This window comes from Ipomoea nil, unplaced genomic scaffold (genome assembly GCF_001879475.1).
Source record: "Ipomoea nil cultivar Tokyo-kokei standard unplaced genomic scaffold, Asagao_1.1 scaffold0188, whole genome shotgun sequence".
NCBI lineage: Eukaryota > Viridiplantae > Streptophyta > Magnoliopsida > Solanales > Convolvulaceae > Ipomoea > Ipomoea nil.
Genome location: NW_017616616.1, coordinates 3,426,254 through 3,652,500, shown reverse-complemented (window position 1 = coordinate 3,652,500; position 226,247 = coordinate 3,426,254). Strand labels below are relative to the sequence as shown.

The 226,247-nt window shown below is 35.4% G+C and overlaps 33 protein-coding genes and 4 non-coding genes across 47 annotated transcripts; 16 read left to right on the top strand and 21 right to left on the bottom strand.

Moving 5' to 3' along the window:
* Positions 1-3,585: 3,585 nt before the first annotated feature.
* Positions 3,586-41,226, bottom strand: LOC109183705 (TMV resistance protein N-like). 3 transcript variants are annotated; one of them, XM_019333768.1, is made up of 6 exons: positions 40,639-41,226; positions 38,862-39,978; positions 37,739-38,026; positions 36,416-37,609; positions 35,389-36,274; positions 35,184-35,249 (listed from the first exon to the last, which is right to left on the bottom strand). In XM_019333768.1, the coding sequence occupies exons 1-5, from the start codon at positions 41,127-41,129 to the stop codon at positions 35,729-35,731; spliced, it is 3,636 nt and encodes a 1,211-aa protein (XP_019189313.1). In that variant the 5' UTR covers positions 41,130-41,226; the 3' UTR covers positions 35,184-35,249; positions 35,389-35,728. The 3 variants fall into 3 exon arrangements, with proteins under 3 accessions (XP_019189320.1, XP_019189327.1, XP_019189313.1); XM_019333775.1 differs by lacking the exons at positions 35,184-35,249; positions 35,389-36,274; positions 36,416-37,609; positions 37,739-38,026 and adding exons at positions 3,586-4,239; positions 4,406-4,984; positions 5,118-5,354 and having other exon boundaries at positions 40,639-41,225; XM_019333782.1 differs by lacking the exons at positions 35,184-35,249; positions 35,389-36,274; positions 36,416-37,609; ... (1 more) ...; positions 38,862-39,978; positions 40,639-41,226 and adding exons at positions 3,586-4,239; positions 4,406-4,984; positions 5,118-5,354; positions 7,976-9,050; positions 10,823-11,413.
* Positions 31,454-32,790, bottom strand: LOC109183803 (toll/interleukin-1 receptor-like protein). The gene is made up of 2 exons (XM_019333867.1): positions 32,141-32,790; positions 31,454-31,523 (listed from the first exon to the last, which is right to left on the bottom strand). The coding sequence occupies exons 1-2, from the start codon at positions 32,773-32,775 to the stop codon at positions 31,469-31,471; spliced, it is 690 nt and encodes a 229-aa protein (XP_019189412.1). The 5' UTR covers positions 32,776-32,790; the 3' UTR covers positions 31,454-31,468.
* A 1,902-nt stretch (positions 41,227-43,128) lies between the features above and the next one.
* On the bottom strand, positions 43,129-62,221 carry LOC109183726 (TMV resistance protein N-like). The gene is made up of 11 exons (XM_019333788.1): positions 61,547-62,221; positions 58,891-59,983; positions 58,004-58,291; positions 56,615-57,871; positions 56,488-56,515; positions 45,270-45,478; positions 44,923-45,050; positions 44,636-44,861; positions 44,280-44,414; positions 43,805-43,864; positions 43,129-43,600 (listed from the first exon to the last, which is right to left on the bottom strand). The coding sequence occupies exons 1-6, from the start codon at positions 62,035-62,037 to the stop codon at positions 45,435-45,437; spliced, it is 3,201 nt and encodes a 1,066-aa protein (XP_019189333.1). The 5' UTR covers positions 62,038-62,221; the 3' UTR covers positions 43,129-43,600; positions 43,805-43,864; positions 44,280-44,414; positions 44,636-44,861; positions 44,923-45,050; positions 45,270-45,434.
* Positions 43,372-45,020, bottom strand: LOC109186748 (serine/threonine-protein kinase STY17-like). The gene is made up of 4 exons (XM_019336870.1): positions 44,923-45,020; positions 44,687-44,816; positions 43,805-43,864; positions 43,372-43,566 (listed from the first exon to the last, which is right to left on the bottom strand). Exons 1-4 carry the CDS (start codon positions 45,018-45,020, stop codon positions 43,372-43,374), a joined length of 483 nt encoding a protein of 160 aa, XP_019192415.1.
* On the bottom strand, positions 50,089-51,517 carry LOC109183821 (toll/interleukin-1 receptor-like protein). The gene is made up of 2 exons (XM_019333884.1): positions 50,831-51,517; positions 50,089-50,356 (listed from the first exon to the last, which is right to left on the bottom strand). Exon 1 carries the CDS (start codon positions 51,361-51,363, stop codon positions 50,842-50,844), a length of 522 nt encoding a protein of 173 aa, XP_019189429.1. The 5' UTR covers positions 51,364-51,517; the 3' UTR covers positions 50,089-50,356; positions 50,831-50,841.
* LOC109183809 lies at positions 53,347-55,964 on the bottom strand. 2 transcript variants are annotated; one of them, XR_002054634.1, is made up of 7 exons: positions 55,674-55,964; positions 55,359-55,512; positions 54,779-54,892; positions 54,542-54,580; positions 54,336-54,467; positions 53,871-53,933; positions 53,347-53,697 (listed from the first exon to the last, which is right to left on the bottom strand). XR_002054634.1 is itself a non-coding variant. In XM_019333874.1 (7 exons), the coding sequence occupies exons 2-7, from the start codon at positions 55,499-55,501 to the stop codon at positions 53,570-53,572; spliced, it is 600 nt and encodes a 199-aa protein (XP_019189419.1). In that variant the 5' UTR covers positions 55,502-55,512; positions 55,674-55,964; the 3' UTR covers positions 53,347-53,569. The 2 variants fall into 2 exon arrangements, 1 of the variants encoding a protein (XP_019189419.1); XM_019333874.1 differs by having other exon boundaries at positions 53,871-53,914.
* A 4,702-nt stretch (positions 62,222-66,923) lies between the features above and the next one.
* On the bottom strand, positions 66,924-71,961 carry LOC109183731 (TMV resistance protein N-like). 2 transcript variants are annotated; one of them, XM_019333799.1, is made up of 5 exons: positions 71,392-71,960; positions 69,997-71,086; positions 68,870-69,157; positions 68,656-68,740; positions 67,394-67,492 (listed from the first exon to the last, which is right to left on the bottom strand). In XM_019333799.1, exons 1-5 carry the CDS (start codon positions 71,880-71,882, stop codon positions 67,449-67,451), a joined length of 1,998 nt encoding a protein of 665 aa, XP_019189344.1. In that variant the 5' UTR covers positions 71,883-71,960; the 3' UTR covers positions 67,394-67,448. The 2 variants fall into 2 exon arrangements, with proteins under 2 accessions (XP_019189336.1, XP_019189344.1); XM_019333791.1 differs by lacking the exon at positions 68,656-68,740 and having other exon boundaries at positions 66,924-67,492; positions 71,392-71,961.
* A 10,814-nt stretch (positions 71,962-82,775) lies between these two features.
* Positions 82,776-87,384, top strand: LOC109183741 (65-kDa microtubule-associated protein 3-like). The gene is made up of 13 exons (XM_019333809.1): positions 82,776-83,081; positions 83,274-83,362; positions 83,473-83,679; positions 83,784-84,026; positions 84,277-84,486; positions 84,574-84,729; positions 84,875-85,028; positions 85,256-85,407; positions 85,500-85,587; positions 85,880-85,953; positions 86,047-86,121; positions 86,219-86,474; positions 86,597-87,384. Exons 2-13 carry the CDS (start codon positions 83,291-83,293, stop codon positions 87,007-87,009), a joined length of 2,100 nt encoding a protein of 699 aa, XP_019189354.1. The 5' UTR covers positions 82,776-83,081; positions 83,274-83,290; the 3' UTR covers positions 87,010-87,384.
* Positions 87,385-89,903: 2,519 nt separating this feature from the next.
* LOC109183763 (AT-hook motif nuclear-localized protein 1-like) lies at positions 89,904-93,944 on the top strand. 5 transcript variants are annotated; one of them, XM_019333835.1, is made up of 6 exons: positions 89,904-90,008; positions 90,663-91,064; positions 91,445-91,512; positions 92,559-92,690; positions 93,065-93,229; positions 93,312-93,944. In XM_019333835.1, the coding sequence occupies exons 2-6, from the start codon at positions 90,704-90,706 to the stop codon at positions 93,597-93,599; spliced, it is 1,014 nt and encodes a 337-aa protein (XP_019189380.1). In that variant the 5' UTR covers positions 89,904-90,008; positions 90,663-90,703; the 3' UTR covers positions 93,600-93,944. The 5 variants fall into 5 exon arrangements, with proteins under 5 accessions (XP_019189380.1, XP_019189397.1, XP_019189386.1 ...); XM_019333852.1 differs by lacking the exon at positions 89,904-90,008 and adding an exon at positions 90,050-90,224; XM_019333841.1 differs by lacking the exon at positions 89,904-90,008 and adding an exon at positions 90,050-90,274.
* Positions 93,945-94,513: 569 nt separating this feature from the next.
* Positions 94,514-96,602, bottom strand: LOC109183830 (protein cornichon homolog 4-like). 2 transcript variants are annotated; one of them, XM_019333891.1, is made up of 5 exons: positions 96,350-96,602; positions 95,357-95,538; positions 95,073-95,195; positions 94,903-94,957; positions 94,514-94,793 (listed from the first exon to the last, which is right to left on the bottom strand). In XM_019333891.1, the coding sequence occupies exons 1-4, from the start codon at positions 96,419-96,421 to the stop codon at positions 94,930-94,932; spliced, it is 405 nt and encodes a 134-aa protein (XP_019189436.1). In that variant the 5' UTR covers positions 96,422-96,602; the 3' UTR covers positions 94,514-94,793; positions 94,903-94,929. The 2 variants fall into 2 exon arrangements, with proteins under 2 accessions (XP_019189436.1, XP_019189442.1); XM_019333897.1 differs by having other exon boundaries at positions 94,526-94,777; positions 94,905-94,957.
* A 1,172-nt stretch (positions 96,603-97,774) lies between these two features.
* LOC109183746 (ATP-dependent DNA helicase 2 subunit KU80) lies at positions 97,775-101,558 on the top strand. Its single transcript, XM_019333814.1, has 12 exons — positions 97,775-97,789; positions 97,949-98,041; positions 98,135-98,186; positions 98,283-98,414; positions 98,825-99,228; positions 99,390-99,676; positions 99,778-99,973; positions 100,099-100,305; positions 100,406-100,573; positions 100,645-100,932; positions 101,031-101,161; positions 101,274-101,558. The coding sequence occupies exons 1-12, from the start codon at positions 97,775-97,777 to the stop codon at positions 101,392-101,394; spliced, it is 2,094 nt and encodes a 697-aa protein (XP_019189359.1). The 3' UTR covers positions 101,395-101,558.
* Positions 101,559-101,705: 147 nt separating this feature from the next.
* On the bottom strand, positions 101,706-105,266 carry LOC109183754 (peptidyl-prolyl cis-trans isomerase FKBP53-like). Its single transcript, XM_019333824.1, has 10 exons — positions 105,099-105,266; positions 104,877-104,950; positions 104,358-104,754; positions 103,731-104,049; positions 103,223-103,594; positions 102,726-102,993; positions 102,512-102,599; positions 102,386-102,427; positions 102,243-102,291; positions 101,706-102,077 (listed from the first exon to the last, which is right to left on the bottom strand). Exons 1-10 carry the CDS (start codon positions 105,109-105,111, stop codon positions 101,993-101,995), a joined length of 1,707 nt encoding a protein of 568 aa, XP_019189369.1. The 5' UTR covers positions 105,112-105,266; the 3' UTR covers positions 101,706-101,992.
* Positions 105,267-106,086: 820 nt separating this feature from the next.
* On the top strand, positions 106,087-108,683 carry LOC109183795 (glutathione S-transferase zeta class-like). 2 transcript variants are annotated; one of them, XM_019333864.1, is made up of 10 exons: positions 106,087-106,482; positions 106,584-106,640; positions 107,053-107,141; positions 107,253-107,324; positions 107,456-107,509; positions 107,594-107,669; positions 107,763-107,824; positions 107,929-107,988; positions 108,455-108,569; positions 108,601-108,668. In XM_019333864.1, exons 1-9 carry the CDS (start codon positions 106,167-106,169, stop codon positions 108,551-108,553), a joined length of 885 nt encoding a protein of 294 aa, XP_019189409.1. In that variant the 5' UTR covers positions 106,087-106,166; the 3' UTR covers positions 108,554-108,569; positions 108,601-108,668. The 2 variants fall into 2 exon arrangements, with proteins under 2 accessions (XP_019189409.1, XP_019189405.1); XM_019333860.1 differs by having other exon boundaries at positions 108,455-108,683.
* A 303-nt stretch (positions 108,684-108,986) lies between these two features.
* Positions 108,987-109,059, top strand: TRNAK-CUU. The gene has a single exon. It is a non-coding gene; the product is annotated as a tRNA-Lys (tRNA).
* Positions 109,060-110,703: 1,644 nt separating this feature from the next.
* Positions 110,704-110,776, top strand: TRNAK-CUU. The gene has a single exon. It is a non-coding gene; the product is annotated as a tRNA-Lys (tRNA).
* Positions 110,777-112,001: 1,225 nt separating this feature from the next.
* TRNAK-CUU lies at positions 112,002-112,074 on the top strand. Its single transcript has one exon. It is a non-coding gene; the product is annotated as a tRNA-Lys (tRNA).
* Positions 112,075-113,720: 1,646 nt separating this feature from the next.
* LOC109186843 (protein transport Sec1a-like) lies at positions 113,721-118,724 on the bottom strand. The gene is made up of 20 exons (XM_019337013.1): positions 118,641-118,724; positions 118,478-118,536; positions 118,305-118,386; positions 118,137-118,215; positions 117,529-117,579; positions 117,323-117,419; positions 117,190-117,222; positions 116,923-117,051; positions 116,410-116,682; positions 116,178-116,276; positions 116,027-116,097; positions 115,855-115,951; positions 115,644-115,769; positions 115,457-115,549; positions 115,228-115,347; positions 115,061-115,144; positions 114,772-114,980; positions 114,605-114,695; positions 114,250-114,339; positions 113,721-114,163 (listed from the first exon to the last, which is right to left on the bottom strand). Exons 1-20 carry the CDS (start codon positions 118,690-118,692, stop codon positions 114,101-114,103), a joined length of 1,998 nt encoding a protein of 665 aa, XP_019192558.1. The 5' UTR covers positions 118,693-118,724; the 3' UTR covers positions 113,721-114,100.
* TRNAK-CUU lies at positions 113,926-113,998 on the top strand. The gene has a single exon. It is a non-coding gene; the product is annotated as a tRNA-Lys (tRNA).
* An 843-nt stretch (positions 118,725-119,567) lies between the features above and the next one.
* On the bottom strand, positions 119,568-121,249 carry LOC109183686 (vestitone reductase-like). The gene is made up of 3 exons (XM_019333747.1): positions 120,510-121,249; positions 119,982-120,180; positions 119,568-119,797 (listed from the first exon to the last, which is right to left on the bottom strand). Exons 1-3 carry the CDS (start codon positions 121,168-121,170, stop codon positions 119,656-119,658), a joined length of 1,002 nt encoding a protein of 333 aa, XP_019189292.1. The 5' UTR covers positions 121,171-121,249; the 3' UTR covers positions 119,568-119,655.
* Positions 121,250-124,288: 3,039 nt separating this feature from the next.
* Positions 124,289-128,803, top strand: LOC109183696 (probable protein S-acyltransferase 14). Its single transcript, XM_019333758.1, has 7 exons — positions 124,289-124,804; positions 125,323-125,542; positions 125,637-125,728; positions 126,914-127,037; positions 127,129-127,214; positions 127,475-127,540; positions 128,280-128,803. Exons 1-7 carry the CDS (start codon positions 124,580-124,582, stop codon positions 128,403-128,405), a joined length of 939 nt encoding a protein of 312 aa, XP_019189303.1. The 5' UTR covers positions 124,289-124,579; the 3' UTR covers positions 128,406-128,803.
* Positions 128,804-129,305: 502 nt separating this feature from the next.
* On the bottom strand, positions 129,306-130,487 carry LOC109186740 (F-box/kelch-repeat protein At3g23880-like). The gene has a single exon (XM_019336859.1). It carries the CDS (start codon positions 130,485-130,487, stop codon positions 129,306-129,308), a length of 1,182 nt encoding a protein of 393 aa, XP_019192404.1.
* A 4,419-nt stretch (positions 130,488-134,906) lies between these two features.
* LOC109186731 (F-box/kelch-repeat protein At3g23880-like) lies at positions 134,907-136,115 on the bottom strand. Its single transcript, XM_019336847.1, has one exon. The coding sequence runs from the start codon at positions 136,113-136,115 to the stop codon at positions 134,907-134,909; it is 1,209 nt and encodes a 402-aa protein (XP_019192392.1).
* A 14,625-nt stretch (positions 136,116-150,740) lies between these two features.
* LOC109186721 (F-box/kelch-repeat protein At3g23880-like) lies at positions 150,741-151,979 on the top strand. Its single transcript, XM_019336836.1, has one exon. The coding sequence runs from the start codon at positions 150,741-150,743 to the stop codon at positions 151,977-151,979; it is 1,239 nt and encodes a 412-aa protein (XP_019192381.1).
* A 3,415-nt stretch (positions 151,980-155,394) lies between these two features.
* LOC109186714 lies at positions 155,395-156,608 on the top strand. The gene is made up of 3 exons (XM_019336824.1): positions 155,395-155,495; positions 155,665-155,952; positions 156,098-156,608. The coding sequence occupies exons 1-3, from the start codon at positions 155,395-155,397 to the stop codon at positions 156,606-156,608; spliced, it is 900 nt and encodes a 299-aa protein (XP_019192369.1).
* Positions 156,609-159,732: 3,124 nt separating this feature from the next.
* On the top strand, positions 159,733-160,920 carry LOC109186705 (F-box/kelch-repeat protein At3g23880-like). Its single transcript, XM_019336815.1, has one exon. The coding sequence runs from the start codon at positions 159,733-159,735 to the stop codon at positions 160,918-160,920; it is 1,188 nt and encodes a 395-aa protein (XP_019192360.1).
* A 1,226-nt stretch (positions 160,921-162,146) lies between these two features.
* Positions 162,147-163,364, bottom strand: LOC109186696 (F-box/kelch-repeat protein At3g23880-like). Its single transcript, XM_019336806.1, has one exon. It carries the CDS (start codon positions 163,362-163,364, stop codon positions 162,147-162,149), a length of 1,218 nt encoding a protein of 405 aa, XP_019192351.1.
* A 1,984-nt stretch (positions 163,365-165,348) lies between these two features.
* Positions 165,349-173,961, bottom strand: LOC109186686 (F-box/kelch-repeat protein At3g23880-like). Its single transcript, XM_019336794.1, has 3 exons — positions 173,182-173,961; positions 168,616-168,953; positions 165,349-165,562 (listed from the first exon to the last, which is right to left on the bottom strand). Exons 1-3 carry the CDS (start codon positions 173,959-173,961, stop codon positions 165,475-165,477), a joined length of 1,206 nt encoding a protein of 401 aa, XP_019192339.1. The 3' UTR covers positions 165,349-165,474.
* A 3,801-nt stretch (positions 173,962-177,762) lies between these two features.
* On the top strand, positions 177,763-179,525 carry LOC109186680 (F-box/kelch-repeat protein At3g23880-like). Its single transcript, XM_019336781.1, has 2 exons — positions 177,763-178,614; positions 179,106-179,525. Exons 1-2 carry the CDS (start codon positions 177,763-177,765, stop codon positions 179,523-179,525), a joined length of 1,272 nt encoding a protein of 423 aa, XP_019192326.1.
* A 7,271-nt stretch (positions 179,526-186,796) lies between these two features.
* On the bottom strand, positions 186,797-187,612 carry LOC109186671 (F-box/kelch-repeat protein At3g23880-like). Its single transcript, XM_019336769.1, has one exon. It carries the CDS (start codon positions 187,610-187,612, stop codon positions 186,797-186,799), a length of 816 nt encoding a protein of 271 aa, XP_019192314.1.
* A 4,131-nt stretch (positions 187,613-191,743) lies between these two features.
* On the bottom strand, positions 191,744-192,379 carry LOC109186665 (F-box/kelch-repeat protein At3g23880-like). Its single transcript, XM_019336756.1, has one exon. It carries the CDS (start codon positions 192,377-192,379, stop codon positions 191,744-191,746), a length of 636 nt encoding a protein of 211 aa, XP_019192301.1.
* Positions 192,380-195,876: 3,497 nt separating this feature from the next.
* On the bottom strand, positions 195,877-197,148 carry LOC109186656 (F-box/kelch-repeat protein At3g23880-like). The gene has a single exon (XM_019336744.1). The coding sequence runs from the start codon at positions 197,146-197,148 to the stop codon at positions 195,877-195,879; it is 1,272 nt and encodes a 423-aa protein (XP_019192289.1).
* A 1,824-nt stretch (positions 197,149-198,972) lies between these two features.
* LOC109186650 (F-box protein CPR30-like) lies at positions 198,973-200,145 on the bottom strand. Its single transcript, XM_019336732.1, has one exon. The coding sequence runs from the start codon at positions 200,143-200,145 to the stop codon at positions 198,973-198,975; it is 1,173 nt and encodes a 390-aa protein (XP_019192277.1).
* A 2,002-nt stretch (positions 200,146-202,147) lies between these two features.
* LOC109186641 (F-box/kelch-repeat protein At3g23880-like) lies at positions 202,148-203,398 on the bottom strand. The gene has a single exon (XM_019336720.1). The coding sequence runs from the start codon at positions 203,396-203,398 to the stop codon at positions 202,148-202,150; it is 1,251 nt and encodes a 416-aa protein (XP_019192265.1).
* A 3,559-nt stretch (positions 203,399-206,957) lies between these two features.
* On the top strand, positions 206,958-207,894 carry LOC109186036 (chromatin assembly factor 1 subunit A-like). Its single transcript, XM_019335951.1, has 2 exons — positions 206,958-207,175; positions 207,563-207,894. Exons 1-2 carry the CDS (start codon positions 206,980-206,982, stop codon positions 207,805-207,807), a joined length of 441 nt encoding a protein of 146 aa, XP_019191496.1. The 5' UTR covers positions 206,958-206,979; the 3' UTR covers positions 207,808-207,894.
* Positions 207,895-210,017: 2,123 nt separating this feature from the next.
* LOC109186634 (F-box protein CPR30-like) lies at positions 210,018-211,205 on the top strand. The gene has a single exon (XM_019336709.1). It carries the CDS (start codon positions 210,018-210,020, stop codon positions 211,203-211,205), a length of 1,188 nt encoding a protein of 395 aa, XP_019192254.1.
* A 2,454-nt stretch (positions 211,206-213,659) lies between these two features.
* On the top strand, positions 213,660-215,947 carry LOC109183666 (pentatricopeptide repeat-containing protein At2g45350, chloroplastic). Its single transcript, XM_019333723.1, has one exon. It carries the CDS (start codon positions 213,729-213,731, stop codon positions 215,592-215,594), a length of 1,866 nt encoding a protein of 621 aa, XP_019189268.1. The 5' UTR covers positions 213,660-213,728; the 3' UTR covers positions 215,595-215,947.
* Positions 215,948-216,593: 646 nt separating this feature from the next.
* On the bottom strand, positions 216,594-219,872 carry LOC109183662 (probable leucine-rich repeat receptor-like protein kinase At5g63930). The gene is made up of 4 exons (XM_019333719.1): positions 219,241-219,872; positions 218,360-218,620; positions 217,391-218,245; positions 216,594-217,306 (listed from the first exon to the last, which is right to left on the bottom strand). The coding sequence occupies exons 1-4, from the start codon at positions 219,695-219,697 to the stop codon at positions 216,822-216,824; spliced, it is 2,058 nt and encodes a 685-aa protein (XP_019189264.1). The 5' UTR covers positions 219,698-219,872; the 3' UTR covers positions 216,594-216,821.
* Positions 219,873-226,247: the final 6,375 nt, after the last annotated feature.

Below are 226,247 nucleotides of genomic sequence, written 5' to 3'. Positions count from 1 at the left end.
GGACTTTCTCAAAATCAAACGATTGAGTTAATGCTCATACACCAAACCTCTTGTGAAGATATGCATGGTGAAGTGAAAATGAAAACCGATCAAAGCTTACAATTTTGTAAATAAATGTATGGATTTGGAAAAATAAGTATGAATGATGACTTCTTTGGTGCTCCTCGTCTAACACTATCTTGTTTAGTAAAGTTGTTATGGCAGCACTAACAACCACTGGATGGATAACTTCGTTCATATGGACGAGAAAAATACGATGAAGTTGACAAGCATTATATGTAATACGTTGTACTAGATTGCCAGTTTAGGCTTTGGAGTTTATTTTGATTTGTACATCCCAATAACTCATTTATTTCCAAGAATTATTATGTATACATACACGTGTATAGTATGTGTAAATTACTAATTTCTTAAGTTACGGGGTATGAATGCGATGGAATAGATCTTTTCTGTTTGAGTAATGATGATGTAACTATCTTAAAACTTATGAGGGAGTGTTTTGTTATTTAAAAAAAAATTAAAAATACTAATTTTTCAATTCAAAGCACTACAAGAGAACATGCCGTTCCATTAAAAATAAAGACCTTGTCTAATAATTTAATTTGGACCTCCATTGTTTTTGTTCTGAGATGTAATCTAAATATAATAGAGTAAACTACAAACACAAAGACAATAATAGAGAGAGAAGAACATAGGGATATTTCTATAATATAATGATAGATATATATTTCTATTTATAGAAGTCTAGAAGATTTGGGGTAAGAAAATCTCTATAACTGAGGTAATTGAGTTCAAATCTATTTGAATTCAAGTTATTGTATTCTATGATAAAATAAAAATGTAATTAAAATTTTTTGTCCAAATATTATGCATAAAAATTTAACAAAGAAAGAATATAATTCAAAAGTTAATTTAAAAGTGTCATTATTTGTTCATATTTAAATATAAAATTATGCACCTAAAGTTCATATTTTTTGTGTATAATTTGAATTATATATCCACAAATTCATAACTATATATCCACAGTAAATGAATAACACAAAATCCGGAATGAATGAATTAAATATCCATAATGAATGAACTAAATATCCACAATGAATGAACAACATAATGCTGTTGAGGGAAATCAAAACTGATTTTTTTTTTAATAAATGAGACGTGTGTTTTTAGTCAAAACGATGTCATTTTGTAACATGGTGCACACGGTTACACAGCATAATTTACCTCTGAAATGTCATTTCACTGCTTTAACGTATTTATTTATAGTTGAGTTGGGTTGGAGTTTACTCGAGTTGTGATCCATTTAGAATATGGGCCTAGTGCATATAGGTCATAAGGGGAAAATTATTGTCTGGAACATGATTCACACAAATTGTGTGGAGAATAAATATTAAGTATATTTTTAATATATTATAAGTACATTATTTTTATATTGAAGGTACATTATTTTTGTACTGAAAGTACATTATATAAAATAATATAACTTTATTATATTAAAAATATACTTTCAAAAAATGTACCTTACGTACATAAATAATGTACTTTTAATATATTAAAAATATACTTTTTATTTATGGTCTACAGTCCACTGGACCATAGTCCATGCAATAATAATTGGCCATAAGGCCATGCTACTTTAGTCTATGTAGGAATGTTCATATGGGTTATTGTCCAAATATCTTTTATTTTATATTTGAATAAATCGACCCATGAGTGTTATTGAGCTAGAGTAATCATTATTCCATGAATATGAATAAAATAACAATTTAAAAATATTAAAGGTATATTATTTGAAAATAGATTATTTGATTATTGAATGTATATTATTTTTTATAACGATCGGCTCATGTTGGAGCATGATGAATCACTTCGTGCCGACCTGTTGCCAATCCACTTTCCGGTTAGTATATATATATATATATATATATATATTGGCCTTGTTTGGCAGAGCTTATAGTTTATTTTAAGCTACTAATAAGCTATAAGCTCTGTTTGGTAATGTTCCCAAAATAAGCTCCTAGCTTAAAATAAGAGCTTATTTTGGAACTCAAAATAAGTTCCTAGCAGGTAGCGTTCCAAAATAAGCTCCTAGCTTCTAACTTTTTTTCCATCTTTATCCTTATTATTTTAAAGAAATGACGTAATTTACCCTTCCCAATTAAAACCCTTTTCTCTTCTTCTTTATCCACAACTTTTACCTTTCACCGCAAATATTATTATTATTATTATTATTATTATTATTATTATTATTATTATTATTATTATTATTATTATTATTATTATTATTATTATTATTATGAGATTTGCAACAATATTGCTACTTCATTATGAGATGCAAGATCATGATTATGCTAATAGTTTTATTTCAAAATGTTAAATATTTTTTTTAAAGACAAAATGTTAAATTTTAATAGGTAAACAAACTAATTTAAATTTTATGAAGATGTCTTTTTTAGTCTTTTTACATTTATCAACTTATCAAAAAGCTAATTTTACCAAACACTTTCAATCATAGCAGCTAGCTTAATAACTCTTCAGTTTTCAGCTCCGAGCTTATAGTTTTTCAGCTTTCAGCTCCGACCTTATAGCTTTTCAGCTAAGTTTGCCAAACAGAGCCATTAACAATTCACAAAAAACTTTAACGCTGGAGTAACATAATATCAACTAGTTGAGGGTGTATAATCGGTAAACCAAGAGACCTGTTAGGATTGCTATTTTCCAAGCTTTAGACTTTTGAGTACACTATTTCTTCTCAATAAATTTGTCCATTCCATAATTAACAATTAATTAATAACTGAAATCAAAATATGAAAAATGTATATATGCATACTATTATTACATATGGCTTTCTTTCTTCAAAAAAATATAATATATGGCCTTTTTCCTAAAAAAAATAAAAAAATATGGACCTTCAAACATAGGCAGACCCAAAATCTAGAAAGGATACTTTAGAATGGGCTTTAAATAATTTATTGGACTCACTTTTATCTACCCACTATTACAAAAATTAACAGAAAAGCATTTCTTTTTGCTACACTTTTGAATAAAAGTCTAGTGTAAAGTAAAAAAATGTGCCATAATAAACTATAAATAAATATATCAGAAATATGTAGCAGTTTCTAAAAAAAAATAATGGCTACTACTTTCCGCGACACCCTTTTAAGGTTAAAATGCGTACATAGTTTTATAGCTTAAGGTGCACCACTTTTCTAATTTAAGGTGCATCAATTCAAATTTAGTATGAAACTCAATTTTCATACTTAAAAGTCATGTTTCAATTCTTCTTAACAACTTCTTGGTTCACCGTGTTGAATGGATCTTCTTACCCATTGTTTTTAAATTATACACAAATTAATTTAATAAATAATATTGTTGAAAAATAGTCAACTCACTAATTCATCGTGACAAAAGCAAGTGCTTTGAATAGTGGCTCAGATAGAATGACCAAGTGAATATATATATACCACAATTTTTGTACATGAAAGTCGGATCACAAATTTTTTTTTTGTAAGATTATTTCACACGAAATATGTAACACTACTTTTTAATTAAAATATAGAAGTATTTTTTGGGTCCAAATAAATATAATTATAAATATTCAAAAGTACAAAATATAATGCTCTTAATTAATTAATAAGTACAGAGAAGTTACCGAATGTGGAATAATATTAACAAAAGAAGTTATGAAAAATGAATATTTTTCGGCCGGCTTCAAAAGTCCTATTCTTCTTCTTCTTCTTCTTCTTGTGTGTTAGAGTGAAGTTTAGTAAGTGGTAAAATTTGTAGGAAGCCATCTTCTCTATCTCTATACAATGCTTCAACTCTTATTTTTTTCACCATACATTTTTTATCATCTTCAAAAATAACTTCAAAGATTTCTCCAGCTTTTATAACTTTGAAGAAATAATCCTGTGGAATGAAATTTACAAATGAAACAACATTTTCCGCTTCTTCGAGTCCATTAACAAATGAATACCAAGCAAGAGTCCAGACTCTGAAGCCATCCTTTTCAATTCTAGCACGGGCTTCAATTCTAGCATAAGAGGATTCGTGCAGCGGTAGTACCACTGAAATGCAAATTTCAAGGAATTCCAAATTAGATATTAATGGAGGCAATTGGAAAGATATTGATGATGATGATGATCCATTTTCCTCAAACTTAATCCAACTCAAAGTTTCATTATTTGGAAGATATCCTTCAAATTCAATATAAGAATTCAACTTGGAAACTTTTAAAACCTGTATAAGAAAAACAGACAAGTGTGAAAAGAGTAAAATTGGGTAGAAATGATGCACCAACTTCTATCTATCTTATGTATTAATCCCTACTAAAACTTGAAGAGAGAGAATTGAAGATGTCGTACATAACACAAATGGAAGAGAGAGAGAAGAGAGGTATATCTACCTTATTTATGATTTCTGAAAACTTGATATTATTGGGAACACCTCTTAATTCGATTCTGGTTAAAAATTGAGCATTCTCCCAGCCTTGAATCTCCTTTAATTTTTTGCAATGGGTGAGTTTCACATATTCTAACATCTTTGGTAAGTGTACTGTTTCCAACGACTCACAATTGAAAACATAAAGAGATTGGAGATTTTGAGGAAGTTCAAGCAGCGTTTTTAGGTTTGTGCAGCCATATAAAACAATCCCCTCAAGGGAAGTAGGAAATGTTGCTGAGACAACTTCCAAGTTTTTGCATCCGTATAAGCGAATATCCTCCAGATTAGGAGGAAATTGTGGGAAATTGTGGGTTAACATCCCCGAATTTTCAACTGATGATGATGGAAGTTTCTTCAGCCTTTCACATCCCCACAAATCTATTTTAGATTGCATCCACAGGTCAATATTGGAATAGTGCACCTTCTCCAAACTTGATCCATAAAATGATAGCTTATGAAGATTTTTAGCACCGCTAAAGTCCGGAGTCCTCGTGAGATTTTCACACCATCCAAGATCCAAAGACTCATGACATAGAAAATACTATTTCAATGGATTCAACAAATAAAAGCCATAGAAACAAATTAAAAATTTTTGAATTAAAAGTTATTGTAGTCTTTAACTATTTTATTATAAGCAAAGAGCTATTAAATTTAAAAAAGTATTGCCAAATTACCTTTAGTGGGACTCCAAATTCTTTAATGTTGCTCTCCCACATTTTCAGCTTCACGAGCTTGTCAAAAAAATAACCGAATGGAATAGATTTCACAGGACATTGATTCCATTGCAAGCATCTAAGTGTCTTGCGTGGTAGATGTTTAAAGTTTCCTTCTAAGTGAATTTCATCAATTTGATTGTACTCCATATTTTTCATTGGAGAGTTTAATACAATCATTTCAATCTTTTCCATACCCTACACATAAAAAACACACATTATTTTGCTTAGTAAATAAATAGCTATTTTAATTGAATGTAAAAATAATGTTGAGAGAAGGATCGGATGTAAGTAAAATGTGGTATATAATAAATTTCATTATAAGAAAACAAAATTTAAATTAATGCTTCATAATAGTTATTAGTGAGTAGTGATTTTTTTTTTTTTTTAATGTTATTGACTCTATTACAATATAGTATATATTCATATACTTTTTCAAGTATACGTATTGAAACACAAAGAACCAATAACGCCTCCACTGAGGCTCAAACTCACAACCTTCCAAATGAAAATTCAATCAGGGTACCATTAGACCACATAGTCATTAACTATGAAATGCTATATATCTTCCCGTTCTAACACAGTATTACATATAATTGAATATGCATCAGCCTATCTTGCAATCTACATTATATATAATAGAATCTTTGTATAATATTTAATCAATTCCAGAAATAATAAAATTGTTTTTGATTATTTCTGTATAAGAGACTGGAAAGAACTAAACTAATAATTAACATGTATTTACGTACATGTGAAAATTATAATATATTGAGATTTGTAGATTTATACATTAGAATTTAGAAGAGCATGGAAACTAAAACAAATTCATGGTTTTGTCACTTTTGTGTCATGTAACCTCATTATAAATTAACATGAGGTAAAAATATAGTTATTTTCAATTTCACTAAATTGAACATAAAATTCGTGTATAATCTTCACAGATTGAGATTATATAGTTATTTTCAATAGCATATAGAATTAGTGGCGGATCCAGAAATTTTGTTCAGTGGGGGCAAAATTTTAAAGCAAAGAGATAATTTGAAAAAAATGAAACACTTAAAACGTATAACCATAAATATTGTTAGATATAGCGAAAATAAATAAATAATATGTGTGTGTGAAAATCTCACTATTAATATTTAAAAAGTCAAAATTTAACTATGTTGAAGTATTTTGCTATTAATATTTAAAAAGTCAAAATCTATATCTATACTATTCTATACTATACTATATATAATAACAAAATCCTGGAATTTTAACTTTCCGCCCAATTCCTAAAAAATTTCTCTTCCCAATAAAATATATTGATTCTACTTTGCCATTCGTACAATAATTCTGGGTAAAAGTTGTGATGTGTCAAAAGTTTGGCAAGCCATAACTTTTGACTCGGTTGTCCGTTTTGGACAAATGATTTTTTAAAATCGCGTATTTTTTCGAGATCTATCCACCGCAAACTGCCGTAGGTGGTTTGGCCCACCAATTTCTTAAAAAAAAAAAATGCTTTATTAAATAGTTTCTAAGAAAAAAATTATGGTAAATTAGAGAATAATTAATGATGGTAATAGAAATCCTAGAAGAATATTTTAATTGAACAATATTTAATTATTGTTATATTATTATTGTGACTCACGAAATACAATACAAGAATATTTAATTATGGTTATATTATTATTGTGTGCCTCACGGAGATTATATACTAACAAAACTTGAAAAGAAACTAATAATAATAATAATAATAATAATAATAATAATAATAATAATAACAACAACAACAACAACAACAACAACAACAACAACAACAACAATAATAATAATAATAATAATAATAATAATAATAATAATAATAATAATAATAATAATAATAATAATAGTAATATAATATAAGTGGTAAAAGTAATATTTAAAAGTAATTAAGTGTTAATAATAATAGTAAGAATATTAAGGTAAGAATTATAACATAGAATAAATTGTAATAATTAATAACTATAGTCTAGGATTAAATTTGGAATTGTCAGGAAAGATAAGCGACCTCTGGTGAAATTAACTCTTTATCAATTTAAATATTCTTAATATATTACAACAATTCCATTTCGTGTATCACACGGGTGAAAATACTAGTAGTATTAATGGAAAGATTTAAACCTTAGACCATCACTAAAGACAAACACACACCTTCCATTTAGGCTAAATCTCCTTTTGTTTATATTTATCTGTTTTTATTTACTTATACTAAAACATATATATATATATATATATATATATATATATATATATATATATATATATATATATATATATATATATACACACACACACACATACATGGGCTATATAAGGTGGGGGTGGGGCAGGGGACAACTGCCCCATGCTGGATCTGCTTCTGTATAGAATGAATCTAGTTTTCAATTAAATGACACTTTAAATTTTAAAATTAATTTGAAGTCTAGAATTGTATCCCTTTGTATATTATTACTTATTAACCCTAGCTAGGAACATAATTGAATTTCTTGAAAATATATATAATCCCACTTATTATCTTTAATTCATAATATTTTCTGAACTTGCATATTTCCAATAATTTATTTTCCCATCATTTTAACTTTGATTGAAGATTCAATCTATCAATTACGTTGAAAATGTTAGAAAAATGTGTGACTGAAGTGTTATTATATAGGCAAAGCTAAGTGATCCTTACAAAACTGAGGCAAAGAATTAAATCTTCATTGTGCATGATATGGAAGTGCCAAATTAAATACAATGGTTGACATAAGATTTATGAACAATATGAAATAGACAAATAAAAAACATATCGTTACCTTTTGTTCTATAAGAACATCATGGACATCATTAGGGCACCACAATCGGCTGCGTTCACCTGACTTGTTGGGAGATTCTGAATGAATAATTTCTCTTCCCATCTCTGGAATTAAGCTATACATCCAGTTGAAGCATGAGTAATTTATCAAGCATTTGTCAACTATGTTTCGAATCTCAATGGTTGAGAAATGTCCCATTGCATTATTAGTCTCCTCGGGAATTTTATGAGAGAAACAAACAAGATCAAGAAAAAGAGATTTGGTATGGTCCTCTGGAAGTCCTTCATAACTAATTTTAAGTTTAGCTAGAACATCATCATGAGGAATTTTTCTCAATTTTTCAAAGGCACTAATCCATTCCTCCTTAGATTTGTCAGACAAATAACTCCCTATCACTTCAAGAGCTAATGGAAGTCCTTCAAAATATGCCACTATGCCATCTAAAACCTCAGCATAATCTTCTTTTGGCAATGTTGGCTCCCTAAATGCGTGTAAGCTAAAGAGCTGCAAGGACTCCTCATGAACCAGTGCCTTAGCTTTATAAAGTTCATCCTCTTTCAATTCTTTCAGCAAATGTGCATCTCTAGTTGTTAAAATAAGTGTGCTCCCTTTACCAAACCAATCTCGTTCTCCACATAATGCCTCAAATTGATTTCTATGCTCTAAATTATCGAGAACAATGAGACATTTTTTTGCTTGAAGCCAACGCTTGATCAACATTTTTCCTTCACCTTCACTGCCAACTTTAATCTTCCTTTTAAGAAGCTCACTAAGAAGTTCTTTTTGTAACTTTTTTGTCTCTAAACTTTGTGAACTTATCTCAAGAAAATAACTCCTTTCGAAGTATCCAAACAATTTGTTATAAAGAGCTTTGGCAAGAGTACTCTTTCCAATACCCCTCATACCATATATCCCAATCATGCGAACATCATTTTCATGTGTTTCATAATTGAATTGGAGCACCTGATCAACTCGAGATTCAAGTCCAACTTCATGCTTCGCAACAAACATTGGCTTCGGACTTACTACCGGTACAATGTCTTGAACGATTTCATCAATGAACTTGGATTCATACCTTCAATAATTAGGTAGAAAATAAAAACAAGGCTAAAGTGTCATCCCGCACCATGAACCATTCTTGATTATTTATGCCGCACCATGAACTTTAATAAGTGATATTTAGAGTCATAAACCAAAAAAAAAAAAAAAAAAAAAATCGTCTAGAACTTTTTACAGATTTCCTACAAGTTACTAGTAATAATATTGTTGACATCAAATTTTTTTATTAGTTTATATATATATATATATATATATATATATATATATATATATATATATATATATATATATATAATTTTATTTTTGCTTTCATATTATTTTCTTTTTCGTATTTTTCTTTTTTTTTTTTTCCCCTAAATGTATAGGCCTGCTCTGCGTTTTTCGCTTCTCATTTCTGCGATACCAAACTCCGCAGAGCAAGCCTATACAGAGCAGGCCTGATCGAAGAAACAACTCTCTCTCTCTCTATACACAGGTCAAACAACTTTCCCTCTCTCTCTCTCTCTCTCTCTCTCTCTCTCTATATATATATATATATATATATATATATATATATATATATATATATATATATATATATATATATATAGTTGAGTTCAAATGAGGACCACTATAATACTATATTATAGAGGACTGTGATCGAGGTCTGAAGTAGTTGTGTGTCATTAGTCTGTATGTCGTGTGCATGGCCGAATGTAGTCGTGTGCATATGCTTGTCAATTAATAGAGTCTAGGTTCAAAACCTGATGTTTACATGTATTCTTATGTGCCATTATGCATTAAGTTGTGCGCCTGATACTAATTTATCGTGTGTCCTTTATTAGTCTGCATAGTCCTCTATATATTGTGGTCTGTGAACTCAACCCTATATATATATATATATATATAGTCTTAAGTTCCAGTGCGGGTGAATGATTCCCGTGCGATTGTGCCGGGTGATTAATATGCGTGAGTTTTGTACATAGTGTGCGTGAGTATTGTGCTTAACGTGTGTGAGGTTTGTGCTTAATGTGTGTGAGTGTGTAGTGCTTAATGTACGTGAGTTTTGTATGTAACGTGCGTGAGTCTTGTGCCTAAGGTGCGTGAGTTGTGTGCTTAATATGCGTGAGTGTGTACTGTGACTATTGTTTAATCTACCTTTCTCGCTTACGAACGAAGTTGTATGATCCGATTGTGTTACATCAAAGTTGCACACAACAGCTTCCTTATACTGAACTCTCCCTGAATCCGAAGTTATTGCACGATCTAATTTTTCTTCCACAAAAAAGCTGGTGTGCCTTTGCGCTTCTCCCATGTAAAAGGGTATCCTGGCAATCCCAAGTTGGATAAGCCATATTCATCAAGTACTTCTCGGAAGCTGTTCATTACTTGAGTCTGATGGGGGTGTTCTCCATCGGTAATTAATGTGTAAACTCACGCACATTAAACATAAACCTCATGCACCTTAAGTACGATACTCACACACACTAAGTACAAAACTCACGTACATTAGTCATCCGCGCAACTGCACGGGAAGCTATACTCGCCCCTAAACCCTTATATATATATATATATATATATATATATATATATATATATATATATATATCGTTATTAGAACTAAACTAAAACGATTATTCAGTATAAAATTTACAACAACAGATATGTAATAATCTCTCAAGTATCCGAACAATTAAAATTTCTAATGATATTCAATTATAAAGTTACGTTCATGCTTTAAAAAGAAATTACGTATGTTATATAATATATATTAAGAATTATTCAAACAGAACAAGGAGAAAGCAATACCCATTGGCGAAGCCTTGCAAATCCCATCCTGACATATTTGCAACTTTAGTGAGTGCATCTCTCCATTTTTGTACCTTGTCGCTTCCGCTAAAACGTTCTTCGTGCTTTGCCAGTGCCATACCGTAATTCCCACTTTGACTACGCACTTCAGAAGGCTCAACGTCATAAAAAATAGGATAGACTAACTGTTTTCCTTTCTCCCTACACTCGAGGATTTGAAGCAATTCGTCAAGGCACCACCTAGACGAGGCATAGTTTTTCGAGAAAACTATGATAGAGACCCTTGAATTTTGGATTGCTCTGGTGAGTTCAGGCGCAAGAGATTCGCCCTTTTTTAGCTCCTCTTCGTCTCTGAAGGTGTGAATACTTGCATTACATAGTGCAGAATAAAGATGACTGGTAAAAGTTTTGCGCGTATCTTCACCTCTGAAACTCAAGAACACATCGTATTCCCAAATGGAAGGTTGAAGGTTGATTGTAGAGATGGCCATAGGAATTGAAGTGAGCAAAAGGCAGGAAAGCTAGAGAAGATTGAAGAAGAGGCTACTTAGTGTGCTTGTGTTGGGAAGGAACTGATCGAATGAAAGAAAGCTCAAAGGGAAAGGGGAATGAAGATAAGTTAAAAGACGGGAATTGAATGAAATTATTGGACTGCCAAAAGGTGTAGTGGGGACTACTTTCTTTCATGCTATCTAAATAAAGAATTCAAGAAATTTCAATGTACTTCTCTAATGGCCCGTTTGGTTCACGGAATCAATTTGGAGGGAATAGGGATGCTATTCCATAGGGAATGGAATAGGTAAGTAATAGAATAGGAATTGTATTATGTTGTTTGGTTCGCTGAAGGAATAGACTTTAGGAATTGTATTCTAACGTTTGGTTGGTTAAGGAATAGAAATTGAATATATGTTTAAAAGACATAAATGCCCTTTTATAATTTTTTTTAAGGGTTGTACAAAATGTATTATTATTATTATTATTATTATTATTATTATTATTATTATTATTATTATTATTATTATTATTATTATTATTATTTAGTACGGAGTATTTAGTATTGTTATTATTTATCAAAACCAGGTTAATCGCGGTGGAGACTTCTCGCGATCACGATCGCACCCCCTCATCGTCAATGGAGGCTCCGGCAACTATTGCGACTGGCGATAGCTCGAATCAACCTTCAGGGATCGTCAGGGAGGTCCAACGAAGCGACCGGTGTGGTCAGATTGGTAATCGGCTTCCGGTCGCGATGTCCGAAGTTCCGCGAGCTTTTTCGTCCCTCGACTTTTTGCCGGTGACGGAAGTTGTGCGAGAGCAATCGGAGGGTGGCGGAGGGATTGCGGGTGAACGACGAACAGTTCCCCTCAATCAGATTGACGATCGCCTGCGTCCAGATTTTGCGGAGTCAGTTCTGCCGCGGGTAGGGTTCCACCCAGCCACGGCGGTTATCTCAACGGCAGGTGATGGAGGAGGTCTCGTGAATGACGACGGGGGGAGACTAGGAGAAGCCGACACCCTCTTGCACACCGGCCAACAGCCTCTTCGGTAGCCACCCAATCCAGTCGCAGGTGAAGTTTTGCTTGCCATGACCAGAGGTGACCTCGCCACTGCCATGCATCCAGCGAGAGGGGAGGATTTGTGGGACTTGTTGAGGGCAGACATAGCTTCGTCGATGGAGGTCTCTAATGGTGGTCTCGGAAGAAAGCTTGAATTTGATGCATGGCCGAAAGAAATCGCGAACATAGAGAGACGGGAGAAATAGCGAAGAATGTTTAGTTTAAACAGAAGGGTAAATTAGAAAATAAAATAAAAAATATATTCCTGGGGACTCAGGAATAGGTTAATACCAGGGGGGGCCTGGTATTAGCTATTACCTTATTTGAGGTAATAGGCTATTACTAGGAATATTATTCCTAGTAGTAAAATTGGTTACCAAACAAAAAAATAGGCCTATTACTGGGAATGCTATGCCATTTCAGGCCTATTCCGTGAACCAAACGGGCCATAAGGGAATGTCATATATATTGTGAAAAAAAAAAAAGATATTTTGATGTAATAAAGTATTTATTATTTATATGAGAAAATGTAGATTTTTTTTTAAAAAAAAATGATATTTTTACATTTTAATTTAAAAATATTATATTTTGTATTATATTTTTTTCTCGATAAATATTTGCTAATATTAATTATGGTTGTGTTCGCAAAAACACGTAGATGAGGAGTTGATTTTTCTGAACTTTTGTGTTAAACATGAAATAGTACATATGACTATTGGGGTGGCATCTAGTACTAGTCCTTCCACGCAATAGTAACCATTCTCATTCTCTTATTCATTTTCTTATCCCAAAAGGGCAAAATGTTGAATCCCCAACCCTAAGGGCTCCCCACACTCTGACCCTTATTCATTTTCAAGTACTACTATAAGTAATTAACCATTCTCATTCCACCCTACTACCAAACATGTTAAATATTTTTACCAAAATCCATTACCATTACCAAGTATTTGATATTCATTCCGATTCCGATTCCCATGTGCGAACCAAACACACCCTTAATATTTTAGTATTAACTAAAGTATTAAATAATATATAATTATCAAATCTTTAAAAAAAAATTAAAAATTAAACAAGTTGTAAAAGCTAAAAAAAAATATAAAAAAAAATATAGGCGCTAGCGATTTTTTAAATCATGCAATAGAGTTTTAGAAAAGGGCATTATTGAGGGCTGGGCATGCAGAAAGAGGGAATGGGTAATATTTGCCGAAGATTTATTATAATAAAAAAATTCTAAAGAGAAAAGATAACAATAAAAAATGAGGAGGGAAATCTCGTAACGATTGAGTGGAAGACTCAGCTAAGCGAAGTCTAGAGACGGATGACAAAGGGAAAGAGGAAAGCTAAGGAAGAAAAGTGTAAAGAGAAAAGTGAAGGAGGAAATTTCATAGAGATTGAGTGGAAGACAGCAGGGAAACCGCAGGCGAGAAAGCTAAAGAAGAAAAGTGTAAAGAGGAAACATAAAGGATAAAGAGGAGGGACCACACAAGGAAGGAATTTCATAAAATCATAATTTACTCGAACACACAATACGATCAATTCCTCGTGGTTTGATTAAAGATAATTAGAAATTTCCTCTCAATCATACTCTAATTAAAATTAATTATTACGTTTTTTTTTTTTTTTGAAACCACGTTTTTTTTTTTTTTTGAGAATAACAATTATCCGTATTACGTTTATTTAATTACCTACTTGTTCCAATTCCAATATCATATTCATTTTTTAATAAAATATGCGACTCAGTATTCTCGCCCTTTCCTACTTTTTATCTTGAATATTGAACAAAAAAAAGTAAAAGAAGTTATCTTAATGCACATACCACAATATATATATATATATATATATATATATATATATATATATATATATATATATATAAACATAATAAGTGTGAATGAATGTTATACCCTTGATTTATGTCTGTTTTTTTCGTTAAATTTTTTTATAGTTATTATGCTATAAAAGTTGTATTTTACAATATTTTGGACAAATATACCCCTACTGTTATAACTTCCGTTATCTTTTCCACTATTGTTACCATGCACATGCATTCAACATATATTTTCTTATCTTCTTCATTAATAATAATATATACATATTGGAGTTATATGTTAATTATTACATAAATAAAATATAAATATCAAATTTATAAAAATGTTTTACATTATTATTATTATTATTATTTAAAATAATTTTAAAATCTAAAATATAAATAAATTTAAATTTTTAATATAAAGTACTAATATTGGGCACCTATTTTTTGCGCATAAAAAATACTAGTATATATATAACGGCCTACATATTAAACAGACTTTTAAAAAGGTTTCAGGCCAGGCCAGGCTAATTGTAGGCTCAGGCTTGAGCCTAACAAAAAAGCCTACATACAGGCCCAGGCCCAGGCCCAGGCCTTAGATTTTCATAACAAGCCCATGTCTAATTTTCTAAAGCTCGGCTTGGCTCGGCCTATTTCCACCCCTACTTATGATTGTGTTCAAAAACACGGAGACGAGGAGATGATTTTTTTGAACTTTTGTGTGAAACGAACTAGGGAATAAGTGCCAACTATCATGTAGTGTGATGGCATTCCGGTTATCCATCCAAGTGGATGGTCGAAGATTCAAATCTCGGTGGTGATGGCTGAAAATGTTTGAGAAAGTATAGAACAGATACTACCTTATAAAGAATCATAAATATTTCAACAAAAAAAAAAATTAGGAAATGAGTTTTATTTAGTTTTGGCAAGCACATATATAAAAGATCTCTCTGTTCTTCTCTCTCTTTTTATTTTTTTATTTTTTTTATTTTTTTTATCACATCACAATATTTAATAAAATAATTGATACAAAAATGTAATCTAAATAATGTTTTTATAAATATTTTTTTTCTATTTCATTTTTTTGATCTACTTTTAATCTAATTCGAGATTGCTCACTTTTTCTACTTTTGCTCTATACCATTATTCACATTTATGAAATTTTCTCTTACTTCCAAAATGCTATATCATTAAATTTACAATTAATCATTATTTTTTTCTTCATTAATACAATTCTTTCTCATCTTTTAAAAGTGGTCACACTTTCATATCACTTTATTAAGTGAGGTTAATTTCCTAGCTATTGTGCAATCTGGGTCCCTGCGTCTCCGGACGCGTGGTTAACAAGCATGATTGTAGTACTGCATTTACTTCCAGCAATAACGTAGCTGGGGAGGAAATTAAATTATGAAGTGAAAGACCATAGAAAGCTAAAGTGTCCTACAAAAATGTGTAGTATATAAAATGATTATAATATAATTCTCCATTTTCATTTACCTCATTATCTTGTAAAAATCGTGCCTAGATGTCAAGCGCGGCCTGACCATCTATATTATTACCGTAGTGATTTAGACGGCGCCGCCTAATCGGCGGATTAATTATTATTTCTTTTTTTTTTTTAAATGGATTATTTCGTTTAAAATGACGTTGTCATTTTCAGCGAAATAACCCTAAATCATTCAAATCCTAGATATTTTTTAGGTTGATATTTAATATTTAGTATTAATTATTAAAGTATTAAATAATATATAATTAATAATTTTTTAAAAAATTAAAAATTAAACAAGTTGTAAAAGCTAAAATAAAATATAAAAAAAACGTAGGCACTAGCAATTTTTTTCAATCATGCAATAGGGCTTTAGAAAAAAGACATTATTGAGTGCCGGGCATGTGGTAAGAGGGAATCGATAATATTCACGGAAGATTTATTATAAAAAAAATTATAAAGAGAAAAGACAACAATAAAAAAATGAGAGGGAAATCTGGTAAAGATTGAGTGGAAGACTCAGCTAAGTGAAGTCTAGAGATGGATGACAAAGGGAAAGAGGAAAGCTAAGAGCATCTACATCAATAGATAATATGGGGAGATTGCAGCATTAATTCACCCACTTCAAGTTTATAGTTAATGTAGGGAAGAATTAATTTGGGGAGAATTCATCTGCAAAACAAAAATAATGTCAGAAAAAGGAAAAATGAAGAAACAAGCTGCTGTGCGCGTTTTGCGCACAGCAGCAGCCCACCTGGGCGCGTCAGGCGCGCCGATCGGCGCGCCTGAACCTTCTTTTTTATTTTTTATTTTATTTTCGTTTTTTAATTTTGTTTTTTTTTTTCCCCTCCCCTTCTCACATTCTCTTTCCTAATCACTCTTACATTATCCCCCATTCTCCCCAACCAATGTGGATGCTCTAAGAGCATCTACATCAATGAATAATAGAGAGTTAATGTCAGAATAAATCACTTGGGTAGAGTTATTCACAAGTGTGGGATGAGGTTATTAGATGAAATAATCCTCCTGCAAATTACAAAATAATGTCAAAAAATAAAGGAAAGAAAAAGTGAAAGAAACAAACGATGTGCGCGTTTCGCGCACAGCGTGGCCATAAGCCAAGCGCGTGCAGTGCACGCGCCCGTTGGCGCGTCAGGCGCGCCTGACTTTCAAATTTTAATTTTTTTTATATTTTTTTTTTAATTCAGTTTTGTTTTATTTTATTTTTTTTTCTCTCCCCTCTCACCTTCTCTTTCCTAATCACTCTTACATTATCCCTACATTCTTCCCAACTAATGTGGATGCTCTAAGGAAGAAAAGTGTAAAGAGAAAAGTGAAGGAAAAATGAAGAAGGAGATTTCATAGAGATTGAGTGGAAGACAGCAAGGAAACTGTAGACCAGAAAGCTAAAGAAGAAAAGTGTAAAGAGGAAACATAAAGAATAAAGATGAGGGACCACACAATGATGGAATTTCATTCTGATCTGCTTTGCATTAAAGATCATAAAATCATAATACCGATCAATTCCTTATGGTTTGATTAAAGATAATGAGAACCTTCCTCTCAATTATACTCTTAATTAAAATTAATTACTACGTTTATTTACCAGGACTATGTGGTCCAATGGTACCCGGGTTGGACTTCCACTTGGAAGGTTGTGAGTTCGAGCCTTCGTGGAGGCGTTATTAGCTCTTTGTATTTCAGTAGGTTGAGAAAGTATATGAACAGATACTACAATGTATACTAGAGCTAGTAGCATTCAAAAAAAAAAAAAAAAATTACTACGTTTATTTAATTATCTACCTGCGTTCCAATTCCAGTATCATATATTCATATTCATTTTTTAATAAAATATAAGACTCAGTATTCTTTCCCTTTCCTACTTTTCATCTTGAACATTATTGGAACAAAAAAATAAAAGAAGTTGTCTTAATGCACATACCACAATATATATTAGATAGCTCTAATGAAAATCTTGTAGTATATGATATTATTATAGTCCCACATTTTCATTCCCGATCAATAAAGTTGTTGGGAAGGAAATTGTTGAGGGAATGCTAAGTGTCCTACAAATTCTGCAATAGATGATTAACTAAAAAAAAAGAAAAAAAAAAAAGAAAGAGAAGTATAAAGAGAAATGATGTGAAAAATAAGAGAGACATGCAACACTATTTTGGACATTGATAATGTGATGTATATATAGAGGCTTAACCATGCATAACTTGTGTACAATGTTCACCTTCGAAAAGAAAATATTTAATGCACTTGTATTGTGTATTTTATTGATCAAAAATAAATTTAGTATTAACAAAGTCCATTTTGCAAATTCAATTCTCTCATTTTTACCCTAGCTATGTATTCTACAAATTAAATGAATTATATAAAAAAAACATTTATTTTCAAAAAAAAAATATATAAAAAAAACATTTAGTTGCCAGAAACATATTTATGCTCCTTATTCCTCACACCTAATTCAATTTGAAAATTTTCATGTACATTTCTGTTTTTTTTTTTTTTTTTTTTTTTTTTTTTTAAATACCACACAACAAATACTAAAACAACATAAGAAACCCCACAAAAGTTATTAGAAAATATTAATGTACGATGTTCTCCTTCGCTTCATTTTATTTAAATTATTTTTTTAGTTAGTTCTAAAATAATATTTATTTTTAATTTTTAATTTTTAATTTAATTAGCACTTGATGGAATTTGTTTACAAGTGCTACCCTCTAAAATTAACACAATTAACAATCTCTATGTTTGTGTAAGCAAAAACAATGTAGAAGATGGGATGGTTTTTCAACTTTCCGAGCTATAGCGCTACATGCGACCCTACGGCAAGCCGGGCACAAATATTCTATCTAAGGGTGTAAACGAGTCGAGCCGAGCCCGAGCCTGGGTAGGCTCATGCTCGTGCTCGTTCGAGCTCGTGAACTCGAGCTCGAGCTCGAGTTTAAGCTTGAATTTGAGCTCAATTTTGATCTCAAATTTGACCTGTTTGATTTAAAATTTAAATTACTTTGTTTTAGGACTTTTATCTATACATAATTATTAAAGTATTTTAATTTCCCTCCGCTAATTATTATTTTTATATACTAAATATAATATAATTGTATTATATATTATATATTATATAGTATATTATAAGGCTCGTCGAGCCGCGAGCCTATGCCTAAGCTCGGCTCGTGCTCGTTTAATCCACGAGCTGCTCGAGTTCGAGCCGAGCTCGATTTTGACCGAGTTCGAGCCGAGCGTTGACCGAACCGCTCGCGAGCGGCTCAACTCATTTACACCCCTAATTCTATCTAATTAATATTTCTAAAAAATAATATCCACCTACTCATTATAAAAAAAAAAAAAAAAGAATAATAATAGCTCTGGAAATGTAATCGATCAAGTTGGTGAAGGATGATATTTGTACTAGAAAATCATGAATTCAATTCTTCTTAACAATTTCTCTGATCTATCGAGCCTATCAAATTGGATCTTCCTACGTAGTATTTAAATGAAATAAATTATACAAAAATTTAATCTAAGTAACATTTTTGAAAAATAACCAACACCTACTCACTAATTCATCATGACTAAAGTACTCACCAATAACATTTTTGCTATGAACGTTACTTGTTCTAAGGAGCCAAAGTCTTATAATGAGGCCATACAATTTGAGTGTTGGAGGAAAGCTATGAAAGCAGAAATTAAGGCCTTGCAGGCCAATAATACATGGGTTCTTACTGACTTTCCACCCTTTGAACAATCAATTAGGTGTAAATGGATGTACAAGATTAAACATAAAGCGGATGGGACTGTTGAAAGATACAAGGCAAAGTTGGTAGCTAAGGGGTACACTCAAAGGCAAATTATGTCCTGGAAACGTGTTCACCATGAATGGTGAACACGAGTCCAAACGGCGCCGTTTTTACGTAAAAAAAAAATAAAATTCGCTAATGTGATGTTAACGGCGCGCGTTTGGTCAGATTATAAATTTTCTGTTATGAGATTATGAATGTACTGTAAATTCATAATCTCATAACAGAAAATTCGTAATCGCATAAAAAAAATTATTTATTAAATTATGAATTTTCTGTTATGAGATTATGAATTTACAGCTATGTAATAAAAAAATAATCGCCGCTGCCTCTTCTCCGGCTCTCCTCCTGTCCACCATCTCCAGAAAAGCTTCATTCTCAAAAATAAAAATAATATTTATATTCGTTGTGGAGTTGGATTTTGGAATATTTTGGTGGGGTTTGCAGCTTTGCCACCCACGTTTTGTTCTTGATTTGCAGATGGGTTGCCATCTTTGGCACCCACTTTTGTTTTGTTTATTTGTCTTGTTGTTCTAGACAAACAAATAGACTTTTAAAATTCCAATAGGTTTTTAAAATCTCATTAAAAAAAAACTATTTTGTATCTGGCAAGAAACAGTATTGTACAAATTTTTACACTTTAACCCATGAGTCAACTAACTCATGTGTCGTTAATAAATATAAATAATTTTATTATCACATCAATGAATTAAAAAAAAATGTTAATTACATATACAAGCAATTGAAATATCTGAGCAGCATCTTAACTGTTACAATACAGAAATTGTTAATTTTATAGTATGTACAAAATATGTTAATTGAAGATATAAAATTTTTATATTAGGATTTATTTTGCAATATGAATCATGGTCCATGATATAACAATTGTGATTAGAAGTATTGGGAGCGTTATGCCATGGAACCGTGTCATGGTGAACACGGTTCCAACGGTGTTAGTACACCGTTATCTCTTTTTTTTTTTTTTTTTTTTTTTCCTTAATTAATTGCGTGACTTTTCTTCTTCATTTTCACATTTTGCGGTTTCACTTTAATTTGAGGTGAACAATGATTTCGGACATTCATAAATTATGAATTCATGCCTACATATTCACTTTGGAACCATGCCTACACATTCTCGTCCGAAATCACGGACATTCATAAATTATGAATCCATGCCTGCACATTCACTTTGGAACCATGCCTACACATTCACTTTGGAACCATGAGATTATGAATTTTCTGTTATAAGATTATGAATTTTCAGTTATGAGATTATGAAATTTCTGTTATGAGATTATGAATTTTCTGTTATGAGATTATGAATTTTCTGTTATGCGATTATGAATTTTCTGTTATGCGATTATGAATTTTTTGTTATGCGATTATGAATTTTCTGTTATGCGATTATGAATTTTCTGTTATGCGATTATGAATTTTATGAAAATTCATAATCTCATAACAGAAAATTCATAATTTTGATCAACGCGCCGTTAACTCCACATCCGCGAATTTTATTTTATTTTTGCCTAAAAACGACGTCGTTTAGCCTTGTGTTCACCATTCACGGTGAACACGTTTCCAGGGCATAATTTGCCGAAGTATTGTCCCTAGCCCAATTCATTTGCATGAAGAGGCATGCCATAAGCCCAAATCAAGATAGTCCGCAAATTATGTTGTGCAACCGAATGCACCATGTGCACCATAAGATCACTCACATCGGTGCACCACATCAATCCACAAGTTCACATGCATTATAGTAGTGGTGTGCACCAGAAAAGCACCCTATATATATATATATATATATATATATATATATATATATATATATATATATATATCCTTTTTTGGAGGGTTGAAATGGCAATAGGTCCAAAGTCCAATAATCCTGCATTTTCATATATCCACTAATCTTTAAAGCTGTTGTGAAAGAAATATATAATTGAATGCCGTCGGCCATCAGGGAAGACATTTCAGGCATGCATCTAATTACTATTTCTAAAAAATAATAACCATCAACTCATTATTACAAAAATAAGAATAATATCTCCAAAAACGTGATCAAGCGGATGAAGCGTAATTTTCGTACTAGAAAGTCATGATTTAATTCTTCTTAACAAGTTAACAACTAGCTTCTCTGTCCACCCCGTCGAATGGGAAAAAGTTGATGTACGGGAAAGAGATGGTGAGTAACGGGTGTAAATTGTCGTTCCGCAAGGGATTGGGACTATGACACGTACTTGAATGACAACTAAAATTCTAGACACCAAAGTATTGGAGCCCACAAGAATCCAAGCAAATTCAAATTCATGGTTGGGTAAAGTCAACAATTAAAGGCTAAAAATCTAGTTAAGACAATGCAATTTAAACACAAGTAAAAACAATGATAAAAGATGGGCTCAAATTAGGGATGTTGCCTTCTAAATGCTTTAACAACTTAGGGATTAGGGGAGAACATCAACCAAGGGAACATAAGGGCAAAGCACATAAAAATCCTAGCTTAAAGCCATTTTCATAAGCTAAAGAACAAGGATTAGAGCATGGATTGCCCCATTTTCATGGTGTATCAATTCCTAGCTCTTAAAGCACATAAGCATTTAGGCCCCCAATTCTTTCCTATTTTCATAGAAGGAAAATGGGATTTGAGAAAGGTGAGGCTTAAGTTCTTCCCCCAACTTTCATTGTGGAGAAGAACTATCCAAAAGCAAGCTAATAAGAGTTACGTACCAAATATTAGCAAGATTCTGTTGAGTTTAGCTTAATTCATGCTGTATGAAGAAGTGAGAACAGCAGAGTGCATATATCTTTCAATGTTTACAGTGGAGACGATCTAAGAAGAAAGTGAGTGTCAAAACTTATGAACTGAACACAACTCATTATTTATACAAGAAAAAGAGAGGCAAAAGTAGTTATAACTAACTACTGAGAAAAGACTAAAAGGCCCTTAGGACAATAACACTAGAGTGATGATCAGCAGCCTTCTTCTTCTTCTGCACTTTAGACAAGCTTTATTTGCTTACTTTGTCACCCCCCCCCCCCCCCCTTAAGCTGGAGCATGAAGATTTTGAAGGCCCAGCTTAGAACAAAAAACATCAAAGGCTGGTTTGGGTAAGGCCTTGGTGAAACCATCAGCAGTTTGATTATGGGAAGAAACTGCTAGCAACTTGATCATCCCTGAACTGACCTTTTGTTTGACTACATGACAGTCAATTTCAATATGCTTGGTGCGTTCATGAAACACTTGATTTTCTCCAATGGCAATAGCAGAATTGTTATCACAAAACAAAACTACAGGGCTGTCAACCTGTACATTCAAATCTGCAAGCAAATATAGTAGCCATTGTATCTCACATGTGATAGAAGCTAATGCTCTATATTCAGCTTCTGAGGATGACCTTGACACAGTAGCCTGTTTCTTGGTTTTCCAAGAAATTAAAGAGGTACCAAAGTAAATGCAATAGCCAGTAATTGACTTCCTGCTCTCAATACAGGTAGCCCAGTCTGAATCTACAAAGCCTTGTAATTTAGAGCATGAGTGTGAGGAGTAAAAAAGGCCTTTTCCTGGTGACCCTTTTAGATACCTTAGGACCCTATGAGCAGCAGTTAAATGAGTATCTCTTGGATTACTAACAAACTGGCTTAATTGCTGAACAACATAGGATATATCAGGCCTTGTATTGGTCAGGTACAACAACTTTCCAACCAATCTTCTGTAAGTTTCTGGATGTTCAAGTAGACTGCCTTCAAGGTTACTGAGCCTCTGACCTGTATTGAAAGGAGTTTTGGCAGGTTTAGCTTCTAAGACGCCATTTTCTTCCAGAATTTCAAGAGTATACTTCCTCTGGCAGATACTGAGCCCATTAGAATCTCTGAAGGCCTCAATACCTAAAAAATAGTTCAAGTGGCCAAGATCTTTGATCTTGAAAGATCTATCCAATAGTTTTTTTAGATCATGAATCTGAGTAGAATCATTTCCTGCTACCAAGATGTCATCTACATATACAAGCAATGCAGTAAAGGAACTTTCTGAATGCTTTGTGAAAAGGGAGGGATCTGCTGGTGACTGTTTATAACCAAAACTCTGCAATGCTCTAGTTAACTTTACATTCCACTGTCTACGGGCCTGTTTTAAGCCATACAATGACCTTAGCAGCCTGCAAACTTGAGTAGGTTTATCACTCTGAAAACCTGGTGGTAAGGCCATGTAAACCTTTTCATCCAAATCCCCATGTAAAAAGGCATTGTTGATGTCAAGTTGTTGAACATCCCAACCCTTTGCTATGGCCACAGCTAAAAAAGTTTTGATTGTGGTCATTCTAGCAACTGGAGAGAAGGTTTCTAAGTAGTCCACACCTAGCTGTTGAGTGTAGCCCTTAGCCACCAACCTGGCTTTATATCTTTCTATAGTGCCATCTGCTTTATGCTTCACTTTGTACACCCATCTACACCCAATAGGAAGTTTTCCTGGTGGCAAGTCTGTCAGTACCCAAGTATTGTTTTGGACTAAAGCTTCTATCTCAACTTGCATAGCCTTTTTCCAATCCTCACTCTGCACAGCTTCTTCATAGGTCTGGGGTTCATGTACAGAAGTAATTGAGGCAATACAAGCTCTGTGGCTTGGAGATAGGTGATCAAGGGATAAGAATTTATCTATAAAGTGGGGTGATTTTCTGATCTCTGTGCTACTTGCCATAGAAGTGTGACAAAGATAGTCCTGCAACCTGGTGGGAATTTGTCTTACTCTTGAGGATCTTCTGAGTTGTGGCTGATTAGATTCCTCAGTAGACTGATTGTTGAGGGCTTGATCACTGAAAATAGATTGCTCAGTAGACTGATTCATAGACTGAGCACTGGATTCTGGTTGATCTATGTGATGATTCACCAGAGAATCATCCATGTGGATATTATTGTGAGGAGTCACATGACTATCCTCAGGAAAACTGTTCTGAGTATGAAACCTGACTGGAGTATTGCTATATCTTCTTACTGGATCCAATGATATGCCTTCTGCTTCAATGGAGACAGGAATAAGAGGTAGTGTGGGAGTAAATGTTTCTGAAGTGGAACTCTCACACCCTTTGTCTGAGTCTGTCCTTTTAAAAGGATAAATTTGTTCATGAAACTGCATATCCCTGGAAACAAAAACAACTTTCTCAGCAATGTCATATGCTATATATCCTTTAATATTAGCTGGGAATCCTAGAAAGATGCACTTCCTAGCCCTTGATCCCATTTTGTTTCTTCCTTGAGATGTGGTTGCTGCAAAACATAAGCAACCAAAAGCCTTTAGTTGATTATAATCCACCTCTTTCCCAAGCAATAACTGAAATGGAGACTTGCCATTGAGGACATCAGTGGGCAGCCTGTTTATGAGAAAAGAAGCATGAAGGACACAATGGCCCCAAAAAGCATCAGATAATCCAGATTGAAATTTAAGCCCCCTGGCAATGTTTAAAATATGTTGATGTTTTCTCTCTGCCACCCCATTCTGTTGAGGAGTGTATGCACATGACATTTGATGTATGATTCCTTTTTCATTAAAAAAGGTACTCATCAAGAACTCACCTCCATTGTCTGTTCTAACCATTTTAATTTTGGTTGAGAACTGAGTGTGAACATAGTTGTAAAACTGCTGAAATATAGGCTTAACCTGTGATTTGTTTGCCATCAAATGAAACCATGTGAACCTGCTGTGGTCATCAACAATGGTTAGGAAGTAGTGATCACCCTTAAGTGATGCCACAGCAAAAGGTCCCCAGACATCCATATGCAATAAATCAAAACATCTCTCAGATCTAGTGGTGCTAATTGGAAAGCTAGATCTCTTATGCTTGGCAAAACAACATGTATCACACACAAAATCAGTCACTTTATGAGAATGGACAAACTTTATTCCTTTCAACAAATGTATCTTGTTCACAGGATAATGGCCTAGTCTATTATGCCACAGATCTATAGACAGGCTATTACAACATTTATTCAAGCTCTTATTAGCCAACTGAGCTTTCTTCTTAACAGGTGGTTGAGTAACCAAATACAAGCCATCCCTGACTCTAGCAAAACCATCCATCATCCCAAGATGCCCCTGAATATTGCAAGAATTAGCTCTTAAAACAATTTCACAGTTTGACTCCTTTGCCAGTTTACTTGCAGAGATGATGTTAAAGGTAAAAGAGGGAATATACAATACATCTTGTAATAGTATGTTCATATGCAATCTGATATCCCCTATATGTGTAACTTTCACTGATTCACCATTAGGCAGTCTAACAGAAACTTCATGAGCACTATGATATGTCTCAAAATACTCTAAGGAACAAGTAATATGATCTGTTGCTCCTGAGTCCATTATCCAAACATCAGAGGAATTCAAGACAGTATTTAAATGAAGGTTGGAAATAAACCTGCCTTCACTGTATTTTTCAGTAGACTGCTTGAAGTCTGGTCTAAGTCCAGTCACTGCTGCACTTGTTGAGGAATGACCAGCTTGATTTTGAGATTGCAGGAGGGTCAACAACCTCTGAAATTGCTCAGCAGAGAGTCCCACATAATTAGCTTGACTCACAGAAGCACTAAGAGCCTGTTGAGTATCCTGACCTTGCTTAACTTTGGATTCGTATCCTGGAATCCAACCTGGTGGGTATCCATGTTTTTTATAACATTTTTCAATAGTATGGCCTACCATACCACAATAGGTACATTTAGGCACACTTTTTCCTGAATTATTGGTAAATTTCTTCTTATTACTGTTAGAAGAAGCAGTAGCTACAATAGCTTGTTCCTCACAATTATCCTGGACATTCTGGACAGCATTAGAATGCATTAGGTCATTGCTTTTCTGATCAATAGAGTTTTTGATCTTTCTCTCCATCTTCAGTGTCATGTTGAGAACCTTCTCCATCACAGGGATAGGGTCCATGACAAGGATTCCTGTTTTAATGGACTCATAGTCTTCATTCAGGCCTTCCAAAAACCTGATTATCTGGTCTTCCTGATTTTCTTTCTGGATTTTACTTAGAAGAGTGCATGAACACTTCGGCACACATTCGCACAAGGGAACAGGTCTCATTGCATTCAATTGCATCCACAAGGCATTAGACTTAGTAAAATACTCATTAACAGTAAGATTACCTTGCGAACACTTGAAGATCTGGTTCTGAAGTTCTGCAATTCTATGTGGATCCACTTGTGAATATCTTCGTTTGAGAGTGCTCCAAATTTCTGCTGCATTTTCTATATACAGAACACTCTCCGCAATCGTGGCATTGAGAGACTTGAAGATCCACGAACAAACGATGTTATTACACCTCCTCCAAACTGCATAATTCGGATCCGATTCTCCAGGATTCATAATCGTTCCATCAACAAAGCCATACTTATTTTTGACCTCCAAAGCTATCTTCATTGACCTGCTCCAAGATGCATAGTTCAATTCGGATAGTGGTGGTGACACAAGGATGAGATTTGGATTCTCCGTAAAGTGTAAGTACATTGGATCGTTGAATTCATCAGAACGCTGAATGTGGCTATTGTTCATCGAATTTTGATTTTGATTCGAAGAGCCTCCCACTTGTCCAGTCTGATTCTCGTCGCCGATTTGATCTGCCATCGTTACCACTGCGGCATAGGATCGGTGACGCTCTGATACCATGTTGAGTTTAGCTTAATTCATGCTGTATGAAGAAGTGAGAACAGCAAAGTGCATATATCTTTCAATGTTTACAGTGGAGACGATCTAAGAAGAAAGTGAGTGTCAAAACTTATGAACTGAACACAGCTCATTATTTATACAAGAAAAAGAGAGGCAAAAGTAGTTATAACTAACTACTGAGAAAAGACTAAAAGGCCCTTAGGACAATAACACTAGAGTGATGATCAGCAGCCTTCTTCTTCTTCTGCACTTTAGACAAGCTTTATTTGCTTACTTTGTTAGATTCAACATAAAACCAACTCAAACAAATGAACCCTAGGTTGGGGTTCTTCCCCCTTATGCAATAATCACCTATTTAGCATCTAGATTGACAATATCTCCCTAGTCCGAGCCCAAAAACAGACTACTCACACTTCATAAGCATAAATAACAACAAAGCACAAGAAAATATCATAAACATTGCACAAAAGCTTAAGAAGAAGAGTAAGAAACTTCTCTATTGAAGATGAAGATTTTGTGGTTGAATCCCACTCCAATCCATGATTACAAGCTTTGTAGAAGAGTTATAGATGAAATACTACACTAATCTAAGCTAAGGAAATGAAAGGAAATGAAAGGAAATGAAAGGAAGTGAAAGATGTGTTTTTAGGTGGAAAAATCCCCTTAAAAGAGTCAAAAACGAGCTGAAAAATGTTGCAGAGGCCTGGCCACGGGTGTGGCCACGCCCTTGGCCACACCTGTGGCCAGAAAGGGCGTGTTTACTGCCCAGTGGCCATGGGGGTGGCCACGGCCGTGGCCACTAGGCAGTGACTTTTATGTGCACTGCGACTGTCTTCTAGGTACTTTTTCACCCCCTAAACGTTTGAATTAGCCTTTAGTGTTTGAATCAAAGTTGTAGCCCTTCAAGTTAGCTTTCCAATGATATAAAATTCACTTGGTTTGGACATTTATACGCAGAGATATGATCAAAAAACCGAGCAGTGGACGATTTGTGCAGAAATTTTAACTTCTTGCTCTTTTGCTCCACTTTTGTTTTGGTTTTCCCAAATGACTAAGACCATTGAAAGCACCATCCTAGACTCCTTTGGAAGTGTTGCATCCATCTCCATAGCTTCATATTTGGCTCTCATTGACTCCAAATTCATCCAAAATGCCTCAAAAGCACACAATTGCCTGCAACTCTACAATTTATGCATCAAAAGATATAAACAAAGGAATTAAGGCACTTCTTTGCATAAAATCAAAGTGTTTGTCACTCAAAATATGTCTATACAAGGGGTAAAAATATGGACATAAATACACTTATCAACTCTCCCACACTTAAACCTTTGTTTGTCCTCAAGCAAAAACAAGAAATAAATCACCATCCTAGCAATGAAATTGATCACACTCCCACTTTGCACAATCTATCAAACCACAATCCAACTTGTTACAACACAACTTGTTTCAAGAATCATTTTTGCATTCCACACAAGTTCCATTCTCAAGCCAATAACCAAGCACCAACATTATTAAAGTGTGTGAGGATCAAGTGTGCACAATACTAAGTTGAGATTATGCAAAACTTGGCTTTGAATGAGATTCCATAGGCTTGCCCTTCATACTCCCACTAGTTCAATTCTAAGATTGCATGCTAAGATCAAGTAGGTCTTTATTAGGCTTGTAATGGGGCTAAGGGTGAATGGCTAACAATAAAGGGGTATGGAAATAAAGAGTGAATTCCATTTTTGGTCCTACTGTTATAGGGGCGTTTCCAATTTCAGTCCACTTTAATTTTTTTTGCCACTTTACAACCACTATTATTGAATGTGTTCCACTTTTAGTCCACCGTTAATATTTTCGTCAAGAGGCCATATAATCAAAGGGTATTTTGGTCTTTTTATGTTTGTCTCTTCTCTTTTAATCCAGGCGCTTCGTCCTCCTCCTCCAATATTCGAAGATGGCTCTTCGAACAACGAGAATGGGAAGCCAAAGCTACATCGTTTCGTTCGTTCCAACATGGGCCGGCGAGGTTTCTTAGGTTTTAGGTTTAATGTTCTCATTTCTTTAGTCAAACATAGTCTTGGATGAGAAGAAAGGTCAAAATACCCCTAGATTACACGGCCTCTTGATGAAAATACTAACGGTGGGACTAAAAGTGGAACACATTCAATAATAGTGGTTATAAAGTGGCAAAAAAAGTTAAGGTGGACTAAAATTGGAAATGCTCCTATAATAGTAGGACCAAAAATGGAATTCACTCGGAAATAAACAAAGGAGAGAATTTCACATTTATTCACAATTGAGGCTAGAAGAGATATGACAACTATAAATTAAGGATCAATTTACAATGAAACACAAAGCAACACTCTAAAGAGGTGGGGGTTGAGTACAACTTTCAACACAAACTAGAGTCAATCTTCAAACTTTTATTCTTCTTCCTTTTTTTTTTTTTTTTTTTCTTTTTTCATTTTTCTCAATTCATCAATTTTTTTTTATACTTTTTTATCAATTTTCTCAACATCATTTTTTTTCTTCTCTTTTCAAATCAACAAACAACTTATTCTATAAACCAAGACCCCCACACTTAGACAAGAGTATCTAGAGGATTGCTAGCAAAATAAACTCCAATAAAAGTCTCTTATAAGAAAAAAGAACAAATGCTCAATTCTCTCAAGGGTGGAGGGAAACATTTTGGCTCGGGGTTAAGGGTTAAATGATGAGGGTTAACACAAGGAAAAACAATCACAATGAAGGAACAAGTGCTTAGCACTTATTAAACAAACACAAAAGGCTCAACGGGGACAACTAGCGGTAAACACATGTGTAAACGGTACGCTTGAAAGGCCCGGGCTAAACAAAAATGACCTAAATCATTTCTAAACATGCAAATCTTAGACTTCACTTGGAGAGTAATGAGGCAAGTTCTAGCAAAACAACCATGACCGGAATCTCACATAAGCCTTCACTAGCAAAGCATAACACACAAGATCAAGAATTTATTCATTTATTAAATGGTTAACAAGACAATTGGCAAGAGAATAGATCAATCATGTGTTATACCTCAAATCATCAATCACAAATTACACCGCAACAAGCACCACCAAATCAAACCACAAACCAACAAAGAGGGAGTGATCACAACTTTAAGCAAAGATGAGCAATTTACCCAACATAATGCACAATGACTCATCCAAGCAAGGTTTCAAAAAGTTTCAAAATTTCAAAATCTTTTTTTTCAATATTTTGTCCACCCCCCACACTTAGAAAATACATCGTCCTCGATGTAAAAGAAAATAAAGCACAAGGGGGAAATGGTAGCATAATAAGGACAAGTGAGAGCATGATATATCAAAAGTAAAAGTGTAAAGAAAAATAAAGAAGAAAGTAAAGTGCAATAAAATGAAAGATAACATGGGGTGCCTCCCATGAAGTGCTACGTTTAACGTCGCTAGCTCGACTTGACCTTTTGTGTTCAAGTGTATGAGGGATAGAAGAGATCCCAAACCACATTAGCCTCCTTTTCTTTGAATTTCGGCTCATTGAAGAGCTTCAACCTTTGCCCATTCACCATAAAAGGATCTCCCGACTTAGCCACAATTGAAACGGCGCCCGATGGGTAATGTTCCACTACTCGGAAAGGGCCCGACCACCTCGACTTGAGTTTACCGGGAAACAACTTGAGTCTTGAATTATAAAGTAACACTTGGTCACCCGGTTCAAAGTTCCTCCTCAAAATTCTCTTATCATGAAAGTACTTGGTCCTTGCCTTGTAGATCCTTGCATTCTCATAAGCATCCATCCGGAACTCCTCAAGCTCATTCAAGTGTAACAACCTCTTCTCTCTTGCCAAGTCCTCATCCAAATTCAACCTTGAAACTGCCCAATATGCCTTGTGTTCATACTCAACCGGCAAATGACATGACTTCCCGAACACAAGTTTAAATGGAGAAACACCAATAGGAGTCTTGAATGCGGTCCTTAGGGCCCATAATGCATCATCTAGCTTCAAAGACCAATCCTTTCTTGTTGGACTCACAACCTTTTCAAGAATAGATTTGATTTCCCTATTGGCCAACTCTACTTGCCCACAAGTTTGTGAATGGTAGGGCGTAGAGAGCCGGTGATGAATACCATATTTGAGAAGAAGTTTCTCCAAAAGCTTGTTGCAAAAATGTATGCCATTGTCGGTTATGAAAGCTCTTGACATGCCAAACCGGGAGAATATGTTCTTCTTGACAAACTTTAGCACGGTCTTTGAATCATTCCTCGGAGTTGCAATTGCTTCTACCCACTTTGACACATAATCCACCGCTACAAGGATATACTGAAGAAATTTGGGATTGATAAAGTTGGATTCATATCTTCAACCGAACCTCCTTGATTATTGCATTGATAAAGTTGGATTCATATCTTCAATATTCAAATAGAAAACAAAAATATAATGAAGAAATTTGGGATTGAATACATAAGGAGACTCAAAATGTGAAGTATATTATGTATATTCAACATAGAATGTGTGCTCTTTAATTTTATGTGATATTCAATTATTTGCAACGTCATATAGATGCCCAATGCAATATAAGTATGAATCATGGACAAATGAGATAGCATTCGTGTTCATTGGAACTAAACTGAAATAATAACTCAGTATAAAATTGTTCAAGCCAGGTGTAGTTTTATTCAATTTTAATTATGAATAAATAAAAATAAAATTAGTTATGATCCATGTTATCCAATCGCACATAATTGATCGCAAAAGTTAAGAATTGTTTGAAGAAAATAATAATGAGAAAGCAATACCGGTTAGTGATACATTGTTAATCCCATCTCCACATTTTTTTTTTATTTTTGGAAAAATTTGTTAGAAATATAATGTCATTATAAGATATTGAAAAGATATAACATATGGGTTCAAGTCAAAGGACTAAAAGAGAACCCTCTCAAATAAATCAAATGCGCAATAGCACATGATTGCTCACAAAAATTAAGAATTATTCAAAGAAAATAATGAGAAAGTAATACCATACCCGTTGGTAATGCCTTGCAAATCCCATCCTGACATATCTGCAACTTTAGTCAGAGCATCTCTCCAATTTTGTACTTTATCACCTTTCCCAAAACGTTCTTCGTGCTTTGCAAAAGCCAAGCCATAGTTCCCACTTTGTTTACGCACTTGAGAAGGATCAACATCGTAAAAAATGGGAAAAACTATTTGTTTTCCCTTCTCCTTACACTCCACAATTTGCAAAACTTCATCAAGGCACCACCTAGAGGATGCATAGTCTTTTGAGAAGACTATCATAGAGATTTTTGAATTTTGAATTGCTCTAGTGAGCTCAGGAGCAAGATATTCACCCTTTCTGAGTTCTTCGTCGTCTCTAAATGTGCGGATTCCAGTTTGACACAGCGCAGAATAAAGATGATCAGTGAAAGTTTTGCGTGTATCCTCACCTCTGAAGCTCAAGAACACATCGTATTCCCAAGCAAAAGATTCATGAGCGATTGGGGGTGTTGCGATTGAAGACTTGAATTTATAGAGAGAAATTGTAAAGTAGATGAGAAATGACAAAAGGAAAGAGGAATGAAAATGCTTATCATTTACGTGGAAATTTCCTGGGTTGAAAAGTCCAATTGGCTTGAGACAAATTATTATATGGATCATAGCTCATATAAATTTAAAATAAAATATAAAAAAAAAAAATCACCTCTTCGGCTCTTCTTCTACTATGTCCGGCGGCCGCCGCCTCTGCTTGCTTAGCGGAGGCGGCGTCTACTCCTCTTCTCCATCGCCTTTCTTGCCTCCCCACCGCCTTCGTTTTTCCCACTGTCGCCGTCTTTTATTTCCCCTCCCCTGTTGTTGCCATCGCCCTCTTTCCCTTCCCTTCCCTTCCGCCACCGCCTCTTCTCCGGCTCTCCTCCACCATCTTCAGAAAAGCTTCATTCTCAAAAATAAAAGTAATATTTATATCCGTTGTTCTTGATTTGCAGATGGGTTGCCATCTTTGACACCCACTTTTGTTTTGTTTATTTGTCTTGTTGTTCTAGACAAACAAATAGACTTACCACCCTTTGAACAATCAATTAGGTGTACAAGATTAAACACAAAGGGAATGGGACTATTGAAAGATACAAGGCAAGATAGTAGCTAAGGGTACACTCAAATTCCCAAATTGAATTACTTGGATACCTTTAGCCCAGTGGCTAAGGTCACTAGGATCGGAGTTTTGTTAGCCCAAATAAAATTCAAATAAAGCATATCAAGCAGCATTTGCAAGTTCATTTCCAAATAAAGGACTTAAGTTCTTTTTAGGACTAGAAGTTGCCAGAAATCACAAAGGCATAAGCATTAATAAAAGAAAGTATGCATTAAAATTACTTGGCATCACATGTTTTTTACATTACAAACCTGCCAAAACCCCTAAGTTGCCCTGCCTCTATCAAGCTAAGCAAACACAATGGAAGTGCTTTGGACGATATCACTCAATATAGAAGATTTATTGAAAAATTTCTATATCTCACCATTACAAGACCAGACATCAGTTTTGCTACATAACAGTTATCTCAGTTTCTAGATTGTAAGAGCCTTACAGACATACATTTACAAGCTGCACATAGACTCCTAAGATATATCAAATAAGCTCCGGCTCAAGGCATATTCTTTCCAACTCGATCCACACTCCAACTAAAAGGGTTCACTAACTCTGACTGGGCAGCTTGTCCCGACACTAGGGGATTTAGCTATCACAGGGTTCTGCATCTTCTTAGATACTGCTTTGGTGTCATTGAGGTCTAAGAAGCAAGTAACAGTTTACTTGTGAAATACAATGGATAACCTATTTACTTGAATCCTCGGAAGTTGATGTTCACGGCTAAGCTCTCTTATTCTCGGACAGCAAGTCTGCTATTTCCAAAGCAGAAAATTCAGCGTTCCATGAAAGCAGATAATATCCCCAAAAGCTCAATTCTAGCTTCCGAATCATAAGCCTCCATCTGTAATGGCCATATTGCAAGCAGATAATATGCCCTACATTTCCCGTTTAAGTAGAAGAGAATGTGAATAACACAATGGATTTTGAAAGGATTACAAAATAGATGACAATCATTAAATGACTTTCCACAATACACGAAGGCATTTAAAAAAAAAAAAAACTACTTCAACTGTATGATTCATCTGATTAAAAGGCAGTGTAAGGATGCCTACCAAATTCGAACAAACTACTACAACTTGCTTCTCCAGGGGAGCCCCTGCATGAAAGTATGAAGAAAAGATAAGAATTTACACTAATTGCTCTTATACACCCACTGCAAAATACAAACACAATTGAAACACAACCACTTTGAGTTGTTTTATTACTTATCATAGACCAACTCAAATAAATTAATATTAATATTTCTACTAATTAGAGAATTATTAGCTACAGATAACAGCAGCATTGGAACACCTTACAAGAAATCAAAATATAAATCTTCCTGTATGTACAAAGTTCTAAATTCTGGGGTTCACATATTATAGTGAACAATTAGGAAAGACAAACACTAAAATTAGGCGGCGTAAATTGGGCACTAATTTTCTGTGGAGTACAACATCACTATGGGGTCTAATATTAGTCAATGCAGTGGCATTTTACAGAGACAAGGATCAGTACCTCAAATATGACCATTTCAAAAACCCAAAAAAAAAAAAAAAAGAGAGAGAGACGACAAGATACCTTAGGATGGAAATTTCATTGCAGAAATCCTCCATGTTTTCAGCAGTCGAATCTTGCTCCAAGAAAACTTTGATTGCAACTTTGATTGAGAGGAATTAAACAGTAACAGTAAAATGACAAAAATAAATAAATGGCCTGAATGTTTTTACCCAGACTTGCAGGTGAATCTATTTTGGCTTCCTAGGCATATCTATAGATAATGTTTCTTAGTGCTTTGAGAAAGAATTTGAAAGATTGGATAAAAAATCATAGTTCACAGTGGTTAAGTTTACACCACTGAAAGAACACTACACACACATATTCTTCAATCATCATACCTACTGTAAGATATCTGTGCTGCCAATAATACCAGTTTCTTCTCTTTTCTTCCATCTGCACTCCAGAACTTTCTTCTCTGACAGATCTTTCTTTTTGACATCCAATCCAACTGGGAATTTCATTATAGGTAAGAATACAATCAAAACAACGATTGGAATTTATGATTCATATAAAAATCTGTGAAAGGAAATCAATAATTAATATAGAGGATGACTCAAATTAAAGAGAGAAAAACAATACATATGTACCTCCTTAATACTTTACGAGAAATAATCGGTATGGGGAACACCTCCTAATCTCATTGTCCATATGGAATGAAGATTCTCCCAACCTTGAAAGTCTTTCAACTTTTTGCAACCAGAGAAATGCAAGTGACACAACCTAGTACAAGGCACGTGTACTAAATTAACCATGTACCACACCCTCAACGCACTTTGCATTAAGCACAAAAGAAGAGTGCTCCAGTCACTTCACTCTGCTCTGTTCTGTCCAACATCTACCATCATCGAGCACAACATGAACAAAAAAATCTTTTTGGGTCTGATATTTGGCGCTTCCAGAAATTCTTCTTCTTCTTCAGTGTTCTAGCTACCCAACTTTAGTGAGGGGTAGAAGTTGTAGGGAGCCATCTTTATCTCTGTATAATGCTTCAACTCCTATTTTCTTCACCACACTTGCTTCAACTCTTATTTTCTTCACCAAACATGGTTCACCGAATGATCTAATCCTATCTCTGTAGAATCCTTCATAAACTTCAGTTATAGGTGTAGCTTTGAAGACTTCTCCAGCTTTTATATCTCTATACCCATAAAAATCGTAAAGATCATTAGGTGTAATGACATGTAAAAATGAAATTCCTTCCACTTCTAATTGGATCCCATGATAATTATACCATGTATGTAGGAAGCCTTTGAAATCATGCTTTTCAATTCTGATGTCATAATGACAATAAAGTGGTGGGAGTAGTGGAGCCGGATTGAACACAACCAAAAAAACAAATCCATAAAATTCCAATGTATGATTGGATGATGGATATTGAAATGATATTGACGATTTTTCTTTCTGACATCTAATCCAACTAGGAATTTCATTACAAGCAAGAAGACCATTGGAATTCATGGAGCGCTTTAAAACCTGTGAAATTAAAAGAAATCAAACATACGTGACAATAGTAAGAATTAATGGATAGAAACTACATAGCACTAAAATTTTGTCGATAATATAATTAATATAATAGATGACATCAATTGAAGATCGGGAAAAACATATATGTACCTCCTTAATGCTTTCTGAGAAATCGGTATGGGGAACACCTCCAAACCCCATTGTCCTTATGGAATGAAGATTCTCCCAACCTTTAAACTCCTTCAACTTTTTGCAATTGATGAGATGCAAATGAAGCAAACCCGTACAATTTGATAAGTTTGATACTTTTTCAATCAACTCACAATTTTGAACCCTAAGATCTTGAAGTTTTGGAGGAAGTTCTGGGAGCAATTTCAGGTTTTGGCAATCATTTACGTAGACTCTAGTAACATTGGGAGGAAATTTTGGAAGCATTTTAAGGTTTTTGCAACTACATAGATCAATTTTATAAAGATCTAGAGGAAGTTCTGGGAGCATTTTAAGATCCTTGCACCTATATAATCTAATTTTTCTAAGAGTGGGAGGAAGTTCTGGGAACATTTTTAAGTTTATCCAATCATCTAACCTAATTTCAGAAAGATTGGGAGGAAGTTCTGGAAGCCTTTCAAATTTTTCACAACCACCTAAAAAAATCTCCCTAAGATTGGGAGGAAATTCTGTCAGCATTTTAATATTTTTACAACTAGATAATCTAATTGTCTTAAGTTTGAGAGGAAGTTTTGGGAGCATTACAAGATTTTCACAACCATCTAAAGTAATTTTCTCAAGATTTGGAGGAAGTTTTGGAAGCATTTTAAGACTTGTGCAACTATCTAAAGAAATAATCCTAAGGTTAAGTGGAAGCTCTTGGATCATTTTTAGATTGTCACAATGATACAATTGGAGCAGTTCAACAGTGTGAGGAAGTTGTTGGAGTACTTGTTGGTTCTTGCAGAAATTCGACCAAATTGATTTAAGGTTGAACAAATGAGACAGGTTGGAGACCACCCCATAAGTACTGGTACGGTCAAGACTTAGTCTTTGTAATGAGGTTAAATTTCCAAAAATTTCAGGGGATACTTTAAGTTCTAACGAACCGAACATATGAAGAGTTTGCAGTGACTGCAAATGGCTGACGTTCTTTGGAAGTTTCTTTAACTTTTGACAGTCACCAAAACATAAAGAAACTAATTTCCCCAATTCTCCGATGGAAGAATGCACCTTTAACAAATTTGAGCATCCCAAAAATGATAACTTACGAAGATTTTGACAGCCACTAAAGTTCGGAGTCCTTGTGAGATGTTCGCACCAAGACAAATCCAACGACTCGAGACAAGGAAAATACTGTTTTGATCAATTCAATAAACAAAAAGCAACAGAAATTAAAAACATATATTGAATTATAATTTATTATCTTTAACTATTTTGCTATAACAATGAGTTATAGATAAAAATAAAATATTATCGAATTACCTTTAGAGGGGCTTTAAATTCTTTGATGTTGCTATTCCCAATTTCCAAACTCACAAGCTTCTCAAAAAAACCATTTGATGGAAAATTGATAGATTTCAAAGGGCAATGATTCCATTGCAAACATCTAAGCACCTTGGAACTGGATAGATGTTTGAATTTTCCATCAAGATGGACTTCATCAATTTCAAGAATTCTTAAATTCTCCATGTTCTTAAATGCTTTTGTATTGTACTTCACATTTTTCATAGGAGAATAGTTGAATACAATCACCTCAATCTTTTTTGTACCCTACACATAAAAAGTAAAATTAGTTAAACAAACACATAGGCTATTTTTGTATGGTAAATAAATGACTATTTTAAGAGAACACCAATTTAGTGTATACAAATCTTTAGAGGGTTTTTGCTAGCAAAATATGGTTTATATTCTTTAGATTAAATTCCACTAAAATGTACTTTGAGTTTGAGGTATTACTAGTTTTGGTTCTTAACTTACAAGTCTACCATACTAAGTCCTACAATTCTTTAAAACTACCAATAATAGTCCTCTGAGTTTGAGATGCTACTAGCTTTAGTCCTCAACTTATAAGCCTAGCTACCATAATAAGTTCCTCAACTTCTCTAAAACTACTTAGTACGCTTGTAAGTTGAGGGCCAAAGTTGGTAGTGCATCAAACTCATATGACCATTAGTAGAATTTGGACAATTAGTGGTAGTTTTAGAGAATTTGGTCTGGATGACTTATTGTGGTAGGCTTGTAAGTTGAGGACCAAAGCTGGTAATGTTTCAAACTCAACTGACCTCTGGTGAAATTTACTCTATTCTTTACAAGTAAACAATGGATAAAATAAACCTAAAGTGAAGTACACAAAATTTAGAAAATCTAACACATTTATGCATTGAGGCTCGACAAATAATATAAAATCATTAGTCTGTGTCATGTTAATCACTTAATCCCATAAGATATTATCAAGAACATAATTTGTGGTAAATAAATAGCTATTATTATTTTCATAAGAGGTATAAAATCTCTTCATTTTGATATGAAATACTCCGTAGTAACCTTAGGTGATGTAAGATTTATGCATAATAATTGAGAATGAAACAAATTTAAAAATCATTACCTTTTCTCCTATAAGCACATCATGGATATCATAAGGACACCACAATCGACTACGCTCACCAGGATTGTAGCGTGACTCCGAACGAATAATTTCTCTCCCCATCTCTCGTATTAAGCTATGCATACTAATCCCAATCCACTCACAATTTATCAAGCATTTGTCAACCAAGTCTTGAATTTCAATGTCTGAGAAATATCCCATGTTATCAATTTTCTCCTTAGAAACTCCATTGGAGAAACAAACAAGATCAAGAAAAAGAGATTTTATATGATCATCTGGAAGACCATCATAACTAATCTTAAGTTTAGCTTGAATGTCATTATGAGGAATTCCTTTCAATTTTTCTAAAGTACTAATCCACTCCTTTTGCGATTTATGACACAGATAGGCCCCTAAAACTTCAAGAGCTAATGGAAGTCCATCACAATAATCAACTATGCCATTGAGAAGCTTATTATAATCTTGTTTTTGCAACGCATGCTCTCCAAATGCATGTAGGCTAAACAGCTGCAAAGACTCCTCATGGTTCAATACCTTAACTTCATAGTGTTCATCCACAATCAACTCTTTAAAAACATGTGCCTCTCTTGTGGTTAAAATTAGTGTACTTCCTCCTCCAAACGAGTCTCGTCCTCCACATAATTTATTAAATTGATTTCTATGCTCCAAATTATCAAGGACAATAAGACACTTTCTTGCTTGAAGTCGCCTTTTCATCAACATGATTCCTTCGTCTATACTGCCAATGTCGATCTCCTCATTAAAAAGCTTCTTAAAAAGCTGCTTTTGTATAATTTTTATTTGATTGTCTACTTTCTCAAGATTTATTCCATTATCTTGTTGCCCTAAAGTTGTTGAATCTATCTCTAGAAAGCAGCTCCTTTCAAAATATACAAAAAGCCTGTTATAGACCGCTTTTGCAAGAGTTGTCTTCCCAATACCTCCCATACCATGTATCCCAATCATACGGACACCATCATGAGATTCCCCAAGCAATAACTGGATCACATGCTCAACACGATAATCAAGTCCTACCGTGTTAGGCACAAACATTGGTACTTGTCTTACTATCATCCGAACCTCCTTGATTATTGTATCGATAAACTTGGATTCATATCTTCAATATTCAAAAAGAAAACAAAAGTATAATGGAGAAATTTGCGATTGAATACATAATGAGATTCTTAAATAAAAGACTGATCTCTTTACTCATATTTACGTATAAATGTGAAGTATATTATGTATATTCAACATAGAATGTGTGCTCTTTAATTTTATGTGATATTCAATTATTTGCAACGTCATATATATAGATGCCCAATGCAATATAAGTATAAATCATGGACAAATGAGATAGCATTCGTGTTCATTGGAACTAAACTTAAATATAACTCAGTATAAAATTGTCCAGGTGTAGTTTCATTCAATTTTAAATATGAATAAATAAAAATAAAATTAATTATGATCCATATTATCCAATCGCACATAATTGATAGCAAAATTTAAGAATTGTTTGAAGAAAATAATAATGAGAAAGCAATACCTGTTAGTGATATATACCTTGTTAATCCCATCCCAACATTTTTTTATTTTTGGAAAAATTTGCTAGAAATATAATGTCATTATAAGATATTGAAAAGATATAACATATGATTTCATGTCAAAGGATTAAAAGAGAACCCTCTCAAATAAATGAAGGACTAAAACCCAATAACACATGATTGCTCACAAAAATTAAGAATTATTCAAACAAAATGATGAGAAAGTAAAACCATACCCGTTGGTGATTCCTTGCAAATCCCATCCAGACATATCTGCAACTTTAGTGAGAGCATCTCTCCACTTTTGTACTTTATCACCTTTCCCGAAACGTTCTTCGTGCTTTGCAAAAGCCAAGCCATAGTTCCCACTTTGCTTACGCACTTGAGAAGGATCAACATCGTAAAAAATGGGAAAAACTATTTGTTTTCCCTTCTCCTTACACTCCACAATTTGCAAAACTTCATCAAGGCACCACCTAGAGGATGCATAGTCTTTTGAGAAGACTATCATAGAGATTCTCGAATTTTGAATTGCTCTCGTGAGCTCAGGAGCAAGATATTCACCCCTTCTGAGTTCTTCGTCGTCTCTAAATGTGCGGATTCCGGTTTGACACAGCGCAGAATAAAGATGATCAGTGAAAGTTTTGCGTGTATCCTCACCTCTGAAGCTCAAGAACACATCGTATTCCCAAGCAAAAGATTCATGAGCGATTGGGGGTGTTGCCATCGATGGACAGAAAACTGAGTAAAACAAGGAATTGAAAGCTATAAAAATTTGAGTGCAGATGAATAGCTGTGAAATTGAAGACTTGAATTTATAGAGACAAATTATAGTGAAGTAGGTGAGAAATGACAAAAGGAAAGAGGAATGAAAATGCTTATCATTTACGTGGAAATTTCCTGGGTTGAAAAGCCCAATTGGCTCATATAAATTTTAAAAAAAATAAAATAAAATAAAAAATCATCACCTCTTCGGCTCTTCTTCTACTTTGTCCGGCGGCGTCTGCTCCTCTTCTCCATCGCGGTCTTCTCTCCTCTCTCCTGTTGTTGCCATCGCCCTCTTTCCCTTCCCTTCCGCCACCGCCCCTTCTCCGGCTCTCCTCCACCATCTCCAGAAAAGCTTCATTCTCAAAAATAAAAATAATATTTATATCCGTTGTGGAGTTGGATTTTGGAATATTTTGGTGGGGTTTGCAGCTTTGCCCGGCGTAATGGGTTGAACAACACCTACTCACTAATTCATCATGACAAAAGTACTTGGGTTGAACATGATGAAGTGGCAGGAGTAATGGAGCTGGATTGAACACAAACCAAAATACGAATCCATAAAATTCATTGCAATGTATAATTCTTCAAAAATGTAATCACTCCAAATATATTCAGGTAAGTTAGCTTGGAACCAATTAGAAGATCAGCTAATTAAAATACAACTGCATATCTTGCTGATTATGAGTGTCTGAATGATCAGCTAATAATCTAGCGCCTACTTATCACATTTTTGCTATGAACATTACTTGTTCTAAGGAGCCAAACTCTTATAATGAGGCCATACAATATAATTTGAGTGTTGGAGGGAAGCTATGAAAGCAGAAATTGAGGCCTTAGCTTGCAGGCCAATAATACATGGGTTCTTACTGACTTCCCACCCTCTAAACAATCAATTGGGTGTAAATGAGTGTACAATATTAAACACAAAACAGATGGGACTATTGAAAGATACAAGGCAAGGTTGGTAGCTAAGGGTACGCTCAAACTCCTGGATTGGATTACTTGGATACCTTTAGCCCAATGGCTAAGGTCACTATGATCAGAGTTTTGTTAGCCCCGATAAAATTCAGATAAAGCATATCAAGCAGCATTTGCACAATTCATTCTAAATAAAGGACTTAGGTCATCTTTAGTTCTTTTTAGGACTAGAAGATGCCAGAAATCACAAAGGCATAAGCATTAATCAAAGGAAGTATGCATTGGAATTACTTGACATCACAGGTTTTTTACATTGCAAACCTGCCAAAAACCCCATGTTGCCCTCTATCAAGGATCGTTATGTTGTGCATCCGTATGCACCATGCATGGTGCATACGGATGCAAAAACGACAGCGTTTTGACGTCTAACTTTAAAAAAAAAAAAAAAAAAAAAATCAAAATTACATAACTACACATCATAATTTCATAACTATACATCCAGAATTACATAACTACATATCCATAATTTCATAACTATACATCCATAATTGCATAACTACACATCCATAACTTCATAACTATACATCCAGAATTGAATAACTACACATTCATAACTTCATAACTATACATTCAGAATTGCATAACTACACATCCATAACTTCATAACTATACATCCAGAATTGCATAACTACACATCCATAACTTCATAACTATACATCCAGAATTTCATAACTACACATCCATAACTTCATAACTATACATCCAGAATTGCATAACTACACATCCATAACTTCATAACTACATTTCCAGAATTGCATAACTATACATCCAAAATTGCATAACTAAAAACCCAGAATGAATAAACTAAAAAATGAATAACATAATGTTGTTGCTGTGAATCGAAACTGATTTTTTTAAGTAGGACGCGCTTTTTGATGCAAAACGACGTCGTTTTTGCATCCGTATACACCATGCATGATGCATACGGATGCACAGCATAATTTGCCCTCTATCAAGCTACACAAACACAATGGAAGTGCTTTGGAGGATATCACTCAATATAGAAGATTAATTGGAAAATTGCTATATCTCACCATTACAAGACCAGACATCAATTTTGCTACAGAGCAATTATCTTAGAATCTGACCGGGCAACCTGTCTCGACACCATGAGATTTGTCACAGGGTTCTACATCTTAGCTACTGCCCTTTGGTGTCATGGAGGTCTAAGAAGCTAGTAACAGTTTCGAAATCCTCTTCTGAGGCAGAATATAGAGCCCTTGTTACTGCAACTTGTGAAATATAATGGATAACCCATTTACTTGAAGCCTCGGAAGTTGATGATCATGGCTAAGCTCTCTTATTCTTGGACAGACTTCTGCTATTGCCATAGCAGAAAATCCGGTGTGCCATGAAAGCATATAATATCCCCAAAAGCTCAATTCCAGGCTTCCAGCTTCCGAATCACAAATATCCATCTGTAATGGCCATATTGCAAGCAGATAATATGCCCTACATTTCCCGTTTAAGTAGAAGAGAATGTGAATAACAAAATAGATTTTGAAAGGATTACATAATAGATAAAAATCATGAAATGACTTTCCACAATACTCCAAGGCATTTAAAAAAAAAAAAAAAAAAAAAAAAAAAAAAAAAAAAAAAAACTTCTTTAACTGTATGATTCATCTAATTAAAAGGGAGTGTAAGGATGCCTACCAAATTAGAACAAACTACTACTTGTTTCTCCAAGGGAACCCCTGTGAACAATGTTAAGACCTGTAGCATGAAAATATGAAGAAAAGATAAGAATTTACACTAATTGCTCATATACAACCACGGCAAAACACAACCACTTTGAGTTGTTTTATTACTTATCATAAATTAATATTAATATTTCTACTAATTAGAGCATTATTAGCTAAAGATATCGGCAACATTGGAACACCTTACAAGAAATCAAAATATAAAATCTTCGTGTATGTACAAAGTTCTAAATTCTGGGGTTGACATATTATAGTGAACAATTAGGAAAGATAAACACTAAAATTAGGCTCTAGCTCTTTTACTTGTTCTTGAAGTGGAGTTTGTTTAGCACTAATTTCCTATGGAGAGAACCCATACAACATCACTATGGGGGTCTAATATTAGTCAATGCAGTGGCATTTTAATTTACAGAGACAAAGATCAGTACCTCAAATATTTGCATCAAGAATGTCTTGATTGATTTGCTTTTGTGTATAACGATCTCACTTCCAACTTCCAGTCTACCAATTTACTTTGGATCAACCTCATACTTCTCAAGAAGTGAAGTAACCCAACGGTCAAACTGCAGATCAAAAAATGAATAAGTTGGACCAGATCACATAAAGATAATATTTTACAAAAGTGAAGTTATTCTACCACTTTAGACAACACAAAGTCATAAAGCTATTGAACTAATTAAACATAAAGGTATTGAACTAATTAAACATAGCCCAACCAAGCAAATTCCCTACCACGGCTTCAACATCTAACAGAATCCAATTTTTTAAAAAATAGAGCTAATACCTCGTTGAAATGACACCCTCCACCTCACTTCGGAGGCGTGATGTCTCTCACAGGTGCATCTGTCATTAGCCCTGAGAGACCGAAATCACATATCTTTACTGTCCAATGCTTATTCACAAGACAATTTGCAGTTTTTAGATCTCGAGGAACTATCTTGGTGCGATGAATGCACATCAACCCTCTTAGTACGCAGATAGAAAATAACAGTCAGTTAATAAACAATAGCCTGCAACACAAAACCTATCATCATAATTTCACAATTGTTTTTAAACATAAAAATAACCTACCTGCATATGTCACATAGCATCTTAAGTCTCCTCCGCCAGCTGAGCAGCTTCTTTTGACCACTTAAATGAATCAAATAGTAAAGTGATGCCATATCCATGTACTCGGTAACCAAGGACAGATGTGGAGGCTTTGTACAAGCACCGAGAAACAATATAAGTATAAGCAAAAGGCATCCGCTAAATCAGTAATGCTTCAATATCAAATAAATCAATCAACAGCAGCTGGAGAAAGGCATACAATTCGGATGGAAATTTGATTGCAGAAATCCTCCATACATATGGTAAATAAGCCACTCTGTTAACCTTTAAATATGTTCAAAAGTTAATGTATTCTTCAATCTTCATACCTACTGTTAGATATTGGTGGCGCTAATATTCTGTTGCCAAATGACTGATTTTTTGTAGTGTGATCTTCAATAATACCAGTTTCTTCTCTTTTCTTCCACCTGCACTCCAAAACTTTCTTCTTTCTGCTTGTTTTATTCCACAGATCTTTCTTTCTGAAATCCAATTCAACCAGGAATTTCATTATAGGTAAGAATACAATCAAAACAACAATTTGAATTTATGATTCATATAATTAATAATTAATATAGAGGATGACTCAAATTAAAGAGAGAGAAAAACAACTAGAAATAATCGGTATGGGGAACAGTACACCTCCTAACCTCATTGTCCATATGGAATGAAGATTCTCCCAACCTTGAAAGTCCTTCAACTTTTTGCAACCAGAGGAATGCAAGTGACATAACCTAGTACAAGGCACGTGTACTAAATTAACCATGTACCACACCTTCGATGCATTCTGCATTAAGCACAAAAGAAGAGCGCTCCAGTCACTTCACTCTGCTACATTCTGTCCAACATCTACCATCCTCGAGCATGTATGAGATGTGCACAACATGAACAAAAAGATCTTTTGGTGCTTCCAGAAATTCTTCAGTGTTCTACCCAACTTTGGTGACGGGTAGAAGTTGTAGGGAGCCATCTTTATCTCTGTACAATGCTTCAACTCCTATTTTCTTCACCAGACTTGCTTCAACTCTTAATGATGATCTAATCCTCCTCTCTATGTACATTCCTTCATAAATTTCAATTATAGGTGTAGCTTTGATGACTTCTCCGGCTTTTATATCCCCATACCCAAAATCGTAAAGAATATTAGCTGTAATGACATGTAAAAATGACAATCCTTCCACTTCTAATTTGATCCCACGATAATTCCACCATGTTAGTGGGAAGTTTTTGGAATCATGCTTTTCAATTGTGATGCCACAATGACAATAAAGTGGTGGGAGTACTGGAGCCGAATTGAACACAACGAAAAGAATAAATCCATAAAATTCCAATGTATGATTGGATGATGGAAATTGAAATGATATTGAAGATATTTCTTTCTGACATCTAATCCAACCAGAAATTTCATTACAAGCAAAAAGACCATTGGAATTGAAGAAGCGTTTTAAAACCTGTGAAAGGAAATCAAACATATGTGACAATAGTAAGAATTAATGGATAGAAATTACATATACAGCACTAAAATTTTGTCAATAATAATTAATATGTACCTCGTTAACACTTCCTGAGAAATCGGTATGGGGAACACCTCCAAACCCCATTGTCCTTATGGAATGAAGGTTCTCCCAACCTTCAAACTCCTTCAACTTTTTGCAACCGACGAGATGCAAATGATGCAACCCCGTACAATTTGATAAGTTTGATACTTTTTCAATCAACTCACAATTTTGAACCTTAAGATCTTGAAGTTTTGGAGGAAGTTCTGGGAGCAATTTCAGGTTTTGACAATCATCTAAGTAGATTTCAATAACATTGGGAGGAAATTGTGGAAGCATTTTAAGGTTTTGGCAATCATTTAAATAAATTTCAGAAAGATTTGGAGGAAGTTCTGGAAGCATTTCCAACTTTTCACAACCACCTAAACAAATATCCGTAAGATTGGGAGGAAATTCTGTGAGCATTTTAAGATTTTTGCAACTAGATAAAATAATTGTCTTAAGATTGAGAGGAAGTTTTGGGAGCATTTCAAGGTTTTCACAACCATCTAAAGTAATATCCACAAGATTTGGAGGAAGAATTGGAAGCATTTTAAGACTTTTGCAACTAACTAAAAAAATATTCCTAAGGTTAAGTGGAAGCTCTTGGATCATTTTTAGATTGTCACAATGGTACAATTCAAGCTCTTCAACAGTGTGAGGAAGTTGTTGGAGTACTTCTTGGTCCTTGCAGAAATTCAACCGAATTGATTTAAGGTTGAACAAATGAGATAGGTTGGAGACCACCCCATAAGTACTGGTAAATACAAGACTTAGACTTTGTAATGAGGTTAAATTTCCAAACATTTCAGGGGATACTACAAGTTCGAACGCACCGGTCATATTAAGAGCTTGCAGTGACCGCAAATGGCTGACATTCTTTGGAAGTTTCTTTAACTTTCGACAGTTATCAAAACTTAAAGAAAATAATTTCCCCAATTCTCCGATGGAAGAATGCACCTTTAATAAACCTGAGCAATCAGAAAATGATAACTTACGGAGATTTTGACAGCCACTAAAGTTTGGAGTCCTTGTGAGATGTTTGCAGTGAGAGAAATCCAAAGACTTGAGACAAGGAATATACTGTTTTCATCAATTCAATAAACAAAAAGCAACAGAAATTAAAAACTTATATTGAATTATAATTTCTTATTAACTATTTTGCTATAACAATGAGTTATAGATACAAATAAAATATTATCAAATTACCTTTAGAGGGGCTTTAAATTCTTTGATGTTGCTATTCTCCATTTTCAAACTCACAAGCTTCTCAAAAAAACCACTTGATGAAATATTGATATATTTCAAAGGACAATGGTTCCATTGCAAACATCTAAGCTTCTTGGAACTGGATAGATGTTTGAATTTTCCATCAAGATGGACTTTATTACCAATTTCAAGAATTCTTAAATTCTCCATATTTTTAAATGCTTTTGTATTGTACTTCACATTTTTCATAGGAGAATACGTGAATACAATCACCTCAATCTTTCTTGTACCCTACAGAAAAAGCAAAATTAGTTAAACAAACATATAGGCTATTTTGTGTGGTACACAAAAGGCAAAATTAGTTAAACAAACACATAGGCTATTTTGTGTGGTACATAAATGACTATTATTTTAAGAGAACAACAATTTAGTGTATAGAAATCTTTAGAGGGTTTTAGCTAGCGAATATGGTTTATATTCTTTAGATTAAATTCAACTAAATATACTTCAAGTTTGAAGTATTACTAGGTTTGTCTTTAACTTACAAGCTTACCATAATAGTCCTATGAGTTTGAGATGTTACCATCTTTGGTCCTCAACTTACAAGTCTACTATACCATAATAAGTTCCTCAACTTCTTTAAAGCTACTTAGTACGCTTGTAAGTTGAGGGTCAAAGTTGGTATTGCCTCAAACTCAGATGACCTTTAGTAGAATTTGGACTACTAGTGGTAGTTTTTGAAAAGTTGGATGACTTATTGTGGTAGGCTTGTAAGTTGATAACCAAAGTTGGTAATGCCGCAAACTCAGAGGACCCTTATTGAAATTTACTCTATTCTTTATAAGAGAACGAAGGATAATTCAAATTTTTCTTGAAATAAAATATTCAAATGTTAATGATCAAAACCTTTTGCTATTTCAACTATTGATAATGTGAAACTTTTTTCGATGATGAGAAAAAATCGTAGTCACTATCTAAAAGCGTGCACAAAATAAACCTAAAGCGATGTACGCAAAATTTAGAAAATCTAACACATTTATGCATTGAGTCTTGGCAAATAATAGAAAATCATTAGTTTGTGTCATGTTAATCCCATAAGAAATTATCAAGAAGATAATTTGTGGTAAATAAATAGTTATTAATATTTTCATGAGAGGTAAAAGAATCTCTTCGTCATTTAATTTTGATATGAAGTAGTAACATTAGTTGATGTAAGATTTATGCATAATAATTGAGAATGAGACAAATTTAAAAATCATTACCTTTTCCCCTATAAGCACATCATGGATATCATAAGGACACCACAATCGACTACGCTCACCAAGATTGTTTGGCGACTCCGAACGAACAATTTCCCTCCCCATCTCTCGGATTAAGCTATGCATAGTAACCCAATACTCCTCACTATTTATCAAGCATTTGTCAACCAAGTCTTGAATTTCAATGTCTGAGAAATATCCCATGTTATCAATTTTCTCCTTAGAAACTCTACCCGAGAAACAAACAAGATCAAGAAAAAGAGATTTTATATGATCATCTGGAAGCCCATCATAACTAATCTTAAGTTTAGCTTGAATGTCCTTATGAGGAATTCCTTTCAATTTTTCAAAAGCACTAATCCACTCCTTTTTCGGTTTACGACACAGATAAGCTCCTAAAACTTCAAGAGCTAATGGAAGTCCATTACAATAAGCAACTATGTCATCTAGAAGCTTATTATAATCTTCTTTTTGCAACGCAGGCTCTCCAAATGCATGTAGGCTAAACAGCTGCAAAGACTCTTCATGGCTCAATACCTCAACTTCATAATGTTCATCCACATTGAACTCTTTAAAAACATGGGCCTCCCTTGTTGTTAAAATAAGTCTACTTCCTCCCCCAAACCAGTCTCGTCCTCCACATAATTTATTGAATTGATTTCTATGCTCCAAATTATCAATGACTATGAGACACTTTTTGGCTTGAAGTCTCCTTTTCATCAACATGATTCCTTCATCTATATTGTTAATGTCGATCTTCTCATTCAAAAGCTGTTGAAAAAGCTGTTTTTGTAATTTTTTGATCTTCTTATCTACTTTCATAATATTTATCCCATTATCTAGTTGCCCTGAAATTGCTGAATCTATCTCAAGAAAACATCTGCTTTCAAAGTATTTAAAAAGCTGATTATAAACAGCTTTAGCAATAGTTGTTTTCCCAATACCCCCCATACCATATATCCCGACCATACGAACATCATCATTTGATTCTCCATGCAATAACTGAACCACACGCTCAACACGATAATCAAGTCCAACTTTGTGCTTGGCAACAAACATTGGTGCATGGCTGACTATACATTGGACCTCCTCGATTATTGAATTGATGAAATTGGATTCATATCTTCAGTATTCATATAGAAAATGAAAGCATTATGATGAAACTTGCAAATGAATATATAATCAGTCTCTAAATAAAGTGTCTCTGTAATTCAATAATCATATATGTGTGTGCACGCCTGCGTGTGAAGTATATTATTAATATGCAACTTTGAATGTATGCTCAATTATGAGATATTCAATTATTTGCAACATCATATATAGAGATGCCCAATGCAATGTAAGTTTGAATGAAGGACATCTATAATCAAAAGTTTTGTCCAATGGGGCATAACTCATTACAAATAAAATAAGGTGAAAGTATTTTGCATGTTTGGTTCACACATGCGAATCATAATCGAATGGGTATCAAATACTTGGTAACGGTGATGGATTTTAGTGAAAATATTTTGCATGTTTGGTAGTAGTATAGGGTGGAATGACAATGATTATCAATAATGTTGTTTGGTTATGTATGATTCAATAATGGGAATAAAGATTTTAAAAATACAAGAACACAAAATCAAGACAATTGATTTTAATATAAAGACATCCAAAACACCAATATGAACAAAAATAAAATAAAATCAAAAATCTAAAAGCACTAATTAAAGGGGTTGAGAATGAATAAAAGAATGAAAGGGAATGATACCCTTATTTTATTTAGATATAAATTTTTCGGGATATTTGAAACTCATAGTAGTATTCTAAAACCTATTAACCAAACAATACCAATCAATTTGATACCCATTCCTTAGAGCTAAACATGTCAACCAAACACAGCCTAACAATTACTCAATTCAAATAATGAGAAATGGGGCAAGACCATACCCGTTGGCGACTCCTTTCAAATCCCATCCCGACATATCGGCGACTTTAGTGAGTGCATCTCTCCATTTCTGCACTTTATCACTCCCGTGAAAACGCTCTTTGTGCTTTGCCAAGGCCATGCCATAGTTCCCACTTTGCTTACGCACTTCGGAAGGATCAACGTTGTAAAAAATAGGAAAAACTTTAAGTTTTTCCTTCTCCTTGAGCTCCACAATTTCCACCAATTCATCAAGACACCACCTAGACGAGGCGTAATCTTTCGAGAAGACTATCACAGCGATTCTTGAACTTTGGATTGCTCTCATAAGCCCAGGAGCAAGATATTCACCCTTTCTGAGCTCCTCCTCGTCTCTAAATGTGCGGATTCCGGCTTGACGCAACGCAGAATAAAGATGATCAGTGAAAGTTTTGCGTGTGTCTTCACCTCTGAAGCTCAAGAACACATCGTAATCCCAAGGAAAGGATTCATGAGCGATTGAGGGTGTTGCCATAGATAGACAGATCAGAAAAGTGATGAGTAAAAGAAGGCCGAAAAGCTAGAAAAATTAGAGTGAAGATGACGAATAGGTGTTGAAATGGAAGAGTTGAATTTATAGAGATGAGATGGAGTCATGGAGATGGGTAATTAAGTAGGTAGGTGAGAAGGAAATAAAGGAAATGGAAATATGACAGAGATTGAGTGGATGACTGAGCTTGTTGAAGTCAGTCCAGAGAGAAATGACAAAGGGCATGTTTGGTAAAAATTTGGTTTATAGGCCAATTTTGACTTATTTAACCATTATTAATTGTTTGATTTAGTTAAAATATCAATAGAAATATTTGATTAATTAGTTTTTTGTAACTTCAAAAGGCTAAAATTCAAAAAGCTACTTCAAGCAACTTTTTCAATTAACTTTTTGAGAAAAGAAATTATACCAAACAGCTATCAGCTAACAGCTAATTTACCAAACACTTTTCTACAATCATCTAATGTTATCAACTATTTATACCAGCTAACAGTCATTTTACCAAACAGAGCCAAAATTAAAGGAAAGAGGAACGAAAATGCTTATCATTTACTTGGAAATTTCCTGATATAAATTTCCTACTATCTTCAAATAAATAAATAAATAAATAAAGGGAGAAGTGTCAAATAGGCCTATCTACTACTAGCAAGTGATCAATTCCCACTACGAACTAAATTAAAGTCTAATTAACCACACTTCCCTGCTAAATTTGTTCAATTGACAATTTTGCAAGTAATTGGCTTTTTTGTAGGTGGCTAACAAGTTACCAATTCAATTATTTTTTGATCTTCCTGCTTTCAAAAAAAAAAAGTTCGTAGTGAGAATTGAGCACTTGACAGTAATAAATGGACCTATTTGACACTTCTCCCATAAATAAAAATCTCTGCCTAATACCTCTAGATGAATTTTTTTTAAGGATAATACTAGATATGGCAAATTAAAATTTATCACTTCACAATATTTAATAAAATATTGGATACAAAAATGTAATCTAAATAATGTTTTTATAAATAAATTTTTCTTCTATTTCATTTTTTCCATCTACTTTTAATCTAATTCGAGATTGCTCACTTTTTCCACTTTTGCTCCATAACGTTATTCACATCCATGAAATTTTCTCTCACTACCAAAATGCTATATCATTCAATTTACAATTAATTATTATTTTTTTTCTTCATCAATACAATTCTTTCTAATTTTTCAAAATGGTCACACTTTCATATAACTTTATTAAGAGAGGTTAATTTCCTAGCTATTGCGTAGTGTATGTGGATCCCTGCGTCTCCGGAAGCGTTTTAACAAGCATGATTGTAGTACTGCATTTACTTCCACCAATAACTAGCTGGAGAGGAAATTATGAAGGGACAGACCATAAAAAGCTAAAGTGTCCTACAAAAATGTGTAGTATATGAAATGATTATATATAATTCTCCATTTTCATTTACCTCATTATGTTGTAAAAATTGCGCCTAAATGCCAGGCGCCGGCTGACCATCTATATTATCACTGTGGTGATTTAGACGGAACGGCCACCTAATTGGCGGATTAGTTATTATACATTTTTTTAAATGGATTATTTCATTTAAAATGATGTCATCATTTTTAACGAAATAACCCTAAATCATTCAAATCCTAGATATTTGTTGAGGTTGATATTTAATATTTTAGTATTAACTATTAAAGTATTAAATAATATATAATTATCAAGTTTTAAAAAACTTTTAAAAATTAAACAAGTTGTAAAAGCTAAAATAATATAAAAAACATAGGTGCCTGCAATTTTTTCAACAATGCAATAGAGTTTTAGGAAAGGGCGAGGGAATCGGTAATATTCACTGCAGATTTATTATAAAAAAAAATCTAAAGAGAAAAGATAACAATAAAAAATGAGAGGGAAATCTCGTAAAGATTGAGTGGAAAACTTAATTAAGTGAAGTCTAGAGATGGATGACAGGGAAAGAGGAAAGCTAAGGAAGAAAAGTGAAGGAAATTTCATAGAAATTGAGTGGAAGACAGCAAGGGAACTGCAGACCAGAAAGCTAAAGAAGAAAAGTGTAAAGAGGAAACATAAAGGATAAAGAGGAGGGACCACACAAGGATGGAATTTCATTCTGATCTACTGTGCATTAAAGGGTTCAAGGCATATTCTTTACAGCTCGATCCACACTCCAACTAAAAGGGTTCACTAACTCTAACTGCCACAGCAGAAAATCCGGTGTTCCATGAAAGCAGATAATATCCCCAAATGCTCAATTCCAGCTTCCGAATCACAAGCCGGCCTCCATCTGTAATGGCCATATTGCAAGCAGATAATATGCCCTACATTTAACGTTTAAGTATAAGAGAATGTGAATAACACAATAGATTTTGAAAGGATTACATAATAGATGAAAATCATGAAATGACTTTCCACAATGCACGAAGGCATTAAAAAAAAAAAACTTCTTCAACTGTATGATTCATCTGATTAAAAGGCAGGTTTGGATGCCTACCAAATTTGAACAAACTACTACAACTTGCTTCTCCAGGGGAGCCCCTACGAACAATGCTAAGACCTGTAGCATGAAAGTACGAAGAAAAGATAAGAATTTACACTAATTGCTCATATAAACCCACTGCAAAACACAACCACTTTGAGTTATTTTGTTACTTATCATAAGTTAATATTAATATTTCTACTAATTAGAGCATTATTAGCTAAAGATAACATCAACATTGGAACACCTTACAAGAAATCAAAATATAAAATCTTCATGTATATACAAAGTTCTAAATTCTGGGGTTGGACATATTATAGTGAACAATTAAGAAAGATAAACACTAAAATTAGGCTCTAGCTCTTCTTGAAGTGGAGTTTATTTAGCACTAATTTCCTATGGAGAGAATCCATACAACATCACTATGGGGGCCTAATATTACTCAATGCAGTGGCATTTTACAGAGACAAGAATCAGTACCTCAAATATTTGCATAGGAATGTCTTGATTGATTTGCTTTTGTGTATAACGGTCTCGCTTCCAACTTCCAGTCTACCAATTTGCTTTGGATCAACCTCATACTTCTCAAGAAGTGAAGTAAAAACGGTCAAACTGCAGATCAACAAATGAATAGGTTAGACCAGATCACATAAAGACAATATTTTGCAAAAGTAAAGTTATTCTACCACTTTAGACAGGAAAAGACATCCGCTAAATCAGTAATGCTGCAATATCAAATAAGTAAATCAACATATATCAACTGGAGAAAGGCATACAATTTGGGTCCCTGAGGCGGGTGAAAAACTAAAAAGAGACAAGTTAGTGTAAATACATATTGAAAGAAATAGAGCTAATTACTTGGACAATATGACCAATATTTCAAAAACAAAAAATAAATAAAAGAGAGAGAGACGATAAGATACCTTAGGATGGAAATTTCATTGCAGAAATCCTCCATGTTTTCAGCAGTCAAATCTTGCTCCAACAAAACTTTGATTGCAACTTCTATTCCATTCCAAATGCCACGAAAAGATTCTCTGAAGAATCCTAAAAATGGACAGGAATTAAGCAGTAACAGTAAAATGACAAAAATAAATAAATGGCGTGAATGTTTTTACCAAGACTTGCAGGTGAATCTATTTTGGCTTCCCATGCATACCAATAGATAATGTTTCTTAGTGCTTTGAGAAAGAATTTGAAAGATTGGTAAAAAATCATAGTTCACAGTGGTTAAGTTTGCACCACTGAAAGAACACAACACACACATATTTCTGGCAACTAGTAATATATTTTTTTAAAAGTCTCATATTTGTTGTCTTTAGAACCCCATTTTAAGCACCTAGCAGTATGGTTGAAAGCATATTCGCATTCATGAAATATAAATTATGGTAAATAAGCCACTCTTCTTAATGGTCTTCTGGTCCTTCTTCCAGCTCTGTTAACCTTTAAATATGTTCAAAATTAATGATATACGTGCCTCCTTGTATTATTCAATCTTCATACCTACTATAAGATATCCGTGCTGCTAATATTCTGTTGCCAAATGACTGGTATTCTCTTTTCTTCCATCTGCACTCCAGAACTTTCTTCTCTCTACTTGTTTTTTTCCACAGATCTTTCTTTCTGGCATCCAATCCAAATTCCATCGGGAATTTCACTATAGGTAAGAATACAATCAAAACAACGATTGGAATTTATGATTCGTATAAAAATCTGTGAAAGAAAATCAATAATTAATATAGAGGATGACTGAAATTAAAGAGAGAGAAAAACATTTTCAAAAAAAAAAAAAGAGAGAGAAAAACAATATATATGTACCTCCTTAATCGGTATGGGGAACACCACCTAACCTCATTGTCCGTATGGAATTAAGATTCTCCCAACCTTAAAAGTCCTTCAACCTTTTGCAACCAAAGAAATGCAAGTGACACAACCTAGTACAAGACACGTGTACTAAATTTTAACCTCGAAAGAAGAGCGCTCCAATCACTCTACTCTGCTCCGTTCTATCCACAACACCTACCATCCTCGAGTATGTGTGAGACGTACACAACATGAACAAAAAGATCTTTTTTGGTCTCACATTTGGCTCCTCCTCCTCCTCCAGTGTTCTACCCAACTTTAGTGAGGGGTAGAAGTTGTAGGGAGCCATCTTTATCTCTATACAATGCTTCAACTCCTATGTTTTTCACCACACTTGCTTTAACTCTTATTTCCTTTTCCAGACATGCTTCACCTATTGATATATACCCATCTCTGTAGAATCCTTCATAAACTTCAGTTCTAGGTGTAGCTTTGATGACTTCTCCGGCTTTTATATCTCCATTCCCATAACGGAAAAGATCATTAGGTGTAATGACATGTAAAAATGAAATTCCTTCCGCTTCTAATTGGATCGCACCATGATAAATATCTCGTGAGAAGTCTTTGGAATCATGCTTTTCAAATCTGATGTGATAATGACAATAAAGTGGAGGGAGTAGTGGAGCCGGATTGAACACAACCAAAAAAACAAATCCATAAAATTCCAATGTATTATTCTTCAAATTGGATGATGGATATTCAAATGATATTGACGATTTTTCTTTCTGACGTCTAATCCCACCAGGAATTTCATTACAAGCAAGAAGACCATTGGAATTCATGGAGCGTTTTAAAACCTGTGAAAGGAAATCAAACATATGCAACAATAGTAAGAATTACTAGATAGAAATTACATATATAGCACTCAAATTGAAGAGTGGAAAAAACATATGTACCTCCTTAATGCTTTCTGAGAAATCGGTATGGGGAACACCTCCAAACCCCATTGTCCTTATGGAATGAAGATTCTCCCAACCTTTAAACTCCTTCAACTTTTTGCAATTGATGAGATGCAAATGACGCAACCCCGTACAATTTGATAAGTTTGATACTTTTTCAATCAACTCACAATTTTCAACCCTAAGATCTTGAAGTTTTGGAGGAAGTTCTGGGAGCAATTTCAGGTTTTGGCAATCATCTAAGAAGATATCAGTAACATTGGGAGGAAATTTTGGAAGCATTTTAAAGTTTCTGCAACTAGATAGAGTAATTTTATAAAGATCCAGAGGAAGTACTGGGAGCATTTTAAGATCATTGCACCTATATAATCTAATTTTTCTAAGATTGGGAGGAAGTTCTGGGAGCATTTTTAAGTTTTTCCAATCATCTAACTTAATTTTCTCAAGATTGAGAGGAAGTTCTGGAAGCATTTCAAAATTTTCACAACCACCTAAAAAAATCTTCCTAAGATTGGGAGGAAATTCTGTGAGCATTTTAAGGTTTTTGCAACTAGATAAACTAATTCTCTTAAGATTGAGAGGAAGTTTTGGGAGCATTTCAAGGTTTTCACAGCCATCTAATTCAATTTCCTCAAGATTGGGAGGAAGTTTTGGGAGCATTTCAAGGTTTTCACAGCCATCTAAACTAATACTCTCAAGATTGGGAGGAAGTTTTGGAAGAATTTTAAGACTTCTGCAACTATGTAAACGAATACTCCTAAGGTTAAGTGGAAGCTCTAGAATCATTTTTAGATTGTGACAACGATACAAACAGACCTCTTCAACAGTGTGAGGAAGTTGTTGGAGTACTTGTTGGTCCTTGCAGAAATTCAAGCTAATTGATTTAAGGTTGAACAAATGAGACAGGTTGGAGACCACCCCATAAGTACTGGTGCCTTGAAGACTTAGTGTTCGTAATGAGGTTAAATTTCCAAAAATTTCAGGGGATGCTTTAAGTTCAAACGAATAGAACATATTAAGAGCTTGCAGTGACCGCAAATGGCTGACATTCTTTGGAAGTTTCTTTAACTTTTGACAGTGAAAAAACTCTAAAGAAACTAATTTCCCCAATTCTCCGATGGAAGAATGCACCTTTAACAAACTTGAGCAACAGTGAAATGATAACTTACGGAGATTATGACAGCCACTAAAGTTCGGAGTCCTTGTGAGATGTTTGCACCAAGACAAATCCAAAGACTCGAGACAAGGAAAATACTGTTTTGATCAATTCAATAAACAAAAAAAGCAACATAAATTAAAAACATATATTGAATTATAATTTATTATCTTTAACTATTTTCCTATAACAAATGAATTATAGATAAAAATAAAATATTATCGAATTACCTTTAGAGGGGCTTTAAATTCTTTGATGTTGCTATTCCCAATTTCCAGACTCACAAGCTTCTCAAAAAAACCATTTGATGGAAAATTGATAGATTTCAAAGGGCAATGATTCCATTGCAAACATCTAAGCACCTTGGAACTGGATAGATGTTTGAATTTTCCATCAAGATGGACTTCATCAATTTCAAGAATTCTTAAATTCTCCATGTTCTTAAATGCTTTTGTATTGTACTTCACATTTTTCATAGGAGAATAGTTGAATACAATCACCTCAATCTTTTTTGTACCCTACACATAAAAAGTAAAATTAGTTAAACAAACACATAGGCTATTTTTGTATGGTAAATAAATGACTATTTTAAGAGAACACCAATTTAGTGTATACAAATCTTTAGAGGGTTTTTGCTAGTGAAATATGGTTTATATTCTTTAGATTAAATTCCACTAGATGTACTTCGAGTTTGAGGTATTACTAGCTTTGGTCTTTAACTTACAAGTCTACCATAATAAGTCATTCAATTCTCTAAAACTTCCAATAATAATGTGTAACTTTTTTTTTTTTTTCAAATTGATGATTAGAAAAATTCGTAGTTACTATCCAAAAGCGTGCCCAAAATAAATCTAAAGTGAAGTATACAAAATTTAGAAAATCTAACACATTTATGCATTGAGGCTCGGCAAATAATAGAAAATCATTAGTTGCTGTCATGTTAATCCCATAAGAAATAAATTATCAAGAAGATAATTTGTGGTAAATAAATAGTTATTAATTTATTATTATTTCATAAGAGTTAAAGAATGTCTTATTTTGATATGAAATAGTAACATTAGTTGATGTAAGATTTATGCATAATAATAGAGAACGAGACAAATTTAAAAATCATTACCTTTTCCCCTATAAGCACATCATGGATATCATAAGGACACCACAATCGACTACGCTCACCAGGATTGTTGGGTGACTCCGAACGAATAATTTCTCTCCCCATCTCTCGAATTAAGCTATGCATACTAATCTCAGACCACTCATCAAAATTTAGCAAGCATTTGTCAACCAAGTCTTGAATTTCAATGTCTGAGAAATACCCCATGTTATCAATTTTCTCCTTAGAAACTCCACCGGAGAAACAAACAAGATCAAGAAAAAGAGATTTTATATGATCATCTGGAAGCCCATCATAACTAATCTTAAGTTTAGCTTGAATGTCATTATGAGGAATTCCTTTCAATTTTTCAAATGCACTAACCCACTCCTTTTTCGATTTATGACACAGATAAGCCCCTAAAACTTCAAGAGCTAATGGAAGTCCCTCACAATAAGCAACTATGTCATCTAGAAGCTTATTATAATCTTCATTTTGCAACGCAGGCTCTCCAAATGCATGTAGACTAAACAGCTGCAAAGACTCCTCATGGTTCAATACCTTAACTTCATAATGTTCGTCCACATTCAACTCTTTAAAAACATGTGCCTCTCTTGTGGTTAAAATAAGTCTACTTCCTCCACCAAACCAATCTCGTCCTCCACATAATTTATTAAATTGATTTCTATGCTCCAAATTATCAAGGACAATAAGACACTTTCTTGCTTGAAGTCGCCTTTTCATCAACATGATTCCTTCGTCTATACTGCCAATGTCGATCTCCTCATTAAAAAGCTTCTTAAAAAGCTGCTTTTGTATAGTTTTTATCTGATTGTCTTGTTGCCCTGAAGTTGTTGAATCTATCTCTATAAAGCAGCTCCTTTCAAAATATACAAAAAGCCTGTTATAGACCGCTTTTGCAAGAGTTGTCTTCCCAATACCTCCCATACCATGTAACCCAATCATACGGACACCATCATGAGGTTCTCCAAGCAATAACTGAACCACATGCTCAACACGATAATCAAGTCCTACCGTGTTAGGCACAAACATGGGTACTTGTCTTACTATCAACCGAACCTCCTTGATTATTGCATTGATAAACTTGGATTCATATCTTCAATATTCAAATAGAAAACAAAAATATAATGAAGAAATTTGAGATTGAATACATAAGGTCATAAGGAGACTCTAAATGTGAAGTATATTATGTATATTCAACATAGAATGTGTGCTCTTTAATTTTATGTGATATTCAATTATTTGCAACGTCATATAGATGCCCAATGCAATATAAGTATGAATCATGGACAAATGAGATAGCATTCGTGTTCATTGGAACTAAACTTAAATAATAACTCAGTATAAAATTGTTCAGGTGTAGTTTCATTCAATTTTAAATATGATCGAATAAATAAAATTAAAATTAATTATGATCCATATTATCCAATCGCACATAATTGATCTAAAAAATTTAGAATTGTCTGAAGAAAATAATAACGAGAAAGCAATACCCGTTAGTGGTACGGACCTGGCAATTCGTGTATACGTGTCCGTTAACGGGTCGACACGATAACGACACGAATACGATAAGGCTAAACACGGACACGACACGTTATGGTTAACGGGTTTAAATTTTCAACACGAACACGAACACGATTTGTTTACGGGTTAAACGGGTTGACACGATAGACACGTTTTGTTAACAGGTTTCAAGTCGTGTCGACACGATATGACACGAAACTCGTTTAAACCCGCTATTTCTATTAATCTATTATATATCAATTCATATATTCTTAATGTATTACAACAAATTCATTCCGTGCATCGCACGGGTGCAAATACTAGTATATTTAAAAAACTAAAATTTAAAGTTAAGTTCTATAAAAAAAGAAATAAAACCTACAATTCAATTCATCAAACAAACTAAAAGTATTCAATTCAAAACATTCATAACATGATAAAATAACATACAAAAATCATAATTAAAGGAGTTCATACAAGTTTTTAGAATAAAATTGAACACAATCAAAGTTTAAATTTCAAATTGTTGAACATCAATAATTGGTGTAGGATCTTGGTCAAATGTAATAAATTCATCCTTAGTCATGTACATACTATCTTTTGTAATCTCAACAATCGTTCTTACATAAATGACAATGATTCTTAGCGGGTTATAAACAGGTTTGGTAAACGGGTTAACACGATAATATTAACGAGTTAAACGGGTTTTTAATATGTTTAACGGGTTAACCCGTTAAGACACGAAACATAACGGGTCCTTAACGGGTCAACCCGTTAACGACCCGGGACATGTTAAGGCTAAACACTAACCCGTTATTTTTGTGTCCGATTTCGTGTCGTGTTAACGGATCGTGTCCATAATTGTCAGGTCTAAGTGGTACCTTTTTAATCCTATCCCCACACTTTTTATTTTTGGAAAAATTGTTTTAAATATAATATAATTATAAGATATTGAAATACTTTTTTTTTTTTGAAATCATATTGAAATACATTTTATTTTACTTTTAACCTTAACTGATTTTGTAAAGATATAACATATGACTTCGGGAAAAAAGACCCCTCTCAAATAAATAAAGGACTAAAACCCAATAGCACATGATTGCTCACAAAAATTAAGAATTATTCAAAAAATAGTAATCAGAAAGTAATACCATACCCATTGTTGATGCCTTGCAAATCCCATCCCGACATATCTGCAACTTTAGTGAGAGCATCTCTCCACTTTTGTACTTTATCACCTTTCCCAAAACGTTCTTCGTGCTTTGCAAAAGCCAAGCCATAGTTCCCATTTTGCTTACGCACTTCAGAAGGATCAACATCATAAAAAATGGGAAAAACTATTTGTTTTCCCTTCTCCTTACACTCCACAATTTGCAAAACTTCATCAAGGCACCACCTAGAGGATGCATAGTTTTTTGAGAAGACTATCATAGAGATTCTCGAATTTTGAATCGCTCTCGTGAGCTCAGGAGCAAGATATTCACCCCTTCTGAGTTCTTCATCATCTCTAAATGTACGAATTCCAGTTTGATACAGCGCAGTGTAAAGATGATCAGTAAAAGTTTTGCGTGTATCCTCACCTCTGAAGCTCAAGAAAACATCGTATTCCCAAGAAAAAGATTCATGAGCGATTGGGGGAGTTGCCATCGATGGACAGAAAGCTGAGTAAAACAAGGAATGATATTGAAAGCTATAAAAATTAGAGTGCAGATGAATAGCTGTGAACGAAATTGAAGACTTGAATTTATAGAGAGAAATTATTGTAAAGTAGGTGAGAAAGGAACTGGAAGTATCATAGAGACTCAGTGGATGACTCAGCTTGTTGAAGTACAGAGAGAAATGACAAAAGGAAAGAGGAAAGAAAATGCTTCTCATTTACATAGAAATTTTCTGGATTGAAAAGTCCAATTCGCCTTTTCTAAGCGAAATTATTCTGTGCATCATGGTTCATATAGTGCTATTTAGATAATAAAAAATATTTCGTATATTATTCGTGTACTTAGTGTACATTATATATAATAATATATTTTTAGTATTTAAATAATATATTTTTTCTTATTATAAGTTACATTTTTAATATATTAAAAATTAAAAACACATTATTTGATGAAGTACCAAGAGTCAATATCACCTTCGGAGACTCGAACCCATGACCTCTACTATAAAGGAGCAACTTGGTGTCATTAGACTACAAGGTCCTTGATCACTAAAATATTTTTTCCTATCAAAATTAAATAATTTTAATAGAATTTCCTTCAAACTTAAAATAATATTTAACTTCACAACTCCTAAAATATTATTTAAATTTAATAACATATTTGCAATCGCCAAATATACCTTCATTTATTATATAAATCTCAAACATGAAGTTGGTAATATTTACGGAAGATTTATTATAAAAGAAAAAAAAATGTAAAGAGAAAAGTAAAAGGAAAAATGAAGAGGGAAATTGAGTGGAAGACAGGCAGACAGCTAACTGAAGTCCCATAGTCGTCGGTGTAGGACACAGAGCATTTATATCACGCGGGGATACTTTGATATCTTTTTATTACATTTTTTTTTCAAACATTTTTATTATAGTCTTAGTTACCCATGAAAATTGCTTTGAAAATGTTATAAAAATTTGTTACTTTAAAATGGTTTCAGGTTATCACTATTAGACTGTCCAAAATTTTTTATTAAATAAGATCACAAGACGAATTTCATCTAGATCATGTTTTCAAATTGTGGTTATAAACTTCCCGTACATCAAATATTATTAATAAAATTGTATACTTTGAAAATATTACTATCAGATTCACAATTATTGGACTGTCAAAAATTGGGTGGACTACATTCTTTCATGCTATCTAAACAAAGAATCCAAGAAATTTCAATGTACTTCTCAAAGATATTTTGATGATCATCTCCCTCAAACTTAAATGCCAAAAGACAAAAGTGGATGACTCAGCCAACCTGTTAGAGTGCAGAGAGAAATGACAAAAGGAAAGCGGAAAGAAAATGCTTATCATTTATTATCTCCCTCCTATCTTATGTGTTTGGTTCGGTTAACGAAACTTGTTTGGAGTTATTTTAATTCAATTTTTCATAATATTAAATTTAGTATTAGTATACAAAATTTATATATTCAGAAAGAGTTAATTCCCCCAAAGGTCCCTTGTCTTTTGTGGTAATTTCAAATTTAGTCTAAGACTATCATTTTTGTCATTTAACATCTCATATTACGGAGTATTATTTTTTAAATACTTTTAGTCATTGTCATGACTTTTTCTATTTTTAGTAAAGACAACTTTTTCTTTTAATATTTTTCTTTTGTTATTTTTTCAGTTTCAGCTAATTTAACTGGTTTACAACTTGAGGTAACCTCTGATTTTTAGGAATCATATTTTAAACCGATTTTTAGTAAAGTTCTAAACCAATGAAACCGGTTGAAACAGAAAAAATAACAAAAGAAAAATATGAATAAACAAAAATGCACTTACTAAAAATAAGAAAAGTCATGAGAATGACAAAAAATGTCCAAAAACTAATAGTCTAGGATGTTAAAAAGGCAAAAACGATAGTCTTAGACTAAATTTAAAATTATAATTTGAGTTTTATTACATGAACTTCTAAATCTTATTTTTTGATGTGGCGGACACTGATAAGCTACTTTTTCATGTGAGCCCCAATAAAAATGTCTACTTTAAGATTTTGTGTGAAAATAAAAGTTTGAGTAGAAAATTGAAATACATATATTTTCCTTATAATTTTAAGCTAATGCCGGGGGAGGAGGAAATTATTAAGGGATAGGGAAGAGAAAGTGTCCTACAATAATTTGTATTGTAGTATATCATATGCTTATAACCCTCCATTTTCATCCCCCTAATGAAGATGTAGGAACCGACTTTATTAAGAAAGTCCATTTTGCAAATCCAATTTTCTCATTTTTGCCCTAGCTATGTATACTACGAATTATATGAATTAAAAAAAAATATTAGTAAAGTAACATATTTGAATTTTTTTAGTTAGTTTTAAAATAATATTTATTTTAATTTTTAATTTAATTAGCATTAACTTGATGAATTTTGTTTTATTATAAGTGCTACCTCTAAAATTAACACAAAAACCTGTATGCTTGTGTAAGCAAAAACAATGTAGAAGATGAGATTGGTTTTTCTGAATTTTCCGAGCTATAGCACTACATGCAACCCTACGCCTACATGCAACCCTACTATACGGCAGGGCCCAAATATTTCACATAATTAATATTTTTCAAAAATAATATTCACCTACTCATTATAACGAAAATAAAAATAATAATAGCTCCGAAAAGGTGATTGATCAAGTTGGTGAAGAATGATTTTTGTACTAGAAGATCATGAATTCAATTCTTCTTAACAATTTTTCTATCGAGCCTATCAAATTAGATCTTCTTACACAGTATTTAAATGAAATAAATTATACAAACATTTAATCTAAATAACATTTTTGAAAAATAACCAACACCTACTCACTAATTCATCATGACAAAAATACTTGGATTGAACACAAACCCAAAATACAAATCCATAAAATTCATTCCAATAATGTATAATTCTTCAAAATGCATATCTTGTTGATTATGAGTGTCAGAATGTTCAGCTAAATAAGCAATAGGACTTCTCCTCACAGCTTGACAGTAGTTATGTCTTATAATAATCTAGATAGCGCCTAGTTCTAAGGAGGCAAAGTCTTATAATGAGGCCATACAATTTGAGTGTTGGAGGCAAGCTATGAAAGCAGAAATTGAGGCCTTGCAGGCAATAATACATGGGTTCTTACTGACTTGCAATTGCCACCCTCTGAACAACTGTGGAGAGATCAATTCACTGCATTTTACAGAGACAAGGATTAGTACCTCAAATATTTGCATCAAGAATGTCTTGATCGATTTGCTTTTGTGTATAACGGTCTCGATTCCAACTTCCAGTCTACCAATTTGCTTTGGATCAACACCCTCCACCTCACATCGGAGACGTGATGTCTGTCACAGGTGCATCTGTCATTATATTAGCCTTGAGCCCTTGACAGACCGAAATCACATATCTTTACTGTCCAATGCTTATTCACAAGACAATTTGCACTTTTTAGATCTCGAGGAACCATCTTCGTGCGATGCATGAATGGACATCAACCCTCTTAGTACGCAGATAGAAAATAACAGTCAGTTAATAAACAATAGCCTGCAATACAAAACCCATCATCATAATTTTAAACATAAAAATAACCCACCTGCATATGTCACATAGCATCTTAAGTCTCCTCCGCCAGCTGAGCAGCTTCTTTTGACCACTTAAATGAATGAAATAGTAAAGTGATCCCATATCCATGTACTCAGTAACCATGGATAGATGTGGACGCTTTGTGCAAGCACAGAAAAACAATATAACTATAAGGAAAAGACATAAAAATAAAAAATAAAAAAAGAGAGAGAGACGACAAGATACCTTAGGATGGAAATTTCATTGCAGAAATCCTCCATGTTTTCAGCAGTCAAATCTTGCTCCATTCCAAATGACACCGAAAAAATTCTCCGAAGAATCCTAAAAATGGGCAGGAATTAAGCAGTAACAGTAAAATGACAAAAATAAATAAATGGCGTGAATGTTTTTATCCAGACTTGCAGGTGAATCTATTTTGGCTTCCTATGCATATCTATAGATAATGTTTCTTAGTGCTTTGAGAAAGAATTTGAAAGAACACTACACACACATATTTTCTTCAACCAGTAATAAATTTTTTTAAAAGTCTCATATTTGTTGTCTTTAGAACCCCATTTTAAGCACCTAGCCGTATGGTTGAAAGCGTATTCGCATTCATGAAATATAAATTATGGTAAATAAGCCACTCTTCTTAATGCTCTTCTGGTCCTTTTCCGGCTCTGTTAACATTTAAATATGTTCAAAAGTTAATGATATCTGTTATTCTTCAATCTTCATACCTACTGTAAGATATCTGTGCCGCTAATATTCTGTTGCCAAATGACGGAATTTTGTAGTGTGATCTTCAATAATGCTAGTTTCTTCCCTTTTCTTCCATCTGCACTCCAGAACTTTCTTCTCTCTGCTCGTTTTTTTTTTCCACAGATCTTTCTTTCTGACATCCAATCCAACTGGAAATTTCATTATAGGTAAGAATATAATAAAAAACAACGATTGGAATTTATGATTCGTATAAAAATCTGTGAAAGGAAATCAATAAATAATATAGAGGATGACTCAAATTAAAGAGAGAAAAAAACAATACATATGTACCTCCTTAACACTTTATGAGAAATAATCGGTATAGAGTCTTTCAACTTTATGTAACCAGAGAAATGCAACTGACACAACCTAGTATAAGGCACGTGTACTAAATTAACCATGTACCACACCCGCACTCTGCTTTAAGCACAAAAGCATAGCGCTCCAGCCACTCCACTCTGCTCTGTTCTGTCCAACGCCTACCATTCTCGAATATGTAAGAGATGTACACAACATGAACAAAAAGATGTTTTTGGGTCTCATATTTGGCGCTTCCAGAAATTCTCTTCTTCTTCTTCTTCAGTGTTCTACTCAACTTTAGTGAGGGGTAGAAGTTGTAGGGAGCCATCTTTATCTCTGTACAATGCTTCAACTCCTATTTTCTTCACCACACTTGCTTCAACTCTTAATGATGATCTAAACCGATCTGTGTAGAATCCTTCATAAACATCAGTTATTGGTGTAGCTTTGATGAGTTCTCCGGCTTTTATATCTTCATACCCATCATTGTAAAGATGATTAGCTGTAATGACATGTAAAATTGAAATTCCTTCCACTTCCAATTGGATCCCATAATAATTATACCATGTAAATCGGAAGGCTTTAGAATCATGCTTTTTTTCAATTCTGATGCTATAATGACAATAAAGTGGTGGGAGTAGTGGAGCCGGATTGAACACAACCAAAAAAACAAATCCATAAAATTCCAATGTATGATTCTTCAAATTGGATGATGGATTTTGAAATGATATTGACGATTTTTCTTTCTCACATCTAATCCAACCAGGAATTTCATTACAAGCAAGAACACCATTGGAATTCATGGAGCGTTTTAAAACCTGTGAAAGGAAATCAAACATATGTGACAATACTAAGAATTAATGGATAGAAATTACATAGCACTAAAATTTTGTCAATAATTAATATAATAGATGACTCAAATTGAATAGCGGGGAAAACATATGTACCTCAATGCTTTTTGAGAAATCGGTATGGGGAACACTTCCAAACACCATTGTCCTTATGGAATGAAGATTCTCCCAACCTTTAAACTCCTTCAACTTTTTGCAACCGACGAGATGCAAATAACGCAACCCCGTACAATTTGATAAGTTTGATACTTCTTCAATCAACTCACAATTTTCAACCCTAAGATCTTGAAGTTTTGGAGGAAGTTCTGGGAGAAATTTCAGGTTTTGGCAATCATCTAAGCAAATTTTAGTAACATTGGGAGGAAATTTTGGAAGCATTTTAAGGTTTTTGCAATTAGATAGAGTAATTCTATAAAGATCCAGAGGAAGTTCTGGGAGCATTTTAAGATCATTGCACCTATATAATCTAATTTTTCTAAGATTGGGAGGAAGTATTGGGAGAATTTTTAAGTTTTTCCAATCATTTAAACAAATTTCAGAAAGATTGGGAGGAAGGTCTGGAAGCATTTCAAAATTTTCACAACCACCTAAAAAAATCTCCCTAAGATTGGGAGGAAATTCTATGAGCATTTTAAGATTTTTGCAACTAGATAAATGTATACTCTTAAGATTGAGAGGAAGTTTTGGGAGCATTTCAAGGTTTTCACAATCATCTAAAGTAATATACTCAAGATTTGGAGGAAGTTTTGGAAGCATTTTAAGACTTTTGCAACTATCTAATAAAATACTCGTAAGGCTATGTGGAAGCTCTTGGATAATTTTTAGATTGTCACAATGGCACAATACGACCTCTTCAACAGTGTGAGGAAGTTGTTGGAGTACTTCTTGGTCCTTGCACAAATTCAAGCAAATTGATTTAAGGTTGAACAAATGAGACAGGTTGGAGAGCACCCCATAAGTACGGGTATTGTTAAGATTTAGATCTTGCAGTGACCGCAAATGGCTGACGTTCTTTGGAAGTTTCTTTAACTTTTCACAGCAACCAAAATTTAAAGAAACTAATTTCCCCAATTCTCCGATGGAAGAATGCACCTTTAACAAACTTGAGCACCACGCAAATGATAACTTACGGAGATTTTGACAGCCACTAAAGTTCGGAGTCCTTGTGAGATGTTTGCACCAAGAGAAATCCAAAGACTCGAGACAATGAAAATACTGTTTTGATCAATTCAATAAACAAGAAGCAACAGAAATTAAAAACATATATTGAATTATAATTTATTATCTTTAACTATTTTGCTATAACAATGAGTTATAAATAAAAATTAAATATTATCGAATTACCTTTAGAGGGGCTTTAAATTCTTTGATATTGCTATTCCCTATTTCCAAACTCACAAGCTTCTCAAAAAAACGACTTGATGGAATATTGATAGATTCCAAAGGGCAATGGTTCCATCGCAAACATCTAAGCACCTTGGAACTGGATAGATGTTTGAATTTTCCATCAAGATGGACTTCATCAATTTCAAGAATTCTTAAATTCTCCATGTTCTTAAATGCTTTTGTATTGTACTTCACATTTTTCATAGGAGAGTAGTTGAATACAATCACCTCAATCTTTCTTGTACCCTACACATAAAAAGCAAAGTTAGTTAAACAAACACATAGGCTATTTTGTGTGGTAAATAAATGACTATTTTAAGAAAACAACAATATAATGTATAAAAATCTTTAGAGGGTTTTAGGTAGCGAACTCTGATTTATATTCTTTAGATTAAATTCTACTAAATATACTTCGAGTTTAAGGTGTTACTAGCTTTAGTCCTTAACTTATATAAATCTACGATAATAAGTCCTCCAATTCTCTAAAACAACCAATAATATATAGTCCTATAAGTTTGAGATGCTACCAACTTTGGTCCTCAACTTACAAGCCTACCATAATGAGTTCCCCAACTTCTCTAAAGCTACTTAGTACGCTTGTAAGTTGAGAACCAAAGGTGGTAATGCCTCAAAACTCAAAGAACCTTTAGTGAAATTTACTCTATTCTTTATAAGAAAACGAAGGATAATTCGAACTTTCTTGAAATAAAATATTAAAATGTTAATGATCAAAGCCTTGTGCTATTTCAACTATTGATAATGTGTAACTTTTTTTTTTCGATGAGAAAAATTCGCAGTACCTATCCAAAAGCGTGCACAAAATAAACATAAAGTGAAGTACACAAAATTTAGAAAATCTAACACATTATGCATTGAGGCTTGGCAAATAATAGAAAATCATTAATTTGTGTCATGCTAATCCCATCAGAAATTATCAAGAAGATAATTTGTGGTAAATAAATAGTTATTATTATATTTTCATAAGAGGTAAAGCATCACTTCATTTTTTATATGAAATAGTAAAGTCAGTTGCTGTAAGATTTATGCATAATAATTGAGAACGAAACAAATTTAAAAATCATTACCTTTTCCTCTATAAGCACATCATGGATATCATAAGGACACCACAATCGACTACGCTCACTAGGATTGTTGGGTGACTCCGAACGAATAATTTCTCTTCCCATCTCTCGAATTAAGCTATGCATACTAACCCAATCCTCGTTACAATTTATCAAGCATTTGTCAACCAAGTCTTGAATTTCAATGTCTGAGAAATACCCCATGTTATCAATTTTCTCCTTAGAAACTCCATTTGATAAACAAACAAGATCAAGAAAAAGAGATTTTATATGATCATCTGGAAGCCCATCGTAACTAATCTTAAGTTTAGCTTGAATGTCATTATTAGGAATTCTTTTCAATTTTTCAAAAGCACTAATCCAATGCTTTTTCGAATTTTGACGCAGATAAGCCCCTAAAACTTCAAGAGCTAATGGAAGTCCCTCACAATAAGCAACTATGCCATCTAGAAGCTTATTATAATCTTCATTTTGCAACGCAGGCTCTTCAAATGCATGTAGGCTAAACAGCTGCAAAGACTCCTCATAGTTCAATACCTTAACTTCATAATGTTCGTCCACCTTCAACTCTTTAAAAACATGTGCCTCTCTTGTGGTTAAAATAAGTCTACTTCCTCCACCAAACCAATCTCGTCCTCCACATAATTTATTAAATTGATTTCTATGCTCCAAATTATCAAGGACAATAAGACACTTTCTTGCTTGAAGTCGCCTTTTCATCAACATGATTCCTTCGTCTATACTGCCAATGTCAATCTCCTCATTAAAAAGATTCTTAAAAAGCTGTTTTTGTATAGTTTTTATCTGATTGTCTTGTTGTCCTGAAGTTGTTGAATCTATCTCTATAAAGCAGCTCCTTTCAAAATATACAAAAAGCCTGTTATAGACCGCTTTTGCAAGAGTTGTCTTCCCAATACCTCCCATACCATGTAACGCAATCATACGGACACCATCATGAGATTCCCCGAGCAATAACTGGATCACATGCTCAACACGATAATCAAGTCCTACCGTGTTGGGCACAAACATCGGTACTTGTCTTACTATCAACCGAACCTCCTTGATTATTGCATTGATAAAGTTCGATTCATATCTTCAATATTCAAAAAGAAAACAAAAATATAATGAAGAAATTTGTGATTGAATACATAAGGAGGCTCAAAATGTGAAGTATATTATGTATTTTCAACATAGAATATAATGTCATTATAAGATATTGAAATACTTCTTTTTTTTCCTACCCTTAACTATTTATGATTTTGTAAAGAGATAACATATGAATTCAGGTTAAAGAAATAAAAGAGAACCCTCTCAAATAAATCAAATGCGCAATAGCACATGATTGCTCACAAAAATTAAGAATTATTCAAAGAAAATAATGAGAAAGTAATACCATACCCGTTGGTAATGCCTTGCAAATCCCATCCTGACATATCTGCAACTTTAGTCAGAGCATCTCTCCAATTTTGTACTTTATCACCTTTCCCAAAACGTTCTTCGTGCTTTGCAAAAGCCAAGCCATAGTTCCCACTTTGTTTACGCACTTGAGAAGGATCAACATCGTAAAAAATGGGAAAAACTATTTGTTTTCCCTTCTCCTTACACTCCACAATTTGCAAAACTTCATCAAGGCACCACCTAGAGGATGCATAGTCTTTTGAGAAGACTATCATAGAGATTTTTGAATTTTGAATTGCTCTAGTGAGCTCAGGAGCAAGATATTCACCCTTTCTGAGTTCTTCATAATCTCTAAATGTACGGATTCCAGTTTGATACAGCGCAGAGTAAAGATGATCAGTGAAAGTTTTGCGTGTATCCTCACCTCTGAAGCTCAAGAACACATCGTATTCCCAAGCAAAAGATTCATGAGCGATTGGGGGTGTTGCCATCGATGGACACAAAACTGAGCAAAACAAGGAATTGAAAGCTATAAAAATTAGAGTGCAGATGAATAGCTGTGAAATTGAAGACTTGAATTTATAGAGAGAAATTGTAAAGTAGATGAGAAATGACAAAAGGAAAGAGGAATGAAAATGCTTATCATTTACGTGGAAATTTCCTGGGTTGAAAAGTCCAATTGGCTCATATAATTTTTTTTTTAAATAAAATAAAATAAAAAATCATCACCTCTTCGGCTCTTCTTCTACTTTGTCCGGCGGCGTCTGCTCCTCTTCTCCATCGCGGTCTTCTCTCCTCTCTCCTGTTGTTGCCATCGCCCTCTTTCCCTTCCCTTCCGCCACCGCCCCTTCTCCGGCTCTCCTCCACCATCTCCAGAAAAGCTTCATTCTCAAAAATAAAAATAATATTTATATCCGTTGTGGAGTTGGATTTTGGAATATTTTGGTGGGGTTTGCAGCTTTGCCACCCACGTTTTGTTCTTCTTTTTAAAGTTTGAACCCCAACTATAAAGCCCCATATCCCGACTCAATAGAATATTTAAAATGATGTAAATTATGATAATTCAACTTAAAATGAATTAGAGGTTAAACATTTACTTGCTGCGTATAATGAACCCCTTTCATTTTAAAAGATTGCTCTCATATTACGAGACTCAATCTTTGATCATTTTTTTTAACTTTCATCTTTATGAGGGGTCGTTTGGTTCATGGAATGTAGATTACCTTAGGGAATGTTAGATTGCTGGGAATGTTAGATTCCTGTATTTGGTTAAAATTGGGGTATGTAATATAATCATGTTTGGTTTAGGGTTATCTTTTATATACACTATAATATCCTTAACATATTTTCATATATTTTAATAAATTTAAAAATTAAAATAAATAAATAAGATAACGGTATCATATATAATTACATGATTTTAAAATATTAACTAAAATCTTAAACTTGAGAAACAAAATTATTTTATATGCTAACATAACATAATAAAAATAAAAATATATATAATTACAAAAATAATTATATATATATATATATATATATATATATATATATATATAATAAACTAACATAACCAAAGCTACCTTACATTACCTAAGATTTTGAAGGGAATCACATTCCCTTCAAAATCCTATGTGGAAGGAATGTGACATTCCTTGAGAATGTTAGATTCCCTAAGATAATATGAACCAAACACCAGAATGTGAGCTTTGAAATGTCACATTCTCTTGATTATGTTATATAACCTGAACCAAACGACCCCTGACAATCAAGCTGCTCATGAGTGCGTTTGTTCTTGATTTGCAGATGGGTTGCCATCTTTGACACCCACTTTAGTTTTGTTTATTTGTCTTGTTGTTTGATACGCAATAAAGGAAAGAAATAATTGGTGGTTTAATTAGGGGATGGTCTACAAGGAATGAATATATGTAATTAGAGGATAATTGACTAAATATTAGTATAAGGAAATTATGTATATTAGAATATATTATTACATTGTATAGTTAGAATAATTGTAGTAACTTAATTATTATATGTGTTAGTAATTTAGTATAAATAGGTCCATTGTATATGAATACGGGGAACCATTCAGAGGAAATATATTGTCATTCTACTATTCTAGTCTATTCTTCTTGGAGCCCACACACGCTCGAAGTGTGAAATTGGAGTTTGTCGTAGAAGAAGAATAGACTAGAATAGTAGAATAACAATATATTTCCTCTGAATGATTCCCCGTATTCATATACAATGGACCTATTTATACTAAATTACTAACACATATAATAATTAAGTTACTACAATTATTCTAACTATACAATGTAATAATATATTCTAATATACATAATTTCCTTATACTAATATTTAGTCAATTATCCTCTAATTACATATATTCATTCCTTGTAGACCATCCCCTAATTAAACCACCAATTATTTCTTTCCTTTGTTGCGTATCATTGTTCTAGACAAACAAGTAGACTTTTAAAATTCCAATAGGTTTTTAAAATCATATAAAAAGAAGTATTTTGTATCTGGCATGAAACAGTATTGTACAAATTTTTACACTACAACCCATGAGTCAACTAATTCATGTGTACGGGGTATAAATAATTTTATTATCACATCAATGAATTTTAAAAAAAATTAATTATATACAAAGAAAATGACACTTGTTTCTTCTGTGTTGTTTACTTATAGCATATTTTTCCCCTGTATTTTTTATATAACCACTTTATCTCCTCAATTGTTTTTAAAGTGACTATTTTCCCTCTCTCCATTAAATAAGTGTTAGTGTGTTAAATATGAGGATAAAAATGACATTTCACTTATTATTATTGTTATTATTATTATTATGATGATTATTATTATTATATAATGGAAGGGTCGTTTTTTTTTTTTGAGACAGAAATAGAACATTACCTTTTGGGCAATCTGGGATCGCTTGTGAACTTCACGAGCCTCCTTCTTGCGTTTGCGTTTGAAGTGATCATGGCGGTAGCCATTTCTCTTCATGTGCATGTGATCTCCCTGCGGCATGTTTGTCGACGACCAAAATCCTGGAAATTTTCATATTTAACAGCCATTTTAACAGCTATTGTTGTTATTATTATTATTATTATTATTATTATTATTATTATTATTATTATTATTATTATTATTATTATTATTGCAATAATAATAATGACTGAAATGACATTTTTACCATCATATTTAACAGCCCTAACACTTATTTAACGAAGAGTGGGAAAATAGTCACTTCAAAAACAATTTAGGGGGATAACATGGTTACATAAACAACACAGGGGTAAAATATGCTATAAGTAAACAACACAGTGGAAAAGTGTCATTTTCCCTTATATATACAAGAATTGAAATATCTGAACAGCATCTTAATACAATACAGAAATTGTTAATTGTATAATAGGTACAAAATATGTTAATTGAGAATATTGTCCATGATATAACAATTGTGATTAGAAGTATTGTCCCTAGCCCAATTCATTTGCATGAAGAGGCATGCCATAAGCCCAAATCAAGATAGTCTGATTATCACCAAACTCACATATGATCCAAATCTAGAATTAGAAAATTCAAAGCCTCACTAAGAAAAAAAAAAAAAAAAAAAAAGCCAAGTAAATATAGTATAATTCTCGTACTAAAATGTCATGAATTTACTTTATATCAATATTTTTTCCAAAGCTTCATCACAAACCTCTTATACTTCGATAGTAATCAATGCTATTCACTATATATTTCAATGTTTCATTATCACATCCTTAACACAAATACCTCTTATATGGGTCATTTTGAGCTTATAATGACTCTCTTCGTGTTGTGAAGAGGCTGAATGGCTACGCCATTTTTTCGAGGATATTATTGTACCTCCAATACGTGTGCATTGCGATAGTCAAACCACAATTGGAAGGGTACAAAGTAACATATATAATGGTAAGTCTAAACGTATACGTCGTAGACATAATACATTAATACTATTAAACAACTTCTCATAATGGGTGTTATCTCTGTTGACTAAGTAAAGTCAATGAATAATATAGCAGATCCGCTAACCAAAGGGTTTAGCAAAGAGGTTCGTAGAGAAGTTAACACGAAGAATGAGTCTAAAGCCCTTGGAATAAAAGTTATGGATACCCAACCTAGCTAGTACCTAGATTCAATGGGACAACTAAATTATAAAACGAAACATATCATTGTGGAAGTCTCAAAACCCCTAATATGTTGCCATTCCACATACCACTATAATCCCAATTGACATTCAAAGCAAAAGCGCCCCCTTACAGGACTCTTTAAGTAATCTGCTTCAACTTAAAATCGAAGTTCCTCATCGAAAATGCATAGCCTTGGCGAAAACATCAAGATCCTCCAAATTTAGAAGTTTCTTTAATTAGATACTGCAAATAGTAAAAATGTAAGAATGATTTCTCTTGAATTATCTTGATGAGGTCAGTTCAAACGGGTCACGTCTAGATGATCTCGATTGTACTCGTATATTCCATATCAAAGGTCATGGATGATAATGGGAAGACTTTATCTTTGTGAACTCTAATAAGTTATTTTCTCACCAGGAACTTACAAAAGATTTTTCACTTTTTGAGGGAGGAGAGTAAATGAACATACTTCCTTGCAAATCTTTGGGTAGATAAGTAATTAGGATACTTCAATACTCTTCCAACAACATTAGATTTTTTTTTTTTTTTTTTATTTTTTTTTTGGTTCAATAGGAGGGGAGGGGAGGGGGTGTGGACAAATCCCAGCAGCTCACATGCTTTAGACTCTAACTTATATGAGCTTGATAGCACCAATGTAATCTTCATTAACTGTCCTCCTAACCTCGATCAGGGATAGTAAGCTCATTCAGTCGTTGTCAACCTGGAATGCTAAGTTGGCAAGCATATCGGACACAATATTTTGTTCATGAAAGATGTGTACCATTGAGCTGCCCCCACTATGTGCATCTAATTTCTATTGTTATCTACAACATTAGTGATCAATCTTGAGGGGATTCTCATTCCAGTAAGCAACTCTATCGCTTCTGCTTTGCAAAGTCACTTGAACCTCAATCAATCCAAACCCTCAGCTCCATGCCCGTCGCACACCTTTTATGATGGGTTAGCACTCCGCTTCTAGACTATTGTTTGCTTAGATTCTGCAAGTGAAGCATGCCTGCCAATTTCCCAAATCGCGAATAGCTCCCATTGACATTCAGAGCAAAAGCGCCTCCTTGGGGCTCTCTAAGTAAGGTTCTTCAACTCAAAACCAAAGCTTCATCCTCCAAAACGCAAGAACTTGGCGAAAGCATCAAAGACCTCTAGATTAAAAATGTATATATATATTAAGAAAATGGGATCATCCTAAGTCAAAATATGTGCAGACTAGAGACGAGGCACAATCTTAGAAGATTCAGACGAAATTCAGACACAAAAACAAAGTAAGATCGCAGGTTATGCCTAATCTAAGAAGGACAAGAGTCAAAGGGGTGCTTTACTACTACTTACTTTACTAATAAAACCCCCAAAATCATTAACCTGGGCGAACCCGGCCACCGATTCTCTGAACAGTACACCAACCCCCGCAAGCACAATCGATTCAGCGAAAGAGAAAGGGAGAATGCCAGGGAGCTTCGAACCCTGTCAGGGTAGCTGAATTCACTCATAGAAACAGAAGAGAAGAGAAGAGAAGAAAAGAGAGAGAGAAGGGTAGAAATTGAGGTTAGAGAGAGAGAGAGAAGGATTTGGGAAGTTGGGTTCGTTTTTCGGTGTTGCCGGAAGAATGAATCCGAGCAAAGTTGAAGAAGATATGTTCCACCACCATTTGAGCCCGCACCACCACATCCTTGATCAATCTCAGCCGCCGCTTCTTGACCACCGCGCCGAGGAGGAGGAGCCCTTCGCCTTCCACGACCTCGTGCTCTTCCGCGACGAGGACGAGGACGACGCCAGTCACACCTCGTCGGAGGCTGAGCTCCCAATCCACCAAAATCAGCACCAATCGCCCTCCCAACCGCCGCCTCTCCTCCAGATACACAACCAACCCAACTTGGACACCTCCGTTTTCCGAAGCCCTAACCCTAGCCCTAATTTGGGCGCGGAAAATGCCGACGCGAACAGAGCCGAGAAGCGGCAGCGCTGTGCCCCAGCATACATCAGCCCCGAGCCCCACATTTCCTCCCAATTCTACACCTTCAACAAGGAATCTCACTCCCTAATGATACGCTGCCTCCTGGAAGGCCGCGCCGCCACTCCAGATGAGATCCGCGCCGCCAATCCCTCCTCCGTGCTCTCCAGCTGGCGCTCTGTATGGAAGGACCGCAACGAGGACACCGCCTACCTAACTGCCTGGAAGCGTATCCAGGATAAGCTCAGTGCCCATGTCGACACTTCAACTGGTAATGAATACTTGTACTTCAAGAACAATTCCAATCAATGCGTTTCCCATGTTGACCAATGGCATGATATAGTCGCACATTTCCACTGCGATGCCGAATTAAAACACTTAGGGCTCAAAGAAACCTTAGAAAGAATCAAGCAGATGTGGACAGTAGGTGCTAAATTTTATGGCATTCCAGAAAGTTATATTAGAGTATGTGTGGCTGCGTGCCCCGTGTGCCTAGATGAGTCATCGGGGTGTGCTCCACGCAGCAAACGCCGCAGGTTTGAGTACACAGAATCAATTGATGTTCCAGCTAAAGAAGTGCCCACTAGGTTACAGCAGTTAGCCGCGAAACATAAGGTGGTCTTATGTATAAGACAGAAGTATATACGGTATAAGCCGTTTATGGCTGAGGTTAAAGATTACACGTGTCACCGAGCAGGAGAGCCAGCGTCCTCGAAAAAATCAAGGATTTTAAAGAGGGAGCCTTATGCGTCAAAGCGGTGTGGATGTGGGTTTAGAATCAGAGCTATTGTGCCGATATCAAACTATAATGAGAAAGATAAGACATTTGTCTATCAAGAGGAGGGGACAGCTGTATTTAAGTTGTATGCGGTGCATTCTGGGCATGAGCCAGGTCCATTGGATGGGAATGCTAGGATCATGCATCGGGTTGTTGGGCATAAAGGAGGCTTTCTGATGGACCAGGAAACAATTTACGGGGTGGGAGAGGAAGCAGAGAATGAAGATTTTGGGCTCCTGGGGAAGGATGAAGGGGATATGCAACACTCAATTTTGCAGCAAGTGCAGGAAGTGAGGAATGAGATCGAGCTGCTGGAAGGGGAAATTAGGAAAATACCGCACGAGCTTTTGTGTTCAGCTTCTAGGGAACTGTTTGAAGTTGTGAATAAGCTAAAAAATGTTAGAGAGTATGGTTCTAAGTCGGGTGGATTGCTCTCTGACAAACAGAATTCAGGAGATGTTTTGATGGGGGAAAATGACCTGGTAGATTGGGGTGGTGATCATCATCAAAGGATATACGAGGATGGCAAGGATGCTGAGTTTATTGAAGAAGATGAAGACAGCTTTGGAAGAACACTTGGAGAAGTTGCTTCTTGGGATCAAATAAGGACAGGCAGTAGAAGTGAGAAGGATCTGCTTGGTGAGACTTGTAAATCTGAGAAGCCACTCAAATGCATTGAGTTTGATGAGAAAAGTATTCTTGATTGCGGGGATTCAAAATTGACCAAGCCCTTAAGGCATGATGAGGGTATAGATACAGATGTAGGCTTTGTTGTAGAGAATTTCTATGAAAATCCTAAATGGTTTGACTCACCCTGTGGCTTAGACTCCGGAGCAGATTGTGGTGACGGTGAATTCAGGCATGGGGGGATTGTGTAGAATTCATACTGCTGGTGAACCCACTCTAACTCACATCTGAGTTTTTTTATTGGTGCTATTCATCTGTTTCTATTGTTGGAAGTGGGTCATACATGTATGTAAACAAACAATTAATGCCTTTCATAGCCTCTTAGTTGTCTTTGCTGTTTGTAATTCTGTAAAGTATGGCCACTGGGCTACTCTGCACATACTTTTCATGACTATATTTTAACTTGTTCCGAGGTTCAAAACATAAACTCTGGCTTATTATTTGGATATTTTTGAGTGCCCTTCCTTGCTGTTATTATGTTTTTACCTTTTCTGTTGATACAGACATGATAACTTCAGATTATGGCATTATGCTGTTGGGTCAAATATTGCACACCTTTATTATTGTTGCTTGCACCATTTATCTTACCGTAATAATTAAGCATTGTCAAGTTGCTCCATTGTGCATTCATCTTCATGTGGAGATTAGTTGGTTGGTACTTCATAGCAAGTACCCTGATGAGAGCATCACTCATTTAAACATGATATATTTACTTTGTGTCTATGGAGATAATTTGTTCATTCTACTCTTGGATCTATTGGGAGATAGTATTGAATCTTTCATCTAGACAATGGCAAGTTATCAGTTGGTATGTTTCCCTCTAATTGGACTTTCTTGTTAAATATTTGTTGTTCATGGTTTCTAATCATTTTAAATGAGGCAACATTTTAGGTTCTTATAAATCATGGCTGATTTCCATATGTGATCTCAACATTAGAAAAAGAATGCCTTTGCCTCTTGTGAAGGGTCTCAAGCTTGAGATTACATGGAGAAATTTCAAAATGTTCAAGACGGTGAAGGAGGCTGCTTTACAATTTACTGGGAGCCATCAAAGTCAATGCTATCAAGAATGTAACTTGCACAAACTTTGCTGGCTGGCTGTGCTGGTGAGCAATCATACAACATTGAATACCCTATTTCGGTGAGTAAATATGTCTGTATTGGTCCCCACAGTTTCCCCTTTTACATTTTGTTATGAACTTATGATTCTCTCCTTAATTGAACCTTCTAGGCATTTCTATCAATTGTAATGGGAATGATGTCATGTTACATTATGAAGGTTGGGCTTTGCATAGTGTCCAAATATTCTTCTGTTGTCCATGAGGCTATGAGTTTAGACCTTGGAAACAAACTCTCTCCCAATCCTACTTAAAACAGAGCTAGGGTCGAATAAATTTCCCTAAACCTTGCATTGTGCAGCAAATCTGATCTTTCATACATATTACTGTTGTTGCCTGCTAATACCATTAACTGTTATCTAGCATTTGGTTAGAGCTGTTAGTTAGTGCTTCATTTATGCCGCCTTCCTTTTCTCTTCCTTCCGATGGTTGCTATAAGTTGAAATACCTTCCTTTTTTTTTTTTTTTTTTTTTTTTTTTTTTTTTTTTTTTTTTTTTCCACTTTGTGTTCTTTTTGGCCATGTTGTTATTGCCCTCCTATAGTATCAAGTCTCAGATAATCTTTGTGCCAAAAAGGTTTTGTGGAGGTGCAGGGAGGAAATGGTTGTATAATTACATTTGATAGCCAGTTTTAACAATAATTCGCATTGCACTTGAATTTCAGGCTTTGTATGCGATGCTACGCAGATTCCAAGATGGATGAGAATAGGGAATTCCTATTCGCTCTGGTTTATCTGTTTTAAGCTGAAGTCCACGATTTCAGAAGCCAACTTTTTTTGTTTGAACAGGTTGACTGGCGAGGTTTGTCCAGCCCTTCTTTCTTAACTAACTGGTATTTAATTTGCAGAAGTGCTGGAATATGGCAAGTGTTGCAACCAGGCAGGTGAGGTCACCGATAATGGTATATGTTATGTGGGTTTCAGAATTGATCTGTGACTGCACCTAAGCCTTTCAGGCTAACCACATTAGTGGTTTTTTCACAGTTTTTTTAGGCAAACTAGGCTTATATGGATGAGAGAGAATTTAAAATTTTTGGGTCTTCATGCAAGGGTGGTTTTTTATGGGACCCGCAGGATTAATATAGCTGCAAAATTTGGAGTTCTCCTATTGTACTATGTTTTGACTTTTGATAGTTGTGATCTTGTGTGGAATGTGGATGCATATAAGAGAGCTTTTGGTCAGAAATATTGTGTGCACCACCCGTCATATCCATTGAAAAATTAATTTGTGTAAGTCTGCGGTCACCACCAGAAGGTATGTTCTGAGTAAAGTTATCCTAAGGTTGGACCACAAACTAGTAAACCAATCTTAATTTGTTCAAATTAAGAAGACCAATATAAAGTTCACGAGGAGTAAATTTGAAATTTTGTGATTATCAAAGCAATTGCTTGATCAACTTGGTAATTATCTCTTAGATTTTAAGATGGTATCTTATCATGATATTTTTACTCAGGTTTATATAGTTTGAAGCCTTTTTCAGGATTGAGACTTGATGTTATCTATTGATGTTGTGAGCCTCCTGAAAAACTCAATGTTATGAGCCCAAGAAAAAAGAGTTATTTTTTCTCAAGTTGATTAGTATTTTATACACTTTAATGCGGGAGTACTTGACATTGTAAATATTTATATCCAATATTTTTATGACTAAGAGCATCCTTATCAGTTGGGGTTATTAGGGGGAGAATGTAAGAGTGAGTAGGAAAGAGAATAATGTGGGAGGGGAGGGAAAAAAAAATCAAAACTGATTTTATAAAAAGTATATATATAAAAAATAAGCATGTCATTTCTCTATTGGTTCTTTATCCTTCATCATTAATTATTTTTCTTGGGCAGAGTAATATCCCAACATTTGCAGATGCTCCCCACCCCTTCTCTCTCTTGATTCTCTCTCTGCCACTATGGCATTTTGGCCTCAAAAGTAGTGAATTCTCCCCTATTTCTCCTTTGATGTAGATGCTCTAAAGACTAACACCTTTACATGTAAGGTTTGGACAATGCTATTTGTATCAATTTTTTGTATGTACAAATTTAATGAGTTAAGTCAATCCATGACAAATTAATTAATTTGAAAATTGTAAGAAAATTAATTTGTATCAATCAAGAAAAACACCATGCAAGTTCGTCCGGGCGCAAAAACTTTGATGGTCTGTCAAGTAAATATCACAATTTTACCTAAATCACGGGCAAGGCTCTTTCGGAGCAACCCTCACTATCGAAGCGGGTGAGTTCTTGGGAGCAGCTAGGGGTCACATATGTTGCATGGGGATCCTCAATTTAGGCGAAGTATTGGAGGATCTATCTTGACTTAAAAAGAAAAATTGGCGTCATGTTGTTGTGAAAATTAACTGTTTCAATGTTTACAACATGTTAAAAACCCCAGACCGCTCTTATTCGGTGTCTTACTATTTTATCTGTATGATCAGTGAATGAACTCGTCCATACTCTTGCTAGGGCAGGTAATTCACAGCCTGATCATTTAGTTAATTTTGTCATTACTCCTAGTTGTATTCGCCGGATAAATTTGCTTACCGTAATAATTTTGCAATTGTGGGAAATAGAGAACAATGATCCCTCATTAATTCCAGCAAGAAAGAGAAAATCTGTTTTTACTTTTGAAATTCAAAATCCGTACGGATTGGAATCGGCATCGTCTATATAGCCAGAAAACGCGCTCCTCTCATAAAGGCGGGATTTTCCCTCTAGGATTTGATTTGAATGGCACAATCTGCAACCAAACAAGCGTTACGGATTTCTATAATGAATTCACCAATTTACACTACTAACCGTTAGGAAACAGGACAAAACCACCGCAACTGATCGCCATTCTCACTCTCCACCATTTCGTTACGTCATTTTCCGACCTTCTTTTCCCACTCTTTCACTCACAGCTTTTGAATTCCGGCGATCACCGTTCTCCTTTGTGGCTTGTTCTCTCAGTTCTCATACATCGCGCTTTCTTTCACCGCCAGGACTGTTAGGTATCATACGTTTACATTTGTTGATTTCATGCATTTTACGCTAAAGGAGTGACTGTTCATTAATCCTTCGAGGATTGATGTTTTTATGGAATTGATTAAACGTTACTTGTGATTGAGTAGATTATTTAGGTTATTTTGTCTTGTTTAGCTGTTTATTTTAACTTAACTTTCTATATGGTTCTGTCTTTGAAGGGAGAATTGCTTCTGACATGTATAACCGCCAGAACGATCAGTCTTTGCGAATGGAAACAACTTGTTGCTCTCTTCTATCTGAGCTGCAGGTTTGCGTAAACTTTAAAGTTCATCTATCAGTTTTACGAGATTCTCATTTTTGGATATTTTCCTGGTATTCTATAATTCTATGGTGACAATTTTTTGTTAATGGTATCAGAAAATATGGAATGAGATTGGAGAGCCTGAGATTGAAAGGGATAAGATGCTCTGTCAACTTGAACAGGAGTGCCTAGAAGCATATAGAAGAAAAGTGGACCAGGCAAGCCGCAGCTGTGCTCAGCTGCGGCAAGCGGTTGCTGAGTCTGAAGCAGAACTTGCACGTATCTGTGCAGCACTTGGGGAACAGCCAGTTAATGTCAGACAGGTGAGTGTTGCATTTTTTTTTTTCTTTAATTCTTATCATAAATTAGACCTGTTCGTGATAGCTAGGAATTTGGTAATGTATAATCAATCCTTCTGACTGGACAGAGTTCAAGAAGCTTGAAGACAGAGCTTCAAGCTATTATGCCTCTGCTAGAAGAAATGAAAAAGAGAAAATTGGAGAGGAAGCATCAATTTTCAGAAGTTCTGGATCAAATAGATAGTGTCCTGAAAGAGCTTGGTAAATCAAGAAAGGAACTTCAGCATATGATTGCCCTTGATGAAAGTGATTTGTCATTAAGAAGACTTGAAGATATGAAAAGCCACCTGCTTTCACTGCAGAAAGAAAAGGTTCCATCTGTCTTTTTCTTACTAGTCATTGTTTTCTGCTCTGTTTAATTATACTGACATTCATTATAAGATTTCTGAACCATGTGGATTTTATGAAATCTCTTAATATTTTGAAATGTATTCATGACTTCCATTATCATTTAAGAGGTGCTTTGAGATGTATCACTTAATTTGCTTCTTCTGGTGTCAATTCTGAGATTGCTCTAAATATTGTGAAGGTCTCTAACCATATCTACATAATTCTTCTCAGAGTGACCGCTTGAAGCAAGTTCTTGACCACTTGGAATCTCTCAATTCATTATGCATTGTGCTTGGTATTGATTTTAAAAATACCATTGGTGAGATCCATCCAACATTGGGTGACTCATCTGCCTTGAAAAGTGTAAGTACAGAGACAATTGAAAGGTTATCTGCTGCAATCCACGAATTGAGAGAAGTCAAGATACAGCGACTTCATATGGTTGGTATTGGTGTTTTACCTTGTATTATTTCCATATCTATAATCGCTGTTCTTGCCTGTTGTAGTTGATCATTGCTGTTTCCTCAGCTTCAAAATCTTGCAACCACAATTGTGGAGCTGTGGAATTTGATGGATATGCCAGTGGAGGAACAACAGCTTTTTGATAATGTCACACGAGCTATAGCTGCTTCAGAAAGTGAATTAACTGAGCCGAATGCTCTCTCTTTAGACCTTCTTAAGTCTGTAAGTTACTGTAATAATATTTCTGTTACTGTATGCTGCTATATCTTTCTGTAGTGTGGAGATTCCCTTGACTAGATTTTCCTGCTTGTTTTTCCCTTGGATAAATTTGATAAAAGAAATGAGAGTTATTTGCAATGCTTTGTAGGCTGAAATTGAGGTTTCAAGGCTACAAGAAATGAAGTCAAGCAAAATGAAGGAAGTCCTCTTGAAAAAGAGGATAACATTGGAGGAACTATGTAGACAGGCTCATTTAGCAATTGATGATTCAATTGAGTTTACTGATGAAACTATAGAGTCTGGTAAAGTATTTTTATAATTGGTATACATTAGGGATAAAGTTATGAAATATTTTCTTTAATAAACTAGAGTGATAAAATTAAAGGCAATTTCAAAGGTTTGGTTTAACGATGATGAATAAAAGCTTTTAATGCTTGGGTTGTTTCTGTTGAGAATATGTTATCATTGTTTGAATATTTGAAGTTTCTGTATGCTGCTTTCTCGTTATCACTCCTTTTGTCATTTTTAGGGGCAATTGATCCTTCGCATCTACTGGAACAACTTGAGATCCAAATTTCCAACGTTAAAGAAGAAGCTTTTAGCAGGAAAGAGATACTTGAAAAGGTCGAAAAGTGGTTAGCTGCATGTGAAGAGGAATCATGGTTGGAGGACTACAACAGGGTTGGCCATATACTATTTGTGAATTATGACTGGCATACACATCTCATGACTGGCCTCAATGCTTCTGATTCTAACTAAGTTTTTTTCTTTAGAATGACAACCGATACAATGGTGGAAGAGGTACACATCTCATGCTGAAGCGAGCTGAGAAAGCCCGAGCACTTGTGAACAAAATTCCTGGTACAAAACTACCTTTCCTTTGGAATTATCTGTTATTTATCATATCATTCTAAAGACACTAGTATTCTGGACTTGACTGTTTTCGCATTATAACCCATGTTTCTGGAACAGTGGTCTGCATATCTGGTAGATTTGGTTTTATTAAGGTTTTTAATTGAATTTTGCCAAACTTGATTAGTGATGGCGAATTCTCCAAAAACCAATTCACTTCGGGATATTCAAGTTGCTTGTTAATTCTGAAGTTTAAACATTAGATTTGATAATAATGTTTCCATTCTAATTCTGGAGACAGGAATGTTGGAAGCATTGACTTCAAGGGCAAAAGGCTGGGAGATAGAAAGAGGAGTGCCATTCTTGTATGATGGGGTAAGCATTTTATTAAACTTTTGCCTTGTCATAGATCTTCTCACTTATTGTCTTTTATTTGATTTGCCACTTTCTCTCTCTCCCTCTCTTCAGGTTAGCCTTCTTTCAATGCTTGAACAGTATGGCCTTCTAAAGCAGGAGAAAGAGTTAGAACGTCAGAGGCAGAGGGTATGCATTGATGCTGGCTACTAGTTATGTTGATTTCCCAGGATGGAATGTCAGCTCTGTAGATTACACTAAAATTCTATTTTATTATGCATTTTAGGACCAGAAGAAGCTTCAAGGACAGCTTATGGCAGAACAGGAAGTACTTTTCGGATCAAAGCGCAGTCCATCACAAAGCGGAAAGAAGAATGTTGTTGGAGGTGCAAGCAATAAGAGAATTTCAGTGGGAGGAGCTATGCTCCAAACACCATACACTGAAAGGGCACCTCTGTCTTCTCACTCTCTGAAGAAAATTAACCCTGTGAAGCAGCAAGCTCTAGCTAATATTACTCAAAACTATGTTGCCCTCTCATCTGGTACTTTATACTCTAACCTATTTGTAGTATCTGGATAACAGATTAACAGTGACACTCTTTCATCCATGATTAGTGTAACTTCCTATTATATAATGTGGTTTTCTTTTGTTTCCTAAATGCAGGTAGGAGGGAAAGTTCTATGCATGCTAAACAGCCCTCTTGCAACAAATCAAATCTGCAGAAAACTGAACCAACACAAAGGAAGCCTCTGTCCCCCATATCTTCACTCTCATTCAACACCTCCTCTGCAAATATAATGGACAAAATCAGCGAAAGCGAGGAACTCAGGGAAATGCCAGCCTCATTATTGACGACTCCCATCAAGAATGTCTCCGGTATTGGAGGAAACGCCACCCCGAAAACCATGCCAATCCCAATGCCATCCACCCCGGCTTCAGCAGCCTCCTCCATTGCCATGCAGATGGGCATGACACCTGCTCCAGTTGCTGCCACTACTCCTATGGTTGGTCATGATGGTGTGGAATATTCTTATGAGGAGATGAGGGCTGGTTTCCTTCTTCCTAGATTACATTAGTAACCGGACCTAACACGTCAGAATACTCGTGTGACTAAAAGTGCGAGAATATTTCTCAACCTGGAGTAATGACTAGATTTTCCACTCTCCAAATTGGGTGATTTGGTTTGGTTGGCTCTCACCTTCTCAACCTGTTGACAGAAAGTCATGAAGATATTAATGGCAGTGTAGTAGTGTACAACTACAGTCTACAGTATTAGTTGCAACAAATATATTGACATTTGGCACTGGAAAATCTTTTCTTAAGGACAGGTGAATTGGTCCAACCACTCAGGTTTGAATAAGTTTTTCCCAATTCTGTGAGTGCACTTCAAAAGGTGATCACACCGATACACTTGAATTGGTCTCCCTCTTTCCCAAAGCCAAAAAGGGAACAATTAAAGTACAAATTTCTCGAGTTCTTGCGTGTAGTCTAAAACAAGGAATTTCTTTCACCGGCCAAACATTATTTTAAAAGATGAAAAAGTAACTGTGGTCATTATATGAGTTTTCATTTGACTGGGTCATCTCATCTTTACATAATTAAAATCATCAGCTATTTTTATATTGAAAAATTAATAAATTTGATCCCCAATTATAGGAGTATAATAGACACACAATCTCTGAATTTTTACGGAACTGTACCAAACACCTTTGCTCAGATGATATGTTTGTGGCTTTTTTTGAGAAAAGGTAAGGTCACACGATCAAACTCCAGTAGGAAGGTCAAGTCATAGGGTTGAATTTCGGTGGTGGAGTTTGACTCTTTGAGCTGCAGTAGATAAAAAAGGACCTACAAATTTTTATAATTAAAAGATTAAGAGTTTATTAAACCTTTATAATTGAGAGATCAAAAATGCAGTGTTACTTTTTTATTTAAAAAGAAAAAATACTAAAGATGAAGGTAAGACCAAGTGGTTTGTGATCCACTGGTATCCGATTTGGCCCTTATGTGGGTGGTTTAGTGTTCAAGCCTCAGTGAATATTGTGTATATGTGAATGTCCCCCTAATATATGTGTCAAGCATTCATATTACACATAATCAAATTCTGATTGTAAAGTGCAAGTGACAGAAAAAAACACATAATATATATTACTGTATTTTGTAATAGATGCAAATATATGCAGCAGAGGGCAGTGGCATTAGTTTAGTAATTGAAGTAAAGTGGAAGGGCAGGAGTATAAGAGGGGGGTAGGGTGTAATTGAAAAGGACAAAAAGTAGGTCAGCGGCATGAAAAAGGTTGACTACTCCGACAACCTCTTTGGTCCCCTACCTTCTCTTTTCAGCTTTATTTTGTCTTAACATTATTTTTCTTTCATTTTTAAATTCAAAACAAACACCGTCCTCTTATTCCTCTTTTACCAAATTACCATCCTCCAACACCTCCCCCACCCCCTAGCTCAATTCTTTATTTCTCTTGCCCCGGACTTCAAAGTTATTAAACTATATTCCAGCTAGCATGAGTTTTGTTCAATAGTTCAGTAGACGTAATTAAAAAAAATAGATTAAGATTTAAACATTATTCACAGTAACAGTGTGAGAATTATGTTTAAAATTAACAAATTTTTTGCACGCACCGACATTTGATCCTGTTTGTTGAATCATTGAGTCACCATGATTTACATCCTCTTAAATGCTCTATCAAATCGAGGTGTGGGAGTACTATTTCAACCTTTTAGGTACTGTCTGTTGAATCATTGAGTCACCGAAATATTGATTGAGAATTTAACATTTTGGGAGAACTAAACCATATTTCAACCTTTTTGGTACTAGTGCAACTAATTTATTACTTAATGAGAAAATGATATTTTTACCCCTTAATAATCACAGTTAAGTAAATTTAATTTTGTACTTATTTATTACCTAGATTTAATCTTTTTTTTTTAATATTAATAATGACATAATTTCGAAATCTCTATTCAAAGATGTACATTGGATAAATTTTATTTTTGTATGTTATAATCTATAAATGATACGAAGTACATGAGATGTGAACTGCAGTAATAAAATCATGTGTGATAGACTCAATCAAAATAGTGTTAATAAAAATCAAACTTTTAACTAAGAGATTTAATCTTTTACTTTGTATCTACTATAATAATCCTCACTTTATTAAGTGACACATATTGATTGCATATTTAATTTTTGATAAACTAAATACATGTAATCATCTGTTTTTTTTTTTTTTTTTGAAAGTTACTGGCTCTATTACATTGTAGTATCTGTTCATATACTTTCTCAACCTCTCAACCTACTGAAACACAAAGAACCAATAACGCCTCCACTGAGGCTTGAACTCATAATCTTCCAATTGGAAGTCCAACCCGGATACCATTAGACCACAAAGTCCAACCCGGATACCATTAGACCACAAAGAACCAATAACTTTTTTTTTTTTTGAAAGTTACTGGCTCTATTACATTGTAGTATCTGTTCATATACTTTCTCAACCTACTGAAACACAAAGAATCAATAACGCCACTGAGGCTTGAACTCATAATCTTCCAATTGGAAGTCCAACCCGGATACCATTAGACCACATAGTCCTGGTAATACATGTAATCATCTACTTTATTAAATGTTATATTGATGACATGTTTAGTTTTGAGGGATTAAATACATTGATAATAACTAAAAGACTAATTTTATGTTTTATATTATTAAGAAAACTAAATTTAGGAAAGGTTAAAAGTCACATGAATTAATTAATTAATTAAGACTCTTTAACAAAAAATTGGATTTAAATTTCTTCACTCATTTCATTTGGCCTTTGCATCTACTGTAGAAAAAAGTTGAAATTCTGACTGAAATTTCATTTTACTCTTTTCTTTCTGGGTTTTCCTAGTGGTGTGTCTCTGTCCAAAGCCTAATAAATAAATAAATTTAAAAAGAAAAAAAAAAGGATTATTTTTCTTTTTGTTTTTCTAGTCTATTCTTCTTCTTCTTGGCTCACTGTAGTGTTATTTGAAATTTGATCGGTGAAAATAGTGGATTTCAAAGGTCTTTTTGTACAAGATTGTAAGTCATGCTGCAGACTGCAGTGATTTTTATCATTTTCTTCCCTTTTTTTTTTATTAAAGAGAAAAAAATATTTTTTGTAAATTTTTATTTGCTTAAAAATCGTATCTTTATTCATGTATCTGCTAGATTTTGAGTTATTAACTTTTTGGGTCTCTTTTTGTTAGTTTGCATGCTCTCATCTTGAATTTGGGAGGAAAAGTTAATTCGATCTTGGTCTGCACTTGAGCTCTTACTGCTCTAGTATTTTCTCTTCTAATTTCTGGGTATTTTATTTCTGTAAAATTTTGAAGAAAATGCTGGCTTTGCATGCAATATTCTTACTTCTAAGCTCAAGAAATTTTCTCCTTCTTTACCTTTATTTTGTGCTTTCCTTTTGGTGTTCTTTTTTTTCTTTTTCTTTGGTGGGGGTGGGGGTGGGGGTTGGTGGGGCTCTCATAGTTCTGTTTATTTCTGTGTTCTGGGTTTTAGAGAAACTATTGTCCTTGTTCAGTGCAATTTATTTTTGTATACTGTTTGTGTGTGTATATACTGTTTAACCTTATTTTCTTCAAGTCTACACATTTCCCCTAATTTAAGGTTTCTGGTTCTTGAAATTTACTGACATTAATGATAGTGTTAATGAGTTGAATCTGATGCATGTTTGTGGTATAGGCTGTTCTCTGCTGTAGCAGCTGTCAAGAATCTATAGTACTATGATAATGGAATCAAGTTCAGGGATGAATCCAGGACCATCTGGCGTGACAGTGATAGCCCCCGAGGCTCCATCGAGCTATCATGTGGCACCGAGGAATGATGGCAATTCTTCCTTGGTCCCAGGGGCTTCGCACTTAGGTCCATCTCCAGTTAATGCTGGTGGGATTCTTGGCAGTTCTGAGAAGAAGAAGAGGGGCCGACCGAGGAAGTATGGGCCAGATGGGGCTGTGGCTAGGGCACTTTCGCCTTCCTCCTCGGCCCCACCGGCTCCCGGGGGCAGCTTCTTGGCTGAGAAAATGGGTGCCCCACGGCCTGCTTCTGAGAAGAAACAGCGCAGCAAAATTGGGGCTGAGAATTTAGGTTTGTGATTCTGGGATTCCCGTGTTTTTGTGTTTTATGAAGTTAAGGAGACTGAAATCAATTGATTTTGATTAGTTTGCAATGATTATATATATTGGATCCTTATAAAGTGAAAAGTTTGTGCTTGGACCTTGAGTTTGTTCGATTTGCCACATTAATGGTTATTATTGGAAATCATTATCTATTGTGTTTTTCTTTATTCTTTTTGTTGCGTTTTGTCTGGCGAATGTTGGGGATTCTCAGTGATCTTGGTCTGAAAATACTTACAAATATGGCTTGCTTAAGTACAAGCATTTGAATATATTCCTAGGATTGTTGTGTCTTTGGGCACTTTCTGCGTATGAATATTCATTGCAGTAATGCTTTGCCTTCGTGTTTAGGTGACTGGATTTCATGTACAACTGGCGGAAACTTTCTACCACATCTGATAACTGTTGATGCCGGGCAGGTATGTTTTGTCATAAAGGGCCAACTTTTTGTTAATATATACTTCGTTTGCTAAACGAAGTTTGCTCCTTAGTTATATAGCTTAGTGGGAATGGAGTTCTTTTCTTCATCTGTAGAACTATAGTGTCGTTTCCTCGGATATATGGTTGCTTTTAAAACGCAAGGCTACTTAATTTTGAGTTTCATTCCCCTCGGATGTACCCACAAAATTATTTGCTTAAAATTAGTCCCATTGGTGAAAGAAATCCAAACCTTTGGGCGATAATGAAATTTGTAGCTATATTAAATTTCGTAGTTTTGTACCAAGATGTGAAACATTGGTACAATTCTAGCCAATTTTTCTTTAACTCGGTCCATACCCCTATTGGGTTTTTTGGCATTGCTTAATCATTGATGCTTGTGTTGATATTCCGGGTAAGCCCATACCCCTATTGGGATTTACTACTTCGAGCAAGTAGAAAGGTATCCCGGGAAAATAAAAACAAGAAAATAAACAAAAATAACCCAATAGCTATGCCCATTTCACCGAATAATTTCCATAGCACCCCATTTTGGACTTTTCTTCATGAACAAAAAGATAACGTTCTCGAGTTTTTGCATAGTAGCTCATGCTATGATTGTCATGTGTTGTAGGTTATTTCATTCATCTCTTTTTACTTGATGGTTGCAATCATATGGTACTTCTATTATGTTTACAATTTGAGAAGAACACTTATACCTATAGCCTATAGGCTCAAATAATCACGGTAGACCATAATTAGATTTCAATCCCCTTTGTTACATGCTTATACGATATTGATCTAGACCCCCGATGTTGAGATTTTTATAGTTGTGCATTTGTATCTAGTGCACATGTGCTTTTGGATTGTACGTGACATTGTCATTTCAAAGAGACCAAAAGATTGCCAAAAGCATATCAATTTTGAGTTCTTTTTTCTAGATCCGGTTTATTCAATTATCTAGAACTTGCTAAGGATGTGGATTTTTTTATTTTTTTTCACCGCTATTTTTTTTAATGGAAATCTATGTCACCCTTTGATTGTTTAGGATGTTACCATGAAGATAATCTCATTTTCACAGCAAGGACCTCGAGCTATTTGCATTATCTCTGCTAATGGTTTGATATCAAATGTTACTCTTCGACAACCAAATTCTTCCGGGGGTACTTTAACTTACGAGGTCTGCCTCTTTATCTTCATTGTTTTTATATATGCATTTATTTATTGGTTTATATCAATAGTATCCTTTGTCAGCCAATGACCTTATGGTCTAGTGGCATGAAGTGACTCTTTCTGCTTCAGTACGTTGAAGAAGTAGCTATGAACAGATACTACATTGTAACAGAGTCAGTAGTACTAAAAAAATAGTATCCTTTGTTTTAATCTGCACGATTGATGGGATTGATAATATGTACATAATAAAGGTAGAATCTTTGAAACTCGATTGGTGTGATGGCTTCATCTTATCGAAAAAAACTTGAACTTTGTGGATTTACTATTTACATTGCATCTTCAATTGCGAGAAATTTATATGCTTGTTTGTGATTTCGATAGGGTCGCTTTGAAATCCTTTCTTTGTCGGGATCCTTCACTCCTACGGAGTTCGGGGGATCTCGGACGAGCAGGACTGGTGGAATGAGCATATCTCTGGCAAGTCCCGATGGACGTGTAGTGGGAGGAATGCTTGCGGGGCTCTTAATAGCTGCCAGTCCCGTCCAGGTAATCACCTTCGATCTAACGACTTTTCTTAGTGAACTTTATTTTGTCACTAACGACTTTTTCTTCTCAAATTATATCTCAGGTAATAGTGGGCAGTTTTCTTCCGAGCAATTTCAACGAGTTTAAGACACCGAAGAAGCCTAAAGCCGAGCCCAAACCCATTTCCAATTCGCAAGTCGTCTCGGTTGCTATGCCTCATAATCCTAACACGGATACCAGAAACCCCGGTCCACTAGCCATGGTTTATCCGGGATCTGGAACACCAAGCACCGTGCCTCCCTCTATAACAAATAACTGGGGCGCTATAACAACCGTGGAGGACTCGAGGAAGGCTCCAACCGACATAAATATATCCTTGCAGGGCGAGTAGTTCATTCTCGGAGATAATTATGACATTCAATAACTTATAGATGCACAGTAAATTGCCAGCTTTAAGCTATCATAGGATCGCGTAGAGAGCTTCTTTCTTTTCTTTTTTTTTTCTTTTTTCTTTTTTTGCCTGTTCGGCCTCGTTTAGTCTTGGATGTTGTCTGTTGTTCTGATGTGATTAATGTCTGTCCATGGCAAAGCTGCTGGGATGCAGTTGTAGGAATATGAACTTTTTACTTGCTGGGCTTTACTGAGCAGCTTATATTGGGTTCCCATCTGCCACTTTATTGAGATATTTCCAGGATTTTGAGATTAACAAGTAATTTATTAAATGTTTCATTGTTTATGGTCCTCCATTTTCACTAATTTTAAGGTTTCTGAAGTGTTTGTACTGCTGCAATAGCCAATATGTAATGGACTAACCAGGAATCTATAACCAACTACTATAAAGTTGAAAGGGACTAATGCATTGAGATAACTTAACCAAGTCGGTTAGACTATTGATTTGATAATTACAAGATTACAAATTCTACTCTAACGGGAGCAACTTATTGACCTGAGCTATCTAAATTGGCAGGCCAATCTAAATTCGTTTACTTTTTTGTGATCCTTTGCTGGCTAAGATCATAAAACAGAATGTATCGAAGGCAGTTTTAGCCAAGGATCACAAAACAGAATGCATCGAGGCAGTCTTAACCAAGTTGGTTAGACTATTTGACTTGATAACCACAAAGTTTTTTCCTAGTTTTTCCTAGGCAGGAATCATAAAGTTACCAGTTATATTCCCAACGGGAACAAATTATTTGCCTAAACAACCTAAACTGATTTACCTCTCATAATTTACACAACCGACACTCTTCGATAGCGACTGCGAATTTCTCCTATCACCCAGTAAAAAGAAGGGAATGATGCATCTGACCAGTTTGGTTTGATATTAAAAAGAAAAAAGAAATCACTATAGCATAAAGTTGCTGTTGGAATACAAGAATGAGTTTATGGGGAAAAAGCTTTACTAATACATAACTGAAAACTATGAAAATTACTTTCTCATAATACATTTCATTACAAAAAACAGGTGCCTGCCAGACTGGCTGCCTTGAACTGGAGATTTTGAACCTTTTACAAAACACAAATACTCAGAGCAGAGAGTGATGATAATGCTCAAAGAAGCCACACAACCTGAAAAGTACACAAATATTTTTTCAATTTCCAGTCTTAAACGCCTATTAGAAGATAAAGAAGAAGATAAAGAAATCCAAGTTCTTCAAAATTTAAATGACACAAAAGGGAAAGAGAGAAGGGGTACCCTAAGTAGAAGCACCGCTACTTGCTTAATCATCCACTATGGTCCATACCATCCTAAAAAACGAGAACAATGGGCATGAATTATATGGATTGAACAAACAAATAGTATCGTTATCAAGTAATAAGTTCTCGAGAAATAAACACCAAAAGCTCCTCTATAGTAACATACCAGGTTATGGAAACTGCAAGAAGTAAGACCAGGTATCCAAGTTTATACAACCGTATCTTCTTTTCCCAGGGAAGTTGATTGAAAATTTCCGTCACATCCAACAAGTGGCGACCACGAGTATAGCTGATAAAAAAATTGATGAATTAGAATGCAGCAAATTCTGATGTAAGCTATACGAATATCCATAATCTTCAAAATGATTCGTTTCATAAACTCTAGTTCATAAATTGAGTGAAGAACCGAAAAATATTACCAAGAATCTATTAGAGAAGGAATAAACTTACACTTTGAAGTTGTAGTACAAATATGGGAGACAGAGAAGACACATAAACCAATGGCCTACTATAAGATGTAGGATACATAGCATCCCTTCAGCAATAAAACTGGGCACGACAACTTTATTTATCCGGGATGCTGAATCGTATGGGTTGATATAATCGTACTCAAGGTCAGCTAAGCACATTAGCTGCAAAATTAATTCCAAGCATTATGTTCTTCAGAATTAGAACAATAAAAGACGGGAAATACATAATAGCCATGACAACTAAAAGGTACTAATCCTTTTCAAGATTATCACATGATATTGTTAATCTTTCTTAATTTCCATCAAAACCGCAATAAGTAATCTTTCTTAATTTCCACCCCTTTTAGAGACGATCTCGGTCTTTGACAACGAGCCACCTCCTCAAGAAGGTGAAACTCTCACACTGCGACTGTTAGGGCTAGATCTTGGGTCCCACACCACAACTGTTAGGGCTAGATCCTGCGTCCTTACCCACAATTTGCCACCTCCACAAGAGGGTGAAACTCCCACACTGCGACTGTCAGGGCTAGATCTTGGGTCCCACACCACGAGTCTAGGCTAGATCTTGCGTCCTTACCCACAATTTTCCACCTAGGAACCAACTAAGCTACCCATGGGGGGCCTCTCTCGTTTCGATGTTAGTAAGTACACTATAATCTTGGAATATAAACTCTATAACCCCTAATCTTGCAATTTATATTGGTCAACAAATATGCTTTCCTCCTTCTTTCAATGTTAAACGAAATCAAGCTCCTTTTTAGCTCAAATGATTGTTTAATTCGTCGATAATATGGAGAAATGAGGGACAAAAAAAGCCCAGATTCAAAAGTTTCCACCTTTAGATTCACAATTTCCCAGTTTTCTGATTCATTAACCAATCAAGAAGATAAGTTTCCAAATTTAGAATATCATTCGAAGCTCGTGAATCATCTAAGAAAGCAGAGAAAGAAATCTGGAAAGAAAGGTATAATACCTGGTAAAGGAGAAGACCAAGAATGGCCACTAGAAGGAAGAAGGAAAGAAGCCATGCAAAGAGATCCACCATGGCCCCTCGCGCTCCTTCCTCCTCTGCTTAGTTTCTTTCCCTCGCTCGCCCCCTTTTTTCTCGGCGTCTTGTCGGAGTAGTTGCCGTTCCGGGAAACGGTGACCTATTTGACTATTTCACCGTAGCCGTTGGTGAGATGTCTGAGATTCTCTCTTCTGATTTCCTCTCCCAATGTTCTTTTAGCTTCATTTTTTATTATATTTTTTTATAAAAAAAATCCCACCTAAATTATTACAAAAATTTGGAGTTTAAGGATTTAATTTTTGTCAACACATTATTAATTGATATCCTGTACATAATTCTTTTAATAATTTATCTTTTATATAGTTTATAAAGTATTACACGCAAAAAAAAAGTAAAATATATTTTTAAATAGTGATTGCGAGAAGTTAAAGTATCAAAATCAGTTAACTTAATAATTTAAAAAATTACTAAGTAAATTACCAGTATAAATATGAAGTGTAGTGTTATATGAATTAAACAAACATTTTTGCACTAGATTATATGCATAAATCCCATTAATCCCACAATCTACAACTATTGTAACGAATTACTAATACAACTGTGAAATTAAAGAGTAGTATACTTATTAACTCAACGGTTCAAGACATTTAATAAACGGATTATTAATACAATTGTAATATTAACGCACCGTCACGCACAAATACCTTGTTTTGTAAAATAGTTAGTCTACCAGTCAATTTTGACTTATTTGACCACTATTTAGTTGTTTGACTTGAATAAACAATCAATATGATTGTTTGATTAATTAGTTTTTTTTTTGTAACAATTTATTGCTCCAAAATACTAAAATTCTAAAAAACTGTTCAAAGTAATTTTTAAATCAATTTTTTTAGAAAGTCATTTTATATATAATCAGCTAACAACTAACGATTAATTAACCAAACACTTTTATGCAATCAGCTAATACTATCGACAAATCAAACTCATTAATCCAATCAACTAACAGTCATTTATCAAACACTACAAAAAAAGTATCAAAATGCATTTAGTCCACCCCATGAGCATATCATCCTTATTTCTATCTCATAAGTCATAACATGTGTCGAGATTATAATTTATATTTATTAATTATTAATTACTCATTAACATTTTTTTTGTTTTTGTGTGGTTATTTTCTTTTCAATTGTACATTTGTAAAAAATAAAAAGGAAAAAACAATCATTTTCAGCATTTTTTCCCTCCTTTTAAACGAGAAGAAGTCCCCGGTGGAGGATTCCACTGCAAGCTTTAAGCAGTGAAGAAGAAGAAGAAGAAGCAAACGGCGCATTACTGCAATATAATAACTTTCTCTGTAAACTCCATAAAAAAGCTCTCTCTTTTCCTCTTCAGATGGCCCGAAACAGGGTGAGTTTTACTCTTTAATCTCCCATTCTCCCCATATTTTATTCAATTTACTCCGTATCAATCCGTAGTTCCATTCCCGGCTACATTCATTCTTCGCGTTTATATGACCTGAAAATTCCCGCTTTTATTTGGGGACTAATGATTTCTGAACACAAATAGGAGGGTTTGATTTTGGTGATTGATGTGGGGCCTTCAATGCATTGTGTTCTTCCTGAAATTGAGAAGGTTTGCTCCGTGTTAGTGGAAAAGAAGGTATTTTTTATTTTTTTTTACCATCACTGTTAACTTTTTAGTGTTTTCCCTTCCAAACCTGTGTGAATAATCTCTGTGTGTTATTGTATTTAGTTGATTTACAGCAAGTATGATGAAGTAGGAGTTATTTTATTTGGGACAACAGGTAGTTCTTTTCATTTCTTGTTTATTTGTGATTTTATTGCTACTATTTTCTTAGCATGAAATGAGAGAATATAATCTGTTTGTACAATTATCCCAGAGACTGCAAACGAATTGACAGAAGAGCTGGGTGGATATGAACATGTGACGGTTTTGAGGAGTATCAAAGTTGTTGATGATGACCTTCTTCAGGCTCTAGAACAGCTTCCTCGAGGAAGCGTTGATGGTGATTGTATCCTACGTATGCATTTTAAGCATGATGAAGAAGCTAGATCCTTTGCACTCTTTAGTTTTGTCATTTTCTTTTGTGCCCTGAAAGATATTATATGCTCTGAGATGGATGAATATAGTATATCTGTGCAATCCAGCCACTATGTTTTCTCTGTTAAAATAGTCCAAGTATAAAATAAAAGTTTTTTATGTGACCCATAGTCCAGCATTGATTTTTTCTTGTTTTCCAGTGATAGTGAATACGGTGAATTATTATGATGCATAACATGTAGTTGACTGATCATCAAATTGTAACTTTTTGGTTGTGATTATTACTCCTTATATTCTTGAATGCCAATGCTCCCACATTCTTACTTGTGAGATGTGATTTTCATATTCTTGAGTTTTGAGAACCCTAACTTTCTTGATTAGTTCTTGATGCCGTAATTGTTGGGATGGATATGATGATTAAAAAGTATGGGATAACCAACAAAGGAAAGAAGCGCCTTTGCCTCATCACAAATGCCATGTGTCCGATTAAAGATCCATATGAAGGAACAAAGGAAGATCAAGTCAGCACCATTGCAGCTCAGATGAAAGCACATGGCATGAGAATGGACTCTGTAATTGTTAGAATGAAACAAGATTTGGATGCAGAAAAGGGAATTATTGATGAAAATGATTTTCTTTTGTCAGTATTTTCAAAAGAAACTTCCTCAAAAGCAGCATATGTTGAAAGTGCAACTTCATTGATGGGTGCAATAAGAACTCGTAATATAGCTCCTGTCACATTATATAGAGGTGATTTTGAACTCAGCACCAAATTGAAGATCAAGGTGAGAACTAAGAAATTGGGCCAATGATTTTGAGGAAACAACGGAAGAGAGATTTACTCACTGGCTTACGTATCAACTCTATATCCATTTGAAAGATAATTATCACCTTCTGTTAGTGTTACTTATCTTGTTTGCTTGTTTCTTCTTTGGTTGTCTGATAGGTATGGGTCTATAAGAAAACATCTGAAGAGAGATTTCCCACTTTGAAAATGTATTCAGATAAAGCACCTCCAACTGATAAGTTTGCTAAGCATGAAATCACGAGTAGTTACGAATATAAAGTTGTTCAAGATCCAACAAAACAAGTGCCACCAGAACAAAGGATTAAAGGATACCGATATGGACCTCAAGTAGTTCCCATATCATCTGCTGAATGGGAGGCAGTGAAGTTCAAACCAGAGAAAGGTGTGAAGCTTCTAGGATTCACAGATGCTTCGAATATAATGCGGTAAAACTTAGCTGTTTTGAGCTTGATTTGGATGGTGTATCCTCTGGGTATTATTGATTTAACGAGACTTTTTTGCTTTTATATTCCTTCTACCCGAAAAGGCATTACTATATGAAAGATGCAAATGTCTTCATAGCTGACCCGGAAAATTCGAAGGCCATTCTTGCTGTCTCTGCATTGGCAAGGGCAATGAAGGATATGAACAGAGTAGCAATTGTCCGCTGTGTATGGAGACAAGGGCAGGGAAATGTAACAATAGGAGTCCTTACTCCTAATGTGTCTGACAAAGGCAATGTTGTAAGTGTGAATCCATCCATAGTTGCAGCTATCCCACCCCCGTTTTAAATTTCTTTGTGAATATGATTTTTTTTTTATATATAATTTAAATATGAATTAACACTGTTGTTCGATGTGGATTGCAGCCTGATTCATTATATTTCAATGCTCTTCCTTTCGCTGAGGATGTGCGGGAGTTTCAGTTTCCATCTTTCAGCAATCTTCCATCGTCAATGCTCCCTAATGAACAGCAACAGGAGGCTGCAGATAATCTTGTCAAGATGCTTGATCTTGCACCGTCTGATAGTCAGGAAGCATTGCTGCCTGAGTTCACGCCTAATCCTGTATTACAGGTATTCAGTCATGTTGATTTTCTATATTTTCTTAGAACAGTTCAATTTTGTGTTTAGCAATATGGTTTTGAGAAGCATGACATTGTTTTCAAATATTCAGCGGTATTATCACTATCTTGAGATGAAGTCAAAGCACCATGATGCTGCTGTCCCTCCACTCGATGAAATCCTTAGGAGGATAACAGATCCCGATCCTGAACTTCTTTCTCAAAACAAGACCGTCGTTGATGAATTCAGAAGGTGTTTTGAACTGAAAGACAACCCAAAGGTATTCTTGACAAGCATGGCTCCATTCACTATATATTAATAAATCTTATTATACCTATTAATGTCCTGCAGATGAAGAAATCAAGAAAAAGATTGATAAGGGAAAAACCAACTGGATCAGATGAGGAAGGAGAACGTGCGTCTACTAAAGTTAAATCTGAAAAAATTGGAAACATAAATCCTGTTCAAGATTTTGAAGACATGATATCTCGGAGGGATAGCCCAGAATGGGTTAATAAGGCTATTCAGGAAATGAAGAATAAGATCTTTTATCTAGTGGAGAACTCTCTTGAAGGGGATACATATCAGAAAGCATTGGAATGTTTAGTGGCTCTCCGCAATGGTTGCATTGTTGAACAGGTATGCTGTCTCCCCTTTCCCCGCTCTCCTTCCCAAAACTTGCAAGATGACAGAGAGCATAATATGATAGGTTAATTCGTTGAGCTTTGCCTGTGCAGGAACCAAAACAGTTCAATGATTTGCTACGTAATCTTTATGCATCCTGCAAAGAAAAAGATCTCAGAAGCTTCTGTAAGCAACTCGAATCTCATGGAATCGCCTTGATAACAAAGACAGAAGCCCCCGACAGGTCTGATTTAAGAACCCATCTCTTTCCATTGTTTCATATTTTTTAGTCCACTTCCGTTCTTTTTTGCCTTTATGCTTAACTGCTGATAATGTCTCGTTTTTGGTATTGACAGTGATGTTTTGGAGAGCGAGGCCAGAAGCTTTATGACTGAATCAGAGGTGAAAGCAGAAACTGCTAAAAAGGAGCCCAAAGAGGAGCAAGATATTATGAGTATATACTTGGGTGGAAAATAGGGCCATCTATCTAGGAAAACCTCTCCATAGGATTTTGCTTGTTCTCTCTTGACTCTCAAGATCTGTAAAGTAAACTAGTTTTTGGCAATAACAGATTTTTTTGTCTAAAATTTCTAAGTATCTTTAGCTAGTGGTTCTATTAATTCCTTTTGAACCAGTATTTACTTAAATTCTCTATTTTCTATTTCTCCGACTTTTTTTTTTTTTTTTCCTAAATTTACCAAGATTTTTTTTTTCTTTTCTCCAATTTTCCATTCCATCACAAAAATGGAGAATTTTTCTCATTATTAAACACACCAGACAAACATCTTATGCACAATAGCCAATCAAGTATAAAGTGGAGATTACTGATGAAATGGTAAAAAGAATCAATCCCAGTACTGAGAAGTGAGAACAGTACTTGTACACTTCTATATGGTCTACAAAATAATAGGTTGATATTTGATTGTTCACAAAAAATGAAAATTAAATTCTTTAAGTGTTCCTTGAGACACCTCTGCCCCCTTATCTTCCCCAAAATCTCTGGAAGCAGATATCTCAATCTCTGCCAGAGTCATCATCTTTTGAAGGTAAAATGTAGCAGACAAGCCAAGCAAAATCATCTCCGGACTGCAACCAGTTCAATCTCATAAACCAACCACGAGTTTGGCGGTATGTTCTCTCCACCTCCTTTACTGCCATAACTGCAATACAAAATTTGACAGAATTCACAAGAAAGAACAATTAGAAATCCCGAAGGATCAGTATAGACCTATGGCCTTGGAAGAATGACAGGTTATGCAAGGGTTTGATCCCAAAATGCTTCCTTTTTTTTATTAGAGGCTGAGGGGAAATGGAAAGATGCATACCCCATTGATGGAGGGATGGTAAGTCTCCTTTTGTCACCAACACGCATACCTAGCATTGCAGAAATATGATAAGATCTACAATTGAATGATACAAGTGTACGCTAATAAGTTACTAAAGAACTTGAAATTTAGTAGTTGTTCACCTTCAAGACCAATGTTCCATCCATCAATAATTTGCTTGTCGCCTTCAGAACATTAGAAGAGAGAGGAATTAGCAATCAAAATAAATTTAGAAGTGAATAGAATTAACTTCTGAGAATTACAAGTACCTAGGCGAAATTTGTAAGGAGTTTTGCCAATATTGGAGTCAAAAACCTGTCCATTCTCTCTTAGCATGCCAGTATAGTAAAATTTCACCTGTACAAGATCAGTTCACCCAATAATCATGCTCATTCACAAATTCTCCAATGTGCTTGCTAAAGCTGGTCAATACCCAGTTAATCTATTACAACATTTTTTAAGAAGGATCGCATAAACTGTTACCTTTCTTCCTGGAGTAGCAACTTTTCCATCTGCTTCACCCATTGAAAGGTCTTCAATAGTCAATCCATTTGACAAGGTTCTCACTCTAGAGGACTCCACATTCGGAACCTTGTCCAGAGCTATGACAAAATTTTCATTCACTGGCATATCGGGCTCAGGCATGATGTTGGTTCCCTCATCCTCAACTTTGGTCTTCTTTTTCTTCTTTTTCTCATGTTTCTTCTCAGATAGGAATCCATCAGCTACGCCAGAATTAATGTTGATACTTCTGCATACAAAACAATGTATATTCTATTGTAAGATTTTTATTCTTTGATAGGTATATTCTATTGTAAGAAAGTATATACATCAAGATAGATTGACCTAAAAGGCCACAAATGGTAAAATCTATATCATCAACATATTGCAGGTGACATGTGTCATCTAAGAAATGCATGATTTAGAGAGTGCCAGAAAATAATAACTAAAACAAGAAATCGGGTTCGGGAAAAACTGACTGAGTATTAGTTTGCAATTTATTTTCTCCAGTTGTTGCTGGTAAATCCTTGCTGATATCAGTACCCTCAGCATCTTGCTTGACCTCTTTGAGATCATCACTAGGACTGGAATCTTTGCATTCATTCAATCTCTCTCCCTCACTCCTTTTTTTCCTCTTCTTTAGTTTTGGACCATTTTCAGATCGCTCATCAGCACGGGGTTCAATTCCTATAGGAACTTCATGCATCACGTCAGACTCGGTGAGTTGCTCTGTTTTATCATCAACAGACATGTTCTCCTGGCCACTGATACCAACTTCAATAGATTTTGCATCATCAAATTTGTTTTTCCTTTTCTTGCTACGCTTTGCAGTCTTTGCAGACTCAGCAGCACTAGAAAACAACAATGAAACAGATTGCAGGTCAAAAATCTTCCTCGACTGTAATGTGTGCCAATAGATAGAAAGAATAAACCAATTCATAGACACAAATATAAATGCATGACCTACGTACAATAGGTAATACTCACCATTCAGGTTCTAACTTGTGATCACCTTTGTCGCTTACAAGTTGATCCTTGCAAATGTTACTCACATTTGTTGTATCCACAGTGTCAACCTTTTCCTCTTTACCACTGTCACCATTTTCTGCCTGACCAGTAAGCTCATCTGTTACTTTGTCACTCCCTTCTCCACCTTCTGGCGATGTTTCCTTCGCTTCTACTTTATTTTTAGATGCAGACAAGATATATTTGTCTTCATCTCCGCTTTCTTGTGATGTGTCTTCATCTTCAGACATAATTACTTGGCGTTTCTTCCTAAGTCGTTTGCAGTTGCCTTTCCTGTTTCCTGGATGTTTTTCATTTGGGGGGGAAAAGAACCCAAAAGAAAAAGGTGAAATATAATCTTTTCAGTTTTCAGGACTACAACCTTTTATGAGAACAAAAGTGATTCATGTCACATACACTACAAATTGTGGAAGGCAATGCATTGAGATGGTTAAAACTTAAAACAAGAGAAACCTTATATGAGCATCCAAGTAGATACAAAACCACGCTCTTCTAGCAGAAGGCTTTATTGCCAGAAACCTAATCTTCCATATACGCAACTTAGAGCAAAATTAATCATCATAAGACATTAAGGCAGGTCATATTTACCTACTACATCTCCATCTTCATCACTTGGAACCGGTGAAGGTGAGAAAACATCCGGCTCATCATCATCATCATCATTTATAAAGCTATCCTCATATTCATCATCATCACTGCATTGATTGGACACCTCTGTGTCTGTGTTGGCTATATCCTCTCCATATGACTCCGTCTCACTGTCTGCATATGTACGAGAACTCTTACTCAGATAATATCCGGTTAGATGGACACTTCTTGGTCCAAGAACTGAAAAGACCACACTATCTTCCTCCTCAAATTCCAAATCCAAATGGCACGACTCCGTCTTATCAGGCAACAAGGCACACAGAAACACTGGAGTCTTATTTCCCACATTACACTGAACCAAGCTCTTCTTTGTCGCATTGCCAATACCCAATGTTGCCTAAACATTTCCAGAACAAAAGATCAATCGAAACTGTGGAACATAACACATGAATGATACACTATTAATCAAATGGAAATCAAGTTTCTTTTTTTGGAAGAAAAATCTCAAAGAGAGATTACCTGAGAAATCCGAAGCCGTCCTAGGGTCCGTTCAAAGCTATGCAAAACCGGTTTTCCGGGTTTTACTTCAATGCCTAGAATTCATTTAAAAAGATAAGATCAAGAAATGAAACTTGCTTGGAAACACATCAATTGCAAAAGATGCAGAAAAGAAACAAGAATATAAATTAAGAATTCTGCCACTGGAAATTTTGAAAATGAAAGATGCAATACAGAACTCACCCCAGAAAGACATTCTTCAATGATTGTTCAAAGCGGTATTGGAATTTAAACCCTACGCATTCAGACGCAATGCAGGACTAAAGTTTTTGCTTAAACCCTAGCTTATTTATAGTGGGAGCCAGCGGGAGTTTTTACGCCTTTTTTTCGCGCGTTTCTGATTCTCTGTCCCTTTATATCACTCCTCCGTATAACCATTTTTCCTTTTTTACTAAATAATATTTTTTTGATACATTGATTTCAATTTAGGCAAGACTAATCTTAGCTTCTGGCTGTTTTGAAAAATCTTAGCTTCCAGTTTCTCTCACGTCACTGAATTATTTGACGATGTAAATAATAAGTTGCACGAGTAATCTTTCAGTTAGGTCTAGCTTTATTGTACGCATTAAGATCACAAAAATCTATAAAATATTTAACTTTTTAAATATTTGGGTGAATATGAATAAATTATAATATTTTATTTGGTTGAGAGTTAAAAAATTAACACGGAGTATTTTTTTTTATTTTAAATATAAATATAAATATATTATAGAATAATAATAATAATCAGAAAATTAACTTGAAAAAATATTTTACACTAAAAATATAAGAAGTACATTAGGTTATCGTAAAATTTGAAAGAGAAAATTTCACTTTTGTGGTAAGAAAATTTCACTTTTGATTTTATAATTATTGGAGTCATGTTAATTGTAATCAACTATCAGCTTGATATATTAACTTTTAATTTTTATCAATTTAACCAGTCTAATCAAATTGTCGATTAAAATTTACTGCAAAATATTAATTAATCAACTTATGTTTAATCACAAGACACTTTGGTCTTTTTATGTGTAATCCACAATAAAAAGTAATCTGGAATGACTAAATTGAAAAAAAAATATGGTGCTAAATTAAAAATTGTGAATGGTAATTAACAAAATCTCAATAAGTGAATTTTTTTCAGTTTAAAAAATAAATTCTGAAAATTATTTTCCATTTCAAACGGACTCAAAGATTAAATCTTTGAGAAAAATCGTGGTGGCTGGGGACTGTAGTTCAAGATTGAAGCTTGATTGAGCTGAGAAGAGAGCGATGGCTTCTGTATCAAGATCAAAGCTTCTGCAATTTAACCGCTGTCACTTCACCTTAACCCGTGATTTTTACAGCGACGCCTCTCTCTTTCATAGGAGTTTTACGAGGTTGTTGTGTAGCGCACGTTGTCCTAAAGATGCTTGGTCTCAACCACCACCAACTACTCACTCCATTCCCCCTCTCTGCAACACCAAGCTCTTCTCATCTTCCTCAGCCATGGCCTCCAATCTTAGCTCTTCGTCTTCCAAGCTTGTATTGTATTCATACTGGCAAAGCTCATGTTCTTGGCGGGTCCGTTTCGCTTTAAATCTCAAAGGTTGTCAGAAACAATCTGGATTATGATGGGCTATGGTTGTGTGTTAATGGGTAATTGAGAGATTATTGGAATGATGGTTTTGTTTTTGGTTTTGGGTGCAGGTCTTTCTTATGAATATAGGGCAGTAAATCTCAGTAAAGGAGAGCAATTTGATCCTGGTAAGTTTGAAATGAATGATCTTTGTTGAAATTAGATTGAAGATTTTTGCAGAACTTTAGTCATTATTAGCATTGATGCTTCCAAGCTTTATCCTGAACTAAGTGTGGTGTGTTCAAATGATCTGTGAACTTTTTTTTTTTTTGGTTGAATGATTAGAAAAACCTACGATCACTACCCGAAGGTGTGCATAGGGTAAACGGTAAACCTGCCTTGTGACCCTAGCTGGTAAAGAATCACGAGGAGGTAAACCAGCCTAGAATGCTCATAGTTGACTGGCTCAAACCAAGAAGGCCAATAGGTTGCTCTTGCTGGGAGTTAAATTTGTAATCTTATGGTTACCAAGTCAACAGTTCAACCAACTTGGCTAGGCTTCACTGGTTTAAGAGGAAATAATATGTGCATAATTTGCAGAATTTGAGAAACTGAATCCTCTTGGGTATGTCCCGGTGTTGGTTGATGGTGGTGATGCAGTGATTGCTGATTCTTATGCAATTTTATTGGTTAGTTGCCTTCTATTCGAGTTCTGAATATGTACGTTTTGCTTCCTCCGCTATGTCTTTTGATGGCATAATTCACGGTTTACCTTACGAGGGTGCATTTCATTTGGTTAGTATTTGGAGGAGAAGTATCCAAAACATCCACTGTTGCCACTCGATCCTCAATTAAGAGCTATTAATCTTCAGGTTGGGTTCGACTCATTTGTGAACATAATATGCTTTGTGTACTAAGAGACACTAAATCCTCGATACAAGCCTTTGTGTTTTGGGAAACCTAGGATTCGTTTTCTAGTGACTTGTTTGAATGTTTTGGGCAGGCTGCAAGCATTGTCAGCTCGAGTATACAGCCTCTTCATATGCTTTCGTTGCTAGTATGTTTTCTTTCACACATCTTTCTTCTTGTCGGGGAGAAATAAACCTTCTAGAAATCATGTTATTGTGTCCTAAATGTGCAGAAGCATGTCGAGGAAAGATTTGGTCCAAACGAGGGACAAACGTGGGCTAAACTGAACATTGAAAAAGGTTTCTGTGGTAGGTTTCATTGCACTAATAAATGTCTTAATTCACTCTTCTGTCAAATACCCATTGTGGCTTTTTAACACGAAGAGCTATTATGTTGGATAGCCCTCGAGAAGTTGCTGATCCGATATGCGGGCAGACATGCTACAGGAAACCGAGTTTATCTGGTACTAGTTATACATTTATTGGAGGAATTACGAGCACAGGAAATGAGGGGTTATGAATAACAGAAAACCTTAAACTGATCATTGTTATTGGTGTAAACTTGCAGGCCGATGTGTTTTTGGCCCCACAGATTGCCATTGCAGCCGAAAGGTTTCATATTGATATGGTAACTGTCTTCCTACTCAAACTCTCATTAACAGGTGTATACTAATTTGTGTCTGCTATAGCCTGCATGATAACTTTCTCTACTTTTGCTTCCCACATAGTTCTTCACAAGTAGTTATCTTTGAATTTCAATAAGAACCCAAATTCGCCGCAATGCATCCAAAACCATTTTCACACCAAGAACCCCAAGGGTGTGCACTGAGTAAAATCTGCCTTGAGACCCTAGCCAGCATAGGACCATAAGGAGGTAAACCAACTCAGGTTGCCCCTAGCTGATCGGCTCAAATCAAGAACGCCAATAGGCCGCTCCCACTAGGAGTCGAGCTTGAAACATTGTGATTATCAAACCAACAGTCTGACCAACTTGGATGGGGTTGCCCATGGGTTATGGCTTTATTCTTATCTTCTCGAGTTTTCTTGCTTCTTGATTGGCATGTATTAAAGATCCAAGTGGCTTTTGTATGCAGTCCAAGTTCCCTACTCTACATGCAATATACAATTCATGCAAGGAATTGCCAGAATTCCAAGCCTCTTCACCACAAAACCAACCTGATGCTGCATTGTGAATCTTGCGACCATCCAGCAGAAATTTATTTCTAAAGGAAATTGTGGCATTTTTTGGTTTTAGTTATCTTAAAACTATATTCTTGTACTGAGACTGTCCACATGATGTGGTTTGAATATGGAAGATTTAGTGAGAAAATCAATCGCTCTATTTCATTATCTATAAATATACGGTAATTACACAACTCACTTTTGTCTCAACTTGCATTTACAAGCAAGTAGCAAATTTACCATAAGTCCCCATTGTTATTCACTAACTCTAAATTGCATTCTAATATGATAAAAACCCTTATCCCAAGCAAGTTGCATAACCTTAAAATCTTCCCAAAACTCCTCTTCTACCACACTTCAATTCATTACACATCCTAAGGTATCTATTACCATTGTCCAGATTTCTACCTAGAAATACCTCAACATTTCATCCACTAGCAAGTTGCCCGTCTAGCTCAGTTGGTAGAGCGCAAGGCTCTTAACCTTGTGGTCGTGGGTTTGAGCCCCACGGTGGGCGAAATTTTTCCATGACCCATACACCTTCCATGTTGCAGTTTTGCTGACCCATACACCTTCCATGTTGCAGTTTTGCTTTGTTTTTGCTGACCCATACACCTTCCATGTTTCAGTTTTAATTTCTAATTAGTGCACTGTGAATCTTTCCATTTCTAAACATATATATGATTGGAAGGATGCTCATGAAGTCATCATAAACAATCATGCGAACACTTCTCGTCTTCTCCGGCCCGAGCCTTAAGGATGCTTATGAAGTCATTATCATAAACAATCTGGCAAACACTCTGGAAGATCAAAGGTGCTCTCACTATATAGGCTGAGTAACAGACCAGACTTCTACCACTATCTTTTCATCAGCTCATTCCATTTCTGTACCCATTCAACCTCTGTAGATCCATTTGATTGCACCTTACAAAATGCTAACCGATCTGATATATAATTTCTGACTAGAATTGCAGGGCTTCCAGAAAAGGAAGCCCTTCCAAAAATTCTCTAAGGCTTAGGGGGAACCTAAACCATAGAGGGGGTTTGGAAATAGTTTTCAACCAGCAATAGACGCGCCTCAGTTAGAACCTCACTAGCTGCGTCATTGCCCCAAGCGCAAAGATGGTTTTAGCTGCCTGCTCGCCTCTCCTTTTATTCTACTCTCACTCCCCACCCACTCCTACATCAGTCGATGTGGTACACAAAAACCCCAAAAACTTGTGCTCCTGTTTCCTTATAGCTTATATCACATCTGCAAAAGGCATCAGAATTCCTTTCCACAAAAAAAAAAAGAAAAAAATGAAGCTTCTCCCCATTTCCAAGTCTAGTATAGGGATCAGTGATTCAGTTAATGCTGAATTCAAGCTGAAATCTCTGCAAATACATGCCTGCTGCTGGATAGTAATGTAATGAGCAGATTCGAATTCAAGATAGCAGAGCTAAATGGTTGTTGTTTCGTGGTTGAAATCTTGGATTTATTAATCTTCTTGGACATTATGAGTTCAGTGATCACCTGGCCAGCCAGTAGTGAAGGGTCTAAAGTGTAGTATAATAGAAGAAGAAAAGCAACTGAACAAGAAGATTGGGTTTTTGGGCTGCTAGGCATGCCATTTGAACCATCACTACAGAAACAAAAAGATCTAGTTTTGCTTCTTTAATTTAGTGCTGTTTGCTATAAAGAATGGCACTATATCTGCAGCAAGCTCCAGGGTATTGAATAGTCTGACTTCACTTACATCTATATAGGGAGAAATTATTATTTTTGGGCCTTTGGCTTTGCTTCATTTATTGACATTTTCATTGTCCCCGAGCTTGTCACATGATCACCTTCTGGATCTTGTTTATAATTATGAAAATTTAAACTAATGAGATGGTATGTAATTCGTAAAATTTTATTCTTTTAAACTAATCAACACAACTAAGTTTTAATCTCAATCTAGTTGAATTAGATATATACAAATTCTATTACTTCTTTAATAACTTTGATAGTTCCAGTAAGCCCCCATTACATCAGCATGTCTTTTACATTAGAATTGAAAATTTATGAAAGGTAAACATTAACCAACCAAATAGTTTTCAGACTTAAACTAATAAACCTCTAAGAATTAATAACGTTTCAGACTAACAGTGTAATAAGTAAACTATTGGCTACCAAACAATTGCCCGTCTAGCTCAGTTGGTAGAGCGCAAGGCTCTTAACCTTGTGGTCGTGGGTTCGAGCCCCACGGTGGGCGCAATGTTTTCTTTTGGCAAAACATTACTTTACTAATGGTGAACAATATTGACACCCCAAGCTGCTGTTTTGCAGGCAATCTTCACTTCACAAACCCAAACCTTTCCCGTTGTCAATGGAGAGATCAGTTTCGGGTTCCAAGAGCGGTTTCAGTTTCTGCAGAAAATGAGGATTTAAAAGCAAAGAGATGATCATTCTATGGTAACACAAGGATATATACACTAATTAAGCCTGTCATAAACTCATCATAATAATTCCATAGTGAGGTTACCATTATATATTGAGGTGGAGCCAAGGACAACCTCTCTCCTTAGTTTTGATGTCAGTTTGTGACAGCCTCTAAAGCTGTTGACAATGAAAGTTGAAAACAAAAATGGTATCCACTAATGTCCAAAATCATCAAAGAATCAAACCATAACAGATAAGTTCAGAAACTGCCTAGATTAACAAAGTCAAGAGAGATTTGAATATATAATTTTGGACTAAAATTGTAGGGCTTCCAGATAAGGAAACCCTTCCAAAAATTCTCTAAGGCTTAGGGAGAACCTAAGCCATAGAGGGGGTTTGGAAATAGTTTTCAACCAGCAATAGACGCGCCTCGGTTAGAACCTCACAAGCTGCGTCATTGCCCCAAGCGCAAAGATGGTTATTGCTGTATGCTCGCCTCTCCTTTTATTCTACACTCACTCCTCTCCCACTCCTACAGCATTAGATGTGGTACACAAAAACACAAAAACTTGTGCTCCTGTTTCCTTATAGCTTATATCACCTGCAAATGCATCATAAATTATTTTCCACATACAGGAATAAAACACCATCACTACAGAAACACAAAGATCTAGTAGTCTTGCTTCTTTAGTGCTGTTTATTCTGATGGTTTCACAAATCGACAGTTTGATGCACCTCCATGTTACACTTAGTGTTGGAAAGACATCAAGTGTAGGTTATAATCTCCTAAATTCCTCCAAAACTAATACTAGATTCTAGACTTTTTGTAGGGCGTAATCTCTCCACGATTTTAACTAGTTGGAAAAGAGTTTGTAAACCATATTTTTGCTATAAAGAATGGCACTATCTGGCATGTCTTTTACATAAGAATTGAAAATTTATGGAAGGTAAACATTAACCAACCAAATAGTTTTTAGACTTAAACTAAAAAACCTCTAAGAATTAATAACATTTCAGACCAACACTGTAATATGTAAACTATTGCCTGCTGAACAACTGCCCGTCTAGCTCAGTTGGTAGAGCGCAAGGCTCTTAACCTTGTGGTCGTGGGTTCGAGCCCCACGGTGGGCAACTTTTTTTCTGCTTTTTTGCACCATTACTATACTAATGGTGAACAATCTTGACACCCCAAGTAACCTTTCATGCTGTCAATGGAGAGATATAGGGGTCGTTTACTAACTTGGAAAAATGGAGAATTTTCCAAAAAATGGAGAAATTGAGAAGTGGAAAAAATAAAAATTGGAGAAGTTGTTTACCAAATATCTTCTTCCAAATGCTTACTCGATCTCCATTTTCCAACTTCATGTACATTTTTGGAGAAAGAAAATTTGGACTTCTCCAAGAGATGGATAAAACCTGTACTGCGCTTTTGCTTCAATTGTTGCTTTGCATGTCCTGTACTGCGCCTTTCAATTGTTGCTTTGCATGTCCAGTACTGCGCCTTTGCTTCACGTCGCGGGTTCGAATTCGAATTGTTGCTTTGCCCACGTCAGTTTTGCTCTGCCTCTGCTTTATTATTATCTTTTTTTTTTTTTTTTTAATTTTCTCCTTTCTTCATCCTTATGCACACATAATAATAATAATAATAATAATATTATTATTATTATCTTCTTTTTAAAATTTTCCCTTTACTTCATCCTTATGCACACATATTTATTATTATTATTATTATTATCTTTGTTATTATTATTATTATCTTTGTTGTAGAAATGTAAAAATGCTATATGGAATGATTGTATTTAATAAAATCAGAAAATTAGAGAAATGAAGAATTAGAGAAATGGGGAATGAAAATTGAAAAATTGGAGAAATGAAAAACTGGAAGAATGGAGAAAGAAAACTGGAGAAATGGAAAACTGGAAATGGAAAAATAGAGAAACGAAGTAAACGACCCCATAAGTTCTGGGTTCCAGATTGAAACGGGTTCCAGATTGGTTTCAGTTTCTGCAGAAAATGAGAATTTAGACGAGAAGAGATGATCATTCTATGGTAACAGAAGGATATATACACTAAGCCTGTCATCCATGAATGGACCTATGATACCATCTGAGTAGAAACATTATATTGGTCAATATCAGAAGTGAGGTTCAAAAAGTTCAGAAAATTGCTTAAGATTAACAAAGTCAAGAGAGAATAGAATACATAATTTTGGACTTAAAATTGTAGGGCTTCCAAATAAGGAAGCCCTTTCAAAAATTCTCTAAGGCTTAGGGTGAACCTAAGCCATAGAGGGGGTTTGGAAATAGTTTTCAACCAGCAATAGACGCGCCTCGGTTAGAACCTCACTAGCTGCGTCATTGCCCCAAGCGCAAAGATGGTTTTTGCAGCCTGCTTGCCTCGCCTTTTATTCTACTCTCACTCCCCTCCCATTCCTAAATCAGTCGATGTGGTACAAAAAAACTCAAAAAAACCTGTGCTCCTGTTTCCTTGGCATATATCACCTGCAAAGCCATCAACATCATAACCCGTGTGCGAAGAGAATTCCTTTCCATAAACACAAAATTTCTGCCCAGTTCCATGTTGGTATTCACATCAGCGAATGGTCAATTTAAGCTTAGCTTAAATCTATGCAAATACAATAAATTAAATGGTTGTTTCGTGGTTGAAATCTTGAATTTATCAAGGGTCATGGTTTCCTAGCTTGTCACAAAATCACCTTCCGGTCTCTAGTTTATAATTACCGAAATTTAAGCTGATGAGATGGTATGTAATTCATAAATTCATAGAACTTTCTTATTTTAGAATACTTAATACAATACAACTAAGTTTTAATCTCAATCCAATTGGGATCAAATAGCTTCAATAAGCCCCATATTACAAATACTTTTTAGACTTAAACCAAAAAGAAAAAAAAAACTTCTAAGAATTAATAACATTTCAGACCAACAGTGTAATAAGCAAACTATTGCTTGCCAAATAACTGCCCGTCTAGCTCACTTGGTAGAGTGCAAGGCTCTTAACCTTGTGGTCGTGGGTTCGAGCCCCACGGTGGGCATTTTTTCTTTTTTATATGGCAAAAACTCTGAACTATACTAATGGTGACCAATCTTGACACCCCAAGTGACCTTAGCTGCTGGTTTTGCAGGCAAACCTCACTTCACAAACCCAAACCTCTGTCAATGGAGGAATCAGTTTCGGGTTCGAACAGCGATTTCAGTTTCTGCAGAATTCGAAAAGAGAAGAGATGATCATTCTATGGTAACAGAAAGAAGGATATATAAATATATGTATTGTGAGTGAGGTTACCACTAGATATTCAGGTGGTTCTTCTATGCTAGTTGACCCAAGAACAACCTCTCTCCTTAGCTTTGTTGTCAGTCTGTGACAAGCTCTAAGCTGTGGACAATCAAAGATGATAGCAAGCATATGAAGCTAGGAAGCCTTAACCGGTTCGATAAATCAAGAAAATGCCCGCGGGGGTGTGAGCATATAGCCATTAACGTGCAATCCAACTATCAGCTTAAGCTTTTAGTTGAGATGGAGCACATGTTTCAATTTGGTATCAGAGCCAGACCAAAGGTCATGGCGCACGCCAACTATCAGCTTAAGCTTTTAGTTGAGATGGTGCACATGCTTCAATTGGGGGCACTTAGTTTCTTACCTCAGATCGCATTGCCCCGCCCACTACGAACACGAAAATGCGCTGCCCCATGTTCTTGAAATCCACAGATGCACCCCTCAAAGCCGAGTCACTAGCACAAGTCGAGAAAGAACTTAAGGCTCCTCCTATTCTTGTTTTCAATCCAAGTTTTTTTCGTTAATGTGTACCTGGAATAACCATCATCAGAAGTGCCCCGACGAGCATAGTTTGGAGTCCTCCGGGATCTCATTGATCGCGGGCCTCCTGTGCCATCGGTTGTCTTTGCAGATGAGCCCTTGGAATCCCCACTGCCCCCTTGCCCAGATGGTCCTTCATTGCCCATTCTATGGAATTCATCTTTTGGAAGTTCGCCTTTAGTCATTTGTTCAATCAACTCCTGAAGTAAAACCATTATCCATGGATGTAATATCCACCACTCAAATATAGCTCAAACAGTAGAAAAAGGTGTAAACAAACCTCTATCACTGGAAAAAACCGGAATAACGCCCATTGCTCCTCATCTGCAGCAGCTCGATCCTTTCGATATGCATTATTTTGTGTCTAATAGAGAGTTTTTTTATTATATATCAGGGATCTTAAATGACATTGAATGATGATTTCTTTCGTCGTATTGATATATATACCTTTTTTGCATCAAACTTTAGGGAGGCTTTCGCATCTGCAGCTTTTTTCTTATCTGATGCCCCCTCGAGTAGTTTCATATTGTTTATAGCCTTCATATCTTCTGCAGTTAGTTTTGCCAGCTGAGGAGGGGAAAGAATGACAAAATTCCCAGTAAGCTTTATCTCGAGTTCTATGAATCGAGAAACTGGACAGAATGAAGAACAAGATAGGGTCTAATGAAGCACCAACCTGCATTAGCTTTGCTGCTTGGCCCTCAAACTTCTCTGGACTAACTAATGCATAAATCATCAACAACCTTAGCTTGTTCTCAGCCGGTGAATCCTGCAAAATTCAAGTTTTTTCGAAAGATTTAGGGTTTAGGGTTTAGGGTTTAGGGTTTAGGGTTTAGGATTTGGATAAACACGAAAACCATTACCTGAGCTGTCCTAAGAACATTGATCACTTCCTTTGATCCAGCATCACCAAAGACGAGATCCTGCTCAACCTGTCCAAGATCGCGAAGGCATTGCTCTCTGCTAATCGAGTTTATCTTCCCAGCAATCTGATTGAAAAAGGATACACAATTTTGAAACTCAAACGGGTATGAAGAAATGTTTGTTTTCAAGTCAGAAAAAACCGATACACACTGCAACGTGGAGCGAGAGCTTCTCCATTTGTTCATTGTACTGTGGCAAAGCTTGAACCATTTTCTGTATGTCCCGGGTCGATAGTTCACTTCCATCTCTACATAAACACGAACTTAAACTCAGTTTATTGAACCATAATCTAAGTCTTGACAGAATTATGGAAAGCACCAACCTTTGTTGCAGCTGTGCTGCTTTGTTCTTGGAAACAAAGTTGCTAAACTTGTCATGTAACTTTTCACTAGCCTGATAGATTTGTCGAGTTAACACGGACATCCAACGAAACGAACAAAGAACGTTAAGATCTAAGTGGAAGTCATACGTACTTCTGCTATATGATTATAGCGGAGTTCAAGCCAGACAGCATCATGATCTTCCAAAAGAACTTCCTTCTTCTCAGGGTCACCGCCCGTCTTGCTAGGCACCTAGTAAGCCCCAATGTTAAGAATCCAAAATAAGAGAGAACATATGGGTTTATAAGGCCATGGGTTAGACCAGCTAATTGACTGGATTCAGTCTTTTTAGTGTGGTTTGGCCCATTTGCATGGAAATGCGTACCTCGTGTACATATTTGTTACCGGTCATTTCAAGAAGGTCGTGGCACATAGCATCATAGAACCACTCATGGATGATAGGAGCAATCTGATCAACTGGCCTGTCCACAATCAGCAAATCACATGTCTCTTTTTGGGGATAGTTAGGGATGGTGGATTTGTATGTAGAAATGCATTCCCAAATTGCAGAAGCAAGGAATTTGGGAATTAATTCCTGGTTTCTTCTTGCAGAATCCTCATTTCCCTTGGGAGCTCGATACCGCACAATAGGAAATTCCTGAGACATGTTGAGAAACAGTAAAGAAGCCAGCCATTTGTGATCCTTTATAACTTGGTGGAAGAGAACTAGATCCAGATAAGAACAAGTGAGACTCGAAAAAGCAAACTTTTACGGTTTACAGCACCAAATCTTGTAATTTACACAATCATAAGTCCTCTGATCCTGTGTTTTCGATCTTTAGTCCACATGAAGAAGTACCGAAAAGAAGAAAAGCTGATTTATGTTTAGTGTTTTCACCTTTAGTGAAGCAAAAACAGTGGCAATTCTAGTGGCCATTATGCTCAAGCATGACTGAAATTTACGCGGATTTTCAGCACCTTCACCAAAGAGCTCATGGAAGGCTCTATCCTGATCAGTGAGAAATGCCTAAAACAAGCACACATAAAAAAGTGAATGTATAACAAGATCCATAATAATGTCGGATGAATCGGAAAAAATGCATCCACCTGTTGATATTACAGTAAAGTTATCAGATTCAAAATCAAAAAACATTAGCCAAAACACCTGACTGTCCATTGGGAAGTACTCCAAATTCATCTGCAATACCAAGAAGGAGAAAAGCTTAGGACCAAACACCAACAATTTGTTTGCAGAGGATATGATTATCCTCATGGCAGTGGCAAAAGAGAAATCTTGCCTCTCTTAGTGCACCTATACGCGGTAACACACTTGTATCGCTCTTGATTCGATTAACCAGGTCCTTCGGGACGGGTGTGCTGAAGTACACATAAGCTCTGAGCAGAAAAGAAAAGGATAACTGGAATAAGAAGAGGATCACCAGCCTCACGAAAACATAGCATTTAGAAGACAGACATCTAGAAATGTAGATTCTTTCTCACATACTTTCTGTATAAAGGCTCTCTTCCAGACATATCAGATAGGAACATGATCACACTGTAAAGTTAAACACTGGCAATGTTAGTCATCACTTCATTTCAAGTTACAAAAGAAGGCCATCTTAAAGCTTAGAGATGTCATATTTGACCCTATTGACAGTTTTCTGGATGACGAGGGAAACCACAGTCACTACCCAAGAGTCAACACCGGGTAAATCTCACCTTGTGATTTTAGCCAGCAAAGAGTCATAAGGAGGTAAATCAGCCTAGGTTATTCATAGCTGATCGGCTCAATCCAAGGCTAATATATAGACCGTTTTTACTGGGAGTCGAACTTGGAACTTTATGACCTTATGACGAGGGAAACCACAGTCGCTACCCGAGAGTCTGCACTAGGTAAATCTCGCCTTGTGACCTTAGCCAGCAAAGGGTCATAAGGAATCAGCCTAGGTTATTCATAGCTGATCGGCTCAATCCAAAGCTAATAGGTCGTTTCCACTAGGAGTACAGTCGAACTTAGAACCTTATGGTTACCAAACAAACCGTCAGATTGACAGTTTTAGTAACAAATCCATGTAGTTGATTAGAATGCAAAAGAGGGAATGATAAACATGCTTCTCTTTAGTTGGTTGGATGAAATATATGACATCCATAGCAGGTAAAGGTTGTCTTCTTCTGAAAAGATCTTCCACCACTGCATTAAGGAATTGAAATCCAGTTACCAATTAGCTATGAAACTTTCAAGAAACAGAAACCCAAAGCAGATAATATACTAATACTCACGAGAAATTCCTTCATCTGTGATATCTGCCATTTTGCATGAGCTAGACAGTACTTTCACAGTCACCCTATCCATGATGAGTACCTGCTCGATCAAAACCGGTAAATCTTGAGAAAGAAAAAAACATCAAAAGCTTTGTCTTTTCATGATCAGATAAATTGTCCCAGAGACATACCCTCCATGCGGATCTTGGATCATCTGATTTGGATGAGCGGAGCATCTCAAACAACAATCCTGCCAATAAAAAATAAAATAAAATTGTTTCATTCCAAGATTTTTCCAGGAAATTGTGAAAAGGAGTGAGAGTGATGGGGTGAAATTAAGGGAAAGATGATTACTTTCGCGGGTGACCTGCCGGAAATTCTTGTACTCGGAATCGGAAAACGACATCTTTGATGAATTGAAAATGCCAACTTTTTTTTTTCTTTTCTGTCTAAGTGTTTTCAGGTGGATTTAGCTAGAAATGACCTGAAAAAAATGAGCATGGAGAAAGAAGACAATGATTTGTATGGAGAGAAACGCGGGAGGCTGTTTTCGCGGTGTTCGTATCTTGGTGAAAAGGTCGTTATGCGCTTGTTGTGGGGACGCACAATGTTGTAACGGCCATTAACAAGAATTCTTTAGCTTATTCTTTTTATTTAATGAAGTTTTTTTTTTTTTTTTTTTAATTATGGGAGGAAATAGACCCCCACTACTCGAAAAAGTGCACATAGTAGATGTCATTTTTATGTAATAACTAACAAATTACTAACTCAATATTGTAGCTTAAATGGTAAATGAGTTTGATTTTTTCTAGACGGCTGGACCAGCTCATGTGCCCCTCGAAACGAGCGGGAATTAGTTGGGTGGACTCGAATCTTAAAACAGACGAAGAAAGACTCGGAACACCTTGTAATTTACACACAAAAAAATTCACAAATTACACATAAAAGATAAAGCAAATTGAACTTATAACTTCATGGTAGATCGAGAAATTATATATGTATGTATGTTCTACCATTTTCTTGCCTTTTCTTTTTTGACCATCCAAATTTTCCCCTTCTTTCATACTATGTGATGGATCGGATTCAATGAACGTTACCTACCCCAAGGCGTTGGTCTAAGGGATAAGAAGTAGTCTCATTTATGACTTGCTTCTATTAACACGATGAGAATTTAATTACTGCTACAAATATTGGAGTTTGGTCGGGTTTGAGTTGAGTTCCTTATGCGGATTAGAAGCTAATGCAGAGTTTGATATATTGGTGATAAGCTTATTAAAAACACTACATAAAGAAACAATTTCACACCAATACAATTACAACCAATGAAAGCTAGATATGATAGTTATGACATCTTGAGTCAAGTTGGAAACTAGAGAAATCCAACTCTTTTGCAACTCTCAATGGCTCCATCATACATTTCTTCGAGCCCATACTTGAATTTGAAACCCATGTCCAATAGTTTCTTTGATGAAAGAATTGGATGTTTGAAACCTCCCATATCCTTTAAAGAGCTGCATGCACCATATACATATGTTAAAAACTCGATATTAATTGAGGAAATCAATATTAATCTCACATGTTTTTTTAATAATTTGATATTATTTATTATGTCCTGTGCTAAGACAATTATATTCACAAAATATAGATAAAAAATGAAGAATAATATATATAGTATAGTAGTAAAGTAAAACTTACTCTGGATCTGGAAGATGATATTGTGGGTATTTAGTCGATAGAAATTTGTGCAAGTCTTGGGGTGTTATTCCAAGAGAAGAACAAATGTACCTCCCCTTTGCATTAGGATGCTCCATAAGAAAGATGTGTGCCCTTGCCGCATCATCAACATGTACAAATGGAGTCAATGAAGGGTACTTCATAACATTTTCTTGATCACCTAAAATTGTTCGAGAATAATATTTTTCGTCACAATTTTTACTAAAATAAATTGATCAAATTAAAAACTTCTATAATATAATCACCACTCTTACTAATTACTCATTGCTTTTTTTTTTTTTTTTTTTTTTCAGATGATAAAGGATATTCGCAGTAACTACTCGAGAATGTGATCATTGCATGAGGTAGGTAAACCATACTTTCTGACTCTAATCGGCGAATGATCTTGTAAGGTAAACAAGTATAGATTATTCATAATTGATCGACTTAAATAAAAAGCAGATCACAGTTTAACATTTGTGTTCAGTTGAGTTACCATGATTTACGTACCCAAAACTATTGACATTGCAGGGCGTAGGGTCTCGGGGAACTGAGGAGACAAGAAAGGGCCATGGATCCATGAAGTAATGACTGTGACAACGTCAAGTTCATATTTCTCTCCGAATTCCAACGCCGCCTTTTCCGCTAAAGTTTTGCTGATAACGTAGGAAGCACCGAAAGGCTTTGATTCCTTAACCAAACCCACATCCGTCCACGAGCTCTCGTCGACGACGACGGCGGAACCTCCGCCGTCGCCGTTAAACACGACCGCCAATCTGCTGGAAGTAACCACCACTCGCTTAACGGTTTTCGCGCCAACGGCCGCCCGCAAAACGCCCAACGTCCCATTGACGGCGCTCTCGATCTTCGCCTCCTCGATTTCCGACCCCTCCGCTAAGTCCATCGGATGCGCAACGTGAAACACTCCGACGCATTCCTCCACCGCCGCCTGGAAACTCTCCGGCCGGTCGAGATCCGCCTCGAAAATGCGCAGTCTCTCCGGTGATGCTCCGGGCAAACTCGTGAGATAGCTCAGATCTCTGGTCAGTGACCTCACCGTGGTGTTAACGGAGTAGCCATCTTCTAGAAGTCTCATGATCAACCATGATGCCAGAAAGCCTGTTCCTCCGGTGACACAAACAGTGCCTTTGCCATCTCCATTTCCTCCCATTTTTTCTTCTGAAGCAAATAAATTCAGTGTATTTCTATCTTATTATATCTCTTTGTGAACCAATATATATATACTCCGTATTTTTTTTTTTTTTGAACCAATATATATATATAATAATTAGGTAAATTTGGATATTGTTTGCTAAATTTTGGTAATATATTGATGACAATATTAGTATACTAATAATTTCACTCTTTAATTAATGTAATCTAGTAAATATTCCTTAAATTAGTTGATGAGGAAATTAAATAGAGTTAATTATCAAAATGGTCCCTTGACTATAGTGAAATTACTAATTTGGTCCTTGATTATTTTTTTAATTAATTAAGTTCCTCAACTTTAAAAATTTTAATCAATTTGGTCCTCCGTTAATTTGACCGTTAGTCAACCGTTAACTTGAGATCAAATTGGTAATTTCGATATAGCCAATGGACGATTTTGGTAATTAACTTTAGGGGTGGGCAATTCGGTTTAGTTTTCTCGAATCGAACCGTACCTAATCGAACCGAACCGAGCTAGTTTGGTTCGGTAATACACCGAACAACAGAACGGTATTGGATTCTTGTATACCGAACGGTTCGATTAAAAATTGATCCGAATTGTTCGGTAAAAAATTGAACTGAATCGAATACCATTTGATTTATTTTTTTAAAAATATAATAATAATAATAATAATAATAATAATAATAATAATAATAATAATAATAATAATAAATAAATAAATAAATAAATAAAAAGTAAATCCAAGTCCCTTGCTGCTTGCTCTATTGTTCAATTCATATTCTCATGGGTATCTCTCGTAAATATTTTATTTGATTTCTTTATGGGTTGTTATCAAAAGTTCTATATTATATATTATGGTGTTTACATAATCCATATCCAAAGTCTAATATATAACAAAATAGCAATCCAAAGTTCAAACGGTATTCGGTTCGGTTTGTACTAAACAATTCAGTTTGGTTCAAGTTTTTACCGAACCGTTAGGTATACAAGAATCTATTACCGTTCGGTATATTATCGAATCTAACTAGTTTGGTACCGTTCGGTTCGAGAAAACTGGATCAAATTACCGACCCTTAAAGTTAATTACCAAAATGGTCCCTTGACTATAGCGAATTACTAATTTGGTCCCAAGTTAACAGTTGACTAACGGTCAAACAAACGGGGGACCAAATTAGTTAAGATTTTTAAAGTTAAAGGAGTTAATTAATCAAAAAAAAGTAGTCAAGGACGAAATTGGTAATTTTTCTATAATCAAGGAACATTTTGGTAATTAACTCAAATTGAATATTTAGAAATTCGATCTTCATAGAGAGGACATGACATGTGACATGTCTTAATTTGCTTAGGTTATCATTATCTGGTGTAATATTATCTCACTCCAAATATAATTCATCAATCTTAAAAAAAAAAATGAATGAACAATGACATTTTGCAATATTTATTCTTATGAGTACGTTATTGTTAGGACGTAGATGATCGAAAAGAAATGAGGAATGCAATGTGATTAGAAATGAGTATTCAATTGATGGTTTAATTAGGAAATTAGAAGGAAAAGTGTACCTTCTGTTGCACATATGGAGAATGTTCTCGGGGCAAGACGCTATATTCAATCACATTCAAATACTCCCTCCTCTTGATGTCATCGAGAATAACTTTAATTTTTACCGCAACTTTTCATTTATTCAGGAAATCGAGGAAACTGGTAAGCTTGTTCTTGGCGTGGATATAAGTGTTGATCACGTATTGGTCGATAAGGTTTTCCGACTAGTAGACGATGTCCTTCACCAGCTGCTTGACGATTTCGTTTTCTGTCTTGATTTTCGGGAATTCTTTGAGGATAAACTTGAAGCCATTGACGCATCAGAGGAGCTTCTGGACATCGTTGTCTACGCTTGTGATTACGAGAAAAGGTGGGGGTGGGGGTGTTGCAGGAAGGAGGAGTTAGGTTTTTTATTTTTTTATTATTTTTTTTATTTTAATAATATGTGGGTCCACTAAAACAAAAATTGCTCATCCCATCTCGCATTAGTTTCACTTTGGGGGCCCAGTAGGGCGCGTGTACTACACGCCCTACTGTGTTATTTTTTTAAATTTTACTTTCAAATATTAGTTTTTTTTTTTTTTTTTCCTTCCCCTCTCATATTCTCTTTCCTAGTCACACTTGAAATTTTTTTTCAAAAACTTCACACTATTGAGAATGCTATATTTTATGCTCTCAATTATCAATGTCACTCTTAAATAATTATTAGTGGCGTAAATGTTACTACATATATTGCCTCAATTTTTTTAATAAATAATATTTGTAATTTTTAATAAATAACAAAATTTGTTTAAAAAAACAAAAAAAAAAACAAGTGTCAATACCGTATAAATTTAACGTGATAAATATGTCAATTTAGACTTAATTGAACCATATAGATTTGTTTATTCACTTTTTATTTAATGAAGCATTAAAATTAAATTAATCAAAATTAGGATAAAAAGATTAATTTGTACAAAACAATATAATACAACGACTTTGTAAGTAGGGTTTAAAATCATAAATTAAGTCAATTGAGTATCTAGAAGGTCAAACTTTGCTTTCAAGAAAAAAAAAAGGAAAAGAAAATAATGGAAGTCCTACGCAGCAACTCTTCTTCTCTTACCAAATCTTCCACATCAAATAATGCATAATTAACCAAATATTTAACTCTAGTATATTAAAATTCAAATTTAATTTACTAAAAATGTATCTTCAAAAAATAAACTTATAGTAAATAAAAATAAAATTTTAATATATTTAATTTATTCAGATAGTGCTACCTCCGTCAGATTAAATCATTAAAGAAATTTTAAGTTCCTTAAAATAATCCAACTTCAAATTTGTGAACATTCTGCGAATCAAGTTTTCTTTAGCATTACTACGAAAGTTGTTTTTATGTTTAACGGTAATGAATGTTTAATCATTTCATCGATTTTTATTTTTAATTTTTTTTAAATATATTAAAAATAAATTTGTATTTTAGTGATCCATCTTGTAATGTGAACCGTGATTGGCGTATAATAATTGAGCAAAGACTGACGAGTTTACTTGAAAATTGAAATAAACTACAACTACTCCGCATACGATATAAGCTGAATTTCCAATTTTAACCCCAAACGGCGAGCTTCGACCTTGCATCACGATTAACGTCAACATAGAAAAGCAGCGGCGCCATTTCTCTCTTTCTCCTCCATTTTTCACTCCGTTTACCGGTGGATTCCATATTGTCTACCATCTGGAATCCATAAACCCTAACACAAGTTTTTGTAGGAACAAAGAAAAAACCCAAAAAACAATCGGATAATTCGAAGGAAAACAAAAATATACTGGAATAAATCTTATTTTCGGAGAATTTGTTTTGAATTTTGTACAGATTTATTGATTATGTATAGATCTGGAGCTGTGATGGCTTGGAACGTCTTCAAGTTCTGTACCGCCCTCCGTGGGCTGGGCTCGATCATGATCCTGTTGGTCCTCGGCGTTGTCGGTGTCACTTATTATGTCGTTGTCCTCACCAATTACGGGCCGATCCTCGCCGGCGGTGGCGGTGGCGTCGGTGTTTTCGATACACTCGTAGCTCTGTTCGTGATCGCGCTGTTTCATTGTTTGGTAAGTCACGCAACTAGTTTATCCGTAATTCACTCATTTTTATCAGCTCGCGAAATAAGCTGTGTGTTGAAGTAAATACTTAGTCGCTTTGAAAATTTTCTGGTGAAATAAAGCTACTAGAGAGGGTTTAGAATGATGTTTCCCATAATCTAAGTCTGAAAAGCTAGCTCAGTGAAGATTAGACAGGAAATTTAGACCATTACTGGCTTTGCTTGCTAAGATTGTTTGATTTTAGAGATATATGTTACTTAACTTTAAATTGAACTTGTACATTTTGTCGAGTGATTGAGGGATATTAAGCTGTGCAAAGAAAACAACAACCTCTATGAGAACTGTATTAGATTATTTTTTTGTTGCTGTTGAGCTTTTGGCCCTGTAAATTCACCTTGATGATAATCAAGAACCTGAAATTTAAGGAAGTATATGTATATTTTTTGTTTTTAAAATGCTATGAAGAGTGTGACTGTGGATGCTTCAAAGGTATATGAAACTAAGAAGCTGTTCTGCAATTACTACAGCTGGTGATGCTATTATGGAGTTACTTTTCCGTTGTTTTTACGGATCCGGGTATTGTGCCGCCCAATTGGAGGCCAGCATTGGATGAAGAAAGGGGGGACACTGATCCCTTGACTGCATCAGAATTTGGCAGTTCTCCAGCAGATCTGCCACGGTCAAGAATCCGGTTTTGTAGGAAGTGCAACCAGATGAAGCCACCTAGATGCCATCACTGTTCTGTTTGTGAGTTCCTTATTATGCACATCTTCTCAATGTATGATTTTATTTTTCTCATCAGTTCGTTGACAATTTTGTTCTGATTGTTTACATATAATAGGTGGACGGTGTGTGTTAAAAATGGATCATCATTGTGTGTGGGTCGTGAATTGCGTTGGTGCTTTGAACTACAAGTATTTCCTTCTCTTCCTGGTATGGTATTTTGGTTGTGGGTTATGATAATACTCAAGATGGATTTTCTCATTTCGCTGTATAGGTTTAACTGTTTAACTCTATAAATTTCTTATATCTAGGTTACAAGTCTTACTCTCCTTTTTTAATATTCTCATGTGCAACATGCTTCACTGTTTTTCTCCTCTAGATACAGAGCATTTAATATGAATGTATATGTTTGATTACACCATCTGGTTGAATTTGATATAGAATAATATAGGTGCTGTGGGAAATAGAATGTAGTATGCATTCCTGACTTATAAATTAAGTAAAGTATATTATTAGGTTTCTCCTTGCCATCTCTACTGACAGTAAATGTACTATAGTTTATTTGACTGGATAATCATTTTTCTTCTCTCTCTCTCTCTTAGTTTTCCCAAATAATTAAAACAGTTGCCCTGCATAAAACTTATAGAGGTAAAGCTGAACAGGTCAACACAAAGAAATTATCCGTTTTGATGCTTATCGAGTCATACTGTTATTCCTTTTGACATCATTCTGTTAAGATATTTGGTGTTTCAAAGCCGGGTGTATTGATAAGGTGTATCTATGGTGGAAAGTGATATGACATGAAGATTATAGATATGTTTTCATGGACTTGTGAATATCTGAGCCATCCATACATTGGCTAGTGATAATACATTGAGTCATTGATACATTTTCTTTGTGGAGAGTATTATCTTTCATTGCACACAGCATAAATGTTTTAAAAGAGTCACTATGTCAAGGTGGTAAGAAAAGAGTGAACCTTGTGAGAGCTTATATTATTTTATAGCTGATATTGTATGTTTTGCTATGCATTCACCAAATCTATTAGTTTCTTAATTTGGAATATAGTCGTGAATGATAGATTGTTTCAAAATATTCGCTTTAACTTTATTGGTCTTCTTGTTAATTTTTTTTGCTGGTATACATTAGCTCATAGCCAATATCTCTTCTTACATGACCACTTACCAGAATGGAAAAGATATGAATTGGAAAATAGGTTTCAAACATCAGCAATGCTGACTAAATATACATTAAGCTATTACTGATTTGTTAAGTCATTTTTGTCATTGATTTAAACATAAATCTACTGAGAGCCCTTGTTTTGTTTATCAGTATTTAAATTTTTTTACTGACAATAGTCATCCCTGACAAAGCTTATTATATCCTTTTATGCAGTTTTACACATTTCTTGAGACAACCCTTGTGACATTATCATTACTGCCAGACTTCATTGCGTTCTTCACTGATGGAGAGATACCTGGTACTCCAGGAACTCTAGCAACGACTTTTCTTGCTTTTGGTAAGCTGTGGGGAGCCTTATTTTTTGAACTTTCTTGCCTCCCATCCTACTTTCTTTGAAGTAAATATTAACTTTTCTTATGTGATAACAGTGTTGAATCTTGCTTTTGCTTTGAGTGTTCTTGGATTTCTGATTTTGCACATGTCATTGGTCTCGGGGAATACCACTACTATTGAGGTAATCTTTTTTACCTATAAAAATTTTCTGTAGATTTCATTCTTTTTGTCTATATAATCTATATGCCTAAGTTGAAACTTGAAACCACTCATTACCCTACATTCTTCAGTCTTCACCATTCTTGTAATACTTTAAAGTTTACAGAAAGGAATATATGGCTGACTGGCTGTTGAGAATTGATGTTAAATGTTAGGTTGACAAAAATGGCAATGTTAGCTTTAATGCTGAGATTATGTGGATATCATTTGTCTTGCTTTCAGGCATACGAAAAGAAGACAACTCCAAAGTGGCGCTATGACCTTGGTCGAAAGAGAAATTTTGAACAGGTGAGCTGACTTAAAAAAAAGACATGCAATTACTATCGGCTCTTTAGTCTTTAGAAGCCTTCTATCAGTTCCTGTCTTGTTTTAAGAAATATGTTGATGACAACTAACCAAGTCTGTTTGTATGTAATTAGAGGTAAGCTATAGCTGAGCAGGTCTGTATATTTGTAGATAACTTCCAATTTTGGGCTAGGTTTGAGAGAACTTGTAAAGGAAGCTATATGAAAGTATGAGATGAAGTTTTTAGCATTTAAAAGTAGCCATAATGTCAGCTATCACCAAGAAGGCCCCCTACCTAGCGGTGAGCAAAAAGCTGCTGACCACATAACCGAGGACTAATAACTGAACCAACCAGAAGTTTTGGTTATTGGGTATTAAGTTTTTAAAAATTCGGTTATTTCAGTTGGGTCCATCTTGGTGGTTGGGAGTTTAGTGGGCACTTGAACTTAGGGAATGTGCAATGATCACTTATTGAGTTTAAAAAATATTGGTTATTTTGGTTCTCTGGTTAGTAATGATATCTTATTATTATTATTATTATTTTTTTTTTTTTGGTTATTTCAATTATTAATTGATAATTGACTGACAATTCTTACACCAGTCTCCCACTTACCAAAAATAACCATTTTAGTGTTTTCTATTGTTGGACCCCCTTGACTGAGCCTGCTTGTCACAACTTGGACGCATTATTTACATGTGTATTTTCTTGATATGATCACTGATCTGTTTTCTTGTATCACAGGTGTTTGGAATGGACAGGCGGTATTGGTTCATCCCACGCTACTCGGTAGAAGATTTAAGACGGATACCTGCCCTTCATGGGCTTGAATATCCAACCCAGCCTGACTTGGACGCCCAGGAATTCTAGTGAGCAGTAATGAAGGTCACCTGCCATGAATGAACTTTTGATCCTCCACACGCCCAAATCGCGATTTGACTAATCAAATATGAGGTACAACTGTTTGTCACTGGAGTTGTGCATATGTTGAACAATTACAAGAACCTCGGGTTATATGTAAGATAAGGAACACTAATGTTTCGTCGTCTAACAACAATGTTTTGTTTCGTTGAGAGATTCAGAAATGTAGATTAATTCATCTCTTTGTAACATCATATCGCCACCACTACGACTTTGTTGTAACACTGTGATTACCTTTGTAGTCAGGGAAAATATCCTTCTTTTTCATGCATCATAGTTATTTGCACCTTTGTTGTAACACTATAATTACATTTTTAGTCCTAAAAAAAACATCCCTCCTTTTGCTATATTACAATACTCAAATTATTAGAGGATCAAGTGTGACAATGTAAGTAAAGGTTCTCACTCGTCACAACCTCTGATATACTCTTTTGACAATAATATAATACATTATTTGTTAATTATAAGATTACAAATTTGATTATTTACCATAGCAGTTTCGGCCAATTATGTAGTTCAAAAGGCGATCTCTATCCTGTGCATAAATCATTTAGTATTTGATGTTGAGCATATAGTCATTAATGTGCAATTCAATAATTAGCTTAGGCTTTTGTGATGGAGTACATGTTTTAATAGCCAGACCAAAGGTCATGAGTTCGAATCCAACAATCAGCTTAGGCTTTTAGTTGTGATGGATCACATGCTTTAATTTTTGACACATTTCATAATTATTTATACTAACTTTTTAAGATAGGTAGGGGTAAACTTCAAAAAATAATTTTTCAAAAGACATAATGTTGAAACTAGCTCATACATAATATTACAAACTTAAAATATTTTAAAATGTTATCAGATATTAAACCTTTCTAAAATAAATGTCAACATCTTATCATATTTGTCCTGATCATCATCATCTCTCCAAATAAACTCATGTGGCGAAACAAAACTCTGAACATAGGAACACATAGCGGTATGGTTTCTAAGTCCTGATTCTGCTTCTAAGAAATTCTCCAGCTTGAAATGATAAACTAATGCTCCCCACCAACCATACAAACAGCTCCCAATCAGCGCTCGTGTATTGTTTCTGGAAGTGTAGAATGTAAAGTCACGAAGAAAACCAGATCTTAACTGAGAGGCAGAGATCACAAACTGAGTCATCCATGAATTCTTCACTCCATATTCCTTCATAACCAACACTTCAAGCTCTCCCGTTTTCTTCCTCTTCTCGCGAGCTATGCAGAGATGGCGGCCGTGGTCTATGATTCCCAACCCAAGAATTGAACAACTTTCCCCCGCCGGAAAACTGGGGGTGGGCAGCTCTTTGAATTCATCGCTCTCCGCATCGAAATAAACCACCTTTTTGCATCTCAGTGAGGAATACCAATCCGTAGCGGATTGAGCTACCCTCCAATGGAGTGTGTTGTGAAAGTTAACCCCGCCGTCTCTAACGGACTCTACCTCGTAAGGAAATAACACTTTCCGCCACACTTTGTTCTTGAGGCTTGCAACGAGAACAGTTTCCTCGGGGTCGAGTAACAAAACAGCCTTGTAATCTCCGGTGGACGGGACATAACATAGCCCCCAGGCTGAGACCACATTATGACGATGCCACATAGAAGGCTTCAATCGTGGAAGCTCAAGCACTTTTGTGCAGCAGCGAGTGGAGGGATTCCACAACAGAATATGTTTCCCCACGGAGAAGAGCACGAGCCCGTTGCAAGAACACCAAACGCCGGACCACCAACCGCCCTCTCTTATCCCCCGCCGCTGGAGTAGGGTTTTGATGCGGATATTGTCGGTTGATATGGATGTAAAGGCTAAGCCGCTATCGGACGCCGCCGCCACAACCACTCGCCGTCCTCCGCGGTAGGAGAGCTTGAAATCGGGGTCTTCTATTGTGGACCGCCATTCTTTGCAGACGCATTCACATCGGATCATAGCTTTCATCTCTAATTTCAAAAGTATATTGCGAACAATCTCAATTGGTATGTGCCGCGGCGATCGAGCTTTTTTTGCGGCTGAAACTTCCATGCTGATCCAATAATAATATTGATGAGAATGAATGAATGAAGCTACCTAGTTGATCAAGAGGATCGGAAATATATTCAGATTAGGTAGGGTTCACCCGTTTTCCGCTTGGAATTGAATCAATATATATATATATATATATATAGAAAAATTCTCCTGATTCGGCTTGGATTAGGTTGTTATTGACAAGGAGAAAAAATTCTCCTGATTCGGCTTGGATTAGGTTGTTATTGACAAGGTTGAGGCGTTGACACAATTACTTAATTACAAATTGTTACAATTATCATATTATCTGTGATTAAAAAAAAGTTATACATCACAATTATAAAAGTTATAAAAGCAACCTCTCGTTGCAAGAGTCTTTAAGAGCATTCACATCAGTAGATATTATGGAGATATTGTCAGATGAATTATCTTGAGTGAGGATAATAACAAATGTGGGGTGGGGTTATTTGTGAAAATATTTGTTCAGCAAATTCAAGGATAATGTCAGAAAAAAAGAAAAAAGAAAAATAAAAAACAACACTGGCTGTGCGCGTTTGCGCACAGCCAATGTCTACACGGGCGCGTGCAATGCACGCGCCATTGTAGCGCGTCAGGCGCGCTGACAGCGCGCCTAACGCGGCAGGTTTTTATTATTATTTTTTTCAATTTTTGTTTTGTTATTTTTTTTCTTTTTTTTTTTTTTCTCTCTCCTCCCACATTCTCTTTCCTAATCACTCTTACATTATCTCCCAAATCTCCCCAACTAATGTGGATGCTCTAAAAGTCTAAACTGACTTAACTTTTAAAGTCTTTAAGTCCTTGATGGCCCGTTTGGTTCACGGAATAGGCCGGGAATGGCATAGCATTCCCAGTAATAGGCCTATTCCTTTGTTTGGTAACCATTTCTATTACCAGGAATAATATTCCTGGTAATAGCCTATTACCTCAAATAAGGTAATATCTATTACTAGGCCCCCCCTGGTATTAGCCTATTACTGAACGCAAATTATGCTGTGCAACCGAATGCACCTTGCAAGGTGCATACGGTTGCAAAACGGTGCCGTTTTGGTTAAAAAAACGCGCGTCCCACTTAAAGAAGAAATCAGGTTCGATTCCCGGCAATAGCATTTTTATATATCCACAAATTCATAACTATATAACCACAATTTCATAACTATATATCCACAATTTCATAACTATATATCCACAGTGAATGAATGAAGTAAAAATCCACAATGAATGAATGAAGTAAAAATCCACAATGAATGAATGAATGAAGTAAAAATCCACAATGAATGAACTAAATATTCACAATATATGATTGAACTAAATATCCACAATGAATGAACTAAATATCCACAATGAATGAACTAAATATCCAGAAATTCATAACTATATAACCACAATTTCATAACTATATATCCACAATTTCATAACTATATATCCACAGTGAATGAATGAAGTAAAAATCCACAATGAATGAATGAATGAAGTAAAAATTCACAATGAATGAACTAAATATCCACAATATATGATTGAACTAAATATCCACAATGAATGAACTAAATATCCATAAATTCATAACTATATAACCACAATTTCATAACTATATATCCACAATAATGCTATTGCTGAGAGTCGAACCTGAATTTTTTTTTTTAAGTGGGACGCGCGTTTTTAATTAAAACGACGTCGTTTTGAACCGTATGCACCATGCGCATGGTACATTCGGTTGCACAGCATAACTATTGATTACTGAACGCTCAGGAATAGATTTTAGAATATATTTACTTTTTTACCCCTTTCTTTAACTTAATTTTTTTTACCCTATATATAAATTTATCCTATTTCACCACCGTCGTCGCCACCACCACAATCACCACCGCCTCCGCCACCACCACAATCACCACCGCCTCCGCCACCACCACCACCACCATCGCCGCCGCCACCACCACCACCATCGCCACAACCGTCGCCGCCCCCACCACCACCGCCACCACCACCACCGCCACCGCCACCACCATCGCCGTCGCCGCCACCACCACCAGAACCACCACCCAGCAGCACCACCGCCGCCACCACCACCACCACCACCGCCACAACTTTCGCCGCCCCCACCACCACTGTCACAACCGTCACCGTCACTACCACCACCGTCGCCCCCACCACTGCCACCACCACCACCACCGCAGCCACCACCACCACCACCGCCACCACCACATATTTTTATAAGGGTATTTATGTCTTTTAAAACATATTTCATTTATATTCCTTAAATCAACCAAACACTGTAATATAATTCCTAAATCTATTCCTTCCGCGAACCAAACGATAGAATACAATTTCTATTCTATTCCTTGCATATTCCATTCCTTATGAAATAGCATTTCTATTACCTCAAAATTTATTCCGTAAACCAAATGTGCTGTGAAAGTCTTTAAAAGTTTTGATTGAATACACCCTCTAAAAGTGCCATTTTTTGTTTATATTTAAATACAAAATTATTTACCAAAATTTCGATGTCAATTCATTCTAAAATTTTACTTTCAACTACAATTAAGACTAATCTATGAATTCAAAAAAATAATAATTATAAGCATAATTTTTTTTAGATTATATCTATAATATTTTTTAAAAAAATTGGGGCCCTGTGCGATCGCCCTGGCCAGACATGACCAGGACCGGTCCTAATGTTATCATATCAAGAAAATATATATAGCACGGATGTTCAAAATCACTAGCCCGTCACATTGAATGGGTTCAATTCTGTATCCTTGCAACGAGTAATTATATCGTGCACCATGGTCCAAAAACGGTGTCGTTTCTTTAAGTAAAAAAAGGGTTGCCGTTATAGCTTAACGGAGCGTGTATTTTTTATGTTAATTACAAAATGAAACTACATTGTATCTAAAATGAAAAAGCCTCACATATTATTTTTATATTATCAAATGAAAATGTAATTGAATTGAAATGAAACTGTAGTTGTGTTGAAATGAAACTGCAGTGTATATAAAATGAAACTGAATAACAGTTTCACATATTTGAGTGTATATTGTCCAATGAAACTGTAGTTATATCGAAATGATAATGTAGTTGTGTTGTAATGATACTATAGTACGAGTGTATATAAAATAAAACTGAATAACAGTTCCACATATTTGAGTGTATAGTGTCGAATGAAATTGTAGTTATATCGAAATGAAACTATAGTTGTGTTGAAATGAAACTGCAGTGTATATAAAATGAAACTGAATAAGAGTTTCACATATTTGAGTATATATTGTCCAATGAAACTGTAGTTATATGGAAATGATAATGTAGTCGTGTTGTAATGATACTATAGTACGAGTGTATATAAAATAAAACTGAATAACAGTTTAACATATTTGAGTGTATAATGTCGAATGTATTGAAATAAAATTGTAGTTGTTTTGAAATGAAACTGAACATGTTATACAAACAGAGTTATTTTTTGTGAAACAGTGCAGAACAAGTACTGTTTCTTTTCATTAAAAGAAAATGACACTGTTTTAATGTCTGAACCATAATACATTATGGACCGTAGTCCAAAGGATAATATGCCAACCTATAATCTATTCCGCTTGATCTTGCTTAGAATAATAGAATCTACTACCCAAGACACAATGATAGATGTAAACCTAAGGCATGCAACAACGCCAATATATATAATTCACCCTAAAAACGATATGTCGCAGCCTCTCCTCTCCGCTAGCTGCTTCTATCTCAATTCAATTCACCATAGCGTATACATACATCATATCGATCGAACATAGAGGTAGTTCATCACATACCAATCGAGATCATTCGCAAGATTGTTTTGAAGTTGGAGGTAAAAGCTGTGATGATAGCGAGACGGTGTTTCCTTACCACGTGCACTTCACTGGACGGTGTTAACTTTCGCAACACACTCCATTGGAGGGTGATTTCTTCTCGAATGGTTTCCTCATGGAGATGCGAAACCATAATTTATTTTGATGCTGAGAGCGATGAATTCAAAGAGCTGTCCACCACCGAATGGGAAAAAAAGAGTAATATAATTGTTGGATTGGGAATCATAGTTAATTCTTCAATTTGGATTATCGTAACATCTATCACATTATACTCAACTATAATGTGAGAGTAGTAGTTTATGATTTGAAGAGTAACACACTCAACTATCTTTTGCGAGAATGTAGTTATGAGGGCCCTATTGCTCTATGTTCCTATGTGCAGAGTTTTGCTTCGCCATATGATGGGCTCAATTATGTATTTTTGCTCACATTTACATTATTAATTGAGGAGCTAAAGCTTAATTTGACAACCTAATATAAAATGATATTATTAATTTTTAAAAAAATAATAAAAAGGTAGCAAATTTTATTTTATTTTTAAAATATGTGAAAAAAAAATTTAATCCGTGACCCTATAAAAATAGTTTCAACTAACTGAATAATCATGTGGCTGAAGGGCTAAGCAATTAAAATTCTCAACATAGAAAAACATACTAGCAAAGTTCCCAAGACCTGTGCTCTGCTTTAGAAAGTCCATCAGCACTTCCTTCCGTTCATCTTTTTCTCGATCATAAACATATACGTGATGCCGATTTGAACCCCTACGCATGAATAATACTTGTTCTGTATTATTTGGCTGAGAGTAGAATGTTAAGCCATGGTTCCCATAAGAAAGTTGAGGCATTTGGATATCAAACGCAGTCATCCATGATTCTTCTATGCCATATTCCTTCATAATCAATACTTGCAACGTGTTTGTTTTTGCCTCATTGTGATGAGGAATGCATGCCATGGATAAACAGTCATCTATAACCCCTAACCCGACTATCGAGTTGTTTTCTCTCTGTTCGGAAGGGGTGGGCAAGATTCTGAATTCATCACGCATAGGATCAAAATATATGATCCTATTCTTATTGGCTCTCGACGAGTAACCCCTATACCAATAGGGATCTGGGACGTCACTTACCCACCAGTGAAATGTATCGCGAAAATTAACACCGCCTCGGATAGAATCAAAGCAATAAGGGAACCGCACTGATCGCCAGTTTTTGTGTGTGAGGTTGGCAAAGATGACACACCAGGGATTGTCATAATCCATTAAGTGGAGAAGCAATAGGACGACCTTGTAATCTCTAGTGCGGGAGTTGTAGCATAGCCCTGCAAGGACACCCGAATTTTTTATCCCGGGATATGGGGACTCGAGGACTTTCGTCAAACACCTGGTGAGCGGGTTCCACAACAAGATATCTCTCTCAGCCGCCGCCAGAAGCACAAACCCATTGCAAGAACACAAAGCTGTAACATGGTATTGGTTGCTCCCACGAATCAATGGATAATCCGCAGCCTCTCCCAACGGCCATTTTTGCCTTTCAAGACGAAGATCATCGTCATGTCTTGTAGTGAATCTAACGACCAGTTGTTTGGAATTTTGGGAACCCCGGCGTTCGTATTCGAGCGAAAGGATGAACAATCGTCCTGGACCACCATACGACAACTTGAAATCCGAATCTTGGATCATCGAACGCCACAGTTTACATGCGCATTGGAACTGAATGATAGACTTCACCGGCAACTGCAAAAGTATAATTCGAATAATCTCATTGGGTATGTTTGACGATGGAGACGAAGCTTCCATGTCGTGCGAAATTGCGAATAAGAATTGAAGCTGATGATGAAGATTGAAGTAGTGTTTGTGAAGACTCTTTTTATAGGGTCATGGACTAAGGGGGTGTATTCAATTCATACTTTTTAAAGAGTTTAAAGACTTTTAATGACTTTCAAAATTTGGGGTATTCAATTTAGATTTTTAAAAACTCTTTAAAAGTCTATTCGATTCAGACTTTTCAAAAGTCTTTAAAATTATACTAGTATTCGTTTCAGACTTTTATAGAGTCTGTAAAAGTCTACTGGTATTCAAATATTTATCCACTTTCATAGACTCTATCAGAATAAGATTTCTGTGGACTTTTTCTTCATTAATATAAATAGATGAAATTCGATCCTCCCACCCCAAACTTTTCAATTTTCTCTATAGACTTTTATCTCTATCTCAACTAGATAAATTTTTTATCAATTTCTACCAAAATTTACGGTACGTTTCAAACTTTTCATAAAACTATACTTTATAATTTTTTATTTATTTATGCAATTTTGTTTTAATTTGTTGTTGTGAACTGCAAGCTTGCTGTTCGCAGCAGCGAACAGCAAGCCTGCTGTTCGCAGCTAGCTGCTGTTTGCAGCAGATTTTAATATATTTAAATCTTGTTGTTGTTTCCATCAGAAATCTTCTATAAATTTTTGTTGCAACCAATAGAATTAATATACTCAAATTTTTACAAATTCGTTTTATATAATTAACATAATTTTATGTTATTGTATGTTCATTAATTAGCCAATGAATGGAGGGCTAAAATAGCTTTGGATATGTGGAGAGATACCCAACAAGGTGAAATCAATTCCAATCAAAGATAATTGTACTAACAAGATGAATATTTTAATTTGTAATTTTTCATTTTATTTTTGTGACAATCAATATTTTTTTTTGCAATACAATAGTTTATTTATGGTTTATAAAAATATATTTTTGTAAGAAAATTATAAATAATGTATTAATAAAAGTTATGAAATGTTTGTAAGGGTGTATTCAATTTAGAGTTTTAATGACTTTTGTAGACTTTTTAATATGAACAAAATTTAAAAGTTTATATATATTTGTCCTATGGATTTTTAAAGATTCTTACAAAGTTGATGAAAGTTTAAAAGATTCTATGAAAGTCTACAAAATCTCTACAAAAGTCATTTAAAATCCATCACTTTAAAAGTCTTTGAAACTCTTTAAAAGTCTTGATTGAATACACCCCCCTAAAAGTTCTTCACATATTTTAAAAATAAATAAAATTTCCGATTTTATTTCTTTTTAAAATTAATCATAGAATTTTATATATGGCAGGTTGTCAAATTACAGCTTTAATTCTTGAATTATATATGAGTGATATGTTTAGTGTCAATGAACCTCTCGTTAACAATGCTATTTTAACGATTAAAAAAAAATGAAATATTTAATTATGGTCGGTGTATAAATGCTATACAACGAAGGAGATGACACATCATTAAAAATAAAATTAATATTAACTGGGTCCTTTTTGTAAAATATCTAAGACTTGTAATTTTTAAAAAAACTTTTTTATTTCTAATTAACAAAATATATCTACTTTCCTAAATATATTTATTACTTAATTATTATATATATATATGATAAGGTTCCCGTGAGAACATATGCTTAGGTGAGAACATGAGAACACATCATGTGCATCCATCTAATATTTTTTAATGATATAGATTAGATTAAGTGTGTGCGAACGCGCATTAAATATGTGCAAACACACTTAATCGCGTTTGCACACATTTAATGCGCGTTCGCACACACTTAATTTAATTTAGACCATTAAAAAATATTAAATGGATGCACACGATTTGTTCTCACGTTCTCACCTAAGCAGGTGTTTTCATATGATATATATATACGCCGCTTAGAACTCCTCGACCTCGACCCTGCCATGACCAACATCGGTACAAGCACTGCACACCCGCCGCGAATGGAGATGAACCTGCGAGAAAACCCCTTGTCTACGCGAATGAGGATGACCCTTCACGATGAAGCTACCCCTTTGAATCGACGGCAAAGTGAGAGAAACGGACAAGACTCCTAATTTAACTCGTGACACGACACCACACACACGCGAATCAAGGACTTGACATAAATGGACCCCATCGCAAAAGACAACAATACCCTCCCACTTAATAAAAAAGAGAAACACACGGCTGCCAAAAATACATCATCCGTACCGTTAAACGTTGATAACGAAGGACCTAGATTAAAACTCACAAACACACCTAAATAGGAGGTGCACCGGATTCAATATATATATATATATATATATATATATATATATATATATATATATATATATAAATAAAACTATCTCATTATTAATAGGATTACTAATGATAACATAGTGTACCGCTGAAACCTTCGAATTAACATTAAAAATGTAAATAAATTTCCTATCATTAATTCTAATATAAAAATAAATTTCTATTGTTGATTCTACGAAATTTAAAAATAAATTTATTTTTGGACACTAAAATTAAAGAGCAATGATCCTCCCACCCTTCCACTATCTAGCATTCCAGCCTCTTTGGTTACGGTTAGCTTGAGATGAAGAAATAATTTCACCTTTTATAGAAGGTTTACATCATAATTAAGGTATATATGATTTAAACAAGCAATGTCTGTTATTATCTTTTACATCACAATCTTTACTCTTTAGTTCTAAGACAATAATATAATATATTTATACTTAGCAATTTCAGGGTTACAAATTCCTCCCAACAAGAGAAGTTGGCAACTTAAACTTATTTAGCTTGACTCTAGGAAAATTTGTTGGAAATTGGTGAATAAATCGATACACAAAATATATATATAAAATATATATTTGTCCCAAAAAATGGAATTTAATTTATAGAAAATTAATTCCAACCAATTTTGGTACGAAACCAAAATTACATATATATACAATATATATATTAACCAAATAGGGATTTATTTTATCAAAATAATCCCACCACAACTAGTACGAAACTAGTACACGGGACTTAATTTTCACGAAATTAATCCCTCCACAACTAGTACGAAACTAGTACAAGGATTTAATTTATCCGAGATTAATCCAACCACTTGGTCCGAAACCAAGAACAAAATAAAAGCAAGAACGGGTTTCTAACCTGAGGTTTCAACCCAACGCGAAGAAACAGGAAGAAGCAGAGGAAGCCCGAGTTGTGTGTACACACACTCTCCTTAAAACCGATTCGCCACCTCCCGAGGGTGCTAGGATCGTTGTGGCGTCAGTCTCCCAGGATAAAACGGACTACGACTTTGGCGTTCGAGCACTCCAACCCAAAGCCCGGCGAACTAGAACACAAGTTGAGCACTCCGATGTTTTACGGAATTATGTTGACAAACAAATTTTCTCTTTTGAAATCAAGGAGAGTAGAGAGAAAAGTAGTAGTTTGGTTTATGAGTTTCAAAATGGTGTGTGAAATCATTCTGCCAACATAACAACTATATGTAGGGAAATGGGGAATTAAGTAGCATTATAATGACCATTAACCCACATAAATCCAAGATTTAATAATTGGATAATAACGTTTGAAACGGTCGTAATTATTATCGTAATAATTCCAACGGTCACGAACTTAATATGCGATTAATTCGTACCGATCACAACGACTCGTTTCAAAATATCTGAGTGACCGAGGAGTCCGTACGAACCCGAAAGGTTAACGAATTGGGACTGGAAACCACACCCGAGTGGTCCACACGCACCGAAACGGTGCAGCACGAAAGTAGCTCACGAAAGAAGAGCACGAAAGAGCTCACAACTCCAACTTTCAGCATGAAACTAAAGCTTAAAATTAAGCTTTCAATTTGCATGCACTTTCGTCCAGGCATGAAAGCATAGCACGAAAGGTGCCAAAACAAAGTTTCGTGCTTTACAGAAACCAAAGCTCCAAATTGAGCTTTTAATTCTTAAAGCACGAGACTTCAAATCCCAATCTTCCCTAATTAAGCTTAATCATCTTTTAAGCTTAATTAGCTTACAAATTAAGCTACATCATCATGCCTATATTGGCACGAACCAACAACATAAGCTTAAAGATTTGACTCCTCTCAAATAGGTTCACTTGAGAATCAATTTCTCATTCACCTATTACTCATTTTGAGCGTACATTATATTAAATTCTTCGTCTCACTACGAAGAACCCGAATCCACTTTGACCCGACCCAAATCGGAAGTGGACCCACATATATTTGTACCACAAAATAATCACTCAAAATGTCATTTTTAGCTAAAAATTCCAACAAAATTTACCTACTCAAAAAGTAAAAAATAAAAGATAAAAAAATAGTGCAAGGTTCGATCGCTAAAGTTGAAACACCTAGATTATATCTTCGTGATTATTTCTACTAAATTTTCATGGCAGGCTACTAAATTTGATCAGATATTAAACCTTCCCAAAATAAACCTCAACAAAGCATCATCATTCTGGGCTGGGGGGTTGTGCTGATCATCATTATATCTCCAAATAAATTCACGTGGAGAAACAGTACTCTGAACATAGGAACATATACCAATAAAGCCCCAATATACTGATGATTCTGTGAAGAAAGTAGGCTTGAGGGTGTTATTTTTCAAATCATGAACTAATATTTCCCAGGAGGACGAAATGTTCCTGCATATCATGAGCACTTTGGCATTGCATTTGGAAGAGTATAATGCGGCGTTTATATAATCACTACATAGATGGTAGAGATGTTAAACTCACTAACCCATGATTTCTCCACTCCATATTCCTTCATAACCACAACGTTGTAACATTGTGATTACCTCTATCTACGCCTTCACCAAAGCTCGAACCTAAAACATCCCACATAAGGGGCCAACCGAATACCAGTGGACTACAAGCCACTTGGTTCTTGCATCATAGTTATTTGCATATTTGTTGTAACACTGTAATTACAGTTTTAGTCCAAATTAAAAAAAAAAAAAATCCCTCCTTTTGCTATATTATAATACTAAAATTTTTAGATGATAAGTGCGACAATGTCAGTAAAATTAGTTGTCACTTATCACAACCTCTACTCCTTAGACAATAATATAATATTTATCATTCGTTGCAGGTTAATTTCTTCAAACTAAATGTGGATGGATCAGTCCTGGGCAACTCAAGTAAAGCTAGCTGCGACGGCCTAATTCGGGATAGCTTAGGCAAGTGGTGCAGTGGCTTTGTCTACAATATAGGTAATTGTACACCCTTTGAAGCTGCTAAAGGGAATCCAGCTAGCAGTAGCCAAGAGATGCAATAATCTGATCATAGAAAGTGATTCCTCAAGCGTCATCACTACTTAAAAGGGAGCAGCCCCCCTCGTATTCCAGCCCATAACATCCTCGAAGCCTGTAATAAGAAAGAACTCCGCCGCCTACAAGTAGCAAGAGAACAGAATACTACAGCGGATCGCCTCGCGTTTTACTCTAGAAATTTCCCTCCTGGAGTGCACATTTTGATCTCACCACTAGAAATTTCCCTCCTGGAGTGCACATTTTGATCTCACCACCGAATGACATACTGAGCCTTTTCTCTCTGATTTTGCTTTGTTTTCTATGGGTCTCACCCTTCCTAATAAATAAAAAAAACTATGTAGTCTTTTGTCCCTAAGAAACAAAATTCTGTGCATATATCCTAGTAATTATGGATGCTTTGCTACAGGCTGGCAATTCTTGCTAGGGACTGGCGGAGGATCAAAAGAAAACTCGTAAATTATTTGACACATTTCATGATTATTTCTACTAACTTTTTAAGACCCGCAAGTAGACTTGGTGGATAAAAATTATAATTAATTAAATATATACATTTATATAATACATTATATTTATTAAATAAATATAAATATTATATAATGTGCAAAGGGTATTTTTGGTATTTGTGATATAAAAGCTATTCCCAAGGGCATGAGAATAGCTAATACCAAGGCCTCCCTGGCTATTCCCCTTGCGAAGGTAATAACTCATTCTTAGACATGTTATTCCCATGACAAAATGATCCAACCAAACGATGGAATAATAGGTCTATTCCAAGGAATGTTATTCCATTCCTGGCCTATTCCATGAATCAAACATGACATTAAAGTCGTTAAGTCTTTGAAAGTCTTTAAAAGTTTTGATTGAATACACCCCCTAAAAAGTGTCATTTTTCGTTTATATTTAAATACAAAATTATTTATCAAAATTTCGATGTCAATTCATTCTAAAATTTTACTTTAAATTACAATTAAGGCTAATCTATGAATTCAAAAAATAATAATTATAAGCATAAATTTTTTTTTTTAGATTATATCTATAATATTTTTTTAAAAAATTGGGCCCCAAAAATTGGGGGCCATGTGCGGTCGCCCTGGCCAGACATGACCAGGACCGGTCCTAATGTTATCATATCAAGAAAATATACATAGCACCGATGTTCAAAATCACGAGCCCGTCACATTGAATGGGTTCAATTTTGTATCCTTGCAACGAGTAATTATATTGTGGACCATGGTCCAAAAACGGTGTCATTTCTTTAAGTAATGAAACGGTTGCCGTTATAGCTTAATGGAACTCGTATTTTTGATGTTAATTACAAAATGAAACAACATTGTATCTAAAATGAAACTGCCTCACATATTATTTTTATATTATCAAATGAAAATGTAATTGAATTGAAATGAAACTGTAGTTGTGTTGAAATGAAACTACAGTGTATATAAAATGAAACTGAATAACAGTTTCACATATTTGAGTGTATATTGTCCAATGAAGTTATATCGAAATGATAATGTAGTTGTGTTGTAATGAAACTATATTACGAGTGTATATATAAAATAAAATTGAATAACAGTTCCACATATTTGAGTGTATAGTGTCGAATGAAATTGTAGTTATATTGAAATGAAACTATAGTTGTGTTGAAATAAAACTGAGTAACAACACATATTTGAATATATATTGTCTAATGAAACTGTAATTATATCGAAATGATAATGTAGTTGTGTTGTAATGAAACTATAGTACGAGTGTATATAAAATAAAACTGAATAACAGTTTCACATATTTGAGTTTATAATGTTGAAATTGTAGTTATATTGAAATAAAACTGTAGTTGTGTTGAAATGAAGCTGCAGTGTATATATAAAATGAAACTGAACATGTTATACAAAAAGAGTTACTTTTTACGGAACAGTGCAAAACGAGTGCGGTTTCTTTTCATTAAAAGAAAATGGCATTGTTTTGATGCCTGGATCATAATACATTGGGACCGTAGTCCAGAGGATAATTTGCCAACCTATAATCTATTGGGCTTGATCTTGCTTAGAATAATAGAATCTACTACCCAAGACACAATGATAGATGTAAACCTAAGGCATGCAACAACGCCAATATATATATAATGGTTTCCTCATGGGGATGTGAAACCATCATTTATTTTGATGCTGAGAGCGATGAATTCAAAGAGCTGCCCATCCCCGAACGGGACAACTGTCTCTGCATGGCTCGCCTATGGAAAGCAACAAATACTATAGAAGTGTTGGTTGAGTTTATTTTGGAAAAGTTTAATATTTAATTTGAAACAAAACACTGCTGTTAGACAACAAAAATTAATGTTATTTTACAATATACAAAATATGGTCCACACAATTTGTATGGAGCATTGATCCACAATATAATGATTGCGATTAGGTAGAACAACGAGACAATAATGCCTGATTACATAAGAAGCCCACCATATTGATTGGGCTCAATTATGCATTTTTGCTCACATTTACATTTACATTTACATTATTAATTCAGGAGCGTGCTTAATTTGACAACCTGACATAAAATGCTACTATTAATTTAAAAAAAAATAAAATAAGGTCGCAAATTTTATTTTACTTTTAAAATATGTGAAAAAGAAAATATATTTTATTTTACTTTTAAAATATGTGAAAAATAGTTTCAACTAACTGAATAATCATGTGGCTGCAGGGCTAAGCAATTAAAATTCTCAACATAGAAAAACATACTAGCAAAGTTCCCAAGACCTGTGCTCTGCTTTAGAAACTCCATCAGCACTTCCTTCCGTTCATCTTTTTCCCGATCATAAACATATATGTGATGCCGATTTGAACCCCTACGCATGAATAATACTTGTTCTGTATTATTTGGCTGAGAGTAGAATGTTAAGCCATGGTTCCCATAAGTAAGTTGAGGAATTTGGATATCAAACGCAGTCATCCATGATTCTTTTGTGTTGAGATTTATTTTAGAAAAGTTTAATATGTGATAACATTTTATTTTAAGTTTGTAATATTTTGAGATAGCTTCAACATTATGTCTTTTTTTGAAAAATTATATTTTCAAGTCTACCTGGGAACCTTAAAAAGTTAGTAGAAATAATCATGAAATGTGTCAAATGATTTACGAGTTTTCTTTTGATCCTCCGCCAGTCTGCTAGCAAAGCATCCATAATTACTAGGATATATGCACAGAATTTTGATTCTTAGGGACAAAAGACTACATAGTTAACTGGCTCAACGAATGATAAATATTATATTATTGCCTAAGGAGTAGAGGTTGTGATAAGTGACAACCTTTATTGACATTGTCGCACTTATCATCTAAAAATTTTAGTATTATAATATAACAAAAGGAGGGATGTTTTTTTTTTTTTTTTTGGACTAAAAATGTAATTACAGTGTTACAACAAATGTGCAAATAACTATGATGCAAGAAAAAGAGGGATATTTTTCCTGACTAAAAAGATAATCACAGTGTTATAACATCGTAATGGTGGCAATACATTCTAGTTGAGTGTGTTCAGGGACGGAGCCATTTGAGTGTGTTCAGGGATGGAGTTAAAAATTCAGTTGGGGGGGGGGGGGGGGGGGGGGGGCAAAGAAGTACGAATGAATTCAGAAATTTTTTTCAAGAAATATAGTTGTAAATATCATTGAATATGGGTGAAAAATAAAACACATCAAAATTATATAAAAATATTCATAACAAAATATGAAATATAATTAATTTGACGGAGGATCAAAACTGTCCAACGACCAATAACAGTGTCTACTAAGTGACAATTTTTATTATGAAGGATGAAAAGTGTCAATGCCTCAATAAGTTTTGGACCAAAAATGGCATTAACTCCGGAATACAATACAAGAATATTTAATTATGGTTATATTATTATTGTGCCTCACGACCATTATATACTAACAGTACTTGAAAAGAAACTAATAATAATAATAATAATAATAATAATAATAATAATAATAATAATATAAGTGGTAATAATAATATCTAAAAGTAATTAAGTGTTAATAATAATAGTAAGAATATTCATATTCGTATTCGTTTAATATTCGAATATTCATATTCATATTCGCTTAATATTCGAATATTCATATTCGTATTCGTTTAATATTCGAATATCAAATTCGATTCATATTCGATTCGACCAGTTTATTCGAATATATTCGATTCGACTCGAATATTCGAATTCGAAATGCCTAACTTAATTTTTTACAAAATTTTTCAATAAATTAAGATAAAATGTAATGAAAATTTATAATTAAATAACATAAAATATTTGAATACTATTCAAATCGAATACACTCTAATTCGTATTCATATTCGAAAAATATTCGAATCGAAAAAAAGCAATTGAATTCGGATTCGTATTAGAAATATTCGAATTCGAATGAATAGAATTTTTTTTATTTGATTTGTTTACACCCCTATCCGCAACCCTATAAAAAGAGTCACTTCAGTTCCAATATCCCATATAATAAGCCTCGTCCTCTTCAATCTTCATCATCAGCTTCAATTCGACATGGAATCTTCGGCTCCATCGTCAAACATACCCAATGAGATTATTCGAATTATACTTTTACAGTTGCCGGTGAAGTCTATCATTCGGTTCCCAATGCGCATGTAAACTGTGGCGTTCGACGATCCAAGATTCGGATTTCAAGTTGTCGTATGGTGGTCCAGGACGATTGTTCATCCTTTCGCACGAATCCGAACGCCCGGGTTCCCAAAATTCCAAACAACTGGTCGTTAGATTCACTACATTCCATGACGATGATCTTCGTCTTGAAAGGCAAAAATGGCCGTTGGGAGAGGCTGCGGATTATCCATTGATTCGTGGGAGCAACCAATACCATGTTACAGCTTTGTGTTCTTGCAATGGGTTTGTGCTTCGCGGCGGCTGAGAGAGATATCTTGTTGTGGAACCCGCTCACCAGGTGTTTGACGAAAGTCCTCGAGTCCCCATATCCCGGGATAAAAAACTCGGGTGCCCTTGCAGGGCTATGCTATAACTCCCGCACTAGAGATTACAAGGTCGTCCTATTGCTTCGCCACTTAATGGATTATGACAATCCCTGGTGTGTCATCTCTGCCAGCCTCACACACAAAAACTGGCGATCAGTGCGGTTCCCTTATTGCTTTGATTCGATCAGAGGCGGTGTTAGCTTTCGCGATACATTTCACTGGTGGGTAAGTGACGTCCCAGATCCCTATTGTTAATGGTATGTTCAGATTGTACAGAGACAACCACTATTCAAAAACTGATCGAGACCATTGTAGTGTGTGTGATACCATTCCTAGGAACCTAATTTGCTAATGGAACCTAATTTAATTTGCTTGCATATTCTTGTCATTTTGTCTGAGAATAAGTTAATTTGCTTGCATATTCTTGTCATTTTGTCTGAGAATACCCTTATTCTTTTAAAATTCCGGCGTGTTTTAATATCTCCGGTGACTGGAGTGATTAACTTTGGTAGTAAAACAATAGTTGTGGGATGAGTTTTGGTAGGAACTAAACATGTGGACTAAAATTATCATTTTGCTAATACTCGTGGGACTAAAATTGGTATTTGCTCTAATGACAAATCTTTTGTGACACTTCGTAAAATAATATTCTTTTTGTGACCAAAAAATTAATAGTATTATACTATTATATTATTTGTGATAATTGTGATATATAACTTTTTTTTTTGAAACATGATATATAACTTTTTAAATCACAAATAGTATAATAAGTGTGACAATTTATTACGAATAAAATGTCACAATTAAGTAATTGTGTCAACGCCTCAACCGATCAATAACAACCTGATCCAAGCCGAATCAGGAGAATTTTTCAATATATATATATATACACGTAGGAAATGAGTATATATTGATTCAATTCCAAGCGGAAAACGGGTGAACCCTAGCTAATATATCTGAATCTGAATTATATATATAATTTCCGATCGATCCTCTCAACTAAGTAGCTTCATTCAATCATTCATCAATTATTGGATCAGCATGGAAGTTTCAGCCGCAAAAAAAGCTCGATCGCCGCCGCCGCACATACCAATTGAGATGATTCGCCATATACTTCTGAAATTGGAGATGAAACCTCTGATCCGATGTGAATCCGTCTGCAAAGAATGGCGATCCACCATAGAAGATCCCGATTTCAAGCTCTCCTACCGCGGAGGACGGCGCGTGGTTGTGGCGGCGGCGCGGCGTCCGGCCTCAGCTTAGCCTTTACATCCATAACGACCGATACTCTCCGCGTTAAAACGCTATTCGAGCGGCGGGGAGCGGGTGAGGGTGGTGGTTGGTGGTCCGGCTTTTGGTGTTCTTGCAACGGCCTCGTGCTTTTCTCCGTGCTACATCATATTCTGTTGTGGAATCCCTCCACCCGCTGCTGCACAAAAGTGCTTGAGCTTCTACTTTTGGAGGCCCCTTCTTGGTGGCACCATCGTAATGTGGTCTTAGCCTCGGGGCTATGTTATGTCCCGTCCACCGGAGATTGCAAGGCTGTTTTGTTACTCCACCCGGATGATGGAAGTACGGTTCTCGTTGCCAGCCTTAGGACTAAAGAGTGGCGAAATGTGTTATTTCCTCACCACACGGCGTCCGTTAGAGACAGCGGGGTTAACTTTCGCAACACACTCCATTGGAGGGTAGCAAATTCCGCTAGGGATTGGTGTTCCACCCGGAGATGCAAAAAGGTGGTTTATTTTGACCCGGAGAGCGATGAATTCAAAGAGCTGCCCACCCCGGTGGGGGAAAGCCCTGCAATTCTCGGGTTGGGAATCATAGACGGCCGCCATGGCGGCCATCTCTGCATGGCTCGCGAGAGGCGGAAGGGAACTGGAGAGGTTGAAGTATTGGTTATGAAGGAATATGGAGTGAAGAATTCATGGATAACTCAGTTTGTGATCTCTGCCTCTCAGTTCAGATCTGGCTATCATCGTGACTTTACATTCTACCCTTCCAAATACAATACACAGGCCCTGATAGGGAGCTGTTTGTATGGTTGGTGGGGAGCTTTAGTTTATCATTTCAAGAATAAGAAGCTGGAGACTTTCTTAGAAGCAGAATCAGGACATAAAAGTCATACTGCCGCTATATGTTCCTATGTTCAGAGTTTTGTTTCGCCACATGAGTTTATTTTGAGAGATAAATATGATTGGAACAAAAATTGTTTTGTGTTGAGATTTATTTTGGAAAAGTTTAATATGTGATAACATTTTATTTTAAGTTTGTAATAATTTGAGCTAGCTTCAACATTATCTCTTTTTTGAAGTCTACCAGCCTTAAAAAGTTAGTAGAAATAATCATGAGAGACATAATGAAAAATTAGTTTTTGAAGTCTACCGGCCTTGAAAAGTTAGTAGAAATAATCATGAAATGTGTCAAATAATTTACAGTTCTATTTTGATCCTTCATCACTTTTTTAGTCCCTAGCGGGAACGACGGCTTGCTAGCAAAGCATCCATGCATAGTTACTATATACGCACTGAGTAAAGTCCACCTTTTGATTCTAAAGGACCAAATCAAATTGTTATGGTAGAAAATCGAATTTGTAATCTTATAATTAACAATGAACAAATGATACATATATTATATTATTGCCAAAGGAGTAGATCAGAGGTTGTGACAAGTGAGAACCTTTGCTGACATTGTTATACATGATCCTCTAATAATTTTAGTATTGTAATATAGCAAAAAGGAGGGATGTTTTTTTGTTGGGACTAAAAATGTAATTAAAGTGTAACTATGATGCATAAAAAAGAAGGATATTTTCCCTGACTATAAAGGTAATCACAGTGTTACAACAAAGTTGTAGTGGTGGCAATATGATGTTACAAAGAGAAGTTTTAGTGGTGGCGATATGATGTTACAAAGAGATGAATTAATCTACATTTCTAAATCTCTTAACAAAACAAAACACTGTTGTTAGACAACGAAACATTAGTGTTCCTTATCTTCAGACGTTATGCCATGGAACCGTGTTCACCATTCATGGTGAACACGGTTCCAACGGTGTTAGTGCACCGTTATCTTTTTTTTTTTTTTTTTTTTTTTTTAATTAATTACGTGACTGCCTACACATTCACTTTGGAACCATGCCTACACATTCACTTTGGAACCATGAGATTATGAATTTTCTGTTATGAGATTATAAATTTTCTGTTATGAGATTATGAATTTTCAGTTATGAGATTATGAATTTTCTGTTATGCGATTATGAATTTTCTGTTATGAGATTATGAATTTTCATTACATTCATAATTTCGGAGTTTCGGACATTCATAAATTATGAATTCATGCATGCACATTCACTTTGGAACCATGCCTACATATTTCCGTCTGAAATCACGGACATTCATAAATTATGAATCTATGCCTGCACATTCACTTTGGAACCATGCCTACACATTCACTTTGGAACCATGAGATTATGAATTTTCTGTTATGAGATTATGAATTTTCAGTTGTGAGATTATGAATTTTCTGTTATGCGATTATGAATTTTCTGTTATGCGATTATGAATTTTCTGTTATGCGATTATGAATTTTCTGTTATGAGATTATGAATTTTAAAATTCATAATCTCATAACAGAAAATTCATAATTTGATCAGTAACGCGCCGTTAACTCCACATCCGCGATTTTTTTTTTTTTTTTGCCTAAAAACGACGTCGTTTTGACTTGTGTTCACCATTCTCGGTGAACACGATTCCACGGCATAATTTGCGTCCTTATCTTACATATAACCCGAGGTTCTTGTAATTGTTCAACCAAGTCAGGCTGGGTTGGATATTCAAGCCCATGAAGGGCCAGTATCCGTCTTAAATAGCAAATTATATAGTAGAATACACATAAACTCATAACATAATATATATAATTTAATATAATAATTAATACATAATACACCTAAACTCTTAACATAATACACATAAACTCTTAACATAAAAAACGACGTTGTTTTGAGTACCCTAATGCACGATATTACGATTGGTCTTAAATCTTACCGACTGTACATTCCAAACACCTGATACAAGAAACCATATTAGTAACCATATCAAGAAAATACATACATAATACACACATGTAAATAATAAGTGATCATTGCACATTCCCTAAGTTTAAGTGCCCACTAAACTCCCAACCACCAAGATGGTCGTAACAAACTGAAATAACTGAATTTTTTAAAACTTAATACCCAATTATTAGTCCTCCGTTATGTGGTCAGCAGTTTTTTTTGCTCACCTCTAGGTAGGGGGCCTTCTTGGTGATAGCTACTTTTAAATACATAATCCATACATCAATGGAACATGGAAGTAGTTCATCATAATATACCAATTGACATCATTCGCAAGATTCTTTTGAAGTTGGAGATAAAATCTGTGATCCGATGTGAATGCGTATGCAAAGAATGGCGTTCCATCATACAAGACCCCGATTTCAAGCTCTCGTATGACGGGTCGAAACGAGTCATTGTGGTGGCACAAAGCAGCAAAAGCTGCTTAGCCCTAACATCCATAACCAACACTACTACTCCCCTCATTGAGACGCTATTCCGGCGTGACACCCGTGGTAGTACCACGTTTCCCCCCCTAAATCGTTGGTGGTCCGGTGTTTGGTGTTCTTGCAACGGGCTCGTGCTTTTCTCCTTGAGAGAACATATTCTGTTATGGAATCCCACCACTCGCTGCTGCACAAAAGTGCTTGAGCTTCAACGCTTGCTCTCTTCGTGGGATGTCCTCGATTTGGTCGAGGGGCTATGCTATGACGTCCCATCTTTGGGGCGTAACGATGTGGTCTCGGGGCTATGCTATGTCCCATCCACCGGGGATTACAAGGCCGTTGTGTGTTTCCTCTGTGATAGAACTAGTGTTTTTGTTGCCAGCCTCAAGAGCAAAGAGTGGCGGAAAGTGTTGTTTCCTTACAACACAGAGTCCATTAGAGACGACGGGGTTAACTTTCACAACACACTCCATTGGAGGGTGGGTGATTTGCAAACAGGATTGGACAAGATCGTTTATTTTGACCCGGAGAGCGATGAGTTCAAAGAGATGTCCATTCCCGTCCCAGAAGGAGAAAGTAGTGTAATTCTTGGAATGGGAATCATTGACGAGTGTCTCTGCGTGGCTCTCGAACTTGAACGGGGAGGATCGATACAAGTGTTGGTTATGAAGGAATATGGAGTGGAGAAATCATGGGTCACTGGGTTTAACATCTCTACCATCTATTTGGACTGTGAAAAATTCAGTAGTGATTATATAAACGCCACATTATACTCTTCCAAATGCAATGCCAAAGTGCTCATGATATGCAGGAACATCTCGTCCTCCTGGGAAATATTAGTTCATGATTTGAAAAATAACACCCTCAAGCCTACTTTCTTCACAGAATCATCAGTATATTGGGGCTTTATTGGTATATGTTCCTATGTTCAGAGTACTGTTTCTCCACGTGAATTTATTTGGAGATATAATGATGATCAGCACAACCCCCCAGCCCAGAATGATGATGCTTTGTTGAGGTTTATTTTGGGAAGGTTTAATATCTGATCAAATTTAGTAGCCTGCCATGGAAATTTAGTAGAAATAATCACGAAGATATATATATAATCTAGGTGTGTCAACTTTAGCACTATTTACCAAGACTATGTGATCTAATAGTACCCGGGTTAGACTTCCATTTGGAAGGTTGTGAGTTCGAGCCTTAGTGGAGGCGTTATTGGTTCTTTGTGTTTCAGTAGGTTGAGAAAGTATATGAACAGATACTACAATGTAATAAAACCAGTAACATTCAAAAAAAAAACTTTAGCACTATTTTTTTATCGTTTATTTTTTTATTTTTTGAGTGGGTAAATTTACCTAGAGTCAAGCTGTCCACTCTTCTTGTTGGGAGGAATTTGTAACCCTGAAATTGTCAAGTGATAAATATATTATATTATTGTCTTAAAACTAAAGAGTAAAGATTGTGATGTAAAAGATAATAATAGTCATTGCTTGTTTAAATCATATATACCTTAATTATGATGTAAACCTTCTACAAAAGGTGAAATTATTTCTTCATCTCAAGGCTAACCGTAACCTAAGAGGCTGGAATGCTAGATAGTGGAAGGGTGGGAGGATCATTGCTCTTTAATTCTAGTGTCCAAAGATAAATTTATTTTCGATAGAATAAACAATAGGAATTTATTTTTATATTAGAACAATAGGAAATTTATTTACATTGTTAATGTTAATTCGAAGGTTTCAGCGATACTGTTATCATTAGTAATCCTATTAATAATGAGATAATTACATATATATATATATATATATATATATATATATATATATATATATATAACTAGTCTTTTCTATGCGTGATGCGCAAAAACATATACTCAATATTTATATTTTTAATAATAACTAACAAATTTTTACTAATTAAAATTTAAGTGAAATAAAATTTATTTATTATACAAATCTAATAGAATAATATATAATGAATATATAATGTTATTACAAATATTATTATAATTAAAGAATATAAGAAAAGATATGATAGATGTATTTGCATGATAAAAGTACTGGAAAAGATAACGGAAGTTATCATGGTAAGGGTATTTTTGTCCAAAAAATTGTATAGTACAACTCTAAAAGCACAATGTACAAAATGGTTAGCATTAAAAACATGGACATAAATTAGGGGTATAACTTTGATTGACACTTATTATGTTTTTATTTAGATAATTAAGTAATAAATATATTTAGAAAACTAGATATATTTTGTTAATTAGAAATAAAAGAGTTTCTTAAAAATACAAGTCTTAGATATTTTACAAAAAGGACCCGGTTAATATTAATTTTATTTTTAATGATGTGTCATCTCCTCATTCATTGTTTTTGTATAGCATCTATTAGTGTTGCAAAAATAGCGCCCGCCGGCCGCCGCGAGGAAGGCCGGAATCGGCCTCCTCCGCGACCGCCTAGCCGGCTGAAACGGCATTTAATTTTTTTTTTTTTTTTTTTTTTTTTTTTTTTGCGTTGTAAAGTGGGAAAAGTTCGGGAATGCATAACTTTTGACTTGGTTGTCCGTTTTAGACAAATATTTTTTTCAAATCGCGTATTTTTTTAGATCTATACACCGCAAACAGCCAAAGGCGGTTTGGCCCTCTAATTTCTCCCAAAAAAAATGCTTCTTTTGCTCTTAATTTTAATTTTATATGTATTTAGATGGTTTCAACAATATTTTAAACTACTTTATAGCCACTTACGTAAATAATTTGTAAAAAAAAACTAGAGGAACCTTATGTTTTATTAGTGAATTTTACAATTTCTAGTTTAATTTTTTTTAAAAAAAATAAAAAAATAAAAAATCGACGCCTTGGCGCCTAATGGACGCCTAACATGTTTTGCAACATTGGCATCTATACACTGACCATAATTAAATACTTCACGTTTTTGAATCGTTAAAATACTCATTGTTAACGAGAGTTTCATTGACACTAAACATATCTACAATCTACAATTTTAATAAGAACCAATAATGTTAGGCCCTTAACTGGAACAAAAAAATGTCGGTCCTATTGTTTCTTAAAATGAATGGTTCATATTATAATATTATTTCTTAAAATGAATAGTTCATATTATTTTTATTTTAGTATATTTTATTGATTTTCCTTATTTACCCTCTATTATATTATTTTCTTCCCTTAAATAACCTAAATTCCGTTAACATAAACTTTAGTAACGGAATATTCCGTTAACTATTTATTATTTTAACTATTTATTATTTTAACTTACACATTAATTTCTATAAGAAAAGTCTTAGTTTCGAACCACATCCCAATTAGAGTTGGCATAATTGTAATCATAATCTTCCAAATGGAAGTCCAACCCGGGTATCATTAGACAACATAGTCCTGGTGTTAAAATATATTTAAAATATATATAATATAAAATTTAACATAAACTTTGTTCAAATAATTAGTCTAACTAAATACATAACATTCAAAGTTAAGCATCAAAGATTATAAATCAAGAACTTTAAAAATCATTTGATCAGAAAAAAACTTAATATTCTTTTGATTATTTAGATCAGAAAAAAAACTTAATATTTCAATTATACTTAACAATGCATGAAACATGTAGGGAAAAACTACCACTACCAAATATCGATTAGAAAATTCAATAAATATTATCTTGCATTTATATATTTTGAATTAATGATTTAAATAAACAAATTCAATATTTATTTACATATGCATGAACATCTCGATATACTTTAAAATACTTATACTTATTTAAAAATAATCATTGGGCATTATCCCATTCGCGCAAAGTGCGTAAAAAAACTAGTTACTCCTATATAATTCAAGAATTAAAGCTGTAATTTGACAACCTGCCATATATAAAATTCTATGATTAATTTTAAAAAGTAAAATAAAATCGGGAACTTTATTTATTTTTAAAATATGTGAAGAAATTTTAGTCCGCAACTAGGGTGTAAACGAATCGAATCGAGTCAAATATCTCAGTATTCGATTCGAATTCGACTATATATTCGAATATTCATATTCGTATTCGTTTAATATTCGAATTCATATTCGATTCAACCAGTTTATTCGAATATATTCGATTCGACTCGAATATTCGAATTCGAAATGTCTAACTTAATTTTTTACAAAATTTTTCAATAAATTAAGATAAAATGTAATAAAAATTTATAATTAAATAACATAAAATATTCGAATACTATTCGAATCGAATACACTCTAATTCGTATTCATATTCGAGAAATATTCGAATCCAAAAAAGCAATTGAATTCGGATTCGTATTAGAAATATTCGAATTCAAATGAATAGAATTTTTTTTATTTGATTTGTTTACACCCCTATCCGCAACCCTATAAAAAGAGTCACTTCAGTTCCAATATCCAATATAATAAGCCTCGTCCTCTTCAATCTTCATCATCAGCTTCAATTCGACATGGAATCTTCGGCTCCATCGTCAAACATACCCAATGAGATTATTCGAATTATACTTTTACAGTTGCCGGTGAAGTCTATCATTCGGTTCCCAATGCGCATGTAAACTGTGGCGTTCGACGATCCAAGATTCGGATTTCAAGTTGTCGTATGGTGGTCCAGGACGATTGTTCATCCTTTCGCACGAATCCGAACGCCCGGGTTCCCAAAATTCCAAACAACTGGTCGTTAGATTCACTACATTCCATGACGATGATCTTCGTCTTGAAAGGCAAAAATGGCCGTTGGGAGAGGCTGCGGATTATCCATTGATTCGTGGGAGCAACCAATACCATGTTACAGCTTTGTGTTCTTGCAATGGGTTTGTGCTTCTGGCGGCGGCTGAGAGAGATATCTTGTTGTGGAACCCGCTCACCAGGTGTTTGACGAAAGTCCTCGAGTCCCCATATCCCGGGATAAAAAACTCGGGTGTCCTTGCAGGGCTATGCTATAACTCCCGCACTAGAGATTACAAGGTCGTCCTATTGCTTCGCCACTTAATGGATTATGACAATCCCTGGTGTGTCATCTCTGCCAGCCTCACACACAAAAACTGGCGATCAGTGCGGTTCCCTTATTGCTTTGATTCTATTCGAGGCGGTGTTAACTTTTGCAATACATTTCACTGGTGGGTAAGTGACGTCCCAGATCCCCTATTGGTATAGGGGTTACTCGTCGGGAGCCAATAAGAATAGGATCATATATTTTGATCCTATGCGTGATGAATTCAGAATCTTACCCACCCCTTCCGAACGGAGAGAAAACAACTCGATAGTCGGGTTAGGGGTTATAGATGACTGTTTATCCATGGCATGCATTCCTCATCACAATGAGGCAAAAACAAACACGTTGCAGGTATTGATTATGAAGGAATATGGCATAGAAGAATCATGGATGACTGCGTTTGATATCCAAATGCCTCAACTTAGTTATGGGAACCATGGCTTAACATTCTACTCTCAGCCAAATAATACAGAACAAGTATTATTCATGCGTAGGGGTTCAAATCGGCATCACGTATATGTTTATGATCGGAAAGATGAACGGAAGGAAGTGCTGATGGACTTTCTAAAGCAGAGCACAGGTCTTGATGATGAGAACTTTGCTAGTATGTTTTTCTATGTTGAGAATTTTGATTGCTTAGCCCTGCAGCCACATGATTATATATTCAGTTAGTTGAAACTATTTTAGTAATTGCATGTTATGTATTTTCTGATATGATTACGTGATTTTTTTTTTATCACCAAGCATGAGGTAAAATTGTGTCACTGGAATTGTGCATATATATGTTGAACAATACAAGAACCTTGGTTATGTAAGATAAGAAAACCACTAATTTTCGTCATTATAATCTCTTCAAATAAATTCATATGTCGAAACAAAACTCAAAATTCTGCACATAGGAACATAGAGCAATAGGTCGGGCCCCCATAACTACATTCTCGTAAAAGATAGTTGAATGTGTTCGGAACGGATGCAGAAATTTGGTTGGGGGCAAAAAAGAAACACATCAAAATTATATAACGATGGGCAAAACTCTGCACATAGGAACATAGAGCAATAGGGCCCCCATAACTACATTCTCGCAAAAGATAGTTGAGTGTGTTACTCTTCAAATCATAAACTACTACTCTCACATTATAGCTGAGTATAATGTGATAGATGTTACGATAATCCAAATTGAAGAATTAACTATGATTCTCAATCCAACAATTATATTAACTCTCTTTTTCCCATTCGGGGGTGGACAGCTCTTTGAATTCATCGCTCTGAGCATCAAAATAAATGATGGTTTCGCATCTCCATAACGAAACCATTCGAGAAGAAATCACCCTCCAATGAAGTGTGTTGCGAAAGTTAACGCCGTTTTCAATGAAGTGCACGTGGTAAGGAAACACCGTCTCGCTATCATCACAGCTTTTACCTCCAACTTCAAAACAATCTGGCGAATGATCTCGATTGGTATGTGATGAACTACCTCCATGTTCGATCGATATGATGTATGTATACGCTATGGTGAATTGAATTGAGATAGAAGCAGCGGAGTGGAGAGGCTGCGACATATCTTTTTTAGGGTGAATTATATATATTGGCGTTGTTGCATGCCTTGGGTTTACATCTATCATTGTGTCTTGGGTAGTAGATTCTATTATTCTAAGCAAGATCAAGCCCAATAGATTATAGGTTGGCAAATTATCCTTTGGATTACGGTCCACAATGTATTATGATCCAGGCATCAAAACAATGCCATTTTCTTTTAATGAAAAGAAACTGCACCCGTTCTGCACTGTTCCGTAAAAAGTAACTCTGTTTGTATAATATGTTCAGTTTCATTTTATATATACACTGCAGCTTCATTTCAAAACAACTACAGTTTTATTTCAATATAACTACAATTTCATTCGACATTATAAACTCAAATATGTGAAACTGTTATTCAGTTTTATTTTATATACACTCGTACTATAGTTTCATTACAACACAACTACATTATCATTTCGATATAATTACAGTTTCATTAGACAATATATATTCAAATATGTGTTGTTACTCAGTTTTATTTCAACACAACTATAGTTTCATTTTGATATAACTACAATTTCATTCGACACTATACACTCAAATATGTGGAACTGTTATTCAATTTTATTTTATATACACTCGTAATATAGTTTCATTACAACACAACTACATTATCATTTCGATATAACTTCATTGGACAATATACACTCAAATATGTGAAACTGTTATTCAGTTTCATTTTATATACACTGTAGTTTCATTTCAACACAACTACAGTTTCATTTCAATTCAATTACATTTTCATTTGATAATATAAAAATAATATGTGAGGCAGTTTCATTTTAGATACAATGTTGTTTCATTTTGTAATTAACATAAAAAATACGAGTTCCATTAAGCTATAACGGCAACCGTTTTATTACTTAAAGAAATGACACCGTTTTTGGACCATGGTCCACAATATAATTACTCGTTGCAAGGATACAAAATTGAACCCATTCAATGTGACGGGCTCGTGATTTTGAACATCGGTGCTATGTATATTTTCTTGATATGATAACATTAGGACCGGTCCTGGTCATGTCTGGCCAGGGCGACCGCACAGGGCCCCCAATTTTTTTAAAAAATATTATAGATATAATCTAAAAAAAAAATTATGCTTATAATTATTATTTTTTGAATTCATAGATTAGTCTTAATTGTAATTTAAAGTAAAATTTTAGAATGAATTGACATCGAAATTTTGGTAAATAATTTTGTATTTAAATATAAACGAAAAATGACACTTTTTAGGGGGTGTATTCAATCAAAACTTTTAAAGACTTTCAAAGACTTAACGACTTTAATGGCATGTTTGATTCATGGAATAGGCCAGGAATGGAATAACATTCCTTGGAATAGACCTATTATTCCATCGTTTGGTTGGATCATTTTGTCATGGGAATAACATGCCTAAGAATGAGTTATTACCTTCGCAAGGGGAATAGTCAGGGGGGCCTTGGTATTAGCTATTCTCATGCCCTTGGGAATAGCTTTTATATCACAAATACCAAAAATACCCTTTGCACATTATATAATATTTATATTTATTTAATCAATATAATGTATTATATATATATATATATATATATATATATATATATATATATATATATATATATATATATATATATAACATTCAGTATAACATACTCATTATTATTATTATTATTATTATTATTATTATTATTATTATTATTATTATTATATTGTATAAGGGTATTTATGTCTTTAAAATCTATTCCATTTATATTCATTTAATCAATCAAACACTGGAATACAATTACTAAAGTTTATTCTTTCAGCCAACCAAACGACAGAATACAATTCTTATTTTATTCCTTACATATTTTATTCCCTGTGGAATAGCATTCTTATTCCCTCCAAATTCATTCCGTGAACCAAATGTGTTGTAAAAGTTTAGTCGTATTCAATTTAGATTTTTAAAGACTCTTGTAACGAGTGATTGCTTATATTAATCTTGGATAGTATAATAATTGCAACAATTTGGTACGAATAAGATATCACAATTAAGTAATTGTGTCAACGCCTCAACCTTGTCAATAACAACCTAATCCAAGCCGAATCAGGAGAATTTTTCTATATATATATAGATATATATATATATATTGATTCAATTCCAAGCGGGAAACGGGTGAACCCTACCTAATCTGAATATATTTCCGATCCTCTTGATCAACTAGGTAGCTTCATTCATTCATTCTCATCAATAATCACCATGGAAGTTTCAGCCGCAAAAAAAGCTCGATCGCCGCTGCACATACCAATTGAGATGATTCGCTGTATACTTTTCAAATTGAAGATGAAAGATCTGATCCGATGTGAATGCGTATGCAAAGAATGGCGATCCACAATAGAAGACCCCGATTTCAAGCTCTCCTACCGCGGAGGACGGCGAGTGGTTGTGGCGGCGGCGTCCGATAGCGGCTTAGCCTTTACATCCATATCAACCGACAATCTCCGCATCAAAACCCTACTCCAGCGGCGGGGGATAAGAGAGGGCGGTTGGTGGTCCGGCGTTTGGTGTTCTTGCAACGGCCTCGTGCTCTTCTCCGTGGGGAAACATATTCTGTTGTGGAATCCCTCCACTCGCTGCTGCACAAAAGTGCTTGAGCTTCAACGATTGAAGCATTCTATGTGGCATCGTCATAATGTGGTCTCGGCCTCGGGGCTATGTTATGTCCCGTCCACAGGAGATTACAAGGCGGTTCTGTTACTCCATAATGATGATGGAACTGTTCTGGTTGCAAGCCTCAAGAACAAAGAGTGGCGAAAAGTAGAGTTATTTCCTCACCATGGAGTGTCCGTTAGCGACTCCGGGGTTAACTTTCACAACACACTCCATTGGAGGGTAGCTCAATCTGCTACGGATTGGTGGTCCTCACCGAGATGCAAAAAGGTGGTTTATTTCGATGCGGAGAGCGATGAATTCAAAGAACTGCCCACCCCCAGTTTTCCGGCGGGGGAAAGTTGTTCAATTCTTGGGTTGGGAATCACAGACCACGGCGGCCATCTCTGCATAGCTCGCGAGAAGAGGAAGAAAACAGGAGAGGTTGAAGTGTTGGTTATGAAGGAATATGGAGTGAAGAATTCATGGATGACTCAGTTTGTGATCTCTGCCTCTCAGTTCAGATCTGGTTATCATCGTGACTTTATATTCAACACTTCCAAATACAATACAAAAGCGCTGATTGGGAGCTGTTTGTATGGTTGGTGGGGAGCATTAGTTTATCATTTCAAGCTGGAGAATTTCTTAGAAGCAGAATCAGGACTTAGAAACCATACCGCTATGTGTTCCTATGTTCAGAGTTTTGTTTCGCCACATGAGTTTATTTGGAGAGATGATGATGATCAGGACAAATATGATAAGATGTTGACATTTATTTTAGAAAGGTTTAATATCTGATAACATTTTAAAATATTTTAAGTTTGTAATATTATGTAATATATATAGGGAAAAGAATCCCACGACTTTTGATGTTCTTTAACTTTTGGTGCACAACTTTAAAATTTTTTAATTTTGGTGCCTAACTTTGTTATTTTTATCAGTTTTGGTCCTTTCGGCCAAATTGATAGCAAAATGTTGTTGAATTTTATATTTTTAGGGGTAAAATCGTCATCCCAAGGAAACATCTTCAATATCTAAACAAAATGACATTTCCCCCGTGTTATATCCTTAAATTCCTTATAGCACTTTTCTCCATTATTATTTAAATAGACATATTTACCCTTTAAATAATTATTTCATTTATTTTTCTTCTCAAATAAATTATAACCACGATTTAGTTCAAACCGAACAGACACTATAGCAACCACACACAAAGGTTATGATGACAATTTAGAACCCGAATCTGATATTTAAAGTTTATTAAAATTACGAACCGAAACTGCTAGTTCATGTTTTGAATTAAAAAAAATAAAATACATTAACTGAATTTAAAGTATTTTAAAAGAATATTTGAATAAGCAGTTCAAATTGATCTGATATCGTGAACCGACGGTTCAAAATCAAACCAAATCGCGGTTATATATACTTATCAAAATGATAATGTAGTTGTGTTGTAATGATACTATAGTACAAGTGTATATAAAATATGGAGTGAGAACCAAGGTTCTTGTATTGTTTTACATATATATATATATATATATATATATATATATATATATATATATATATATATATTCTTTTATATTAATAATAATGATATATGTAATTTATAATGTGTTTTCTATTCAAATTATTTTATTAAATTAATTATGTTTCTTATTTTGTTATGAATATTTTTATATAATTTTGATGTGTTTCTTTTTTGCCCCCAACCAAATTTCTGCCACCGTTCCGAACACATTCAACTATCTTTTACGAGAATGTAGTTATGGGGGCCCGACCTATTGCTCTATGTTCCTATGTGCAGAATTTTGAGTTTTGTTTCGACATATGAATTTATTTGAAGAGATTATAATGACGAAAATTAGTGGTTTTCTTATCTTACATAACCAAGGTTCTTGTATTGTTCAACATATATATGCACAATTCCAGTGACACAATTTTACCTCATGCTTGGTGATAAAAAAAAAATCACGTAATCATATCAGAAAATACATAACATGCAATTACTAAAATAGTTTCAACTAACTGAATATATAATCATGTGGCTGCAGGGCTAAGCAATCAAAATTCTCAACATAGAAAAACATACTAGCAAAGTTCTCATCAAGACCTGTGCTCTGCTTTAGAAAGTCCATCAGCACTTCCTTCCGTTCATCTTTTTCCCGATCATAAACATATACGTGATGCCGATTCAAACCCCTACGCATGAATAATACTTGTTCTGTATTATTTGGCTGAGAGTAGAATGTTAAGCCACGGTTCCCATAAGTAAGTTGAGGCATTTGGATATCAAACGCAATCATCCATGATTCTTCTATGCCATATTCCTTCATAATCAATACTTGCAACGTGTTTGTTTTTGCCTCATTGTGACGAGGAATGCATGCCATGGATAAACAGTCATCTATAACCCCTAACCCGACTATCGAGCTGTTTTCTCTCTGTTCGGAAGGGGTGGGCAAGATTCTGAATTCATCACGCACGTAATCAAAATATATGATCCTATTCTTGTTGGCTCTGGGCGGGTAATCCCCTACACTATACCAATAGGGGTCTGGGATGTCACTTACCCACCAGTGAAATGTATTGCGAAAGCTAACACCATCTCTGATAGAATCAAAGCAATAAGGAAACTGCACTGATCGCCAATTTTTGTGTGTGAGGCTGGCAGAGATGACACACCAGGGATTGTCATAATCCATTAAGTGGCGAAACAATAGGACGACCTTGTAATTTCTAGTGCGGGGATAGTAGCATAGCCCTGCAAGAGCACCCGAGCTTTTTATCCCAGAATATGGGGACTCAAGGACTTTCGTCAAACACCTAGTGAGCGGGTTCCACAACAAGATATCTCTCTCAGCCGCCGCCAGAAGCACAAACCCATTGCAAGAAGACAAAGCTGTAACATGGTATTGGTTGCTCCCACGAATCAATGGATAATCCGCAGCCTCTCCCAACGGCCATTTTTGCCTTTCAAGACGAAGATCATCGTCATGTCTTGTAGTGAATCTAACGACCAGTTGTTTGGAATTCTGGGAACCCCGGCGTTCGGATTCGTGCGAAAGGATGAACAATCGTCCTGGTCCACCATACGACAACTTGAAATCCGAATCTTGGATCATCGAACGCCACAGTTTAGATACGCATTGGAACCGAATGATAGACTCCACCGACAACTGCAAAAGTATAATTCGAATAATCTCATTGGGTATGTTTGACGATGGAGACGAAGCTTCCATGTCGTGCGAAATTGCGAATAAGAATTGAAGCTGATGATGAAGATTGAAGTAGGGTTTGTGAAGACTCTTTTTATAGGGTCATGGACTAAGGGGGTGTATTCAATCCATACTTTTAAAGAGTAAAGACTTTTAATGACTTTCAAAGTTTGGGGTATTCAATTTAGACTTTTAAAGACTCTTTAAAAATCTATTAGTATTCGATTCAGACTTTTCAAAAGTCTTTAAAAGTATACTAGTATTCGTTTCAGACTTTTATAGAGTCTGTAAAAGTCTACTTGTATTCAAATATTTATCCACTCCAGCTCGGTTTTGGGCGGTGGGACTTCAGCTTGCGTCAAGTTATTCAAATGTTTGTAAGGGTATATTCAATTTAGAGTTTTAATGACTTTTGTAAACTTTTTAATATGAAAAAAATTTAAAAGTCTATAAATGTTTGTCCTATGGATTTTTAACGACTCTTACAAAGTTGATGAAAGTTTAAAAGATTTTATGAAAGTCTACAAAATCTCTACAAAAGTCATTTAAAATCCAATACTTTAACGGTCCGTTTGGTTCACGGAATAGGCTGGGAATGACATAGCATTCCCTAGGCCTATTCCTGTGTTTGGTAACCATGTCTATTATCAGGCTTAATATTCCTAGTAATAGCCTATTACCTCAAATAAGGTAATAGCTATTACCCGGCCCTCCTGGTATTAACTTATTCCAAATTCCTCAGGAATAGATTTTTTTTTCTTCAATTTTAACCTTTATCATTTTCTGCGTTCTCTCCCCCATCTACGATTCCTTCCCTGATTCTTTGCATCAATCTTTGCAATTCTTTCTATCATCTACATCAACATCAAATTGAAGCTTCAAACAAAGGTAAATTTCTGAATTTATTTTCTGAATTTTATTTTTTACAAATTAATTATTATTGATATTTAATACTGAATATTCATAGTAAGTAATCCATGTTCCTGGGCAAATTAAATTATCACTGCATCAAGAAATTTGTAACAATCAATTCATACAACATCATTTTTCAAATGATTATTATACAGTAAATTGATCAACAATAATAAAGAATACTCATAATAAAGAAAGACTCCTTGAATCAAGGATAATCTATTATCTTGAACAAAACTCCCTGATGCTTTCAAATTCAGTTGTTCTTTCACTTATCAGTAATATTTGTGTATATATATGTTAATTTTTATACAATATTGTAGTTGCTATAGAATAACATTATTTAAAAACATAATAATAATAATAATAATAATAATAATAATAATAATAATAATAATAATAATAATAATAATAATAATAATAATAATAATAATAATAATAATAATAATAATACATTTTTTGTATAGGGGCATTTATGTCTTTTACACTCATATTCCATTTCTATCCCTTAAACCAACCAAACACTGAAATAACATTCTTAAACTCTATTCCTTCAACGAACCAAACAAAAGAATACAATTCTTATTCTATTCCTTGCCTATTCTATTCTTTATGGAATACTATTCCTATTCCTTTAAAATTCATTCCATGAACCAAACATGCTGTAAAAGTCTTTGAAACTCTTTAAGAGTCTTGATTGAATACACCCCCTAAAAGTTCTTCACATATTTTAAAAATAAATAAAATTCCCGATTTTATTTTACTTTTTAAAATTAATCATAGAATTTTATATATGACAGGTTATCAAATTACAGCTTTAATTCTTGAATTATATACGAGTAATATGTTTAGTGTCAATGAAACTCTCGTTAACAATGAGTATTTTAACGATTAAAAAAACGTGAAGTATTTAATTATGGTCAGTGTGTATGTTATATAACGGCGGTGAATGAGGAAATGACACATCATTAAAAATAAAATTAATATTAATCGGGTCTTTTTTTGTAAAATATCTAAAGCTTGTATTTTTTTCAAGATTACAAATTTCTCCCAACAAGAGGAGTGGACAACATAAACTTATTTAGCTTGACTCTAGGTAAATTTACCCACTCAAAAAATAAAAAAATAGTGCAAGGTTCTATCGTTAAAGTTGACACACCTAGATATATTATATCTTCGTGATTATTTCTACTAAATTTTCATGGCAGGCTACTAAATTTGATCAGATATTAAACCTTCCCAAAATAAACCTCAACAAAGCATCGTCATTCTGGGCTGGGGGGTTGTGCTGATCATCATTATCTCTCCAAATAAATTCACGTGGAGAAACAGTACTCTGAACATAGGAACATATACCAATAAAGCCCCAATATACTGATGATTCTGTGAAGAAAGTAGGCTTGAGGGTGTTATTTTTCAAATCATGAACTAATATTTCCCACGAGGACGAGATGTTCCTGCATATCATGAGCACTTTGGCATTGCATTTGGAAGAGTATAATGCGGCGTTTATATAATCACTACTGAATTTTTCACAGTCCAAATAGATGGTAGAGATGTTAAACTCACTAACCCATGATTTCTCTACTCCATATTCCTTCATAACCAACACTTGTATCGATCCTCCTCGTTCGAGTTCGAGAGCCACGCAAAGACACTCGTCAATGATTCCCATTCCAATAATTACACTACTTTCGCCTCCGGGGATGGGGATGGACAGCTTTTTGAACTCATCGCTCTCCGGGTCAAAATAAACGATCTTGTTCAACCCTGTTTGCAAATCACCCACCCTCCAATGGAGTGTGTTGTGAAAGTTAACCCCGTCGTCTCTAATGGACTCCGTGTTGTAAGGAAATAACACTTTCCGCCACTCTTTTCTCTTGAGGCTGGCAACAAAAACACTAGTCCTATCACAGAGGAAACACACAACAGACTTGTAATCCCCGGTGGATGGGACATAGCATAGCCCCGAGACCACATCGTTACGCCCCAAAGATGGGACGTCATAGCATAGCCCCTCGACCAAATCGAGGACATCCCACGAAGAGAGCAAGCGTTGAAGCTCAAGCACTTTTGTGCAGCAGCGAGTGGTGGGGTTCCACAACAGAATATGTTCTCTCAAGGAGAAAAGCACGAGCCCGTTGCAAGAACACCAAACACCGGACCACCAACGATTTAGGGGGGGAAACGTGGTACTACCACGGGTGTCACGCCGGAATAGCGTCTCAATGAGGGGAGTAGTAGTGTTGGTTATGGATGTTAGGGCTAAGCAGCTTTTGCTGCTTTGTGCCACCACAATGACTCGTTTCGACCCGCCATACGAGAGCTTGAAATCGGGGTCTTGTATGATGGAACGCCATTCTTTGCATACGCATTCACATCGGATCACAGCTTTTATCTCCAACTTCAAAAGAATCTTGCGAATGATGTCAATTGGTATATTATGATGAACTACTTCCATGTTCCATTGATGTATGGATTATGTATTTAAAAGTAGCTATCACCAAGAAGGCCCCCTACCTAGAGGTGAGCAAAAAAAACTGCTGACCACATAACGGAGGACTAATAATTGGGTATTAAGTTTTAAAAAATTCAGTTATTTCAGTTTGTTACGACCATCTTGGTGGTTGGGAGTTTAGTGGGCACTTAAACTTAGGGAATGTGCAATGATCACTTATTATTTACATATGATTACTGATATGTTTTCTTGTATCAGGTGTTTGGAATGGACAGTCGGTATTGGTTTATCCCACGCTACTCGGTAGAAGATTTAGACCAATCGTTATATCGTGCACCAGGACGCACAATCTACCCAAAACGACATCGTTTTTTATGTTAAGAGTTATGTGTATTTTGTTAAGAGTTTATGTTTATTATGTTAAAAGGGCGGAGCCAAGATTTTTTTTCAGTGGAGGCGAAGAAGCAAAGAGAAAGTAAATTAAAAAATGTTCAAATACAAATAAGATTATTAGAATACAACGTTTATGATAAACTACGGTCTCTCATATTTTGAAATTGTTGTAGAACTGCTTCATTTGAAACTTAAGCAACAATATTTTTTCCAACATACATATGGCACTAATTAGTAATAATATTTTTTTCAACATACATACGGCACTAATTAGTAATTTTGAACCCCTAACCTTTCATAAGGTCAAATACGCCTCATCCAACTCGTCTAACACTTCTATTGTGTTTATTTTTAGCCCCCCCCCCCCCACCCCCCCCCCCCAACCCAACACACACACACACACACACACACACACACACACACACACACACACATATATATATATATATATATATATATATATATATATATATATATATATATATATATACACACACACACAAGGGCTAGGGGTGGGGGTGGGGTGAGTGGGGGCAGCTACCCCCACGGTAGCTTCACCCCTAAGTTTCTGTGTATTATGTATTATGTTAGATTATGTATATTATGGTATGAGTTTATGTGTATTCTACTATATAATTTGTCATTTAAGACGGATACCTGCCCTTCATGGGCTTGAATATCCAACCCAGCCTGACTTGGTTGAACAATTACAAAAACCTCGGGTTATATGTAAGATAAGGAACACTAATGTTTTGTTGTCTAAGTTTTGTTTCGTTGAGAGATTCAGAAATGTAGATTAATTCATCTCTTTGTAACATCATATCGCCAGGACTTTGTTGTAACACTGTGATAGTCAAGGAAAATATCCTTGTTTTTTATGCATCATAGTTACACTGTAATTACATTTTTAGGTCCGGCCCCAACAAAAAAAACATCGTATCCCTCCTTTTGCTATATTACGATACTAAAATTATTAGAGGATCATGTATAACAATGTCAGCAAAGGTTCTCACTCGTCACAACCTCTGATCTACTCCTTCTACTCCTTTGGCAATAATATAATATATGTATCATTTGTTAATTGTTAATTATAAGATTATAAATTCGATTTTCTACCAGAGCAATTTGATTTGGTCCCTTAGAACATATATCCTCTAATAGTAACTATGCATGGATGCTTTGCTAGCAGGCCGGCTGTTCCCGCTAGGGACTACAAAAGTGATGAAGGATCAAAAGAGAATTAGTAACTTCAAAAACTAATTTTTTATTTCTATTAACTTTTTTAAGGCAGGTAGACTTCAAAAACTAATTTTTCATTATGTCTCTCATGATTATTTCTACTAACTTTTTATGGCAGGTAGACTTCAAAAAATAATTTTTCAAAAAAGACATAATGTTGAAGCTAGCTCAAAATATTACAAACTTAAAATAAAATGTCATCACATATTAAACTTTTCCAAAATAAATCTCAACACAAAACAATTTTTGTTCCAATCATATTTATCTCTCAAAATAAACTCATGTGGCGAAACAAAACTCTGAACATAGGAACATATAGCGGCAGTATGACTTTTATGTCCTGATTCTGCTTCTAAGAAAGTCTCCAGCTTCTTATTCTTGAAATGATAAACTAATGCTCCCCACCAACCATACAAACAGCTCCCTATCAGGGCTTGTGTATTGTATTTGGAAGGGTAGAATGTAAAGTCACGATGATAACCAGATCTGAACTGAGAGGCAGAGATCACAAACTGAGTTATCCATGAATTCTTCACTCCATATTCCTTCATAACCAATACTTCAACCTCTCCAGTTCCCTTCCGCCTCTCGCGAGCCATGCAGAGATGGCCGCCATGGCGGCCGTCTATGATTCCCAACCCGAGAATTGCAGGGCTTTCCCCCACCGGGGTGGGCAGCTCTTTGAATTCATCGCTCTCCGGGTCAAAATAAACCACCTTTTTGCATCTCCGGGTGGAACACCAATCCCTAGCGGAATTTGCTACCCTCCAATGGAGTGTGTTGCGAAAGTTAACCCCACTGTCTCTAACGGACGCCGTGTGGTGAGGAAATAACACATTTCGCCACTCTTTATTCTTGAGGCTGGCAACGAGAACCGTACTCCCATCGTCCGGGTGGAGTAACAGAACAGCCTTGTAATCTCCGGTGGACGGGACATAACATAGCCCCGAGGCTAAGACCACATTACGATGATGCCACCAAGAAGGGGCCTCCAAAAGTAGAAGCTCAAGCACTTTTGTGCAGCAGCGAGTGGAGGGATTCCACAACAGAATATGATGTAGCACGGAGAAAAGCACGAGGCCGTTGCAAGAACACCAAACGCCGGACCACCAACCACCACCCTCACCCGCTCCCCGCCGCTCGAATAGCGTTTTAACTCGGAGAGTATCGGTGGTTATGGATGTAAAGGCTAAGTTGAGGCCGGACGCCGCCGCCGCCGCCACAACCACGCGCCGTCCTCCGCGGTAGGAGAGCTTGAAATCGGGATCTTCTATGGTGGATCGCCATTCTTTGCAGACGCATTCACATCGGATCAGAGCTTTCATCTCCAATTTCAAAAGTATATGGCGAATCATCTCAATTGGTATGTGCGGCGGCGGCGATCGAGCTTTTTTTGCGGCTGAAACTTCCATGGTGATCCAAGAATTGATGAATGATTGAATGAAGCTACTTAGTTGAGAGGATCGATCGGAAATTATATATATAATTCAGATTCAGATATATTAGCTAGGGTTCACCCGTTTTCCGCTTGGAATTGAATCAATACTCATTTCTTACGTAATAAATAAAGCATATATATATATATATATATATATATATATATATATATATATATATATATATATATATATATAAAGAAAAATTCTCCCAATTCGGTTTGGATCAGGTTGTTATTGACTAGGTTGAGGCGTTGACACAATTACTTAATTATGATATCTTATTCGTAATAAATTGTCTCAATTATTATACTATTTGTGATTAAAAAAAGTTATATATCACAAATTCACAATAATCACAATTGATTATTGACTTTGGGTATGGAGCAATCTTAAATCTTCAGGCTAACTGTCTCATCTAACAGAGGTGCCTTCAATTCAACGAGATATTAGTTACTGTGTTCGATCGTGGAAACCATGAGTACACAACCAAAAAAAAAAACAAATAATATAATAGTGTCGTACTATTATTATTTTTGTCACAAAAAGAATATTACTTTACGAAATATTACAAAATATTTGTCACTAAATGTCTTAATTCTTATGTTTTGTATATATTGTTGTAAGGAACACTTTGCCTATGACTTTGTTGTAACATTGTGATTGCCTTTGTAGTCAGAAATATCCTTTGTTGTAATACTATAATTACATTTTTAATCAAGAAATTAAAACATCCCCGCCTCATTTTATTGATATTATGACCTTAAAATTATTAGAGGATTAAGTGTGACAATTTCATCAAAGGTTTTCACTCGTCACAACCTCTGATGTCTGATCTACTCCTTAGGCAATAGTACAATATATTTATCACTAGAGTTGTGCATATATATGTTGAATAATACAAGAACCTTAATTATGTAAGATAATGAACACTAATGTTTTGTTGTCTAACAAAAGTGTTTTGTTTCGTTTAAAAATTTAAAAATCTCAACCACATCTTGAATCATCGAACCCCTCAAAATATTATTAAAAGTTTTCAAAACACATAATGCTCAAGCTAAGCTAAGCTAAGCTCAAAATATTATTAATAAAAATAAACTTCAAATAAAATTAAAATTTTCATCGCATATTACTCCTTCTCAAAATAACCCTCAACAAAGCATCATACTGGCGGGGTTTGCCCTGAACATCATCTCTCCAAATAAATTCCAGTGGAGAAACAAAACTTTCAACATATGAACATATAGTAGCGGCATTATGACTCCCTGAGTCTTCTAAGCTCTCCTCCATTTTGTTATTCTTCAAATGATAAACTAATGTTCGCCACTCACCCTCCAAACAGCTACATATCATCAGATGTACAGCCACATATCATCAGATGTTGTGTATTGTATTTTGAAGAGTAGAATGTAAAGTGACGATGATGATAATCACTTTCGAATGGAGATTGAGAGACAGGGACAGAGATGACAAACTGACTCACCCACGATTTCTTCACTCCATATTCCTTCATAACCAACACTTCAACCTCTCCCGTTTCCTTCTTCGTCTCGCGGGCTATGGAGAGACACTCGTCTATGATTCCTAGCCCGAGAATTGCACGACTTTCGTCTGGAAAAGTGGGGGTGGGCAGCTCTAGCTCTTTGAATTCATGGCTCTCCGCCTTAAAATAAACCACTTTGTTGCATAATCTCCGTGATGGGTAACGCCAATCCGTAGGATCGTCCCTACGAGACTGGGCTACCCTCCAATGGAGTGTGTTGTGAAAGTTAACCTCGGAGTCGCTAACGGACACTCCATGGTGAGGAAATAACTCTACTTTTCGCCACTCTTTGTTCTTGAGGCTAGCAACATGAACAGTTCCCTCAGAGCCGAGTAACAGAACAGCCTTGTAATCTCCGGTGGATGGGACATAACATAGTCCCGAGACCAAATTATGATAACACCACTCCAAATGTTGAAGCTCAAGCACTTTTGTGCAGCAGCGAGTGGAGGGGTTCCACAACAGAATATGTTGTCTCACCGAGAAAAGCATACAGCGAATGATCTCAATTGGTATGTGCGGCGGCGGCGGCGGCGGCGGAGCTTTAATTTTTGCGGCTGAAACTTCCATGGTGATCCAAGAATTGATGAGAATGATAGAAGTTAGTTAGTTGAGAGGATCGATCGGAAATTATATATATATTCAGATTTATTAGCTAGGGTTCACCCGGTTTCCGCATATATATATATAGATCGAATTGAAACAGATCAATCTGGGGTTCAACGGTGTTCGCAGCCGTTCGATCTGACCGTAGCAATAACAAACACAGTACATCCGTTTTGAAGGTGTCATTTGAAATATTTTTTCCATGAAATAATTACGGAGCAGATCTGGAGCGACGTAATGTGAAACGAATCAGATCCGGGACGTAATATGAAGCGAATCAGACCTGGAACCTTACTTGACTACACTTGACTTCGCACGCGACAGGACATGCCATGGAGGGGTCTACGTCCCCGGAGTCCTCGGCTACTGACCCCAGGGTCGGCCCGAGGTCAGCAACCTCGCACTCCTCCCTTAGCCGAGATCCGAGCTCGGCCGAAGGACGGGGTCGTGTTGACACCTCGCACTCCTCCCTTGGCCGAGATCCGAGCTCAGCCGAAGGACGAGGTCCTCGTGTTGACAGAGGATCAAGTGCCACAATGTCAGCAGATGTTGTCACTCGTCAGAACCTTTACTCCTTAGGCAATAATATGATATAGTCGACTTTATTACGTGCATATATCTTCTAATAGTTACTATGTATGCTTTGCTAGCAATCCGACGATCCCCGCCAGGAACTAAACAAGTGGCGAAGGATCAAAAGAAAACCCGTAAATCATTTGACACATCTCATGATTATTTTCACTAACTTCTTAAAGCAAGTAGACTTACTTTCAAAAAAATAAATTTTCAAAAGACGATATAATATTGAAGCTAGTTCAAAATATTACAAACTTAAAATAAAATCTTGTTAAACTTTTCTAAAATAAATCTCAACACAAAATCATTTTTATGCCGACCATTATCATCTCTCCAAATAAATTCATGTGGGGAAACAAAGCTCTGAACATAGGAACACATAGCGGCACTATGATTTTTATGTCCTGATTCTGCTTCCAAGAAACTCTCCATCTTGTAATCCTTGAAATAATAAACTAATGCTCCCCACCAACCATACATACAGCTCCCTATCAGGGCTTGTGTATTGTATTTGGAAGGGTAGAATGTAAAGTCACGATGATAACCAGATCTGAACTGAGAGGCATAGATCACAAACTGAGTCATCCATGAATTCTTCACTCCATATTCCTTCATAACCAATACTTCAACCGTTTGATTCCTCCTCTCGCGAGCCATGCAGAGATGGCCGCCATGGGGGCCGTCTATGATTCCCAACCCGAGAATTGCACGGCTTTCCGCCGGAAAACTGGGGGTGGGCAGCTCTTTGAATTCATCGCTCTCCGCGTCGAAATAAACCACCTTTTTGCATCTCCGCGAGGAACACCAATCCCTAGCCGAATTCGCTACTCTCCAATGGAGTGTGTTGTGAAAGTTAACCCCGCTGTCCCTAACAGACACCGCGTGGTGAGGAAACACCACGCTTCGCCACTCTTTGTTCTTGAGGCTGGCAACGAGAACAGTCCAATCATCACGGAGTAACAGGACCGCCTTGTAATCTCCCGTGGACGGGACGTAACATAGTCCCGAGGCTGAGACCACATTTTGACCATGCCACCAAGAAGGCTCCAAACGTCGAAGCTCAAGCACTTTCGTGCAGCGGCGAGTGGAGGGATTCCACAACAGAATATGATGTTTCATGGAGAAAAGCACGAGGCCGTTGCAAGAACACCAAACGCCGGACCACCATTCACCCTTACCCCGTCTCCACCGGTAGAATAGCGTTTTGATGCGGAGAGTCTCGGTGGTTATGGTTGTAAAGGCTAATTTGCTGCCGGACGCCGCCGCCACAAGCACTTGCCGTCCTCCGCGGTAGGAGAGCTTGAAATCGGGATCTTCTATGGTGGATCGCCATTCTTTGCATACGCATTCACATCGGATCACAGCTTTTATCTCCATTTTCAAAAGTATATAGAGAATCATCTCCATTGGTATGTGCGGCGGCGGCGATCGAGCTTTTTTTGCGGCTGAAACTTCCATGCTGATCCAATAATTGATGAGAATGAATGAATGAATGAATGAAGCTAGGGTTCACCCGTTTTCCGCTTCGAATTGAACCAATACTCATTTCCTACGTATATAGAAAAATTCTTTTGATTTGGCTTGGATCAGGTTGTTATTGATTAGGTTGAGGTGTTGACATAATTACTTAATTGTAACATCTTATCAGTAATAAATTGTTACAAGTACCATACTATCTATGATTAAAAAAAGTTATATATCACAATTATCAAAATAATATAATAATGTTGTATTATTAATTTTTTGGTTACAAAAAAAAATATTATATTAGTGTGATTAAATTACGAAGTGTTATAAAAGATTTGTCATTAAATGATTTAATTTTTATTGTGCCTATAGTAGGGAAGTAATGTTAATGATGTTTAATGCCAATGAAACTCTAGTACAGGTAACAATGAGTATTCAATTATTTAAAAATATAAGTTATTTTGATTTTTCGATTAGTTATGGCTATTTATTTATTTTTTGTTATTTTGATTATTAATTGATAATGGACTGAAAACTCCTACACCAGCACATTATGCTTGAGCACGGGTTCACCATACACATGGTGCACACGAATCTATATCCATAATTTTTATACTGTAAATTCATAATTTCTATATTGTAGATCTATAAATTTCTAGACTCTCGGTGAGCTAAAATTATGAATCTAAAGATAAATTTTAGTTCACCGAGAGTCTCGGAATTATAGATATATAGTATAGAAATTATGGATATAGATTCGTGGTTAGAAATTATGAATATAAAGTATAAATTTTAGCACACCGAGAGTCTCGAAATTATGAATATACGATATAAAAATTATGAATCTATAGTATAGAAATTATGAATATAGATTTGTGCGCACCACGCAAGGTGAGCACGTGCTCACAGCATAATGATTGCTTGCCACAAATTATGCCCTGGAAACGTGTTCACCATGAACGGTGAACACGGGTCCAAACGGTGTCGGTTTTACGGGGACATTTTTTTTAGTTAATGTGCTGTTTGTTGGAAGTCAAGCACGCTTAACCATAAAGTTCTATGGTACCTGGTTGCCATATCCTACTTAAAACCAATTGGTGATAGGTAGGTGGACATTAACCATTTAACCAAATCTCTCCATGGTAAGCCACATTGCCACGTCTCGAATTGAGCAGGGGCTAAACTCGGCCAACCTGGCCGACGCCCAACACTTTTAATGGCGCGCGTTTGTTCAGATTATGAATTTTCTGTTATGAGATATGAATGTACTGTAAATTCATAATCTCATAACAGAAAATTCATAATCGCATAAAAGAAAAATATTTATTAAATTATGAATTTTCTGTTATGAGATTATGAATTTACAGTTATGTAATTATGAATTTTTTGTAAATTCATAATCTCATAACAGAAAATTCATAATCGCATAAAAGAAAAACATTTAATAAATTATGAATTTTCTGTTATGAAATTATGAATTTACTGTAAATTCATAATCCCAATATAGAAAATTCATAACAAAAGAGGAAATGAAACCGCGAAATGTGAAAATGAAGAAGAAAAGTCGTGCGGTTAATTAAGAAAAATAAAGAAAAAAAGAAGAAGATAACGATGCACCGTTACCGTTGGGACCGTGTTCACCATGGATGGTGAACACGATTCCATGGCATAACGATTGCTACCTTGCAAGGTGGACTCATTAAATATGCTTTTAAAAAGATTTCATGTCATGTCAGACCAATTGTAGGCTCAAGCTTGAACCTAACAAAAAAAAAAAACCCCACATACGGCCCAACCCAAGTTTAGGGCAATTATATCGTACACTGCGGTGCATAATCGATTATGCCCCACGCATCAAAACGACGTCTTTTTGTTAAATGAAAAGAAACGACATTTGTTTTTCGCCGTTCTGCACTCTTTCACAAAAATTAACTCTGTTATTCAATTTCATTTTGTATACACTGCAGTTTCAGTTCAACACAACTACAGTTTCATTTCGATATAACTACTGTTTCATTCGATATTTATAGACTCAAATATGTGAAAATGTTATTTAATTTTATTTTATATACAATATAGTTTTATTAAAACACAACTACATGATCATTTTGATATAATTACAGCTTCGTTGTACAATATACACTCAAATAAATGTTATTCAATTTCATTTTATATACACTGCAGTTTCATTTCACCACAACTACAGTATCATTTTGATATAACTGCAGTTTCATTTGATAATATAAAAAATTAAAAATAATACGTGAGGCAGTGTCAATTTAGATGTACTGTAGTGTCACTGGTGTTTAATACACAAAATACGCGGACTCGGTTAACGATAACGGCGAACCGTTTATTTACTTAAAGAAACGACGCCGTTTTTTATCAGGGTGCATGTACACCGCGGCCTACGATATAACGACCGCAAGTTTAGGCCTAAAATTTCTATAGCATGCTCAGTTCATAATTTCCTTACCCCAAATTTCATTCCATTCCCTTTGAGCTTTCTTTCATACTTTTATTTTCTCTATAAATTCGATCAGTTCCTTCAATTCCCAACACATGCACACTAAGTAGCCTCTTCTTCAATCTTTTCCTCTGTCTATGGCCAACTCTACAATCAATCTTCAACCTTCCAAAATTTAAGGATCTCTATTGTCATTCTCTCAGAAAATTATGTCTCCTCTATCAGGTGCCTTGACGAACTGCTTCAAATCCTCGAGTCTAGGGAGAAGGGAAAACAGTTAGTCATCTATTCTATTTTTTATTACATGACCTTTGCAAAGCACGAAGAACAGTTTTGGGCGCGCCCAAGAAGGAGGAGAGGAGAACACTAAAGTTGCAAATATGTCGATCAGGATGGGATTTGCAAGGACTCGCCATTGGGTATTGCTTTCTCCTTGTTCTGTTTGAATATTATAAAAAAGCTTACATGCATATAGACTACAGTCTAAACCTAAGTTCAGGCCTTAGATTTCTATAGCAGGCTCAGGTCTATTTTTTTAAAGTTTGGCCTTAATTTGTCGATCCGACCTTTTTTCATCCCTATATGTACACCTAATTAATACAAGAAAACGTACACACCATGTTATCATATCAAGAAAATACATAATACGGATCTACAAAAATTTAGGGGTGTAAACGAGCTGAGCCGAGCTCGAGCCTGCAATAGAAGCTCGGCTCGAGCTCGAGAGCTCGAGTTTGATCGAGCTCAAGAACTGATGCTCGAGCTCGAGCACGAGCTCGATCGAGCTCAAGAACTGATACTCGAGTTCGAGCTCATTAATTTTCGAGCTCAAGCTCGAACTCGATCTTGAACATGAGTTCGAACTTGATCTTGAACTTTTTAATTGTTATTTTTATATATTATAATTATAATTATATTATGTTATATCATATATTATATGACTTGCGAACGGCACGACGAGCTATGGGCTTAGAATATCTAGGCTCGGATCGAGCTCGATTATCAAACGAACTACTCGAGCTCGAGCCGAGCTTTGACCGAGCCGCTCATGAGTGGCTCAGCTCATTTACACCCCTATACAAAATCACGAACCTATCGCATTGAATGGGCTCAATCCTATATCCTTGCAGCCTATAAACTATTGGGCTTTGATCTTGCTTAGAAAAATAGAATCTACTACCCAAGACACATTGATAGATGTAAACCTAAGGCATGCAGCAGCGCCAATATATATAATTCAGTGCACCCTAAAAAAGATACTTTGCAGCCGCCTCTCCTCTCAATTCAATACACCCTAGCGGATACATACATCATATGGATCGAACATGGAAGTAGTTCATCATCACATACCAATTGAGATCATTCGCCAGATTCTTTTGAACTTGGAGGTAAAAGCTGTGATCCAATGCGAGTGCGTATGCAAAGAATGGCGTTCCACCATACAAGACCCCGATTTCAAGCTCTCCTACCGCGGATGGAAGCGAGTAATGGTGGTGCCACACGGCAGCAGAACCTCCTTAGCCGTAACATCCATAACCAACACTACTACTCCCCTCATCGAAACCCTATTCCGGCAGGTCATTGACACCACTACTACTACTACGCTTCCCCCCCTAGATCTTTGGTGGTCTGGTGTTTGGTGTTCTTGCAACGGGCTCGTGCTTTTCTCTGTGGGGAAACATATTCTGTTGAGGAATCCCTCCACTCGCTGCTGCACAAAAGTGATTGAGCTTCCACATTTCAAAAGCACGTACCTTTGTGAAGATGTCCTCTCGGGGCTATGTTATGTCTCGTCGACTGGAGATTACAAGGCTGTTCTCTTAATCCGCCCTCATAACACTGTTATGGTTGCCAGCCTCAAGAACAAAGAGTGGCGAGAAGTGACATTTCCCTACCACGCGTACTTGGCTAGAGACGGGGTTAACTTTCGCAACACACTCCATTGGAGGGTAATTCCTTCTCGGATGGTTTCCTCATGGAGATGCAAAACCATCGTTTATTTTGATGCGGAGAGTGATGAATTCAAAGAGCTGCCCACCCCCGAATTGGAACAAAGGAGTAATATAATTGTTGGATTGGGAATCATTGACAATTGTCTCTCCATGGCTCGCCTATGGAAAGCAACAAATACTATAGAAGTGTTGGTTATGAAGAAATATGGAGTGAAGAGATCTTGGGTCAATAAATTTGTCATCTCATTATCTGCCCCGGAATTCTTCAATTTGGATCATTGTAATATCACATTATACTCTTTGAAATGCAATACCAAAGTGCTGATATGGAGCTATTGTTATTTCTGGAAAGTAGTAGTTTATGATTTGAAGAGTAACACACTCAATTATCTCTTGCGAGATGTAGTTATGGGGGCTCTATTACTCTATGTTCCTATGTGCAGAGTTTTGTTTCGCCATATGAATTTATTTGGAGAGATGATGATGATGTGGAGAAATATTATGTTATGTTGAGGTTTATTTTGGAAAGGTTTAATATTTAATTTGAACAAATTTGTTGGAAATGTTTAACATTTTTTGATAAAATATTATTTTTAAGTTTATTTTTGTTAGTAATATTTTGAATTCAAACCAGCATTATTTGTGCTTACAACACCTACCCGCCGAGAGCATGCACTAAGTAACTCACAGACTATTACCCAATCTCCTGGCTTCAGTACCTGACTATTACCCAACCTAATCTCCTGGCTTCAGTACCTGACTATTACCCAACCTATCTCCTGACTATTACCCAACCTATCTCTATTCAATCTCCCGGAAGCAGCGCACGGTGGCACACTCCTCACACTCCTCTACTGAAGGCTGCATACTTGTCACCCAACCTATCTCCTGACTATTACCCATGTCACCCAACCTATCTCCTGACTATTACCCAACCTATCTCCTGGAAGCAGTACCTGACTATTACCCAACCTGACCTCTCTTACGACTCCAATCTCCTGGCTTCAGTACCTGACTATTACCCAACCTATCTCCTGACTATTACCCAACCTATCTCTATTATCTCCTGGAAGCAGCGCACGGTGGCACGCTCCTCTACTGAAGGCTGCATACTTGTCACCCAACCTATCTCCTGACTATTACCCAACCTATCTCCTGGAAGCAGCGCACGGTGGCACGCTCCTCTACTGAAGGCTGCATACTGGTCAGCCTTCCAATTTGTGGTGTGATAACCTAGGGGCTACATATATGTGTGCAAATCCAATAAGCCCTCTACTGAAGGCTGCATACTGGTCAGCCTTCCAATTTGTGGTGTGATAACCTAGGGGCTACATATATGTGTGCAAATCCAATCAGCCTTCCAATCTGTGTCAATCTGTGGTGTGATAACCTAGGGGCTACATATCTGTGTGCAAATCCAATTTTCCATGCTTGAACAAAACATGTTGAGATCGACTATCATTTTGTTCGGGACAAGGTTGCTTCGGGGGGCTTTGTGGTCAATTTTGTTTCGACCAAAGATCAGCTTGCGGATGTCTTTACCAAACCGTTGCCGGGCAGATGTCTTTACCAAACCGTTGCTGGGGCCCAGATTTGCTGCTCTTCGGGACAAGCTCAATGTTGTGCTTCATCAATCTTGTGCTTGAGGGGGTGTGTGTTAGTATTATTATTGTTATTCATATTATTATTCTTTATACTATAGTCTATAAACTTGTGGTGTTAGAATAAGTCTGAGTCTCTTAACCTATTAGTCAAGAGTGTTTAGTGGTTTAGTTTGATATACTATCTTGTAACCTGTTTAGTTGTAACTGATTCAATCTATCTCACTCATCACAAAAACATAATTACATTATATATACTCCATAAAATCGATCAAAATATTAGAAAATAAGTTGTGTTCCATATAAATGATAAACCTATGTGGCTGCTTACGGGTAGTGGAAACTATGACCAAAGATCAAAGGGGCAATAAGGCTGCAATAAAGCAGATAAAATCAATGTCATTGCTAGGCTCGTGCATCTTTTTTTTTTTGAATTTATTTTACAGATTTGCTAATAATTTTAATAGCACTATTCATCACACATTAAGATTTTAAAACAGAAAAAGATCTTATATCCAAATTACGAAGCATTCTGTATGATACTTCCTTGCATTCCTCCTCTTGAATGAACCTTTGCTAAATCCCGAATCAACATGAATGGTTTGAGTGAGCAGTTCAATTCCATCCATCTAACAGTACTTTAGGTAACAATCACATTTAAGTGGTATGTTGCAGTTTACATCAATTCTTTCAACTAAGTTGCTTTCACATTCAAAAAAACAAACTAAAAAGCAGTGAGCTTAGGCTTAGGCTTTCAAGTTACATTAAACAACAAAATAAATTTATATAAGATCCGAGTTATAAATATAATGATGAAGTCTGACTGTTTATCAACAAATCAACACACTAATTAATTAGCTTCTAGCAACTCTAAACTTAATATTCATTAGGACACATGTATATTAATTAATCATGTGGCTTGGACAAACAAGACTCTCAACATTGAAAAACATACTATCAATAATGTAACTTCGACCTTTAGGTTTTAGGTTGTCCATCAGCACTTCCTTCAGTTTGTCTTTTTTCCAATTATAAACATATGCGTGACTGTCTTTTTTCCGATTATAAACATATGCGTGACGTCCAAGCCAACCCAAACCCTTACGCAAGAATAATACTTTTGCATTATTTTTCTGTGAATAGAATGTAAAGCCATATTTCTCATAAGGATTTGCAGGTTCATGCATTTGGATAGCAAACGCAGTAATCCATGATTCTTGTGTGCCATATTCCTTCATAATCAATACTTGCATTATCATTTCGGCTCTGGGTTCTTCCTCTTGTTTGTGAATAACGCATGCCATGCATAAACAATCATCTATAACCCCCAACCCAACTATCGAAGAGTTTTCTCTCAATTTGGGAGTTGGCAAGATTCTGAATTCATCACGCACAGAATCAAAATATACTATCCCATTCCGATCACCTCCCAACACGTGATCCTCCCAATCTCTTACCAACCAGTGAAATGTATTGCGAAAGTCAAGATTGACCTTGCCAGACTTCAATTTATAAGGGAAGTGCACTGATTGCCACTCTTTGTGATTGAGGTTTGCAGAGATGACAAATGGAAATACAGAATTAGGAACCACGTTGGGCTTAACTAATAGAACGACGTTGTAATCTCTAGTGGAGGAGTCGTAGCATAGCCCTCCAAGATAACACAGGTATCCTTTAAACTCCGGATATGGAGACTCGAGCACTTTCGTCGAACATCTGGTGGATGGGTTCCACAACCAATAATCTCTTCCAGATTCTAGAAGCACAAACCCGTTGCAAGCACACAAAGCTGTAACCCTCCATTCGTCTCTCTCTAATGGAGAGGACTCTCCGAACGGCCATTTATGCCTTTTAAGACGAAGATGATGTCTTGTGGATCTAACTACGAGTCGTCTTGATATCTGGGAATCCCGGCGTTTGGATTTTCGCGAGACGATTATCAATCGTCGTTGTCCACCATACAAGAGCTTGAAATCTGAGTCCTCTATCATCGAACGCCAATGTTTACATACGCACTGGCATCGGATCACAGACTTCACCGGCAACTGCAAAAGTATAAGTCGAATGATTTCATTAGGTATGTTTGAGAATGGAGTTGAAGCTTCCATGTCGTGCGATCGAATAAAAAGCTGAAGATCGGTCGAGGAAGAGGCTTATTGGAATTAGGGTTTAGTTTGTGAGATTCCCTCCTTTTATAGGGCCACGGAGTATAATTTTCACCACTAGTTCTAGGTAAAATATAAATAAAATAGGATTAATATTTGATGCACTATCAACATATATATGTTATACAATATACACCGCGGTGAAGGAGAATATGCCACATCATTAAAAAAACATAATCAATATTAATTAAGTCTTTTTTTTTACAAAATATTAAAAACTTGTATTTTATAAGGAGGGGAATGGGGTGGCCTGGTGATAATTCAATTGGTTACTGAGTTATAAGTGTTTTTGAACCATATATTACCACACCTTTATGAGGCGAATGGGGTGATCTGGTGATAATTTTCAATTGGTTACTGAGTTCTAAGTGTTTTCAAATCATATCTTACCAGACCAAGGTGTGGGATCATGAGGCGAATGGGGTGGCCTGGTGATAACTGAGTTATAAGTGTTCTTGAACCATATCTTACCGGACCAAGGTGTGGGATCATGAGGCGAATGGGGTGGTCTGGTGATAATTTTCAATTGGTTACTGAGTTCTAAGTGCCAAACCAAGGCGTGGGATCATGAGGCGAATGGGGTGGCCTGGTGATAATTCAATTGGTTACTGAGTTATAAGTGTTCTTGAACCATATCTTACCGGACCAAGGTGTGGGCTCATGAGGCGAATGGGATAATCTGGTGATAATTTTCAATTGGTTACTGAGTTCTAAGTGTTTTCAAATCATATCTTACCCGACCAAGGTGTGGGATCATGAGGCGAATGGGGTGGCCGGGTGATAATTCAATTGGTTACTGAGTTATAAGTGTTTTCAGACCATATCTTACCGGAACAAGCAATGACTATTATTATCTTTCACATCACAACCATTAATTCTTAGATAATAATATAATAATATATTCATCACTTGACAATTTCAGGGTTACAAATTCTTCCCAACAAGAAGAGTGGACAACTTAAACTGATTTAGATTGCATCCCTAAAGTTGACACACATTATCTCATGATGATTTCTATTAAATTTTCATGGCAGACTTCAATAAAATAATAAAATAATTTTTCAAAAGACATAATAATGTTGAAGCTCAAAGTATTATTAATAAAAATAAAAATAAACTTAATTAAAATAAAATTTGCCAAACACATTTTGCCATAATGCCATGATTCTCCAATATGGAAGGTCATGAAATCATACTAAGCTACAATGTAATAGAGTCAGTAATATAGGCAAAAATTAAAATAAAAATTTATCACATATTAAACCTTTCCAAAATAAAGCTCAACAAAGTAGCATCATTCTGGGCTGGGGGGTTGTGCTGATCATCATTACCTCTCCAAATAAATTCATGTGGAGAAACAATACTCTGAACATAGGAACATATACTAACAAGGCCCCCATAAGGAACTGATTCTGTAAGAAAGGCTTGAGTGTGTTATTCTTCAAATCATAAACTAATATTTTCCACGAATTAAAGGACGAGCTGCTGCATATGAGGACTTTGGCATTGCATTTGGAAGAGTATAATGTGATGTTTCTATAATTACAACTGAATTTTTCACATTCGAAATTGGTGGCAGAGATGTTAAACTTAGTGACCCATGATTTCTCCACTCCATATTCCTTCATAACCAACACTTGTATCAATCCTCTAATTTCTTTCCTCTCAATAGCCACGCAGAGACAGTCGTCAATGATTCCCATTCCATGAATTACACTACATTCTCCTCTGGGGATGGGGATGGGCAGCTCTTTGAATTCATCGCTCCCCGGGTCCCGGGTCAAAATAAACGATCTTGTTCCAACCCCATGTTGTAAATCTCCGTTCCCAAGAATCACTCACCCTCCAATACAGTGTGTTGTGAAAGTTAACCCCGCCGTCTCTAATGGACTCTTTGTTGTAAGGAAATAACACTTTCCGCCACACTTTGTTCTTGAGGCTGGCAACAAAAACACTAGTTGTATCGTAGAGGAGAAACAGAACGACCTTGTTATCCCCGGTGGATGGGACATAGCATAGCCCCGTGACCATATAATGCCTCGAATTGTGCAAGAGTTGAAGTTCAAGCACTTTTGTGCAGCAGCGAGTGGAGGGATTCCACAACAGAATATGTTTTCTCACCGAGAAAAGCACACGAGCCCGTTGCAAGAACAACAAACACCAGACCAAAGATTAGACCTAGTATTGTCATGGCAGAATAGCGTTTCAAAGCGGGGAGTTGTAGTGTTGGTTATGGATGTTAATGCTAAGCATCTTAGCCTGCTGTGTACCACCACAATTACTCGCTCCGGTCCACGGTAGGAGAGCTTGAAATGGGGGTCTTGTATAATGGAACGCCATTCTTTGCATACACATTCACATCGGATCACAGCTTTTACCTCCAACTTCCAAAGAATCTGGCGAATGATCTCAATTGGTATGTGATGATGAACTACTTCCATGTATGTATGTTACGCTAAGGTGATTTGAATTGAGAGGAGAGGCGGCCATATCTTTTTTAGGGTGAATTATATATTGGCTCTGCAGCTTTAGGTTTAATTTACATCACTATGTCTTTAAGCAAGATCAAGCCCAATAGATTATAGTTCAATCATTATTGTGTGGACACGGTTCCACAACATAATTTGCAGTCGTTATATCGTGGACGGACCGCGGTGTGATGTATGTGCATCGCGGTACCGAGCGCGCATTTTGTGTATGTTAATTACCAACGGACACCAATACTGCCTCACGTATTATTTTTATAGCGAAAATTGTAATTTATGCCTCTCACAAATATGCCAATTATCAATGTTACCCTTGAATTATCAGTGGTGTAAATGTTGCCCCTCAATTTTTAAAATGTGACATATATTGCCCCTCCCCTGAATTATTAGTGATGTAAATGTGGTTACCCGTCGTCTTTCTTGTTCGAAGACCACGTTTTTTTCCTCAATTTTTCTTTCTTCCCTTGTTCTCCTTTTGTCGACAACAATTTTTCTCCTTCTTCATATTAGGGGAGGGGCAATATATGTCACATTTTGAAAGTTGAGGGGCTACATTTACACCACTGATAATTCAAGGATGACATTGATAATTGACATATTTGTGAGGGGCATAAATTATAATTTTCTCTATTTTTATATTATCAAATGAAACTGCAATTATATCGAAATGATACTGTAGTTGTGGTGAAATGAAACTGCAGTGTATATAAAATGAAAATGAATAACATTTCACATATTTGAGTGTATATTGTACAATGATGTTGTAATTATATCAAAATGATCATGTAGTTGTGTTTTAACAAAACTATAGTGTATATAAAATAAAATTAAATAACATTTTCACATATTTGAGTATATAAATATCGAATGAAAATGTAGTTATATCGTAATGAAACTGTAGTTGTGTTGAACCGAAACTGTAGTATATACAAAATGAAACTGAATAACATAGTTACTTTTTGCGAAAGGGTGCGGAACAGCGGGAAACAGATGCTGTTTCTTTTCATTAAACAAAACGACGTCTTTTTGATGCACCGATATAATTTGCCCATAATTTGCCACTTAATACGTATTATGTACATACGTGTAAATTTTTATTTTTTATTTTTTAAATGCAATATAATAGAAAAGTAAGACACTAAATTTGCTTAAATCAAATAATAGGCTCTCCAAATAGTTTCAACGGAATGTTCATTGGGACAACAATCCATTGTGGCCGGGGCAAGCATGACTCTCAACATAGAAAGAAACACATACTAAAAATGTATAGTATTTAGGACCTGAGGTTAGGAAGTCCATCAAATCTAGCTCCAGTTTATTATTTTTCCAATCATAAATATATATTCGCCCGCCAGAGCAACTCACATTAGGCGGCAAGAATAATACTTTTTGTGCATTTTTTTTTTATTTTTTATTTTTGGAATAGAATGTTAAGTGATAACTCCCAAGGAGACACTGATTTCAATTGTAATAATACACATAAGTTATAAGTACAACAAAATGAATCAACACAAACTTAAACTTCTTGATAGCATTTTGAACTTTTTTTTTAAAAAAAGGAGATTTTATTTTCAGAGAAGAGAACCATTTGAAAGCAATAGAAAGAACTCCAAATTCACTGTCAAACACATACACAGCTGCTAAGAGCCTAAGAAACACCTACCTTGAATTTGGACAACTCTTTATTTCTAGACTGTTTATATTCTGGGCAAGGTGTTGCTGCTGCGATTATCATTATCATAATCTTCAAATCAATTTCATTGTGGCGGGTCGGGGCACGCAAGACTCTCAACATAGAAACACATACTAATAAATCCCCGGAGAATAGGAAGTCCATCAGATCTGTTTTCAGTTCATCTTTTTTCCGATCATAAACATATACAACCTCCCCACACCAACCCACAGTATGCAGGAATAATACTTCGTGTGCATTCTTATATTGAGAATAGAATGTTAAGCCATACCACCCATAAGTATCTCCAAATTCAGGATTTTGGATAGCAAATGCAATCATCCATGATTCTTGTCTACCATATTCCTTCATAATCCATATTGTTTTGGTTTTTGGTTCCACTACTTTATCTTCCCCAAACATGCATGCCGCCATGCATAAGCAGTCATCTATAACCCCCAACCCGAATATCGAGAAGTCAATTTATCTCCGTCCAGAGGTGGTTAATGGCAAGATTTTGAATTCATCAAGCACAGGATCAAAATATATGATTCTATTCTTATCCCACTCGTAATTCTTATACCAATCCCAATCTTTCATGTCACTTGCCCACCAGTGAAATGTATTGTGAAACTCAACCCCGCCCTCAACACCGCCCCTAACAGATTCCATGTTACAAGGGAACTGCACTGGTCGCCACTCTTTGTGGTTCAAGCTGGCTGAGATGAGAAATGGATAGCCATAATCTTCCCAACTATCCAGTCCTATGGGACGAAGTGATAGGACAACCTTGTAATCTCTAGTGGAGGAGTCGTAACATAGCCCTCCAAACATAATTGGGTTAGACTCCTCCGAATATGGACACTCGAGAACTTTCGTCGAACACTTGGTGGACGGATTCCACAACCAAATATCAATTTTAGCCACCAGAAGAAGCACAAACCCGTTGCAAGAACACAAAACTTCAAGATTGTCTTCGAAGCTTGCACGAATCACTGGATACGCCTGTCCGAACGGCCATTTATGCCTTCGAAGACGAAGATCATGGCTTGTAGATCTAACTGAGAATCTGGAAACCGACCTCAATGGACGACCTCGATCCTTGCTTGTGGATTCGGTGGAGAGGAAGATCACTCGTCGCTGTCCACGATATGAGAACTTGAAATCCGAGTCGTCTATCAACGAACGCCATTGTTTACATACGCACTTGCATCGTATCACAGACTTCACTGGCAACTTCAAAAGTATAAATCGAATGATCTCATGAGGTATGCTTGACAATGAAGCTGAAGCTTCCATCTCGTGCGAATAAGAAGCTGAAGAGCACAGAGGCGGCGTATTGGAGGTAGGCTTTGTGAGGCTCTTTTTATCACAAGACCTAAAAATTAAATAAGATCGCGGTTTTTTTTTTTTTTTTTTTTTTTTTTTTTTTTTTTTTTTTTTTAAATTTTTAAACTAGTATTTGCGCTCGTGCGTTGCACGGAATGAATTTGTTATAATATTTTAAAAATATTTAAATCAATATACAATTGTATAAATTATAACATCGAATATTATATAATATAATTGAAGAATTGAGTTGCATCGATTATGTTTTTGTTGGTCCCGGTAGGGTCGAAAGAGAGTCTAAAGGGGGTGAATAGACTCTGATGGATTTTTCAAAGTTACTCCTTTCAGAGTGATGCACATCGGAATAAATGTTTTGACTTAATTATACTTTGCACACTTTACTTAATTATACTTTGCACACTTTTGTTAAGAGCTCTTAATGTTTGGTCGATATGATATGCAATGCACGAAAGGTAAATAACAGTATTTAAAGAGATATGGAGAGATGGGTTTTTATAGTGGTTCGCCCGTTAACAAAGCCTACTCCACTTTTCTTTCACAACTCGTGAAAGGGTTTGCACTATCACTCCTAGGCTGACCACTTGATAGGTTTTTCAACTCCTCGAGTTTACTCCGCCTCTATCAACTTCTTCCTCAGAGTTGAAGAATTGAGTGTTGGAAGGATGATGTTGTGTTTCTCCAACAGGTTAAGCCTGGGATGAATTTTCACATGAAAAGTTACAAGACTTCTTCAACTTTTGTAAAGTGTGGATGATGGATGACCACTCCATTTAATTAAAAGAAAAAAAAAATCTTCATTTTTCAACCACGGACCATCCAAATTTATCCACACTTTTCAAAGAGAGGGTGGTTATTTTATTAAAATCATAATTGTACACTTTTGTTATAAAAAAAAAAAAAAATAAACAAAGCAAAACTGGATCTAAATAGAACTGTATACAATAATGTAACTAAGAATTAACTTAAACAATTGAAAAAATATAGGCAGCAGGGGCGGACCTACAGTGGGGGCAGCTGCCCCCACTCACCCCACCCCACCCCATATATAACCCTTGTATGTATATATGTATGTATATATAGTACAAGGTTTAAGTATAAATAGATTAAAACAGCTAATGTTAATGAAAGTGGACTTAGCCCAGATGGTAGAACATGCGTGTATGCTTGAGAAGGTCAGGTGTTTGACTTTTGCTAATGGCGTGAAAGTATATATTTTGGCAATTTGAATATAGTGGCTTCAACATTGATAATAAAATTATTTTATCAAATTAATTATGTTTCATATTTTGGCAATTTGAATATAGTGGCTTCAACATTGATAATAAAATGTGTAATTTATAATGTGTTTTCTATTAGAATTATTTTATCAAATTAATTATGTTTCATATTTTGTTATACATATTTTTTTCGCTCATATCTAACAATATTTATGATTTTTTTTTTTTTTGAAAATAACAATATTTATGATTAATTTCTTAACTATTTCATCTGTTTTAAGTTATCCCTTTTGTTCTAATGTTTCGCCCTCACTGAACAAAATTTCTGGGTCCACCACTGATAGGCAGTATCAACATACTAAACTATTACTACTACTTCTGTAATAACTCCAAACAATTAAATAGTTTGAAGATTGGGACAATTACATATGTCACGGGCCTTTATTTCTACACTTTCATCTTGGCCAGTTGATATTCTGCACACTCTCATCATCATCATCACCTCTCCAAATCCATTGTGGCCGGTCAGGGCACGCAAGACTCTCAACATAGAAACACATACTATATACAGAGGTTAGGAAGTCCAACAGATCTATCTTAAATTCGTCTTTTTTCCGATCATAAACATATATAATCCGCCCAGAAAAACAGTCAGTATACAAGAATAATACTTCTTGTGCATTCTTATTTTGAGAATAGAATGTGAAGCCATACATCCACTAAATGAGAGCAAATGCAGTCATCCATGATTCTTGTCTCCCATACTCCTTCATAATCCATACGGTTAAGGTTTTGGGTTTCTCTTTATCCATGCATGGCGCCATGCATAAACAATCATCTATAACCCCTAATCCAAATATCGAAAAGTTTTCTCTCAGTTCGGAGGTGGGCAAGGGCAAGATTCTGAATTTATCACCCGCAGGATCAAAATATATGATCCTATTCTTACCCGACAAGAAATCTCTATCCCAATTCCAATCTTTGGTGTCACTTATCCACCACTGAAATGTATTGCGAAACACAAGGCCACCAGAGCCGCCTTTAACAGAATCCAAGTTACAAGGGAACGGGGTGTCAAAGTGGGCCGAAGCTCGCGCGCCCCAACCCCGCGATGGGGCGGGTTAGGGCCGCAAGAAATTAGGCTCGCGAAAATGCGGGCCTAACGGACATGGCCTGCGGAGGGCCAGAGCCCGCGCGAGTTGAGCACTAAATAAAAAATATATATAATATCTTTTAAAAAAAAAACATATATATAATATCTTAATTCTTAGGCAGTGTGTAGATCTGACTATCTAAGAGTATGCAGAATGGGAGAAATCCAATAATTCAATAATCCTTCGCCAATTCTTAATTCAATAATTCCTAGAGTACGTAGTTCTTCAGTTCTCCCGTCTCCATCCGCCTCCAACTCTATCAAACAATTACTAAAACTAAATATCAATTCATACATATTTATGAATTCCAAGTCCAGCAAACATATATATATATATAGGAAATAGGAAGGCCTTGTAATCTCTAGTGCAGGAGCCGTCCTCCAAGTCCAGCAAACATATATATATATATATATATATATATATATATAGGAAATATATATAGGAAATAGGAAGGCCTTGTAATCTCTAGTGCAGGAGCCGTCCTCTCTAGTGCAGTCAGTGCAGGAGTCGTAGGACGGCCTTGTAAGTACAGGAGAACTTCTCCTTGTATGGCAACTCGAGCACTTTCGTCAAACACCTGGTGGTCGAGTTCCACAACCAAATATCTCTCTCAGCACTTTCCTTTGAATTGAATTATTTCCATTTTCGAGGTTTGGGTTTTGTTTCAGTGATGGGATTTTCTTTTGTTTTTGAAAGGATGTCTAAGTTATTTGGAGGGAGAAGTCCATTCGATGACCCTTTCTTCACTGAACCATTCGGCGGGAACAAAATGGTTCAGCACTTCTCTTGGATTTCCTTTTTTTTTTTTTTTTTTTTTTTTTATAATTGGTCAGATTATAAGCTAGACTTCACTTTAAGGTTTAACAACAAATTGTACACAGAATTGGTTTAACAACAAATTGTACAAAAAGTTTAATTCAAACACATTAATGACAGGAATGGAACTTTAAATGAGTCTTGATTGGAGTAAAAGCATTCACGATCTAGAAAATTACAAATTTTAAATGTAAAAAAATCCCATAAAGCCTCAAACCCAATAAAAAAAGTTAAGCGCCTTGATTTTGGACAAGGTGTTGGTGCTGCGCTTATCATTATCATCACTTCTCCAAATCAATCCATTGTGGCCGGTGGAGACACGCAAGACTCTCAACATAGAAACACTTACTAATTTTACGATCTGATCCGGTTATGAAGTCCATCCGATCTGCCCTCAGTTCATCTTTTTTCCAATCATAAACATATATAACCCGCTCATGACAATTCCCAATATGCAGGAATAATACTTCCTGTGCATTTTTATTTTGAGAATAGAATGTGAAGCCAAACCTCCAATAAATATCTCCAAATTCGGGCATTTGGAGAGCAAATGCAATCATCCATGATTCTGGTCTGCCATATTCCTTCATAATCCATACTGTTTTGGTTTTGGGTTCCTCTTTCTCATCCTGAACCACGCATGCCGCCATGCATATACAGTCATCTATGACCCCCAACCCAAATATCGAGAAGTTTTCTCTCAATTTGGAGGAGGGCAAGGGCAAGATTTTGAATTCATCACGCACAGGATCAAAATATATGATCCTATTCCTACCCGACAAGGAATTCATATAATGATTCCAATCTTTCATGTCACTTGCCCACCAGTGAAATGTATTGCGAAACTCAACACCACCTAGAATAGAATCTAACTTACAAGGGAAATGCACTGGTCACCACTCTTTGTGGTTGAGGCTGGCAAAGATTATAGAGTGGTTGAGTCTGGCAAAGATGACAAATGGATCGCCATAATCATGACCCAACGGTATTAAGTGGTGGCGAAGTAATAGGACGACCTTGTAATCTCTAGTGCAGGAGTTGTAGCACAGCCCTGATCTAATGATAACCTGGTCTAACTTTTCCGGATATGACAACTCGAGCACTTTCGTCGAACACTTGGTGGATGGGTTCCACAACCAAATATCTTTCTTAGCCACCCGAAGAAGCACAAATCCGTTGCAAGAACACAAAACATTAAGATCGTTTCCCGAGCTTGCACGAATGAATGGATACACATTTCCAAACGGCCGTTTATGCCTTCGAAGACGAAGATCATGGCTTGTAGATCTAACTAAGGATTTGGAAATCGGCCTCCATCGACGATCTCGATCCTTGCTTATGGATTCGGTGGAGAGGAAGATCACTCGTCCCTGTCCACGATACGAGAACTTGAAATCTGAGTCGTCTATCAATGAACGCCAATGTTTACATACGCACTGGCACCGGATCACAGACTTCACCGGCAACTGCAAAAGTATAAGTCGAATGATTTCATTAGGTATGTTTGAGAATGGAGTTGAAGCTTCCATGTCGTGCGATCGAATAAGAAGCTGAAGATCGATCGAGGAAGAGGCGTATCGGAATTAGGGTTTACTTTGTGAGATTGCCACCTTTTATATAGGGCCACGGAATAAAACTATCACCGTACCACTAGTTCTGGCCAAAATATAAATAAAATATGTGGCTTAACTTTTTATTTGAAAAAAAAAAAAATCATGGCATTTTATGGCAGGTATAAACACTGATCTCACTATTAAAAAAAAAAAAAAAAAAAAAAAAAAAAAAAAAAAAAAAAAAAAAAAAGAAGAAGAAGAAGCCACAATGTTACTTCGACGCTGGGTACTCCGCGGCGGCAACTACAACATCCTTCGGGGCAGTTTTGTTATCGGCCGAAGGATCGTTCTTGGCTGCAACGAATGGAAGCCTCCCCTATTCTATCAGTGCTCTCGCGGCGGAATCGTTAGCTTGCAAAGAAGTCCTCTCGTGGTTAAAAAACTGTGGAGTTACTTCGGTTGTTTTACGAACTGATAGCTTAGTTCTTCACCGCTACATTACTAGCTCTGTTGCTAAACCAAGATCATACATTGGCGTGGTGATTGATGAATGTTTACACCTTATGTCTTCTTTTACTTCTCGTTTGCTTTTAATTTCGAAACAGTTTAATTTGATTGCTCATACTTTAGCTGCTAGCTCTTTGTACTCGGACTCTCTCCTGCCGGAATTTGTTTCAGCTCTTTTGCCGTAATATACTCATGATATTTTTTCTTTTTAAAAAAATAGAATTCTCACTATTAATATTTTTTAAAAAAATACCAAAAATAAAATTTCACTCATGTCAGTATTAATATTAAAAAATGAAGAAAAAAGCCATAATGTTGAAAATAAAAAAAATCCAATTTTATAGGACAATGGGGTAAAATTTTTACCACAAAAACTAAAAATTAAATAAATTCTGTGGCTTAGTTTTTTAAAATTTAATCATAGCATTTTATGCCAGGATGTCAAATTAATTATTAATTATAGTTTTAATTCTTGTATTATAAGGTGTGTTTGGTTCATGGGTTTAGCTATCATGGGCAAATTATATTATGCACCGCGGTGCATAATCGATTATGCACCGCGCGTCTTTTTTTTTAAAATAAAAATAAACAACGTTTATTTCCACCGTTTCGCACCTTTTTGCAAAAAGTAACTCTGTTATTCAGTGTCATTTTGTATACACTGCAGTTTCAGTTCAACACAACTATAGTTTCATTTCGATATAACTATAGTTTCATTCGATATTTATAGACTCAAATATGTGAAAATGTTATTTAATTTTATTTTATATACACTATAGTTTCATTAAAACACAACTACATGATCATGTTGATATAATTACAGCTTCATTGTACAATATACACTCAAATATGTGAAATGTTATTCAGTTTCATTTTATATACACTGCAGTTTCATTTCACTATAACTACAGTATCATTTTGATATAACTGCAGTGTCGGTTTAGATATACTGTAGTGTCAATTGGTGTTTAATACACCAAACAAGCGGACTCCGTTAACTCTAACGGCGGGTCGTTTTTTTACTTAAATAAAATGACGTCGTTTTGACAATGTCGGTTTAAACACACTGTAGTGTCTGGCGCGCGGTGCATAATCGATTATGCACCGCGGTGCATAATATAACGACCCGCTATCATGAATGAGAATCAAAATTATTGTTATTGTTTGGTGACTGGTTTCTAAAACACTACTATGATATTTTTTTTTGAATGCCACTACTATGATATTTGATTACCCACTTAATTAAAAAACTCAATCCTTAATAAAATAAGGGTTTCATTCCATTATTTTCTCCACCTAATTGGTAATTTGATTTTAAGTTTGGATTAGTGCTTTTAGATTTTTGTTTTTTGTTTTTCTTTCATAGTGGTGTTTTGGATGTCTTTACATTAAAATAAATTGTCTTAATTTTTTATATTTATATTTTTAAAACTTTTATTCTCATTATAGGATCATACATAATCAAACAACAATATTATATTTGTAATCATTCCAATTCCACCATACTACCAAACATGCAAAATACTTTCACCAAAACTCATTACCATTACCAATTAAGTATTTGATTCTCATTCCGATTCTGATTCCCATGTGTGAACCAAACACACCCTTAGTGTTTGTGTTTAGGTTGAACTCTTTGTGGTGTGCGCATATAATAAGTGTAAAATTTAGTGTTAAGTCTAAAAAATAAATTAGCAATTTGCCTCAGTTTGGAGGAGAGTTCATAAAGTCAATGCTATAATCCATTGCAAATTATATCGTGCACCGCGCATCAAAATAACGTCGTTTTATTTAATGGAAAAGAAACGGAATCCGTAAAAAAATAACTCTGTTCTTTAGTTTCATTTTGTATACACTGCAGTTTCAGTTCAACACGACTACAGTTTCATTTCGATATAACTACAGTTTTATTCAATATTTATACACTCAAATATGTGAAAATGTTATTTAATTTTATTTTATATACACTATAGTTTCATTAAAACACAAATAAATGACCATTTCGATATAATTACAGCTTCATTGTACAATGTACACTCAAATATGTGAAATGTTATTCAGTTTCATTTTATATATACTGCAGTTTCATTTCACCACAACTACAGTATCATTTTGATATAACTGCAGTTTCATTTGATAGTATAAAAATAATACGTGAGGCAGTGTCGGTTTAAATAAACTGTAATGTCACTCCTTTAACACTGCACAGGATCGTTCTTGGCTGCAACGAATGGAAGCCTCCCCTATTCTATCAGTGCTCTCGCGGCGGAATCGTTAGCTTGCAAAGAAGTCCTCTCGTGGTTAAAAAACCGTGGAGTTACTTCGGTTGTTTTACGAACTGATAGCTTAGTTCTTCACCGCTACATTACTAGCTCTGTTGCTAAACCAAGATCATACGTTGGCGTGGTGATTGATGAATGTCTACACCTTATGTCTTCTTTTACTTCTTGTCGTTTGCTTCGTTTGCTTTTAATTTCGATTGCTCATACTTGAGCTTAGGCGGAGTTTGCAATGTAATTTTAGAAATTAATATCTATATGATAACAGTGGACAAATTTGTACAAAGTTTATGATAACAGCTGACAAATTTGTACAAGGTTTATAATGTTCATGAAAGTGACGACTCCATTTAATTATAAAAAAAAAAAAAAAAAAATCTTCATTTTTCAACTACGGACAATCCAAATTTATCCACAATTTTCAAAGAGAGGGTGGTTATTTTATTAAAATCATAATTGTACACTTTTTGTTAAAAACAAAACAGAAAAAAATAAACAAAGCAAAACTGGATCTAAATAGAACTATATATACAATAATGTAACTAAGAATTAACTTAAACAATCGAAAAAATATAGGCAGTATCAACATACTAAACTATTACTACTACTTCCGTAATAACTCCAAAAAATTAAATAGTTTGAAGATTGGGACAACTACACATGTCACGGGCCTTTATTTCTACACTTTCATCTTGGCCAGTTGATATTCTGCACACTCTCATCATCATCATCATCATCACCTCTCCAAATCCATTGTGGCCGGTCAGGGCACTCAAGACTCTCAACATAGAAACAAATACTAAATGTAGAGGGTAGGAAGTCCAGCAGATCTATCTTAAATTCGTCTTTTTCCCGATCATAAACATATATAATCCGCCCAAGAAAACCATCAGTATGCAGGAATAATACTTCTTGTGCATTCTTATTTTGGGAATAGAATGTGAAGCCATACATCCAATAAATATCTCCAAATGCCTGAGGCATTTGGAGAGCAAATGCAATCATCCATGATTCTTGTCTTCCATACTCCTTCATAATCCATACGGTTAAGGTTTTGGGTTCCTCTTTATCCATGCATGCCGCCATGCAAAAACAATCATCTATAACCCCCAACCCAAATATCGAGAAGTTTTCTCTCGGTTCAGAGGTGGGTAAGGGCAAGATTCTGAATTTATCACCCACAGGATCAAAATATATGATCCTATTCCTACCTGACAAGTAATCCCTATCCCAATCCCAATCTTTAGTGTCACTTGCCCACCAGTGAAATGTATTGCGAAACTCAAGGCCGCCAAAGCCGCCTCTAACAGAATCCAAGTTACAAGGGAACTGCACTGGTCGCCACTCTTTGTGGTTGAGGCTGGCAGAGATGAGAAATAGATGTCTGACAAATGGACCGCTAAAATCATGATTTGACTGTATTAAGTGGCGGTGAAGTAATAAGACAACCTTGTAATCTCTGGTGCAGGAGTCGTAGCATAGCCCTGCTGCAAAGATAACCGGGTCTAACTTCTCCGGATATGGCAACTCGAGCACTTTCGTCGAACACTTGGTGGATGGGTTCCACAACCAAATATCTTTGTTAGCCACCAGAAGAAGCACAAACCCATTGCAAGAACCCAAAACACTAAGATCCAAGCCTGTACGAATCAATGGAAACCCCTGTCCGAACGGCAATTTATGCCTTCGAAGACGAAGATCATGGCTTGTAGATCTAACAAAGAATCTGTAAATATTACACATCCATCGACGATTTCGATCCTTGCTTATGGATTCAAACGAGAAGAAGATCAATCGTCGCTGTCTACGATACGAGAACTTGAAATCCGAGTCGTCTATCAACGAACGCCACTGTTTACATACGCACTGGCATCGTATCACACACTTCACCGGCAACTGCAAAAGTATAATTCGAATGATCTCATGAGGCATGTTTGACAATGAAGGCGAAGCTTCCATGTCGTGCGATCGAATAAGAAGCTGAAGATCGATCGAGGAAGAGGCGTATTGGAATTAGGGTTTAGTTTGTGAGACTCCCTCCGTTTATAGGGCCACGGAATTTTATTATCACCGTAACACTAGTTCTGGCCAAAATATAAATAAGTAAAATATATGGCTTAACTATTTTATTACTTAATGGAAATAAGGTCCAAATTGGCCCCTGAACATAACGTGAAAGTGAAATTAGGTCCCTAAACGTAAAAGTGCAATTACCCCCCTCAACCCCTCAAATATGTGTAATTTGACCTGATAGCAGGTTAACATCCCATCTAGCAGGTTGCATGTGTGACGTGGAAAATAACTTGGCATTTTTTTTGAAAGATAACTTGGCATTTTTTTTTTTATTTCCTTTCATTTCCTTCTTTTGTCTTCTTCTTTACAAAACAACTAACTCTAGCAGATGTAATATTCCACCGTCGTCGATATCTTCTCTCCAATTTACAAGTAGGATAAATTTCATGAAAAAATATTCAATTTTACACAGTTATATTCAGTGAAAAAGGTAGACCAAAAACAATAAAAATTCATTTTATATAACTAATACAATGAAAAAGATGGACCAAAAACAGTAAATATTCCATTTATATAAGAAATATAAGAGTAAAGGAAGGAAAGGTAAATAGGAAATAAAAGGAAAAAAAAAAAAAAAAAAAAACCAAGTCAGCATACACATCAACATATAACCGGTTGAATGGAATGTTAACCTGTTATCAGGTCAAATTGTACATATTTGAGGTGTTGAGGGGGATGACTTAATTGCACTTTCACGTTTCGTTCAGGGGTCAATTTGGACCTTATTCCTTACTTAATTATTATATATCTAATTTCCTAAACATTTTTAATTATTAGATAAATATGTTTAGAAAATTAAGTAATAAATATGTTTAGAAAAGTAGATATATATTTGTTAACTAGAAATAAAACGATTTCCTAATAAAATACTGAGTTTTAAATATTTTGCAAAAATGAACCAGGTCAATATTGACTTTGATTTTTTTCCGATCATAAACACATAGTTGCAATCCATACCAACTCACATTATGCTGCAGAAATAATACTTCTTGTGCTTGAGAATAGAATGTTAAGCAATAACTCCCATAAATATATGCACCAGGCATTTGGATAGCAAATATAGTTATCCGTGATTCTTGTCGTCAACGGGTACTGGTATTTTTTATTTTTTTTTTAAATTTTCTAACTCTAACATTGTAGTACTGATACTCTAAGCTGGATGCTTTCACATGCAAAACCAAAAAAGCAGAGCATTATTGCGTGGTGGATTGTGTTCCACATAGTTGTGTGGACCACATACATTATACATTATTCTAATTCATAAAATACATTATTTTAATATATAAAGTACATTATTTTAACCCAAAAAATTTAGTATTCTAACTTATAATTTAGTTGTCCGCACAATAATTTTCCCACAAAGCAACTTAGGCTTCCAAGTTACTTTTTTTTTGTTTTTTTTGTTTTTTTTTTTGCCTAAACACTATATACACACACTTTTTGTATTAATCTGTAATATATGATTGCTCAACTTTGAACTTTCCTCCAAATAATAGTCATTTGAAAATGTTGGAATGGTCAAATATTGAAGTCCGAATGAAACCAAATCTGAGTCAAAACCAAACTTTGAAATGTGTGGATTCCTGTAGTACTCAAAAATAAACTTACCCAAATTCATCATTAAAAAAAAAAAAAAAAACAAAAACAATAACCAAAACAAAAAAAATTACTGAACTTACGTAAAAGCTCGAAATGGTTTCAGCAGAATGTTCATAGGGACAACAATCCATTGTGGCCGGGGCAAGCAAGACTCTCAACATAGAAACACATACTAGCAATGTCTCTACGATAAAAAGTCAAGGCCTGGAAGTCCAACAGAACTTCCTTCAGTTCATCTTTCTTCCGATCATAAATATATAAGCACTCCACACCCTTACCCTTACGCAGAAATAGTACTTCTTGTGCATTCTTTTTTAGAGAATAGAATGTTAATGTGAAGCCATAACTCCCATAAATATCTGGATGTTCAGGCATTTGGATAGAAAACGCAGTCATCCATGATTCTATTCTGTCATATTCCTTCATAATCAATACTTGTATCATTTTGATTTTGGCTTTAGGTTCTTCTACCTGGACAATGCATGCCATGCAAAAACAGTCGTCTATAACCCCCAACCCAACTATCGAGTTTTCTCTTCCGTGCCTCAGTTTGGGGGTGGGCAAGATTCTGAATTCATCATGGGCAGGATCAAAATATACGATCCTATTACCTGACGAGAAATCCCTATCCCGATATCTGATGTCACTTACCCACCAGTGAAACGTATTGCGAAAGTCAACACCGCCTCCAACACAAAGCAAGCTATAAGGGAACTCCACTGGTCGCCACTCTTTGCGATTGAGGCTGACAGAGATGACAAATGGATGGCTGCAAAGTAATAGGACGGCCTTGTAATCTCTAGTGCAGGGGTCGTAACATAACCCTGTAAGGATAACCCGTTTTGACTGTTCCGGATATGGCCACTCGAGGACTTTTGTCGAACACCTGGTGGACGGGTTCCACAACAAAATATCTCTCTCAGTCACCACAAGCACAAGCCCGTTGCAAGAACACAATCTAACACAGTCTTTGTCGCTTGCACGAATCCATGAATAAGCCCCTCCGAAAGGCCGTTTATGCCTTTGAAGACGAAGGTCATAGCCTGCGGATCTAACATCCACTCTGGAACTATTGCCATAATAATATCGGCTTTTGGGTTCCAGCAAGAAGAAGATCACTCGTCGTTGTCCAGGATAGGAGAGCTTGAAATCTGAGTCCTCTATCAACAAAAGCCACTGTTTACATACGCTTTGGCACCGAATCACAGACTTCACCGACAATTGTAAAAGTATAAGTCGAATGATTTCAATAGGTATGTTTGAAAATGGAGTTGAAGCTTCCATGTCGTGCGATCGAATAAGAAGCTGAAGATCGATCGAGGAAGAGGCTATTGGAATTAGGGTTTAGTTTGTGAGACTCCCTCCTTTTATATGGCCACGGAGTAAAATTTTCACCGCTAGTTCTAAGTGTATATAATATATAAATAAAAGGAAAAATTACACTTTTCGTTAAGTTGTATGGTAATTGTAGAATTCATTTCTAAATGTTGATTATGCTCATTTTTTGTTCCTAAGTTATTATTGATGTTGCATTTTTCGTCCCTGAGTTATAATGTAATTGTAGGATTCGTCCCCAAGTGTTGGTCATGTTCACTTTTCGTCCCTAAATTATCATTGACGTTGCACTTATTTTCCCTGAGTTATACTAAAATTGTAAATTTCGTCTCTAATCACTACTACATAAATGGTGTACTATATGTCTACGCCATTGGCGGATAATTGATATACACGGCGATTGTTTAACTAGTGTATAGTATATAGTTAACATACACGGCGGTTTCAAAACCGCCGTAGAAAGTGTATATTTATAACGGCAGTCACTTACACGCGTGACACTTCGAAAATCGCCGTGTATGTGTAAAAAAAAAAAACAGCCGGTGGTTATTTAAAGTGTATGACGTAAAAAAAATTAATTAAGGTATATACGGCAGTTATTTAAAAAACATCGTCTATTAAGTGACGTAGTATAACAAAATATATTAGACGGTGCTTATTTTAAAAACTCTCATCTATTAAGTGACGTAGTATACCATTTATGTAGTAGTAATTAGGGACAAAATTTGCAATTTTAGTATAACTCATGGACGAAAAGTGCAACGCCAACGATAATTTAGGAACGAAAAGTAAGCATGACCAACACTCAGTGACGAAGTCTACAATTACCTCGACCTATCACTTAGGGACAAAAAGTGCAATTTTCTCTAAATAAAATATGTAGCTTAATCTAAAGGATTAATATTTGATGCACGGTCGATGTATAGATGCTATACACAGCCACACAGGCGGTGATGGAGAAGGAGGAATGTAATTCCTCCATTCCGTAAGGTCAGTCATGGATATGATAGAGCTTTTCTAACCAGAATATAAGCTCTATTCGCAAACAGTTTAACAAATAAAAAGCTAACTTGACAAAGATTATTAGTCAGGTAAGTATGGCGTCTAATTCAATTAGAGCTACCTCAACTCCAAGTTCTTTCAACCGCAAACTGAAGGTTTATACCAGTTTAAAATATTGCTTATAAGAATCAACTTAAAATATAAACAACAAAGTAAATTTATATAAGATAAGAAAAAAATAGAGACATTTTGAGTTATATATTAATATAATGACGAACTGTGACTGTTTATCAATAAATATAAACACACTAATTAGCTTCTAGCAAGCAACTCCATATAGTTTCAGCTGAATATTCATTAGGCCACATATTAATTAATTAATCATGTGACAGCAGGGGCAAGCAAACAAGACTCTCAACATAGAGACACATATATACTATATCAAGTAAAAACATGCAGGCTTGTTTAGTGGCTAATCAGAAACTAAATACATTTGTTTAGTGGCTAATTAGAAACTAGTATTTCAACTCAATATTAATTAGAGACAAAAATTACATGTCTTATAATTTAAAAGCTAAATTATAATTTTTGCAAATACAAAGTACTAATATTATTACTCTCTTAAAACTATAAGAGTGTGTTCCACGTGTAGAAGCTGCAAAATTTTGTGGATTTCCTTTGAATTGAATTATTTCCATTTGTGAGGTTAGGGTTTTGTTTTAGTGATGGGATTTTGTTTTATTTTTGAAAGGATGTTTAAGTTATTTGGAGGGAAAAGTCCATTGGACATGAGGGCACACACAAATATATACACTACTATACATAAATGTATGTTCAAAGCCTCAAACCCTAACTAGAAAGCAAATTAAAATTGATATTCAAATTTCAAAGTATTGAAAACTGCATAGATCGAGTAAAAGCATTCCAGCATTTATCATTATCATAAGCATCACCTCTCCAAATCAATCCATTGTGGCCGGTGGGGGCACGCAAGACTCTCAACATAGAAACACATACTTAAAAAGATTTTGCTAGGATGAGATCTAGTTATGAAGTTTAACGAATCTGTCTTAAGTTTTTCTTTTTTCCGATCATAAACATATACAATCTGCCCACGCCTCATAGTACGTACGAATAATACTTCTTGTGCATTCATATTTTGAGAATAAAATGTGAAGCCATACCACCAATCAAGACATCCAAATTGAGGCATTTGGATAGCAAATGCAATCATCCATGATTCTTGTCTGCCATATTCCTTCATAATCCATACTGTTTTGGTTTTGGGTTCCTTGGGTTCGTCTTTCCCTTCATGAAAGATGCATGCCACCATGCATATACAGTCATCTATAACCCCCAACCCATATATCCAGAACCTTTCTCTCAATCCGGAAGCAGGCAAGGGCAAGATTCTGAATTCATCACCCACAGGATCAAAATATATGATCCTATTCCTACCCGTGAAGCAATCCCAGGAGGGAGGGTTGTATCGCATATCTTTTATGTCACTTGCCCACCAGTAAAATGTATCGCGAAACTCAATGCCGCCGCCTTTAATAACAGAATTCAAGAAACCAAGGAACTGCACCGGACGCCACTCTTTGTGGTTGAAGCTGGCAGACATGAGAAATGGAGGGTCAAATTCAATATCTCCTCCTATGCGACGAAGTGATAGGACAGCCTTGTAATCTCTAGTGCGGGAGTCGTAGCATAGCCCTGCTGCAAGGATAACCATTTTTAACTTCTCCGGATATGGCGGCAACTCGAGCACTTTCACCGAACACTTGGTGGACGGGTTCCACAACCAAATTTCTTTCGTAGCCACCCGAAGAAGCACAAATCCGTTGCAAGAACACAAAACACTAAGATCACTTCCCAAGGTAGCACGAGTGAATGGATACACCTGTCCAAACGGCAATTTATGCCTTCGAACACGAAGATCATGGCTTGCAGATCTAACTAAGAATCTGGAAATTGGCCTCCATCGACGATCTCGATCCAAGCTTTTGGGTTCGGTCGAGAGGAAGATCAGTCGTCGGTGCTGTCCACGATACGAGAACTTGAAATCTGAGTCGCCTATCAACAAACGCCACTGTTCACATACGCACTGGCACCGGATCACAGACTTCACTGGCAACTGGAAAAGTATAAGCTGAATGATTTCATTAGGTATGTGTGAGATAGGAGTTGAAGCTTCCATGTCGTGCGAAGGAATAAGAAGCTAAGATCGATCGAGGAAGAGGCGTATTAGAAGTAGGGATTAGTTTGTGAGACTCCCTCATTTTATAGGCCACGGAATAAAATTATCACCGTACCACTAGTTCTGGCCAAAATATAAATAAAATATGTGGCTTAATATTTTATGGCAGGTATAAATCACTCATCTCACTATCTCTATCCTTATCTCTATATTCCTATCTTTCTCTTTCTCTCTATATATATATATAAGCAAAATGATTAGGGGAAATTTTTTCCCTCCAATTATAAATTCATGTAATCAAATCAACGTCAACCTAATTATTAAATTAGTCAACATAACAGGTCTATATCATTAATTTATAAAATATTGCATATATTATATATTATATAACTACTCTTCTCTCCTCTATCTCTATATATATTATATCTCTTCTCTTCTCTCCTCTATCAAATTTTTTAATCAAATGAATGGCTCAGATTGATCAGATTTTAATTTTTCCTTAAGATTTCCTAATTTATCCTTAATGAATATGATTATCCGTTAACTTTTCCGTTAATTTCTGTTAGTTCACCGTTAACTTAGTCATTGATTTCAATATAAGAAAGGTCTTAGGTTTGAATCTCATCCCAATCAAAGTTGGCATAATTATTAATCTATTTTATTCTTATTAAATTATAAATAATAATTTAGTAGCTACAATAAAAAATAATACATACGCATTTCTTTAATTTAGAATTATGTGCCTACAATGTCTTTATTAAAAAAAAATTATTCATTATCAATAAATTAAATAAGAGAAATAATTTCATTAGTTATACTGTCTTTATTTTTCTCCAATATAAAAATTCTTTACATTCAAATTCATCAATTGATTATATTCGCTACATTGTCCCTACAATGTCTTTATTAAAAAAACAAATTATTCATTATCAATAAATTAATTAAGAGAAGTAATTTTATTAGTTATATTGTCTTTATTTTTTTTCAATGTAAAAATTCTTTACATTCAAATTCATCAATTGATTATATTCACTACATTGTTTATTATCTTTTTTGTGCACTATTTTTTTAATTAAATATCAAAGTTATAATACAAAATAATGCTATATATTTATTTACCAAGTATGTTATTAATACTATGAAAAAATTATATATATATATATATATATATATATATATATATATATATATATATATATATATATATATATAATTAATAAAGCCAATCATAGTAACTACTTGAGGGATTTGTTGACAAAAAGAGTATTCAAATCATACAACAAATTGAAGTGATAACTATCTCGCAATGTCCTTGTTTGGCAATCAGCAATTAGCGGTTAGCGTTAGCGGATTTGACCAGTGAATTATATCAACAGTTGGTAAAAAGATATTTGAAAAAATTAAATGTTTAGATTAACATGTAAAATGACCTAAGGGTATACATATATTTAATAATAATAATAATAATAATAATTGTTTTAAAAAAATAAAAAATAAAAAATAAAAAAATATAATGAAGCTAATCATATTAACTACTTGGGAGATTTATTGACAAAAAGAGTATTCAAATCACACAACAAATTGAAGTGGAAAACTACCTCGCAATGTCCTTGTTTGACAATCAACAGTTAACTCTTCAATATTAGTATATATTTAATATTTTATGCCCTAATTTTTATTTGCTCTCCCTTATGTCCCATATTTGGTTTCAACCATACCTATACAATTATTTTATTGACAATTATAATTAATCTTATATTATCTTGCATTTGTAAACTTAGAATTACCTATTTAAATACGCAAATTCAACATTCAATTATCTATGCATGAACAATTTCAATATAATCTTGTCTTGATATATTTTAAAGTACTTATTTAAAAAAAAAAAAAACATTGGGCATTATCTCAATCGCGCAATGCGCGTAAAAAACTAGTATATATATAAGCAAAATGATTAGGGGAAAATTTTTCCCTCCAATTATAAATTCATGTAATCAAATCAACGTCAACCTAATTATTAAATTAGTCAACATAACAGGTCTATATCATTAATTTATAAAATATTGCATATATTATATATTATATATTATATATTATATATTATATATTATATATTATATCTCTTCTCTTCTCTCCTCTATCTCTATATATATTATTATATTAAATAAAGATGAAAGAAAATCAAAGTGAATAATAAGTAAAAAAGATTTTAGTGGATAGAATAGTAATTCACAAAATTAATTTGAGTAATAATTGGTGATCCATAATTGAGAATTAACATTGCAAGGTGTTGATAGAGTGGCACAAGTACTACAAAAGCTCGCATCCACTATTGTGCACATGGAATTTGGCGAGGCCATGGCTAAGGTTGGAAAACAAGGGGCACCTGTCGAGGTGATGAAGAGAACAATATTTGCAGGAATATCTAATAACATGCTAAATGTCGCAAGCACAATGAAAATCCCTTCAAGCCCAACTGCCCCTCAGCTGGATGACATCTTCTACGGTAGGGAGACTTTCACAACGGCAGTGGACGCTTTGGTGGAGGAATTGGGAAGACACGAAGTCACATGGATATAGAAGACTTACTTATGTATGTTTAGGTTATAGATTTTGAAGTCAGTTCTAAAATATTGTGAATATGAAAACATTATCTTTTGAATACCAATAAAATGTTATTTATTGCATTTATCTCAAGATTGTGTGTTTGTAGTATATAACTTGTGAATGTGAAGCTGGAAATTTATGAACATATAGAGATATATAATTGTGAACATGAAATTTTAAAAATTGCAAACAAAACACAGAGGGGCACCTAAACCTAGTCATTAAACACTAAATTACTAAAATCTAAAATTGTACTGTGAACATGAAGTTCTAAAATTGTGAATATGTAGTTATAAAATCATGAACATTGAGGTTCAATATTGTGAACATTGAATGGAGTGCGATGGGGATTCACGGTTTCTTTCTCATTGCCTCTGCCATTTATGATCTAGCTTCTAAGTTCTCGGTTCTCCCTCAATAAAGATGTGCTGGTGAGGTGAGCATTTGTTGATATTTATACTGGATTAAAGGTCAAAAGTATGTGTAAAAAGTTTTCTTTTTTAAATTGAAAATAACATACAAACAATTTTTTAGTCAACTCAAAAGGCAACTTAGAAATAACATCCATAACCCATAATAATTACTCTATATGAAAAAGGCTGATTGTAAATACAATATTTGGAAAATGGAATATGAAAAACAACTCATTACCAAGATGGCATTAAATATGTAAAATCAGGAAAAACAACCCAAATTTCTTGGGCGGAAAAAATAGTCAAACTTTTATTTATCACGTTTGTGGCTTTTATATATAGAATAGAGATAGAGATTGAGATTGACCAGGCCAAGCCAGGCCAGATCCACATTTAATTAATTAATTTGTGATAAATCCTATGAAAAGTAAATTAAAGAATCCTAAAACAACGCAACACCACAACTAACCCTTAGCTTTAACTATAAATAAATCTTAATCATCAATCTTAAGAAATTGAAACACTACTATACATATACAATAAAACAACAAACAATAAACAATGTTGGCTGCCCAGAAGTTGGTTAACGTTCCCGTGTTTCTGGTGTGCATGTTTGTCCTCACAGTCGACGCTTCGCTTTCTTCGGTTTACAGGTTTTGCTTCGATCCATGCCTTGCCCCTTGCGTAGAGTCAGGAAAAACCCTCATCGTATGCAATAAAAAATGTGAAACCGAATGTACCGCCAAGGCGTATAAAGGTAAATATATATATCAGGGTTGTAAAAATTCCGCCTAGGCATCTAGTAATCGGTGCCTAGGCGCTAGGCGCCCCTAGGCCGTGGCGATTTTCCCCCTAGTCTCCCGCTCCCGCCTAGGAGACCGGCTGCCTAGGTGCCTAATTCAGCTGCCTAGCGCCTAACTCGTCCAAGTACGCCGAGTTAACTCGTCAATTTCTGTCGAGTTACCCGACTGACTCGACCTTGCTAATTTTTTTTCATTTATATGTCATGTATATATATATGTGTGTGTGTGTGTGTGAGAGACATATATGCACTTACACACGTGCACTGTTAAATTAGTTTATATTTATATATTAAATTAGTTTTTTTTTCATTAATAATTTTGAGGTTGTTTTGTAATTGCAGTAGCAAAGTCTCAAATTGGCGGCGAGGACAAGCAGTTTAAGGAGGAGGAGAAGGAACTTAAGGACTTTAAGAAGCAGCAGAAGAAGGAACTTAAGGCCTTGGGAAAAGAAGTTAAGGAATTTAAGGACAAGCAATGTAAGGGCGTTATGGACAAGCAATGTAAGGACGAGGACAAGTTGTGTAAGGAAAAGCAGAAGATCTGTAAGGACGGGGGCAAGCAACTTAAGGACGAGGAAAAGCAATAATTAAGGATGGGGGGACAAGCAATTTAAGAATGTACTAGTATTGTTGTTCATGGATCTTACAAAATGCAATGAAATCCCCCTTCACTATCTTCTCTAGTTTTACAACAAATTCTGAAGTACTATAATGATAATATATTAATATTAAAACACATATATGTTCTGTGCACCTCAACTAAATGATCAAAAACGTATTTGACACAATCGGGGTTGGGCTCCTATTCTAGCTACCTTCACTCCTTGGTGGGGGTATGTTCGTGTTCCATCTCAGCCGGGGGAGGGATCGGTTCCTTTCATGACTCGATGGATTACGTCAAGGCTGTCTGAACCTCTTGCTGCATGTGCCATTGGCCAGTGGTAAAGGCCCCCATTTTCCCCTCGCCGGTTTGATTTCCGGAAAAAGGCCTCCGTCATTTGATCCTGAGGTGAGCAGTGAGGCAACTCAGGTCGTTATCTTAAGCATAGCCTCTTGGGCATCCTCCTGGACACTTTTGGCCTCCTTCGTTGCCGACCACTTCTCGATAAAGCAAGTCAAAATCAATTGGCAAGAGGTCAACGATTACGTGAATTGCTTAAACAATCCCAGGCCAATCCGCTCCTCTCAACTCAGGTCGTTATCTTAAGCATATATTCAGGTCGTTATCTTAAGCATATATAGCCTCTTGGGCATCCTCCTCCTGGGCACTTTTGGCCAGTCAAAATCGTGGTTATCTTGATCCATTAGAACTTGGACAGGTAAAGAGTGGATCGAAATGCTGATATGGATCGAAAAAGAGTGGTTCGAATAGCATCCACCAATATTACCGAAAATATTGTAAGAATACTTTTACGAGAAGGTTTTATTGAAAACGTGAGAAACCATCGAGAAAAAAACAAAAAATTTTTTGTTTTAACCCTGCGACATAGAAGGAATAGGAAAAGACCCTATAGAAATATTTTCAATTTAAAACGGATCAGTCGACCCGGTTTACGAATCTATTCTAACTATCAACGAATCCCTAAAATTTTAGGTGGGATGGGAGTTGTAATTCTTTCTACTTCGCGAGGTATAATGACAGACCGAGAGGCTCGACTAGAAGGAATCGGGGGAGAAATTTTGTGTTATATATGGTAATATTTTGATATTTTGAATTGAATATAAAAATTGGATCCAAAACTTCTTATTTGTAAAATTTGGGAAAGGAAAAAATGGGGGAGTTATTGAATATCGTTCTACCTCCATTAGTTGGTCGTTATCTTAAGCATATATAGCCTCTTGGGCATCCTCCTCCTGGGCACTTTTGGCCAGTCAAAATCGTGGTTATCTTGATCCATTAGAACTTGGACAGGTAAAGAAATTTAAATTTATTGTTGAGTTACGTACTGACTTAAAAACTAATAAACCTCGGTTCGAAGAAATCATATCTTCTACTAAAATATTTACGAGGAAACAAAAGCCCTTTTGAAAGAGCTATTCGGGACCAAATGGATCGTTTTCTACTTCAGCAACAAGTATAAAGAAATTTTGATCAAATTTCACTTTAATATCCAACCAAGCGTTTCAGATTTCAAATTCAAAAGGTCTTTCGAGGCATCGAAATTAAAAAATAATAATAATAATAATAATAAATAAAGATTGAAAGAATTGCGTCCAATAGGATTTGAACCTATACCAAAGGTGGTTGTTGACTTGAGTCGGTGGTGAGAGACGATCTTCTTTAGGGGTTCGGTCTCCTCCGCGGCCTTGGTGCAGCAATAGAGGGCGTTGCGGCCTTGGCGCGGCAATAGAGGGCGGTGAGGGCGTTGCGGCCTTGGCGCGGCAATAGAGGGCGGTGAGAATGCGACTCAGCTGCATAAAGGATCAATTAATTTTACCAAACAAACGGTTAAGAAATATGGAGGCGCATACTTGCACCAGATCTTGGGCGCCCCGTTCGTCGATCTGGTCGGCCGTCCAATTTGTGCATATGTAACATTGTGCTTCTTCTCTTTTTATTTCATTCTTTTTTATTAATAGTGAGATTAGTGATTTATACCTCTCATAAAATGCCATGATTTTTTTTTTTATATATAAAAATTAAGCCACATATTTTATTTATATCTTGGCCAAAACTAGTGGTACGGTGCTAATTTTATTCCGTGGCCTACAAAAGAAGGGAGTCTCACAAACTAAACCCTAATTCCAATACGCCTCTTCCTCGATCGATCTTCAGCTTCTTATTCGATCTCACGACATGGAAGCTTCAAATCCATTCTCAAACATACCTAATGAAATCATTCCACTTATACTTTTGCAGTTGCCGGTGAAGTCTGTGATCCGGTGCCAGTGCGTATGTAAACATTGGCGTTCGTTGATAGACGACTCAGATTTCAAGTTCTCGTATCGTGGACAGGGACGAGTGATCTTCCTCTCGACCGAATCCATAAGCAAGGATCGAGATCGTCGATGGAGGCCGATTTCCAAATTCTTAGTTAGATCTACAAGCCATGATCTTCGTCTTCGAAGGCATAAACGGCCGTTCGGAAATGTGTATCCATTCGTTCGTGCAAGCATGGAAAACGATCTTAGTGTTTTGTGTTCTTGCAATGGATTTGTGCTTCTTCGGGTGGCTAAGAAAGATATTTGGTTGTGGAATCCGTCCACCAAGTGTTCGACGAAAGTGCTCGAGTTGCCATATCCGGAGGAGTTAGACACGGGTATCATTGAAGCAGGCGCAGGGCTATGCTACGACTCCTACACTAGAGATTACAAGGTTGTCCTATTGAGTTATAATTATGGCAATCAATTTGTCATCTCTGCCAGCCTCAACCACAAAAAGTGGCGACCAGTGCAGTTCCCTTGTCACTTTATTTCTGTTAGGGGCAGTGTTGAGTTTCGCAATACAATTCACTGGTGGGCAAGTGACATGAAAGATTGGGATAGGGATAGGGATTACTTGTCGGGTAGGAATAGGATCATATATTTTAATCCTCTGCGTGAAGAATTCAGAATCTTGCCCTTGCCCACTTCCGAACTAAAAGAAAACTTCTCAATATTTGGGTTGGGGGTTATAGATGACTGTTTATGCATGGCGGCATGCATGGTTCAGGAATTGAAAGAGGAACCCGAAACCTTAACAGTATGGATTATGAAGGAATATGGCAGACAAGAATCATGGATGAGTGCATTTGCTCTCCAAATGGCTGAATTTCGAGATATTGATTGGAGGTTTGGCTTCACATTCTATTCTCAAAATAAGAATGCACAAAAAATATTATTCCTGCATACTATGGGTTGGTGTGACCAGGATGTATATGTTTATGATCGGGAAAAAGACGAACGGAAGGTAGATTCGATGAACTTCCGAACCAAATCAGATCGTAGAATCTCTGTTAGTATGTGTTTCTATGTTGAGAGTCTTGCGTGCCCCCACCGGAGGTGATGATCCGATGATGATAATGATAAGTGCAGCACCAACACCTTGTCCAAATTCAATGTAGGTGTTTCATTAGCCTATGGGATTTTTCTATATTTAAAATTTGTAATTTTCTAGATCGTGAATGCTGGAATGCTTTTACTCGATCTATGCAGTTTTCAATACTTTGAAATTTGAATATCAATTTTGCTTTCTAGTTAGGGTTTGAGGCTTTGAACATACATTTATGTAGTGGAGATCAGAATACTCTTTGGGTGAAGGAATTTGATGAGCATTAAGTCACATCCTTAGGTGAGCAGAATTTGAAAAGTTAGGGTTCAGCCTGAAATGAAGTTTATATATATATATAGGGATGGCAATGTGCCCCGTCCCCGACGGGGATCCGCGATCCCCGCCCGGAAAGAGACGGGGATGGGGAAAATTTTTGGGGATCGGGGACGGGGACGGGGAATATGTGTAATTCCCCGGGGACGGGGACGGGGATACCCCTCCCCGCCCCGCCCCGTCCCCGTCCCTGAATAATATATATATATATATATATATAACACTAACAGAATACTATATATATTTATATATGTAATGAATATATATATATATATATATATATATATATATATATATATATATAGTTAATGTTGTTACTGTTTATATAAGTTGCAGTATTGCTACTGTATATACTTCATTGCATATATAAATATAAATAGTATTCTGTTAGTGTTATATATATATATGGATCTTTAAATAGAGTCTCTAAAAAAATAAAATAAAACTTGCCCCCTTAACAAAGACAAATATAAAAGGTGGGTAAGTCTGTGTTTGGCGAACATAGCTGAAAAGGTAGTTGAAAATGAGCTGAAAGCTAAAAAATTATAGGAGCTGAAAACTGAAGAGCTTTTAAGCTAGCTGTTATGTTTGAAAGTGTTTGGTAAAATTAGTTTTTTGATAAGTTGATAAATGTAAAAAGATAAAAAATGACATTTTTATAAAATTTAAATTAGTTTATTTTCATATTAAAATTTAACATTTTGTCTTTAAAAAAATTATCACATTTGTCTATAATGAAGTAGCAATATAATATTGTTGTGAATCTCCTTTATCTAATAAATGAGTTTTAATTGGGAAGGGTAAAGGATATCATTTCTTTAAAATAATAAGGACAAAGATGAAAAAAAAAAAAAAAATTAAGAAGCTACTAGCTTATTTTGAAAAGGTAACATTTCAAAATAACCTCTTATTTAATTTTAATCTACGTGCTTATTTTGTGAACATTACCGAACAGAGCTTATAACTTATTAGTAGCTTAAAATAAGTTATAAGCTCCTAAATAAGCTATGTCAAATAGACTCTAAGGAGTTGCTTTCACCAATAGTTATGCCATGGACCCGGGTCCAAAATAACACAGTTTGTGCGTGTGAAAATAACGATGCCGGTAGTGGCACCGCTTCTGCGGCCGATGATTTTTTTATTTTTTTTTTACAATTGTGAATATGAGTTATGTAATTTTGTATATTGAGATTTAAAATTGTAGTTTTAAAATTGGAAATATAAAGTTCAAAAACTGTGAATATAGTTATGGTCTACCTTGCAAGGTGGACCTAATTTGCCTGCTTTCACTATAAGGGCCGCTTTGAATTTGGGCCGGATCATCTTGGAGTGAATTTTGTACAATAGTTATGCTGTGCAACTGAATGTACTATGCGCATGGTGCATACGGTTCAAAACGACGTCGTTTTGATTAAAACGCGCGTCCCATTTAAAAAAAAAACAATTCAGGTTCGACTCTCAGTAATAGTATTATTGTGGATATATAGTTATGAAATTGTGGTTATATAGTTATAAATTTATAGATATTTAGTTCATTCATTGTGGATATTTAGTTCAATCATATATTGTGGATATTTAGTTCATTCATTGTGGATTTTTACTTCATTCATTCATTGTGAATTTTTACTTCATTCATTCATTCATTGTGGATTTTTACTTCATTCATTCACTGTGGATATATAGTTATGAAATTGTGGATATATAGTTATGAAATTGTGGATATTTAGTTCATTCATTGTGGATATTTAGTTCAATCATATATTGTGGATATTTAGTTCATTCATTGTGGATTTTTACTTCATTCATTCATTCATTGTGGATTTTTACTTCATTCATTCACTGTGGATATATAGTTATGAAATTGTGGATATATAGTTATGAAATTGTGGTTATATAGTTATGAATTTCTGGATATATAAAAATGCTATTGCCGAGAATCGAACCTGATTTCTTCTTTAAATGGGACGCGCGTTTTTTTAATCAAAACGACGTCGTTTTGCAACCGTATGCACCTTGCAAGGTGCATTCGGTTGCACAGCATAATTTGGGAATTTTGTATCCATGGACCTTCTCTACATTTTGAGCCCAATAATGCACAAAGAAAAATATCGCGCGAATGACAGTTGGAATACCAACTAAAACTAACTTTTCACTGTCTCTGAAGATCATCGAAACCAAAGGTCCAAAACCATCGCTCTCAACGTTATGGTGCTTCTCTCAACCTCTATCCAGCCATGGAAACCGACGCTCTCAAAGCTTTCTCAAACCTGCAAAACTCAATCGGACGTCGACCAAATCCATGCGCAATTGGTAACAACAGGGCTAGTCAAGGACGCTTCCTTCATTAGGAAACTCATCATCAGCTTATCCACTTCGCCTTATGTGCCGGTAGTTGACTTCGCACGTTCTCTCCTCTTTTCTGGTCACTATGATTTTGAAGATAGAAACGACCCCTTCATCTGGAACGCGGTAATCAAGTCTTATTCACATGGTAATTGCCCAAGTAAAGCTTTTCTTGTGTTCTGTTTGATGCTCAAAAATGGGATCTTTTTGGATGAGTACTCGTTCTCTTTGGTGTTGAAGTCATGCTCTAGGACGGGCTTGGTTAAGCAGGGAATGCAGGTTCATGGGCTATTGAGGAAACTCGATTTTGGCTCAAATGTTTTTCTTGAGAATTGTTTAATACGTATGTATGTGAAATGTGGCTGTGTTGAGTTTGGACAGCAGGTGTTTGATAGAATGCCGGACAGAGATTCTATTTCGTATAACACGATGATTGATGGGTATGTGAAGTGTAGGATGTTGGACCTTGCGCATGAGTTATTTGACTGTATGCCTGTGCAGGTTAGAAATTTGGTTTCTTGGAATACTTTGATCAGTGGTTATGTGAAAATGGAGAATGGATTTGATGTTGCTTGGGAGTTGTTTGAGAGGGCACCCTTCAAGGACTTGGTTTCTTGGAACTTGATGATCGATTGTTGTGTGAAAAGTGGGAAAATAGAAATGGCTGCAGCTTTATTTAGTAAGATGCCTAAAAGGGATGCTGTTAGTTATGCTATACTAATTGATGGGTATGCAAAAATGTCTAACATTAATGCTGCTCAGTCACTTTTTAATCACATGCCTGAAAAGGATGTCATCTCCTGCAATGCTATGATGGCAGGGTATGTAAAGAATGGGCATTGTATGGAAGCACTGTCTGTTTTTCATGATATGCTGAGTGACACCAATTTGGCACCTGATGGTGCCACTTTATTGAGTGCTCTTTCTGCAGTTGCACAGTTAGGTTACATTGATGAGGGCCTTGCTATACATTGTTACATAAAGGACCATGGATTTGTTGTCCATGGAAAACTTGGGGTTGCTTTAATAGACATGTATGCTAAGTGTGGCAGCATAGACAATGCGCTGGGAGTGTTTGAGGACATTAAAGAGAAAACCGTTGATCATTGGAATGCTATGATTGGTGGATTGGCTGTTCATGGCTGGGGTGAGTTGGCTTTCGATTTGTTCATGGAGATGGAAAGACTCTCCATTGAACCCGATGATATCACGTTCATCGTAGTGTTGAATGCTTGTGGCCATGCCGGGTTGATAAAGGAAGGTCTAATGTGTTTCGAGATCATGAGAAGCGTTCATCGAATGGAACCCAAACTCCAACACTATGGATGCATAGTCGACATTCTTAGCCGCGCAGGGCACATGGAAGAAGCCATAAGGTTTGTTGAGGAAATGCCAATTGAGCCAAATGATGTGGTGTGGAGAACTTTGTTAAGTGCATGTAGTAATCATGAGCACCTGGATGCTGCACAGCCTGTATCTAAGCACCAAATCCAACTCAACTCACCTAATTCGAGCTCATATGTGCTTTTGTCTAATATTTATGCTCGGTTTGGTATGTGGGATTATGTCCGGAGGATTAGGACAATGATGAAACAGAAGGAGCTGAAAAAGGTCCCTGGGTGTAGTTGGATTGAACTAGGGGGAACTGTTCATGAATTCTCTGCAGGAGACAGATCTCACCCTCAGGTTGAAGATGTTTCTTCTACATTACAGATGGTTTGCAGTTAAGCTCAAGAATTGCCCTGCAGGTTTAATACTCCAAACCCAACGGTGTTCACTAGGTAAACTCTGCATCCTGCCCTTAGTTCGTAACACAGCCTAGGCTACCTATAATTGACCTCGTCAAACCAAGAAGACTAATAGGCCGCTCTCACTGGGAGTCAAACTTGGAACATTATAGTTACCAAGCGAACAGTCTGACCATCTTGGATGGGGTTGCCCCCAATCACTTATGTTATCTTTTGCTCATTATATGCCATATGAATGTTGCAAATTAGGTAACCATTGAAAGAAACTTGTAGTCTTGTAGATGTGTTCTATACTTGTATGCTTCAATAAAACACCTTATTTGATACTTTCAATCTACTCACTCTTTCTTTATGGAAAAGCCATTTTTACAGATTTAATTCATTGGTCAGCTTATGTTTATGGAATCTGCAGCTTATCATGAAATGAAATATTCAACCATTTTAAATTGCTTTGAGCACAGTGATAGCCCTGTCCTAGCACCCCACTTTGTTTGGAACTATTCAGCTTGTGGAATACTCATTCAGAAAAGATGAAAGTTCACATGTTGGGATTGCAACATCATTTTGGATTGTAGCATAGTACTTGAGAATATAATACCTATGTGGCTATGTGCCCCACTGACATTTTTTTAATCAATACAAATGATGATGGAATCTCTTGGTTCCTGTAGTCCATAACATCTATTTTCTTGATAAGGCTCAAAAGATACATATATGTGTGTGCATATAAAAATCTTTAGTTTAAATTTGATAAATATTTTATTTTAAATTTTAAAATATTTAACATAGTTATGATGAATATAGACTTTGAAGGCCATAGCTCCCTCTCCCCAAACCCACCTACCCACCCAATTGGTAAAGGAGAGACTATTCAAATCCATGGCAGAAAAATAACACACCATAACAGCTATCAGCTAACAGTTATTTACCAGACACTCTTAAATTTAAACTGAGACAGAACATATATTTTAATTTGAAATTAGACACAGCGAGAGGGTATTGGCTTAAATTTTTGAGGGTGTCAAAGGAGAAAAATAAGATGTTGAGAGTTGATGCAAACTGGTAAGCATACATGGAAATGAATTGAACTTCCAGACAGACTAGAAAACTTGTTAAAACAAATTGTTACACTAGCATTCTAAAATTCATCAAAAACAAGGGAAAAAAAGGGTACCTAATTTGCTAGTTAGCCTCAGATTCCTAGTAGTCATAGAAGTTCATTAGTGAGATCATCGAGTTCTTGAATGACCACATCAATGGCTGGCCTGCGGCTAGGAGAGTCGTGAGTGCAGAGTAGAGCAATCTTCCCGAGCTTGGCCGCCTCAGATTCTACAAAGTCCTTCCCGAGTTTTGCATCAACGAAGTCCTCGAATCTGCATAGCTCCGCTCCTTGGTGATTTGATTGCGTGACCACACAACTTCCCGAGAGGATCTGTAGTATGATCACACCAAACGCATACATGTCACTCTTTTCAGTGAATCGGCCCGTGATTGCATACTCGGGAGCCAGGTACCCGTTAGCAGCACTGCCCTTTAGCGTGGAGAACACAATGTCGTCTGCTAATAGTTTGTGCAGGCCCGAATCAGACAGTAGAGGCTTGTAGAGATGATCGATAAGAACCTTGTCAGCCGATATGTTTCTGTGAACTAAAGCAGGCTTGTTTCTTTTGTTACCATGCAAGTATTTGATACCTAAGAGAAATGTTACTTCTGTTAAAAATTAATTGTACTATTCCTTTTATATTTACTGTATTATTTAAAACGAGCTAAACTAACCTCGAGCAATGCCTTTGATTATAGCGGTCCGGGTAGACCAATCGAGCACCTTCCCTTTCTCGTCCTTCACATCGAGGTACCTCAGCAAGTTCCCATTCGAGACGAAGTCGTAGATGAGGAAGCACTCTCCCCGACCTTTCGAGCAACAAAAGCCTCTCAACCTTAACAGATTTTCGTGCTTCAAAGATGTCAACAATGTCAACCCTTTTCGAAACTCGGCTTCATCCGACTTGCAACTAGTCTTGGAGATGCACTTGACAGCAACAGCAGACCCGTCCCTCAACGTTCCTTTGTAGACAGCAGAGAAGCTACTTTTCCCCAACAAATTCGTCTCCGAGAAGTACTGTGTAGCGGACTCCACTTCATCGAGATTGAACATAAAGCTCTCGAGCACTTCCTGGGATAGAGCGCTCCCACTTTGGTCCTTCGCAAGAGGGTCCCAGCCATTCGAATACTCGAGGCTGATAAGAGGAGACGTGCTCCTTCTGCATAACACCTTGGGCTGATCAGTGCTAACTCTACTCTCGGAAATATCAACCGTGCTTCCAATCTGTTGTTTCCTTCGACGGTACCATGAAAACGTGAACAGCCCCGCCACTGCTAATATAACAAACAGCCCGATGACCCCAACAACAGCAGCAGCGGCTTGTGGTTTTCGGTTCTGATTCAACTGATGAGGGATATTGGCAGATTCCGGGATATCTTTAGTTGGAAGACGGTTTGAGCCTTGCCCGAATGGTTCGGGTTTGGTGGGGTTTAAAGAAGAATCACTGCAGAGCGCCAAAGAGGGGAAACCAGTTCCACATAATCCAGGGTTATTCTCATACCGGAATCCCTCATTCAGTCTCTTCAGACCTTCATTCCAATCAGAAATATCGAAACGAAAGAAAACAGAAAAGGAAAGTTAGGCACACAGTTCACTCAAACAACATTGATTAGGCATGCTAACTGAGAAGAGAAACAAATTACCAAGAGGAACATTGCCAGAGAGGGTGTTGTTTCTCAGATCAAGAACTTCTAACTTAGAGGCTTCAGAAAGTTTAACTGGGATTGAACCAAAAAGGCGGTTAAAGCTCAAATCCAGCCTTGTCAGCAGTGTCAAGCCTCCCAAACTTGCGGGAATTGCCCCCGTCAACTGATTGGACTGAAGAGCAAGAACCGTAAGGTTTTTCAGAGACCCAAGCTTATTAGGTATGCACCCTTCAAATCTGTTGTAGCAGAGTTGCAAAACTGCAACCAAAGAGTATACAGGTTAATATGTAATGAAAGATGATAGGTGTTAGAACAGAACAAAGTAAATCTTGTCTTCTTTACTTTCTACCATTGTTTTCGCTTAATGTTCTCATTTACCTCAACAAATATACTCAAAGGTTGAAACTTTCTTGGTATAACTCATTGTAGAACCAGAATTGACTTACAAGGCTACACTTTCTTTGAACTTCCCATTTTCTTGTCAATTACATAAAGATTTAGGACCAACTATTGGCTTGTAGCAACTGGAAACTACTTAGAAACTCATTAGTCATTACCCTCCTAACAGCACTATTTTTTTGGGTTCTTAAATCTCTTCCAATTTTGGGTTAAGACACAAAGTCCCTCCCCACCCCCCACCCCCTCACCCCTCACACACACAAAATAAAAATATCTAAAAGAGGAAAGAATAAGCACACAGAAACAAGAAAATCTGATATTCTATATTATCAGGATATGCATGTATACAGCCACAGATCCAATGATAAGGTTTTCAAATTGTAAGAAATTGCCAAGACTGCATCTTTTTGGCCTATTTGTGCCAAGAATTGAAGTAAATAAATAAATTTTGAAAAAAAAAAAAAAGAAAAGAAACAAACCTTGAAGATTTGGCATGTTGCCTATCTCAGAAGGAATGAAACCAGAGAGGTCATTCATATTGAGATACAAATCTGAGAGCTGAGTGAGGGAAGCAATCTCCTTGGGTATAACCCCATGAAGGTTGTTGAAATGGAGGTACAACCCAGATAAGCCATTGAGCTGGCCAATCTCAGGTGGTATTTTCCCATAAAGCCCTTTACCCTGCAAGGAGATATTGACCACCTGGCCAAGGTCATTGCAAGCAATGCCTTCAAAGGAGGAAACACTGCATGGGTCAGTGACATTGGGTGACCAAGAAGAGAGAACAAGGTTTCCAGGGTCTAAGGAGGCCTTGATAGCCATGAGGAGGGAGACAGTACTGGCATTATTACTGGTTTCTGAGAGAGAAAGGTCTGGGCATAATAGTAGTAGTAGTGTGGAGAAGAACAAGAAGATGAGAGAGATGAAAGCAGCCATTTTTGGTTTGGCTTTTCAAGAAAATAGAGCTGGTTTTTCCTGTAAAACGTGGGATTCTTCTGAGGTGTTGATTCAAAATGGCATTAATGGAGTATTTACAAGCTCCTAGGGGGAAGAGAGATAGGCCAGAGGTGGGGGATAGGTGTGTGTATGACTGATATATGTGGAGTAAGCAGCGGGGGAACCTCTGACAAACGGGGTGAAAATTTGTCAAATTTATAACTTTATAACCATAAATTTCAAGTTTGACTTTCAGTATAAATTATTTTTGTTATAATTTAGTTAGAAGTAGAGTTCGCCTATTGGCCTTAACTTCTTAGTTTGAACAGATCAGTTATAGACAATTTAATCTGATTTACCTCATTGTGATCCTTAATTCTTTGTCAATTAGAATCACAAAACAAGATTTATTCAGTGTACATTTTCGATTAGTGGTTGTGAGCTCCCCTCATCACTTACAACGAGAAATTCTGTGTTTCTAGGGCTCTTACCGGAATTTGTGATGATGATAAATCACAGTGACTCAGGGGTGAATTAAGTGTGAGGAACAGTGACAAGGTAAAAAAAAATGTTATATTAATAATTTATTTATTGACCATTTTAAACTGCTGGATTAATTCAGAGAAAAATTCACACTTGAAGTTTTTTAGAGTACCATTTTAGCTACTGGGAATACCGGTAGCAGGTTACAGGCAACAAGACACATGAAAAGACAGACCCCAAGTCTACTTTTGTAGCTGTTTTGTTTTTGTTATTCATAATGGGGAGTTTGACTATGCCAGATTTTCTCTGTTAATTTAGTAAAAAGATCAAAAGTGTAATTAAGTCCAAGAAGCAAAAAATATAATGTAGTTCAAAGACTCCATAGCTATGTGTATATTTCATGATAAAGAAAGCTGACGGCTCAAACTTCTATGAAGGGTTCTTGGCCTTAAAGCATAATAATAATTATTAATAATCAAATAAAATAAGTTGCTTTTAATAAAATAAAGAAAATATATATTATTGAATCCGAATGCTTTTATAAAATAGAAAGAAAAGAAAATGGGAAGTGGTTCTTTTAAAACTGCAGTCTGATGTAAGTGCAGTGGCATCAATGCTGTATCGTACGATACGGAGTAGTTTATATTTTTGTGTCCCTTTTTCAAAGAAATGAGAACGGTGGTAATAAAAGAGTAATATTATACGAAGTAATTTTTTTTTTTTTGAAGAATTATACGGAGTAATATATTCTTAATTTGTTTTAAATGACAAAAAAAAAATTAGTTTGGTTGGTGTGAGTGGTCATGCACTCTTGTCCCTTAAGAGATTGAGAGTTCAAACCTTTTTCCGTGTAGAAAAATTAATTTGGCCAGCACTTTGCTTCTTCATTAGGCTGGCCTAGTGCGAATTAGTTTGAATATGATATGGGCACCTCGTGGTCTAATCAAAAAATTAGTTATTATATTTTATGGTATGTACTGTCGTCAAAAGTCACCACAAATATGTATCGAGTAATATATATATTTTTTATACATATATATAAAAAAGGAGGATTATTTTGTTTTTGAAATTTGAAATTCTGTGGTTGGTGTCGACAGTGTTAATGTTGCATCGTACAATTCAAAAATTAGAGTAAATAATGAGATTTGGCTTCTTCTAGGCTTTTGTTTTGCATTTTAATTTTGTCTCTTAATCAGGGACCATAATGTTGCAACCTGTGATCAAAAGGTAATTAATGGAATCTAGCAACTAGTTTATAGAGGTTAAATATCCCATTTTAAATGTTAGGATTCCAAATAAATTTTGATTTTTCTTTATAACTTCAATTTTTGAGTGGCAAAAGAAACCAATAGCAAGTATCTGAAACTATGAATTAAATAAATATTGATGTTGTGTGATCAACTTGACCAATAAGATATTAATAATAATCGAACATGTGACATTTGAATATGAAAATTATACGTTATCCATTTGACCACTCCTTTCTTATTCTTATTATAACTTTAATATTTTAAGCATAACTTTTGAAGTTTTATAAATTCAATAAATGTCTTTTATGTTCAATTAGATGAATAGCTTATATAGATAATAGGGATAGGGATGAGAGTAAAATATTTTTTATAAAAAGAAATGTAATTAAATCTTAAATGGAATGTTTCAAAAATAAATCTTTAAATGGAAAGTTTTAAATAGACATTAAACTCAAAAAAATAAATAGTGTATGTGAAAATATTTTATCGTGTATTATAATTTATAGCCTTATAGGTCAAGATTTGGTTACCTATTGCATAGGATGCTAATTGGGAAAAATGTTGGTGTGGTGTTAGATATATTATGATATTTTCGCATACAATAATTACATATATTCTTTTTTAAGTTATTTAGTTCTAGAAAAATAATTAGTGTACTTTTAGTAAGTAAAATTCTCGTCATATATCGTGACTGATTTTGTCGTAGAAGAGAAAATTAAAGAAATTAAAATAGAAACTGACCCCCACCCCCCGCCCTTTTAAAAAAAAATACAATGATATGAAACCAACGGCGACATAAACTACGACATAGCCATGACAACAATGTCATCAAACAACAAGAATTACAAGGGGTTAAAAAAAATAAAAAAAAAATAAAAAAGAAGAAGAAGAAGAAGAAGAAGAGAGAGACATAAAGCCCTAGATCAGACACATTAAATCAAGGTAAACGTTGCCTATTTTTCTCCCTATATATGGACTTGTCTAATTGAGCAAACTCATTTTTTATATTATTAAAAATATTTCACGTTAGTGGATAATAAAAAGTAAAAACAAATATCATATTATTTTTTAATCTTGTCCAAGAGAACTCTTTTAATACATATAACAATACAACCTATTCATAACATTTGAATATCAATATGTTATTTTAACTAAAAAAGTCAATTTTTTTTCACTTGTATTATATATTGTTGGTTATATTATATTGAGTTAGAAACCAAAAACCCAATTAAAATTCAAAAAGTTTTGGGAAAGGTGACAATTAAGTCTATTTTAACCCAAACATTCCCAAAACAAGTTTAGGGTGTTTTGTGGGATGGATTTGCAAGTTTAATGTAGGAACAAAGTAAAATAATTAGTAGAGAGGACGAGGTTAGGTTATATGTTTGGTGGTAAACTCACATGCTATTGTTTTGTAGTGGTAAAACTAAGGGGAGAGACATGTAGGAGTAGCCCTTACTGTTTTGGGTGTGATCAATCAACATATTCCATCTTTTTCCTAATGCTTTATGGTAAAACATAACAATGGAAAGGCACAAAAAAAGTTGTATAAAGGTGCATGTGTGTGATTGGGTCTAAAATGGTGCAATTTTGCAACCCCATACCACACCTTTTCAAATCCAACTTCATTTTCACTTAGCTTTTGAGTCCGACTTGTCATGTCCATCTTGTTAGGAAATAAATCGGTGAAGTAATTAAAGCATGTGCTCCATTTCAATTTTTTATTGGATGATGCGGAGATTCAAATTCATAATTTTTGACATGGGGTTGACTATGATACTAAATTGAAGCATGTACTCCATCTCAACTAAAAGTCTTAGCTAATATGTGGATTGCACATTTATGTTTGTATATTATATGCTCAACAAACCTACCCAATGTGTGTGCCAAGGTAGGTAATAGCGCAGCGTGCAAAGCGATTGATATGAACGATTTGGACAGCTATCGTGGGATGTTTGATATTACGAGAATGGCTTAGGGCATTCATATTTGTGATTTTTGTTGAATTTTTTCAGAGAAAAAACTAGCTAGATGAGCAGCAAACTGATGGGAACATTGATTTTTGAAGATATTTTTTTCTTAAAAATACATGAATTTTGAACGAGGAGAAGAAAAAAAAAACGCATCTTGTGCGTTTGGAGAGCACTTTGTGTCTGAGTGGCCGCCAGCTGACTTCTAACCATTGTTTTCCTTTTTTAAAAAAAAAATCAAAATCTTTTTTTTTTCATTTTCTTTTTCTCTTCCATCTTTTCTCTCTCTTACATGGACTCCAAAATGTTATGCAAAAACTCAATAGATGGAGATGCTCTTAGAGTAGTGTCACTAACATCACAAGAATCAAAGATGATTTCGTGAAATCCTAAGAACAAAGTGCAAAATCTTACTTCAACACCCCATCTCATCCACCTGAGTGCTCAATATAATCAAGCTCTACGTAATGTGAGCAATTAATACATACTCAATCACGACTTCATCAGGTCCAAACTCCCATTTATCAAATAGCTTGGTTCGGTCCATAAACTTTGAATATAAGTGTTAAGTGCATCAATTTCTTAGCTGCCCCAACTCTTGTCACTAGTTTGGCAAACAAAACAACCAAACTCACAATGACTTGGACTCGCTAGTGCTCATTTTTTACTCTATATAAGATTTTAAATGGCAAATAGAATTGTATATGAAATTGGATTTGTGAAGGAACAATTAATCTACGAATAATTAACCTATTTTCACGCGTTCGTGTGTTACCTATTTCAAATGAGTAGTTCACATGTACTCCTAATTCATACTCTCATTTTGTACTCCCTATGATTTGTCATGCTTTAATTGCTCAATTTTATAGGGAACCATGATGTTTATTCATTTTTTTGTTTCATCCTCCAATCAAATTTAAACATAAATAAGAGTAAAAGTTAGGAGTAAGGTTTTGGGATTACATGAAGTATTTTCCAATTTAATTAACTCATGAATGGTTAACCATTGTGCAATGGTTAGAACAAAATCAAAGAAAAAGAAAAAGATGTCCTTTATTAGAAGAGTAGTAGGTAAGAACAAGAGTGGGAGAGGTTGGATACTCCTAAGGCAGGCCACCTCATAATTAAAAAAACAGCTGGTGAATACCTTGCATGTTCCTCATCATCATAGCTAGGTTTCCTTTCACAAATGTTGCAATTTGCATCTCATACTTATTGCGAGTTTTTGTGTCTTGTGTTATGAAATTATGTATCTTTAAAAGCATGAATTTTGTACCTGAAATAAATTAGTAATTGTGTTTTATGTTATGAATTTCAGTGTATTGTGTTGTGAAATTCTGTGCCTATGAACACAAATTTTGTACCTAAATCATATTTGAAAAATAAGTAAATATATAACGTATGTATGTGTTTTGTGTTATGATTTTTTGTGTCTTGTGTTATGAAATTCGATCTGTACCTTAAAAGTACTGAATTTTATACCTCGACGTTTCGATTCAGGGCCCATAATGTTATGTGGACGCTGGTCCATGATATAAATTGCAAGGAATTGTAAAATGAATTTGGTCCTCCGAGCTCCGGGGACTTCTTGAGAGAGATTGAATTTGTTCGGTTATACTTGTTCACGTAGAAAACAACAAGAGTTCTGTTACATATACTTTATATTTCTACTCATTCACTTTTACTTCATAATGTAATACTTTATATTTCTACTCATTCACTTTTACTTCATAATATAATACTTTATATTTCTACTCATTCACTTTTACTTCATGATGTAACAATTGATAATTAGTTATTTTTTCAAAAGATTGAACCCCAATCCTAAGGGCCCCCCACACCCCGACCCGACAGAGTATTTGGGAGAATGTAAAAATCATGGTAACTCAACTGAACATGAACCATTGAACCACAGAGGCTAGACGTAAATCATGGTACTCAACTGAACATGAACCACAGAGGCTAGATCTTTGCTTACTGCGCACAAGGAACCCCCTCACTTTGAGAGGTTGCTCCCACACTGCCGCTGGTGAGACTTTATCCCTGGTCATTCTTTTCAAACGTTACCTCTATGATCAGTTGAGCTGCCCATGCGAGCATAATTAGTTATCTTCATTTTATGGATTCCAATGAAAATGTCAACATTCAAATTTTGTGAAAGTAGAATTTGAGAGGAATGAATAATATTTTTCAAGAACAAAGGCGTAGATTGAATTGTAAAAAATAATGTTGTCTTGTCCCTTAGTCTGCACGTGTTTAATGTAGTTCGGCAAATTATGTCGTGCAACCGTGTTCACTATGTATGGTGCACACGGTTGTAAAAATGGTGTTGTTTTGATGTTCGATTTTTTTTAAAAAAATCATTTTTAATTATCGTTAACGGCGTTATGTTGTGCATAATTTGAATTATATATTCAGAATTAATGAATTATATATCCAGAATGAGTGAACTATATATCCAGAATGAGTGAACTATATATCCACACTGGTTACTGGTACTCTGTTTTGGCTTATGGCAGTTTGACGCGTCTGTGTATTCAGAATGAATGAACTATATATTCAGAATTAATAAACTATAAATTCAAAATTCGTGAACTATATATCCAGAATTAATGAACTATATATCCAGAATTAGTGAACTATGTATCCAAAATTAATGAATTATATATCCAGAATTAGTAAACTATATATCCAGAATTAGTGAACTATATATTCACATCGAAAATAATGGAAATCCCGTCGATTGGAGTTTTTTAAAAAAAAAATTGATTGGTGAAGTTAAACGGTGCCATTAACGGGACCGTTACTCCACTATAGTGAATGGCGTTGTTCACAACCGTGTGCACC

What these genes read in the sequence shown, in the direction of transcription:
- LOC109183662 (XM_019333719.1), bottom strand. Translation starts at nt 219,697, where the DNA reads ATGGCTGCTTTCATCTCTCTCATCTTCTTGTTCTTCTCCACACTACTA. An exon ending in CAACATGCCAAATCTTCAAG is followed by an intron (nt 218,621 to 219,240) that starts GTTTGTTTCTTT and finishes CTTTGGTTGCAG; the next exon opens with TTTTGCAACTCTGCTACAAC. An exon ending in AATCAAAGGCATTGCTCGAG is followed by an intron (nt 217,307 to 217,390) that starts GTTAGTTTAGCT and finishes CATTTCTCTTAG; the next exon opens with GTATCAAATACTTGCATGGT.
- LOC109186731 (XM_019336847.1), bottom strand. Translation starts at nt 136,115, where the DNA reads ATGGAAGCTTCGTCTCCATCGTCAAACATACCCAATGAGATTATTCGA.
- LOC109186843 (XM_019337013.1), bottom strand. Translation starts at nt 118,692, where the DNA reads ATGTCGTTTTCCGATTCCGAGTACAAGAATTTCCGGCAGGTCACCCGC. An exon ending in TCTGATGATGGTTATTCCAG is followed by an intron (nt 114,696 to 114,771) that starts GTACACATTAAC and finishes GACTTGTGCTAG; the next exon opens with TGACTCGGCTTTGAGGGGTG. An exon ending in AACCACCTGAATATCTAGTG is followed by an intron (nt 114,164 to 114,249) that starts GTAACCTCACTC and finishes CGAATTCTGCAG; the next exon opens with AAACTGAAATCGCTGTTCGA.
- LOC109186714 (XM_019336824.1), top strand. Translation starts at nt 155,395, where the DNA reads ATGGAATCTTCGGCTCCATCGTCAAACATACCCAATGAGATTATTCGA. An exon ending in ATTCGGTTCCCAATGCGCAT is followed by an intron (nt 155,496 to 155,664) that starts GTAAACTGTGGC and finishes TCGTCTTGAAAG; the next exon opens with GCAAAAATGGCCGTTGGGAG. An exon ending in ATGGATTATGACAATCCCTG is followed by an intron (nt 155,953 to 156,097) that starts GTGTGTCATCTC and finishes CTATTGGTATAG; the next exon opens with GGGTTACTCGTCGGGAGCCA.
- LOC109183763 (XM_019333835.1), top strand. Translation starts at nt 90,704, where the DNA reads ATGATAATGGAATCAAGTTCAGGGATGAATCCAGGACCATCTGGCGTG. An exon ending in GGGGTACTTTAACTTACGAG is followed by an intron (nt 92,691 to 93,064) that starts GTCTGCCTCTTT and finishes TGATTTCGATAG; the next exon opens with GGTCGCTTTGAAATCCTTTC. An exon ending in TAGCTGCCAGTCCCGTCCAG is followed by an intron (nt 93,230 to 93,311) that starts GTAATCACCTTC and finishes ATTATATCTCAG; the next exon opens with GTAATAGTGGGCAGTTTTCT.
- LOC109186671 (XM_019336769.1), bottom strand. Translation starts at nt 187,612, where the DNA reads ATGGAAGCTTCAGCTTCATTGTCAAGCATACCTCATGAGATCATTCGA.
- LOC109183731 (XM_019333791.1), bottom strand. Translation starts at nt 71,882, where the DNA reads ATGGCAACACCCCCAATCGCTCATGAATCTTTTGCTTGGGAATACGAT. An exon ending in ATGTGCTTATAGAGGAAAAG is followed by an intron (nt 69,158 to 69,996) that starts GTAATGATTTTT and finishes TTTTATGTGTAG; the next exon opens with GGTACAAGAAAGATTGAGGT. An exon ending in AATTTAAAGCCCCTCTAAAG is followed by an intron (nt 67,493 to 68,869) that starts GTAATTCGATAA and finishes TTCCTTTCACAG; the next exon opens with GTTTTAAAACGCTCCATGAA.
- LOC109186748 (XM_019336870.1), bottom strand. Translation starts at nt 45,020, where the DNA reads ATGGATATGGCATCACTTTACTATTTGATTCATTTAAGTGGTCAAAAG. An exon ending in ATGCTATGTGACATATGCAG is followed by an intron (nt 44,817 to 44,922) that starts GTAGGTTATTTT and finishes CTGCGTACTAAG; the next exon opens with AGGGTTGATGTGCATTCATC. An exon ending in TAGTAGTTTGTTCTAATTTG is followed by an intron (nt 43,567 to 43,804) that starts GTAGGCATCCTT and finishes TGGCCATTACAG; the next exon opens with ATGGATATTTGTGATTCGGA.
- LOC109183696 (XM_019333758.1), top strand. Translation starts at nt 124,580, where the DNA reads ATGTATAGATCTGGAGCTGTGATGGCTTGGAACGTCTTCAAGTTCTGT. An exon ending in ATGCCATCACTGTTCTGTTT is followed by an intron (nt 125,543 to 125,636) that starts GTGAGTTCCTTA and finishes TACATATAATAG; the next exon opens with GTGGACGGTGTGTGTTAAAA. An exon ending in AACGACTTTTCTTGCTTTTG is followed by an intron (nt 127,038 to 127,128) that starts GTAAGCTGTGGG and finishes ATGTGATAACAG; the next exon opens with TGTTGAATCTTGCTTTTGCT.
- LOC109183754 (XM_019333824.1), bottom strand. An exon ending in AAATTGCAAACTAATACTCA is followed by an intron (nt 102,994 to 103,222) that starts GTCAGTTTTTCC and finishes TTTTGTATGCAG; the next exon opens with AAGTATCAACATTAATTCTG. An exon ending in ACCATCCCTCCATCAATGGG is followed by an intron (nt 102,078 to 102,242) that starts GTATGCATCTTT and finishes TTTGTATTGCAG; the next exon opens with TTATGGCAGTAAAGGAGGTG.
- LOC109186634 (XM_019336709.1), top strand. Translation starts at nt 210,018, where the DNA reads ATGGAAGCTTCAAATCCATTCTCAAACATACCTAATGAAATCATTCCA.
- LOC109183795 (XM_019333860.1), top strand. Translation starts at nt 106,167, where the DNA reads ATGGCTTCTGTATCAAGATCAAAGCTTCTGCAATTTAACCGCTGTCAC. An exon ending in TAAGAGCTATTAATCTTCAG is followed by an intron (nt 107,325 to 107,455) that starts GTTGGGTTCGAC and finishes TGTTTTGGGCAG; the next exon opens with GCTGCAAGCATTGTCAGCTC. An exon ending in TTCATATGCTTTCGTTGCTA is followed by an intron (nt 107,510 to 107,593) that starts GTATGTTTTCTT and finishes CTAAATGTGCAG; the next exon opens with AAGCATGTCGAGGAAAGATT.
- LOC109186656 (XM_019336744.1), bottom strand. Translation starts at nt 197,148, where the DNA reads ATGGAAGCTTCGCCTTCATTGTCAAACATGCCTCATGAGATCATTCGA.
- LOC109186680 (XM_019336781.1), top strand. Translation starts at nt 177,763, where the DNA reads ATGGAAGTAGTTCATCATCACATACCAATTGAGATCATTCGCCAGATT. An exon ending in ATGGAGTGAAGAGATCTTGG is followed by an intron (nt 178,615 to 179,105) that starts GTCAATAAATTT and finishes TCCTGGCTTCAG; the next exon opens with TACCTGACTATTACCCAACC.
- LOC109183741 (XM_019333809.1), top strand. Translation starts at nt 83,291, where the DNA reads ATGTATAACCGCCAGAACGATCAGTCTTTGCGAATGGAAACAACTTGT. An exon ending in CTCTTCTATCTGAGCTGCAG is followed by an intron (nt 83,363 to 83,472) that starts GTTTGCGTAAAC and finishes TAATGGTATCAG; the next exon opens with AAAATATGGAATGAGATTGG. An exon ending in CTATGTTGCCCTCTCATCTG is followed by an intron (nt 86,475 to 86,596) that starts GTACTTTATACT and finishes TCCTAAATGCAG; the next exon opens with GTAGGAGGGAAAGTTCTATG.
- LOC109186665 (XM_019336756.1), bottom strand. Translation starts at nt 192,379, where the DNA reads ATGGAAGCTTCAACTCCATTCTCAAACATACCTAATGAAATCATTCGA.
- LOC109186650 (XM_019336732.1), bottom strand. Translation starts at nt 200,145, where the DNA reads ATGGAAGCTTCAACTCCATTTTCAAACATACCTATTGAAATCATTCGA.
- LOC109183746 (XM_019333814.1), top strand. An exon ending in GCACCAAATTGAAGATCAAG is followed by an intron (nt 99,229 to 99,389) that starts GTGAGAACTAAG and finishes GTTGTCTGATAG; the next exon opens with GTATGGGTCTATAAGAAAAC. An exon ending in CGCCTAATCCTGTATTACAG is followed by an intron (nt 100,306 to 100,405) that starts GTATTCAGTCAT and finishes TCAAATATTCAG; the next exon opens with CGGTATTATCACTATCTTGA.
- LOC109183686 (XM_019333747.1), bottom strand. Translation starts at nt 121,170, where the DNA reads ATGGGAGGAAATGGAGATGGCAAAGGCACTGTTTGTGTCACCGGAGGA. An exon ending in TGCAATGTCAATAGTTTTGG is followed by an intron (nt 120,181 to 120,509) that starts GTACGTAAATCA and finishes GAACAATTTTAG; the next exon opens with GTGATCAAGAAAATGTTATG. An exon ending in TATCATCTTCCAGATCCAGA is followed by an intron (nt 119,798 to 119,981) that starts GTAAGTTTTACT and finishes TGGTGCATGCAG; the next exon opens with CTCTTTAAAGGATATGGGAG.
- LOC109186036 (XM_019335951.1), top strand. Translation starts at nt 206,980, where the DNA reads ATGTTGGCTGCCCAGAAGTTGGTTAACGTTCCCGTGTTTCTGGTGTGC. An exon ending in TACCGCCAAGGCGTATAAAG is followed by an intron (nt 207,176 to 207,562) that starts GTAAATATATAT and finishes TTGTAATTGCAG; the next exon opens with TAGCAAAGTCTCAAATTGGC.
- LOC109186721 (XM_019336836.1), top strand. Translation starts at nt 150,741, where the DNA reads ATGGAAGTAGTTCATCATAATATACCAATTGACATCATTCGCAAGATT.
- LOC109186686 (XM_019336794.1), bottom strand. Translation starts at nt 173,961, where the DNA reads ATGGAAGTTTCAGCCGCAAAAAAAGCTCGATCGCCGCCGCCGCACATA. An exon ending in GGTTGGGAATCATAGACGGC is followed by an intron (nt 168,954 to 173,181) that starts CCCCATGGCGGC and finishes GGCCGCCATGGC; the next exon opens with GGCCATCTCTGCATGGCTCG. An exon ending in GTTTCGCCACATGAGTTTAT is followed by an intron (nt 165,563 to 168,615) that starts TTTGAGAGATAA and finishes ACGTGAATTTAT; the next exon opens with TTGGAGAGATAATGATGATC.
- LOC109186740 (XM_019336859.1), bottom strand. Translation starts at nt 130,487, where the DNA reads ATGGAAGTTTCAGCCGCAAAAAAAGCTCGATCGCCGCGGCACATACCA.
- LOC109186696 (XM_019336806.1), bottom strand. Translation starts at nt 163,364, where the DNA reads ATGGAAGCTTCGTCTCCATCGTCAAACATACCCAATGAGATTATTCGA.
- LOC109183726 (XM_019333788.1), bottom strand. Translation starts at nt 62,037, where the DNA reads ATGGCAACTCCCCCAATCGCTCATGAATCTTTTTCTTGGGAATACGAT. An exon ending in TCTCAGAAAGCATTAAGGAG is followed by an intron (nt 56,516 to 56,614) that starts GTACATATGTTT and finishes TTCCTTTCACAG; the next exon opens with GTTTTAAAACGCTCCATGAA. An exon ending in ACGCTCCATGAATTCCAATG is followed by an intron (nt 45,479 to 56,487) that starts GTCTTCTTGCTT and finishes TAAATTCAAATT; the next exon opens with GTTGTTTTGATTGTATTCTT.
- LOC109183666 (XM_019333723.1), top strand. Translation starts at nt 213,729, where the DNA reads ATGGTGCTTCTCTCAACCTCTATCCAGCCATGGAAACCGACGCTCTCA.
- LOC109183705 (XM_019333768.1), bottom strand. Translation starts at nt 41,129, where the DNA reads ATGGCAACACCCCCAATCGCTCATGAATCTTTTGCTTGGGAATACGAT. An exon ending in TTGCAAGGAATCACCAACGG is followed by an intron (nt 39,979 to 40,638) that starts GTATGGTTTTAC and finishes TGAATATTGAAG; the next exon opens with ATATGAATCCAAGTTTATCG. An exon ending in ATGTGCTTATAGGAGAAAAG is followed by an intron (nt 38,027 to 38,861) that starts GTAATGATTTTT and finishes TTTTATGTGTAG; the next exon opens with GGTACAAAAAAGATTGAGGT.
- LOC109183821 (XM_019333884.1), bottom strand. Translation starts at nt 51,363, where the DNA reads ATGGCAACACCCTCAATCGCTCATGAATCCTTTCCTTGGGATTACGAT.
- LOC109186705 (XM_019336815.1), top strand. Translation starts at nt 159,733, where the DNA reads ATGGAAGTTTCAGCCGCAAAAAAAGCTCGATCGCCGCTGCACATACCA.
- LOC109183803 (XM_019333867.1), bottom strand. Translation starts at nt 32,775, where the DNA reads ATGATCCATATAATAATTTGTCTCAAGCCAATTGGACTTTTCAACCCA. An exon ending in TTGCAAGGCATTACCAACGG is followed by an intron (nt 31,524 to 32,140) that starts GTATGGTATTAC and finishes TGAATATTGAAG; the next exon opens with ATATGAATCCAACTTTATCA.
- LOC109183809 (XM_019333874.1), bottom strand. Translation starts at nt 55,501, where the DNA reads ATGGAATTTGGATTGGATGCCAGAAAGAAAGATCTGTGGAAAAAAACA. An exon ending in AATGAAATTTCCATCCTAAG is followed by an intron (nt 54,581 to 54,778) that starts GTATCTTATCGT and finishes TTGATATTGCAG; the next exon opens with CATTACTGATTTAGCGGATG. An exon ending in TTCCTATGCAAATATTTGAG is followed by an intron (nt 53,915 to 54,335) that starts GTACTGATTCTT and finishes CATTGTTCGTAG; the next exon opens with GGGCTCCCCTGGAGAAGCAA.
- LOC109186641 (XM_019336720.1), bottom strand. Translation starts at nt 203,398, where the DNA reads ATGGAAGCTTCAACTCCTATCTCACACATACCTAATGAAATCATTCAG.
- LOC109183830 (XM_019333891.1), bottom strand. Translation starts at nt 96,421, where the DNA reads ATGGTGGATCTCTTTGCATGGCTTCTTTCCTTCTTCCTTCTAGTGGCC. An exon ending in TTGGTCTTCTCCTTTACCAG is followed by an intron (nt 95,539 to 96,349) that starts GTATTATACCTT and finishes TTAATTTTGCAG; the next exon opens with CTAATGTGCTTAGCTGACCT. An exon ending in TTGTACTACAACTTCAAAGT is followed by an intron (nt 95,196 to 95,356) that starts GTAAGTTTATTC and finishes TTTTTTTATCAG; the next exon opens with CTATACTCGTGGTCGCCACT.